We start from the raw sequence: 251,600 nt of genomic DNA, 5'->3' as shown, positions 1-251,600 counted from the left end.
ACTGATCACGTGTCTTTTGACGACATACCTCAAATCATTGGTTGTCTTCTCGATTTTGGATGAACTGATAAAGTGTGGTGAGAATATTTTCAGCCATGAGGAAGGAAATCAAATAAAAGTCGAATTGATAACCGCCACACTGAGCCAGCTCGCTCACCTAGTAGGTATTTACCTGCAATGCTTTGCGCGTCGTTAGCTGTGACCCCACGTGACGTTTTTCCTTCACTAAAACATGTGCAAGGTCATCAGCCCGCTTCCCAGCACCACGTTCGGGCGCTCGGCGACAAGCAAACACGGCCAGGAAATGATCGTTGTGCGTCATGGACAAAGGACGTGTGTGTGGATCGCTGCTCTAAGTCTGGAGTTACTAGGACCAGCCTGATGTAGGTGTTGAACTAGAAGATCGGAAGCAGGGGACGCACAGGGGACCTCCGGGTTATTTCCCGGGGGGGGGGTCTTTGTGCGGCTTGGGATCCCAGAAGTTCCCGTATTTTGCGCTGTGGGCCAGGAGCTCTAGTATCTGGATGTGCTGTACAGGAGTTTGTTGCTGATTAAGTAGAGATCAGTAATTAAAAATCCTTGCCCAGCCAGTCCCTAAAATTAATATTTATCCCTGAAGACTGTCCTTATTTCCCGTCCTGAAGAGAGAGCGAGCAGCACGTGTTAGCGGCATACGCACTCCAAAAGGACTCACCACCAAGGTTACCTTATAGCCGCTCATTTGTGCTGACCAAAGAATTGGTCGGGAGGTTACCTTGGCGAAAAGTTGGTCGGCGCCACAATATTACAGAAACCGCGCAAAATAAACAATGTGGAGGTATGCTGTTGCATCACAGGATTTATATATTCCTGTGAAACAATATAGCAGGATTTGCCCAATCGAAGCTCACTCAGGGGAGGCATTTAAATTAATTACAACGGTGTTGTTATAAACTTTTTTGTTCAAATGTGAATTAGGAGATCACAATCACATATTCCAAAAAATGGATGATGTTGTCTGAGAATAAGCATGCCGTAATGTTTATTACATTAATTATTTTGCCAATTATCTCGGCTGTGTTACGTTGTAATAAAGGCCTATCTCCCCTGAGCACATCCTTTCCACTCAGATATAAGAGAAGGGGAAAATCTGCCAGTATAGTAAGAGTGTGTCTTGGTCAGCGTTTTAATAGTAATCGAACCCATTGAGTGACTCCTCCAGAATATGAGGGGCCGCACTTGCCCCTCTGCAAAAAAAAGGTACCCCCGTGTTTGGCCAGGTATTTGCAACTTTTTCAAGGGTGGCTTGATGGGAAGAGTTGTGAAATAAATTGACAAGGGTATCACTGATATAATTGAACAGAAAATGTACTCTCTAGGTCGTACTTTTATATTTCCATCGAAAACCACTGCTGCCTCACTCCTGAGAGCGTGGCTGGGGGCGCCTTTTCCTGTCAGACTCCGTGTTGGGTTTTTTACTGGCGGCTATTTATTGGAACCGCGCACGTAAAGCCAGCATGCATGATTTGGTTCTCGCGTGTGACAATCCAAACCAAACAGGCCGGCGCGGAGCGCGGGGCCAGCACCATATACACTCCATAGGGGCGATTCTCGTAATAAAAGTTTACATAAGAAATTGTGTATCAAATCTATGCAGAATCTCACATGAAACGGTTATCTATGGCTTTTAATAAATATTGTTTAAATTGTTTGCCTTTTAGTTGTAATGCATTTTAGTCGTTTGGAAATAAAAAAAAGTTTTCACAAAAACGTGGGGGGTTGGATGATTCAACAGCCCAACCCCGCCAAAGGGGGGAGGGAGGATATATACCCTCATCTCCAAGAAATTACGCTCAAGTTAGGGGGGAAAATTTGTTAAATGTTGTGGACGGACAACTGTGGCAAGAGAGAATTCCATATCAGATTATAAGAGTGTTCCAGTATTATTTACTTTATACTTTAATCATAAAAGCAGCAGGCCTTTTAGGACCTCCTCTCAGCTGCTCCCCTCCAAAAAAGCTCAGCTGTCCCTTGCAGACCATTGTCTAAACTTGGCCTATAATCGACTGACACACATATACATTTAGGGTTAATTATGAACACAGAAACGTACTTCACAGCCTTATGCCATTTTATCTGCCAGATGTCTGTGCCAACATAATTGGGGATTACAAAATCCCAGCCTAGAAGACTACCCTGAGATGGATTCATAATTCATCTAATTTGTTATATTATTGAAACGATAAGACGGCTCTTTGTCCCATGCAGCTCGAAGGGGGGCAAAGATTTGTTGTCATATGATACTATTAAACACATGAAGGCGCCTTTGCATATGCGCGTCAATAGGTGCGCCAAACATTGCGTATCTGTCAAAATGGCTCCCGAGGCGATTTTGACAGCCGAACACAAAGCACATGTGTGTCATGTTAATGGAGTCGATTTTTTGTGTCCGTGAATGTGAAACGCACGAACGCATCGTGCCCGCAACGCACCCTAAAAACGTACATATGGAAAGGCGTCTTAAGTCCGAAGATAGCAAACAGTATTTGAACTAACAGATTGTCATGAATGTCGTCACAGCGGATAAAAATGCGCATTAGGTTTACACGGGAAAATAGATCACACCCGATTCTTGTTCTTGAATAAAGATCAAGGTCCCGCTGATTGTTTTAATGGGGTTCATGTTGACGGTAGACGGGACCAGGGCGGTAGACGGGACTAATCCATTCCACAGACTGAGGGTGGTCGCTATGCAAAAGCTTGCCCCAAATCACAAGGTATAGCAACTGTGCTTTTATTCTCGGCAATTCAAATCGTTGTTTATGTACAGTCAGACGATTCAGTGTACCGGATTTTATTCAAATTCAATAAGCAAAAGGGCAATTTTCGTTCAAGTTTTGAAAATAGTGAAAGGCGACTGGGAGGATTATTTCAGTTCCTTGCTTTGCAAAAGGGTGTAAAACCCCCATATTTATCCTTACCTGTGAAAATGTATTGCATAATCAATTCCAAAATAGGTTGGCCCCTATAAAGAAGACATTAACACCCCCCCTCCATTGATTATGGTTCCACCTTTAGAACCAATGGTAGCCTTCCAGCTAGCAAAACAATTTTGGCTGGGTATTGGCCGGGCAATATAATGAGTCCCATTCCGCACATATGGGTCCCAAATGGGCTCGCACTGAACAAATCTGGGCAAAAGTATTGCGATAGGGACCGACTTCGGCCCAGAGTAAATTAACCAAGAGTTTGAAGCAGGCATTTCTTATTTTGTTACAGGCGACAAGTTTTCCCCTGAGTAGTGCAACAGGGGAGAATAACCTTTCTTCTGTATGTTCAAACGTTGGATAAGAACAGTGCCTGCAAATAATGTCACATGTTCATCTGATGTACAAAGGTTTTATATGATGTATTCTGGCACATTCTCCAGTTAATAGTGATTTTGTTTTTATTTGAAAGGATAATTGGTTTGGTGAAATACCGCCAGCCAAAAATGTAACAAGTTTACATTTATGATAATCATGTATTAACGAGTTGATGGTATTTACATTTAGGCCTGTGGGCTGCCCCTACTTGAATTGAGAATGTGCACGTCTTAATTTAAGCCAAAGTCTATTTTAGAAGTTCTATCCATGTTGACATCTGTTGTTTCCAGATCCAAACACCATTTATTTTATCGTCCACGATCCGTCCAAACATTCTGACTTCCTAGTCCCAGAACACCGAATGAATTTCAATTGCTGTATGAGTTTCCATTGATTTGGAAGTTACCATTCTCATGTAAAAGAGACTTGTCTAAATTAAGTAAAACTTCACTTAGAAAGACGTGATTCCTAGGAGTACTTGTATAATATTATTTTACTTGGGTTTTTATGATATATTACTTCTAGCATACATTGAATAATCACATTCCCTTGACTAAAGTGAAGAGAGGGATATTTCCCTTTTGTACAAGTTAAGTCTTTGAAATTGCAACATTCTTCTGTGTTTTATTACTTGATAAGTTTCAATCATTTGACTTGATTCACCTTTATCTAGTTTTTACCATGGTTCCATAAATTCAGTAGTTAGTTTTTCTTTATTCTATTTCAGTTCTTATATCTGGGTGTTTAATCTTTTGATGTGTATTCCTTTTGCTTTAAATCGATTTAATTGCCGGGAACTTTGACATTTTAAAGTTTAATCTTAATTAACTTTTACCTCCTGATTATGAGTCACTCTTATTTCCCGGACTCAGATTTCCATTGCCAGAACAACTTCCAATGTGTGAAATACCTTTCTACTACTGTAATGAAAAAAATAAGATCAGTCTTGGCTTCCTCTGGACAGATTTTAATGGTTCAAAAAGTGTTTTCGGAAAACTTTTCGTGATTTTGTATTGCTGACAACTTCTTTCAACCAAGAAAAACTAAAATTTCTTTAAGTTATGGTGCGTGACATTTCTTCGCCAAGGGTAGTTACATTTTAAATTATAGACCGTACTGCGATAAACGCTCCCTCGGGAAGCATGTCTTCAAGATGGCAAATACCATACCAACCAAAGTGAACAATAGGCCTACTATACTGGGTTTGATTTTTGTAGCAACTAGTAATCATCAGTACGAGGACATTTTTCACTCAAAAAACTTGCAGAAGTGAGAAACCAAATTGAGCGAGGTGAACTTCCACGAGTAATCGGGTTCATTACAGGGCTGTTAATTTATTTACATACAGTTAATCGACGCATACATGCTAATTTATCCGTTTCCATAATCATTAAAAATATGTACGCACACTTTTAGCATCCACATTAACAACGTCAGGTCCGGCTGGAGCAAGGTTGACCATTGATGATTAATGGCTTATTCACATTGAAAGGCAACGCAAGTTGAAAAATGCGACGCCCGTCGAAAAATGCGACGCCGGCTGAAAAATGCGACGCCAGTCGAAAAATGCGACGCCCGTCGAAAAATGCGACGCCCGTCGAAAAATGCGACTGGCACATATGGAACACCATACTGGTATGGTGTTCCATATGTGCCATCCGGCGTCGCATTTTTTGACGGGCGTGAGTTTTGGAGGCTGTGAGTACATTGGCATCGTGTGTACTTCCATGGCAGGCCGCATGTAGATCTAAACACACTTAGGTAAAATGTGTGTCTTGATGAGTACTGTACAACTGATTAAGATCAGTCGTTCTCAAATGTATATTGTATGTATCGTCCGTATTTTTGTTGTCTTTTTTGGCATCGATTAACAAGACGCTTGATTTCTCTGCATAGTTGCTTTTCTTCTCTAAGACTGATATTAATGTGAACCATTGGCACTCTTTACACATGATCGCGCACATATTTAGTCATGGTTTATTGTTGGGGTAAATATCTATGATTCTTTCTGGAACGACAAGGGTCGCACAAAACTTGACATAACCGGTGATAACATTGGTCGACCCTGAACTAGCAATAAACCCCATAGGCAATCAGTACATGTACATTCTTAACACCTTCGAAGAGTTTCAATGTTGTTTTTATTTCAACTCCAGACTTTCCAGCTGAGTGGCTTTTTTGTTTATATGTATGGAGGTGTTCACTTCATGATCTAAATTGGCAAGCCATGCCTTGATGTATGATTTGTAGGCATCGGGTTCATTCCTGTAGCATTTGTCAAGTGTTCGAACACTTCTAGTTGGAATGTCCATATACTGGAGGTATAGTGAGGCTTCACAGGTTTCAAACCGCATTCATTAAAATCACCTATAGGCCTAATTAGTTTGACTTTGGAGTTTTCCAAGTTATGTACAACTTCAGCAAGTAGACAAGTCCCTTTATTCATAATGCTCTTGGATGAATATACACAGTAGAGAGAAATATCTTTGGGAATTCTTTTCGGAGATAGTCATAGACCTCCAGTAATGAGTTCGATTTCGGAAGAGCACTACGTATTGTTACCTGACACATTTACCGGTACACCATCTTTCATAGACATAAATAGACACCTAGATCTGAGGATTTCCCTGACTCCAGGGTTCTGTCCATGTGTTTGCAAAGTAAACCACCAACATTTCTTTCGGATTGTGTGTTACAGTCTTTAAACACGTTTTGCTAAAATATATAAAACTGCAGTCTGTGCATTCCTTATTAATGAAAGCAGCAAGCTTATCCAGTTTATTGGAGATTATTGCACATACCTGTCATTATTGATCGTAGTAATGGACTGACTTTGCCTCGTCGATAACGAGCCTGGACTCCACCCTTTGTATCATGTTTGCCGCATTTATGTAATTTGTCAGGTATGTCTGGTACAGTGGCTGCTGAGGACCCTCGAAGAGTTCGTTGCGTCCAATCACGGCGTGCTGTTGAACTTGCCACTCACACACAATATAGTGAACTCGGAAAGTGTTGCAGCTATTAGTTAAAAACAAATCATTCAAAACACTTGTCAGAGGGACAAACACTCCATCATTGTGGGACAATTTTGAAAAAATAAAACAAAATACCGAAGGTAAAAAGTAAACCAAAATCACAAAACATCCAAGAGCTGTGGAAAAGGTGGTCGCCGTAACGCAGCGCCCTCAGACTTTCTAAATTGAATCTTGAATCTACTAATACACGTGCAAGGCAAAGTGAGTAGTATTCAACTATATAAAGAGTAAAAAACTTCAAACTTTTAATTATGAGCTTTGCCCTTACCCGAAGTATGTTCTTTAACACTGTACACGATGTGTTCATGCGTTTCATTTTCACGGATGTGTTCGGGGCGTTGCATTCGCCCCAGGAGCGATTTTGAAGGATACACAACACTGGCGCAAGTGTTGACGCGCATTATGGAAAGGCGCCTTTTCTAAACTGAGTCTGACCTCAGCCCACGACCTTTTGCTTACCACTCTACCACCGATCTTGTCGGGGTCCGAGCTAGCCGGTCTGAGTCAGATGCAGCAGTGGGTACCCCAAACTGTTTAAACAAACTTCTATCCTGCGGGTTTAACGATATAAATATTGCTAGAGACATATTAATTTCCAAAGAAGAGTTTGAGGCTCTTAAACGTCGTGAAGTGGTTAGGTTGTCAAAATAGTATTGAGAATGAGTGAGATATTTGAAGGATTTCTACACAGTATATGGTGAAGAATATGAACGTTAATCAAAGAATGTATACTATTAGGAAAACTGATCTTTGATGTCAAATATAAATTCCAAGTGTATTAAATTACTTCTGTGGTGTATGCAGTGCAGTGACAAAAAATAACAATTTTCCGTGGTACTCTAGTATAAACTAACCAAATATGACGGTATGGAGGTTGTTGTAAAAGACTGCATCAACAGTATTATAACGATAAATAAATACCTTCACAAGTAGAAGGACGTCAGGTCATTCTTTTTTTATCGCTTCTATTTCATTTTATAGCACTTAGTTCGCTTACCTTGAAGCTTGTATCATGGGCGTAATTCCGGGGGATGGGGTGTAAATGTACCCCACTAAGTTTGGGGATGGGCTGCTGAAGCAACCACGACCCCGTTTTGTGGTGGGTAAAGGGAATTGTTTCAGACTTTCCAACGACTAAAAACATTCAATAAAACTAAAAACAGGAGAGGGTAATTTTTAAAAAGCCATGAATATACCATTTTGAATACATAATATTACAGATGTATATCAGTATCATGAAATTCGACCTCTGTATAAGGTCATATCGTGTTCCCCTTTCAAATTTTCGTGGCCCGGACAGCCATCCCCTAAACCTTTCCCCATTGAGCCCACACCCCACTATATCCGGCACAAATTTACGTGACTCTTTATATCATACAGTATTTCATGAATCTTTTGTTTAACCGTAATGCATTTTTCTCATAGTTTATGGAGAAATTCGAGGAATTTTTTTAATGGCCTTCTCTGTCAAAAAGCCCTTTGCCAGCGAATAATCTAACTGCGCACCTGAAGAGATATATCTTGTGGCTTAGTCTTTGGTTGCAGACATAGACGTGTCATTAAGGGAGCGTGACATACAAAATGAATGTTAATTTTGTATAGAAAGTCATGGTAATTTCGGTGGTGTCATATTCCTCGAAAAAGTTCATTAATTAAGCCTGTCTAAACCCATTTCTTTCTTTGTACAGATTGAAATTGATCCTGCAGAGATATTTCTAAGGGATGTTTAGTCGTTGCTTCATACAATGTTTGTTAATCAATTTCCTTTTGATTTAAAGTAATCAAATAAATGAGTTATATTAATAACAATTTATAAGACATTGTTATTGTGGTGAGTCAGTAATTGCAAAGCCCTTCGAGGACAGGAAACTAACACGTCGATCTGAAAAATGGCTTTATTGGAGGCTTAAGCCAGTTCAACCCAAGAAATTGGAGATATGTGCGTTAGGCTTCAGATTAGCTGTACTGCGAATGCTGTACGTGACCTCTGAAGCCTCCTAGGGCAGGAATATGAGCACATGAATTATTTCACCTGATAGAGCTGTGTCTGCCTTTCCTCCGATAGGTTAATGCAGATTGAAACATTTGGGCAGAAACTTTAATAATTGTGATAGGTCCCAAATATTGCACCTCATCCTAATACCCTTACAACTAAAGTGTACAGAGTTAAAAGCAAAAGAAAGGTTTAATGTGGTCATTAATTAAGCCTGTCTAAACCGATTTCTTTCTTTGTACAGATTGAAATTGATCCTGCAGAGATATTTCTAAGGGATGTTTAGTCGTTGCTTCATACAATGTTTGTTAATCAATTTCCTTTTGCTTTAAAGTAATCAAATAAATGAGTTATATTAATAACAATTTATAAGACATTGTTATTGTGGAGAGTCAGTAATTGCAAAGCCCTTCGAGGACAGGAAACTAACACGTCGATCTGAAAAATGACTTTATTGGAGGCTTAAGCCAGTTCAACCCAAGAAATTGGAGATATGTGCGTTAGGCTTCAGATTAGCTGTACTGCGAATGCTGTACGTGACCTCTGAAGCCTCCTAGGGCAGGAATATGAGCACATGAATTATTTCACCTGATAGAGCTGTGTCTGCCTTTCCTCCGATAGGTTAATGCAGATTGAAACATTTGGGCAGAAACTTTAATAATTGTGATAGGTCCCAAATATTGCACCTCATCCTAATACCCTTACAACTAAAGTGTACAGAGTTAAAAGCAAAAGAAAGGTTTAATGTGGCCATGTGGGATGAGAATCTAGAATGAGTCAACATTTTCAAGTCTCTAAGGGCGTCCTGGATGTTTACCGTACTTACGCATTCGCCTCCTTAAAGGAAGCAGAGAAAAATTGACGTTCATGGCGCTGCAACCTACCGCAAATGAGGCAGCAGTGAGTCATAGCAGCAACAGCGAACAGTGAACGACGGCGGGTGCTGAGCCATGATTAACTTCAGCAGTATCAAATTCGTACTCTTTTTAATGTGCAGTGCCGTTACAAGAAGCAGAAGATATGGTATATTCAGCAAAGGGGCTTTCAAGTCTTTTCAGAGCGTTCAAACGTATTTTCTTGTCCAATCTGACCATCTAAAAGCGCCTGTCCATGCGTACGTACTTTTTTTTTGGTGGTGCGCTGCGTACACGATGCGTTAGCGCGTTTCATTTCTATTTCTACGTACACAAAATCGACAACATTAACATAACACACGTGTGCATTGCGTTTGGCAGTCAAAATCGCCCTGGAGCGACTTTGACGATACGCAACACTTGTTGCAAGTGTTGACGCGCATATGGAAAGGCGCCTTAAGAGGTTATTTGCGGAAAAATCTCTGTACCACCCAAATTTGGCCAATTCGAATGACTTCAATTTAGGCCGTAGGCACAACCTGCGCCATTCAGCCAAATTTTCAAGATAGGAAGCTCACATACCATCATTATTAGCTTTTTATCTCAGGTTATTTTCTAACAGAAGGCTTGGTTTCCAGAATGAATGTGGCTTGAGAACTCATTCTCTTCCCTCAATGGGCAAAACGATTGATGGCTTTTTCATTTGGTCATTGCAATGCGTACCACAAGTGCAGACAGAATTTGAACCAATCATGTTTTCCGTCAATTAGTAATTGTTGATATTAAGACTAAAATTGGGAACAGCCCAGGGTTGGGACCATGTTTGATAGTGCAGTAGCCTAAATTTGGTACAGCTTTGAAAATACCTTGTGCTTTAAGCTAAAGTGACAAATTCTCGCTTTTTCGTGTAATAGTGTATTGTTTTCAAATGTTTCATGATATTCTGCAACAGAAACACGTTTTTAGATTATCCATCGACATCTTCCGGTAAATAGCCTTATCACAGGAACTGTTTTTAAGAATGTTTTTCTTCAGGAAGGTTTCGTGATGCATGGATGCCAAAAGTCAATGCTAAACACGCATCAAAATGCATGCTAGCCTGCCTGGCTTCCATAGTGTCGGGATTGTTGTTCGCACTCAATGTTCCAAAGACGTTGCTATGGTAGCAACTTACAACTGATGCTGCTGTGTGCTTATTTTCTATGTCACAATTTGGTGCTTTCCCCACTGGTACACCCATTTGTAGCGATTAAACAAACAATTCTACTGATGGCAACAAAAACAAAATGCCCAACTTGCGCGGTCAGCGCAATTTAGTCACCTACCCAAGGTCAATTTGTTTTTGTTTGTTTTTTTTTTCAGGTCATTAAGGGCCTGGGCTTCAGACAGTTTTGATTCAACAATTAACTTTACTCTCACCGCTCGAGTCACCACGCGAAAGAAAAAATTTACCTTAAAGTAAATAACCGAAGAAATAGATGAATACTTTTTTCGCCGCCAACATAAAAAAGAACGAATCCGCGATTACTTCGTTTTCTGAGCTGGATATCACGAATTGAAGCACAATCACTCCACAACTTTAATGCAATACATTTTTTTATGATGAAAAACATAAATAAGTCTTCCCTAAGCTATGCCATTTCAGAATAGCTAACACGATCGTCCGCCACTTGTCCACGCTGCACACGCATGTGAAAACAATTAATGGCCTTCGAAGAAGTAGCAGTTGGCTGTAAATGTATCTTGTCGTCTAACTGCATCTCAGAATATGGTTACTCAGCACTGTAATGACGATATGAGTGCCAGGACCAAGCACAAACGAAGCTTAGACCACTGGCAGTGGAAACTGCGCCCTCACTTCCGCGTCAAAAATTATCACTAGTGCACGGTGGCGACTGTTGTGAAGTACCTCGCATTGGACACCCAGGTAGCCAGTTCGGTCAGTGGTGTTCGATGAAAGGTCATGTGCACGAAAGATGGCTAATGACGACGTGGTAACCATTAGACCAGTTTTTGACGAACATTAGCGATCAGCCTCCCTTTGGTCACAACGGCAGATAATTAAATTAGCTGTGTTTTGTTTTAGAAACTTGTTTCATACAGTGAATCATATTATATTTTATTTTGTACATAACAGCGTACTAGTACAAGAGAAACATTTCAAAATTGTCAACATTGTTATTTCTAAAACCAGAAACAAAATGACTTGTACAGTTTTCATTTATATAGCAGATAATTGCTTAATATGACCAAAACAGAATTTCATCTTTCGTCTCAACATGGAGGAGGGAGATATTCCTGAATGGTGCGACAGGTTAATGAATTGGAAACTTTCTCTCGCTGCTTGAAAGGACTGCATTAGTAGGCTTAATCAATTTGCATTTACTCGACGTAAGCCAAAAATTTCAAGATCGATAAATTTCAAAATTTCATTTTAAGAATCTTTACATTCTTAAAGAGTCACTGAAGACAATCGGATTCTTAAATTTTTACTCGTGTATGCATCATTTTATTCTTACAGCAGACAGACCAACCCCACTATGTTGCGTGTTTTTCGTTTTCAGCTTTAACACAGTAGATTCACTTGTCGTATCTCGAGTTCCGGTATCGAAAGTTGATGTTCCATGTTTAGGCGACCGAATCTTGAGGTACTGCGAATCGCAAGATTTGTTGCAGCACGTGGACATCACATGCTGGAGTTTACACAAGCTTTGCAGGTCGCTGCTCGTACGCAATCAAAACATATCAGCCTGAGCTGGGCTGCTATTACTAATTCATTTACACATTTTCCAAAATAGGCTGGAAAAAACCTATATGGAATATTTCTTAGAATCCGGGTGGGTTTATTAAAGCGCTTGCGTAGTCCCACATGGCAGAATGCTGTGACATGGCGTACCAGCTCCCCTGCGTCTGGCTGGATCGGTTGATAGCGTGCTGCCTCGATGGTGTCGTATCCCTGCAGTGGTAAGCTACAGCACCATGAGTTCTCCCTTCTCAATGGACAGGAACAGAAGGCCAAGGGAGGTAGGGCTCGCGGTTTGATGATAGGAAATTGGACTGCGGGCGGAATCGGAATAAAAAAATACGTGGAGCAACCTAAGGGTGGAGACACTTTCTTCCCTTCTTTCTTTTCCCTTCAAACTGTACTCCTAAGAGTAAAATTAGAGACCTTAAATCAGAAACAGTGGTCATGCCTTTATTCATTAATCATCAACGACCATGTTATTCAAATCCAGAACACTTGTAATTGGTCTGGTCACATAAGAGTCAATCAATCATCTGCCTGGAACAGAGCCATATGGCGCGGCTTTTTATACATTTAAGTTCCATGGCTTAATTAAGCACAATCTCTCTTTGCCATACAACAGTCCACAAGTCTTAATGACCAATCAGCAATCAGGACACACAATGGAGCGTGGCACATTGGTGGTCCGATATTTACGTTTAACACCGTTACGGTTGTTAAACATATAATATGTTACTCAGTAATGCAAACATCCCTTTCTGGTGTGAGGTTGAATTACACTAAGGAGAGGTGACGACAAAGTGGAGATTCTTTCGTTCGTATGGGCAAGAACATGAAGCATTGGAACCCATTGGGATCAAAGAATCTCCACCTTTCGAGTCGTTTCTCCGACTTACGCCACGTCCCTCCCTCCATCATTGGCTATTATTGTACTAAAGAAATTAACGGCTTTACGGATGCTTTGAGTCGTGAGATGAATTTCATCATTTCTCGAGCGTTGGCTAGCTATGACATTTGCATGTACATAAAAGCTTACTTCTGGCCGGCCGAAGCCGTTGAGTGACTGTTCGGCAGGGTGCCGAACTAAGTTTTTTCATTCTCAAGCGAAGTGCATGCTTATGGAATCACGCAGAGACGTGCATTCGACACCATCAGTGTATCTTAGGGCACGCACACTGTCCAAATGTATTTATATCTATATGTCAGCTGCGGAAAATGCTAAATTTAAGGTATCAAATGGTATCGACAGGATTATACTGTATTGCCGGCGGGTCCGGCCAGTGGGGGCGCCAGCTCGGACCCGCATGGAGTTTGCTGGCTGCCTGCGCTGGTTGCAAACGGCCCGCAGTTTTCCCGCCTCACGCCTGCGCAGTCCCTGCCGCCAGGCCCCATGTTAAAAAAAAAGAGCTTGTCGGAAGAGGACATTATGGTGCTGTCAGTATTGCGACAGAATAAAGCAGAGATTTTTGTGACCAGAACAGTGAGTTGCACCAGTGTGTCGTTCTTACAGCGTCTAACCCTGTGCAGCGGGACACGCTACAACTGGTGGCAGCGGCGAGACGCCGGATAGCTGTAGAAAAACAGGTAAACTCTTCGCCTTTTCTGTGTCATGGAATTGGTGGATGATTTTGGTCGGGTGCCGGACTTGCTAGACAGCGGCAGCACAGGCCAGCGCAGGGCCCCGTGGTCGGGGGCCCAGACTGCGAAGGCGACGTGGAACTCACCTGGGTTGGCGGGCGAGCTGGAGTCGTTCCTCGCGGGGAATCTGGAACAGTTATTCAGGAGTGGGAGGCGGAAATTCGAGGGTATCGAGTGCGTCGAGTGCGCGGCGTGGGGGAGTCCTGGGCTAGGTCCCCTGGAGAATACAGTCAAGTCTGCGCAGTCCCCGGGCGACTTCCCCCTTCTAGGCTCGATGGGGCAAAGGGGGTGCGGGTCCGTTTGGAGCACGACAATTTCGCCCCGATCGCTGCGGAGGGGGCGGGGCATCGCCAGGATACATCCTCCCGGCCCCTCGCTAGTACACCCATCGCCGGCGTCCGTGGGGCGCCCTCTTGCGGCGGGGACGCACTGGGAGAGGCGTTCCAGTCGGAGCGCCCTCAGGGTGGGTCCGCAGCTGGGGGGTCCTGGCGGGGGCTGGGCGGAAGTTCATTCATGTCTTGTGGTAGCGTCGGGGCGCCCTCTCGTGGTACCGTCGTAGCCGAGAGAATGCTCCTCTCAGAGCACGGCCGGGCGGCTGCCGCGGGGTTGGAGCCTCGGTGCAAGGTAGCTGAAGCTTGTAATACTAGCCATAGTTTAGGGGCGCCCTATGGCGGCAGCCGCGGGGGCAGGGCCCCGATGCGAATTGAGGGGAGCTAGCGGACCCGTGACAGGTTTTGGGGCGCCCTCGCGCGCTGGGGACGTGGCCAGTGTGGCGTACCGCCTGGAGCGCTGCGAGGCCGCTGCCACGGTCGTCGGGAGGGGGGGTCGAGACAGGCTAGCTGGAGTTTGTGAGATAAATAATGAGATGTGGACGCCCCCGCACGGCGAAACTGCGACGGGTGGCGCGACTAGGGTGGATCCCCGCGCCGGGATCCACATGCATCTGTATGAGGCAGATCCCCACCCGGGGATCCACTCGCATCTATATGAAGCGGATCCCCCTCGGATCCACGCTCAAACCCATGAGGCGGATCCCCGTTTGGGGGTCCGCACACGTCTGTGTGAGGCGGATCCGTCTCGGATCTACACACGGACGCATGGCGCGGATCCCTACCCGGGGATCCACACGCAACTATATGACGCGGATCCCCTTCGGATCCACGCTCAAATCCATGAGGCGGATCCCCGTTTGGGGGTCCGCACACGTCTGTGTGAGGCGGATCCCTCTCAGATCTACACGTGGACGCATGGGGCGGATCCCCACCTGGGGATCCACACGCAACTACATGAGGCGGATCCCCTTCGGATCCGCGGTCAAACTCATGAGGCGGATCCCCGGTTGGGGATCCACTCGCGTCTGTGCGAGGGGGATCCCCCTTGGATCCGTGCGCAAACTCATGAGGCGGATACCCATCCGGGGATCCGCACGCATCTGCGTGAGGCGGGTCCCCCTCGGGTCCGCGCGCAGACGCGCCAGACGGGTCCCCATCCGGAGGTCCGCGCGCGCCTTGTCGAGGCAGATCCCCGACCGGGGGTCTGCACACGCCTGGTTGAGGCGGATCCCCCCTGGATCCGCGCACGGGCATACGAGGCGGGCCCCCGAGTGGGGGGAGCCGACCAGAAGGATCGAAGACCGGTGCTACTGCCTTACCGGTATGACGGAAGCTCGTCCTGGTCGGATTACATTACGTACTTCGAGAGCGTGGCCACCGTCAATAGATGGAGCGAGGCCGAGAAGGCAGGGTACTTGGCCTCCCATCTGTGGGGACTGGCCCGGGAGGCATTCACAGACTTATCACCAGAGGCCCGGAAGGACTACGTGAGCGTCCTGGAACATTTCGAGCGGCGGTTTGGAGTTGCTTCACAGGTGCTGCTCAATCGGGCTCAGCTTTCCATGCGGGTGCGCGGTCGGGGAGAGTCTCTAGAGGAACTGGGGAGGTCCGTCCGACGGTTAGTCCTCCGGAGTTACCCCACCTTACCCACACAGGCGCGTGAAGATCTGGCGGTGGAGGCCTTCCGGAACGCCCTGGGGGACGAACAATTGCAGCGCCATGTCTTCGCCAGGAAGGCCACGACCTTGGCGGAGGCGATTACCCTGGCCACTGAGATGGAGGCCCTTTTGGAGTCCCAGGCACATCAGAGGAAGGGTAGGATCGGGGCCAAGGAGGCTTGGGTGTTTGAGGAACCCTCCGCAGGTACGCCGGGCAAGGCGGGGGTGGCGGGTGGAGATCCACCCTCGCCGGGAGCCCCCTCGCGGGCCCAGTGCTACGGGTTCCGCGAGTATGGACATTTCCGCCGGGATTGCCCGTGCGGAAAGGGGAAGGGCGGCGCCGTCCGGAACCGGCTGCCGGCGGAGCCAGTCTTGACGGCGCCGCCGGAGCCGGCCCCTGCGCCTCCGTTGACGGCAGAAACAGGGCCAGCAGCCCGGCACGGGGAGACGCCGGTGGCGTCGGCAAACTGGGCCAACTACGCCACCGGCAAGCTGGCCGGCAAGACAGTGCGGGTGCTACTCGACACGGGGGCGGCCGTAAGTTTCGTGTCGGCCAGGGTCTACTACGCACTTACGGGCGCCGACAAACCCAGATTGCAGCCAGCTGGACCGACTCTGCGGATGGCTGATGGTAGCCCGATGCGGGCGCACGGAGTCGCCGACTACAAACTCCAGCTGGGGGACCAGTGCACCCTACACACCTACACCGTGGCGGACATCGAACCCGACGTCATTGTGGGGATAGACTTCCTGGCAAAACACCGCTGCGAGTGGAGGTGGAGCGACAACTCACTTGTGGTTGACGGCAAGCTGGTTCCCCTGGAGGGGCTGAGCTGCAAGCCGGTGGTGGCACAGGTCCAGGTGGCCGAGAGCGTGGTAATGCCCGCCGGGCACGAGGCGATCGTGACTGGGAAAGTCTGCGGAGATCGTGCCCGTGGAGTGGGGATGGTGTACCCCAGCCTGGCGGCCACAGTCCATTGCCAGGTGGCCGTTGCGACGGGCCTCGTGGATACCAGTCGGGGGGCCGTGCCGGTGCGAGTATTCAACCCGACGGGAGACCCGGTTACAGTCTATAAGGGGAGTCGTCTGGCCATGTTCGCCCCCGTGGAAGAAGGCACAGTGATCAACCCCGAGGACAGTTCCCAACAGGCCAGTTCAGAGCCCTGTCCTACGGAAGGTTCCGTGCGGAGCCCCGAAGGCGGTCCAGCGGGCCACGGTTGCCAGGGAGGCTCTTCTCGGAGCTCAGGCGATAGTGTGCCCGCCCACCTGCAGGACCTCCTGGACCGGGGAGCGGTCCATCTGGACGGCGAGGAACGTGAACGGCTGGCGAGCCTGCTGGTAGATTTCCAGGGTGCCTTCACCGGGCCGGACGGCAGGCTCGGCCAAACCGACTGGGTCCACCACCCAATCAACACAGGGACGACGCCACCCATCCGGCAAGCTCCCCGGCAGCTTCCAATCCACAAGCGGTTGGAGGCCCAGAGTCAGGTGGACCAGATGCTGGCGGATGGGGTGATCGAACCGTCGCACAGCCTGTGGTCGTCGCCGGTGGTCTTGGTGCGGAAGAAGGACGGGTCAGTCCGCTTCTGCGTGGACTACCGGCGGGTCAATGCAGCCACCCTGAAAGATGCCTACCCCATCCCTCGGATAGAGGATAACTTAGACGCACTCGAGGGAGCCAGGTGGTTCAGCACCCTGGACTTGGCCAGCGGGTACTGGCAGGTCCGCATGGCGGAGGATGACAAGGAGAAGACGGCTTTCGGGACACAGAGCGGCCTCTACCAGTTCACCGTGATGCCCTTCGGTCTCTGTAACGCTCCGGCCACCTTCGAGCGTCTGATGGAGCGTGTCCTGCGGGGTCTCCAGTGGCAAGTGGCCGGTCGTCTACCTGGATGACGTGATAGTTTGGGGGCGGACCTATGAGGAGCACTACCAGAGGCTGGCCACGGTACTGGGGCGGTTCTGGATCGCTGGACTCAAACTGAAACCCAAGAAATGTAACCCTTTCAAGACGGAGGTGTCCTTCCTGGGCCACTTGGTGTCGGCGGAGGGGGTGCGGACGGACCCCGCTAAGATCGCAGCGATCCGTGGTAGGCCAAGGCCGACGAACGTGACGCAGGTCCGGAGTTTCCTGGGCCTGACGTCATATTATCGGCGGTTTATTGCCTGACTCGATTTTGGACGGGTTTCCTGAAGCTAGCTCAGGAGCAGCAGGACGACCCGGAGCTGGGATCGGTCCGCCAGTGGCTGGTGGTGGGGAGCAACCGGCCTGAATGGGAGGACATCTCCGACCTGGGCGCCGGGGTCAAAAGCTGGTGGTCCAGATGGGACACACTGTGCCTATTCCGAGGGGTCTTGCAGATGAAGTGGGCAAGGGCTGACGGGGCCCCCCCGCCTGGAAGATCGCCGTCCCGCAGGCCAGGGTGCCAGAGGTTCTACTTCTTGCCCACAACCACCGAACTGCTGGACACCTCGCGGTCGCTCGGACTGTGGTCCGACTCAGGCAGGCTCCTGTGTACTGGAGGGAGATGAGACGGCAGGCTGAGGAATGGTGCCAGAAGTGTCATCTCTGCGGTTCTAAGAAGTCCCCACCGCGTCCCAGGAGAGCTCCGCTTCGACAATACCTGGTTGGAGCCCCCATGGAACGGATCGTCATTGACCTTACCGGACGCCTGCCCCGAACCAAGGCTGGAAACACCAGCATAATGGTAGTGGCGGACTATTTCACGAAGTGGGTGGAAGCGTTTCCCCTTCCGGATCAGACAGCCGAGACTGTGGCCAATACCCTTGTAGAGCAGGTGATCACGCGTTTCGGGACACCCCTCGAGATCCACACGGATCAAGGGCGGGAGTTCGAGGCGGGCCTGTTCCGTGGGGTCTGCCAGCTGTTGGGCATCCACAAGACTAGGACGACTCTGTTCCACCCCCAGCCCGACGGCATGGTCGAATGGTTCAATCGTACCGTGAAGACCATGTGAGCATGTTTGTGGATGAGAATCAGGACGACTGGGACGAACATCTTCCCTACATCCTGATGGCCTACCGCTCCTCCCAGCACGATAGCACCAGGCTCACCCCGAACATGCTCATGCTCGGGAGGGAGGTGGGACTTCCCCTGGACGTCGTTGTGGGGTCACCGGAGGAACGGACAGAGACTACTGAGCCACTAAATTACGTCGACGGGCTGAGAACTAAGCTCACGCGGGCCCACGAGTTTGCCCGGCGACACCTGAGGCGGACTCAGAGCTACCAGAAGCAGCAGTACGACCGTCGCGCCCAGGAGGGCGGGTTCGAGCCCGGCCAGGCTGTTTGGCTGTACACCCCAAAGAAGAAGGTCGGCCGCTCCCCCAAGCTGCAACGATGGTGGGACGGACCCTTCGCGGTGCTACAACGCCTCAACGACGTGACCTACAAAGTGCAGCGTAGCGCCCGAGCGAAGGCTCAAATCGTGCATCGCAATCGGCTCAAGCGCTACCTGGGCGACGTGCGGGCAGGGGGGCAACGAGCCAGCGGATCTGGCCCTCAGTCCTGCCCACGGGGGCCGCCTCCCCCCGTTGACGAAGGGACCGCACTGGAACCTATTGATGGGGCGAAGTCGGGGCACCCGGGCCGGAGCGGCGGCGTGTCGAGCGGGGAGAATTCAGAAACAAGCAGCTAGGGAGGCAGCGCGCCGGCGGAACCATCGCCGTGCGAGCGGAGGCGGGGGGAGCACGCGTGACTCGCAAGGGGCGGCGGGTTAGGCGCCCGGCGCGATTCTGCTCCACGCTAACTCCTGAATCTCCCTCTGTTTCTCTACCCAGGATGGACCGGTAGGCCTGCCCCCACTGTCGGCGGGAATTCCGTCAGCGGACCAATTTGCGACGACACCTGAGGACGGCTTGTCCGGAGCTGTTTGCCGCCCAGCCCTATACTTGTGAGCAGGGGTGTGGTCGCTGTTTGTACCGCTCGGATATGCAGGATCGGCACCACCAACACTGCGACCACGTCCTCGTTGGCCAGGTCAGGGACGAGGATCCTGACGTCCTGGAGGTCTTCGCCAGTGACGGGGATCTGGAGGGTGACGAGTTCCCCGAGGAGCAGCCACCCCCCCTGCTTGCCCTCCGGGGGCAGCCGCCCGGACCCGCCCCCGGTCAGCTGCCGCGGGTGAGCCCTCGCCGCCGGTGCCCTCTCAGCGCCGAAGGCAGGGGTCGCAGGGCCGGTCGGAACGACGAGACCAGTTGGACTCGCCTTCCGGTGCGGCCTCGGGCCCTCGGGCCCCCGCGGCGGCCGCTGCGGCCGGGACCACCCCCTGCACCGCTCAGTAGAGACGGGGACACAGACTGAGAAGGAAGCCCCAGCCCCGGTTTGGAGCGGGGGCCGTCGGAATCTCTCCCCCCCCCCGGCTCGTGGGTGACGTATGCGGGAGGGGTCCGCCTGCAACTGGGGGTGTGAGCCACCCTGCAAGAGGAGCGGGCCACTAGAGATGCAGACACCATGATGGACCCACCCCTCTTTGAGCATCACCACAATCAGTGGCGGTTGGAGGTAGCCCCCGCTGGCTTGGACCGCCGCGGCCACCGCCAATTCCGGACCCGGCTGGTTCACACTTATGAGGTCCCGGGCCGGATGTTGTACACCTTCGGCGGAGAGCCGTATGTGCAATACGGTGTCGACGCCGACTACGCCGGGCAGCCGTCCCTGGGGGGCTTCTTACCCCCGGGAGCACCGCCTCCAACCCGGTACCCTGAGCAAGTTCCGTGGCAGTTCTGGGACCAGCTGTTCCGGCGGTCGGAGGTCCAGCGGGAGCCCCCTCCACCGCCCACCGGAGTCCGCCCCCACGGAGCAGCGAGGCAACGCCGGGGGGCGACGCAGCGATCGGAGTCCCCCCCCCCACACTGGACCCCTGGTAGCAGAGAAGACCCTTGGAACCCACCAGACTTGTACTTGTTGCTTGGTTTCACTCTTTGTAAGCTGGGCAGGGGCGACCGGGATGGCCTCGGGTTGGCCCGCCGGGTTGTGCCGCCTCGTTCGGGGACGAACAAGAGTCCTCGGAGGGGGTGGTGTAGCGCCGGCGGGTCCGGCCGGTGGGGGCGCCAGCTCGGACCCGCATGGAGTTGGCTGGCTGCCCGCGCTGGTTGCAAACGGCCCGCGGTTTTCCCGCCTCGCGCCTGCGCAGTCCCTGCCGCCAGGCGCCATGTTAAAAAAAAGAGCTTGTCGGAAGAGGACATTGTGGTGCTGTCAGTATTGCGAAAGAATAGAGCAGAGATTTTTGTGACCAGAACAGTGAGTTGCACCAGTGTGTCGTTCTTACAGCGTCGAACCCTGTGCAGCGGGACACGCTACAATACAGAGGTTGGGACTTTTTACACCGCCAACAGCACGTTACTCGAGCGATTGATTGGAGAACCACAGTTCACAGTCTCTTCAAATGAAGACCGCGTTTGTCACCTTGGAATTGCATGCTTACTCATTGAATCCCTCAGTCACGGAAGGATATTCTTTCGCTTGGAAAATACTTACATTTGGAATATCACCTCATTCATCTTGGACGTATCAAACGTATGTTTGCGAACGATTAATCTGTTATTTAATCGATTTATAATTTTGCACGAACTCGTTATTGTTGAAGTTATTTGAAAAATTGATTAAGAAAAGAAAAAGAGTTGAAACTGAGGTTTTAACCCGAAAGTAAACTGGCTAAATGTGAGTTTTAAAATAACAAGACAAGCAAATGATAAAATAATATTGTTTTTATTTTACAGTTATTATATACAGTCCACTCTTGCTATTACGAAATCGGCCATAACCAAATTTCGGTTATAACAAAAACAAGTCTGTGGTACCGAGGAAAACGGGACATGTGTGTTTGGCCATACATGTATATGCATTGTACATGTACATGGCACTGTACAATGCACTGAACCATTGCACTGCGTTTCGCCTACGACGAATTTTGGATACAACGAACGTTTCTACGTGGTCCCGCGGAGTTCGTAATAACGAGAGTCGACAGTAAATTCAACTAATTAAAATGAAAACAAATGATGACTTTAATCTGGAATGAAAAAGGGATTAAATATAATTAGCAGGACGTATTAAAAGCATTAGTGCAATGTAAAGAGCGTTCCACATAAAATGAAAATCGGTAATTTCAACAGCAAATGTTACCACTAGGGTTGTGCCGAATATCCAAATATTCAATCGATTATCGAATATTCATATATTATTTTCCGAATGTAAATATTTAAGTGCAAAATTCATGAAAAAGAAGGGAGAATTGTCTTTTGACTTAAGTGAGAATGAATATCGCTTGGAGGCTTGTTTTAAGTAGATTTAATGAAAAGCGACAGAATAGCATAGGGACTGGGGGTTCTGGACCAATTTTTTGGAACAGGCGCAGGGCCCACTAACTCGGCCAAAAACGCTCCCAGACCCAAAAATAGCCACCCAAGGGACGCTCACAGGGAGTGGGGTTCTGGACCACTTTTTGCTGGGGCCCGCCCCCCTGGCGGGCCGCAGCCCCTGTTTCATTACCATCACTAAGGTTCTGGACCAGGCGCTGGGGCCCACCCCGTGACCCCCTAGCAGGCCCCAGCTCTGTTTCTGTATGCACAGAACATTATTGGCTGGAGTGTTGGTCCTTGTCATTCTGCTTAAAGAACCTTCTGGAATAACAACCTTTACAACACTTCCGTCAGAGAACCCAACCTTTGACACAACTTCCGTCAACGTGTCAACAAGCTGACAGAAAATTTGTCAGCATGTAAACAAGTTGACAAAAAATTCAGTAGTTGACAGCATGAACCATATCTAGATAGTTTCTTGGCTGCATAATGCTAAAAGCTCTGTAGACTAGACATATTATTCTCATCGAACATTCTCGAAACAGGTCTAAAAATCACTGGTCTTATCTGACACATAGTCTACAATCAGTCGTCCAATGAACCCCAAAGGGCGCTATTTTTGTCTCACGCTGTATGGAGGCGGCGGCGAGCTCTTTCGGTATTGAGGCTCAAGCCTTGGCCATGAGCCCGTTTTTTGCCACTTCGCTCTCGAGGGTAAACTTTGCGAGATTTTTTCTGAATATCAGCCTTCATTTGGTTATATTTTTCTATCTCGTCGAGTACGAGCTTGAACTCCTTAGGGGAGGTGTGCCCGTCGCGAAGAGCATTTGAGATCACATCAGTTATGATGTTGAGCTTAGATAGGGCGAGAACGCAAATCTCGTCGCGCTTCTTGGCTTTCAATAGGAGCCGGAGACGTACTTCACGGCAATACTGGCCAGACCACAAGCAAGTGCAGCCACGTCAAGTGCAGTGACAACAGGTTCGGCTGTAATTGTGGAGAGCAGACCTACGCCCGTAGCATCCATTCCCGGACTACATGCGACCATCGCTGTGTCAACGCCTTCAATGACGTTGATGGCTCTGCGGTACTTTTTGTACAGGTTGGCTCTTTCATCTCTCTCGTGCCCTAGGCGGCGCTCGAGGTTGCGGATTTCAGTAAGACAAAAGCCACACCCCTCACCTTGCTGCAAAGGAGTCGCGGGCAGATCAGGATATATCGACTCCGTTTCTGGCGGCGCTGTTGGCTATTTATTAGGTATTTTCTCGAATCTCAAGAACATTGGTAATGGTTTTATCGCGGTTTGCACTACCTCTCCGTTTTCATCTTACACACGTAGGTTCAATTGATGTATGTGCCCGACTTCCAATTTTTTTGTATATAGGGTAGTAAGCGTTTATGTCTACAATACCACCAGCTGCGACTGGGACTATCGCAAGCGTCGAGGGAGCACCATCAACAAGATTAGAGCCCGTTGAGAGTTTGTCTAGATAAATATAAAACCACTTGTGGGCAATAATCTTTGTTGGTCTGTCTCCCTAATATTCTTCGCCAAGCCAGCCCTTTTCGTCAATGTCCAGGATCTGGCGTAACTTGCTACTGAGTTTTATCTCACCCCCAGAATCTGTGACATTGAGCGTGATCAGACCAGTTGCTTTGTTCATCGAGAATGTTGAACAGGGGATCTCTTCCATGAAGAATTGTGAAAACAGCTCAAAGTCATATAACCCAGGCGGAAGCAAAATCTGTCGAGTTCTATCAGTAGATCCAGAGCGCGACAGAATTACAGATGATGAACTCACGTTGCGATATTCAACATAATGGAAACCTCGGAGGGCGACATGGGGCCTGCCGCCAGTATTTTCTATAGTCGATTGAAGAAGCGTTGCTTCTTTATTTTGAAGTTGGGTAGTGAAATGAACATGATGCTGTTGTGGTGAACCAAGCACATGCCTTTAACTCGGGTCGAGCGAGACACCCCTTTGAACGTTTGACAGCGTTTGATACATAGCGAGATCAGTATGGATTCAAAGGCATTCTGGTTCAATGGTGAGGCGAAGTACCAGCCTGGGGTGCAAGCCACTACAGCAAAAAGTGCGCCAACGCTCACCAAAGCCAGCGTTATGCTACAACCGACGCAGAATAAAGGGTTTGAGGCGCCGTACCCCGACGTGTTTGAGAAGTATCGTATGCCCCAGGTGTCTTCAGACAAAATAGTCAGGACTTGGTTTTCAAGCCCAATGCAGTTCTGGCAAAACTAGCTTAATTTCGCCACTCGGTGTGCCACCACTGGCTGTGGTGTTTCGTTGAGAGAGTATTTGGTCGCTGATGACCCCCTGATGCGGTCTTTATATCACTTTCACGCATATTACCAGATTAGGTGGATACTGGATGAAATGCAGGCCCCACTACCTCAGGACCAGGCATGCAGTGCGACAGACAATCCATGTGACCGCCGGGCATATGAGAGAATCTGCAACGAATTTGGCGTATCCCCGCACACTGACTGGTGTGTGAAAGGCCCAAACCGAAGGCTCAGGAGAGTCTACAACTACACAACTCACCTCTGCTATTTCCCTGTTCGCGGGGGGGGTACAACTCTAAAAGTATGTCGTTCACAAAAAAGACAACAAATGAACATATCCACGTGGATTTCATCAGACAAGACGCCCCTAATGCAGACACGGCCTGTAGCACATTCATCCTTGACAAGTCAGAGGGTTTTACCCGGCCCGTGGTTGAAAGAATCAACGACTTGATCCGCACATATGTCTTGGCCACCCTCGGCGCCCAGGCCCAGACCCGCACAGATATTTTAGGCATTGGGACAACCTTCGATGTGCAAAACACTAGTTCTTGGCAAACATCGAAGACGCCATTTCATTTCCAGTAGACCTCCCAAGTGCGATACCGCGCTACTAGGATGTCTTGAAGTATGCAAGCTCTATCTGAGATAAACTTTGCCTTCGAGATTGGGTTGTACATGGCCCCCAGCAACATGGAGCTGCAGATTGGAACCATTCAGGACTACAACAACAAGATAGTCGTTGCGGGACCGGTGCAAAAATTGAACGTCAACACTCGCGACAGAGTCGAAGCCAGATGTCCATGAGGTTAAAAAAAGCCCTCGTTGTTGGTGGAGTTGCCGCAGGGCTACCGGCGCTTTGGCTTCTTCGCTAGCCACTCGCGGGCTGCCACGAGCAGCAAACTTCCGACAGCAAGTTTTCAGCCACCCAGAGGTTTTTCCAGGGAGGTTTAGGAGCCAGGAGACTATCGACCCAATAATCCCCGGAAGGGCAGCAGCTGCTTTACCAGCTAGTTTGACCAGGAGCCGTCCGAGGCTCTGAGGGTGTTTTTTAACCCATTCTGTTACACCACCCTTTTCAGACGGCTGCGGTGGGGTCGGGATCGGCAAGGGTGTGGCACCACCGGAACCAGTCAGAGCAAGGACCAGCGTGCTGATCACCACTTCTATCGCGGTGAGAATAGACGCAATCCTGATCCCTTGCTCGCAGAGGAGAGTGCGTATGTGCTCGGCCAGGCTTATGTATTTGTCAAAGACGCTTGTTAAAGTCTCACAGATTTGGCGGACCAGTGACCGGAGTTCAAAGTTGAAAGTGTCGATGCTGTCTTGGAGCGCTGCAAGCTGTTCTTCTACCTTTTGAATGTCATGCTCAATTCTGTCTCCCCGTTCAGATGTTCCAGGGTGCTCAATATCTTTGCGGTAGCTGTTGAGTATCTGCTGAAGAGCAACTCTTTTGCTCTCCAGCGGCACTTTATTACCACGTATTTTTTTCAGGGCTTGGTCGAGTCCTAGAAGCTCTCTCAAGGGCAGGGTGTCTGCCGCGGTAGGCGCCTCAGTTGTTGACATAGTACCGATGATATCAACATGTCATCATCGTTTGCTTTGGCAGCCTTTTCTTTTAGCAATTCAAGTTTGGGACTTTTACGACGCAGTGTACTGCAGTACCGGGGCAGGTTGAGAAAATCTCGAATGGTTCGTGTGCCCCCTGGCCATTTTTGCCGGCATTTGACTTCAACCCCATAAATTTTATAGGACCCACAACAGAGGTTATCTGGACTCTATTACCACTCACAATCAAGTAAAACGTTTTGCCATCTTCACCGACCACAAACCGCTCGTATCCTATATTTGTAGGTCGAAGGTTGTAGACACGTTCGATCTCACGATAAAAAGAATCTACTAAACGGTCTATCCTTTATGGCTAATGGTAATAGCCGCATCTAACATTTTGTATGCCGTGGGCTGTGAAAAATATTATTGACTGCGATCGCAGTGAGATGGAACATGTGGACTGTACGGGACTGTAAAATGAGGGAAAAAAGTCATTCTCATTCAAAACTCTGAAACGGATCCTATTTCCCTAACAAAGGTTATGTACGCAAGACTGATGAGATGAAAGTGTCCATCGGGCTGTTCATGTTTAACACCACATTATTCCTTCAATGACATGCGTAACAAAAAACGGGATTTCGGAGTTTTCAACCTCTTCGTTTTACGTATTAACTAAACGTGCTGTTGCACCCAACTGAACCCTCAGTTTGGGGGATCTACTTTAATCTTAAAAACATGTAGAACTGCCAATGGACTGGTAGCTAATGAAATGTGCAATTCCAAATGGCAGACTCGGAACAGCATTATTTCATACTGTTGCCAATGCAGTCTGTCTTTGTCACTGTGCAGGAATGCACATTAACATTTCTGTGCCCGTAATGAGCACGATGCCATATCGTTTACCAGCACCCAACACATGACTGTACATCAATCAATATTTCCTTTTCGCCGAACCTACTCAAGTTGCAGTGGTGACAGCTGTTTTCTTCGTACGTTATATAAGGAATCGGGTTTCTAAATGTTATTCGAATGCAATGTCGTTATTGCCTCCTTGATTATATTTATAAATTGCTATATCTCTATGTACAGAGTAGACTGAAGTTCATTGAAACATTCTAGCGAGGTCTGAAAATGTTGGATTTTGAGCACTGCAATAATTAATACCAAGCTTAGAATTATTCTAAACAGAATGTCATAGCATTTACCCGCATAATCTTTGAATTGATTTTTTTCTATAATCTACACGGACTACTGTGCTGTGCAACGAAAAATAGCCCAATATCAATTGTAAAATGGCTTAAGGCCTTTAAGGGAGAAAGAGTTAGGTCCTGGAATGCAATAAAACCTTTTAATTTTCGTGATTTTAATAACAATTCCAGGCAGATGAATAATTCAAGAAAATAACGGGTAAGGTCACAGCACAGTTCTAAGTGCGTAAGTGTGCCTAGGCATCCATATGCGCGTCAACACCTCCACCGTAATGCAGGTTTTATGGGGGTTTTTTCTTGTCTTTTTTTTAAATAAAAGAACTTCTCGAAGGCTGCCTTTGTGATAAATGTATCAATGATTAATAACTAGTTTCGTTTATTAGTGTAGCAGAATGTGGATGTTTCTGATAACTTCAGCCAGAAGCTGGTGCTGAGCAACAAACAATCTTTGGATGGAGCTAAGGAAAGACTTAACTCAAAGGAAAGTCTTGTAGTGTCTGTTGAACAAAAGCAAGTTATTTTTATTAAGCACAAAGGGGCCAGTTGCAATTTAATCCTACGCGTTTGTGGTATTTGATAATTTGGTTTCAAGCTGCATGGTTCCGATCAAAAGCAGCATTTTATCGATTATGTTCATGACATATTGTGCACTGCGTCTCTCTTGCAAATGTTGATTTAGTATTTTATAATACCAGTCCAGACTCTAAAGTCTACACAGTTAAAAAAAGCTTAATGCAATGAATTATAACAAGCTATATTCAGTTGCTATTTAAATGGAAAACGACAATACGCCTGCCAAGATCCTTTAAAAGTAAGCCTAGTATTTATTTTTTTACTCAGATCATCTTTGTTCGCTTGTGTGCATTTCCCCTGAGATTTTTTAATGCATCGCAGTGCCGACACTCCATATCATTATACTGTATTCATATTTGGTCTAGTTCCTTCATTATTTAATTTAAAAGTCACTGATATCCTGCAAAATGATTAAGAGACAACTCTGAGATTTGCTGCACTTCCTTTGCTAATGTCAAGATGATGTTAAAATGGATTAAGAGACAACTCTAATATTTGGTCCACATCCTTTGCTAATGTCACTCAAAGGTCGCTGGTGTCCTTTAGAATTATTGAGAGACAACTCTGATATTGTTATTTTTTGCACTGTTCAATTTACCTATATATGTATAGTTTGAAGTTACACTATTAAAGGACATAATAAAAAACAAACATTGAGACATTAAGGTTTTACTTATCTTTTTTAAGTAGTCTTTTGTTAAACTTACGTTTCTGCCCCTTGAGTTTCCCTTAAATAAGGCATGTTTCTGCTGCCCTCAAAAAATCTATACTTTATAATATACAACAAATTATAGATCCACACACTTATCATGTCTCAAGCACGTTTTTGTTACTGGTAAAACTGTAGATATTTCTTTAAAATCGTATGTCATTAATGTATTATTGTAATTCTTTGTAAGGGAGGCTTCCAAGTATTTTCAGAAGAGTGAACTTGGGTATCGATGGAACAGCCTCAGATTACACATTTATGACAGGGCTGATGATTAATTGGTTAATCTGTGCCAAAATATTTGTAGCCTTTAGGCGTTTACAAGGGCTATTGTGGGTGAACCTTAAGTACAGCTGTATTGTTGCGTATCTCTGAATTACCGTTATTCATTCTATGTTGCACTTGTGCCTAAGAATATCACTATAGCATCGTTGTGTATAAAGCTATTGAATGCAGTTGAGCCTTATCTCACAGGTTCCCTTGCCGCATGATTGCCAGAGTTGTGCTTCGCATTTGACCCTCGCGACCATACATGAATAGGCATAGATTGACTTGCCCTGCGTGTTGCCGCTGTGCGCTTGCCCCGCCTTCCCGCCACGCGGGCGGGGGACACTTCCGTCATGCACCTGCTTGCGCGTGACCTGCACCAGCGTTGCATCATTTCGTATTACGTATGCTGTATTTGCACGCACTCTGCTTAGAGACAGCGTCAGGGTAGTCCTCATTGGTTATTCCTTTTAAGAGTTACATGTATATTCATGATACGAGAAGCCCGAACTCTCTAAAAAAAAAAAAAAAAAGCGAGATTTCCTCACTCTTGCCGTCTTGGGGGAACGGATTAGCGTCACGATTTTTTCCTGGCTTTGCACCAATGAGGCCCGGGTTCGAGTCACGGCCTGGCCCTGGTTTTAAGTGCATTTAGTGTCCAGTCCGTACTCGCTCTCGCAGGTTTTCTCCGGGTACTCCGGTTTCCTCTTGCCTCTAAAACCGGAACTTCTTCCTAACTCCGTAATGTGATGCTGATTAATAAAGTGTACGAATAAACGTACAGTTACTGGCGCAAATAGCTGAGTTGCTGAAAGCGCCATTAAAACAAACAACAACAACAACTCCTGCCGTCTTGTGTCCCGGCCTGACCGCTCGTTCTGCGACACCGACCACAAATTGCTGTGCAATCCGATACATGTAACGGGTAACAGAATTGTGTGCGGTTCGAGATACACGTACTAGCTCTATGCTGTTCCGGCACACATAGCTGTATAGACTTGAATGTATATTGTTTGTATATATCTCAAACAAATTACACATAGAGAATACAGTACATTTGCTCCAATACCGATTGCCCATTTGTAATTAAAATGTAGAAATGAAACTCCTGGGAACTTCATCACGGATGCTGAAAAAAAATCCTTTAGATGCAGTTTACTGATTGGTAGTTTCTTTATTTTTTTCAAAAGAAACACTCTCTTTCTCCGTAAAATGTGCATGTACACTAAGATATTTTTTGGATTCTCTTAATCAATGGCTTATTTTCTTTTTTGCCACATTTTTAAATTAATGTTCTGCGTTCATGTTTCATTCTATTTCTCATCTCTTTTTAAGACATTTTCCCCTTAGTGCATTGTGATATAAATAATTTTACTCTACTGATATTCATTCTTTTCATAAAAATTCAAACAGAAAGAAACTTCAAATTAGCAAATAAACATTGATCAATCATTATTTTCATAAAGATCTGTATCTGTACCTTTGCATAAATTAGTCCTCCCCTAAAAGAATTAACGTTTATTGAATAACATTGCACGAATCTCATAAATGCTTGCCGATTCTTGAAATTGAACGCCAAAGCACATACCACGAAGTGTCTGCGCGAATTTGAATGCTTTTTGGCGTATTTTCCAAATTGAATGCTGACCCATACTTTCTGAATAAAAAGATTGTGCAGTTATATGCTCTTAGAATGAAAATTGAATGATCAGTTTTGCTCTTTGAATGGTGATCGAGATTGTCAGTCTATTTCGTGCTAATTTGAATGGAACTGTCGCTAATTCGTGCGCAAAGATGATGAATTCGGCTGGGAAAACCTAAATTACGGAATTTACTCAAAAGGTATTTTATGAGATCTCTTGATCACTTCTTGAGATGAAACAGCGCATTTAGTTTTTTTGTGAACTTAAATGTCCTGCAGTGTTGTAGTCGAGTCACCAATATCGAGTCCAAGTCCGGAGTCTCAAGCCTCGTGTCCGAGCCCAAATCTGGAGCCACAAATCTTGAGTCCGAGTCACGAGTCACAAACTTCGAGTCCAAGTCTGAGTCACGAGTCACAAGCCATGAATCAAGTTGTTCAGACAATTATTGTAAGTGTAACAAACGATGGAGGAACATCCATGATTAAAGTTGCAGGTTCATTGTGTGCTATCTGTTTCGCTCAATATATTAATTACATACATTGCAAAAGCTATGGGTACTTTTTGCTTATCCACCATTTAAACTTTAAATTTCATTATTTTCGCTTGTTTCATTGTTTAGAGAATGAAGTGCTGGGCTGGTTTTAAAGTACATTGAAAACAGGCTCAGGAAAATGCGTGAGCCGAGGATGAGGGTATTCAAAACCTTTTATAGTCACGCCCAGCGCAGGCCACGCATCTTTTATTTACACGCAAACCTGTCCATATTGCGAAAAGTACGTCCGTACTTGCGTGTAAATAGACTTGAAAACAAGTCGTTAGTCGGTGGTGTTTGTCGTCCATTCTCTGCGTTATTTTTACAATTAGTGCAGAGCGCGTTCACTGTTGCCCGCTATCTATGCAACATGCCACACCGATTTGCTCGTGGGCTGTTCAGTTCCGGGTTTCGGTGCACGTCGGCCCACGACCCTTGTGGCCGCCTAACGACTTGATCGGCCTGATTCTGGATAGACATTCATGTGTGCAAAAACTGAACTGCAACAATTATTTTTTTCAATAAGAGAATCGATGTTTTTATGGAGAATCATCTTTTTAGGATAATGTATACACCCTCTTCAATGAACGAGACTGTGGTTGTTAATAAGCGTTCAACTGACCAATCAAACTGCCCCTGAAATGAATATTCATATTATTGGGATTCTTAGCCAATCGGAGTGCTTCGTCCAATTTTGGTAGCAAAAGGACTTGCAAATTGTTCAAGTCGGTAATCTGCTCCGAGCGGAACAAAATAGGGCGTTTGGGGGGATACTCACCGTATAGACGCGCCATGAGGCGCGCAAGTATAATGCGCGTTTGACGTCGAGCACGCTGAGTACGCGTAACTAAATTATTCCGACATGTATGGTCTTTGCCTACACACAGAACACGTGCAAGAGCCCACTTGGGACGACCCATGACTAGAGTCACAAGTCACCAAGCTCAAGTCCGAGTCATCGTGGTCGAGTATGAGTCATTATCTAATGTGACTCAACTCGAGTCCGAGTCCTGTACTCAAGTTATACATCACTGCTGTCCCGTGGTGGTCAATGTGTTGCAGTCTTAGTCAAATTCGTACAAAAACTTTGAAAACTTATGCTTTGGAGTTACAAAATCTAATTACAAACATTGCATGGTAAATGGAAAAGTGAATCCAAATCCCAAAATAAAACAATTCGCTACGGCAAAAGTAAATCTAATGTTAGACTTTTTTTCTATTTCCTGGTCACTGCGATAAGTTGTAGTTTATTGCAGAGAAAACAACACAAACATTGCTATGATATTACTGGCCCAACTTGTCCATTCAGTAATCAGGCATTTTTGGAATGTTTACCATTGTTCGTCTAACCAGACTGCGTTGATCATCAAGCACTTTGATGTGCCAGTTATAACATTTTCTGTGTCCTTCCTCCATGGTTTGATTTCGGGGATCTTTGGTTTCCTTTGTTGAGTAGATAAGTCTCCTTTTTTCCCCCAAAAATTCAGTTAGTTTCTATTTGTTCTTGTTCAAGCACATTACTTTCAGCTCCAGCCCCTATCGCCATTCGTCAAACTTGTCTTTATGCCGTTAATATTGTTAATTTTGATACGTAGCCACGTAATTTATGTGGGGCCACGCCCTAATGCATAATCAGCCATATTGGCCTTTTCTTTATTTGCAATTGTAACCGTAAGTGTTGAGTTATTCTTATCATCTGGAGGGGCCCCCTTTGGAACACCTGTACAACTGTGTGCAGTTTTTGTTCATGATCACTTTATTTCTTGGCCTTCGGTAAATTATTTTTTATTGTTGCTGCCTATTTGGGGTCACCCCACTTCCAGGATTCCTTACTGCTCCGTCCGTTACAATACGCACCGCTAATTAGTCCACGCATACATTAACCCTTCGAAGAGTGTATGTTAGACTGGCATCCATGCCTACCCCTGTTTCACCGCATTATTAAGCCCCGCCCAATTATATTTCATGATTTGGGCTGTGAGCGGGACATTAATGGTTTTGGTGTGTTTTGTTTGCTTCTTTGTTTGTATGTTTGTTTGTTTGATACTGACGTATTCTATTCCAAGTGCTGTGCTGCTGCTTGGCTTGAAATAATTAAATATCAATTTCTTAAAATTATTTATTTTCTGGTCGGTATTTTGGAACATTATTGTGTATCAAATATGTCAGAAATCCAACAAATTTACACGGAGGTATTTACAGAATTAAAACAACGACAAATGCTGCATGTTTCTTTTTTTCCATAAGACTTCTTTTCGATCAAGCAAGACATGCTCATTGAAATCATTCGTACAACAAAATAATTCAGTACGCATGACAAGTATCTAACAGGGACTGTGGAATGAAAGCAGTGTACAAGGTGTCTCGTAGATGGTGCAAATTGATGTCATACAGATACATGCTGTGTCTGGATGGGCTTCATTGTCCTAAACAAACTCCAACGGTTGACCCCCAAAAATCAATCCGTAATGGCCAATTTTACTGCCACCACGGTTAATACAAGAGGTTCAAACAGCAAAGACCGTGAAAAAGTTTCAAAATTACACACATGGAATATGAAATAGTATTGTTAAACAGCTTAAGCACTTTAGACAGAACTTCTAAATCATTTTAAGGAACTTTTTTCGTGGGAGTGAATTTCAAAAGGCACTTCCCACCTGCCCAACTTTTCTGTTTCAATAAGTGTCTCCTCAGGGGCTCCGTAATTATGGGCTACCAAGCTAAACGCGCCTGACGTGGCCAGAAACAATTTAGTCAATGGTGCAGCCAGACTGAGGTATCATTGTTTTTGGGTATCGCACATTCGATTTTCCCGTATACAGTTTATCCCCTTTGGTAAATATTTCGAACCAAACATGAAACACAGTAGAGCCGCTAGTCGGGTTGAATCTGGTGATTTTTTTTCCGGAAAAGCTATATCGAAGACGCCGTTCGACACCAAGGAGGGCCGAGCAGGATGGGGCGCCGTGTTGACAATGTGGGTGAGGGGTGCCGTGCAAGTAGCTATACTCAAGGGGCTTGGAATGATGCTGCCAACGCTAAAGGATCAATTCAAAACAACTGCTTCTGTCATTGGCTGGATGACCTCAATGATAGTCGCTGTTGGAGGTGTAGTTGGTAAGGGGGTTTTGTTTGTTCAATCGTTTGTTGGTTGGTTTCAAATTGTTTGTTTCTTTGTTAGGTTGTTGATGTGTTTGTTGGTCTGTTTGTTTATGTACTCCTGGTGTTTTTGTTCCTGCACTACAAAAGTATGGTACCGTTATTTGCAATTCAGCAGTTATTATTCTGTGCCGTTGCAGGATCATTTACGCCTGTGACCATTATGATAAGTTGTCCATTTTTTAAATAACACGTACAAATTTTCACAGGAGACCTTAAGAAAATGAAGGATTATGGTGGGGAAAATAATCAAACTTTTTTGGTGAATGCTGACGGTCATAAGATTTTTATCTCTGTGAGTTTTCCCTCATGTATTAGCAGCGCCTGAAAGTATTCAATTAATGAAAAAAAAATCAATATTGACGTTCAATACCAAAAGCAAGAACTGGATGAGATTCCTCGATACTTTGTAAAATAAAACAGCCGAAGTTCGTCAGTGAAGATGTCTTGAATAGTTGGTACAGCACAGCGTAGTGTGTGATGTAGAAGAAACAGTGTCAATTAGGGGGGCCTATCACCCAAAACAGTGTTTTCCCCGTTTTCAGACAAAATGAATTCGTGCATATTTTCTAATTATGTTGTTGATACACGCATTGTATGTGACAGCCCACATAATGCTCCAAATGTCGACACGTTTGTGTTGAATAACTAAAGAGATGTTTCAGAATATTAGGGACAGTAGGAGTGGACATTTGAAAAGGTTAAACCAAACTAGTGCCAATTCCCAGCATCTTGGATTTTTGTTTTTATTTGTAATGCAACACTTGGTCATCCGATCAACTGCAAAATACTAACGTGTAATTTATTGATGCCAACGTCTCAATGGTTTTGAACTTGCTGTGGTGTCTGTAGGAGATACTAAGAGTTTCAATGTTTGCAGCAGCGTATCCAACTATAGGTGTCGGGGGAACCCGAACGCGAATGCGTTGAAATTTCTGAATCTTGAATTCTGAACCTTGAATTTTCTCCGATGAAACAAAGAAATTAAACAAGATCACACTGACCTAAGAAACAAACATAATTATAATTTACTGAGAACGTTTAATACACTTAGCCTGTCGAAAATGAAGTTAATAAAGAATGGTGTTGTTTGGAACTAGTTTATAATGAAAAAGATAAGGAATCAAGAACAAGAAGAACTTATGTGCAATGCACTGCAAAAACTGGGGTGTTAAATTTAACACCCACGGTGTTATCAGAAGACTACACCAACACTTTTCAAAATTTTGGTGTTACTTGGTGTTACTTGTAACACCTTCTAGTGCACTGTAACACTTATAGGTGTGCAAAGTAACACCATTAGTGTCAAAGTAACACCCCATGGTGTGGTTGTCTGATAACACCCAATAGTGTTGATTTTAACACCCGAGCTTTTAGAGTGTAGCTTGGCAGGCACTATACAATGAAGAACGCTGGAGTCCACAAATGGCGAAAAAAAGTTCACTCCTTGACTGAGCAAAACGGGGTGAAGATCACGTCCAATAGAAACGACAGGGCTTGAAACGACACGGCCAGGGCGTGATTACCGTCACAAATTCGGGATAATGATGATAAAATGATGATTCCGCAATCTGGAACTGGATTCACTTCACAAGCTGTCGCTTCCGGAGTAATATTTAGCTCTGCACTTCACTTGATCTGGACAAACGCTTTGTACAAATTTCGCTCCACAGACGACTCGCCACCACGGGTTGAAATGGTGCAGAACTCAATGAGTCCACGACTAATTTCACTGCCCGCGTAAACTACTCTTGCCTCCCTAAAATACCCCCTCTCCCCTCCCCTCCCCTTCCCCCGTTCTCCCTCCCCCTCTCTCTCTTTGTCTGCCACAGCCAGTATTTTATAGCCTTCAGCTCTTCTCAAACTTTCTCAGTTTCTTACCAAATCTAAACTCATTTAAAGTGAAAGTCAACAGTTCCTGTTATATAAATGGATCTACCAAATTTTATTCGGGCAAAAGATATCTAGGCTTTTTAACGTACAGAAGCTATCTTTTGAGTGATTCTGGGAAAGCAATTTAGCATTGCAGTTGAAATCTCTCTTGCCAGCTGTCACTGCAGCCCCTCTTGGTAGACGTTTTGGAGCCGGAAACGTCATCATGGTCTGCGGCATGATGATTGGTGTTTCTTTCATCGTTGGATCCTTCGCAACCACTCCGATTCAACTGTTGCTGGCTTTTACTGTTTTGGCAGGTAAGCATCTTCTACCTTGTTAGTTTGACTGAATGTATCATAGGACGACCAGAGAACTCTTAACTACAAATCGTTTACTCTCTAATTATTTTGTATCACTGAAATAGGTTCGGCATTGCGAGTGCCTTTGGTACTTTCAAAAGAGGCGCTAGGCAGAGGCTATCACAAGAAACATGCATTGGCTACCGGCATCGCAAAGACTGGTTCTTCTGTTGGTCTGGCCGTAGTCGCACCTCTTATTCAGCTATGTCTCAGCACGTATGGATGGAGAGGAACCATGCTAATGATAAGTGGAATATCACTGCATCTTGTCCCCTGTGGTGCTCTCATGAGGAGCGTTAGGAAAGCTCCGAGCACACGTTACCAAGAGCTACCTCAGGATGAAGTCTCCTTAGTAAATTCAGTTCCTCACACTGACTGCACGTCATGTTGGACAAGTGTCTTTAACAATTTTGATTTGTCATTGCTTTGCAATATTCGGTACTGGTTGTTGGCTTTTGTTGGCTTTTCTTTTACTTTTACTTATGAGATGTGGGTGATCTATTTTGTGTCCCACGCTGTATCAAAGGGATACTCCCTTGACGACGCAGCAGTGTTTGTCACCGTGGCGGGCTTTGGGAACCTGATAGCAAAAGTCTTGCAGGGCTTCATTGTAGAAGCTGGGATAATATCCACCTGGGGACTGATGGTCATATGCATCCTCGTCAGTTCGTCTGGGTTCCTTGCCACCCCCTTGCTGTCTTGGTATTGGGCAATGATGCTCACGTCGTCGATGGTGGTCGTTTGCAGCGGTGTTCTGTATTGTCTGCAAGATGTTCTTATGAAGCAAATGATTGGGTTGGAGTTGTTGGCTAGTGCACACGGCTGGATGGATATTAAAGCCGCTATATTAAGACTCCTCTTCGGCTGTATCCCAGGTAAAACCAATTTTATTTTGATTTAAACCAATAGACAACCATCCTTGTGAGCTGTTGAAACAGTCAGGATGGATAGGTAGAAATCTTTCATGAACTTTAATGCATTCATTCAGTCCTTTTTTAATATTTTACACATAACAGAAGGTATGTAATAAAGATATTACTGGAAGGATTAATGAGGATGGGGTCCCTTAGAAGCAGTGCTTGTCGAGCAAGGATCCAGATTAGGAATAACACACACGTCCCAACGTCATGTGTACACTTTTTGCCAGATGTTTTCAATTAGTGCAGCTCAGTGTTTAACAGACAGAAACGTGCTTTTTCGAAAATGTACGAGGCCTCATCATACATTGAGCAGTCGTTCGCGGCGGTGTTTTGTGATCAAAGGTTACAAAAACATCATAAGCCCTATATAATGCAAAAAAAAATCATGACCTTTGCGTTATGAGTTTTTCCATTTATATGACGGATGGAGAAAAATGAATTGATTTTTTCTTGACATTTCAGTCTATCTCTTTGCTTCTTGGAGTAACAACTTCTGTCATAATTGATATTTCTTCAAACTGGATTCATCATTACAAAAAAAAAGAATTCAAGCTGCTCAGTTAAAATACAAATTTAAAGCATTCTCGTTATGTTCTCTACTATTCATTTCCAGGTTTGATTTATGACACCACTGGAAGTTATGACGCTGCATTTATTTTCCTCGGCAGTGTGCAGATGGCTCCCCTTCTTTCTCTTGCCGCTCTCAAATATTTAGAACGCCATAATCGAAGGTTTTGACTTTTAATTTGTATTGTCAACAATTTCCGTGTATAATACCACCACATGGAGTTGGCTCAGTAAAAGAGGTTTCCAAAATGGTGGAGCTACTGGATATTTCGGGATCTTCAAGTTCACGTGCTGCCCCGTAAAGGAACAGGACCGAAGACTTTAGTTTAAGCAGTCCTTATATTAATATTTATGTAAAAACGGACAAAGCCTAAACTCGGTTGTTTATATATGGCAGCCTTAACAGCATGTATTACTTCTCCTTGGTGACTGTTGTGTTTCATGAAAATACTAAGTGGTTTACAGAATGAGGGTACATTCGCAAGGTGTTTGTAGCACGCCACTGTTACTGTGGAACGTCCTTCGGCCAGTGTACAATTTTATTATTTATGTACATGTCGCAGGTTTTTCCCCAAATTAAGCACTGTTCACTGTTGTATGTATAAGCAGATTGAAAGTATGTCATAGGCAATGCTCGTCAGTCTGCATTTTTCTGCTGTTTTCATGTTGGTAACGAAATGCCACCGTAACAGAACCCTACGTACTCATGACTGAGTCTTGCACATAATCATGCGTATAAATCCAAAAATATATATGTACATGTCGCATATATTTATATATTCATTAAAAAACTAAGTGGTGTACAAAATGAGGGTACATTCTCATTTTCCTTGTAGAATACACATGCTACACACACATATGTCTGTGTATAATTATAGATAGATAGACAGACAGACAGACAGACAGACAGACAGACAGACAGACAGACAGATAGACATATGTGTGTGTAGCATATGTGTGCTACAAACAAAATGCGAATGTACCCTCATTTTGTGGAGTAATTCCATTTCTAGCCATCTGCCAAGTTTCAACCGAATCGGACTCGTACTTCAAGAGATAAAGTGCTCTAAAGAGTGCACCTTTTATGTCAAGTGAATTGTCACCTGATGACGTCGTCAGCACATCAGGTCAATCATGTTGGGTCTAACCTTTCCCTTCCCAACTATATACAATAGTCAGCTGGCCAAATATGAAAAAGTCGGAACAGCAAGTAACCATGTTCAATCAATTATTTATACCTTAACAAACAAGATGTGGGCGGATGGCATCCTAGAGATCTTTAAAGGTCAACTGAGGTCAAAATTGGCATTTTTGTTTTGTGACTTAAATTTCATCTACAGCTACATATCTATCTATAAATCAGTATCAACATCATTTGATGGCCCTCATTTATGCAAACGTCAAATAAAATTTTATTTTGTACACAAATTTAATACAAAAGAAAACATAATGTCGAATTTCTTGAAATTTGTTTTTCAAGGGAATAAATACCACTCTTGCCAAACGAACCACCCTTTCTCAAAATTGCACAAATGAACTGGCTCACATAGGTATTTCGGACCTAAAATAATTACTTTTGTTTCCTACAACCATCTGTTAATCCTTTGTGGCAAATTTACAGCCCCTCTTGTGACAGATTGAGTCAATGAATGTCCAACATGACGGTTATTAAGTAGTGGCATACATGTGCAGTCACACAATGGACACATACATGTATCAATACATGTGAGTATCCCTGACAATAAGTTGTAGCTCCATGGATGGGCAGGTGATAATCTGATTTTATTGGCTCAGATTTTGAAATAAGAAAATAACGCCGGAGGTCCATGCCGTGTTCATGATTGCCACTGAGTGGGCAAACAGGACTTGTAAAATGCAAAACGCAGAATATGATGAATAAGAATAGATAGATATCTCTATGATTGATAGAGATATCTCTATTAAGAATAGATATATCTCTATTAGGAATAGAGATTTCTATTAAGAATAAACATATCTGTATACGCAGTTTAAATGTTAATCTTGCACGCCATACAACAAGTTACTGCGGCGATTGTTCAATGTTGTTACTGCAAGAGTGGCAACTGTCCTCAAGCATGAACTCTCTTTAACCCGGCTGTCCCTGGCGAAGCCTGGAGGTTAAATGAATTCTTTCCCAAAAGCAGAGCTGTTAAGCATCTTGTCCTTTGGACTTTAGATACTCTCAGATATTCCACGTGTGGCAGAGCCAAAATTTCGAGTAGACATAGAACACATGTATTCCCCCTAAATGTTGCACCATGGCTGTATTCCCTCATTGTTTATCTTTTACTAGCTGCCCTGGGTGCAGATGTTGCTTATATCAGGTACCATGACTCACTCCCAAGGAATTAGTTGCAGACCCCCCCCCCTTAGCTCCCCTCCCCTCTCAGCCACCCCTTCAGTTGGCAGGTCAGCAGTGTTGGGAGTAGGCATGCCGGTCCTCTCCTCCTCTGGTTTCAGAGTGTACTTGACTGCTAGCGTATTTTCCCTTCCCTGCCCGAGTCAGTGGTGAGTTTTGATATGGAAATTTTTTGTCCGATTATTATTATCTCATTATTATTATTAAGTTGTCTTTAAGTGTTTTTTTGTGTGTTAGAAGATAAGGACCTCACAGAAAATTCATACTTATTCATGGAGATTAAGTTCATTGTTTTGTTCACTAAAACTTGTGATATTTACGTTCGCTTCTTTTCTACTTGCTCTTGATTTGCAGAGTTTTGTTGTTTAGATTGCTCAATTTGTTTACCATTATTGGGACACTGTGTTGATTTTATAGTTTCCTGTTTTAATTTCTGGTTTAAGTTTCTGGTTTTTTTAGTGTTCGTTTTATTATTTTCTTTGGTCTTTTAAGTTGTTTGTGGCAGTCGTTTCAAATATAATAAATTCTTTTTGTCATTTTTTTTGGAAGTCTAGAATTGGTGTCTGAGTCCTTATTAATACAGTTTCCCTGCGCCTTTTCCCTAAAAGATCTTTGGTTTTTGTTGTTTGTTGCGAGTTTCCCCCTAGTGTCCTAAGTTTTGTTAGGTGAGTCATTTTTCACGGTTACACACGCACTGATCTGAATTGTGGTAGATGTCCATGCACTCACCAGCGGCGTATCCAACTTTTGATGGGGGGGGGGCGGAGGCAAATTCAACAGTGAATGCGTCTTTGTGTTCATTCAACATGATGTTGGGGGAGCATACAGGAAAGCCAATGTCCCCTTGGACAAAAAGACGTCTGCAAACCCTATGGAGAAAGGTCTGAAAAGGATAATAGAAAAATAAGGAAAGCAACAGCTGCTTCGGCAGTGTTGCCAAAACAGCATAATAGACTTGCGACAGGAGTACGCCAACCGAACCTTCCGTTTGGTATTTTTACTTTTATTTCAATATCTGCCAGTTGTGGAGAACTTGCAGCAAGTGAAATGTGAAATGCTATATGGCAGATATAGAACATCATAGTAATTCCCACCAGAAGCAAACATATTACTGTCATTCACCGTGCAGAGATAAACTTAAATATGTAGGTGCCCTAATTCATGCACATATCATTTGCCAGTGCCCCAGGCCTAGAAGCAACGTTCATTTTTTCGCATAGTCTACTCCAGCTGCAGTTTCTGATGACAGCTGTTTTCCTGGGAATCGAGTTTATGGTGTCGTAATGCTTCATTGATTTTGTTATATACATATGGCAAAATACTTCGGTATACCAACTCAAACTTACAAAATGGATATCAATTTGATAGCTCTTTGTAAGATTTATGACTTATATTAGGGGTCCGCCAGATAATTCGAAGGTGCATTAGTCTGAAGGTTTTGTAGTCCGAGTGCGCTAACTCCCGATAACTGGTTCATTAGTTCAAAAAGGAAATAGGGTTCGTTAATCCAAATATCTGATCATTGTCTAAAGTTACAATGGGGGCTCATCAGTTGGAAAGTTCCCCATAGATAACAAGGTTTAGCAGTCGGAAGGTCATTTCATTATTCCGAATCGATCGAGAGGTTGGACATTCAGAATCGAAGATAAGGTCCGATAGTCCCTGTGATGATAAAGTCATCAAGTCAGACTATCGAGCCCCAATGTCAGGTTAGTCTCTGGAACCTTATTTTCATTCAGACGATCGAACCTTTAGGCTTTTTAACCTCAGTATGATTTTGAAAAGAAACAGACCCTTCGGACAGACCTTTAGACTTTCCAACATTCAGACTGTCGGCATGTCGCTTTTTATTCCATTGAACTGATTCTTCTGTATTTGATGGTAGACCAATTAATCAGCTTGTTATAAACATTCCAGTGTGGCTTGAAACTGTTTTATTTTGAGCATTGAAATACGTAATCCCAAACTTGAAATCAGTCTAAACAGAAGATAATGTAGCATTTACAAACGTATTCTTTAAAATACATTTTACCTGTAATGTACATGCACTGATCTGTTGTGCAACTCAAATAAGCCAACATCGACTGTAAAATGACTGAAGGCATCAGGTGAAAAAAGAGCCAAGTCCTGGGATGCAAAGCAACTATAACTTTCTTTTTAAAAAGTTACTGGCAGATGCATAATTCAAAAGAAAATTATGGACAGCGTCACAGTATTGCTCGAGGTGCGTAATACGTGTAGCCGTCTAGTAGGCCTACAAGTCCACGTGCATTGTAGGGTGGAAATGAAATTGAAGTATCATATTAGTGATAAGTCCTGTACTAAATTCTGATATAGAGTCCTTTTGTCTTTTAGTGTTTGTCCTCAACGGCTGCTGAGGGTAATTTGAACATTCGTTGTATCCCCTTGAAGGGGGAAGAAGCTTTTAACTCGGTTAGTGCTACTTAGGCAAATCTGAAAGTCTGTTACAGCCACTTGTAGAAAATCATTTATTTCAAACTTTACAATAAAATTATTTGTCTTGCGGTAGCTGAGCGAGGCTTGAAGCTTAACGAAAAAGGCACTGGATATCTTACCGTGGCAAATCTGAGTCTGGTTTTGGGCCAACATAGGTGAGGTGAAAATCACATCATATATAGGGGTTTTTTAGTTTTCGGTTAGCCAATGACAATGCTTTAGCTCATGTCAAAGTGTGCGGTGTTCGACTTAGATGATAAAAATATGGCTTTGGTGCAATCACAGTAATTTTTATCTTCTCAGCAAGTATCACTGATCACGTGTCTCTTGACGACATACCTCAAATTACTGGTTGTCTTGGTCGATTTTGGATGAACTGATAAAGTGTGGGGAGAATATTTTCAGCCATGAGGAAGGAAATCAAATAAAAGTCGAATTGATAACCGCCACACTGAGCCAGCTCGCTCACCTGGTAGGTATTTATCTGCAATGCTCTGCGCGCCGTTAGCTGTGACCCCACGTGACGTTTTACCTTCACTAAAATCTGTGCAAGGCCATCAGCCCGCTTCCCAGCACCCCGTTCGGGCGCTCGGCGACAAGCGAACACGGCCAGGAAATGTCATTGTGCGTCGACGCGTAGTGGACAAAGGACGTGTGTCTGGATCGCTGCTCTAAGTCTGGAGTTACTAGGACCAGCCTGATGTAGGTGTTGAACTAGAAGATCGGAAGCAGTGGACGCACAGAGGCCCTGTGGGTTATTTCCCCGGGGGGTGTGAGTCTTTGTGCGGCTGGGGATCCCAGGAGTTCCCGTATTTTGCGCTGTGGGCCAGGAGCTGTAGTATCTGGATGTGCTGTACAGGAGTTTGTTGCTGATTAAGTAGAGATCAGTAATTAAAAATCCTTGCCCAGTCAGTCCTTAAAATTAATATTTATCCCTGAAGACTGTCCTTCAGTGCCCGTCCTGAAGAGAGAGCGAGCAGCACGTGTTAGCGGCATACGCACTCCAAAAGGACTCACCACCAAGGTTTACCTTACAGCCGCTCATTTGTGCTTACCAAACAATTGGTCGGGAGGTGACCTTGGCGAAAAGTCGGTCGACGCCACAATATTACAGAAACCACGCAAAATAAACAATGTGGAGGTATGCTGTTGCCTCACAGGATTTTTATAGTCCAGTAAAAACAATATAGCAGGATTTGCCCAATCGAAGCTCGATCAGGGGAGGCATTTAAATTAATTAAAACGGTGTTGTTATAAACTTTTTTGTTCAAATGTGAATTAGGAGATCACAATCACATATTCCAAAAAATAGATGATGTTGTCTGAGAATAAGGATGCCATAATGTTTATTACCTTAATTATTCTGCCAATCATCTCGGCTGTGTTACGTTGTAATCAAGGCCTATGTCCCCCTGAGCACACCCTTTGCACTCAGAAATAAGAGAAGGGGAAAAACGAGAGTGTGTCTTGGTCAGCGTTTTAATAGTAATCGAACCCATTGAGTGACTCCTCCAGAATATGAGGGGCCGCACTTGCCCCTCTGCTAAAAAAAGTACCCCCATTTTGGCCAGGTATTTGCAACTTTTTCAAGGGTGGCTTGATGGGAAGAGTTGTGAAATAAATTGACAAGGGTATCACTGATATAATTGAACAGAAAATGTACTCTCCAGGTCGCACTTTTATATTTCCATCGAAAACCACTGCTGCCTCACTCCTGAGAGCGTGGCTGGGGGCGCATTTTCCTGTCAGACTCCGTGTTGGTTTTTTTAATGGGCGACTATTTATTGGAACCGCGCACGTAAACCCAGCATGCATGATTTGATTCTCGCGTGTGACAATCCAAACCAAACAGGCCGGCGCGGAGCGCGGGGCCAGCGCCATATACACTCCATAGGGGCGATTCTCGTAATAAAAGTTTACATAAGAAATTGTGTATCAAATTTATGCAGAATTTCACATGAAATGGTTATCTATGGCTTTTAATAAATATTGTTTTATTTTTTTGCCTTTTAGTTGTAATGCATTTTAGTCGTTTGGAAATCACAAAAAGTCTTCACAAAAACGTGGGGGGTTGGATGATTCAACAGCCCAACCCCGCCAAAGGGAGGAGGGAGGATATATACCCTCATCTCCAAGAAATTACGCCCATGTTAGGGGGGAAAATTTGTTAAATGTTGTGGACGGGCAACTGTGGAAAGAGAGAATTCTATATCAGATTATAAGAGTGTTCCAGTATTATTTACTTTATACTTTAATTATAAAAGCAGCAGGCCTTTTAGGACCTCCTCTCAGCTGCTCCCCTCCAAAAAGCTCAGCTGTCCCTTGCAGACCATTGTCTAAACGTGGCCTATAATCAACTGACACACATATACATTTAGTGTTAATTACAAACACAGAAACGTACTTCTTTGTACTAATCCTGTACCTGTAAACGCCATCCCTCCATTCCGTGCGCTGTCTTGCCCCCATCCTCAGGGCCTCATCTCAGCTACCCCATCTTTAACCTGATGCTCACTACGTGCCACCTCGGCGCTCCCTGGCCCGTCTCCAGAATCAAGGCTGGTTCTTCACCACCAGGTACCACGTGGTCACTCACGGTGGATTAGACTTCAGCAATCTCAAGCGTGTCACCCTCAAAGCTCTCTGTCACTCGAACCGGTTGGTACACACGGCTGTGGCTGGTCACCAGAGTAAGGCTTCAGCCTATCCGCATGGACTACAACGGGCTTAATTCCCTTCTTTAACGAAAATCGGTAATTGACATCCGACAACTTCTTCACAACCAAATACGGCCCCTCCCAGCGGACCTAAACTAGGGCTTCACAGCCTTCTTACAACCAGACAAACTGGCCCTTCTCTTGGCCCCTTCCTGAAACTTTGTGGTCATAGTTCCGTTTCTTTCGGCTGAAACTCTGCTTGAGGCTCTCACTGGCCCGGCTATGGGCCTCCTGCAACAGTCGTCGTAACCCCAAAGCAAAATCAGTCCCGACCGCCTCCTCAACTTTAGGACACTCTACCATCAAGTCCACAGGTAACATCACCTCATGCCCTAACGTCATCATGTTAGGGGTCTCACCAGGAGACTCTTGCGGACTATAACGGTATGCAAAGGTTGCAACTGGCAGACACTCGTGCCAGTTCCTCTGCCTCCTCTTGGGTTCAATCAACACGGACACAATGTTGACCAACGTCCTATGGAAACATTCCAAAATACCGTTGGACTTCGGGTTATACGTCGTTGTCCGCGTCATCCTGATCCCCAAAAGTCTGCACATCTCTGCAAAAACTGCAGACTCGAAATGCTTTTTCCTGATACGAATGAAGTTTGCATGGGACTCCAAAACGGAAAACAAACTCTGTGACGAACTTCGCTGCAACTGTCTCCGCCTTTGCATCCGGAAATGGAAAAGCGTCCATCTACTTGGAGCAATAGTCACCCACAACCAGAACCCAGACATTTCCACTGTCACTCTGTGGCAGTGGACCCAGCAAGTCCAGAGCCGCCCTTTCAACAGGCACTCACGCTGTACTGCTGCAAAGGGGCAACTCTCCTTTTTGTTGGCGACCTCCGCCTTTGACACCGAAGATGTGACCTCACATCGGCAGTCATTCCTAGCCAATAATATTGCAACTTTACCTTGGCCAGTGTTTTCTTTAACCCAAAATGACCCCCGGTACTGCCAGAAAACTCATCCATATGACACTTGACCCCACACTTGACCAAATCCTCGCGACACGTCTCTGCTAGCACCAACTGCCAACGAATTAACTTCCCATCGTTGGACTCCCACCTTCGGCTTAGCAAACGCTCGTGTACCTCCAGCTGATCACACGTAGACCTAGGGGCCTTATACGCCTTGGAAGTATGCGAGACATCACCCCATACGGTCAACTGCTTCCACCTTCTTTCAACTCCATCAGCCACATGAAACTCGGATCTGTTACCTGGGGGCTTCTTACATCCTCTTGGGATACACTAGGCTTAGTAAGAATGCCCTTTATTGCTGAATTGACGACCTCTGAGACTGCTGTTAGGGGCTCCCTGGAGTCTACAAGACCTCTCCAGCTTCCACAGCTTCGGACACCTTACTAGAGTCTCTACTACGCCTACACTGCTTGCCCTGCTTAAGGGACAAACAATCGGCATTATCATGTTTTCGACCTAGCCGATGTTGAATTGTCGCAGAGTATTCAGACACCACTCGAAGCCACCTTGCAAGCCGGCCCTCTGAATTCTTAAAGTTGAGAAACCAACTCAACGCAGCATAGTTAGTCCTCACTACAATCTTACGGCCATACAGATACTGCATGAGATATTTGAGAAAAACAACACCCGCTTAGTTTCGCAGTAGTTTTTCTCAGCCCTACTCAGCTTGCTGCTGGCATAGACCAACACCTTCTCCTCCCTATCTTGGCCCTGGGATAGGACTGCCCCTCTCCCATCTCCACTTGCATCTGTATCCAAGATTTAATCACCAACTGACAACGGATAAGCCAGAATCGGGCTCGATAGCAGCCGTCGCTTCAGCTCTTCAAACGCATGCTGGCATGTGTCTGTCCACAGGAGCTCTCGTGACTCACTCGTCAGCTCATGCAGCAGAGATGCAATTTCCGCAATCCCTCGGATGAATTTCCGGTAATAGGAAGCAAGCCCGATAAAAGTCCTTACTTCCTTGACACATTTGGGACCGGCCAACCAGCATATGCCGATATACCTTCTCAGTATACCTTCTCGGTTGCCACACCTTCGGCAGACACAGTGCGGCTGAGGTACCTCACAGACTGCTGAAACAGACTGCACTTGCTAGGCTTTAGTTTAAGTCTGGCCGTGCGCAGCCGCTCAAACACAACCCTGAGACGTTGTATCTCTTCTTCCACAGTCTTCCCAAAACTATAACATCATCAAGAGAGATCAAGAGAATCTCGCACTGGGGACCTGACATCACCTTGTCCATAAGCCTCTCAAAAGTTGCATGAGCGTTGTACAGGCCGAATGGCATACTTTCCACCTATACAACCTACTGTGGACAACAAAGCTTGATTTCTGGCTGGCGTCCGCACCTGCCAATAGCCAGATGCTAAATAGAGTGTCGAAAACTACCGAGCAGCACCCAACTCATCCAATGTCTAATCTATGCGAGGGACCGGGTAAGCATCCCTTATGGTACATGCGTACAAACCCCAGTAGTCGACACACAGCCTCCTCGACCCACCCCTCTTCCTCACCAAGGCAACATTCGCAGCCCACGGGTTGCCTGATGGCTCAGTATATCTGTCAATATCTGGGTCGACCCAAAAAACACATTCAGATAATCAAAGAGAAACCTTTCCGCCATACGATGGTGCTCATTCATCAAAACTTCACACTTCTTCTAAACGAATCCTGTAAATGCTAAGAAAGTTCCCTAGCAACCTCCCCTCCTCCATAGAAATATCCTGAATTCGATCAACCTCGACCTGCGAGACCATGCATACAGCGATACCTTGTAGCACAACTCGCCTCTCCCGATAACGGTTAAACACCCGCAGCAGCAGCACGTCCTGACCACTCCCAACCAGTAATTTAGCAAGGATTAAAATTTGCTGTGCCAACTCATCACAACCCTCTAAGGGCTCGACAGGTACAGTGCCCGGGACAACCTCACACAGCCCAGGAATGGCACCTGGCACTGCGGCCTCATGACCAGATGGAATTACCTTTGTCTCAGTGACAACCACCCTCCCCACGAACGGCTCACCAGAACTATTAGTGCATCGAATTTGCTCGCCATTCAACCTCAGTTTCGGAGTCTGCAGATCCAAACTTATACTTGTAGACAACAGGAAATTCACCTCCTGCATTCCTGAATACGGGATGTCAGCATAAATCACCTTCACAGTGGACACTGGCTTCCCAATAAGGCAGTACCAACCGCTGCCAACCGGCTACCGTCAACCTGCTCAATTTTTAGAATCTTGGTCTGCATTACTGGCCTTCGTTCTTTCGAAATCCGGTGATATACTGAACTACACACAACGGTGTCCGCCAACCACGTGTCTATGAGAAACCTATACTCTTATCAAGATGTATTTTTGCGTTGTGGAGATGTGAATTATATATAACGGGTTTGCCCTTACCCAACGTATATTTACAAGCACTGTATGCGCAGTGCTTGTCCCAGAGCTTGCAAAAAAAACCTCACAAGCTTACTCGGGTGGGACTCGAACCCACGACCTCCTGATTACTAGTGCAGATGTCTTAACCACTCGACCACCGAGCTTGCCGGGGTCGGCTGGCCGGTCCCAGTCAAATGAAGCAGCGGGTACCGCGAACTATTATCAAGATGTATTTTTGCGTTGGGGAGATGTTAATTATATATAACGGGTTTGCCCTTACCCAACGTATATTTATAAGCACTGTATGCTCAGTGCTTGTCCGAGAGCTTGCGAAAAAAAACCTCACAAGCTTACTCGGGTGGGACTCGAACCCACGACCTCCTGATTACTAGTGCAGATGTCTTAACCACTCGACCACCGAGCTTGCCGGGGTCGGCTGGCCGGTCCCAGTCAAATGAAGCAGCGGGTACCGCGAACTATTATCAAGATGTATTTTTGCGTTGGGGAGATGTTAATTATATATAACGGGTTTGCCCTTACCCAACGTATATTTATAAGCACTGTATGCTCAGTGCTTGTCCGAGAGCTTGCGAAAAAAAAAAACTCACAAGCTTACTCGGGTGGAACTCGAACCCGCGACCTCCTGCTTACTAGTGCAGATGTCTTAACCACTCGACCACCGAGCTTGCCGACCTCTGAACCACTGTCGGAATCCCTCACAAACTTTGCAGGCTTGTGATCCTGCCTCCGCCGCTTCTCGACTTTATCACAGCTCTCAGTCTCTAACGCCGCTCTTACAGCTTCACCAAGGCTGATGAATGGAGGAAATGGTTCTTGGCAAGCCTGTCCCTGGCCCTTTTCCTGTATCTCAGGATAGGCCCTCGCCGCCAGTTCTCTAATAGCTTAGCCTAACTCAAGAAGAGTCTCCTTGCAGATGCGGATCCACCGGGAAGTTTTCTGCCTGCCAGCCAGCAATCGCCAAACCTCTGCTCAAGTAACCTCGCAAACTCTGTACGTGTGTCCTTTCCCTGCTGGTGAACTATCAACGATCAATCTCAGTGCACTGCCCTGCAGACTTGCAGACAAATGCCGTGCCTCTTGCTGGTCGCTCCAGCCATTTACTTAACGACAGGATTCAAAATGCCTGAAGTACTCGTTTCAAACAACTTTCCCATCATACCTGTCTGGTACGATGGTCGGACGACGAGAATTCGCGATTCACGGGCCTGGACAATTTATTTGGCCAACCAACCTTGGTTCCCTATCAAGTTTCCACGGAACCAGTCCCGTGTCACTGCAACGCTCTGTGAGGTTGTCAGTACACCTCGCTGGCGGACTTGTCACGAAACTCATTAAATCTGCGTGTAACTTACGCTGGCCACTCTCAACAACCCCTAAGAGTGGGTTCGTGATTGGACTTAGTCCCAAATCACTACTAGTAGATCTCAGCCCGAATTTCTCCCGAGGTGTCTAGACAATAGTGTGCTGTTCTAAACTAATTGCCAAAGTAGTAAAACTATCCAGCATATTACATTTCTTCCCGTCTTTACCGTGACCAATCAGGCGAGTGATATAAGAGAATATAAAACCATTCAACTGCATGGCTGTAATAGAGAGCCGTGGCATGTATCAAGGGTGAGACTAGGGTGAGTTGTATTACATTTTAATGGTGTATATGTTTTAGTTTCAGGAAGTTACGGTAATGCTGCTAACAAAACTTGTTACATTCATTGCAGGAACAACTTCGATTTTAAAAGTGGACTGCTCGTTGCAAGAAATACTAGGCGAAAAGGTTCAAAACTACGGGAGTTGCGACTACATTGCCAAAGCATTATAAACGCTTAAGTTAAGGTTTTGCGTGTTATGCCACTTTTATCTTAAAAGCATTAGTAACTCAAACGATTTGCAAACGTCATAAAGATGTCATGAAAACGTATGTAACACCACGTCACCATAAAATTGTTGCGGAACGTCATGAAAACATTAGGCATAACATGTCTATCGCGTTTTAAAAACGTTAATTGGTTGCTGGAACAAACATTTTACAGGAATGTTTTTATGGTATTACTATGACTTCAAATATCATGACAGTATGACATTATAAAAATGTCACACTAACATTTTTTTCGAATTGTTTTGTTAACGTCTACATGTATATAATATCCTCAGTTACATGTCAACTCAGCATTATCAAACAATATCAACGTAACATTGGGCGTAACATTTTTATGATGTTTATCAAAATCATTGTGTCTGCTGGGTTGGAATGAGAGAGTCATTCAGCAATGTTGTACTGAGAGAGTGTTGGCAATTGTCCCGGCAGAAGTTACACAGGAGTGCCACAGTTCGACATGTCCATGTGTATACCAGTAAAGTAAAAAGCAACACAGTGCTACAGTATGCAGTGAAAATCAGCGACAAGGTTGGCTAAGAGCAGTCAGAGATCGTGCCATTTGGGCCAGAAATGTTGTCATGATGAACAGTTACAGAAGCTTTTATAAATGTTTATGATGCTTACCACCGCTGCCACCATGTGTCAAGCATGGGCAGGAGACAAAAAATGACACAAGTAATCTGCTACACAAGTACCTATGCGAGTTCAGCACTTCGTGGAAGCAGCCATGTTTCAGAGTAAAGCGCCCTTTTTAGACTAAAAGGGGGAAAACACATATTATTAAAGGATCCAGCAAACCTTGATTTTGCGATAGTAACCTACCCGAGGCCAAATCCTTGGCACGCTTGTCAACCATTCAGGTAGACCAATCAAAGTTTAATACATACAAGCCCCACCAGAACGAGTGGATGTTAACTAAAACGTTGGCAGCTTGCCGAACAAACGTACGGTGCACGCTTGCGCTCATGGCGCCAAGAAACCTACTAACAGTATACGTATCAGTTCACATTCCTACTTCAGACGATGAAACTTCTTTAACGCCAGGACAACAAATTCACATGCTTTCTTTTTGAAAGATTACGTTCCACGTTTGGTTCCCACAGCCTCAAATTATTAGCATGCTTGCCAACCATTTACCTTATGCAGGACAAGTGAACATTTGAAGTCTAAATTGACGGGGAAAATTTCCTTCTGTCGCAATACTCATGCAAACGACTTTAATTGCAACTAAAAAGGTTCTTATACAAGCGAGTCTAAAACTATGATGGTAAAATTGGGAAACAACTTCGTTGGTGGTCGGTGTTTCCAATCCCGTTTTGTCGACCTCACTACTTCAAATTAAACGCTCTACCTGGAGCTGCGACAGCATGACAGACAAAGTTGAGTGAGCCGACCAAGGACTGGATCTCCTGTAACCAAAACTTGCTCGGCTCGAAAAGACAGAAATTTTAAGGCAATTTGTGTTATCCAGTGGCACAAAGTGAAGTGTGTAGTTACTGGTGTTTGACAAGGACCCTCCGGCCTCTCTTCCCCAAGCGGGACTCCGAGTTGCACTCAAACCTCCTTAATGTACTGATGAGTACGTCAGAGTGCTCCATGGATTCACCAATAAAAAGAAAATTTAAGTAATGTGATGTAAAGGCTGTTTCCAAAACTTAACATGGAATTCTAAAAAAGTGCTCATGATTTTTAACAGCACACAAGAGATAGAACAGCCAAAGAGAAGCATGTTGAACCTAATTTTGAAACTGAAAACCAAAGAAGCTCGTCGTCGGAAGGGCGACAGGAAGTAGTCCAAAAGCAGATTTTTTTTTCTTTTTTCTCAAAATGGAAACCAGAGACATAGCACAATTGATGGCTGCATCAAACGCAATAGACTTCGCATTTGTCATTTTTAAGTCGTTCACAGAACTGCCCAGGGGTATGTTTGGTGGCCCTGGAGGGACATCGCCAATCGTTAAAATAGACGCCAACATTTGCGACTAAAATCTACGCCCCGCTTTTCGGTCGCGAATATTGCCGTCAGTATTCACGACCAAAATTCACAACTTGTATCTGCGGTCGCAAAGATTGCTGCATTTTTTCCCCAGCAAGCCAGGTAGCGAGACAAGTGTCTCAAAACAAAACGGCCGGGTTGGTGTTATATAGACAGGCCCAGTTGGAGAAGACTGAAGACAGAGCCGATAAATGAACGGTCCCACCAATCTGCCTATTCAAATTCGTTTTGCGACTTGCCAAGAACTACCTGGTGCCTATCAGTTGCCGACCTAAGGCAAACGGAATCGGTTTTTACTCTAGGACTTCGAAAACAAAGGGACAAAGCTTGCCAAAAACCTTGAATAACCGAATCAGCCGCCAACTAATTAGTTAAATGACCCTTTCTTTGACACAGCCAAATTAATGGGCTTTGGGAGCACAAATTTGGTGTGCTCATCCTTTTTTTATAACTGTTTTGTTGTGTTTGAATGAACTCAAGCCTGCCCCTGGACCATTGAGAGTCGGCAGCAATGCCAGCTGTATGCTAGACGGTGCCCGCAGACAGAGTCTCCGTGTGGCACGAGTACGTAGCGCCGCACTGTGGCAGATGAGCGCATTGCAGTGTTGCCGAGAGCTGGATTTCAGCCCGAGCCCAATTCATAAATACCTGGGACAGTTTTTTTTATTCCTATTGGTCGAAACGTGTCATGTGACCGTGCATTAACATTTGATAATCCCTGCTTATAAGCAATGACGCCCGCTGCGTAAAATCACACGCTGGCACAAGGATTCGAAACAGTTTAATCGGGTCGAATTAGTCAGGAATCATTGGGCACGAGACGCACCACGCATGGGCCAAGTTCATCGAAAGGGACTCCATTGGACATTTTCCAAAAGGAATATGCCATAAAATGGACAGGGTTGTTCGGGAAAATGAAAATAAAATTTTAGAACAAAATCGTTGGGAATCTATCATATGTTGTCTCCTTTTGTCTCCCTGAATAAAAAGGTATTTATGAATGGGAATATCTATGTGCTTGGCTGGTCTTAAACTAATGTTTCAGATCTTGGTCAGGAAAACGAACGATGATAACGCCTGCGGCTTGGGCATTAGTCGCGTCCATGCTTCTGTGCCGGACTTAAACGCACGTTTAAGACTGGCCAGCACTTATTCCCTACTGAAAAGACCAGATCGGCAGTGCGTGCATACGCGCCCATTCGTGGAATAATTGTGCGCCATTTTTATGGTCCCTCAGTGACGCGCAAAATGAACGTAAAGTAAGGCCTATACAGCTAAATGTATCTTTCCCCAGCACGTGACCTTGCAAAAATACGCGTGAAGCTGTTAAAATGAGCGTCCTGATTGCGCGGCGCACATACTCTGAGTGATAATGCCGCTTTCCGTTTCGGTTGAGTTCTGCGTTCGTCACGTTTAATGCGCATTTTTGTATCTTTCCTCCAGCACGTAACCATCCAGGAAAGACCACGGGTATTCGTATTGGCAAACTAGTCTTTTTATTCTATATGTATGGCCCAGGCCTCACGCTCACTGAACATGAAGAATCGGAGCGCCCAATTTACCATAGCGAGTACAGCTGTGAGACTACCGGCAGAATTCCACCGGTAGCCGCACAGGAAATAGAGCCTGAAAGTTGACCCCTGAGGGCGTGCTTCCGAAACCCTTGGATGGGAAAAATAACGAGCAAAGATTTTAGAATTTGTAATATTTTTTCGTTCATTTGCTTCTTTAAAAATCCGACTCGGAAAATTGGGGCTTTGGAAAATATTTGCTAGTATAGCAATTTAGAAACTGAAAAATTACCCGACCTAAAAGAGAAATATCCAACCAAAATTGACCCATCACTTCCGAAAATCTAAAATATATGAAGAACAGTGAAATGAGGCAGTCCCGTACGCAGATGAACATTTACGAGTTTGAAATGTTATGGTAGTCCGTCGGTAAAAGCCGAAATAAAAACAGATCAAAGTACTTAAAAGAGCCTTATAGTTTATAACTTATAAACTTAAAGCAATATTCTGCTTCAGTTACTAAGGATTCTTAATTCTTTAACCTTTGCTGACAACAACTGCGTGATGTCAACTCAACGGAATCTGGAACCCATCGACTGCAAGTAGGTAAATCTTTGCAACGTTGTACACTCTCAGGCGGTGAAAACAAACGTGCATGAACACATTACCCATGAGACCTTACCCATCTCCAGGTGACTTTTCGTAAATATTACTTGACAACGACAAAGATAAAATTCCAACATGAGTGTTTCATGGGGACGTTTCAGTTAGACATAATTCTTCCAACTGAATAACTCTTCCAACTGACTGACTCCCAACATAATGGCCCAACTCCTTTCGGGTCATGTTTATGACATTATGGATAGTTTAGGAAAATATAACCCTACCTTACCGATAATCTCTTAGTATTTATGTGGCACATAATAGCACCACGCTCTGCTTCCAATTTTTTTCATTCAAACAGCTTGCCTTCATTACTTTTAATTAATTGTAACTCTAAAAGAAATCGCTGCACAGTCACAGAACGCGTCTGTTACAAAGACACTCTGTTATTTACAAAAACTCACTGTGGCACAACATAATTCTTTTGTGGTCTAACATCAATTGTTAAAGTTACTTAAGGCCAGCGGCTGGGAAAGAGCTAGGTCACGGAATGCAATACAACTTTTTAATTTTCTTTTAAATACATATATACCATCAGATAAACAATTCAAGAAAAAATGTATAATGTCACAGTATGTGTACTCTGCTTTAATTTGTAGCCTTCTGCCTACAAGTCAACGCGCGTTGCACGTCTGAAAATGAGATCTAATCATCATCATTAGTGGTAAGTCCGGTAGTTTTGATATATAGTCTTTTGTCTTCTGCTATTTGTTCTCGATGGCTGCCAATGGTAAATTAGCATGCGTTGTCATGTCACAGGATTCTGGCAAAACAATTTATATCGGAAACGGCAGGTTTTGACTAATCAAGGCTCATTCTTCAGTGAAGGCATTTAAATTACAATGATACACGTAAGCTAAAACATTTGCTTTTCTTTCAAATGTGCATTTTAGAGATCACAATTGCATACAAACTGGGTAAAATTATACATGGAGAGAGATGGTTCTGTCTGAGAATAAGGATATAGCCCACCTTAGGTTTGTCACAGACTGCCGATCAGGATAAAGTCACATTTTAATTGAGTCCTGTGCACACAACCCCCCCCCCCATGTTTTCGTTCCCTATCCAGAACAAGAGAAGGGAAAAGTATCTGGTGACAGTATGCCTTTGTCGTGTTGTTACGCTTCCTGGAAATGGGGCCCCTTAATTGTCCCTCGATCGCCACTGACTACCTCCATGGTGTACGTGTAATGCCAATTATATTTTAAGGGTGGCTTGTTGTGAGGATGGGAAAAAATGCCTTGGTTATTGCTGACAAGTTGAACAGAGAGTATCATCTATAGATCTTGTTCTTTAATTTTCATCGAAAAACCACAAACAAAAGAACTAACTGTTTGCTTACAGCTGTGAGCGTCACGGGACGTCGGCTTTTTCTTTTGGACTCCATCCGACAGGATGCGCCAACCATCCAGTGTACACATAGTCCCGCGTGTAACACCCAAACAAGAGAGGGCGTCGTTACAGTGACCAGTTCGACACATTTTCCAAAATGGCTACCCCTGGTGGATTGATGAACAAGAAGAAAAAAGATTTCCTCGGTGTTGCCGCTCCTCTTGGTTACGTCCCCGGCTTGGGGCGAGGGTAGGTAGTTAATGGGGATATCCAGAACCCTTTCACTACATATATCATTCAATTTTTCCACCTTTTATAAGGCGTGTTTGGCGGGCATGATGGGCGCCTGCCTGCCCGCGGTTTGGAAACGACGGCACCGCTGCAAAAATCCTCATTTTCCATGTGCGGCACTTACGTAGGGCCTATTTCACACGTCAAAATGCTTTTGCGATTGGAAAATCTGCCTGAAATGTCATAATTTCAAAATATAAAGCAGTTTTATGAATAATAAACGTCATCACCAGGATCACGACAGTAACCTTGTTACTAGCCCCACTAGTGTGGCACAGACTCTCACTCCCAATCCGTCCTTAGCCACACATCCATATGCGCAATTTCGGCGCACCCACTTATAGACGGCTGTTCCGTGTCAAGACATCTAAACTGCTGCCAAAGTTTTGGAAGAGCCCGTTGGTACACGTAGTATCTTATCGCTCAGCCCGTTTATTACATACATGTATTTCTTGACATGGAACAGCCGTCGAGACGATGAGGGGTCAAGTGACATAATGGTTAACGACCTTATTTTAAACATAGTGACTGAGAGAGCGAGCCCGTTAGATTGAATGGATAAAGGCAAAAAGACTGGAAAATACCCTTAATAATGTGAGTGAAATCATTCAATAAATGGTTTTTAGAAAACAAAAGGTCAAGGATCATGTTTGTGTGCAAAAGAAATTGCGCCCACGATGATAAGTGGGTGCGCCGAAAATGTTGAGTACGCCGACACAAAATTGTGCATGCGGATGTGTGGCTAAGGATGGGTCAGGAGTGAGAGTCCGTGCCACACTAGTGGGGCTACCTTGTTACTTGTGTTACTTTAACTTCTGCCTGACTGTCGGCAAAACATAGCCTTGTAACGGTCGGATTGACCATTACCAGGTTCGGATGGGGGAAGAACGAGGATTCTTCTTGGCTCTGTGCTACATTTTGATTAGTTTGCTTATACTGTATACAGAGTATGATTACACATGATGCGGCATGACCGAAGGCCTGCACAAAAAAGGACTGAAGCTACTCTAATCTTCCCATAATGCAATGGTCAAACTTGAGGTGAACCTGAAAGGACATGTAATCACATGGAATGTCCCCATGTAGGCCTAGGCCTTGTATTGAATTCTTTTATTTAGTTTCTTTGGTCCAAGCATGCGGTCAGGTGGTTGTAAATAAAACGTTGGACCACAGTAGGTGGAACACTGTTCTATTCTCCATAACCCTAGGCACATAAAGCATTTAGGCTTGGCTTGGCTTGGCTTGACAAAAGGCTTGGCGTGGACAACACAGCCTCCACTCTCCTTTCACGATGACAGCACTGAGGCAAAAAAGTCCTTCCCAGTAGGCCTGCTGATGTCAAACTTTTGTTCTTCACGGCTGCGCGGGCTTTGGACATGTTGGAAACTGGTTTGATCAGTGTTTGTGGCGTTTGCCCCTCACAACCAAAGGGTCCATGTAGCCAAGTCCTAACTACGTTACATGTCCATACATGACATACATTTACATGTATACATGTACCTTGTCTAAAGTTTGACGGTAACATTTAATTTATAATATATATGGATAATCCAAAAATTAGGGGTGCATTTTTTATGCAATGTGAATTTTAGACAGAAAAATATCTCCATTGAAAATAATGTTTCACAATGCTGATTAAAAAACTCATTGCATAAGAAACCACAGCAGACAATTCTCTAGACTCCTACCCCTTGACTTTGTAGGAAGCCGTAAGAGGAAGAGAAACACACTCAGCTGCACACCTGTCAGGTCGTGGATTTTGTCTTTAGCTGCTTTTGTGCCATCCCACCCATGAAATCCACGTGTGCACTTGAGGTTTCCCAGCACGGTATCTGGTTCCACGCACTGGTCTTTTGTCTCTGTGTGTCCAATGCAAGGTTCTTTGTAGAAAGATGTCTAGGTACGAGCCTCGGTGCCAGCTATGTAACTTAACCCTAACCCTCCTCAATCCTTCACCTGTTGGAGGATTGAGGAGGGTTAGGGATAACGTAGTATGGACAGCAGTACATGCATGAGCTCCTGGGCCAGTGCAGGGGCATGTATCCTGTTTAAGAAAATTGACTTGAATCAGTCTGTGCACATGCACTTTCTCAGTTTTCTGCTGTGGGATTAGCTGGCCTGAGATCTAGTTGTGATCAGCAGATACAACTGGAGTCTGTACAGGTGCCTGAGTCTTATATTCGCTGACAGAATCGAATGATGTTTTCAACAGATGACTGCAGGAACCGATAATCTGTAGGATGTAGACACGGTAGATATGTAAAGTACATGTATTTATATTTTTTTATCATGGTTTGAAAGTATGTAAATATTATTAGACTGTCATCACTTACAAGTCTGTTCAAAACTCTCAGGAGAAAATATTGATTCCTGTTAATTATGAGGTAGCTCTGATTTACAGTTTGTTCATGTCTGTCAAAATGCTGACATATCACTCATTCAACTCTGATCAAGATGAGGGATGGGCACAGTCAGTCATGACTCCCCTCATTTCATCAGACATGGTGTATTAATTCAATGTTGTTCTCTTCAGGAAATGAGAACCCAGTAAATTCATCAACGCCAAATGGCTCGTAGGTATTTTGTAGAACCATGGTGTTTTAATTCAATGCTGTTCTCTTCAGGAAATAAGAACCCAGTAAATTCATCATCGTCAAATGGCTCGTAGGTATTTTGTTGAACCAGCCTCATACATGCACATTTTATTTGCTTTACTTTTGCAGGGCCACTGGCTTCACCACCCGATCTGATATTGGACCTGCTAGAGAAGCAAATGACATCAGGTACGTAGATTTTTGTACAATTTATGGTGATGTGTTTTGAATTACTCAGTGTGGATGTGCCTACCGTACATTTACTTGAAATGAGTATGGGGAACTGTTTTCTTATGGTGTGGATGGGCAACTGTGGAGAGAAGAATTCCATTTTGGAATATATCTGACTGTAAGCATTTCTGAGTGTCACGAACATCAAGAAGTTTACCCTGCTTTGAGGTTTCAACCTTAAAAAGAGGCATCCTTTTTGATCCCTCCATGAAATAAACCAATTGGCTCGCCCATGCACAACTTGTGTTGAAAGGTGGCATAATGCAGGCTATCATACATGTGGAGTTAATGTGCCTTACATATTGGCTTGCATTTTCACTCTGTCGCATTGCTTCCCAGAACAATGTGTCTACATTGCATCTGGGCACTTTATGGGCATTGCACATTCATATACATGTACAATGGGAGCATCTATCATTTGTTGCTAACTATACTTGAATTTCTCATGTACATGTACCAGTAGGCCTACTGGATATGCCATAGCTACAGAGAAAAAGGGTTACAAAAATCTAGTGCTAAATATATTAGCAGCAAACTTGAAGGACTTTTAACTTTAAATCAGCAGCAGGATTATGTTTGTATTGGTGTAGATTTACACAGTACGCTGGCCGTGAAGTTATTTCTCAAGTTCTGTTTTGGAAATCACAGTTACTATGGAGACCTTCAGAAAACTCTCAATATATACATGCTTTTACCAACAGCGATGACAGACATCCAGCTCCAAAAAAGAAGAAGAAAGATGACGATGATGAGGAAGAAGATCTGAATGATAATAACTACGATGAGGTAAGTGTACAGTGTAGGTCTGGAATGACTTGCTGGAAATGATGAATGAAGGGATTCAGAGGGTGACAGTTATTTTTTTTTTCTTAAAATTGTTCCTTTTGCCCCAGCTCTCCTGTGGAATATTGGGTCATGAACTATCTGTCTTTCGTCATTCATGATTCATTTCATTGTTCACCTTTACCCTGAGTTTCTCTCCTTCATAAATAGCTTTAACCTGGGGACCCTGGGTTGTGGCCAACTGTTGTTTCAGAATACATGTATGTATGAAAAACTGCCCTGGTTGTTGGTGTAGTGCCTGGCAACATTACCTATGTACTCTTGTGGGCATGTATGTAGTAGTAAATGTACGGTCACTTGGAGTGGCCTTGATGCATTTCGAGGAACAATTTATACTTACATGTAGCTTCTTGTTACTCTATCAACCAGAGGTACATGTACATGTACACATGTTCAAAATGTAGGAACTGCACTTTTGAATATGCAAAGGAAGCACTGTCTATCTTTTTACATGAACTACTTGTATAATGCACTGCCACAATTGCTTTTCTGTGCTAAATTTTTTATGGCGCTCTGTATTGTGAATTGTTCATGGGCGTAAATCGGGGGGGGGATTTTTTTGACCAGGGGATGGGATATTGAATCATCCTCTCACTCTTTGGTGGTGGGTAAAAATAAAGGATTGTGAAGAATTTGTTGGACTGCCCAACAACCAAAATATATTCAGTACCGCTCACAGAGGGAGCCCAATAAAACAGACCATAAGAATGCCATTCTGATGTAAGATACTGCAGGAACTTCAAACATATTGACCATGTAGATCTGTACCAAGAACCCCGCCCTCTCATTCCCGGCACAACTTTATGCCACTGGATTTCTTCCAATTGAGGTTGTCTCCATTTTTGTTAATGCCAATCTGTAACCCCAGTTTGCCGGCTATGGAGGGAGTTTGTTCAACACAGGACCCTATGAAAAGGACGACGAGGAGGCGGATGCAATATATGAAGCCATCGATAAACGCATGGATGAAAAACGCAAGGAGAGAAGGTACACACCTCTGGCTTTTTCAGTTTTTGCCTGAATTTTGTGAAATCAAATGTATGTATTATAATCCCCATTTTAGCCCAGTAATCTAATCTTTGTTTCATTTATAACAACAAAAATAAAACAAGTCAGCGCCACCACTCACAAAAGTGGCATTTACAGTTCAATAATTAACCTGACTTCCATTCGCGTCAAGAACAGCTGTAATTTGCCACGTCATGGATCGACAGTAATGTTGCAGCTGGTCCTGTGGGATAGCAGCCCACTCTTTCTCCAGTACCGCCCTCAGCTGCTGTTGTGGTTCTGGGGGATGATCTCGTTGTCGGATGTAACATACATGTATGAGCAAGCCCCACACATTTTCAATGGGGTTCAAATTCGGACTGAGAGTTGGCCATGGCAACACCTCGTCATCATTCTCCTCCAGGAAGTTGTCCTACTGGAACAGAGCATGACCCTCAACTCGCTCCATTAAGGGCAGTACAATTGGGTCCAGGATCTCGTCATGGTAGCCGGCAGCATTAAGGTTTCCTCTGATGAAAACCAAGTCAGTGCATTGATTGGCTGATACATATATGTCAGCCTAAACCATCACGCTTGGGCCAACCCAGCGGTTGACTTAGCGAACACAAGCATCAGAGTACTACTCGTGGCATCTCCTGAACACCTGCTCCTTGCCATCGGCCCTGAAGCACTGGAACCTCTTTTCATCATAGAAGACCACCTGTGACCATCTCTGCAATGCCCAGCGTTAGTGTGCTGTGCACCACTGGACCCGAGCCTGGCGATGTCGGTGTTTCAGCACTTAGCCCACGTATGGTCGAGATGGTCTGATCCCGTCAGCCCGGAGATGAGTCCTAATGGTTCTTGCACTCACTTGCCTTTGGTGTGTCCCTATGGTCTCAGCGGAAGTGCGTGTAGCGTTCTGGAACCTGTCACTGAGGTGGGACAGCTGGTTGGCACAGTCTTGGGCAGCGGTCGTGATATACTGAGATATACTGTACATGTACCTTCATGTGTGTATTGAGCACTGATTGTTTGAAATGGTGTTGCGTTGATAAACAATGTGCATTGTGGGTAACACTGGAATCCAGTGAGGTAGTAAACATGAAAATGGTGACCACTTGGTTCTGTCTTTTTTGCCATTTCAATATCAGTAAAATATTCCCAAGTTGCAAAAATGCTGCTATTGTGTAAAGAACAAACTAACACAAGGAGACTTCTGTATCACTGACATCGACAACAGTGATATTTGTATTGACAGAGCAGCACAGCTGGGAAGTTAAGGAACAGGCTACTGGTTAAATCATTCTCCTCCCAAAGAGGGAACGTTACATGGACGGTACTTGAACTACTTGTGACTCTGTAACTCCCACAGGGAAAAGCGTTTCCGAGAAGAGATTGAAAAGTACCGTCAAGAGAGGCCTAAGATTCAACAGCAGTTTTCTGACTTAAAGGTGAGTCTGTAATCAAAGGACGTAGCTAATCCAATGGTTTTGCCACACTCGTCGGTCAGTGATCAGGAGGAATGTTTGGTCATGGTTGAATAATTTGATATGACGTTGTCGGATGCTGAAAATCAAACTGCAGTGTTTTTAACAGGAACCTAGAGATGAATTTTTCTTTCACATGCTTTTTGTGCACGTTCATTCTCCTTTGTGTATGAAAACTACTTGACTTCCCCTTTAGTTAACTGTATTGAGAATTGCAAATGTTGAAAATATTTAAAAATCTACTCATGTTGGGCTTCTGTACGCGCACATGAGACCAAAACCACAGCTGTGATTGGTGGAGAGGCCAACGGGTGCAACTTGCATTGTATTTATACACAACAAATATATACTCCAACAAAATTGAAAAATTGTGTGCATTTTTTGTACACAAATCAATCTTTTTGAGCTTTTCCTTTCGGGATAGTATCACAGTCTCTCTCACACATATAGAAATGCTTGCGAGCATAAACCCCTAAAAAGGTACCAAAATGCCCCTTAAAACAAAAATGAGGAAAAAAAGCTTGATAGAGTCACATGTAGGTGCATTTTCATCGCATAGACACTTTAAAGCAGTGTTGTTTTTTCCATAATGTTTTCCTCAGCGAGAATTGTCAGTAGTGAGTGCAGATGAGTGGCTGAACATCCCTGAGGTAGGAGACTCAAGGAACAAACACCAGAGAAACCCACGAGCTGACAAGTAGGACATCTTCTTCCATTTCTTTCCTATTTCGTCTCTTCTGAATTCACAAAATAATGCTCTCGCCATAATCTAGGTTGGTAGGGCTAGCAGAAAATGCATTGTATGATGCAGTGTTCGTGTACCGGAATACTACCTACATGCACCATAGGAGTTGAGGTTTTTTGGCTGAAAATAAGCCAAGAGCCAGGCTTTTTCAGACTGTTTGAAACTTTGTAAGCGTACATGTATACATGCAAAACGGAAGTGAAGTGTTGATATTCCTTCCCTATTCAGGATCACCCCCATGCCAGATACCTTCCTGCAGAAGCATGCCATGAGCAACGAGACCATGAACACGCTGGATGCCCGGCAGCAGGCCCTGGGAGGGCTAGCCACCCCGTTCCCCGGGACCATGACTCCAGGAATGATGACCCCGACGGGAGAGTACGACTTGAGGAAGATCGGAGAAGCCAGGAACACACTCATGGATGTCAAACTCAACCAAGTCAGTTTGTCTCTCTGTAATCTCAGATTTTCCACTTGATATAAACATAAAATCAACAAGCTCGCTATCACCTGTTTTGTCTGAATATTTATGAAAAAAAAACCTGTCACAGGCCTGCTCAGCGGGGACTTGAACCTATCTTTTTCTGAGAGCAAGAAACTGAGAAATGATGCCTGTACTGTAATACGTGAATATTTTCACTTCGAGGAATACTTTAGCAAGTCTGCTGGTAATCAAATGACCCCTCTTTAGACTCGTACTATTTAGAGCCTTTGTTGCTCCACCTAACCTGTAACACTAACAAATTGCAGCTACCAAATTTTCAGCTGAATGAGCACAACTGCCCACAAGAACAAAAGTACTTGAATATACCATATTTGCATGGTGTTGTGTCATGTGTCATGGGTGGTTTATCTCAGGGGGCAGTTTGTAGCACAGTCACTGGTTGTGTCTAAATCACCTGGCTTGCCTAGGCATTCCATGCACGTCTGTGATAGTGGCTACAGCTGCTGGCAAGTGCCTTCCCATTGGTGCATGTATTGCAGACAGCCACAGCCATAACTTTTGTTTACAGCCTATCATGCAAGCAAAGCGATTCCTATCCCCCAACTTGCATTATATTCTTCACCTTGACTGCAGGTATCTGACTCGGTCAGTGGTCAAACGGTCGTTGACCCCAAAGGTTACCTGACTGATCTCCAGAGCATGCTCCCATCCTACGCTGGCGATGTTGCGGATGTCAAGAAAGCCAGACTCCTGCTGAAATCAGTGCGGGAGACGAACCCCAACCATCCCCCAGGTATTTTTGGCTTTGATGTTTAGACCCACATGTATTTGCCCAGAAGGGGCTGTGTTCTTGATAGCACTAGCAAAATTTGATTGGTAAATTGGCAAAAACAAACAATGCAAACAGTACACTGTGCCATATCCATGTCTAGCAGCCAAGAAACTACCGGTAATGGATTTGTTACATTTTACCACTTCTTTCATTTCAAATTTATTTCCTGTTAAGCTCCTTTCTTATAGCAAGTGATGTTTTTCTTCTCGTTATCCTCATCTGTGAGTTGATTGGAAAAAATTAGAGAAGGGGTTTGTTTAACTTCATGCAAACAACTCAAACATTACTGATCATTTTGGACGCATCCAAAGGAGTCATTAAATGTTGACAACAGTAATTTCCAGATCAAATGCAACTCATGGCCTAATTGCAAAAAGCAATTGCACAGAAAATCTAGCTCAGTCAATGACATTATGTGGGTGAAAAAACTGTCAAGGGTTGGCAATGAGATTGCAGGGTGCGTTCAAAAGCCTTAAACTCAAAACTTGCTTTGGCAACTTGTGACTCATTTTGTAAGATCAGGTCACGTATTGGGATCTCCCTGTATGTCATGGGTTTTTTCTTGGTCTTGACTAGCTTGGATTGCCTCCGCTCGTCTGGAGGAGGTGACAGGCAAGTTACAGGCAGCTAGGAACATCATCATGAGAGGGTCTGAGGTGTGTCCTCGTAGTGAGGATGTATGGTTGGAAGCTGCTAGACTACAGGTCAGTTGAAGCAGTGAAGTTTAAGGTTTTCGAATTGGAAACAAGAATGGATTTGAAGTAGGAATTATAAAGTGATATGGTACCGGCATCAGGCATTTTCAGTAGCAGGTGGAAACGTTTGCCTTAACATCTGATTCAGCAGCTGATAACTGTTGTCATGCAAGTGGAGAAGTCTACCATTTCCTGAATCAGCTTTCTATCTCATCCCCCTCCCCTCAGCCTGGGGATACCGCCAAAGCTGTGATTGCCCAGGCCGTCAGGCACCTACCCAACTCAGTCAAGATCTGGATCAGAGCAGCAGACCTGGAGTCTGAGACCAGGGCCAAGAGGAAGGTCTACAGAAAAGGTGAGGGTGATTAAGAATGTTTGGGGGCAAGAAGTCCAACTAAAAGGTACTCATGGCACCAGAGAACAGAGTACTAAAAACAGGCAAAAAATGTTTGATACTTGTGTACAATGGATGAGGAAGAAATCGTATGCTGGTGTAGAGCAGAAATAGTCTTTGGTACTCTTGCAGCAGAGAAATAGAGCTGTGTTCAGCCTTTAAGTGAATGGGCTTTCTCAGGGGATTAACTAGAAACTAAAGTGTAAAGCCAGAGTTGGAAGCAAACCTGAGAGTTGGGAGAAAAGCAAGATATTGGTTCAATTTGTCCGTCTAAACCGTCTCATTGTTTTCCCCCATCTAGCTTTAGAGCACATTCCCAATTCTGTCAAGCTGTGGAAGTCAGCCATTGAGCTGGAAGGACCAGAAGATGCCAGGATCCTACTGAGTAGAGCTGTGGAGTGTTGCCCCTCGAGTGTGGAGGTATCAGCTACTCAGTGCAGCAGAATACAGCAGGAATCAATTGTGTTTCTAATAATGGCATGCGGCATTTAAAGTGGTCGGGAACACTGTATTAAACTGCTTGTTATAGGGGCAGATGTTTATTCAGTTCTTATAGAACACCTGACAGGTGTTACGGTTGAGTAACCCAAGTAAGTTGTGACTAGCTGTGTTATGGAGTAGCAAAGACTTTCTGGGGGATCTGAGAAATTATTGAAATGAGTTGAAGATATTAGATTTAGATTTCATGTATGTTGTCTTGCAAATGCTGCTGGGCCAACACACAACATTATATTTGGCAGTAGATCTTACTCACAGGGACGACATATTCATTCATGTTTCCTGAATCGGTCGATTTAAATGTAATCTATTAAATGGAATTTTGCCAGTCTGTTTTTGATCGTGAGACTTACTTTCATTTTTTTTTATCTGACTTAAAGCATTTAAGATATCAAACATTTCAAATTATTTATCTGTGTGAACAAGCATTAATTTGTAATGACTTTTTATTTCATTGCTTTCATTCATTTTTTTTACTTGCGTGTTTCCAAAATGAAAAGTTCACCTGGCTTTCAAATGAGCCTGGCAGACTCATGAATAAAGACTATTGACCTGTCTCTCCAAGATGCTGAAATTTCAGAGGATGATTCTGTTGAACGGTTATATATAATTTAATTTTGCAACTCTCTGTATTTGCATTGACAGTATTGTTTGGTGGTAAGATGCCCATTTCACAGGATTCATGTCGTACAACATTACAGTGTTATATTCTACGGTGCTTCCCTATTTTCTCATCTTTGTAGCTGTGGTTGGCCCTTGCCAAACTTGAGAACTACGACAATGCCCGCAAGGTGCTAAACAAGGCCAGAGAGAACATCCCGACGGATCGAAAGATCTGGATCACGGCTGCCAAGTTAGAAGAGGCAGAAGGCAACCATGCTAATGTCGATAAAATCATTGACAGAGGTGAAAAAAAAAATTAAACCCTGTAAAAGTGGTTTTAGGTAGTTTTTACCCTCTCACAGTTGAGAGAAGGCATATTCTGTACCTTCCAACAGATGTCAACGGCAATTTTTGAAAGCTTAGCATGCATTTCAAATTTGTTCTATTCGTTCACCTGTGAAGTTGGACAAAAGAACTGTTGTTATTGTTCTTCACAATTGGATACATTTTGGTCTATGCATGAGGACATATCCATTCTGCATAATCAGTGGTAAAAGTTAACAGTTTTGAGTGCCTGCGTTTGAAACAGGATTATTTTATGCGAATAGTGTGTCTACGGTATATGGAATTGAAGGTTGGGCTGTGGCTTTCTTATTGTCAAAAAAAGCCTGCAAAACTGTTTGGATTTCAAATTTTCCATTCAAATCGTCACTGGTCCATCACAAGGCATCCGGTCTCAAGCAAATCCAAATGAACTGTGAGGTAACTGTTCCATTTTCACTGCTCACCCGGCTGTTTGTGACTAGGCCTGTGACTGGCCTCGAGCAAGGACATGTGGTGGACGCTACTACAGCCCTGATATTTTGAGGTGGCAAAAAGTGGAGTCAACTTGTATCTCATGATAGATGCTAGTATTTTGGAAAGTGTTCCGAATTGAATCCCTTCAAATGCTACCAATAGTTCCATTTCAACCATTCTTTTTATCCAGCTCTGACATCCCTTCGAGCCAACATGGTAGAGATCAACCGAGAGCAGTGGATCAAGGACGCAGAGGAATGTGAACAAGCCGGCAGCATTGTCACCTGCCAGTCTATCGTGTGAGTCAGTCAGGGGGCAGACTGGATTACCTCACCCCCTTGCATAGCACTAGCATTACCTTTAATTACTCCCAAGCCCCTCAGACTCCAGTAGTAGGTCTTGTCAGGTTTTGGCTGTTATCAAGACCGTAATTTATGGACTTGACATTTTACTCTGTTGGATTGTTGAACGAAGGCCCTAGGTTGGTGGTATTGGATTTGTTGATGTAGAGACACATAAGGGCCGTTCTTTGCAGTGACTACTAGTGTTCTGTGTTGGATAGTGCTTGATGTTGTCAGATTCGGTACAACTGCTGTATTAGTTACCTCTTTGCTGCATAGAACTTCCACACCAAGTGATTCAAAGTTCAACAATGTTGACCTGTTGGAGCATCACAGGTTCTGTACAGTCATGTGCTGGTCTTTATAGCAACCCACTTGCATGTGTCAAAATTTGTTAGGTGTACTGTCTCTGGCTCGATGGCTTAGGAGGTGAGGATTTATTGGATAGCTTTTCACATCTATGGCCAGAAGCATGGAAGGCATCTAAAGGATTGAGCTTACATCAGTGGAGGCTCAGTGATATAACTGCTTCCCTTTTTATGCCTGCCCTGCTGTGAAATACAAAGTTCATGAAGCACAGATTACCACAAGAAGACTTGCTTTAAAAAAAATGGCCAATAAACAACAAACTAAAAGAATATAATGAAAAAGGTCTCATTCCTAACACTTTCAGTGTGGACTCAGTCGGAGACCGGTAACTAAAGAGACTGTTCATGGGCGTAAGATGGTCCTTTACAAATGCAAATAATTTAGACCTTTATTTCATCTTCAATGTGTGGTTTGCATTACTGCCGTAGACGTGCCGTGATTGGCGTTGGGATTGAAGATGAAGATCGGGAGACAACATGGATGGATGATGCAGACAGTGTAAGTAGGCACATCGGTCTGAACGGTTGAAACCCAACAATTTTCATTCTGCTCTTTACACACATGGAGTGTATTAAAACAAAATGCTTCATTAGCATCCGTGAACTTGAAATCTACATGTACATGTGGGCTAACTTTATGGGCTAGTTTGATCCCACGGATCTGGATCGTGATCTGTCATTGGGTCACTGGCACCAGAACCTGCCTAATGGCTGTGGCCAGTGCTTGTTTTCAAGCAACTACTGCTGTACCGTTTTGATGGAGCTTTAGACTGTGTTCAAACTACTCGGCTGCCCCTCAAAATAGCCGACAACCCTGGGGGAAATGGCTACGCAACCACTATGAACTCTTGCATAATTTGAAGCAGCAGCAGCCAAGCTGCTCAGACATGGTCTATACTTGAAGAATCTTTTTCTGTTACAGTGCGCTGCTCACCACGCCTATGAGTGTAGTCGTGCCATCTATGCTCACTCCCTGACGGTCTTTCCAAGTCGCAAGAAAATCTGGCTGGAGGCAGCGTACTTCGAGAAGAACCACGGATCTAGGTATGTAACATTTTACGTTCATATGACGTGCAACTGTAGCCTGCCATGGACTCTTCGCATTCTTACACCTTCAGTTTTGAAAGTGTTGTAATCAGGACGCAGAATAATTATGTAAGCAGGGAGTCAGGTTGGTGTGGTGGTACTTTGCCTGCCTTTCGACTGTGCAGCCTGGTCTCATTGAGGTTGGCATGTAGACTTGGTTTTCAGTCCCTGCCTAATTCCGTGAGTTTTCTTTGATATAATTATGTGGACTTCTTCCCACCTCTAAAATTTAGCATTTCTTTGTTTTTCTTCTTCATTGTCACTCATAATCATCCTCTAATTGGCGCTTTTTACCATGATTTATTTTCTGTTGAACAAACAGGTTAATAAAATAGAAAACAGTATACCACGCTAACCTTGACTGTTTGGACCGTACATCTTGTGTGGCAATGAGCTCTCTCATTTTGTGTTGTGTGCGTGCTGTCTTGCTGAGTGTTCAACTCTCACATGTTGAGAATTACGTCATTCTTCTGTCATGGAAGTGTGTAAATCCAACCGTTTTCCCCTTTCCAGGGAATCCCTAGAGAGTCTCCTTCAGAAAGCTGTGGGTCACTGCCCCAAGGCTGAGGTCCTCTGGTTGATGGGAGCAAAATCCAAGTGGCTGTCTGTGAGTACATCTTTGCTTGTGGAATGTCCAGCCCTTTGTAGCTGTCAGTTGGTGTTGTGGATACCCCTCAGTACTTCAGGAAGTTTGTGTTTCAGAATGTCAGTACATCAGGAAGATCAGAGTGGGTTAAAGACATCTTATTGTTTAGAGTGTTTGAAGCACCAGTGACAACAGAGGGGAGTCCTTTACCCCAAAGCACACCCTTCCCCCATTACCGCTTCCTCCTCCATGATTAAGTGGACCAGATGAGGTGAAGATCCCCTCTTGGATACATGTATATCAGCCCAAAGTGCATTCTTGCACACACTAGTCATAAGTTCATTGGTAATATCTTGGTACGGAGGCCCATCAGGGGATGGGGTGGAGAAACCAGGTATCCTCCCCCTTTTTGATGGGGGATGGAGAATGGGACACTGAGCCCCTTCCACTTTGTGGTTTTGAGGGCCAAAAGGAGATTGTGAGGTTATTTCGAAACCTTTAGTGTAAATGCTACATGTGCTGTGGTTAAGTCGTGTAAATATGCAAGCGCACATAAGATGTACATCTGTGTCACACAGAGCACCTCCAAGTTTTTGGTGATGTCTGGCCCCTCCCCTCAATTTCCTTCGCTGGATAGTTTTTAGGATTGAAGTCACTGTAATACTCATTAGCATGGATTCCCACCATTGCAGATTCTTCCATTCTCTCAATTTCATCATTGATTTTTCCTGTTGTCACTCTGAAGGGCGATGTACCTGCTGCTCGTAGCATCCTGGCTTTGGCCTTCCAAGCCAACCCCAACAGCGAAGAGATCTGGCTGGCGGCCGTGAAGCTGGAGAGCGAGAACAACGAAGATGAGAGAGCGCGTCGCCTGCTGGCCAGGGCCAGGAACAGTGCCCCCACAGCCAGGGTATGTCAGGATTGGTTGTCAAAGTGCCGGCTGTGACCTGCTCCCAAAAAGAATGAATTCTATGGTCATTTTGGGTCAGTTATTTTGCTGTGGTTTGCTACGGAGAGAGCGGACTGATTTCCTTGGTTTGATTTGTCACTCAGTTTGACATCCCAATAAATATTGATTGTGTGTAGATGGAAACTGTTGGAAAGGGTCCTGTTGACTTCCACTGCGCGAGATTCGTCACACAACACAAGTGGTGTTGGGACTTGACTCATTTTTGTAGAATGGGTTTTATTTATAATTTATGTGCAAGACCATGGAATACAGTATTCATGGCTTGGGTGTTGCTATTTTAACTGGAGGTGCCAAGTGTCTCTTAGCTTGTCTCAGATTCTAAAAATCTGTAATTTGAGCCGAATAGTACAAAATTGAAGTATTCAATTTGGACGGAGATGTTAGCCAAAGAAATTATTGAGAGAACTTACTTCTACTGGCTTACATATGATCCATTTAAATTGTTGATTTGCCTTAAAACTGCGCCCCAGAACACAAGTAATGCCCCAATGGTTTACGTAATGCAAATGCGTTCATCACCTTATAAGTGCATAGGGGCGAGATTTGTCAGGATTTTCCCTGATTTCAAGATTTTTCCATCAGGATTTTCCTGATTTCAGGATTTTTCGAACAATCTCATTCAAAGCCTTGAAATTCCTGAGTTTGCCAGTTAATGGTGTTATATTGATGTAGAAATTGGTAATTAAGGGGTGCCTATAAACAAATGTATACCATAGACCCTGTTCTGCTGTGGGGCCCTCTAACTGTCTGGTGGTTATTTCCCACCAATGTCATCCCTGCTGGCACATCTGATGCTTGTCCAGATATGTTTACATATGTTTATATGTGGCATGTTGTGGTCATGTCATACATTTGTCCATCCTCATGCAGTCCCTCATAATTATACGGTATCTGCCCAGGTCTGGATGAAATCAGTCAAGCTAGAATGGCAACTGGAATCCATTGACAGAGCCAGACAGCTGCTGGACGAAGGAGTGAAGCACTATGCTGACTTTGCCAAAGTGAGTAGCAGTTATGGCCCAAATCATTTGGGACTGTGCAAGTGACTGAACGGCGCCAACAGCCATTTCAACAGGTTACTTGGGCTTGTAAGAAGAGCTAGAAAAGTGGCTGTGCTTCTAAGGCCTGTATTCTCCTGAAGAAGTAGGCTGTCACACATGGTACTTGATTATTTGTGGATGACACTCTTATGGACTGAGATAAAGTGTAAAGCATTACTGGAACATTATTTTAGGGATCATTGTATATTAAGCTATACTTTTTCTTTAACATTGCCCTAATTGTCTGTTGTTTTGGTATTTGTGGCATACATGTACATGTACCTGATATCCGCCCTGCTCTTCAGGTTTTATTACCTCTGTAGGACCTAATTTATTTTTGTATTTCTTATAATATGTCAATATCTTTATCACCACAAACATTCTTCAAAATGCATGGTTCAAAATGCAAAAAATTATAGCATATTACAGTTAAATGCCATTTCTTTGTGCACCCATAATTAGATGTGTTCCTGTGATGCCAAGAAATTACATGTTTGTACACATTCAGTTGAAAATTTGAACTCGGACATGCTCTGTGTGATCCATGTTCAAACTATTGTTGCTAGTATTACGTTATAATTGATGATAGGATCACAAAATGAACAGAGGATGTAGTCTTGTCACAAGTCAATCTTTGCTTGAAAACACAGTTGCCTGGCATGCAAGCGTGTACATGGCCATTTGGTCTTATTTACAAGTCGGCCATCTTAAATCAAAAGCGAGGCGATCGCTGTGAAAATCTTCCACATTTGTAATGTGTCTGAACGAAGATGATACAACAGGTGCACATTACAGATTATCCAGCTTTGTGCTCCTATGCATAGTTCAGCATAATGGATTAAAGTCATTTCACCTGTTTCCCAGATGAAAAGCATTTGTCAAAGCCAGGCTGTGTTCATAATTCCGACAAAATAGTCAGGCGCCTTCCAATTCCAGAGAGTAGATTCGAGGATAACCTGACCAAAAATGGCAGACTTGTGGATAAAACCCATGGGAGAGTGCTGGACCATTTCCAATTGACTTGGCTGCAGCTTGAAATTACGCACCAGTCAATGGTTGTGGCTTCATCCACTTCTCACAGAGTTATGCATAATTTTAAGCTACAGCCAAGTTATCCGGTCATAGCTTTATATAATAGGAGCAAAGGAACTTCCAACGTTCTGCCCCAAGAGGTACGTGTGTATTGTGTTTGAAAATTTTGCATGCCATGTATTCCTCTGAAACTGTTCAGAGTGAACCGTGCAGCACCACTTTGCAGGGGTCCTGACTTCCCTTTGGTGACATCTGCACATTCAAAACACAGTCTTGTATTTTGTTGCTGTCTTGCCTCTGCAGTTATGGATGATGCGTGGTCAGATTGCAGAGCAACTTGGAGACAGAGAAGAAGCCAGAAAGACATACCAGCAAGGAGTAAGTATTAACTCTGGTTTAAATTGTATCAATTACAATACAATGTAATGATACTACTTTTGTTGATAGAGTGTCTTTGTGAACAATACACAATAGAGTCATTTAGAGTATAAGTTAAAAGAAATAAATATCTTTATACAAATTTGGAATAAATGAGATATATGCAAGGGACCGAAATAGGTGCAAATACTGCTTAAACTGTCACTTTATCGAGAAACAAGAACTCTCAAAGAGACATGTTAAAGTATTGAGTCACTAATTGTGACAGAACCAACGACATGTACTCTGATAGCAAAACCCCTACTCCTAAAGCGTACTTACCAGGACCCTTCCTGAGTCCTCTGAATGCTTGCCCAGTGTCAGAGCCAACGGTCATTCTTTGCAGTTGAAGTGTCTGAGGGCTCAAGCTTCAAGGAATAGTGTGTGGGCTCTACCTTCATCAGTCCTGCAAAATCCTTCAAATCTCTTGGTGGACTTAGAAGGGTCTTGGAAGGTTTTGGGCCAAGGCTCTGCATATAAATGAAGTGTTTTATCGTCAGAACACTCTCGAGTGTTGCACCAAGAACACTGCTTGTTCCATTGAAGCTCTAGTTAGTAGCTGTCAACAGCTCAGAGGAGAGTGAAGGGTGCTCTGGGAACTCCCATTTAGAACTCAGAAATGTCCAGATCCTTACTCAGCGTGGCTTCCCGGGTGTGACAGTTGCTTGTTCATTCCCTCCTCCCCTCAGAGGAAGAAGTGTCCCCATTCTGTGCCTCTGTGGCTGCTGTCCTCCAGGCTGGAAGAGAAGGTGGGTAACCTGACCAAGGCCAGAGCCATCCTGGAGAAAGCACGGCTCAGCTGCCTGCACTGCCCAGACCTGTGGTAAGTGCTAACATTTTCCCAGCTTCATCGCACCCTCCGCTCCAGAACCATTTGGAAGCGTGCGAGGGCGAAACCAATTGAAATTGCTGTGCACTGTGTCCTCAGGTTGGATAATTGACGTTGTTTGTAATGAAACAGTTACAGACAGTACTAAAGTAGAGGGTCCTCAATTATTGTGTAAAATCATCATGATGTAGCCTCAAGACAATGCCATGGGATGTTAAAATCAAGATTTTGACACCTTTTTCATGTAGAGTTTCCTTTCACTGTGCATCTTAACATGTAAAAAAGTTTGAAGAACAGTGAGACTCATTTCTCTGAAGAGAAGCTGTTTTGTGCAAAATATCCATGCCTCATAGGTTTTCCAACTTGGCACCTGGACCCTACATCAACATTGAGCAATCCAACAGAAGTTGGTGGGTTGCTTAGTTCAGCCTGAGTCAAGTGCAAGTGAATATGTTCAAACAAATGATGTTTTCCTACTAAAGAGACAGTGCTGCCATATAAAACACTCATTGGAGCATACAAAAATCCTCATTTTTTGCCGTTGAAAGAAATGCCTTGCTTCTCTCTGTCGCAGTTTTGTCACAGTCTAGTTACCCCTGCCCTCTTGTCATTGCAGGCTGGAAGCCATCAGGGTCGAGTCCAGGGCCAGCAACAAGGACATGGCCCTGTCTACCCTGGCACGGGCCATGCAGGACTGCCCAGCCTCGGGCATCCTGTGGGCCGAAGCCATCTTCCTGGAAGCCAGACCACAACGCAAGACCAAGAGCGTGGACGCGCTGAAGAGATGCGAACATGACCCACACGTCCTGCTGGCAGTGTCCAAGTAGGTAGTCTCCTTTTGTCACTCAAGGAACCATGTCATGCTTAAATAAATCGCAACAAATTTTCTTGTGGGAGTGCTTAAGTGCTGTTAAAGAAGAAACCTGTCCCCACTAGAGACAGCCATGCCTTCCCTTGTCCAAACACATCCCAAGTGGGTTGCAACCCGGGAGACTCTGGGAACAGTGTTGGCTCTGGAAACAACTCAGTCAAGGGGAGGATTCTAAATAGAATAGGGAGGTTCTCATTCTTTGGATGAACCTTTTGCAAATGCTCAGAAACAGCAGTACAGTGCTTACGAGTACCATGTACTTGTGGCCCAGTGATTCCCCGTATAACGAGATGACTTTTCAGTTTTGTGCGCATTCAATTGACAATTTCTGACACCTGTTTCACACTTTATGTTCATGTGAACTGGTGCATCCGTTCTCTGCTCTCAGAATATGCAGAGTGCATACAGTCACTGTCTGTTTCGAAACCTGAATACTTTTCCCCCGTCCTCTGAAGGCTGTTTTGGAGCGAGCGTAAGATTGGCAAGGCCAGGGAGTGGTTCAACAAGACGGTGAAGATTGAGCCTGACCTTGGTGACGCCTGGGCCCACTTTTTTAGGTTTGAGATACAACATGGCAATGAGGCAAGTACACTTAGACAAATGCCAGAAATACTTTCCAGCATATCATAATTACTGGCAGTGAATTTTAGCATCATAATTGGAAGTAACATGTCACTGTGTTAAATTGGATATATGAGTAGTTTTTCTCGTTTTTTTCATGTCTATTCTTCTGATGTACGCTGTGTAAACATGGTGTAGTCCCCTCCCCAACAAAAATACAGAATAGTTTGCTATGATAACTATTAAATAATACAAGAGTTAATGAATTTGTCCAAAAAACCTGAAAACATCACGAGGAAGAAAGCAAAATGATTCACACTATTCAAAGTCATGTTTTTATCTCAAAATGTAATGAAAGAAAGTGAATCCGATCCACTGTTGGTTTAGAACTGTGTCCCATGTAAGGACAGTTCTATTTTGTGCACATTTTGATGAAAAGTGGCTACATTCAAAATACCACTGGTATGCACATGTAGTCCACAATATAAAACATATTTTAGAAAATCGTAATACACCGCCATGCAGGGCAGTGATCCATTTGGCACACATTTCAGTCTTTATACCGAGGTGTTGTGGAACTTGTTTGGACTGAGATATGGGCTCGACATGCAAGTACTTGAGAAGTGAGAAAGCTCAATGCTTTGTAAAGGAAATGGTTCCGTGCATTAGCTGGCTGCATACAAAAGCGTGCACAAATGGAACCCAGTGGCTAGCTCTTTCCCATACATGTAGGTGCATGTTTTAAGTTCCAGTCACAGCCAGTTGAATTGGACACAGGCTTAAGAGTCGTGCAATTTCTTTAATCCTCCTCCCAGGAGCAGCAAGAATTGGTTCGGAAGCGCTGCGTGGAGGCGGAGCCTCGGCACGGCGAGCTGTGGTGCAGCGTCTCCAAGAACATCAAGAACTGGAGGTGTAAAACCAACGAGATTCTCCCCATGGTGGCAAACGCAATCAGCATTGTCTTCTAGACAGGTATTTACTGGACATAAGCACGATTTCCGAAAGTGTGCTTAAAATAACATTGTGGGATTGGAGTTATATTCAGGGTCGACACTCATGCCATTTCTAAGCACACTGTCTGTGATTGGTCATTCTATAAATTTGGTGTCCACTTTTTTTCTTCCATCTTTATTACATTACAAGTAATTTAGGAAATCCTTAATATATGGAAATTCCTTGTTGCTTTCATAAAGAGCGATGGTGCAGATGTAAAGTGAAATACCAACCCAACGAGCCAGTGTTAATTTGCATTCATTTGCGGCAATATATTGACTGCCAAAATTGTAGGAATTTTTAAGTGCACAGCACTGCCCCTTCTATGAAATCTAAATTAGGAAGTGAAGCTTGCATCGGATTATATTATAGTTATTTGTATACTTACTATGTTTTGTTCCAGAAATCCAGAAAGAGTTCATCGTAGCTTTAGACGTTTTGCATGACTGTATGCATGCACCCTGTCTCAGTTACATTGGTTATTGTAACGACCGCCTTAAATTTAACAGATTAAAATAAGTGTGCATGTACATGTACTTGCAGTACGTGATTATAGAAAAATTAGAACATAGTACATGCACAGTTACACTAACTTCAAGCGATTCATTTAAGAATTGTTGACTGCTGTGGCGTGGGATATGAGGGTGCCATGCATGCCCGACGGTGTTCAAGACGTCATATCCCACACTGCAGCGGTCAACAATTGTTTTGTCATACCTCTGTCTTAAGGAATTTGTCCAAAGAAACAAGCTCTGTATTTCAGAAGACGATGGGCTTAGTGTAAAACTGTACAATTAACGTAACAGATGTAAATGATAACGTTTGCAAATGCACTGTCCCCTCACTTTTGGTGATTGTGTAAACTCTTATATGAAACTAATGTGGGTACCAGTGAGTACATTTATATAGTCTGGTTAGCGGTCCCTTCATTACTCTATACGCTGCAGGGACGGGAACGAGTCTGTTATACGAGTACAATCATCAACCGAATTCCCTGGTAGCCTTTGCATAAAACGCATTATAGGTACCACGCAAAACTAACTAATGAACCGCAAATGTTTGTTCTCGAACTTCCCGAAGCTCTTCTATTTCGCACATGTACACGTGTGCGTGCACGCACCATTGGTAGAATGAAATGTCTCATGGTGAGTGTGATATGCAGATACGTTGCCCTGTCATGTGATCGTTCTTGGCCAATAAACGGACAGTATCCAAGCAAGAGGTATGACAAAAAACACTATCCCCCTGTCGTACCCTGAATTTATAGAATCACTCTTTTAAACCAGTAAATTATCTTGAGAAAGCTGCATGTCTCCAACAGTCACCCCATCCATCTGGCTACCCCCCCCATATTTCCACAGCAGCATTTGCTTTGACATTGAACCGGAATACGGAATACAGAAATAATGATGTTCCACTGAGAAAAGTGAAGTTCTCTTTGTCAATTGGAAGGATAATTCTTTTTAATTACTTCCTTTTTACATAGACTAAATCTAGTCCTCTGTTGTAGACATTTGCAGAAGAAAAGCATGTTCATCAAGAAGCCTTTACACGCACAGGTGACAAGAACACAAAGCCCTAGACTGGTTACTCTGAACATTCAATTACCGTAGACAGTCTTCTTAAGATCGAGCCATCTTTACACAACATACTGTGTACAGCCACTTTGTTTATATAATAGCATTTATGTATTTTTTTTTCACTTTTGTGACAACCTTGTGACCATAATTTAGGAGGACAGCTACTGTGGTTACAAAAGCGATATTACATTTTTATGATAACAGCATCGTGGTATTGTATTGTAATTAGTATAGGTAGACGTGCTCGGTAAAAAAGTACAAATTTCACTCTCACATGGGTAATGATATCTACAGTCACCTTTGTATCTTGAGAGGAGGCCACAGCTATCTGAAGCCTTGTAAAGTGTCCTGCTCTGTGGAAATAGTTCAAACATTTCAAATCAACTTTTTGTGTGTTAAACATCTGTAATTACATTTGGATGCAAGAATAAACACTTGGCATCACCTCACATAATGATCAATTCGTTTCTTCAGTGATTGTTTTCTATGATGAGACACTTGAAACCTTCGCTTTGCTGTGTAACAAATAAAGATATTCAAATAAAGATATATAAGTTGAAAGTTCATGTTTTACCAGATAAACACCACATTGTACAACACCTTACTGGTACCACTGAAACCATAATGTGAACTACAACAGCATAGCTGCACCAGACTTTTTCTTGAAAATCAACATAGACAGCCTGTAAAAAAAAATGTGCTGTCTGCCAAGCCTGTCTGGAGCAGGTTTATAATTAAGAAAACAGTCTCAGCTGCAGTAACTAGGAAATCATATAAATGTATACTGCATTTAAAATTCACTTCGCTTCTTTAACCCCTTCACGCCGTAAAAATTGAGATCCTCAGCCAGCTTTTCAGCTATTATTCTCGGCCCACGCTCAAGCAAACACGGTGAAAGAAGGCAGACCCTTGCTCTTGTGTATATGGTAATTGGTCATTGTGTGTAGCCCAGAAATGAAAAGATCGAATTTGCATCATAATCACCAGCTTCACAATAGTCCCCACTTTGAAAAGAGGCAACGGGAATGTGGAAGCTTGAGTAGAGCTGCATGCCACCAAACAATCAGCCTTTTCACCGTGTAATTCAAAGCGTGCAGAGCAAACACAAACCGAGAATTTACGGTATGGCAGGTGGCCTTCGTGGCCAAGGGAGGCTGGAATTCTTGGAGTCGGCTTTCGGAAAGAAATTCCCGCCGAGAAGAAGTTAAGAACAGTTGTTTACTTCACGTTAGTTCTATATAAATGTTATGAGATTTAATTTAAAAACTGGCACTCAACACTAAATCTAGTGGAAAATATCACAGACATTCTGACTAGTTGAACTTTGTAACAATGCAGCAAATACTAAATGTGCAGAGTACAGGAATTTGTTTCTCCAAACAGTTGTAAACTTCAGATGCTCAGACGTAAGTAAAAGCACTCAATGTTAAGATTCAGATGTTAAATTTTAGTATTTTTCAGTACATTGTAAAATCACTTTTTTTCCCCCGCTACCGGCAGTCCCGTTGCATTTAATGTCACATCTGCAGTGTAATCCTTTGTGATATGACATGTTTTATATCAGAGTCAGTGATTATGACTTCATTCATGGCCATAGTTATGCTGCAGCTAATGGCTGTACATTATCTCATCACAGCTTGAAAAAAAAAGATAATTACGGTATGATGAGGTACCATACTTGTGACACTACACTCTGAGCCCTCTTTCATATGTCAATATCAGTTGGCGTTCTAGGCAAGCTTTGTAACCTTTGGAAACAGTGACTCTGCTTGATGGTGTGTAATGAACACCCATTGCTCTAAGCCGTTGTTAGAGCATTCTAGAATGAGTTGGCTACAAAACGCCAGGGGTAGGTGAAATAGTGGGCGCATTCAGGCACTAACTGTAGCTGGACCACTCACCGGTTACTGTGGTTCGTGACATCTGATACAGTTATTTTCATGTGAATGGTGCCCTCTAGACTTATAAATCATATAGCCCTAGTGACACAACCATGCCCCCCAGGGCCTTGTTCCAAATGGTTGGCCACATGGTCCAAACCATCCATTGTTCATGGGATGTTGGTCACATCAGTTAACTACAATTATCACTGAAACTTGCCCATTATTTCACAACATACATATGCATACCATCAACATACATATGCATACCATCAACATACATATGCATATCAACATACATATGCATACCATCAACATACATATGCATATCATCAACATACATATGCATACATCAACATACATATACATACCATCAACATACATGTGCATATCATCAACATACATGTACATATGCATACCATCAACAATAAAGGATATACAATACATGTACGTGTCTGTGAAATGTGCTGGTTCAGTTCAAGGCTTTGTGAGCTATGAAAATAACTACCAACCAAACACTTAAAATGCCTTCTGACATAAATACTGAAAATTTAAGGTTGCTGATTATCACAGCAGTTGTACATATCCCCAGAGATCTATGTATCACACCAAATCTGGCAAACTTTATCACATAACAATTCATGTACATGTACACTGTTACATAGAAAAACTAATTGGAAACAATCTTTATAGACAGGTAGAATTCATTGTTTTATGTGAAAACGAGTACACAAAAACCCCTGAAATCTAAGTGAATTTTACGCTGTACACTGTAAATGACACCTTTGTCTATTAAAGGCTTCTCTCAGCTAAAAACTGCACTCTTTGCTTTATGTATTTTGTCAAGGTTATAGAATCGGTATAATTATTCCAAACTAATCAAGACATACTTAACACAGGTTGGAAACTGTTTGATGGGACTTGGTTTAAACTTTGCCATTAAATTTATTAACTGATTAAGGAAGCAGATTGGTTTTGCCATGGGGCATGACATATTGCAGTGTTACGTACAACATCAGTCATCCAATCAGAACATATGCTACGTACATTCAACTCTGTCTGTGCTGTAACACTGAGTACTATTGGCTGTTATAATAGTACAGATGTCATGGCAAGATAATTATTCACACTGACACCTTCTGCAGTTATTTACCCCAGAAGGACTACAAAAAACAGCAAAAATATGAATAGTTCTACATGTAAAAGGGGAAATTTGGTGGAGTTGAAAAGACTTTATACATGTACATGTGTGTATTGTGAAGTGCCTCTAAATGCCTCTGAACACTGAAGGGGTGAGGTTGGCTTGGTGACAACTTTCCAAGCCTTCTGCCTCAGTGACCTAGGCCCAAATCATGCCCGAGCCAACATGTAGTAGGATTTACTGTCCCTACCAGATTCTGTAGGTTTCCATTGAATATTGACTGGGGGATTTTCTCCTACAAAACGGAACACTCTTTATTGTCTTGCCCCAGAAAGGAGCAGATGAAAGATGGACGACATAAATACTTGTTCAATTTCAAAGGTTTAATTGGGTAAAGTGGAACTACCCCATTTAATTGTTCAATTTCAAATACTTCACAACGATGTACATGTTGTGTGGAAGTCATATGCAAGGTCTTTTGCCCTTGCAAAGATGGCATTGTAATGGTTTAGCAACTTACAATATGGATCCTTTGCAAGAGCAGCACAGCTTATTATAATTCATGTATATGCATGGTGATTTGGCTGGATAGAGCAATTGAACGTCATTCCAGTGTGGATATGCTGTCTTGTTTCACCTTTACTGTTACCCATCTGTAGCAGATCATTTGGCAGTTAGGTGGCGTCTCATGCATGTATGTCATCAAGTCTGTGTGGAATTTTATTGTGTTACATACAGACAGTGCAACTTCAGGGGCCTTAAAACCTTGCACATTTGTTGTGCAGTGAGGGTGCAATGACTGCATTGACCAGATGTCAGATGTAAAGGGTGCACCCCTTGATGGCAACATTTCTGCAAATTCTCTGACTGAAAAACTCTTTGTAATCAAAGGTTTGAATTCATTTCTTGCAGTATAAGGTGCAACTTGCTTCATTTGTCGTTTCATGAACATGTAACAAACATGGCTGACTGTTTCCATGTACATGTATATACCGGTACACATGAATCACCCAGTGACTGTTACCCATCTGTAGCAGATCATTTGGCAGTTAGGTGGCGTCTCATGCATGTATGTCATCAAGTCTGTGTGGAATTTTATTGTGTTACATACAGACAGTGCAACTTCAGGGGCCTTAAAACCTTGCACATTTGTTGTGCAGTGAGGGTGCAATGACTGCATTGACCAGATGTCAGATGTAAAGGGTGCACCCCTTGATGGCAACATTTCTGCAAATTCTCTGACTGAAAAACTCTTTGTAATCAAAGGTTTGAATTCATTTCTTGCAGTATAAGGTGCAACTTGCTTCATTTGTCGTTTCATGAACATGTAACAAACATGGCTGACTGTTTCCATGTACATGTATATACCGGTACACATGAATCACCCAGTGACCACCTGCTTGCCGCATCATCAATCTCCCCGTGATACTCCCTGCCGCTGCAGTGTGATTTTCAAGGAGCTAGTAGTTACTCTTATATTGTGCATGACAAAACAGATACAAACACCAGCATGTCGATATTCATGGGGCACCTTCATCAGCAGAACTTCCCTCTGTAGGATTAAAAACAGGAGATACAAATTAAAATACAACAGCTGGCAATTATAAATAAAAGAGTAGTTAGTCCAACTTAAGCAAACCTCTGCCATGCTGTCTTGTGGTCAAGCTGATCACTTGCCCACCGCAAGGTGAATTCCAAGGATGACTGTATGATGGGTCATGCGAGAAGCTTGTGATTTACATATACTTGGGATTGAGCTGTAGTTTTTTAAAATTTAAACATATTGGCCTCTCAGTTTGAGTGCACGTACAGCTGCTACTCATTCATTCCTACGTGCACTCACAACTCCCGATTCATCACCAGAATGTTTTTGCAAACTTCCTCCCTAGCTGAATAGCATCCATATCGTTACTGCTGTTTCCTACAATTTGTGTCATATTGTAGTCCTATTGTGAAGTCTGTCACAAATTCATCACAGGTCATCCAGTCTTAAGCCAAGGCACCATTCCAAAATTCTTATCAGGTTGGTGTCCGACAGAATGGTCCAACGATACATTTATTATCAGTTGGCTATCAGGTTAAGTGTTCTCAAGTAGCCAATTGTAACTGATAAATGCCTTTATATTGCATTACTCCCATGGCTATGTGGTTTCAGTGGAGCAACCCCCCTCCATTATTCACTCAACACAAGTCACTGTTGTCGGTCAGATAGCCCTGTCCTATAGTCAACGATAGGAATTTTGAAATTGATTCAAATGAACTGTGACGAAAGCATTCTAGTGTCGTCGCTCACCTGCTTACTAATGACTGGCTTTATGGAAGGACTTGCAAAAGTACCTGTGATTAACTTGACTGTTTGGAACACCTTATTTGTTAGGCATGTAGTATTTTGAAAGAAAACTAGGAGGGTTTAAGAGTATCATTAACCCTAACACTCCTCAGTCCTCCAACAGGTGAAGGATTGAGGAGGGTTAGGGTTAATGGGTCACTTAGGTGCTTGTCAGTACATGAGATGCATCTGTCATACTGATCCAAGAAAATTGAAACAAACAATTCAAACCTGATGCAATTTGACTTGAATCATCACCGGTATCATCATACATTATCAGCTGACATGTCCAAAGCAGGTCGGTGTGGAGGCATATACCCAGGGATTCACAGGGGAAATGATCGGAGACACAAGCTACCAGGAACAAGAAATGTACACTTATACATGTGTAATTGCTTAATTATATAGACTTGTATTGCACTCTTGCCAAGGATTAAAAAGTTCCATTTTTTAGTCTCAAATAGGAAGAAAGTTCACTCCTACCTGTCATTAGCTTCTGCCAAATACACATCTGCTTCAATAGTGTTTAAAAGGGGACATGAATACGTACATGTACATATATATCTATTTGGCATAATACTAGTAGTACATGTAATTGTGCCTATTAAGCATTTTAATTATTTAGAATTTGAATACTGAGAGATAGTTTGCGGGTACACCATGTAGAATCTCTTCTATGAGAGTGGTGGCTCTTAGAAGAATCGGCAAGTGTGTACTTGACGTTTCTACCAGAATGCTCAGATCTGGTCGTCCTCATGAGTTCACACTCACTGGTTCTGGTCAGAACCACCACTCTCACAGACTTGATCAATTCCACGTTGTGTACCTGCAAATTTTCAGTCTAGCTTTCACCATGCAAAGTTTCAAATCGTACTTAGTATTTGAAAGGTGGAAAGCCAGCCATTGTTTGCTCACCACTTCTAGGCAAAGAGTTAATATTGTGAGGAACCAAGAGAAAAGTCTACAGCTGAAGTGTTTGAATGGGCTTGACACCCTGGAAAAGAAATGTCACTGGGTTAAAATTCAAAGTGGTACTCACTGCAGTTTGCCTCATCTCTGAAGTTCCCGCAGTCATCTGTTAAGTCACACATGCGGTTATGAGGTACACAGCGGGAATTCCCACAATCCATCTGGTCTGCAGTGCAGTCTGTTATAGGAATCACGGTATAGTCCCAGCAAAGAGATAAAAACAATTGAAGCAGAAAGGCTCCTGTATCATTATGCTGTCTGGGGTATGTTACTCAAAAATTGGTTGGGTGGAAACTTTTTGTTTATAAGAACATGACACTACCAAACTGTTTGATGAAATGTCCGACAAAAGACAGATGTGGCTGCACTTGTGACAAGCTGGAATGTGTAGTTTGGCACAGGAGAGGCATAAAGTACTGTTGCCCACTTGTGTAGTGGGCAGGGCTTAGCAGATTGGTCCTTTAGGAGGGGCAGTTAACGAGAAATACAAGGCCAGCATAAACAATGGGTGATAGCTTGATTAATTTGTGATTGCCACATGAACAAAAAACTTTAAATGAAATGTCACAGAGAGTATAAGGTGTCAAACAAATGCAGATTGGTGATCTGTCTAAACTGCCTCTTAATTATGTGCTACATTAGTTTGCTGTGTGTCCCAATCTGCCCTGGAAATACATGTTATATGTACCTAGCACCATGTTACTTAAATTGGACATTCACCTCCACACTATGTGTAGGAGACATGGGATACCAGGATAGTGCGTTGTGTTACTGTGAGATATCCAGAATACAGGATTGGAATATGTTACCCATGATTCACCAGATACAGATGTGAAAGTTGTCTAACTTTACTTCGCAGGTCCCTGTAGCGAAGGTTTTGTGCAGGCACACTTCTTTGCATCTTTATGTACGGTATTCGTCTTCAGTGTGTGAGAACTACATTCTGTTATTCAGTATATGAATACCACACAGTACCCAGCATCCTTTGTGGGTTAAAAGTATTGAAACATGCACTGTATCATTAAAATGGTCCCAGCTTTTTCGGGCCAACTGAGGGTGCTGTTGCTATGTCTGTCAGGGAAAAAACACTGTCCAGTTTCTGTACTTTTGATGAAAACATTTTTATGAGTAAGGCTTGTTCACTGGCTGATGATTACCAAATACTTTAACATAAAGTAAAGGAAATTAAGGGCAGTAAATTGTAAACTACACCTATTTCTGCAGTATTTTTTGCACAAATCCTGCAAAATTTGACATTTTCCTCCTTGGTTGACATCACAGCTTTTCTATGAGTGTGGCTATTTGCATTAACATAACAAAAGGCATCAAATCACATTCTTAAAAAGTCAAAATATGGACCCCCTTAACATATACCGGATATGATATCTGAAGCCGTTTTACTTTTCACAAGGTTTCTCATGAGGTACAGGACTGTAAGGTGTTTAACCATATCCTAGGATATCCTGTATCCAGGATATTCCCAGCATGTGATTGGATAAGGAAAAACATCACATACTGCAGTTCAGCTCATCACTGGCATCCAGGCAGTCATCAATACCATCACACCTCCAGAAACCAGGCACACAGATGGAGTTATCACAGCGGAACTGACTAGGACTACACTCTGTTGACATTCAAACAAACAGAACACTTGATACATTTTTACGTTCAATCTGTGTGATAGAGGAAATGAAAGGCATGTCTTTGTGATACGTGCTTACAGCCAATAACAGTTCATGCTTAGAATAAAAGTGAAAGTATTATTTTTTTCATGCTATAGCACAAATGTTCTTACTGGAAATCTTCGAAAGTTGGGCACATTTCAATCTGGACAAATTGTACCTTGACTTTTTGGTGACATTAACTGTACATTCATATTTACATTTGCACCAAATATGAGATTCAGTTTTGGTTACAATGTACATTTGGCAAATACTGCAGTTCTTGAGATAAAAAAGGGGTATTTTTCTGTGCAAAATACAGAGTGTGCACTGGAGGCTTACCACAGTTAGTCTCATCTCTCAGAGTATCGCAATCAATCTCTCCATCGCACATCATCTGAGGTGCAATCTGCTTGCCATCCCCACAGTCAAAGTAACCTAAGCATAAGATCATGGCAACAAGCACGTACATCAAACACTATAACGGGGAGGATTTCTGTGCCTTTAACCTAAGAATAAAGAGCAAGACATGTCTGTTTCAAAAAGTTGATTTTTCTCAGTGATAATTATTTAGCACTGAGAAATCATTTATCAGAGCACCTTCCCTGTACAGTGTGCCTCTTGGGAATTGCCAATGGCTTATCAAAGACTTTCAAAAAAGCAATTCAATTTCTTTTCAGATGGCACACTCAAACAGCAGACATATGAACCTCAGGTACCAAAGTTAATCAGAGTTGTGAGAAATGTCAGTGTGAATAGTTTTTCTCCTGAAAATGTTAACAACTAAGGCCTTTTCTTTGCTGACACGAGAACACAGTGTAGCAGTTTGATTTCTTGACGGACTCTCCAGGCCTTACTGCAGTTACGTTCATCACTGCCATCACCGCAGTCATCTTGTCCGTTGCAGTGACAGTAATAGTCCATCTTACACAGGCCATTGTCACAGCGAAACTGAGTCTCTGCACACTCTAAAATGAAGCAGAGCATGAAAAAATAATGACCCACAGTTCCAATATCAAGCAGAAGAAGTGGAACTTTTTATCTGGATATGATACAAGGGAAGATCCAGGACTAAGTTTTTTCGAAGGGGGGGGGCTAAATTTTTTCAGGGGACTCAAAAATTTGGATCTTTTTTTAATTTAACATTTTATGTCCTCTCTAAGGGGTTAAGCTAAATTTTAGGGTTTTGACATGCTGTTGCGATCGAGGAAGAGCAATGCAATGGTCCCTGAAACTCCCCCGCTGCAGTTTCACAATAATAAACACAAATTTACAAATAACATGCATGGAGCCATGAGCAGTGTGTTAGCAAGTCTGGTTTATCTTTTCTGTTTTCTGCAATTTACGTACATCTCTTGAATATGTAATTAGGCTTAGCGTGTAACCACTTGTAATTTTTATTCAAAGTACTCATAAGAAAAGCTGTAGCTTTACCAGCTAGATTTCCTTTTATGCAGCATTTTGTTTCTGTCCATTAAATATGCCATTTAGTGAGTCTCCTTTTTTTACACTTACCACATTGTTGCTCATCACTCTGATCATCACAGTCAAAGTGCCCGTCACACACCTGATCAGACCAAATCGATCTTTGACCTTTATCACAGCTAAATAATTCTGCAAATAAGGCAGAAAGCCACGCAGTTATATAAGGTACAATTTTTAGCTTTTGTATGAGACTAAACGTAATTTGCAGTTGAATTGGAAACATTCTGGCTAATGGTCACAGAATGAGCAGCTGCGCCTCTAAAAATAACAAGAAGAGCACACGCTTGTAGTAAGATCATTGATTTGTGACAGCAATGTTATAGTCTTGGACCACTGGTCTTATTTGGCGCTCTCTTGGGTGTCGCTGTTTTGCCTGAATTGTCTAAAATTCACTGTACTAAAAGCCAATTGCAAATTCTTTCTACATTTTTTTCTACCTTCTAGAGGCAAAGTGTTCCATTGAAGGGAACAGTGGCTGTACATACTTGAATCCTGAAAATTCCTGCAAAACCTTCTGAAGGATTTCAGAGTTAGGCTCAGGACTTCCACTGGAGTTAAAGTAGTTCATGATTTTTGTCTTCCTTGAAAAAGGTTTGAATTATATTTATATCACCTTGTGGAAAGCACATGAACATAGGTTGCTGGTAACTTTATTGTGGTAAAACTTGAAGTCCACTCCTCACTCTCAAATCTCCATTAACTTTTATGAAAGGAACTCTTACTTTTTTAAATGGGTTGATTTTCTAAATGTTGGACAAGCAGTCAAAATTGGGCCTGTTTTCAAGCTCTACTCACGTGGTGGTAGATGCCCATTAATCAATGGTTGGATGAAGCTCATCATTGTAGTCACGTTAGTATAGTAGTTGACTTCACCACATTTCTTACCACCGCTTACCAGGCCGACGATGTACCAACTTCCCTCCTTACCAAGCTCTGTGTTGCTGTTCAGACATACCAGCCCACTACCACTGTCAAACTGTGGGGATTGAAGGGTCCACATGCAATTATGCAGTTATTTTACTACATCCTAAAAACCCCAAGCACCTTGGTGTTTTGGTCAACCTTATTTTCAATTTCTATTTACTATTTCAACAAGCATTCTGGTGCATTTTTGGGATGTTTATGCTGAAACATGAAAATTTCCACATTCGGCAAGGCAAAACTGTGATGTCATCTATCTCAGGAAGAGTCAATTTGCAACTGCTGGTTTTTTTATTGTTATTATTTTGCTGTCCAAAATTTCCTTTTCTCTAAGTGATTAATTTTTATTTTTGGCAAAACCTGTACAAGCAAAACTTTTTCCAAAATTTCTTTTATTGAGCAAATTTGGAGTTTACAATTCAGACAGAAACACATAGACACTGGACAGTGCCACCCCTCACTGACATGATGGCAACGGTGCCCTCATCAGTTGTCTATGAATGGTTGGAGAATTTTAAATATTTAATACTCGTAAACCCATAATAAGTTGAAAACTGACCATCGTCTCACCACCGATGGTCGCACACATTATTAACTGTGCCCCAACATTACGCTTAGGGCCCGTCCATAAAGCATGTACGCACGAAATGCCGACTTTTCAGACCTCTCTCTTCCCTCTACGCATGGCGTAGGCAGTGGCTCCAACCCCCTCCCATACGTATGCACATTTCACAGTTCCGGAAGACGCTGCTGGTCTTTGTGTCATGAGTAATGATGTGATTTACTAATAATGGGCGTTGGCACGGGAGGATAAATGGTGGTTTGGATGGTGGAGAATACTATTTGAATTTCGACGCACAAAAGCTGATTCTGATAGTTATTTGTATGAGAACGTGTATTGATATGATGAAGATTCATTAAAGGCAAATTTTCGGTTTGCATACGATATGCACTGACCCCGTCCCCCTCTGTACGCATGGTGAGCGCAACGGCACCAACCCCTACCCCTTTATGCGAGCAAGCTTTATGGTCTGCCCCTTTGTGTGAAACCCTCCCATGCAACGTGTACACTTTAATACATCCCAGTCTTTGACCTGTTGGCTTGCCCCTCCCGATTTTCACAGCCTCTATTAAACTCACCTTGCATGCCCCCGCCCTGTGTCCACTAACAGTTGGCAAGATTCCAGCACACAGCTTTTGCTCATTGATCTGCAGCGTGTGTCTTGGGGAGATGGTGGAGGCAAAGGCATAACAGTCTTCCCTGGAAAGGAGCGGCATGGCAATGTGCGTCTGCTCTGCTCGAAGAAACACTGCACAAAATATACATGTATATACATATTTGTTTTAGCGGTATTGGAGTAATGACGATGAAAATAGAAATTTAAGGTAGAGTGTGGTCACAAGGACTCTCTTATGTAGCAGTATACACGACTATTGGTTTGAATTCTGACAGCGATCCTCTTCTGTGCGTTCCTGCCGTGGGCAAGACACTTCAATTCTCTCCAAACTATAGAGTCAAAATCCCTTAAATTAGATCACGCCCCCCACGGTGAAACAATTATGGAACATCAGTTTGTACGAGACTAGTGTGCTTTGTTAGATTGATTGCTGTGTTATTAAATATCAAGTCAATTCCCCCCTATAACTGTCAACCCTACTCTTGACAGCTCGAGAAAGAAGATCATGTGTCTGTTTTCTTCACTTGTCAACTCACACTGTGGTTTAATGCTGCCCCAGCTGGCCAGGTAACACTCGTCCTCCGGGGTGAATTTCATCCCTTGCTCGGGGAGGCAGGCCGGCATCACATAGCCGCTACCCCACTCCAGCGGCCGAGCCAACCTCAACATCGCAATGTCGTAGTTATCGATTCGCCTCTCGGCCAGATACCGGGGGTGGATGTAGAACGTCCGCACTGTTGCGATTTGGACGTTGGCATTGTTCTTCACCGTGTGGTTCCTAACAGTGCTTCCTGCGTGGACTGTGAACTCACTCGCGTTGAGTCTCTGCCAACCGTGTTCCAAGTACCTTTTCAATTAAGTATGAAATACTGACAGAAATAAGTGCACGACGTAATGATGAAGCAACCAAATTCAAGGTGATCAATGAGAAACTAAGTCTGGATCTCAATACAACAGGAGCATTTTTTCTTTCGTAAGTAGAAGAAATACTATCGTTCAATTAGATTTCAGTTTTTAGAGATATTTTGTAGGAGTTATTGGTATTTCTGTATCAACGTTTGCTTTAAACAAATGATAGCTGTGTAACTTTATGATTAAGTAATTGGTTTATTACCTCAGGCAATTTTGGTCTTAGAAAAGCTACATTATTAATAACTGAATACATGTATGATGCTAAGTGAAATGCCTCATATTGCAGGATTTGCTACATTTTAAAAATGTTCTCAGGTGGCATGCCCCAGGACCCCGTACTTTGGGGATATGGATGCCAGTAGCCCCAAGCCACTGCAATTTAAATCCCTCCTCTGATAATCCGGGCTACATCTCTGCCCAGTCTCCTCACAACAGGTCTACCGGCGCAGAAAAAATGGTGGTATACTAACATACAATGTGCTGCGGTCATGACCCAGTCGGTAGTGATCACCACTCCGCCGCATCTGTACCGGCCCCTGTACTCCACGGCTACCTGCCACGGCCATTGGCCGTCTGAGGAAAGCACACCGTTCACAATCCGCTTCCTCCGCTTGGCCGAAAATGCGGGTCTGGTGCCGCACTGGAGGGGTTGTACCCCCTCAGTGGTGACTGGGAAGTTGGACTCTTAGGACGAGTGGAACAGAGAAAAATCAGGACACTATACCTAAACTTTTGATACAGGAGGTTGAAAGTTGTTAGGAATCAGTGGAACACTGGGCATTTACCTGTGCCGTTGATGTTTCAGTTAACTGGTGAATTCCAAGTCTGTCACTCACCGACGGATTTTAGACAGTAGAGAAACTATGATGGTATATTTCGTCAACCGTTGCCCTATGGGGTTTAAATTTTCAAATAACGCATGTCGCGCCAGTTCCTAGTGAAGTGGAAGTTTAAAGACTCACTAAAACAAAAACGAGCACAGTACGTTGCAGTTCCCAGATAAGCTTTATGAACCAAATGTTTAGCAGCTTGATGATGTAAGTGAAATAAACTGCTGTGGAAGTTAACTTCCTTTCCAACACAAAATCACATGCCCCGGTTTAAAGATGAGTATTATTTTAAAAAGAAAGCCAAAGGCCTGTCAAAAGAGATAAATAATGTTTGAAATTACCTGGTCAAAGAGGCATTGGTGCCACAAAAGAAGTAGTTTAAATTTTGTTCAGGAAGTTCTTGAACCTAATGATTACAACTGATGCCGTTTATCAGGCGCAGAACATGCAGAAGGGCATTTTTCCATTAGGAACCGGAAAAATCTTTTGAGTCATCCATCATCCTTCTCTGGAAACTGTTTCAAGGTAACTCGATTACTTTACATCAGCATGATTTCACACACGAAAACAGAACTTCCCAAGCTCAAATTAACTTTTTTTTTCTTTTTAAGGTAGTGTCACGTTTACCAAGTGAGGACATTTCCTTGAATGACACTGATCCACTCCCAGTCAATTTGCAGACAAGGCCTGCCCTAGGCTCCGTTGGTAACAAGTGACTCTTATAATGTAGGTGACGCGCCTACTGAAACAAAGAATAAGGATTCCCAGGCACGAAAAAACGACTTCAAAGCCTGGAGAGAGAGTCGGGAAATTGCTCATGGATTTGTGTCGCGGATTTGTGTCGAGAGATGTCCACCAGAAATGGGAACTGCCGAGGCTTGAGATGGAATTCTTCTTTATAAGGATATTTCGGAAGTCGAGGATTTCAGCGGGCGCTCTGAATTTGGAGTAAGGAAAATTAGAGGGGGGCTTGTGAGGGTACTGGCCTTTAAATTGATTGTAGCACTGAATTTCAGACGAAAAAACCAATGGGTAAACATAATACACGGAATTCTAACTGAAGGCGGACTGTACACGTGAAATCTTGAATGCAGGCCTATGCAAGCGAAATCCGACTCAGCGGCTAATTGGCGGTTGCACTGACCGAACAAAAGCATGCACAGTCATTCAGTTATTTATTTGAAAACAATGCAAGCGATAAACCTACCTGGAAATTGCATATTGGAGGTCTGGTTTCTGTTCGGCTGTGAAAATAAAGCTAAGGGAATGGGTGGGATGAGCGGGTATAAAATGTTAATGCTACTTAAAGTGCTACAAGCATTCCCATATTAAATACATAGTTTTTATATGCACACCATGTTTAACATTGTTTAAAGCACAAACAGCTACGGAAACTTTTATCCAGAGACTTCAGAGAAAGCCAACACCATTTTGTTTTCCCGGTATCGGAGCAAATACTTTGGTTGCAAAATGGAATAATCGGAGGCCTAAACACATACGTATAAATTTCCCCGCTGCTCTTGGGTTATAAAACGAGAGAGATATTAGATGTTTGGATGTGGTACATCATTTCTTCAATATATTAGGGGCGGATCCAGGGGGCGTAGGAAGCGCACGCCCCTCCCCCTTTGTTTTCACCAAAGAAAAAATAAATCAATAAAAAAACAGAAAAAGAGGGCGAAGGAAAAACAGAGGGGTCATACTGCCTGATACTGTACCACAGAACGCCTAGAACACAACAATGCCCAGGACTCTACTCCTTGTGGCTTCGCGCTACGCGGTCGCGGCTACCATTGCTGCTTTCGTTACCCCCCCCCCTTTGGGATATCCGAGATCACGCCCCCCCCCCCTTCGGGAAAATCCTGGATCCGCTCCTGTATATGATTTAGGTTTATAAATTTCGAGGAAATTCCGTCCACTTGTAAATGTGGTTAGTTTAATGCATCGTTCCACATAAACACAATAACTTAATCAATAATTCGTTGTACAATCGCGTCATCTCTAGGAGAGTTTTCGATAAAAACATGGGAAATACAAGGATATACATCTTACATGTGTGACTGTAATGTAGATGAAGAAAGTGTTCAGTTTAAAAGGTACAAACTTTCTTTCCTTAATTTAACATCACATAATACTGATAATCTGGATTCAGTCTTTAAGATCATTAAACTCTGACTTCAACATTTCAGCCACGTCCCCTCAGTAACAAAATAACGGAACCCCTTTTTGTTAGGTAATTCTATTTCTCCAAAGATTTGATCGTAATTACCAGTCGATTATTTTGACGTTAATAATGTGCATGTGCAATGCAATTTACACTGCTGTATGATGTTTAATCGGGCAGGAATGACACTCTCAGCTGCAGAGCTGTCCAAAAATACCCCCCTAACCAAACTACATCAGCGCACAGAACATAATGCACCAGCACGATTATGAACATCACAACCCAATCAGAAAATGTCAATAAGCTTACCATTGAAGATCAGTACGACGGCAACCACCGCCAAGACGCTCAAGAAAGCAGCGCACACGACTGGCTTAATGGGATTGTGTTGCCGTAGCGACACGACCAGGGTTTTGTGGCTAGGTATCCACGGGGTGCCGTTAGCTAGCGGACTCCGCGAGTACACCGCCCCGTCTTCCACTGCGTTCGGCTGTGGCGGGGCTACGCTAACCAGGTAGTCGTTGTACAATCTCGTTTCTGGCATTGTGGCACTTTTGTTAAAAATCTGGCCATGGGAAGAAAGGGTTATGTCTTGAGAAGGGAAGTCTTTTTATACATATATAACAAAGAGGTATTACTTTTTTTATAAAAGAGTAATTTTTGCGTCTGGTAGATGCTTACCCTATAGTGGTTTCTCCCCTTTACTGGCATGCAGGTACATTACAGACGAAAAATGTCCTTGTTTTAATGCAAACATTGACTGCGATATAGGCCCTATGTGGATGCAAGGGTATCAAGCCTGTGCCGAAATTTCAACTGTGGCTCAAAGATTCAGACATGCATTTTGATCAAAAGAATGACACATTTCCTTCTACTGTGTTTAAAGGGATATATGAGATCGCTGTAGTTTGTCATTTTGGGGTGTCGTTTCTGTGACAGTGCATTGATATTTATACATCCCAATATACCTGTTCAAATCTCGTCTGGGTTTTTGTGTTGGCATTGTGGCTGTCATTGTTTTGTTTTGTTTGAAACTCGAGCGTAAAACTGACAATTGACCTCGTGTGGGCATTGACGGTGTTGGTTTCAATATGCAGCGATAAAGCTCCGTCACTTCAAAAGTTAAGGACTTATTTTCGCATCGAGCACACTGCGGACGAATACCTACCGCAGTATGTGGTCTGACTAGAGTCTGAATTCTGATTGGCTTCCACCTGTAATCGCGTGTATGTGGTCTGACTAGAGTCTGAATTCTGATTGGCTTCCACCTGTAATCGCGTGTGTGGAAAAACAGCCTCAAGGACGAGGAGGTCAGACGGGATTACGAACATATGACCATTCCTTCCTCCATGTTATGACAGACTGCCTTAGCAGGGAGGCGATGATGAGCTACTGAACAACTTCAAGACATGCGACGGGTTAACGGCACCTTTTGCTTTTTATCAGCAATTTACCTAACACCCCTGTAGGCCTAGTTGAGGCCTTCACAGTGTTAACAGTGGGTTTATCATGTGAAAACACTGCAATAGTTTTTCAGAGCAAACGGAAAATTTCCCGTCGTACTTGCGCTGTTTGTCGGATCATTGCGGAGACTGTTTCTCATATCATGGGGACTAATCTGGCCTTCTAATAAAGGGGATGCTTACTGGCTAGAGCAAGCCGCAATTCGCAATGACGGAGATCTGCGGTTAGAGGGAAAAATGACCTCCAAAATATTTCTGAGATCAAGACGATTTGAGAACAAAATTTATTATTAAGACTCTGACTCCAACGTGATCAAGCCAAGAGAGAAGTGAAGTCTCCACCACTACTACCGCCACCCACAGACATGTACTCCTCTTAGTACAAATAAACAAAGTAAAAGTCCAGTTTGCTTGATTCTTTTATTTTCCTATAGCTCATCACTGCACAGAGCTTTAACTGGAGATAGTGAGATAGCAGAGGGGGATCTGTCTTTTAGAAAACGAGGGGGTGTTGATGGGCGTACTGATGGGATGCCGTGCTAAGGGGGTCCGAAAGCATCATGCACCGTTCCCTGATGAAAAGAAAATTCTACTATTGATGAATAGACGGCGCAATTCTCGTCCACGATTTTTTTTATACTAATTTTCGTCATTTCACTGGTAGCTCATTTAGTGCGCGACCGAACGGGGGGGGTGCCCTAGATCCGCCTTTGGGTAGGTGCTTGGGCTCTTAAAATGACATAGCTTATACGGAAAACAATATTGAGAGGGACACAATCCAAGCCAATTTTGAACACAACACATTTTACAGTGTATAAATCGAACGAAGTGATAGCCGACACTTACCTTCGGTTTTAATGGTGAAATATGCTGATGAAGCTACTGTCCTCCTCTTGGGCAGTCGTTTCGTAAACTTCAGTATGACAACATTCGTACTTGAGATCTTACTTGAGATCGTCACTGGTATGGATTTTCCGTCCGAGCCCCGTCGCAATTAAGCGACCGCCGGCGGTGCACAGGGAATTGTCCACCGGTAGTGCCATCCATTTCCGGCGCTGGACGAGCAACCTTGAATGGGAAATCCTCATAGATATCCAATTTTCAGTTCCTTTTTTTCAATATGCAAAACGTCAGGAAAAAGATTACATTCCCGTAGTCCGGTTGGCTATTGCGTGTCACCAAAGTCCGAGTGCACGCAGGCCGACTTGTTTTTATTCGATGGTTGATATATCTATATGACAGCAGTTGAACGGTGATCAATTAACTAATAACAGAAAAAGAGACACAGATGCACATTTACTAAACTTAGGAGACCTATAACAGATCTAATGCTACGCTTTAGCCTGGTCTGGTGCGTATCTTGAGTCCAAACGACACTGTTTTTATTTCATAATATCCATTTTTAACATAGTTTGAACTTATCAAATTTCATTTATAACAGACAACCAGACGAAATGACAGCAACATTCCGAATTAGGCGAGGCTACCACATTCGACATGTTGGGCCAGTATGTTAACTTTAAAACCAAAGGTCGTGAGTAGGTACACTGTCCCCAAACTGGCCACTTCTTTCGCAAAACACACCAACAGAGAGCTGCAGAAATGAACGCACCACAGGATGATTTGACAATTGATGAAAACTTCTCACGTGGAACCAGAAATCACTTCTCCGACAGACCGGATTTGCTAGCTGCTGCTGGGATCCTCATTGGAAGGCAGTCGTGCAGTGTTTTCGGTTAGGTTTCCCGGAGCGAAAAACACTATCACACAAAAATCGAACACAGTTTTTATACTGCTATGGGCGAAACAAAATCCTCCCACGTTCACACGAAAGGTCTCAGTTCACTCTCTGCTTAACGTTCGGTTTAAATCGCATTACAGGTGTGGAAGTTGTCTCGCTCACTCTCAGCAGTCGGCCTGAAATCCACGCATAGCTGGGCAATTTATCAGGTAGTTGAACACGTCCGTAGTGTACTCCAAGATGGACTCGACGGAAGTAGAGCTGTTGAGCCCTCTGCCCCTGTCGGACTGTGGACCGGCTTTTTGTTGGTTCACGTCCAGTAATCACCGCTTTATTTCCTGGCACTTCAACGCTCAGCTGGTGATCAACGACCTTCCGTTTCCCGTTATGCCTGTCGATCTACGCGAGTTCCAACCATTAATATTCACAACAGTTGACGTGATCAAATTCTCGGCACATGCAAGTAAAACATTCACCCCCTGCAAAGCAGACTGTGACATTGTGCCCGACTGTTATCAAACTGGGCGGGTGGCTGCAATAATAGGGGGAGACCCAGTGTTCCAATGTGCAACGTAGGGACTACCTCTAATAAACTGAGCAAACCACTGCAGTCTGTACTCCGGTGACGGGGACATTTACTACATGTAGTTGAGTTGATTTTTGTCAGTGTTTTTGTTTTATTTTTTGTTTGTTGGGGTGTTTGGTTTGGTTTGTTTTTGGGCGGGTTACTTCTTATGGTGAAATCAACCAGCTGTGATCGAGTACTATCTAGATATTGTGCAAAAAGCGTAATTTGGTAACAACAGTATTTAGAAGAACAAGGTGTGATTTTGAACAAAATTTAATCCCACCAATACCCCAACAATGAAATAAATAAACAAAAAAAAAATTAAACATGGGTCCCTAATATGCTATTGATGTGCCATCACATAAAAATGATGGTGTTATTTCAGAAGCCAAAACACGGAACCCAGTATCGCGGAATTTAAAAGGTCAAAAACAGCCAACCGCATCTTTATTTGTATGACCTATGATACGAGACCGACGAATGAGAGACTTTGAGACGTTCAGTGGGAGCAGACAGCTGGTCCTTTTCCCACAGTTGTGCGCGAGATCCGAACTTCAGCGCATGCCCAAAACTGTGCGCGTATGCGCGTAGAATTAGCAAAATGTGCTCACATGCCCAGAACTAGCAAAGTGGACCAGTTTGCCGATCTCCAGGATCACGACGGAGATCAATGGCCGCCGCCACCCAACCTCGTTCCCATGGGTGCAATCTTACCACGGCACGTTGGTTCCCACCATGCCTTGCGCAATCTCAACCCCTGGTATTGTGAGGTTTAAATGTCCCGCTATTTGGGAGATTTAAATTAGAATCGTAATCGATGTCTTTACGCGCGACGTAGATTTATGCGTACGTGACGAGCAGGAGAATACAGAGAGGTTTAGTTGCACGTTCTATGTGAACGCGAAAAAGTGTTGACTCTTGCTGACGTCATTGCTTCGTGCGTGTTGTCTTTCACTCCCGGGTATTTCGCACGGACGTCCAATGCGTGAAACAAGTTCACGTTGGATCAAAACGTAAGAAACTGCAACTTTTTTGGAAGGTTTAAAATTATGCATTGAAGTAACATTCGTGGATATGAAATTGACATTTTTGGAAAGTGCAAGGCTATGCAGCTGGGATTTTTTCATGCTTGGTTTATGATGACCGATTACACTTATTTTTTAGAGATTTACCTGAGGTGATTGATCGTTTGTCCTTTTATTCGAGTGTTTTGGGAAGATGTACATTTTGTGCGGGACGTGCATCTAAACGTTCAAACAGGAACAGCAACGCGTGCGCAACAGCCTGTCCAATCAGCGCAGCCATGCGCTGACTCATGCGCGCACTTTGCTCCCGAAAGACCTTGAGCTTTAAAAATACTGAACTAGCTTATTATAACCATGTTTCCTACCTCCATGTTATAACCAAAGTTGCAACCACTGAGGAATTATGAATTTCAAATCGGACTTAAGCCTTGAATAGAACGCGTCCACAAACTTTGCTGCTGATCATTAAGTTAACACGGTCTCGTGAACATGTGGTTAAAAAGACAACAACAAAAAACAAACAAAATAAAACTACCCATTGCCGAATGGTTGGTGAAAGAAGCTCGTGAGAACAAGTGGTAGATAGGCCGAACACCCTATGTTGTCAGATTCAAGCTCGTGACCTGACAAATAACTCTCTTTCATTTCTTATTCAATACATTCACACACTACCAGCGTGACCCAGTCTTCCCGACGGGAGGGCTCTCTTCGAGTCAAATCTACCAATCATTCCATTGTCCTCAGAAACGACACAATTTTCCCCAGCCCACGAATTACGACGCACTTGCCCTTTGTAAGCTTCGTAAGTCTGCTGCACGGATGTTCCGATATGATGCGGGAAAAAGCCCCAATTTTACACTTACTATATGATGCATCATTCATAATGTGATGTGAAGTGGGCGTCAACTACTGCCTATAGACACTAGCAGGAAACGCTGGCTACTTACAGACTGTATTTCCATCGCTGCCAGTCACACTTTGCAAGTAATATGAAGTGTGAAGAGACAACAACCAGCGAATATAAAGAATCAGCCACACAGCAGCACGGCTATCTCTACACCGCATGCTGGTATAGGGCGCAAACTAATTACATGTACATGTACAAGACTGTCTTCGCTATGACTGTTGATGAACAAATGGAAATTAGCATCATCGGTTGTCAGCTTAGATGCTCCCGGAACTTTGCCAATGTAGGGAACAACGGGTCGCCTTTGGGGAAGAAAATATTCCTGGCAGGGTTTTTTCCCTGAGTAATTTGATTTTTAATGTCGGATCTTATACATGCTGAAATTTGTTCCTAGATGAAAATCCTACCTCTGTACTTTTTCGTCGTAACCACCTCGAATCATGATAATGAGTAGATGGCCATACTTTCCTATTAGGTGATTAGTAAATGGGCCCTGCTCCAAATGGTTTCGAGATTATGATTGCCCTCCAAATGACCCTTACGTTAAGATGTAATGCTTTCTTGTTTATATGCATTTTTCCGATAGAATCATGGAGTCTGACAATCCATAATAATGCGACATATTAATTTACTTAATTTGTCCTGCGACTCGTGACTCGGATTCGTAACTTGGGCTCCAGAAGTCACTGGAGCTGAAGTAGCAAAAGACACAGACAAGGACATGGACAGCAGTTCCAGATGTGCGATTACCTTCGTTTACTTCCAACGCTCTTCCCGGCATAGCACATTTGTAATCAATTCAAATTAACAGGATGGCCAAATAATTAAAATCTTTTTTCTTCGTATTTTGACCATCCTCGTATCTTTGTAAATTTTCTTGAAAGGGTCCACTTTGATGACATTTTTCTGAGATACACTTTTCAATGCATGAAATTTATCTGACACCTCCCTTTGGTTCAAGAGCATTAAAGTTGCGTCTCTTTGAGTATTTATAAATTTGCACACTAGTCTTTTCAAGAACAGCTGAGAGTGCTGCTGCTGTGATGTCATTCAGAGGGGGCTTATTTCTGTCTCATTGTTAACTCATAATTTGCTCATTGAAAATATTTCTTTGAAAGGATTACTCTTTGGCTTTTATTTCCACATACATACACAATAATGAATGGAAAGGATAAATTCAGAACAGCAAAATAGAACAAGTCCAGCATATTTTTTGTGGGTGTGTGTGTGTTCACGTCAATGTATTTTTGAAACTTTTATCCCTGAATACAAATACAGTATTGTTCATGAATACAGAAATTTGCATTAGCTTAAAACAAAAAGGCACCAGCATTCCCGTTAACATAGCGAAACAAAGATCAAAATAGCAGAGACACAAGGGTGCATTCGTAAGGGGTTATAATGTAAAAACTGCACTTCGCAGACCCTTCCAGACACCAAGTCCTCACTATTGTGTAAACTGTCAGTTGAATATTAATATGCCATGAGACAGATGTCTGAAAATCAAGCTTGTATGAGTACATTTTAGAAAGGGTCAGCACAAACTACCCTTTTATTCGTATACAACTACAGTGAGATGACGATTTGGGAAGAAGTGAAAGTCCAATCAGGTCAAGATTCCATGTGCATTCTTAAAGTAGTACAGCAACGATGACGTCTTTTTCCTAACCTCACAATACGGAGAATAAAAAAACCAACAAGATTGCCGGTGTGTCACGACATCGCGTGACTTGACATGCGAGCGTGGGATTTGAGGTTTGAATTTCTTCTGTCTTCGATATGGACTGCCTCAAGGCGAAGACTTCAATGTTATTTCACGATACTGCAGTCTTGGCCGTTGTCATAGAAACCTTATCAAAATACTACAATTTCAATTACATCTCTGTATTGTGCGCCAGACCTACAAGGTTTGTCGAGTCGCGGGCCTGTTTGCTTCCGCTGTTCAATAATATCCTGTTATTAAAATGAAAAGCCCTACTTACTTTCCACAGATTGAATCAACACACCCATATTTCCCATCTTGAGGAAAACGTAATCAATAATGTTCCAACGTGAGTACATAGAAATATCCCAAGATAATATTCAAGTCATTCAGCTGGACTCACATACACAATCCCCATTTCTTGGGTCTTCAGGACACCCCCCCCGCGCTTTCAACATGTGACATGTTTCGATATTGACAATATTACATACAATTGAAAAAGACAACTAGCCTTCAGATACACAAATTGGTCAGAATGCATACTGTTTTAAATAGCCCTACACCCGTTGCCTTGCCGTACAGAATTTATAATTATATAGCAGCTTTAGGTTTCGTCACATCATGGCGTGAGAGTGGTGCATTTAGAGAATAATGCGGTTTTAATGGGCCAGGTTGTGAATAGAAATCATTCCCTGTCGTTGACTTTTGCATTCCTAATTGAAACCACCTAGAACGCGCGCACCTGACAAGATGCCACCTGGTCTATAACTGCAAATTTAACAGCCAGCAGCAGCTCGCCTTATAATCGTCCATACAGTGAATTTTGTCTGCCACTAGGTCAAGTCTTGTCTTCTCTTGGTCCAGTCATGATCATGAGGAGAGAGTGGACCCAGCTTTATTAGTACCCTGAACTTACTTTAAGCTTTTGGCCTTCTAAAGTTCTTTTTTGTATCAAAATGGGACACTGAAGACAACGATTCTCGCGGTGTTTGTGCCTGGACAAATCTGACTCCTCTGTCTGTCAAAAGCAATCGATGCTGACAGGCAATTCGCGGACATAGGTATGCCGAGCCTCGAACTGGCTGTTTGTACACTCGTGTCCGAATTGCTTTATCCAATCGCATGGTATAAGAACTAACGCAGCACGCGCAAACTTACTATATGCCTATGGCGGCGGGGTGGTAAGTGCGAATGGAAGCTGATCAGTATTAAATGATCGGCGTATGACGTACAGCAATGTTTTTTTTTCTTCCAATGTGTTCTGTTTTTCTGCACGTCAAGGAATAAACCAAGTTACAAGTCCCACTTTACATTTGAAAGTTTCAAAAGTTCCAGATGGATGAAGAGAGCAGACTACACGGTGACAAGTCTGCCGAGGTTAAATTGTCTAATTTTGTCTTATTGACCTTTTAATCGAACACCGCAGGTCTAGGTCGGGTGCATGCATCGCGGCATTTGCTACGAATTTCAGTCAGAAAATTACGAAGCGACAGGCTCTCAAAACTCACTGTTAGTCCTCTTTGACTTCAAGCAACTTGAAAAATCCATCATTGTTGGAATTAGAGTGACTGATATGACTAATTGCTTCAGGAATCTCCATCGACACATAAAGCTGCACACAAGTGGGCGTTATGCCTCAGAGAAGTTGAGGGGAAATAAAGAGGTTCACTTCAAATAATCTTGGGAAAGTTTATTTACATTTCTTGAGTAACTACCTCAAACAACATAAATTAAACGTCTTTAAAACGAAAGTAACAACCCTCAAGCAGCCCTACGTGGCAATTATGCTTGGCAAGGAAAGTCCAGAGTGACTGAAAATGTAAACATGATCGCACTACGCTACTGGCTTGTATCAATAACTTGTCCTCGTAAAAAAGGAAGCGAAACTGGAGGAAACTATGATTGGGTGTAAACAGTCGAAACGTTCGTGCCTTTTCTTTGTACATGCAGGAATGCGCTAAGGTATGGTAGACATTTCGCCAAGCTGAAGAATATTTCTGGTAAGAGGAATGTAACCACGATGGTTGTAAGGCATGAAGGTAGGCCTAAACAAACTGAGAACACCTCAAGAACGTTCGTGTACGTGCCTTGCACAACAATAATTCAGAACCATTATATACTACATATCACGGGCCTTTCAACTATATAGCATAAATGAATTATCTCCTTTTCTTAATTATGGTATATTTTCTGAAATGTCCATATTTAACCCTTTCCAAATCGATTTAAAGGCCACCGATTACATGTATATTAAGTAAAATTACATGAAGTAGCTATATCTAATAATGAGTTATCATTAGGCCCATGTCATTCTCGTAATTCAGGAGTACGTCCGCAAGTGGCCTTTCCCCGAGGCCTTGTAATGAGAGTAGAGGTCTGGGAACAATATTGTAGTTATTATATGAGCTAATGAGCTTATAACACGGCTAATGAACACCATTCAGACTTTCGGTCCCTTAGCTGCTACGCTCTTTCGAGGTCGCTTCAAACGGTCACTCCTTAGAAAGCTCTGTATTCGGTTGATCTGACTGGCAACATCCGACTTGATGTCGGTATCGTCGTCGTCCTCCGAGAAAAGCAAGGGCCCGTCGTCGTCACAGGAGGGTCTTTTTGACCCTGCAGATGGAAACATTACTGCAGGAGTTAGGGTTCTTTGGGTGGTCGATTGTGCTTGAAACAATGTCGAAGAGTCGATGTTCTGAAGTAGGAATTATGAGACCATTATTACTAAAAGCTACTTAGTTATATCAGATAATAACGCGGTCGGCTATTCACATAAACGCTGCTTACCTACCTATTTGGGATCAGCCCTGTCTCCAGAGGAGACATTAATTCTGTTAATCTCTTTAGATTTATTTTAGGGCGTCCCGAAGTCACATAGGCCTTAATTTCAACTCCAATAAAATCCCGCCTCTGCCTGTTTTTGCGCCCTTGGCCGGCCGCATGCGCGTTTAATTTTTTTTTTGTAGCTGACACAGTGCATTAGGTATGCAATGTGCTAGATTCTCTTTTTCGAAATCGCAAAGTCAAGTAATATTCGTTCGATGAATGTCTGATTTAAATTGTAATCGTGATGTTTCTAGACTCTCCACATGTTTGACGAGGGCACAATAGTAACCAACATATTTTCAGTTCGTTCTCTGATATCGTCGTGTTAGTTTTCTTTAAAAGTGGGGGACGCATCATCCATACCAATATGACCTTTAGTGACATGGAGCTCTGATCTTTAGTGACATGGAGCTCTCATCATAACTACACGTGTCAGGGATGCAAAATCTTCCAAAAAGTATAAAAGGGATTGATTTCGAATGAAAAACTGATGGTGATGTTGTTCCACATGCTGACACACACGCTGAGAGAAAAAGAGATATGAATATAAATATTGCGTGCGTCGAGGAACCGAGCACCCACATGGAGTTGAGTAGACCTAGCTATAGACCCAGGTCTCCCGGCACATAACGCATTAATCTATCAGAAATTACAAGTGCCATAGGAAACATCACCAGCCTGTATTTAGTTGCCAGCTAAAACTAGGCTAAAACTGCACGACAAATTCGAAACTGCACAGTTGTTAAAGTCCTTCAAATAGATATAACAGACCCTATGTTATAAACGGCATTCTACCCTTCGCAGGGTCTCTGTAAAGAACAGTTCTCTCCTTTGTCTTGTCCCCAGAAATATACGGTCTTCTATGTTCCTTCGCTGGCCTACTATCCTCCCATCAAGTACCCTCTACCCGCCCCCTCTCAACACTGACCTAGCTGCGTCCGTCGCATCAGACATTGATAAAAGGCCATGAAACCAATAGTGAGGTCTCAAAGGGCGGTCATGCACAGCCTGAGTGTGTGCAGACAACTTCAAAATCAGTGATCGATGACAGACTTGAACAAGGCCCTTGCTGGCCAGTTATATCCAAGTCGGTTTGCAAAGTGATTACAACACAACCTAGGTCATTCACAATACTTGGTGGCCCCAGGGTATTGTTCTAGTAAAATGAGAGCAAGGCGATTGGTGCAAGCTAAAATCAAATGAACTTTACAAGTGCATGATACCTAAGCTCTGCAGCTTTTGCACGGCGTTTCTTGCGAATCAGGGGCCTCTTTCTAATTCTACATTTCGATGAAGCCTGGGAATAATTTTGGGTAAGAGAGGGGAGAACTGTAGAGTGGCAACATGCACTGACTGTGAAGAGTGAGAGTGAAGACTAATATATTGACGGCCATCTTTATTGGATTTAGAATGTTATTGGAGTTAGGATGTTAGACCTACACAGATCCATGGTAGGAAACTGGGGTCCATTGACAAGTGCATGATCGTTTCAGTTACCTGGCTCATGCACAAACCTTATGTTTTGAATGCTTTACTGTCTTTTTAAGTCTAAAGTTTTATAGGGCCTACATAAACATCTCTCACAGCCTATTCATCAGGAAAAGTATCAAAATATCAGTTTTTGATTGTTCTTCTTGTTCTTCTTTTATATTTTGCTAAAATGATATCTCGTGTATGCGGGATCAGGAAACAGAAAAGGGTTCCTGACACCAACTTTGAAAGTACGTGCAATAAATAAAATCAGAAATGTAACTTACCAGAGGGGCCGAATTTGGTGCTGATGCCAAGTCAAACTCCTCAGCAAAATCTGGCCACTCCTGGCTGGCCTTTTTTTCTTTGGTGGACGAACACTTGCTTGCAGGATTGTAGCTATTCTGGCATTCCTCTGGAGATAACACCTTTTCGGTCACTTTAGAGTGGATGGGATCTGGAATATGTTCAGTCCTTCCGGGTGATATTATGGGTCTGAGCAGCATGCTGGCTGATAGGTTGGCTCGTGGAGTTAAGCCGTATCTTGGCTGAGAGGCAAGCAGTGCCAAACCTGGGAGCATATAGGATGACCTGGTTCCGGTTCTAACGCTTTCATTCAAGTAAGTTCCTGAAGCCTGGATCTTTGACTTCGATACCTGATCACTTGAGGTTTGCTGCACTGAAAGAGTATTTGCGATGTTAAACCTGCCAAGCCCAGAGGTCGGTTGCCTCTGGGTTGTGTCTTGAACGTCTCGGGCATATGGGATGCTTGCCAACTTAAAATCTTGTCTACCTGTCTCCTGAGAGATCTTACTACCATGAGCTGATGTTGTCAAGCTCTTCTCTCTCAAACCTTGTTCAGTGATTTCCTTCTTAGTGGGCTGAATTTGGAGGGCATCCAATGAGCCATCAGCCAAGGGTTGGTTGATTAGCTTCTGACTAAGCTCTTTCTGTTGCAAGTCTTCTGATGTTGGGATCTGAAAAGGTGCATCTAGAAGAACTACTTGATTGGCGTCTCTTTCTGGGTCTAGGTGCTTAGTTGGTTTGTCACTGAAGTCAACCATGTTGACTGCATTTGCAACTTCATCAGTGCCTGTATGAATGTTAGTTCCACTGTTTGCCTCAGGTGGACACTTTGGATCAATTCCCACAGGTGACAGACCCTTGTTCTTGCTTACCGCTTGACCTGCAAGTGATGCATCCAGGTCAGACTTTGCTGGTGTTACAGAATTTTGTGAGGGTTGGTCCTCCTTTTCATCAACTCTTTCAAGAGGACTTTTAGGATACTGCATCATCTCTGCTTCATTTTCTTGCCTTACATTGACAGTTTCTGTATCACTCCCTGAATTTGATGTAAACCTTGATTCTGGAACATTACAATTTGAGTTGCTTTTGTCAGAATCTGAAGATGGGCAGGATTTCTCCGTTTCCATTAGACCCCCTGGACTGTCATGTATGACTCTTCCCTCATCCTCATTATTGCCTTGATTGCCTTCTGCTTGCCTGAGGCCGGGTGCAGCATCTTTGATGAGAATACGAGATTCCAGTTGATCACTCGGTGCAGAGCATGGAGCCTGCTCTGTTGTAGACGCTTCAATCTGCATACTGACGTGATCCCAGCTTGCTTCCTTGGCTGTCTTGCTGGGCTCATCACTTGCCTTTCTCTGCGGCACCTGGTTATTAGTCTCATCAGTTGACGAGGCTTTTCCGTCTTGTGATAGCCCTGTTACATGATGTGATTGATCAATTTCCTCTGACGCCAATCGCCGTTCAGCAGCATCTGCCTTTTGTTGCCACTGTTCTGCTTCAGTGTTGGTGCTTTTGTTTTCTTTCCTGGTATCTTCTTCTCTTTTTTCAGATTCTGTTATTCTTTCCTAGATCATGAAAACACAAGCTTACAATTTATAGGGTGAAAAAATAGTTTATTTTAAACCAGATTAAGCATTATTTATTTTTCAACATGTAAACATTACAAATGTAAACAGTTACGAATTTTCACCTTTAACTTCACAGCAATGTTGTAGGTTCTTTCCGCAAAGGAAATATGCCATAGATGTCACCAAGACCAGACAGTACGGGTCACATCAGAGGCATGATCACGAAGATCAATGTATTTTTATGCCATGTTCGTCCAAAGTCACAATCATCTTTATTACTGATCCGTTATCTTCACTGACCCGTTATTGTTTTTGCTTTATCAAAACTGGGCAAATGTGCGGTATGTACGTAGGGCAATGGAATACCCAGGGCAGGGCCAGTTGGGGTCATCCCGCCCAAGGGTTGACCCCCCCAAAAAATAATAACACAAGAAAGGCAATTGTTTCATTTCCCTTCCCTCAAAAGGTATTGTCAATAGCCTTGAAATTTAGCCTTTCCTCTGAAAGAAGAAAAAGAGGTTACAAGATAAGTCCAAATATTCTGGCCTCATTCCCCCCAAAAAGTATGCGCCCCTCCATAAAAAATGTGGTTCTGAATAAACCCTTGGCCTTCAGAGACATTGCAGTGTGTTATGTAGTCTTTATGCCTCCAGAAAATCTTTGCCTCCAGGGTTCATCCAATATGACAGAAGAAGTACCTTCAATTCTCTAATTATTTCATTCATTTCCGTGTTTTTCCTTGACCAGCTGCTGTTCATCTCCTCCAAAGTTTTCTGTGCCTCCACAAGAGATCTCTTTTCTTCCTGCAGACTTGCCAGTTGCCCCCTTAAAGACCCCTCCTGTAATACAGCAGTAGCATTCAATAAACAGCAAGGAAGGGAAAACTGATAACCAGCATACTTGGTCTGTAGGTTTAAATATCAATGAACACACCCATTTAGGCTCAGGGAGTTACAAAAATTCAAGTAAACTAAAGTATTTCAATCAAAATGTTTGATCGTTAAAGGCTTTTTAAGAAGAATAGGCATATTACTTAACCATCTTGAGGACAATACGAAATAAATCTTTCCAACTTAGAGAACAAAAATTCATATAAAAAAATTAAAATGATTTCAAAATTCTCTAAACTTGTTTCAGGTTGTATGTGGAAACTCTTCCACATTCTTCCATGGTTAGTAAGCTTGCCATTTATGTTGGTGGGCTGAATGTATGCGTATTAGATGGGCTCTGCAATCTGAAGGGTGGATACTTCAGCAGCAGCGAAAAGCATATGATAAAGTGTCTTTATTTGTTATGAATTGATACATTCCCTAAAATACCTTATAAAATGGAATCCATTAGGTTTCAATCTTGCTTCCCCAGATAGACAAATGAATGTAATGAGGTTTAACGACTACCATTTCATTGCAACACTCATCATTACCCTGGTAAAGTCATGTCATATTAAACACTCAGGTGAAATCATTGACCAGTCTTTGTACTATCAAGGCTCTTGGGGAGATTAGTTTATTTCTAAACTCACAAGGTCGTGGGAGGATATCATCCGCAGTTTTCACAGTCAAGTTTGAAATACATCCCTTTTTTGAAGAATGAAACAGAATGCAGTTCTCTTTCATGATTCTTGATAATAGTACATCAGTACATGTATATCCAATCATGGTTTACAACATAAACCAGTCTTGAAAAATTTGAGATGCCAGTTTTACTTGTTGATAAGTGCACTTAATGTTGATTTCTGCGTAAATGTAAAGATTAAATTGAAGTGATCAGTCCTATCTATTTGTGTCTTAAAGCCCTACATTCACTAACCTGAATGCTGAAATTGGCAGCCAGCTTCTCATTTTTCTGCTTCTCTGCTTTCAATTCCATCTGTTTAGTGAGCAGTTCATTCTTAAATTGGCCAATCTCGGTCTCAAGGTTCTTGACGTCAGTGGCCAAAGACGAGGCTCGCTCAGCATTCTCATTGCTGCTCACGAGGTGCCGCTCTGACAGTTGCTGGGACCTTGCTAAGGATTCCAACAAGTTCTAAGACATGGGACAGTATGTTGAAACTTAAGAGCATTCAAAAGAAGCTAAACAGTGAGGACTTGGGCACCGATAGGATTTTTAATGGGGGGAAGGACTCTTCCGGGGGGGGGAGGTTGGGGGGCAAATCGCTCCAGCAGCAAATTGATGGATCATCGGTGGTCAGCATTGAAAATCATTACTGTTTATCAAGAAAGAAAAATTGACTCAGTTTTGTTTTTCCAAGGTACTTTCAAGTAATTTGTGATTTAATCCCCTCCACCCTTTTGTCATTTATCTGCTTTTGTCTTAAATTTGGTTCCCCATACACTTTTAATTTTCATTTTTTCGGGGGTGAGGAGAGACAATCATGACACCCATGAGTCAAGAATGCTAATCAAGCAGAGGTTGAAATGATGTTATTTTCCCCTCCAGTGCTTGGGAACCTTAATAGCTTAATGGCGCAAAAATAAAGAAATGATTGCAGCTTCTGTTCCATTTAAGTGTCTGGGGGTAATAATTTCAAAAGCTTAAAGTTACCTGGTTAGCCAATCTTGCTTCCTCAATTTGTATAGACAGGAGCTCACAGGTGTTTTTACTCTACATTAAAAAAAAGAACTTGATTCACTCTTGTTTTCAGCCCTCCAGTGTGTAATGCAATATGATATTTACTGCCATGTTCAAAATCTACCAGCGGAAAGGGGGTGATTATGTTTATCTAAACCTTCTCTATTCTGCACAAAAATAATGAGACATCAGGATAAATTGATGTCTCTTTGTAACTTCAGGAAAGTACAACAGCTCTCCAAATGAGCTGAAGCACCATCTACTTTCTTTTACCCCTTCACTGCGATTAATTTTTCCAGTATGTGGTTTAGAGAAAGGTTAATGATAAACAGTCTAGCTGAGAATAAGCTGCCATATACAGCCAAAAGAATGCAAAGAATGCTGCAAGGAGTTTTTTAAAAAATGAACAGGGGGGACTCAGGTAGTTAAAATGCCTAGGTTGGAAAAAAGGCTGCAAGTCACTAAAAATAAATCAGTCCCATTCATTGTTGAGCTGGCTGATTGTGTTGCACAACTTAAGCTGAACCCTACATATAAAATTTTAATGAAATTGCACTAGACTACCTCTGTCATAAGTTTAGGATGGTTTCCGATATTCACTGTGATTCTATTAAGGGTAGTTCCGCCAACTTTGTTCTTCTAAGAACAAAAGGGTCAGAGTGCAATGCATTTTTTCATATTAGAATTCATGATTGAATTTACTACCTGATAGCATCAATGCTGCAATAATCGCTGTCAATTTAAAAGTGCTGCGAAAAGCTTGCTTTCTTCTCAGTCTAATTTTGGACAGGTCTAAATTCAATGAACTGTATGCACTACTTTCCAAGCAATTTTATTTATCTCATTTGCATTGTGTATGTTTACTTTTGTGTTCTTAAGGATCCTAAAGGAAATGAACTGTGTATTAGCAGCGTTTTGGGCTATCCCTGGCTTTGTGATTTATTGTCACCAACCTGGATACATATGTATTTGTTTAGCGATGTTTCTTTGTTTATTTCTGTCAAAATCAGTCAATCAAAAAAGGTTGTCAAATAATGAAAAATTTATCATTGCAATGGGAAATTAAAAAATCAAGTCCCAACCATATTTTTAGCTGAAGCAAGTTCAATCCATCTGCTCCATCAGCCATACCTGTTTTAAATGTTTCTCTCTCTGCTTCTGTTGGCTCTGCACTGCTTTCAGATCATTCTCCTCCCGGGTCGGTTTTTCATCCAGCTGGGCTCTGAGACTGACAATCTCCTGTGTTTTCTGCTTGAGGTCCACCTCAAGAGAACGGATGGTACAGGTCTGGTGCTGGTTGATGAAGCTGAGTCTGCCGTTCAGCTTCTGAGCCTCTTGAACTAGGGAAAATAATGGGGTGAAATGAAAGAGCAAGACATAGATAATATGACTGATGCATGATCATTACTTTTTCTTCATGGGTAATTAATAACTGTAACGCATACGACAAGAACTGCATTAAAGTAGCAAGAGCATAACTTCAAAGTAATACTAGATGGCACCTTTAAGCAAAGATTTCAAGGGTGTAACTTTAAGGTACAGTCCATCATTTGCAGTTATGCAAAAAGTATATCTAAATGACTAAATTACTGCTGAAAAGCGTACTTGGTTTGAAGAAGAATATGGCACTGAACTACCGGTAAAATCATTCTTTCTGGCAAGCTGTCATTTTGAAAAAAATAATGAATGATTTTGTATGACGTATTTAAAGATGCATATTTGGAAAATTGCCATCAGAAGCATGTGCACACATTGATATGACACTCATGTGTGCATGGTTTTATGATTCATCAGTTCAGTATATGACATGGCGTAGCTGCATTTGACTGAATGTGAAAGTGTGTCCCCAGACAATGAATTCATCAGGCACAGTTCAAAGCACAACTCAGCAACTTTTGATCAAAAATCGAGATCTTAAAATATAGTTTTTCTCAGAATGTACGGTATTCACTGAGCTGAAATTCAGGAGGTTTTGTTCTTATAGGCACCCTTCTTTAGATTTTGAGTAATTTTGTCATCTCAAAGGAAGAAGTCATTGCAGATGCAAGTTAAGAACTGGAATTGACATCAAGAATCACAATGTGCACTAACTGCTGCCACAGCTGCAAGTTGGGCTATGACTTCAGCTTCATGGCTGAACTTTCTCACTGTTGATGATGTGGTTTCCCAATTTACAGCCAAGGAATTACACTGCTGATTTCAAAATCGAAAAAGTTAGGAACTTGAGGCCTGTTTGTTTCATACAGAATCGGATCTGGATCAGTCATCCCTTGGTACTTCACTGACACCTGAGAATATCTAACAGACGGAGCAAACTAGCATCAGGACCACAGATAGAGATCTCAATCCTGTGTGAAACAACCCCGTAACAAAAAGTGTTCTGTTTGTTGGCCAAGCATTTTCAGTCACTGAAACCTGCTCATCAAAAATGTGATCAGTTCATGCAAGTTCCTTTTTTTGTTCCTTTTTTTGCTCCCAAGCCACGTCATGCCTCAACCTACCATCAGCTTCTAGGTGTTTCAGTTGTCCTGCTACAGCACCGCATTGTTTGCCGGCTTCCCTGCCTAGTGCTTCCAACTCAGTCATCTTGGACAGATGGGAGGAACGGGCAGAGCCCTGCATCTGCAGTCTCTGGTCTTGATCCTTGATCGTCTTCTCCAGAGAGTATTTTGTGAGCTGTTCATAATCAACAAGAAAAACATCTGACATTAGCTTTTGCACAGTAGGGTTCTGGTTTAAAAGAAGTGCATTCCAGTATATTACGAGTAGGGAATGCTCTTAAGTGTAGCTGCAATAATTTTTCTAAGACACATTTTTTCTTCAACCCGGCTTTCTTCTTCAATATATTTTTAAATTCCTAATTGGTTAAATGCATTGAAATGCATTTAAACAATGAAAATTATCCATGCTTTCTAAGACAACTGAGGGCTCTGTTGTTGTGAAGCCCTTTGTTAAGGAAGATAGTTCAGTGCATGGGCTTTCTGTTCAAATTTTGAACCAAGAATTTACTAACCAAAAACATTTCTGAGAAAGGGATTGATGCTTGCTTATTGCTAGCACATAAACAGCAATGAATCAGCAAACAAGAGAAAACTGAATCTAGCAAAATCTACAATAATGCCAGACTTTTTTGAGTAAAAATCAATGTAACATTAAGGCTTCTTTCCTAAGATGACATCAATTTTTCTTATGAATTGGAAAATACTCAGCATAAAAATTAAAAGTCAGTAAAATACCCTGTGATACAGTGAAACAAAAGTTGGAAATAAGGTTAACAGAGACAAAAAGATGTACAGCGTGTCCTACTGATAGGGTTCTGACGCTAATATAGACACACACTACCAGCCACCAATCGCCGTTCTGGCCAAGAGATCTTGGTTTTATTTCTCTAACGTACAACACTGTGTTGATCCAAAAAACTCTATAGACATGAGGCGTCTAGTCAGGGACTGCGCAGGCGCGAGGCGGGAAAACCGCGGGCCGTTCGCATACCAGCGGAGGCAGGCAGCTAGCTCCATGCGGGTCCGAGCTGGCGCCCCCACCAGCCGGACCCGCCGGCGCTACAGATGCATTTTAAAAGTTTGTTTTTAAAACAAATTGATTGCAGCTACCCTTTAGTATAGTTGGGCATTACGATCAAAACCATCTACAATCTCCAGAGACAAAACTTGTAACTATCAACAAAAAGAAACTGTAACATGAGTGCATAGGTCCTCTTTAATTACTGTATCAAACACTTATTAAAAAATGCTTCTGGGGCTGAATTCCCCTTTATCTCAGTTCACCATGATTTTTCTAAAGATACATCTCTGAAGAACAAAACATGCAAGAATGGTACTTGCCGTAGTTCACACCAGTATGTGAAAACTGAGGTTAGCCACAGGTTAGTGATAAAGGTTATTAGCACCTCTACATCAAGGACTGATGACTGAACTCACAGTTAAAAAGAATGGAGTGACCACAGTATTACCATATAACTGACAGGAAAGGCAATAGCCCAGTATTAAAGTGCACATGGCAAGCATGTGATGTTTGTATCAGTGGAATTTCAGGGGCCTAGAATGATCACTTCTTGCAAACGCAACTGCCCTCAGAAAGTCACTGGTCATTATTCCACACTTCTGTGTGAAGCCTACTTCACAAAAGGGAGCCCACAATTAGTTAATTTTACATTTTCTCATTTGCAGAATTGAATTAGGACATGCGAAATGAGAAAAGAAGGAAACTGGGATGTATTCAAAATTATTCTCTATTGTTCTTTCAGCAATGCTAATTTTTTTTTAGCATTTACCTGAAGAGTTCTGATGTCATCCTTGATGGCTTCCATCTCTTTCTCCCAGGCTTCAGCAGCTAGTGTAAGCTTCTTCTGCAAATGAAAAAAAAGGGTTCTCATCTCTCCAAAAATAACCTGGCAGTGTGAACATTCCTTCCTGAATATGTTTAAGAATGCAGTATCTTCTGCATTTATGTTAAGCTCCACCAACTTTTCAAGACAGAAGCTTTGTGAAAAATACTGTACCGATAACCAAGAGAAACCTCTTCCAAAATAAATCTAGCTTTTATTTCTGATAACAAAGTTTTGATCTCATTCTTCGGGCTTCACCCACTGGTCTATAATTGACTGCACTTAGAGGTACCCGGTAGTGTTACTGTTTTTATCTCTCTAAAATGGAATTTTTTTTCTGGAAACTGACACAAGATGACTGTTGCTAATGCAAGCGCTTACTACATGCCAAAACAAGATTCAGAGCCAGACCGGAAGGGATTTCCATCCAAATCCTGCTCCATCACAAGGTCTTCCGCACCAAATCACACAGCTTGCCCGACAGATCTTTTGATCCTGGGATCTGTGAACACCAGACGTTGTCACTTTGAAGATGGCCGGAAGAGGGGATGCAAGAATTCTCTTACAAATACATGTACACAGGGACAGGAAGATGGAAAACGTGGAAGAAATTCCTTGATTAAACTCATTCTAGAGGTATGATTAGTGGTGTTTTTAGTGTAGCCTTCAATCTAGCGAATGGGGAAGCGCTTCAAATTACTGGGAAGATTTTGTTCTCCCACGAGTCAAGTCAAACAAAACTCCTTGTTTTGACAAGTATCTTGATAATGTTTTTTTATTATGGGGTTCTGGCAAACATTCAAAGCAGTACACATTTGATGTTAATCTGGCTCTTCTGTCAGAAAGCCCCAATACGACTTTACTTTGCTATCATTAACTGAAAAATAACATTTTTGCCTGACAGCCTTCAATGCTGCAGGCAATTTATGAGATTAGAGAATATCAGTGATAAGTCTTGAATACAGCCATATTGTAATGACAACAAACCTACACCTAGCAAGCTAGTGTTATGTGTCATATTAAAACAAAGATTCTCCGTATTTAGCAAATGCGCACTAAAATTTCATTGACAGTGCACCAGAGCTGGAGCTATACGGTGTGGACTTTACCACAGCAGCAAATTCCAGCTGCAACCCAATTCCTGCAGATTGCCCTCGTTCAACAAACAAACAAACAAAAGAAACCATGTAGCAACACTGCTGTTTACGGTTGCATTTGATACTTTCTAAGGTCCCTGATCTTCTTTGCACTCATTTCTTTCAGTTCAAGATTCCTGGCCTTCAGCACAAGTTCAAAACTGAAGATATTTGGATACAAGACTCCAAGAAAAAATCCCTGTAACTATGAGTCAGTAAAAATAGCTGTCTTTATCTGCCAACTATAAAAACCTGCAACCTTAGTAGTATAAGATATTTCTTTCCGGGCAGCATGTACAACTTGCCTCCGAATGGTCCATCGGCTCGAGACAAAGGAATTCCACAGAATGTATATGCTGCACAGGAGCAAAAGCAGTTTTACTGGGAGGCTGATCAACACCGATATCGGTCATCAGTATAACCCTGGAGGGCTCGGATGCAGGGGGATTAGTGTTAGCTGCACCTGATCTGACTTCATTGCCTGAATGTATGATCTGTCAATCTTTGCTTTTGATGGCTTGAGTGTCACTTTTGTCGTTAATTTTACAAATCCAACCAGCTGTGCATTTTGTTACCTTTTCTGCCTGAAGCTGGTGGATCTTCTCCTCTTGTTGTCTCTCCAGTTCTCGCAGCTCCTGGGAGTGCCTCTCTGATAAAGCACTATTCTTGGCAGTTTCCTCCTTCTGTAGACACAAGCAAGGAAAAGCATGCGCAAAATCAGCAAAGTGAAATCATAGTCGTGGGTACAGTACACAAGGAGAGAATTTAGTTTTTGCAATGGACAGCTGTAAAAAACATTACAATTCAGCTGTGATTTCTAGCTCTGCTGAGTCTAATGAGATGTAATGCTAAATCATTCAAAACGACTTGAATCTATATCCTTAGCAGTGTGTCAATTCCAAAATAAAGGGTTGGTCTTACTTCCTATGAGGACTCTGTAGTGAGAAATCAAGAAACAGGAGGCGAGGAACATGCTGCAGCCAAATTTGGTTAGGGTTGTTCTCAGTTGATTTGGTGTGCAAGGGGGAGGATGTGTGAAACACACTTTGCAGATGGATCCTTCTTGCTCCTTGCATTAGTCTACATGTTGCACACTCATGCTTTCCACCCCCCCAGATCAGCAAAATACTGAGACCTAGAATGGCCGTGATCAGAGAGATTCAAAGGAGACATATATGTGAATTTTTTTTCACTTTGTTTATTTACAGAAATTGTCATCCTTTTTGAAATGGTACTTCAATTTTTTTTTTTTTTTTGGTTTTTTTTTAAGCCTTTAGGAGTGGGGGTAGGACCAGGTGAAAAAGTGTGGGCAATCATTTTTAAAGAAATATTTCAAGTCTGTCCCCCCATCCCAAGACCGGATACGGCAGTGTCAAGACCGAGACTATGGACTGCATGCCAAGATGAGACTGCAAACAGCAAAATACCAGTTTATATACCAAGCCTTACAAGGATTAAGTTTGTTCACCACCTTATTTTCGGATGAACGTGAGCATATATGGCACATCGAAAATTGGGATTCATTACAATCTCAAGTGAAAAAAAGTCTGAATTAGCTACTCACTGGTGTCTCACGAGGGGAAAATATTAATTACAGCTACATGTATCTGGTAATCTCATTTCACACTTTTACTGTTTCCTTTTTAACAATTTAACTTAAATACCTAATTCATGCACTTGTAGTTGATTTAGAAATCACATTTTTGTAACATTTAAAAAAAATTAAATTATATTGAAAACAGAAAATTGAAAATCTCAAACAGATTTGCTCAATGAGCACGAGGGCAAAGGCTAGTGTCCGTGTCTGTACCGAAGAAGCATTTTACAATCTATCACGAACCAGTTGCACAGCCCCCTCTATAGTCATGTTCCACCTAAATGCACCAATGACCAATCATTCACTGGCTTAGGGGAATTAGGCACAGGTTTAAACAATTGTTAACTGCACTTAATAAAAAACGTCATCTGCAGTACATCTCAACAAGTATTAATTTAATCCATGTGCCACTGTTTAGATTTTTATATCAACTCAGACAGCGGGAACACAGGGCTAATATTTTCTGCAGGCAGTTTGTCGCACGATTACCACTGAGAGTATGGCTGATGAAACTGTCACAGATTTCAAAAATCAAGATTTCTCCCCGTAGCATTCTCGAGAGTCAAAAGACTATATATAAGGGCAATGCCAAACAATGCCAATGTCTGTTAAGTTTACTTATATAGTAAGCATCAAGTGACATGAGGATAACACCTGTATCAGTTGCCATTTCACTTGTCTGCAGTTCTGAAATGTTGTTGTTGTTGTTGAAATTCAATGTACAAAAATTGTTACTGTAGCTTATGATTACACTGCCATGAACCTTACAGAAGTGAACCATGACAGTACATTACAGTGTTAAAGTTATTCATGAGGCTGGTTCAAAACTTGCATTGAGAATTGTATTTCCGACATGGATACTAAGTGACATGCAATTATTGGAAAAGATGTTCAATGACATGACAACTTCCATTAGGGGGGTGTTGGTCATCATATCTATGAGCAAGCAGAAAGGTGGTGAGAAACAATGTTTTTTTCTAAATAAACCTTTAAAATGTTCGTTCCTAACTTAAACAATAATTATATTTATTGGTTTTTAGGCCTGTATCATTTTTGCCATCTGAAATAACAATCAGCACTTTTCATTTCTACAGCTGTCCCAGCTGTCGCAAGCTGTCCGAAACTGTTTTCAAAACATATGCACAGTGCAGCTCTACATAAGAAACTATGGGTGTCAAAGGGGCGCTCTTTGGGCAGAAGGGGGGGAGGAAGACAATCATCGACAGCAACAAACCTACTGACAACAAACAGTAGATGGGGTCAATGCAGAGGCATTTTAAAGGAAGCTAGTGATTTTTAAAATTATACAACCCTCCGATGCAAATAATTATGAATCCTCTTCCTATTTTCTTCTTGTTTTCTTTTCCTTTGATTATTAGGAGGGCAACACATCCCCTCTTGCTTCCAGCACTCCCCCATCGCAACATCTCTGTATGGAGCTACAGGTATGCACAATGTATAATCAAATTATCTTTCTGAGTGGCTAAATCTGGGTTAACTGATAACTAATCAAGGCTAATACCTGACTTATTACTCAGAATATTAAGCCCTGCCTTACACAAATGTAGGAAGATTACCTTGGGATATTTGGGCTTTGTAAATTATAATTCATGGATGATGACTCAACACCAATAAAATGCTCCCTGCAGATAGGCTGAGATTTTTTCCAAATACAGTGCTTGGATTGTATCAGTTTCATAGAAATCAAATAAGGTTTCAGACAAACCGATAACGAAAGCTTACGTAACTACTTGGGAAACCAATCTAGTGCTGACATGACAAATATGGCCAATACCTGTAGTCAATGCATAAAAGGGATTTCTTTGTTTGGAATGCCATCATTTCCCAGCAAAAGGTATGGGTTTTTATAAGTTCCTGAGGGAGGCAATTACTATACTCTCCACAGTATGCTATGTGCTTTGTGCATTAATTCTCTCACAAATGCACTTACGTTAATGCACATATTTAGATTAAACTACATCAACATCCCCTGCATGTATGTGTGTGGGGAGAACAGCAACTCATGTGGAAGAGCCCCCACTTGAAAAAAATTGGAACAAATTTTAAAAAGAGGGGGAAAAAGATAAAGAAACAAAAAACCAAAGAGGGAAAGAAATTAAAAAGGACGAAAGTGGATGAAAATACTTTGAGCTTGAAAATACCTCAGAAATAGCCTCCTGTTAATTGTTTGGGGCTGACGAGTGTGTATGTTGTCCCAGCACACCCCTCCAACCCCAGGAAATCTGCCCCTTTTTGGAAGCACCCATGGGCTAGATCTGTTTTCATAGTTTGCAGCAACAAAACACCATTTCTTCTCTCGGCCCACCGGGGGCATGGCAACTGGTAATTTATGGGAGGAGGCACATGATGCCCCACCCCTGGCTAATTATATGTTACTGCTTGTAAAGCCCTGTAAAATTGAGTAATTCTTACAATAGCTCTCTGATGATCATGCTGAGTGGAGACCAACTGGTTAATCCTTTCTTCATTTTCAGCATCAATGGCCTAAAGAAGAGAGAGAGACATATATTGAACACCAGCCGTCACTCTAAAGAGGCTTACCAATGTTAGTTAGTAGAAAACCCATGGAATTTGCCTAAGCTACCTTGGTCTCTAAATGCTCTGTCCCTTTCTTATTGAAAAAGCTACAAGCTGCAATGCTCATTTGTTAGCTGCTAAGTACAAGTGCCATCTTCCATTTAAGTCTGTGACAGGTGGCTTAGCCACAGTAACGAGCTGGATGATGTTTGACCAACTTGTATATGGGGTCATCACGAAATGCCAATCAACCACAAGTGGCAGTAGCCAACACAATTCCACTGGCTAGGGAGATTTAAACCCCCCTCGCTTTTTAACCTTTAGGGACGGACCATAGGTTAATGTACCTTCCTAATTTTTCACTGAAAGAAAAACAGATAGAGGAGAAAAGAATGAGTATTTTGAATAAAAGTTCTAAGTATCTTTGTTACAAAGAGAATTGTTATTACTGTGGCTTTGTTCACTCGCATGTACATATGAATGCTGATGTACTGAACACCCAACACTAAATATGCAACACACAATGACACAGCACCATCAGTGTTAAAATGTTTGGCTTCTCTCAGCCCCCATCTTGCATCACCTCAATTCTGAGCGTATCTTTAAACTCACCCTACGTATTTTTAGCTCCTCGATACATTCATAGAATTTGTTCTGAAACTGCAGAATGTCCAACCGACTGACTAGTGTTTCCTTGGACTGATCCTCTGTTTTCTCCCCATCATCTGCCAACAAATTCAACATTGTTAGGGATGTTTACAATCACACCACTGACATCTACAACATCTGTGCTTCTTTAACTGTGCCCTGGCCAGTCTCACCAGTCTTTGGTTCGGAAATTCAGGACAAAGTTCTGAGGACAAAAATTTGTCCCCATAATGTATGTGCGCCTATAATAACTGTCGTTCAACACTTGTCTAGTACCCACAGCTATTGTTCCAGTATGTGTAAACTGACTCAGACTTTTTATACTTTCAGCACGGGCTGGGGTGGGGGAAGCAGCGGGATGCTTACTTCCTCCTGAAAAGGAGGAAGAGGGAAGACTATCAACTTTTTCAACAATCAACAATTTTAAAGACACCTCAAAAGAGTCCCCCTTCTGCTGTTAATGGCTGGTCAGTTTGCTCCTGCTGAGTGCTTATGCCCCCACCCCCGAAAAAGTATGAACCCCTTCTTGTCAACGCCCATGCAGTGGAAAAGTACCAGGTATTTGCAAACAGACTCAGTGCTTCCACACAACTACATGTACCTATTCTTCATTTATCCACTAGTAAGTAACATTCATGGCAGTGCAGATGCACCAGTACAAACAAATTGAGTTTGTAGACATAGCATTTAACCTGCTTCAGATAAGCAAAGCCTTATCTTGTTGGGAAGACTTATGGGGAAGCTTTTATGTGAAGGCTATTATGTTTAAAATCATTTTACAAGGTATACCATCTGGAACGTACCTGTCAACAGTCTAATTGCTCGAGTAGCCCCAGCCAACGACGAAGAGACAATGTACCAGTACCACATGTCCGTGCAAAGTCCCCATTTTTGTGCAGATTCAGATGAAAATAACTCAGGACCACTCAAGAGCACACAAATCAGTTTGTGCAGCAGCATGTAATTAATCGTTCTCATTAAACTCTAACAAGGGGGTCTCTGACATTAACATCACATAAAAGGAGGCCTGGGTCAATAAGTTCGTGTGCAGGTGTGTACACAAAATTTCTAATATTTCCACTTGTACACTGCATTTCCAGTTGCATTTCAAGCTTCAACAATGCAGTGAACATGAAGATGAAGATACGTACGTTTGAAGATTGACCGTCAGCTTTAGTTCATGAAATCTAAAATTACTGTTTTTTGGGCTTCAAACAACTGTCGACAACAGCCACAGGGTTTTGACCTTAAGCAGTCAATTAATGTGCCAATCATATGGTTCACTGCAGCTCGAAGAATGAAATCCGCATTTAGGTAAAAGGCAATTGGGGAGAAACAGAAACTACAGATCCATTATGCGGAGAGGAAACACATATGTATTGGACTAGGGAAAATCACTTGCTCCACAGTACATTTAAAATGGATGTTAGAGGAAATGATTATTTAGGAAAAAAACCTTAGATTTAACTTTACCTTCATGGGTCAATGCAAGGCATTTCTATAACAACCCTTGAAAATGAACCAGTGTGTTTGAAATAACTGTATTTGCTCGTTTTGTTTTATTGTTTTTATAGATAATTTCATCTCTATGCTTATAATAAACCAAACTGTGTTGCCATTCCTGCTGGGGGAAACCTCCATGCTGTTTTGGTTTGTACACAACCACATGGATGTTGATCTCCTGAATTCTTTTATCTTTATGGTGATTTATTGTCGTGCAAGTACATGGAAATAAACCAATGAGCATATATCCATTTCTCAGGTATGTTTTCAATGTGCAAATTTTGGTTTCACAATTTAAACAGAGAAACTCATAAACTAACAGTGTCTTCCATGAACATGGTGAATGACATCAACAGGAAAAGCAGCCTCAGATTAGATGTCCAGAATAATGTGGACAATTATAAAAGTCAATAGAAAATGTCATATTCAATACACGAAACCCCAAAAGGATGTTATGGTTTTCGTACACTGAAGCACGGTACAAGGGGGTACACAGAGTGTCTAGGAAATTTCATTGCCTGGACACTTTAAAGACATGGAATTTTGTACTTTGCCATTAGCCCAGCTACATATCAGAATATAATGCAACTTAACGTACACTCTGGGACTTTGTGTGTTAGGCTGTCTTGGTGTCCTTGCTGTTCATCCATAGTTGCAGAGGATACTTGTTCATCTTCAGTCTGCTGGTCATCCATGGATGGTTCCAGACAGCCCTCCTCTGTGCACAAAGAGGTGCACATAGAAAACAATCTACAAATTAAACTTTCAGCAAAAAGTAGTTTGCACTCTGAGAAACAGTCTACGTGCAGAAGGCCAAAAGAATTGCGGAAATTTAATCTTATGTACATGTAGCTCGTCCTTTCCCTACCTCATCAATCTTCTCTTTTAAATTTTTTTTTTCCTTTTTTAACATGTAAAATGTAATGTCTTTGATTTTTAACAACAACTGGAGACAGAAATGCAAGCTTAGAACCTATGACATGGGGAAAAATCTTCTCACTACACGCGTCAAGCACAGAAAAAATTGAGTCCATAAAATCCATCTGTCATCTTGGAGACATCTGCTAAGGTAACAAGATTAAAATCTACGGCTACTATGAACTGGTCGCACAGTGATTTATCATGTACTAGTGCATTTATGGCATTAAACCAACACCTTCACAGCTGGATGATCTGAGTGTAGGGCCGAGTCAAAAATAGCAGGCCTCACTGCCATTTCAAAGCTTTTAAATATTGGAGTTTTTTCTTTTCTTTCTGTAGTACCAAATCTGACATCAAGTTTTCAGATTTACACTTAGTCATGATCTTCTTTTTATATTATTGGCTCTTGAGTTAGGTGAAATAATTCAAAATTCCAACAAGTCTGAGTTCCATTACATGAACGACTCCTCCAAAAGATTTAGCCTATCATGGCACAATGTTTAAGTAAAATAAAGACACAGTGTGTCTGTCCACTTGCTGTTCCAGAGCAAATTCTAGTAATTAACTTACAAAATCAGGGACAAATTCACAGTGTAATATTTAACACCTTTGTGTGTTTAAAGGCCTAATGCCTGACTTGGGGGTGTGGCTAATACTGATTTCAGCGCTTAACGTTACAATTTGACAAGATCTGTATAGGCCTACTTCTGTTTGCATTTCTAAACGAAGTGTTCTGGCATAACATGATTTCTTTACTGTGTAGGGCCTACACAGAAAATAACCTATTTTACATCGACTAGGCCTTTTTTCTTCTAATTCAAATTTTTGTACTACTTAACAACACAACTTTGGAAGCATATGACAAAAAGCTGCTCAGCTTTCTAACCTGTCATTAATTGAACTAGGCCCTTACGTCTAGCAAATAACACAACATTTGACCGCGGCAATGACCATGCACTCATCTGCACATCATAGACGCATTCTGAACTGAGGCGATGAGGTTTACCTTGCGTTATGTTCGTGGACTCTATTTCCGCCGGACTCCGGATTTCTCTCATTAAAACAACGTTGTTTACATTTGTAGATACAATAGTGTACTCAGTGAAAAAGTACTTGGACAAGTTTCCGGTCCTAGGCTATGTGTCAGTAATTCCTAGCTGGAAAATTATTATACTAACGTTCTCGCAAAAAGTGCAGCGCATTAACTGGTACTTCGGCCGCGCCGGCCTGCAATTAATAAGCTATGGCTACGTCTGATTACCAATATGTTTGATACCGTGCACATCATTGGTTAAATCTTTTTTCTGAGGGATTTTACATAGTATGTCATTGGTCAAACTATGCAAGGTTTCTAGGAGCTATGGAGTGAGTTTTAAAAATGCAAAACTCTTAGAAATGTGTGTTTTGTGCCGTTTGGTCTTTAGCTAAACAATCTTATCCACTAAAATCAAAGGTAAAAACTCTATTACAGGAAATAACCAGCTGATACATGATGAGCAGCCGTTTGGTGGCGCTAGACTAGTTACCCCTTCGCAGCGAGGTTTCCGAGATACCGTGCAAGGAAACACAAAGAAAAAATAAACTCTCCTTCCCGCCTTCGGAATGGGAGTAATAAATCAACGTCTTGACTTTCACGTCCGTGATATCGATAAGGTCCAATGTAAATACAGGTTTGTGAACAGATTGTTCGAAACGCAAAAGTGAACATGGCAAGGTCATATATAATTTCATCAATATAAGAAATCTACATATTGAAATTAATCTCTAAATCGCCTTTTGGAGATGGTAGCTCGGCAACCCACAGTTTGGAAGATCTGCCATCCTGCTAATACCCCTGTAACGGATGCTGTTCATCAGTTGATGGGTCAAGAAGGAACCCTGTTATTTGCTTGCCATATAATCCGACAATCAGATAAAATGTGTTTGATTCAAAGATTATTTTACATAACGGTGATAGACGAAAATAGCCTATAGGGCCTACGATTATAGACGAATCATTTTTCAGAGCACATAGGCCTAATATATAAGTTAATCATTGTGAACTCGTGTAACATTAATAGACGTTTTAAACGAAATTCTACTGGATATTATCATCACCAGTAAATGAAAACACCTGGGTCCGATCTCTGGGTCCAATATCATGGCACGATTTCATATTGCTGCGGCCGTTCTTGTTCTCTTTCTCTTAACCCTCGACTGTAGTGTGCAATGTGCAACACAGGACAAGAGAATCTTCCCTGGCCCAAATGAACACCTGGGTTTGCCCGAGTTTCACCAAGTCCAATATGTTGTGAGTCACAGAAATCAAGAGCCAGTTGGCATCGCGAATGAGGTAGACAACCAGCATACATCTAGTGCTGATTTGCCTGGCAGCTTCTTCCAGAAAGTTCAGAACTTGTTAGCAAGCTCAGTGGTTGATGGAGTAGGGGGTTTGCCTACACTTGACATGACCAGCCTGCGGAAAAATGGTTGGGAGCTCCTGCAAGATCTCGGGCTGTGGGATCCTCAAGAACATGACGGAGTCGATTTTGAGGAGATAGCGGGCCAAATAAGCAGCGAGCTCCAGCAGTATGTTGGCATCAAAGCCTGGCGGAATGTGTCCTCCAACTGCTTGAACAACACACTTCAGTTCTTCCTCGATGCTAGCCAGGGTGTCCCCTACACGAGTCAAAGTAAGTCAATATGCGAAACGGAATTGTCATTCGCTAAGACAATTAAGGCTGGACATATTGATGCTTTTGAGACAAGTGTAGCAATACGACATGCCATTCGGTAAACAAACGGGCCCAGCCCCCAATAAATTGTAACTAGACCCATAGTGTGAACTTAGTGGGCAAGTTGTGTTAACGCGCCAAAAAACCCTCGATATATAAGGCATTATGAATGTCATTGCTTGCTTCATCCGATTATGACTCATTTGCCTCAATTGCCCACGTCCATGATCACTCTTCCAGTGTTTCTTGCCTAAATCTGGAGTTGTAAGGTCCTGGTCGGGGCGGTATTCATGACTGCACCTACGATGGCCGCAAAAGGGATTGCGATATTTTGGTAGTTCCGTAAACGCATAAGTAGGTTACATAAATTCATCACTTTGTAAAAATTTTTTTTGTTTGTTTCTTGTTTGTTTTTTGTTTTGTTTTGTTTTTTGTCTTTTTTGTGTTTTTTTTTTGCACAGTGATAAGCGCCGATGGTGAACCAGTAGGAGTTGATTTGATTTATACCGGGAACCCCATCAGTGTTGGAAATGTGGAGACATGCCAGACCGTCAAGGAGTGGAACCCAGACGCCCCATTCGAGACGCAGCACTGCAACCTTGCTTTTCCGGCCCCTGTAAGTAATGGCTTGGACAGCTCCAACGCAGCGCTGAAGGGCGTGGCAAGCATGAGGAAACTCAGCCTCTGATCGCTAACTAGCCTTTAGTCAATGCCTTCGTGGGTGTGTGTAACGGCAAAGCGACTGGACAGGAGACCAGGCGAGTGGCACAGCCACGAGGCCTTTTCCAACATGATTGTGAGGTTTTTGTGGTGAATTATTCTGACATGCATTATTCATAAATTTCATGTAAACTGTTGAAGCAGATGAGTCTCCAAAAAAAAACGGCATCAACTCCAAAGCTTAGCCTACGCAATGTTTCCATCTGGTTTTTCATGATGATGACAATAAGCGGTGAGATGACAACTATGATGCTTGTTGGTGGGGGATGATTCTGACGTTGGAGTAACACTAGCAAGTAGCAGTTCATCAAGGCCGAATGGTCAAAGCATAACAGCAGTGTTTGAAATATGGAGCTCTTACCATATCCAGTGGGTAAAGACGGAAACGTCGCGCCCGCGTACAGATTCTTTAATAGCCTAACGATGCAACGGTTCAAACTCGGCAAGGTGAAATTAGTAGACAATTGACCTGCACTCACGACTGCCGACACCGTTGACACGCTCGCCATCTTTCGTATACTTTCAATTTGCATAATAGGTTAATGTATGCTGACCCCCTCGCTTATGATTGGTTAGGAGTTTTGCTACACCAAAGGGAAAGCAAAAATGGAAAATACAAAGAAAAACATAAGAAATTCCTGACAAGTTGAAAAAGGCCCTCAGGCTGAGCCGCTCGTGTATGTGGTCTCCTCTCCAATTCCTTTGCGGTCACACACACACAGCCACGAAGGTCTTGACGAAAGGCTAATCACTAGCTTGAAATAGATTCGGATATAATACAGAGAGCTGCTATGCGATGGTTATAATCGTTTGAATCAAAATAACATACACATTCATAAACACCATTAGTCCCAACGTCTAAAATTATCGCTACTTTCTAAACGGCTTCAATGTGAACTGCACTGGCTCCCAGCTTTTTATATTTCAGTGCAACGTGTGCTTCGGTTTATGGGGGGAGGTGGCGTTGCAACCTCCTTCGTCGTATTGCTTCAGGCGGTTGATAGATTCAGATAATATTATTAAAAAATTAAATTAAATTTTTTTAATACATTTATGACTGCATGATGAATTGGTGTGATTCTGATGTGTTTATTCAAGCATGGAACGACTACTTTCTGTTTGCAGACAAAGTCCAGGATGTACATTGAGCGAAACACTTAAAATTAGGCAGTACTAAATCCAAAGAAAGTTTCACTGAAAGTTAGTCAGTGGCGTATCCAGCGGGGCGGCAGGGTGGCAACCCCCCGACCCTATCCCCCACGAATTTCTTTAACATTTTTAATTCAAATATTAGCACCAAAACCCCAAGAAAAACAGCACCACGAAATAAAAACAAGGATGTTGGGACCGTGAAAAAGGCATCTGATGCTTTGACTCCACCCAGCATCATGTTCCATTAACCGGAAGCCTCACTGACGTTTGAATTCCCCAACCCCTGAAACTAAAAGCCATAGATACGTCACTGAATAACAATGGGACCTTAAGGGAACTTTTCTTCTTCTTTTCTTTTTTTTCTTCTCCCCCCCCCCTGCATTTGCTTTAAACGTCCTTTATAACACTGTATTGGGTTCTTTAAAACAAACGATAATTAGGGTAATTGTAAATTGCAGGAGATTCAATAGCTGGGAACAGTCGACTCAAAAAAAAAAAAAAAACACACACACACACAAAACAAAAATAAACAAAATAATTGGTCGCCTCACTGGTATCTTAACCGCAACACAGCGCTGTGTCCAGATCTTAAGCCCTGGCGTTATGGCGTTAAATTTGAAACAACAAAAATTTGTGAAGGAGTTCTGCCTTCCCAGAGGAAGATGTAATAATCCAAGCGAATATGCTACGGCGAAGCAGGTGTCACAGAACGTTTGAAATGAAATTTGCTTCAGTTGAAAATGTATATTAATTAAAACAATTTCTTAATTTCACTTCCTCCATCGTGTTGGTGTTTTCGATTATCCGTTTTACAAAAATGCAAATTTCAAAGAAATTAAATACGTAGTTGTCAAATGACAACATTTTAACGTGGGCACGTTGCCCACTGCCCTGTGCACTGAATATGCAACATAGGGGTATTATTGTTTTGACATACTGACATGTTTGTTTTCTTGTTCTGCTTATTTTCCAGCCGAATTCTTTTCGGATAATCGGTCTCTGCTTCCCTGCTAATTGCTCTGAGTCTGATCTGAAGCAACTCTTTGAGCCTGTACCGTGTAAGAATGCATTGAATTTAACTCTTTTTTTTCAGAATCAGCCTTAACTGCACTGTATTGCTGCATGTTCAATGTTACTTTTCAAGAACTATTCAAAGCGTGAATCGGTTTTTAAAGTGCCGTACCCCTGCTAAATTTGACTCCCAACTAAAGTTGACCACTGGTCAATTACTTTTCACTATGCGCAAAACAGAAGGTTTCTATCGAGAGCTCCCACAAGGGCAGGTCCAAAACCTTGTGTTTGGGGGAGCTGAATTTGTTTAGGAAGGAAATTCCTTAAAGCTTCACGTTGGGTGAGCTACACTTTCAGGTAAAATTCCTTTTGGGGGGCTGCAATGGAATCGTACGGGACATAGCTCAACTGGCCCCCTTCAATCCACAAGTCCCATCGCCATCCAAGTGTTTCCATTACTTTTTTTTCACGATTCTTGGCTTATCTGCTAATTATTCTCATGTCTATCCTTCGTAGGCAATAACAAAAAACGTAACCTGGTGGTGATACAACATGCCTGGTCCTATAAGTCGGGTCCTAAGTGGTCGACTAAGAACAGTGTACATATAGTTTTCGAATGTTTGAGCATTGGTACTCGATGACAAACTGTTAAGTTGAGGCTTGAATAATAGTTATTATTCGCGAGTGTCTGGTTGCATGACCAAGGATACTGACTTTTAGGAGAGAGCTTCCGGTTTGGTAGCCGGAACAGTCATTAGACTTAAACGCAGGGAATCAGTTCCTTTTTTTAATTTCCGTTGGGGGGTCAGTGAGTTTTCCTCAACTAACATTTGCTACTTTGTTGTTAACGTTCAGAAATATCTAAAATGTCTTAATCACATTTCTTCAAGGGTCTCCCGACATGGAACACGGCTCTGACAATTTCAATGATTTTCTTAACGTTTCAAAAGTATATATAGTGCCACCCTTGCCTTTTGCGTTCCACACAATTTATTTCCCCAGACGGGAGATGCTGTTGCTATACCTCGTGACTCGGGGCAAGCTTTTGCATAGCAACCGCTATCTCTGGAATGGACTGGTTCCCTTGTGCCCTTCTTAATTTCTTATCCATTCAAAACAGTGTACAGGTGCAAGGCGTCTTTTGTGGAACTAAGCAAAAGCTTGCTCTTGAATCTAGAGGTATAACAGTGTCTTTAGTATGGAATATTCAAATTGTTATGTTCACGTGAATTTAAAGAACTCAGTGTCCCAGATTTTATTCAAGCTTAACTCGCAAAAGGCTTATTCTACCCCCTCCCCGATTTCCAACCGCCTCAGAATTGTCCCTAGCGATTCTGATGAGGTGGAGTGCGTAACGGTATTCGAAGCATGGGACTCTTTAAAGGCTGTTAAACTCGTCCAACTGCATCGTTTACTTTCATACTTTTGATACAGTTATTGGACCATATATTGAAATAACTTCCTGTGTAGGACCATACCCTTGGAAGCCCTGGGCCATTGTCACAGTGTAAGTTTGTAATTGCTTTGAATATTGTTTTTTATTGCCTGCCTTGCTTAGAAGGAAGGAATCGTTTGAAATTAGCAGTTGAGAAAATGAGACAGGACATCGTATTTAACGTCCTTTTTAATTTTTCGTTTAGCTGAAACGTCAATTTCAGATCCTTTTATTTTTTGGAGACCATTTCATTTTTTTGGCTAGAGTCAGGAGAGGGGAAAGGTTGCGGATTCGTTTCAAAACTTTATGACCTTTCCGAAGAGAAAAGTTGAATTTTCGGGCTTTGCTTACGTTTTCTAGTGCTAGAGAAATGAAACTGTCTACCAAATCGTCTTTCTCTTTTTGAAATTTCACAAACAATATTCTGTAGTACATGTTTCAGATTGCCCAAAATGTTCTTCACACCAACCAACCTTTGAACTGAATCCGAAGGAATCAATAAGATCCTTTCTTCGATTGAAACATTGATTCAAACATTGATTGATTCCATTCCAAAGAGTGCTCTGTTGTAAATACAGTGAAATGGGCTTAATGCATCTGAAAAAAAGTTTTGAAGAGATGATATGTTTTAGTAATGGCCCAAGAAAGGGATCATTTGGAATACGCTAATTATTGACAGGAATGAGAAGGAGAACGGTTGTAGGGAGTGTTTTGGTCTTTTAGTCTGGTTTGGCCTGGTCTGGTCTGGCTTGGTCTGGTCCCGTTCGTGGTTCATGTACTGTACATGCAAACACAGTAAAAGGGTAATAAAAGAGCTGGGTTGTTGTTTATTAGATGCAAGTGTTGAATGTTTTTATTGTAAAGCTTTAAAAAGATTTTAAATGAATCTCCGGTCTACCTTTTGACAATTATTTTCCGGAGACCCTCAAACAGCTGAGTCGTTATCAAGGAACAAAACTGGGTATTTTCGAAAAAATGTACTGAATGGAAAAATAGAATTGAGTATTTTGGGTAGGAATAAAAGGAAGACTATGTGATAGTTTCATAGCAAAGCTAAATTTTTCAAAACGCAAATAGTTGATCAACGAGGATGGAGACACTGTAACATCCTACGCGTGAGACACAAACAAGAGAAAGGAAAAAGTTTTAAAAATTATTAACCGCTTTTCCACTGTAGATGCATTTTGTGTTTCTTCCTGTTATTGGTAACCATGGGAACGGTGTACCACGTGATGATTCGTCCAAGGAAGACCAGCAAATATAAAGTAGAGGCTAGTTTGGAGAAAACTGCGGAGGAGCAAGAAAAAAAGGATAATTCCTTTGAAAAGGTGAGATAAGTAGATGATACCTCCCCTTCTCGGTACAAAATCCGCCGTACCACAACTAGAAAGACTAGGAGAGCAATGAAAGCATTGACGAAAAGGACCTCAAAGACAAGAAGAACAGTACCTAGAAAATAAAGACATCACTACCTATTTTGATATGTAACGATTTAAAAACTGAAAAACAATACAGACACACGTTTCTAAGTGACTTTTGAATAGGCCGCTTTAGTCTGCGGGGGAATTAAAGTTGCTTTGGTCTCCAAATCGAAATCGAGTGTAAGTCACATTCCACTCGAGAGAAAGCGACACTAAAATCACATTTCATCTTGCGTAATTTCAGACCGACTTAGAACTTAAGTACGGCAGTAATGGAACGGCGACTGTTGCTTCGAAGAAAGATCTGGAAGCTAACGGTCATGCGACCCACTATAATGAAGGATTCGTCGATGAAGAGGGTTCTAAAAGCAATTCGAATGACAATAACTCTCCGGCTGATCACTCCCGTGGAAAGGCAAAACCCCCTCAGCAAAAGACCAAGACGTCAGGTGAATCGTGCTTTATGTTTTGGCATTAAAATAGACATGAGATTTGGTTGTTTTTTTTAATTAATCGAGATAGGTAAAATCTAAACATTTTACAGCTAGTGATTGGTTTTGTATTTTTCAATTGTCTCTTTCTTTTGATCTTTTCGAGTACTTGTATTGTATATACTCAGCTAGAATTTTATTTTTTTTCCATTTGGGGATTTATTTTAGTTATACCCTGAAGCATCTGGCTTTGAAAAGGGAACTGAAAACTGGGCACTCACAATTAGCGCTAATAGGCGGGCAAGGTTTAACCAATCACCCGACATAAACTCGAAGATAACGATCGTTAACCCTAAAAGAGCCGGGTTATTTTGGCTCATCTCACAGCTGGGAGGGGGTGGATTCAAACTCGGCTGTGCCTTGGTCCATTTTTTAAAACTAAGTATCCCTGCAAAGACACTCATTACAAATGTGACGTTTGAAATAAATCGAGAGTGTCATTTTGTTGTTACGGTCAGCTGAAGATTAAGGTTGCATGTTTGCCAGCCCCCGTGCGTTGAGCACCGCAGGGGATGTACATTCGTGGCTGATCCATCTCAGTAAAAATGCGCCCTGCACAAGAACAGTATGTCCAATTTTCGCAAAATGACCGCAAAGAATTACTCTAACAACCTCTAAAGGCTCAAATTCTCAAATCGGGGAAAATTTCGGGGGGGGGGATTCCACCCCGGTTCTTTTACAGTGGAGTAGCTAGGATTTTACTATAGGGGGGCACACAGGGGCTCAGCATCTTAATGGGGGTACCAGCTTTCAGTGGTATGTTTTTTGGGGGCAAGTCTTTGTTAGCCTTGTTCGTTATCCATTCATCCGTTTTTTCACTGGGGGGCACCGAGACTTTGTGGGGGGCATGTGCCCCCCTTGCCCCTGTGGCTGCGCTACTGTTCTTTTAGGGCTAAAGGGGCACATTGCGGATATACTTTTGAAAAGTACAAAAGGTCAATTTTGGAAAAGTAAAATTGTTGAGCTGTGTATATGCACACATTGCATCAACTGGTTTTCATTTGTCAACAGGTTTTATCGATGATATCATGATGGGATTTTCATCCATCAACAACGGCTCGAAAATACTTAACACCGAACCAACGGCAGGAAATCTCGGCGCTTTAAACGGCATTCGTGTCATCAGCATGTGGTGGATTATTCTCGGCCACACTTTATACTACCTTATTTTTGGCTATCTTGGTGGGTTATAGTCACATGTCATCTCCCTTTCAGTCCGATTAACTCATTTGTACAATAACAATCTTTCACTGAAAACCTTCCCCGCTATTCTAACAGTGAACATGTCCGCAAGTCTCGGACTATTTGTGCAAGTCTTGGTCGAAAGAATAGATATTTCATCGTGTAAGCTTTGAGCTTATCTGAATTAAGATTGTTTGTGTTTTTCCAATCAGATAATGCCACTTACATGTATTACAAGCTCTACAACTCCTTCCTATTCAGCGTTATTGTCAGCGCAAATTTGTCCGTAGACACCTTCTTCTTTTTAAGGTAGAGTATCTAAATTTAGACGTTCTATGCCAATTCCCGACCTGGGAATACGAAATGCTGGTAGTCTGTTATCAGGGTGTCAGGAAATTCTAAACCAAAGTTGCGTAAAGGAAGTAAAGAGCTGTCAGTAAGATACTTTCTCGCAACATCAGGACCATTTCAAGTTTTCATGATCTTCAATTCACTGTTTAACGTGCAACAGGAAAAACACAATCTGAAAATGTCAGGTCACAATTCTTTAAACCTGAGTTAAATTTAAGAGTAAATCTGGGTGAAGGGGGAAAAAGGTTTAAAAACAATTCTTTTCCACGATTGCAGCTGGACTTAACTTGAAAGTGCGGTCAAATTATTATTGCTGTTAGTAAATGTGTCCACCTATATCTCATGGTTCGTCAGCCAGAATTATATCTGAATAGTTGCTTTCCCCCCTCTGTATAGTGGGCTCCTACTCACATATCTCACCTTGAAGCATCTTAGGAAAGCCAAAGGCAGACTGAACTGGTTTCTCTTCTATCTGCACCGCTTCGTCCGTCTCACTCCGGCCTACATGGTGGCCATCGCCATATGGGCTAGCCTGGCCATTCATTTTGGCCAGGGACCCGCTAAGAAGAACTTCTTCGAAGCGGCAGCGGACGCCTGCCGGAAGTACTGGTGGACAAATCTGCTGTACATAAACAACTTGTACCCGTTTCCTGGCGATTTAGGACTCCAGGTATGTTATAATCCGATACCATATTTTCCCCCGGTCAACTATATCTTTGCAGATAATAAATATTTCGCATCCTATTCAAGCATTCTTATAAAATCTCTCACAACCTCTCTTTAGTTTAGCACACTGAGGAAAAAATGTGTCTGTTGTTCCGCAAGAAGAACATGACCGAATTTTTGCAAACTAGGTGTCAAACTGACCACAAGAGTTTAAGAAGCGATTTCTCTGCCTGGGTCCATGAAAAGTGCATTGCAACGATAGTGGAGAAATTGTGGAGCGGGAAGATTCGCGTCCCTGTTCTTTTAAGATGAAAAATGAAGATGTTTATGATTTTCATAAGGTTCAAGGTTGCGTGCTATGTCCTTGACCTATGATCAACTGACTTGAGATTTGACTTGTGACTGGAGTAATGACTTGTGACTTGGCTTAGACTTGCCAATATTGACTTGTGACTTGTCTTGGCCCTGCAAAATTGATTTGTTACCACCTCGGTAAGTTTTATATTTCGCACATTGGGTCCGTGCATGGTTTTACAGGTCACTATCCATGCAGTAGTAGAATTTCTGGGTTTTAATGTTTCGTTGATCGTCGCTCATACACACGTTGACAAGCAGATTTCGCACAGAAATATTAATGCTCAACTGATTCGTTATAGAAAGTTACAAGCACATTTTGTGGTTAAAAGGTTATTCTTTTGTGGAAGCCTGAATCGGTGGAGTTAAAAATGATTTTACAAAATGAAGTTAAAACCGAAATGAGGCATAATTTTGTTTTCCAAGATGTTGCCGATTCTGGCAGTCCCCTTCATAACTTCTATCAAGAATAGAGTAAGTTTACGGAAATTATTCAGTTTTTCAACATTTTCATCGTCAAATTTCCTTTGTTCTTCAGTGTCTCGGTTGGTCTTGGTATCTGGCAAACGATATGCAATTCTTCATCATTAGCCCCATCATCATCTACTTGCTGTACAAGTGAGTATTCAAGACCACCGGTCGATCATCGTATAGCGAATAGGTCAATGACATTTAACCTTTCTGTTAGGTGTTACACTTGACATTAATTTTTACACACCAGCAAAACATCCCCTGGATCCCACAGAAAAGTGTTGAATTTGTGCTATGATTTACTCAGGATAACAAGGTGTGCTTTTGGAAACCCCGTGACAAGAAACATGTTGTGTGACATCGAAGCAATGACATGGAATATGTTTAAAGTGGAGATGAAAGCAAAACCAGATATGATTAACGTCATCCGACAGAGACAAAAAAGCAACGAAGCAGAACCCACTTGACGAAAACTAATTTTAGTCCATATTTGGCATGCTTCGTACCACCACTACTACCTATCTATTTTCACCTTCTAGCAGAAGACACCGGCAGTTTTTGGTTCACTTGTGACACCAAATTTGAGAGTACAGAACAATAATTTCAAGCATCAGTAACTGAGGTTGTGAAACATAGCTCTGGCAATGCAGATAAATCCTGGTCACATTCGTAAAACACGACTCAATTGCAACTCCGAGTCGGTTGAAATACTTGTTGCAAAACGTAGAGGTAATTGGTTCGAACCTGGTCGTATCAAGCTGGGAGCTTTTGGCGTTAAATACTGAAACAAAAATTGCAATATGCGTGCTAAGTGCCCGGATAAATTGCAACTTCTTGGAACTCTTGAATGCATTCGTAATGGTCTTTGAAATAAGTGTAACAATTCAAATGTATTAAGGGAATTAACCAACTCACCCGAGCTGAAAGAATTAATTTATAATGATGACAGGCAGAGTACGCTGCCGAAACGGTGAGTCAAAGGGCATACTCAGAACCAACACTCACTATACTGTAGTCTACTTTTTCTCTTGTCTTAGAAACGCCAAGCTGGGAATGAGCCTGATAATGGTATTATGTCTGGGCTCTTTTGGCATCACTGCCTATCTAGCTGCTTATTACGGGGCACCAGTTGGACTTTACCCGTAAGTAACTTTTGTGATCATGCGAAACACGTCTGTATAATACATGTATAATTACACCTTACATCTACTTCATGAAGTGTCTGTGGGCAGCTGTTTTTAAGAGCATCTTTCTTTTCATTTAGACGTTAGATTTGACGTGCGGAATTCTTTAGCTTTTAAAGTCAACACCGACAACTAATGACACCAAGTTATGCAGAAAGGGAGACGGAAATCATAGGACGGGGAACTAAAACGATAACCAACAAAAAAACGCATTGAACCATTTAGGAGTTCCCTTTTTACCTTTTTAATTTCAGCGCTTACAACAACAATACAGTCGTTGTCTACGGGAGCACCACAGCAGACGTTATATACGGCAAGCCCTATTGTCGTATCCCAGCTTATTTGGTTGGCATGGTTTTTGGATACGTTTTCTGTCAGGTGCAGGGGAAACCCTTTAAAATGAGCAAGGTATGGTGATATTCAGGTGTGACTTTTTCAAATGTACTTTCGGGTATTAGAATCGTTGATTGAGCCACATAGTGAGGTCCATTGTGGTTTTGGTGCTTGTAACTTCAGAGTTAGTACAAACGATACATATACAACGGTAGCAACCATACGGCAACTAAGTCCGAGATAGCAATGCAACCTACAATATGTATTCTTGGTTCATAGTAGACCGTGCTCCATGGGGCTATTTGAAAGCGAAAGCGAATTGTGTAGTCACAGAAATTTTCGCAAATCCACAAAAGCTGGACACCGCGATTCAGTAACTGTTGTTGGTAATAAGTTGTTGGTAATAGCAGGATAGTGAGGCATGTGCACTAACTGTACGATATGGGACAAATTTGAATACATCTTAACTTATAGGTGAACGTGATATTAAGTTTGGTCCTAACGGTACCTCATCCAAACTCAACGTACATCAAATAACCCATCTAACCCCCTGATTAAGCCAAGTCAAGTCAGCCTAATCCACTAGCTCCTAGACCCGCAAGGCCCAATCTGAACTCACTACAATCATTCGTATTCTCAACCGATATTTGTGTTTCCTGGCAGTGCCTCAACCTCTTCATGTGGTTTTTGTCTACGGCTGTCGCCCTGTCTGTCGTGTATGGGCTGTACAGGGACGAAGGAGGCGTACCACAATATGCCGCCGTGTTGTATACAGTTTTCTCGCGACCTGCTTTTGTGATGACCGTAGGCTGGGTCGCATTTGCCTGTGTTGTAGGCTATGGTGGTAAGCCAAATAAACTTTAAGAAAGGGTGCGTTCGATTAGCTTACATAGGACAACCCTGACCTGGGGATGGCTGTGCTTCTCTGTTAAACAATCACGACGGTGGGGACGAGGTTAGACGCCTTCGCTAATCTAATCGCATTGTGGGCCTTAGTCATTAAATGAATCATAGAAGCTAATCGAACGCACCCAATAGAGCCTGGAAGTGAAAGGTCACGCAGCGAGCTTCCGGAACCCTAGGGCGGTCCGCCTATGGGAATATTACATTGGGCCGTCCTATCACGTTCGATAATTTTTGGAAGAAAAATTCCTTACTAAAACCACCCCATGAAACACTCATGTTGGAATTTTACCTTTGTCTGAAGTTCCTCAAGTACCATTTTGGAAACGTCTCCTTGAGATGGGTAAAAAACGAATTTTTACCGACCTTTCACGTCCGGCGATATCATACCTTGTTCATGCACTTTTTAAAATTTTTCTTTTGTTCACTTACTTCAAACCGTAAATGTTAATCTGCGTACGAGCTGCCACATTGCACTGTTCTTCATGGATTTTAGATTTTTGGAAGTGACGGGTTCATTTTTGGCAGGATATTTCTTTTTTAGATCAGGTAATTTTTCTGTTTCTATAAATTGATATACTAGCAAACATTTTTCAGAACCCTTTTTCCAAGGTCGACTTTTTAAGAAAAACTGAACTAACAAATATGATAGATTCAAAATTCTTTGCAAGTTATTTTTCCTAACCAAGGGTTCAGGAAGCACGCCATCAGGGGTCAACGTTCAGGCTCTATTTAGCACATAGCGACTGCAGAACATAACACTTAGCCTGAAGCTGTTGATTGGTTGTTGGGTGTCATATATAGTAGACGCCGGTCATAATTATTGTGGTGTTGACCCCCAATCCCTTCTAATGGCATTTAAATGGATTAGTGGGTGTCCTTTATTAAGAACCGCGGGAAAGAGGGTCAGAGTAAGGTCAGAGTACCTTTTTTCAGCCGTCTGGATGGGGGAAGGCACAACCTCTAAGCAACAGTCCCACAATGGCCGAGCCACAATCACCCCCCCATGAATAAACCCAGACATGTGTATACAAACAGCAGACAGAGCAAGCACCCTTTTTTGTCTCCCTGACACTGATAAACAACAGGCCCTCAAGGACCCGTGGAAGATATACACGGTTAAATAGCACTGAGCCAGCGGCCGTCTCGAGTTTTTTCCCTGATCACGGTAAGCCCAGACCATGAAGGTGACAAAACCAGGTTATTCAGCGTAAATGCATTTACGTCACCTGTTGACATCGGTGTGGCTAATATCTCAATTAAAACGTTTAACCTTCAAATGCATTTACCTCTTATGTGATCCTACCTCTGTTCATGCTGAGCAACCTGGTTTTGTCAATTTTACCGTGTGGGCTTACCTTAAATCTAAACTGTGATTCAATTTGGTACATTGATCAAAATGAGACTATAATGCTTCCTTGGTGTCCAAAATCACCGGATTGAGCATATTTTATAAACTATGCCCCCTGATGAATCCTACTCCCTAAACAGTTTTTATTTTGCTTTTACTTTTCCTGGCAGGACCCGTCAACAGCCTGCTGAGTTGGGGTGTCTGGGCTCCCTTGAGCCGCCTCACCTACGGTGCCTACCTCCTTCATTCCATCATCTTGTACGTCATCTACACGAGTTCCAACGTACAGTATCACTTCAGCTACATGGAATGGGTAAGAATGGCTAAAAACCATGTTAGCGTTGAGATTTTAGTCCACTCCTAAGCAAATTTAGGGTGAATGAACCAAACAATTATTTAGCGACCAGCGATGGCACAATATTCGTAAAGATATCATGGGGAGAGATATCATAAGTAAGCGTTGCGTGCGTCTTCCTAGCCCGGGTTGGACGACGTCTACATTGCATTGCGACTAACGTCCAGGGTATACAAATCCTCCTACTATGCCAATTTGTTTTACACTTTTTTCTCACATTTTTACCTGGCGGAGACAACTCAAAATGTCGTTCACAAATGCTTTGTATCCCGAATTCCATTAATGCTGTGTTGCAATTACTAAATACACCCACGGCAACGTATTTTGCAGGAAATTTGCAAAACAAAGTAAACCCGTTAACCATCCATTATCAAGGCTTATGTTTTAATTATTTAAATAAAAACAGCTCCAATTTGGATAGATGATGTCGTTCTCAGCAGAATGAAGTTAAATACTTTTATCATAATTGCAAAGAACTCTTTACGTTATCACTTTCAGCGACCCAATATTTCCAATTTGGGTTTCAACCAATACCTTCCGAGGTTTTTTCAATACCTCATGTGGTAATAATCCAAATCTTTTACAGGTGTGCCTGTTTTTGGCTAATTTGATATTGGCGTACGGGGCCGCCTTCATAATGTCGATCGGCGTGGAAGGTCCGTTCATGGGACTAGAGAAAGCTCTACTAGGTGGAGGGATGCGAGGCAAGAAGAAATGAGAACTGGTCCCGCGTACAACTGCGGGTGTGGAACTAAGAAATAGTGCATTGACTGCAGTCTGCTGACACCTTGCTCTGTGGAAGTCAATTTATGAATGATTTAAATAACTAAGACACTTTTTGAGTAGTGTCTAATAAAATTGCGATCCGCAATTAGAAATGTTGATATAGAATACATCTACTAAACAAGGTTTGCTTGCTCAAGTCAGAAATGTTGGTTGCACTGACCTACAGACAACAACGCTTTAGAAACAAAAAAGAATGGAAGTGCTTAAATTATTAATTGGCTGTAGTTTTATGGATATGTTGCTGTGGCAGTAAATGTGGAAAAGTGTATTTGATTCGCGAATGATCAGTAAGTTAGTCCAAAAATGAGTTCAACCAAGTCAAGTGCAAAACTTTTTAAGAAGCAGCTCAAGTTTTCTAAAACTCAGGAATTGATGATCAGCTTCAATACCCTTTGCAGCATAAATTTGGAGGTAGTTTAGTTATGTTATGCGTCGTTTTAGTGCATGTGCACACAGTACATATATCACTATAAATAGAACGACTTAAATAGCTTGGGAAGAGTACTCAATCAAAAATTCCAATTCCCATAGTTGAATTAAGCACATCAAATCTTCAAAAAATACCAGATTTTTCAAATTGTTGACCAGTGTAATTTGTGAGAAATATTCAGCCAGACATGGAATTCTGTCCAACTTTCAACGCTTAAATATCTGGTCAGTTATTACCAACCGATTGGGTAGATGGGACACTTTTCTATATTGATTGTTCCCATTTTGCTTTTGTTATTTGCATAAGAAATCTTGCATTCAAAGTAGTGAACATGACGTCAGAAATCCACAGAAGGCTTTATTTCTTTAGCAACGACAAGATCATAATTAGCCAAATTTTACCAATCAATGAAAGGGTCCATGAAGACATCCGTGGACAAATTGTACATTAATAATTGTTTGAAATATTTACTACTTATGCCGATAAAACGATAGGGGATGTAAAAATGGAATACAATTCCCTTTGTTGTGGTTAATTGTACTGATACGTCAAATGAATGTTTTAATTCTGACAAATGATAGCGTTGCGGGTGACATACATTTGAGAACCCACAATTATAGTCAGGCACCATTTCGGTGCGCCTGGACCCAAAAGAGACATGGGCTTTGGCCACGCAAATTTTACGTGCAAGCGGAATGATAGAACATGAAATGCAAGCGCGCGTAGAATGTTCACATATACTATGCCCACGCACTTGGCAAAGGCCGGTCTTGGGCCAAGACGGCTGAATTCAATCTGGTTCGTAAGCGACTTCGTCACAAAGGCGGACGCGCAATAATTCGCAGGCTCCCATTGGACGATCCCAGAAGTTGTGCGTTAATTTAACTTCCGGTCCCACATTTTCACATAAACGGCGATCAATGCCTGAAACCTTTGGTGCAGTGCACGTGTGCAGTGGGCGTGGTTTAAACTGAAGTGACGTCACACTCACGAACCCGAAATCCAGATAGCGGACGCGATCGAGCATATGCCGTGCGTGTCGATTTCTATTGCACCCTCTCGTGACTTCATTTCACCAATCGACGACTCGTCCTACCGTCTTGGGAATCTCCAACAACTGAGGCGTGGCCTCTGTATGCAAAATAGTAGTTTAATATGAATATTCACAATTGACCCTAGGATGAAAAATAGGATACAAAACAGACCGTGAGGGCGTTGGAGCGGGTTCGCATCAGTAGCCTCAGCTTGTTATTTTTTCAGTTTTGTTGTAGAATTCTTTTACAGGCTTACTTCTTTGCTCCTTGTTCCAACGCATCGACCACGGCCGTTGTAAACGGTGACAGTACTGGTACTTAAGTACAGTAGTACGTTTAGCGTCGCGTACTAATGATTGTACATGTACTGTACATGTACATGTACATTAGATAGCACAGTATAATAATTATGCTCGATCGAGTCCGCTATCGAGTTCTGCCGTCTTGGCCCAAAAGTGGGCAAAACCATCCATGCAAAAATGCATAATGTATGAGCTAGAATAGTGTTGCAACTTAATTAAGCATATACACTGCAGAGGGCACTGTTCGGCGTGCTGCTGCATGTGCGCCACTTTTGCGGCTTCCATATTTGTAAGGGATTGAAGTCTCAAATCCATTCGCATTTTTCTATGAGAGAGGGCATCGCTGCTTGACTGGGTAAGTCACTTTTTGCCATAGTCTTTATATTCAATAGTAGCACCTCCAAGAAACAGATCGGGTTCCATAAATTAACTCACACATAAAGGGGGCATTTATCAGTATAATTGTTCCGTTTTTGTACTTATGTGATGCCTAGGCCTCATTATGCATGATCAGTAAAAGTAACGGCGATCCATTACGGGGAATTTGTCGCGCACTTACCCATGTTTACCCAAGTATCACATGATAGTGTACTATACATTCCCACTCAAATGGGGAAACTCTGTTATGGGTCATTCTCTTTAGCTAAGTACATGTACAAGACTTATCACACTTTAGGGTTGTGTGTTCCCTCATTTAACTATTTAATCTCATTATTCCATTGACGCACTCACACCCAGTTGTTTATAACGTTAAGTTATTTACAAGTGTTGATACGGTCAAAGTAAACATTGTTTGTTGTTCATCTTAATAACAGCATAAATGATGCAGACAACTTTATAAGCGGTACAAGTCAACATTTGCTGTTCTCGCCAATTTGTTAAGTGCGGTTCACTAGCTGTCAGTGCTGTGTCTAGTCTGTTTAAACTTGGAAACTGGATACACATTGAAGTGAACGTTTTCCGGTGTGTTGTTCCTGATTTTATTTATCCTTGTCGGCTGCAGTAACACCCGCCTCCCTTTTGTCTACACCAACAGAAGTAACAGATCGCAAGTGCGTAACCGGACTTGTCAAATAGTCAGTCTGACCAAATAATGCACAACCTTGCGTCGGTTATTCTACAAATAGCGTGGGCCGATTTGGAAACGTACCCTTTGTCGTTTGAGTTTCATGATCGTTCCACTTCGTCTTTATGCAATTTTTTTTTACTTTCCCTCAGATCATGGACACGGCGTCTGACTTCAGCAAAACGAGTTGTATGTGTTTGGAAGAAAACACTGTGACTCAAAACGCGCACTGCACAGTTTAGAGCTCTCTGTCGGTTCTGACCATTTGCTCTAGTCAGCCTAACTTTCGATGTCAAAATTCGTCTTAATTTCACTTTGGTTGGAAAGTTTTTTTCAGGCTTATCCAAACCTTATAGGTATTGCTGCTGCCTCTGGCATGATCTCTGAGACACCCAAAAAAGAACAAACCTGTAAAATGCACCTTTGTGCCTCAGTAAACCTTATTTTCAACTTTGGTTTCATTATTTTGAAAGGTATTTTAATGTTAATTTTATGCTAATGGTATTTCCATATTCATGTACAAGACTGTGATGTCATCTCAATGTTACGTTGGTTTGTACACAAAAAGTCCTGCGTTTTTGTAGATTTTCCTGGACTAACTTTTCTCCTTTTTGCTGTTTAATTGTTGCTTATGTGCATAGCAATAAGAAACCATCAACCCTTCCCCCAGAAATACTTCCAGTTAGTAAATTCTGTGTTTTAACATTTGAACAGAAATACCTATGCACTAAAAAATGCGCCCTCAGCTGTCCAGGAAAACATGGATAATTTTGAATGTTTAAATGTGCACTTTTCAATACATTTAACCAAATGTGAGTGTGTAAGAGTTTTCATACATAGAATGAAAAGTACAAAGATGCAGAAAATTGTGTCCGAGAAAAATTCATTGCAGCTACACTTTAATGCCTGTAAACACTTGCTAAATAATAATAATTATGTACGTTTTCTGTGCTATGTATTTAACTAATTAAATTATATCGGCGTGTTAGCAAAGGTGTATTGCATTCCAACCCACAAGATGGGAAATGTTGTTTCTTAAGAAATACATCAAAATCTCACCCTAAGTGTTGAGTTTGGCTGATGTACAGTATACATACAGGCATTTCTATTTTTATGAGTTAAGCGTATACGTGCGCTAGGCTTACAAATCAATGCGCCAGACGTTTGGCTCGCTGAGAAGTAATTTGGTCTACAATCTAATTCTACAAGCAAAGCATATCACCGTCTGCAAAGCGCAGTGATACATACATTAATGCCACAAACTGCATTTTGTTCGTTACTGCATAATTTCTTGAAACACAAAATGTATGACCTTGCAATAAGAAGGATTTATTTCCCTTAATAAAACGTCTGATCTTAATGTCAGGGAAAAGTGTACCAGTACATTTCACTCATTTAGCGTTTCGATTTCGAGGGGTTTCCTGTAGTGCAAAGTGACTTGATTATTAAAGTTTGGGAGCATCCATCCCAAAATAAGGCCGGGGCGCTTCCCCTTTTTAATTAGCCCATTTGATTCGGTTAAATTTAATTTCATGTTAATTTACATTCAGCAGTATGAGGCCAAAACACAGGGGAGGGGAAATTTTAATCATCTGTTTGATAAAGCTGGCATTTTTATTTTACAACGCTTCTGCCATTTGACCTTTATCAGGTTAAAAACTTATATCAAACTCGTGATTGTGACGCTGAATTAGAAAAGTCTTGTTGGAGCGCTATTAGAGATGCCGTGAACGTGCATAAAGCAGTGAGTTGGTTACCTGCAGAGCTGAATCTTCTTCTCAAGTGAGAACATTTACACCTTTCTTTTCCAGAAGGAACCGCAGGCTCTGGCACTATCGTTAGAGGACTTCCGGTTTGCTGGCGAGGACTTCTGTGGTAGTTGTGGGTAGCGAAGTAGGTGCTGGTCACACACTTCCTGGCCATTCTCGCCATAGCCCCATTGCTGCCCTGCATCGGCCAGTGGTATTTTAAAGTCGATTGAGGGTGAATCAAAAGCTCAATAAATACACATAAGCGCTGCGAGGGGGACCCTGAAAAGCACAGAAAAAAACAGTTTTAAGTGATATTGTTTGACGGTTTGCCCCCTCCCCCGCCGAAAAAGAAAACAAATGGCGACGTCCATGCATATTTTAGCCAATGCGTATTGCCATTTCGGACCAAACCTCAACGTTCATATCATTGTAACATTATAATTTGCTATGATATAGGAGATTTCAACAGGGAAAATGAAGCCAGTTGGCTCCATAATAGTGCTATTGCAAAGTAACAATACAGGCCTAAGTGTCATAAAACAGTCATTATACTTAGCGCGTTTGTATTCTTGAATAACACTACACATAAATTTATAAGTAATATGCTTTAATAAGTTAATGAAACACCTCTCAATAGTGTTTTTCACAAAATTTAGGCCTACTGCAGCTAATTAGTAAAGTGATCGTTAAACGTCACCAGATCTGCAAAATAATACCGACATATTAACGACACATAACGGGGATTTCGTGGATGGACCCTTTTTTGCAGTGTTGCAGCGTTGGATCTTACGCATCATACATGATCGTACAGTTACCCGCATATATGAAAAATGGCTTTGGATGACATATATACGGTGGTTTTAAATGGACATGGTAGAAAAAAAATATATAGGGGCCTATTGTCGGAGAACGCACTTTGTTGAGGGAACAACAAAGTTTGTTGAGGGAACAACCCTTTTTGTTCAGGAAACAACAAATATTGTTGAGGGAACTATAAATTCTGTTGAGCGACGACCGTTTATGGAGTGTTTCCCGCGCTTTCTAGGTGCAGTCTACTAATTCAAGTGAGAATTTCTGGCCAGCTCTTTAGAATTAACAGTTCCTCCACAGTATCTTTTGAACAAGGAGATTGTTTTGCCCGCAAAATCGTGAGATTGTGTAATCTTGCCACGATCAACTCCCTGGGTTTTCTGGGCTTTCATCTGAGAACAGAATGGCTAAAAAATACGGTTGGAAAATGGTCCTTAATGACCAAGAAAGTTGAAGATGCCACTTGACAAATGGCTGCAATGCAAGCAGACTTCGGAAAAATCACTTTTTGGGAGGTAATGTTGTTTTGTGGGTATAGCTAAAAATTCAGTTAACCCACAGAAATTGAAAAGAAGGTGAAAGATTGGGAATCAGACAATAAATTAATTTGTATTTCAGAAACCTCGGGGATGTTGGTATGCATGTTATTGGGGCATGAACAATGCTGATTGTACACTGTTTTCAATGGTGTCTATTTAAAAAAAATTATTGTTCCCCCAACCAAATTTGTTGTTCCCTCAATAAACATTTGTTGTTCCCTCAACAAAATCTGATGTTCTCTCAACAAAATGGTTGTTCCCTCAACAAACTTTGTTGTTTCCTAAACAAAATTCGTTCTTCCCTGAACAAATTTTGTTGTTCCCTCAACAAGTGCGTTCCAGACAATATACATTTTTTCTCACCATGTCCCTAAAGAGCACCTTACATATAATAAGTCGTTAGATAAGTTGAAAATTGGTCATTTGTGTCATTTCTGTAGTCCTTTAGAGCCGCAGCAATGGATTTCAACTTAAGGTCACAGTCACCCCTAAAACACTTCTATCTAAGGACTTTTTATTAAGTCCAGGTGAAAATGGAAGGCCAAGACACACAAATGTGCTGGTACCAGAAGGAAGCGTATACCTGACTGAGGGTAATGCAACGGTCAAGGTATTTTTATTGGTTTGCAAAGTACTGTTCACCCAAGATTTATTTCCAAATAATTCTATGGCAATTTATTAACGGTCTTCTTGGCATTTTCTGACAGTTGTAAAAGCCTGGAATCAAGTACCAGACGCGTGTGAAAATGGCTGTTCACGTTCCCGTTGATGACGACGTTGGGCTCCTCCCCTTGAGGGACCAGGTTGAACCTCCACTAGCATTTCGTGCTTTCAACGAGTGTCCCAGCCCGGACCTCTCGGTGGTAGATCTGTCGGACCCGTCCAAGGCTGATCTTTACTCGTACAAGTCGGCCCACGTTGTCATGATCACCATCATCTACCCGTGCCTGTGCACTGTGGGACTGGTCGCTAATCTGGCTTTCCTTGTTAGCGTCTGGCGGGTCAAGTACATGCGCACCATCACAAACATCTATCTATCGAATCTTGCTGTGGCCGATATAATCTTCCTTGTAACAGGTAAAGACATAGTCAAAGTATGAATAACTACAATGTATTTTTGTTTAACTCGATTTACTAACATGGAATTTTTTTATCGTTTTCTTTTTTTTCCTAACTTAAAATTGATTTTAAAAATGAACAAATTGAACGGAACATGTTTGTTTTAGTTACAGCCAAGGGATTATCAGTGTATCTCCATTTCGGTATGATGAAAAAGGTGTTTCTAATTCCTAAAGATACGCTCGAACAGATTTTGAAAGATTGTGTAACTTTTACAGAATACCTTGATTCCCGGTTAGGCTGTTAAAGTTTAGTCTTTCCCATTTTTGTCGCTTCTAAAAGGGACTTCTTTTGGTCTATGGAAATACTTTGTCACCCCAGTAACGTCCGACTTCTCACTGTGCGGGGGACCTGTTGGCTGCTTTGCTTTGGTTCATCTCAACGTAACACCTTTTCAGGCGTCGACCCTCCTAGTCACATTGGTTTCCCTGGAGCGCTACCTCGCCATTTGTCGGTCCATATACCACCGCCGGATCAACAGCCAAAAACGGACGGTCGGTCTCGTTGTCTGTGTATGGCTGGCAGCCATCCTACTGTCCTCGGTTCTCAGCTCCTCAGGCACCGAATACACCACAACTTGTGTGTCATGGCCCGCCGAGGATAAGTACCGCAGCTACCCTCAGACCATAGCCAGTTGCTTCACTCTTGGTGCCGTATGGCTCCACGCTGCTAGCTTTGCAGTCTACGTTGTGCCATACTTTATCGAGTTCACGATAGCCGTTGTCGTCTTCTACAAGATCCTTAACACACTGCAGAAAAGAAGTAATATTTCTGGTACTGTGAGTGCTCAACCCGGGGCGAATGATAACGTCAATCGCATCAGGAACCGCGTCGCCTTCATGCTGGTCATAGCTGGAATTACCTCGTTTTCCTTGGTGACCCCGCGAGTGATCGTAACCATTTACTCATACGTAATATTTTTCGCTGGTATCACTGGCCCTCTAACACAAGACCAAATATTCGTCATCTATATAACAGTGAACTTGCTGTTGTATCTGAACTCCGTTCTGAATCCGTTCATCTACGCCTTTTGCAATTCCCGCTACAGAGCTTCGGTGGTTGAAGCTTTCTTTGGAAGGTGTGTTTCTTCGGGAAATAATATGAGTTATGAACGTGACACGAACATGGCAAACAATGATGCAAACAGAAGGACAGAGACTACTATGTAATTCTACTAGTAATATACGTTTTACGAAAACGACCTTGTAGCACGGTTTTCTGTCAGCAGTTACAAGTACATGTGATGGCGCTACGAGTCGTACGCCTCCCTTTCGTAAGGGACGGAGTCTACATCATTGTGGCGGAAAGAGTGATTCTAGTATGTTTGAATTAAGCCTCTTTAACAAATAGCAACCTAACTGTTTGCCGTTGTTTAGGGAATAACTATAAAGATCAGTTACACTGCTTTTAGGCGAAAAGGTTAATAAACATAAAAATTGGTCATTATTACCCATATGACTAAACTGGCAGCTTCTCCTCACATTTATAAAAATTCGTCATTGGGAGTTCAGATCTACTGCGAGAATGCTCAGAGTAAAACAACTGAGTCGATGAGGGCCACAAACAAATTTAGCGATTTGATGATGTCATAATAAGGCTCTCGACCCCCCAGACTTTGTTGACCTTGCGGGCATAATAGGCTGTCTGGTTGCGACCCATCGCAAATGTTCTCAGCGAATAAGGCTGTTCGTGCATGAGGTTTCATGGTTAGACTCAGGTTGGGCTTCGCCTAGAATACGCGAAGAAATGCAAGACTTGTAGTATTGAAATTCCCGTTTTCATGAATGGACACAGCCCAAGCTGGGCCTCTGCACGAACATGCTACGTACTGAGTGCAGCTAGGGCGCGCAGTTGCCAAAAGTAAGTATGTCCGGTAATATGATACCGCGGCGCCAGCTACGCGGGTCACCAAAACACTGGACTTCCTACTTTGCGTTTGATTACGCACCTTTGACCAAACTTAAACCGTCGATGTCTCCCTCAACTTTGTCTACAAAGTCTCGTGACACTATCACAGAATTACAGTAACATTCAAATGTTTAAGTTTAGGACTCTATAGCTCAGCAGAGAAGACAAGTAAAGTAAGTTACGTCTGGGGGCCAAGGACTAATTACGGAAAAGCCCCTCAATAGCTGTAGCGTTGTAATAGTCCCACATCCTAGCCTGGCCATACAGGCGCTTTCAAAATAATAAATGGTCGTATAAATGCAGAGCTGTAGTGTGTCGTCATCAAAACAGGCTTCTATAGGAAGCCTCCGACGAAATTTGTTTTCAAATGCCGGATATGAAGAACTTCAGCTCGTGTTTTTTTATTACCCTGGTAGCAAACTTTATTTAGTTTTACATAAAATATTGTTTTGAGTATAACTAAAATTCATAAAAAGTGACATTGTGATTTACCAATGTGACTGGTCTTTAATACGAACTTGTCGCTAGTTAAGCATTTGTAGACGAATCGACTTCTGTTGCAGTGGGCGTTTGGCATTGTAAAGACGTTACTTTTTTAAAGGGGTATGGTAAGAAAAAAAGTATATTGTCGGGAACAAACTTGTTGATAGAACAACAAAATTTGGTTGAGGAACTACAAAGTTTGTTGAGAAAACAACCATTTTTGTTGAGAGAACAACGTTTGTTGAGAAAAAAAATTGTTGAGGGAACAACAAGATTTGGTGAAGAAACAATCCTTTTTGTTGAGGGAACAACAAAATTTTGTTTAGGGAACAACAGATTTTGTTGAGGGAATAACAAAATTTTGTTGAGGGAACAACAAATTTGGTTGAGGGAACAACAAACAGTGTAAAATCGGCATTGTTCAGGGCCAAATAATGTGCATACCAACATCCCCGAGGTTTCTGAAATACAAATTAAATTATTGTCTGGTTCCTAATCTTTGACTTTCTTTTCAATTTTCTGTAGATTAACTGAATTTTTAGTTACCGTATTGCCATAAAACAAAATCACCTCCCAATAAGTGATTTTTCCAAAGTCTCCTTGCAGCCATTTATCAAGTGGCAACTCTCAACTTTCTCGAGCACTTTGGACCATTTTCCAACCGTATTTTTTTAGCCATTCTGCTCTCAAATGAAAGCCCAGAGATCCAGGGAGTTGATCGTGGCAAAGATTACACAATCTCACGATTTTGGGGGCAAAACAATCTCCTTTTTCAAAAGATACTGTGGAGACACTTTAATACCATACAGCAGGCCAGAAATTCTCACTTGGATTAGTAGACTGCGCCCAAAATTTATAGTTCCCTCAACAATACTTGTTGTTCCCTCAACAAACTTTGTTGTTCCCTCAACAAAGTGCGTTCTCCGATAATATATATATTTTTCTACCTTGTCCCTTAAAAACCCGACCCATTATTCATAATACGCGTGCAGCTGTACGATCACACATGATCCGTAAGATCCAACGCCGCAACACTGCAAATCAGATTCATCCACGAAATCCCCGTTATGTGGATCCGTTTCAGTACGTCGGGAATATTTGCAGATTTGGTAACGTTTAACGATCACTTTACTAAAAATTAGCTGCAGTAAATTTTATGAAAAGACTATTGAGAGGTGTTTAATTTCCTTTGGTCACCTATGCCTTATTAATTTATGTGTAATGTCATTCAAGAATACAAACGCGCTAAGTAATGACTGTTTTAAGACATTTATATTGTTACTTTGCAATAGCAATATTATGGAGCCAACTGGAAAATCGGCAACTTCCCTTTAATGGACGTGCACACTTGCACATAGACTGATTTTAGACCTACACTTCAAAATTTACATGCCTTTATTTGGTCCTAACATCTCCAACTTTTCCTTTGTGGGTTGGGAAATAAGGTATCTTCACTGGCTAGTGTTCTGGGAAAATATTGGGTTTTAGCCTATACATATGCATATACATGTACATGATCAATTACTTTTTTGTTACGTTAGTCTTTCTGTTGAACATAGTGACTGGTGAAGGAAGGATTATGATGCCAGCTTTTACATTCAACTTATTTTCTTGTTCGGTTAAAACAAAATTAGGGTCGATTCGATGTCGGTGGTTTGCAGTCAGCAATAAAAAATATTAATCCGCCCTCAACCTGCATGACAACCATCACGTTGGTGGCAAGGTTTCTTTTAACATTAAGGTTTATTTAACCAAAGAATCACATTTATGTGCAAGCTCATTATTCTCTGGAATTTGGTCATGCATAATTCATCTTATTTGGAATTACCAAAGTAAACGCTCTTGTCGCAAAAGAGTAACAACGTTTGGTCATTATTAACGTTATCTTGTGGATTATAGCAGATTTCTACAGAAAGTAATACACATAAACCGGCCAAATACCGCAAAAGCGTCATCGTTACACAAACGTCGTGTTCCTTTTTTATTAACCAATAAGTTTGAATCTAAACAGATATAAGGAGTGTTAGAATTATTATGTGATTGGTTAAAATAAACTGCAAGACATGATGAAGATTCTTTAAACTATTACTGTGACGTCACTATTTTGTTCAAGGTGTAGATAATTTTTTTACGAATCCACTGAAAGCTGTAGATTATGTTTACAAATCTACAGTTAACTTTGGATTCTTAACGAGTGATGAATTAATGAAAACTCTCTCTACCTATCAGTTGGTAGTAATTGACCAGTTACTTTAGTGTTGAACTTTGCGGCAAATATTAATGTCAGGCCAAATATTTCTTTTAAAAATTACTGATTTCTGAATGACTGAAGCAGGACAAACCTTGTTTAAGTATTCATTGCAAATCACTACTGCCATAGAATGCACTTTAAAACTAAGTCTTTAATTTCAATGATCAGACTTCCATTTAGTGTGTCAGCATACTGTAGCGCTAGTTCTTTGTTCCCTGGAAAATCACACGTGATACCCGTTCTCATTTCTTTTTGCCTCGTACCCCTCCGCCGAGTAAAGCTTTCTCTAGTCCCATGAACGGGCCTTCCACGCCGATAGACAGTAAGAAAGCCGCCCCGTACGCCAATATCATATTAGCCAAAAACATGCACACCTGCAAGAAAAAGTAGAGCTGTTATCAATGAAGAAGTACCCAAACCAAACCTCAGTAGGTATGTTAAAACCCAATGATTCGGTCGATTTGTCGGGGATATTAATGTTTGCTAACATTTAAATGGGATAAATATCTTCTAAAAAGATTGAACTTTTAAATGTTACTCAAATTCCTTCGAAAAAGCAGCAACAGCGCTTGGGCATCCCGGCGGAGGCACTGCACTCACAAGCGTTTCAGAAAAGGCGTTCTAAAGTCTCGCCGAAGCAAAATAAAAGCAAATTCCGAGTTAAGTACAGCAAAATCTCGACGTCTGAAACAATTAAGAGCAACCAGGATTGCTAGCAGGCCGGCGAAAGATCATCACTTGAAGGCGCTCGGAACGACACAAGAACGACTTGGTTTCAGACGTCACCCTTTTCATAGGTCGAACCCGATGCAAATGTATATATTAAGTTCGTCTGTCTGAAACCAAAATAAAATTGGGTCGACCTAAGTAGATCTTCATTCTATTTGGTTCGGCGCGACCCCAGAATGCCTGTCTGAAACGGATGTTATCAAGCTTGGCACCCGCATGCCAAGAGGCATATATCTCGTGCGTACAACCTGTCCACGAGCGTTGCCACTGCAGTATGGCTTCCGAATTAAACCATGTGGATTATATCCGCCTCACGTACGTTGGTTTATATGACGCAGTTGACTAAATATCAATGCTGATTAACTTGGTTTCTAGCCTTTTTACCCATTGCATGTAGCTGAAGTGATACTGTGCGTTAGAACTCGTGTAGATGGTGTACAAAATGGTGGAATGGAGGAGGTAGGCGCCGTAGGTGAGGCGGCTGAGGGGCGCCCAGACACCCCAACTCAGCAGGCTGTTGACGGGTCCTGTTTAAGTAAAAATAAGAAAGGCCAATGTGGAAGCATTTGTTCTGAAGGGGCATTGTTTATGATGTTCGCTTAAAATAGCGACATTTGAAAAAAAAAGGCACTGGCATAACGAAATGAAACACGATTTCGCTTTTAGGAAAACAACATAACTTTAGTGATTTGAACAGAATCTGCCTCATTTTCGTCTTATGTAAAATGAGGCATTTTACGCCGGCTATAAATAAGAAGTCTTTGAAATTCAACTTTAACTGTAATCCTTGCAAACCGTTAATGTTTCAGTCAAACCTTATTTTCATTTTGTTGGAATGTAAAGGTAATTGGTGCCTTTTGGTGTCTATGCTGATGCCAATCATATTCATGTTGTCATTCCAGCTTGGACAACTCAATGGAATTGTGCCTTAGAACGGTTGAAATTTCAGCTCGTTTGTCATGTCATCAAGGAAACGGACAGCCCTTTGTCGGAAATGTTGCCACTGAGCAAAAAGCTCTCACACTGAATCGTGCTTCCGCTAATTGACATAACGACAACCTGTACCGAGCGTTGAAGTTTGCTTTTATAGACAATTTTAAATATTTGCTTTTCAATGCACTTTACTCCTGGAAACATGTCATCTTGTTTTCACACATTGAAGAAGAGTAAAACTAAGTACTGTCTAAAAAAGATCTCATTGCCTGCCACTTTGAATGTCGGGAATTCAAACGTAGTTTTGCAAAGTCGGCATGATTACGCTAGTGACCATGAATCAAGTCACTTTGAACTGAACACAGAGCGTAAACCGAACAATGTCGGAAGCGAAAACATGTTCTCGTAAAATCGGTTAATGGCCTCGCTAATCATTTATATTTACAACTGTATGTTAGTTAGTCAGTTTATGCGTTTGTGGGCGTTGATTGTCGCATTGGACAAATGGAGGATGTAATTTGTGTAATACTATTACAGGTTATCGACAAAACCGTTGTCAACCAACCAATGGCTTCTGCTACATTTCTGCTCAAAATGCAGCCGAATTGGCAAGCTTACGTTACTTGTCACACGTTGTCAAGAAGCCCCTTTCGAATTTCGTGAAAAGATGCGAGACACTATAAGAACATGTTGTTTTAGTCGTTACAAAAACTTCGAATTCATATTTGAAACACTAATGGAAACCTCGAGCAAATAAATGGACATTATGCAAACAAGGAGGCCGAAACGTTATATGTTCGTTGACTTTACTGATGGCTAATGCCCTCTTTTGACTTGCTTCGTAAAGACTGAGACGAACAGATTGCCCCCTATGGTTGTTTTTACTGTTATTAAGTGTCTTCATCTCAAAGTTAGGCTGGCCTACCTCCGTAGCCCATAACACAGGCAAATGCAACCCATCCTACGGCCATTACAAAAGCAGGTCGAGAGAAAACCGTATACAACACGGCGGCATATTGTGGTATATCCTTCCCTTCGCCCCTGTAGAGTCCAAACACGATAGTCAGACCAACAGCCGTTGACACAAACCACAGGAAAAGGTTCAGAAACTGCAGGTGTCAGAAAACACCGACAACTGATTAATTAAGGATAGTGGGTTTGGATTGGGTTCTAGAACAGACAGGGTTGTGGGTGGATGAAGTGGGATGGATTGATGAGGTTAGGCTGAGTTGGATGAGATGAGTCCAACTAATCTCAACAAAAACAATCCCAAACCGACCTTAGCCCACGCTAATCGTCCTCACGTTCAAGTTTGTGCCCATCTTGTGAATTCAAAACTTTCTACATTTCGAGTTTCATTTCCATTTATCGGAGTATGACTGAGCCTTTGTGGGGGTGTGTATCTTTCTGCACTCGATAGGAAATTCGGTAACTGAGAACAAAATGCTCCCAATTAGCCTGCGTCCTTGATAGGTAATTCGTGTACAAATCCCTGGAACGAAAACGAAATTGACGTCAACATGTAAAAGTATTCTACAAACCCACGTGGGTGTTTATTTTTGTAGGCAGGGAAGGCATGACACCGGTTTGTACAGAGTGCAAGTCTTATACAGACGAAAATTGACCTCAACAAATATTGGCAGCGAATTTCGCTTAAACTAACTTTTTTTAACTATACAGAGCGTGAGTCCATGCCTTATCTTTTTGTGACTTATGAACCAGTCTTGTCGCTGAGACAGGGTGCAATGACTATCGATTCATTAGTCCACTTTGCGAATCGCTTTGGCGGTTAAATGTGGGCCTATGTACCAACAACGAAATGCGGCTCACTTCTGCGGATTGTGAGCACTGAAACTTCCTGTGAAATTGCAAGTTCATTTTTGCGTCCGAATCGCTTCCTGGCAGAATATAAACTGCCCAGCACATAGTTATCATTCGAATCACGGACTGATGTAAGGATACTTACCGCATACCATGATCGTCATATATCAAGTCAGTGCATATGACGTTGTTTCGTTTCTGCATGCAACAAAACTATTGAGTGCATCACTTTTGTGGTTCAACCAACAGTACAAACCCTGAAACCACATTATAGACAGACAGTCCTAAGTATCACCATACCTTGCTCATTTTAAAGGGTTTCCCCTGCACCTGACAGAAAATGTATCCAAAAACCATGCCGACCAAATAGGCTGGTATACGGCAATACGGCTTGCCGTATATTATGTCAGCTGTGGCACTCCCGTAGACAACGATTGTGTTGTTGTTGTAAGCACTGAAATTGAAAGGATGAAAAACATGTCATAATTGGTTTTATAACATTGAAGGGCGTAGGTTGTAGTTCTCGTCATTCCTTTTTTTCCTGAAGATGCCAGGGTCACTTTTTAGCCGTGTAGGATTAAGAGCTCGAATTTTAATTGTTAAGTTGAATAATCTGATTTAGAATAGAAATTGCTCTAGAAAACATTCGAAAATGTATATTGCAGAACTGTAGGGTAGGAGTGTAATTCTGTTATTGTAATGTTCTTTTATATAATTATTTAAAGTTACTTACGGGAAAAGTCCAACTGGTGCCCCGTAATAAGCAGCTAGATAGGCAGTGACGCCAAAAGAGCCAAGACACAATACCATTATCAGGCTCATTCCCAACTTGGCGTTTCTAAAGGAAGACAGTATTACCATGAACAATTAAAGCTTTGGTGACTTTGGTTAGCACATGCAATTATTTTTAATTTCAAACATCACTATGAAGAGGTCTTAGGTTGCAATGACATTTGAACCTGTACGGAAAAATTTGATCTGTCATTTTTAAAGCCTCCGTTCAGATGTGTGTGGTTATAGGAGTTGCGAGAAGATGGTCCCGTTGTCCCAGCTGGACAAAACCGCAATCGAAGCACAGTCAGCGCTCTTCGGGATAAAGCAGGGGTTTTGCTATGGTTCCAATGAAAACGGCAACTGAATTACATTCATTGTCATTTTTGTCTATACTCAGTTTATGACATTGATTTATCACAGGGTCTTGAATACTCACTTGTACAGCAAGTAGATGATGATGGGGCTAATGATGAAGAATTGCATATCGTTGGCAAGGTACCAAGACCAACTGTGACACTGAAGAACAAACAAAAAGAACTATACTCATGATTATGTACTGATACAGTTCCAATTTAAACCCAGTGAATAATTTCCTTAGCCTAGCTATACTGAATTGTGCTCAGAAATAAAGGATGGCATATTGAAAATGATTGGAAACTTTGTTCAATTCAGTTTAAAGTTATATTAAAATGACACTCTGCTCCACCAAGAAAAGGCTTTACACGGATGTAAATTTAAATTGTCCACATTTTTTTGCTATTGAGTTAATTTATATCTCCTTTTCATATGTCTAGCCCTGAATTTAATGATTCAATGTATATGCGTACGTGCGTGTAAGCGACGATAATGCAGAAAATGGAATAAAAAAGGGGGGGGGAACATAAATCCTCCACATTTTGAGAAAGAGATTTTTTGAGGGGAGCTATCATTTTATTCAGCAAACATAGACCAGAACAGAAATTGTGGTATCAGTTCATAATATATACCTGGAATTCTATATCGCCAGGGAACGGGTACAAGTTGTTTATGTACAGCAGATTTGTCCACCAGTACTTCCGGCAGGCGTCCGCTGCCGCTTCGAAGAAGTTCTTCTTAGCGGGTCCCTGGCCGAAATGAATGGCCAGGCTAGCCCATATGGCGATGGACACCATGTAGGCCGGAGTGAGACGGATGAAGCGATGAAGATAGAAGAGAAACCAATTCAATCTGCCGCTGCTTTTCTTGAGATGTTTCAAGGTGAGGTAAGTCAGAAGGAGACCGCTAGATCCCAAGCAAAGAAACCAACAATACGAACATCAATCGGGCCGGCGAGCCATGAGATGTGTATCGTGTAACTCGACAACCGGAGATTGGAAGTCATTTCTGCGGTAAAACTGCACATTCCCTCTCCCGGTCCAGCTTGACAGCACCTTTCCATTTTCAAATATTTTGCCTTTAATCCCATATAATTTCACCTCCACTAGGGTCTTCAAGCTGGACCAAGAGAGGGCGCAATGTTTCCTAGTAACGGAGGCTCCTTTGGTACTAACTGCGCATCGCTGGTTCACGAACAACTGTGAAACGCAAGCGTTGCAGCAGCATCGCTATAACAACAAAAATAACACTCCCAACCAACATTGTTCCTCGGCTGGTCCCTGTCCCTGTTATATAGGGACAGGGACCGGTAGTTAACTGCAGTTTAGCCCTGTCAATTCGGATGCTGAATATTTACATTTTTGTCAGGCCAATAGCTATGCTTCATCATGATTTACGTTCCAGCAGTTGAAGTGAATAATACTCAAATATCTTTCCGTGTTCATCCTCTGTTTACCATAAAGTGGTAATCTTTTTTCCTGTGACTACTATCGATAAATTATTTTACAGCATTTTATTTCATATCAGTTGTAATTTTGTTAAATTTTAGATAAATAACCAATTTATGGAAAAGTTATTTTCGATAACACACAAGAAAAGGAGATATATTCTATCAGCTCCTGCCTGATTTGTGCATTAAGTGGGCTTCCTTTCCTTATTTACATAAAACCCGCTACTGGTCCCCAGGATCGGAGGACGTCTGTAAGATGGAGACTACGTACGGGACGGAAACCAGTCCACATTGCTCCTTTTAATTAACTGGTGAGGGGGTGCTTCTGCTCGATGGCTTCCCTCTTAAACTTAAATGTCAAATCAGGTTGAAGAAGTTGAGATCTGACACAGATTCAGATCCATGTCGACCAGGTGTACTGCATGCGGTACAGAGCAAGTGCACGTCCAGATGGGAAAAACCGAACAGTTGAGGACAGTGTCCAACGGCTGACTCGTTACTAATTTCCCTATAACTCCGAGTCTTTCTCTGTGATCAGCACTTTGTATTCCCTCAAACAGAACAATTTAAGATATTGTACCTTAAAAAGAAGAAGGTGTCAACGGCCACATACGCGTTGATAACACCGTTGAATAAGAAAGAGAGGGTGACTTTGTCGAAAATGAAGCGGGTATTATCTGGGGGGAAAAGACATGTGGCCTGATCTGTGAAATAGCGATTTTTTTAACAGACTCATAAAAACTGACAGACGAGTGAGATATGTACAAACATGGAACGATGTGAAAATAAACATAAACATGATGTGGAAAGAAGACTGGTTCATTATCGTATATTACGCCCCCTGAAATAGTGATTTCTGATTCTTTTCCTGGGGCCTACATGCATGGGAAGGAGGGGGTATTGGTTATATTCCCAAAATTTTCGTTGTGAAAAATCGGAGGATTTTTCAGACTACCCAAGAATCAAAATGTATTCAATACCCTCCCATTCCCTGGTTATCAAATTTGTTTGTCCCGACAATTTATTTTTTGATTTGAGGCCAACGTCACCTAAAGTCCCTAGCACAATTTCACGTCACTGTTCTTTTCACTAGATTATTCAACTGAGGTTTGAATATGATACATCCGTAGACTCACCGTAATAACCAACAAGGGCGTAAGAAAAGGTGTGGCCGAGAATAATCCACCACATACTGATGACACGAATGCCGTTCAAAGCGCCGAGATTTCCTGCCATTGGTTCGGTGTTCATGATTTTCGAGCCGTTGTTGATAGATGAAAATCCAATCATGATATCGTCAATTAAATCTATTGACAAACGAAAACCAGTTGACACATTGTGTGTTCATACGAAGCCCAACTTTCCCTTTAGATTGGTGAACTTGGAAGGGAGATCTTACGGACTTTGTCCCTTTTCATAATCGCCCTCTCTATATCTCTTTTCTTCTATGCGCCATTTCGATCAAGAGTCCTGTTCTAGCCATTTTTAGATGTAGAGAGCCAGATTATGAGGTCGTTACTGGGGTTTCAAAATTTCTTGGTATCATATTTTTATCTATTTCTCTTCCAAACGGTACCCGTGTCTCGTCGGCACCTCAAAATAACGTATATGAATGACAGTCCACGATGAGTCAGTTCCCGATAAAGCCAACAATATAATCATCAAATTGGCGGGGAAATTCAACTAAATTGCGAGTCAGAATAGTGAAAAAGTGCAAATCGAAGACAAACTGTTGCTTTTACATGCCCCTCACTTCGCAAAAACGGTGAAAAAAATTCCGAAAGGATTTAATACCTGATTTTTTCATCTTTTGGTGAAGTACTTTTTCTTTTCCAGAAGTGTGATTTGCCGGAGAGCTGATGTCGTTCGTTTCACTAACAGCACCCTCTTCATTGGCGAATGCTTTGTTGTGGTGGACTTTACTAGCCGTTTCATTACTGCTAAACTGAAGTTCTATATCGGCCTGAAAACCACCCAAGATTAAACGTGTTGTCAGTCTCGCATTCCCTCTCGTTAAAAGTGAGTGTCGGTGACCTGCATCCAACTTCATGTTTGGCATTTCTGAAGAGACTATATTGTCGAAAGGACACTACAACATACGGGACCTTTTATGGATATGATCAGAGTATTCGAGGCACAACCTTAAAGCGTTTTTATTATGTTATTCGTGACTCGACTTAACAAAATGAGTTACAAGTAGCCGAAGCAACTTTTGAGTGCAAGGTCTTTAACCCCATCAATATTTATCACCCATATATTGTTAATCTTCGTTTGAACTTCAGAATGGTAGCCATATCCCCCGACACAAAGAGCTCAAAATGCTCTTTTTCTTGCAAACTAAAACAAATTTCCAAAAATGTGACCTTGAGACTATTTTTGTCTTTGCGGCAATTTTTGTCCTTGATTTCGTTGTTTTTCTTGTCTTTGTCGTCGTGGTATAGAGCAAACTGATTTCCAGTGAGAGTCTGTATAGTATTTCCATCGCACCTCTTTAAAGGAATGATTCTGCTTTGCTTCTTTGTTCTTAGTCTTCTCCAGAATAGCCTCTGCCTTCGCATTGGTGGCCTTCCTTCGACGACTCATCACGTGGTACACCGTTCCCATGGTTACCAACAACATTAAAAAACACAAAATGCACCTGGAGAGGAAAATTTATACTGTATACAAGGTGACAGGTAATCACTATCGGAATTACTTAATTTTTTTGTTGTTTTTCCAGTGCTATGTGTGTGAGATGTTACAGCTGATATGTCTTCAACTTTCTCTGCACTACTAAGAACTAAAAAGTTGTGACATTTTGACTTAGTGTTGAAAATGTCCACTTTTTACCACGTTTGTGTTCAACTCGTAAATATCAAACTTGAACCAAGTTTTCACTTTCAGTGAAATAGGTCGAAAAGTATGTGTTTAGAACAACTATCGGCAGTAACCTTTTGCATTGTACTTGCTTGCACAGAACGAGATAAAAAGCTGACAAGACCCTGTATGAACCCACTGCCTCATGGCCCGTTCATCCCAGACAGGCTTCTCATTCTCTTCTTGGGCAACAACAAAATGAATTTACATATAGCATCCTTTCATTATGTTGTTCAAAAGTTTAGGCCTACGGTCCACACCACTTACTTTTCCAGTAAAGAATACCAACAGGAACGGATGAAATATATTGAAATATTGAAGGATTAAGTTCCTTAAAGCCATGTTGAACATTTTGGTGGTGTTTGGTGCGATCTGAAACATCTACGATAAATTTAGAAACAAATGCAACACGGGAAGTAAGTTAAATGACAAATCAAAGGCACCCCCGTCAAATGATTGGGGACATGTGTCTAGTACCTTGTTAACACCCATGGTTGTTTGACTTGCCTTACCTTTTCGTCCTTCAGTCTAACCTACACCGATCCGGTAGCAGGCAACTGAGACACGACATCTGCTTCGATAAAAGGGGCATTTCAAATATAACGAGAGAAAGACGATCTGGGGCACTTTTTGGTTTCCCTTCCTCTCCAAAATGAGCAAAAACCCTGATATTTAACCTTACCCTCATGATACACCTTAAGGGTTACAAAACAACACTCCAACTGCCTCTCCCCCTTACCCTCAGAAAAAGGTTTACTAGCCTACCCAAACATAATGGTCCTGAGTTTGTCCTTGCAGCCGAACGAAAAAAGTAAAAATGAACATTAAAGCCCATGATCTGCGTCAGCTTCTCAGACGCCGTAATTAAAAAAATAAACCTTCGTTGTTTTGCTCAAGGTAAATGATGTAAAAATTAAAAAATAAGCAACTTCCAAAGTAATGAAAATTTGTCTCCTCGAGGTACGTGATATAAAAAAATGAAAAATATTAAAACTTCCAAAGTAATGAAAACTTACACTGTGACGATGGACCAAGGTTTCCAAGGATAGACTCCTACGCAGGTGACCCATATATATGGTCCAAAAACTGTACCAAAGGGGACAAAAGAGAATGAACGGTCCACGATCGAAGTTGTATAACCTTGTAGCGGTCTTTCTAATGCTCCATGAGGTTTCAATCTATCCAAGATATTTCAACCAGACACCTGAATAAGTATTGCACGACATTGTGCAACATGCGTCACGTCGGTACCTTACTTGAGTAAAAATGAAGACGGAGTATGGAAGCATTTTTGGAACAGCGAATTCTGGGTCGGCCCTAGCAGGGTTTCGTCAGAGGAGTCTAAAAACACAAGGGCCCCAAAGTTGACCTGAACTGACCATTAGAGGAAAAAATATTATGTCACTCTAACCTCTTTTCCATTGACAGACTGAAACGATGAAATAAGTTCTAGGTGGATTGTTAATTAAAAGCGATTAATAAATGGTGTCACTTCAATTTGTGTTCAAATTCACCAACGGGCAATGTCCTTCGAACACTACTTATACAAGATGTCACGTTTCTCTGATTGCAAGAAATGTTGAATGACATTGCAAAGAATTGTTACTTGGCACAGGTTGAAAAAGGTGCGTCAAATCGGACTCAGAGCAGTTGGCAGGGAAGCAAAGACCGATGAGCGCGAAATCAGTCGGCTGCGGAAAATAGACAGACGGTGAAGACAAGATAAGCCCAAATAGTGTAATTGGTAAGAGGACAATTCCCAAGCTTTCTTATTTAGTGCACTGGGAACATGTTGCAACTTGGCCGTGTTGGGATGTGTTAACATTGTTTTTTTTCTAAAACAAGCAAAACATATTATGAAGAATAACACCAGCACTTTAGAAACAATTTTCGCATGTTTCTTCGGTTGGCGGATTCTGTTACGGATGAAAGATTTGTAACATCGTTTGAAATTTCTCATTTTTGCCCATCCCAGGTTCAAGACCAGGATACGCTCATTGTATGGCAGTTGGAACACTACGATGGCTCAAAGAGTCAACTCTTCCAAACTGCTAGAGACAAATTACACGGAGCTGTGCAAGAGACTTTTGGGCCAACAGGAAGTTTACCCCATGGTTGCCCCAGACGTAGCTCCAGTTCCCATTAGATGGGAGACTTGTTTTCCATGCAAATCTATGGAAAATGGTCAAAGCCACGGTATAATGAAAGGAAATCAGTTTAAATTCGGATACTGAAGGTGCTTGTTCACGTCAGGGTTTGATTTTAAAAGAACTTGGGAAAGCAGGTGCTAACTCGAAAAAGAGCATACTTCCACATTATAACCTTACACATTATGGAAAGTGCTCCCCAAAATTTGAATTATGTCATGCTTCTCAAAAAGTCAAAAATCAAGTTACATTTCTTTGCCTTATGAGGGCTGTGTAGCACTCCCTATGTGATGGCTGTTCTTTTTACAAATTAATGTACTGATAACAGATACAAACAAACTCCACGTTTTTTCAATGGTTCCTTGCCGTGTTGAAGGAACCATTACTGAGTAACAGCTGCAAGGGCTCTATTACTTACAGTAACCGGATATCTAAGGCTGCAATGCTGCGTGTCGAATGGGGCATCTGGGTTCCACTCCTTGACAGTCTGACACGTCTCCACGTTGCCATTGCTGACGAGGTTCCAGGTGTAAATTGTATCCGCACCTATAAGCTCGCCATTAGAGCTTATCACTGTGCCAAGAAAGTCGCAAAGGAATTGATGAAAGGTCATGAAATTAAAATACATATGCTGAGTCTCTTAACAAAGGCAAATAGCTCTGTGCCCTTGATTTCGTTTTAGGTCATACGTCTGAGTTTCAAGGTGAAGAATAGCAATGAGAGCTTTGACGCCTTTTGCCAATTGGCTTTAAGAATGTTTGAATGAGCCTTGCACGTGCACATTAAATTCAGATTTATAACAATCGTGTGTAAAAGACAAAGCTTCAGTTGGTGCCGTTTTCTCGAACCTAACACGTCGAACAACACGCTGGTTCATAACGAAGTGTGAAATGCCTAACGCGTTAAATGAATCAGGTTGGTCTGGGAGTTATGGTTGTGCGCAAGGTCACAGCGCCTTGAAGCTGAAAGACCCAACTGGAAAGTTTTAGTGTATCTTATTTTTAATTACTTTAAGTGCTAATAATCGAGAAAAAATCAACCGAAGAAATAATACAATAATCCAAAACACAGATGAGAATGAAATGGTATGATTTGTTAATGCATTCCGTCCTTTGCATATGCTCAGTGTATGCAATAGAACCTTCTTTTTCATGCAAAATTTATCCCAGCAGTTACAATTTATATGTGGCCGCGGCCGTTTGTCAGTACTTCCATTAGTACCTGATGACGTGGCATCCCATTGCTTTCCGTTACATCTGTGTTAGAAAGCATCAGTATTATGCTAAGCCTTCTCTTTTGGTATATGGCGGTTTGCTGACAGTTCCTCCTAATATCATGACTTACTTTGTCTCGTGTAAAGGACACCCTGGCTAGCATCACGGAAGAACTGCAGTGTGTTGTTCAAGCAGTCTGAGGAGACATTCCGCCAGGCTTTGATGCCCACATACTGCTGGAGCTCGCTACTTATTTGGCCCGCTACCTCCTCAAAGTCGATTCCGTCAGATTCTTGAGGATTCCACAGCCCGAGATCTAGCAGGAGCTTCCAACCACCCTGCTGAAGTCTTGTCATGTCCAGTGCCGGTAATCCCCCTGCTCCGTCAACCACGCAGCTCACTAACAAGTCCTGGACTTTCTGAAAAAAGCTTCCAGGCAAATCAGCGCTAGATGTAACGTGGTCGTTGTTTACCTCTTCTGCGATACCCACTGGGACTTGCTTACTATCACTCACGTCATATTGGAGTCGGTGAAACTCGTGCAAACCAGCATATTCATTGGATACAGGGAAAAATCCCGTGTCCCGTATTGTGCATTGCACTCGGCAAGCAAGGGTCACAAGAATCAGAGCGAAAACGATTGCAGAAAAATTCGCCATGGGTCTCAAGTCGTTTCACTTGATGACGATCAAGTGACCAGTGGGGTTATTTTTAAAATTTCTTCAGTTGTGAAGCGAATAGATAACAGCTAAACACATGACCTGTGCTATGAAAAATTAGTCACCTATCACTATTACTATGTAAAATAATCTTAAAATTAAACAGACGTGGGGATTATCTGATTCTCAGGCATGCTAATTGCAACGCTGTTATTCAGAAAGATTAAAGATCGGATTTCCCAACTGGTGGATTTGCAAGCTTTATTTTGAGGCTGAATCGCATTTTGGAGATAATATAATCAGGGCCTAACCGTTTCCACAATTTGCATTGTACAAAGAGCTTTTACGAAATATATTTACTTTGGACCACTGTGAAACCTGACAATGATTCATCAAAATCCACTCCTGTTATGTACACGGGTACTGATCTGTTGTTGCTATGCGAGTATCGTCGAGAATTCATGTATACAAGATCTTGCTTCCGACGTGAATGGAGAATACATGTATATTTTGGGGTTTCCATTCCCCACAATTTCGAGACAGCAGTCAGCAGTGATGTAAATTTGTGCTGAAAGGAATTGTTGAGGCGGGGATTTGCCCAGCCATGGGAGTTTGAAAACCGGGGTAGGGTGGTGAAGCTTACAACATAATAACTAGGAGGCGATGGTCATGATACAGATGTACATATAGTAAACTACACTCTTGAAGGACCTTACATAAAAACGGCATATTTTTAATTATGCGTGCTATTAAATACATTGAAATGTTGGAAAGTCCAAAAATTCTTTAAAAATCTGCTTTGATTTTTCTGAACACGAAAAAATTAATGATTCAATAGCCCATCCCCCATCTCTAAAAAGCTTGGGGGATACTGAACCCCACCCATCCCAGGGATTTACGCCCAGAGCAGTCAGTTTGCTGCCGGTGTAGACGGTAAATCTGTCCCCGGTAAAACTGTCCGGGTGACAGAATTACCTAGGTAAAAGTGTGCCCCCGGCCACGTAAAAGCATCTGTCCCCATGCAGGTTGTTCTGTCCCTCCAAGTCATTGTGTCCCTCCCCCTCGTTTTGCCACACAGAAGTTGTTTTCTTTCGTGTTAGATTAATGATTTAATTTCAATTCACTTCAATTCAGGTTCATTTTAAAACACCACCAAAGAAGTCCGAGGACTTATAAACTTTGGTTTACATAAAAAGTCACAAGACAATAAAAAATAGCCATTAACAACATAAATTAAATTAGTTTAATAAGCGAATCATTGACAGTATTGTTGAATTTCGTATATGCGAGTCTTTAGTTTCAACTGAGAGTATGTTGTGAGAAATATGATAAGTTACGCTGAGGTGGCAAGAGACGGCGATGCCTTTCAGATACAAGTAGCCCTAAGGATATTTCTAACTTTAACACCCGTTGCTCTCTACGCTAAGGTAATGAACCAATTTTTTTTAAAAACACCAGTCATTCACCGTATGACAAAGGGGTAGGATAAGCAATTATACTCAGAGCACGTTTCTGCACTCTCTTAGTGTTTAAGTCTAGAGGGCGCTCTAACGTCGAGCTGCCATTTTTATTTCTTTCTGTTCAAGCTTTAAAAAATCTTTTCTAATTGCCACTTTTAGTTTTCATTGACTTGTTTTAACATTTGTACTATTTTTCATCAACGTTTGTTATCGCTGGAGGCTGATTTTTGTCTAACTCTTGGATGTCGTTATCGTGAAGTTCATCGTTTTGTGTTTCGTCCGTGTTGTTCGTCATTTTGAGTACTCTTCCCGCAACATGCACTCTATGATCTTTGTAACTGGTATGTTCATCTGTAAAGTAATTGTGTTGCTACTGCCACTTTTACATTTGACATTCCAACTGCCATTGTCATACCCGCATGTACACTTTCATCGTATGAACGGCTGGCAGGCTGGCTGACATTCTGTTCAATCTGTTCAACCATTGTCTCCTTGCTATATTCATAATGGTAGACCTACTTGTAAATCTTCGTTGAAACAGCACATAGCCCTAGCCAAGATATTACGATATGCATGGACATTTCGCCAAATCCAGGGCCTGCTCTCGTTGACTACTGTGATGGGATGTTTCCTGATCTGTCCTCAACCCCAAACGCTACATCTTCAACACTCCAGAATAGTACCATTACAACATCACTTACACATACCTATTCAAGTCATAAACTTTTTCGTCTGCGGCATGAGTTTTAGCTGCCTTGGATGGATTATTCAGTATTTAAAATACTCGGGTTAAATGGAATCTTAAGATATATAGGGGGAGACGGTCTTGTCGTCGAAATCGCAAAATACCTGTTATTCTGAGTGAACTACCATCTTCCATTCATCATTGCAGATTCGTAGGTTCCCGGAACCTAACTTACATACATGTTTTTCGCACTTCTGATTGTGTTGCTTCGAGCCATGTGAGTTCCTCTGTGAAGCTGTGCTCTATTCACCTGCGATCCTTCAGGAACAAGAGTGCCGATTTCGAAAATAATGTCTGCACTGGTCCTGCGGACATTTTTGCACCGAAACATGGCTTTAAAGATGCTAATGATGACTGCTGAGCTGAAGCAACTCCTACTGGTTACAAGCTCCTTGACTATTCTCGGTGTGTTCGTTCTGGCAGAGGTACTGCTCTCCTTCTCGTTGACGGTTTCGACGTCACGAACGTTGCTCCTGCCTGGGACCGTTTGAATACTCTGAATGCCTGATTGGAAGCAGGCCTCGAGCATTAAGACTTGTTCTCTTATACATGCCACCCTACCCGTCCAATCATCAGTTCACTATTTCAGCATTTTGATACCTTGGATCACAACATTTCATTGAATACTCTTCTGTCTAAATTTTGGATTTATGGAACTGCTTTTAAATGGCTTAGTTCTCATCTGTCTGATAGATCCCAACGAGTTTCTGTAAATGAAAAGCTCTCAGAACAATTCAATCGGGACTGTGGCGTTCCACAGGGCTCCTGCCTGGGACCTTTATTATTCATTCTGTACACGAGTCCTTCATTTGACATTGTTAACCCACCTTCCACACGTTCATTGCTATGCTGATGTACCCAGTTGCACATTTCTTTTATAAATTCTGCCAACCAAAGGTCGTCAATAGTTGCCAAGGAACGATGTATTCAAGAATTACGTAGTTGGATGTAAACTAGCCGTGTTGAGTGATTGTAAGACTGAATTTATGATTAGTGGTACATGTCATCAGCTCTTAAATGTGAACGTTGATTATCTCCATGTTGGCGATAGTAGGGTTACTCCTGTTCCCACCTACATATAATTTAGGTTCATGGTTTGATGAACAAGTATGTTTACTCATGTTTCAAATGTATGCGGGGGTGTTTTTATTAATTGCACAACATCAGACGTATTAAAAATATCTTACCACTTGATGCACTGAAACATTGATCCATGCTTTCATTTCTAGACCATTAGACTACTGTATTAGTCTCTGTCTGATTGTCAGATAAGTCAACTTCAACGGGTATAGAATGTCTGTGCTCAACTTGTTTACAAGTTGTATGGGTTTTGTCATGTTTCACCATTGCTGTTACGGTGCATTGGCCTCCAGTGAAGTTTAGAATTAAATTTAAAATGTTAGTGCTGACCTATAAATGCTTCATGGTTTGGCTCCAATCTATCCAACTTATTGTAAAGAAGGCCTCTTCTCGTTACATCCTTCGTAGCTGTCTTGATGGTACTTTGTTGGAATTCCCCTGTCATCGCACTGAGGTTACACTTGGGAACCGGGCATTTGTTAATGCTACTTCAAAACTTTGGAACGCCGTTCCCGTCCACATTATAAGGGCTGACAGCTTGGCCACATTTAGGACATCCTTGAAAACGTATTTGTTCAAGCAGGCCTTCTATTAATTCCTAAGGGTGTCAGTGTGAAGGGATCACAGGGTGCTCAAGGTGTTAAGAGAAAGTCTACATTGTCTGCTTGTCGGAATTAGTTTGTGAGGGGTTGTTTGTTGATTCTTTGTTTTTGAGTCATGTCGTCGAATGTTGTTATGTTTTATAACAACTTTTAAATTTTTACGTTTTGTTTTATTCATTAATTTGTGTTAAATGTGATTTAGTATCAATGTTTTTATGGAAAGCACATTTGAACGTAGGGTATTATGGAATTTGCGCTATATAAGGCAATAAATTATTATTAAATTATAAGATCCACAGCATTCGTGATCCCTTAAGACCATAATAAATTCCGTACGTCCACACGAAATACAGTTAGATTTTTCAGTCCTTGGATCATGCCACCTCGCCGCGCCGCAGCGCGCGAACAATGGTCGAAAGTAGTTTCGGTTAATATCATCCACGCACGCTTCAAGCCAGAGCCTTTATGCATAGTAACTTCAGACAATTACAACTTACGCGCTCACGACTCGGTCGCCATGGATACCCGCGTTCCCGGTAGCCTCCTCATCGTTTTGACATAATGAGCATTCAAAAAAAAAGCACGGTGTCTATCTAAATCTTGCGCAAAAAATAGTTGAAATAAACCGATGCACAGTGTGGCCGATAGACTTGTAACCTACGGGGGAAGTATTTCTCAGGGGGGCGCAAACTTACCGTTGGGCATGGTTAAAAATTTACCTGGAGGGGGACAGATTTAATTACCTCGGTAAATTTGCCGTTGGACACTTTTACCTGGGTGCGATCCGGTAAAAGTGTCCTGGAGTACACATTTACCGGAGGAAAGCACTGTTTTACCGGTACCTTTTACACCCCATCTGTTTCATTCATGGCAGTATATTGGAGGTACCATCAAAGAACTGTTCTAATCACCCCTGAGGTGGTCCTTCGTTGTAGAGCACTTCAAATGTCATTTATTATACAAAACATCTTTTTTCTTGCTTTTACAGAAGAATAATTAAATCCAAACATTGCAAACTCTTGGTTAACTTTATGACCAAGAGAGGGCGCCATTTCCCTCGCATTAGAGACTCCCTTGATGGGAGCTGCACTCCGCTGGTTTACAAACAACTATGAAATGCACGCATTACGGCCACGTCGATTTGTTTTTCGTGGGTAGGCCGCACGAACGCAGAAACGTGCGATCGATTGTCGCCGGTAGCTAGAGGCAAGCAACGTGCAACATGGCGGTATCCATGTATGTTTTTCGAGGGTGTATGATGGAATATCTGGGTTGGATTTTAAAAAGAGTTAGAAAAAACCGTCCCATCATCCCCAGCTTCGTCGGGCATCTCCTGTTTTTGCAATTATATCAAAATGTCGCCCTTTTTCCGTGTGTTCATACAAAACCCTGTCGAGTTGTGTATAATCCTGTTCTGACAACGGTGTTCTTGGCAGTGGTTCGGGGCCGTCAAGTTTTTGGCGTTTTTTCTCCACCATCATCGTGTTGACAAAGCCCGAGGCCGCATTCGTTTTTTAATTTGCCACCCCCAACGCCAAAAGCTGGATACGCCACTGAAACTCTATGATCTTCTCGGCTTTGTCCAACGAAGCGATATTCGATCGCCTCAGAAATATTTGCCCCTATTGTTCAGTGTAACCATTTTCGAGGTTATTGGTGTCCCAATGAAACGATTTGTCACTGAATCCTTAGAAAGGCGCCCATATCATGCGGAACCCGTTAAAAACTGATCATTTTTCACCATCCCAAAACGCTTTAACCAGGGTCTCACAATTATAACAAAAAAAATTACCGTTGCGGACAGCTTTTCGGCTTCTCTGGAACTCCGTAGCTCATTATTGGGGGCGCTATTGTCGAGGCCAATAAGATATGGTTGCACTACACCCCACCAAATACGCACTCACAGAAAACAGTGCAAAATCAGGCCGAAATAGCGCCGCCTGTTGACTCTCGGGAAGAGATTGGCCACCGTTTTTTCTCTGGAAATTCAAACTTATGGCCAGAAGATCACTTTTCGTTTCAATTTTATAGGGGTAAGCCAGGGTGGGTTTTTTTTTTTGGGGGGGGGGTGCCTTCCCCCAAAGATACCCCTAAACTAGTTGTAAAACTCTGCGCCCAGCTCTGAATGTATGCCCACCTCTGTCCAAAATAGGCCTGCAATTTGGGGTTTTTATGAGAGAACTACCCCGAATGGAAACTACCATTCCAAAATTCGGGGTTTACAAAAATATTTCTATGATCCTTCGTGATGTGGCATTTTTTTTTAAACGTGGGATCACAAAATATTAATGAGTTTGCAATTTGGTGGAATGCACCCTTATGAAGGGAGAACCACAAACGCATAGACCACCGGGTCCTATTCAAAACTACAGGGTTTTTTCGTGATCCGCGCAGCGCCCGACTAAAATCAAAACTGTGGGCGAATTCACTCCTCGGTATCTGCCCCGAGAGAGAGTTTATCCCCAACTGACGGAAGAAAGACAGGTGGTTACAAGCGAGTTCTTGCACGCGTTCTGCCTCTGCGTAAAGACCATACATGCTGGAATAAATTAGTTACGCGTATTCAGCGTGCTCCGCGCCAAACGCGCATATACCTGCACGCTTCATGACAAACCAGGTCCTGTGCGGTGAGTACCAAAAAAACACGCCCTCTTTTGTTCCGCTCGTAGCGGACAGGGAATTTACGCACAGTTGATGAAATACAATTCAGCCATAAAATTCTATGAAGCTGTTTTAAAGTAGAAGTATGAAGTAGTGTGCAAGTAATCATAAGTTGGATTTCTTGACTGAAGTTTGTAGTTTTTACGGTTACAATGTTACATCCAGTTCTTTAATCAATACACTGTCTGTCCCAATAACTGAATGTTAAATGATTCAATTACTCTGGCAAATAAGGTGCGATTTTTCACCAACAAACGTAGCTAAATGTATTTTTGAGAGATTTATTGTATTTCACTCTAGCAAAGAAACTTCCAAGACGCAAAATCTTCCAAGACATCAAACCCTTGTGAATCTTTCAAGACACAGAGACCTTGTGAGCGTTTGAAAGACATGAAAACCTTGTGAGTCGTCAACAAGACATTTCCAAGCATTTAAGACTGTCCAGACCTTCCTAGCTTTGGAACTGTCCAGGATTCCAAGTCTTATGCTTTTAAACTTGCCGGGTGTTCCAAACCTTATCATCTGCTGGGTCCTATCTACCAGGACTTCGGACGTGGTCGAAGCTGTTCGCCCCTTTTGACTCGCAACACCGTGACCTTTTAATGATAGAATTTTTATGATTTGTGAGTAATCCACTTTGGTTTCCCATTTGTGCAACCCTCTGTGATCTCATCATAATCAATTAGATCGAATTATCAAAAGGAAGTGTAAATTGTACAATGGGATTATTGTAAGTAAATCATTCTTATTGATTACTCCAGTAGTTGCTGTTCCATTAATTTGTCACTTACGGTTGTGTCGGTGCTACACCTGGGAGTGCGCCTCAGGTCGGAATTCTTGAGTTTGAGATTTTGGTCCTTTTTTAAGGAGCACGTACATTTCACACATACATCTTAAAACAACTAACCCTAAAGCAATTTTTTCTCGAGACACCTTCGGAGCATCCGGCGTTGGGGAGAATTATGACCTCATTCGGGTCCAAGCCCCCACGACACCTCAACCCTGACAGATCCTGGTTGCTCTTCTGGATTCCATGATTTCCTCCTTCATCCTGTTTCTCGCTTTCATGGAATCAAACCTGTTCGATATTTTAACGAGTTCCGGAAGCCAATTTCGAAATCTTATCACTTAGCGTGACGTTGTAGCAACAGCGATATCGTGCGCAATACTGACACCAGTGAATACCTTAGCACCGATTTCTTTCACTGTTTACTGGTTGAACGTTTTATTCGTCTTTATGTACTTGTAATCAGCGAGCTCGCACGTGCGCATTCACGCGTGAGCCGTGATGCAGTCCTAAAATCCCTTCGGCAACTGGCTATTCTTATTATGGTAAAAAAGATCAACAGAGTAATAAAACATCACCCTTTGGAGGATGAAGTCTGGAGGTACGCGGATTTGATAAACTTTTTGCTCAATTCGGGACCCAAGGGAATGACGAATAATGAACTCATACCCTCGTAGCATTATTTGCTATCTGATGTAATTTTAGTTCCGTTTACGCAATATGACGCAAGCCTTAGGATGGACTTTGTTCTGTCAACGAGTCTGGTTGACCCATCCGGACCTATGGGGGTGACCTTCCAGAGTCAGACTTAGTGCAGTATGTCGTGAGCCTTGCTCCTGCGCACACCTTCAAGACAATTTCTGTCAATGAAAATTTATACCAGCAACAAAATGGATAGTGTTGACCATCTGATCTTTGTCATTTTCGATTCTTGCTCTTTAGGGTCTGGGTTTTTATACGCAATTACAATTTTTTCTGTTTTGTGGCTATTTCTGAGATGGAGGACAGCGAAACCAAACTTTGCTCGTGGCCCATCGTTTCTCATGTCACATTTGCTCCTATTGAAGGCAGCTTTAACGAGACGAAGTGCCCCTCAGCTCTTATTCACAGACATAGCAAAGACATACGGCCCAATATACAGGTAAGCTAATTTTTTAATGTGAATTTCTTTGTTTAAATATGCGAATTTTACTTCTGCACCTCGGTTGAGTTATATGTTACATCGCGCAGCACGTCTAGCGCAGATTTCCATATATCGGGGATTTAGTACAGTTTACCCGAAGCTATAAGCACGTCATTAGTTGATGCTCAGTTACTTGTTTTGTTTTGTTTATTTAGTTAAGGGTAAAACTTAGCAACAAAATGGTATGAATTTTATCAACCCGGCCCCTGGTCAGTTTAAAATGTATTAGTTTAATATTGGCGCAATAAACCCAGGGGTTTTTGTCTCACCACCTGGACTAAGTCCGCTCCATATGATCTTCAACTGCTGATGAATTGTTATTAAGACTTCCTGTAATCGGTGGCCAACTGGGAAATGCTACGGTGGTAATTTCACTTGTTTGGCCTGGTATCATTCAAAGACCAGGTCTGTCGATCAACATGACATCAAGGTCTGGGCATTATAGATCCTTTCGTGCTCATGTAAAATATCCATCTGATTGAACAAAACTCCGACAATGTAAAGTAATCTTGCCCTAGCAATTTTTTTCAGGCACCCTGCGTCGACATTCGGTCCTTATATCGATGTTTACTTATGATCAAAAATCTTGAACACGACAGAGAACCACGCCGCATTCAGACCATCGAGCCTCAGCTTAAGGTCTTATTTTATCTTATCCAACACTATTACCGACCACTTAGCATTAAAATCTAATTTCTTCCAGATTGGTGTCATTAAATATTGACCAACTGACATGAGCCGTATCTTCCTTGAACTGCCATTTTTCATAGACTAATCCTTGCTTTTTATAGAAGCAACTATGTATGTTCTATGATATTAACTATGTATAAATAGAATAAGCACGGTTTATACGTTAAAGATTAAGCACCAGATACCTATGAACATTCGAAGGGGATATTTGTAAGCTTTGCTTGCTATGTACACGGCACTGTCTATCTTTACCACATTAGCTGAAGGGTGTTGTTAGCTGTTTTCCCCACTTTTCACAGGCTGCACTGTAGAAAATGATCGTGCAATTCGAGCAAATTCGAGAGCTTCAATGCATTTTTTTTACCGTTCGTTCGCCATTTTGGTGCTTGCTTAGTGTCAGTTTCTGACCATTAGAGCCACCATCAACAGTCGAGTTTCTCCGGTCAAAAGATGGGGAGTGCCCCCCCCCCCAGCTTGAAGTAGAAGTATCCAGGAAAGGACCAAGTAGACGTGTTTCCGTTTTTAAACGCTTTTTAAGGATGAATAAGGATGAATAAAACGAAAGCCCCTGCACCTTTTGATGTGATTTTGATTTGATTTTGATAGACAGCATATCCCCCAAGTTTTCCGAGCCAGAGAAGGTAAACCTCCTCCTTGATTTATAACGTCCCTCTCGCGTGAGTGTCGCACTTCTTCTGGCCAGCAATCTACTTTCAAATTGGCTAAAGGTAGATAGACAAAACGATCTATAGATTTGTGCTTTTTAAAACGTTTGCAATCTCATCTCAGACTGGTACATTTGCGTCCCAGTTATCACTAGAATGTAGTCCAGTTCAAATATTTCCATTAAGTGTATCCCAACCTGAACTTTTTATAGACTAGTCTAAGCCCCTATATAGACTCTGTGGCTTTTTATAGAAACGCCGATGTGTGCTCTCTGATATCAAGTTTTTAATCCCTTCTTCGTGTTTTATTAGAATCAGAAATCACCAGTTATTCAACAGTCGCCGGGGATATTCCAAACCTCTGTTTACTTTAGCACATGTTTACCTTTTCTTTCACACTGTAAGCACATAACGGCGAAAAAAACCCGCGTCTATCAGTTGGCTTGCTGCTTTTCAGTCACTGCACTCTAACTGCACTACACAATGCTGCATTTCGTCCTAGCTCCTTCTGTTCCTCCCTCATTTGGTTCTTTTGACCAAAGTGTGATCCCAGGGGCTACTGTCACCCCTCCCACTCAGTCCCTTAACCGAGTTCGCAATTTACAGGTTGCAACACAGATATTCTATGGCAGCATGAACGGGTAAACAAACCTGTCTGCGATCGATAATTACACCCTAGTTAATGGAATTCGACCTAGAACAGTTTAGAAAAGAGCTTGATCAGTCTACATTAAAAAGAAAATTGCTACAACATCTGGCGTTTACACCAAGATTGTATCGAGTCCCTATTTGAAACCACTGCAATGTTGTATGTGGGAAGACAGCACTGCATGTTTTTCCCATTTGCTTATCATTTGTTGGAGAATTTTTCGGGATTTTGTTCTGAAATTCAAGAAATTTGGGGAAAGTGTGATAGGTTTGAATCAGTAGTAGAATCTTCCGCTGGATTACCTCGCGATTTTGCAAATACTCTATTTTGACGACAATAACAGATTGGCACCAATCGGGCACAAATGTATACGGATGCTAAGTGCGTAATATTTTGACACCAACGTAAAGTGTAGCTGTATTTGTTTCTGAATTATTGTTTATTGTTATTGAGACTTGCTTATTGCTATGCACATAAGCAACAATGACCCAAAGAAGAAAAATTAGTAACATTGCGGCTTTCTCTCTGAGATGACATCACATATTTGCTCATTAATATGGAAAAACTCAATGCGTAAAATACAAAAGGTGGTAAAGTACCCTTTAAAATATTAAAATATTGAAACCAAAGTTGAATGTAAGATAAACGGAGTCACAAAGGCGCATTTTGAAGGTTTGTATAAAAACAATCGATTGCCTTGAACAAGAGTGTTTTGTGGTGATTATACACTGCCCAATGTTATACGTACTATATACGTGCTTGTTCAGCAATTGTGAGGGCTCAAAACTCGGAAAATATCGTGAGGAACGAAATATTACGAAGACAAACTAAAGTCCCCACACGTGAAAAAATGGTACGTCGGTAACTGTTAGGCAAGAATGAATGAGTCGATTTCTGGTTTGATAGAACTTTATAATGTGAATAGAAAATATTGTTGATCTCTGATTATTTGCGAAAGACAACATCTCTGAAGTACATTTAATTTAAATGACGAACTTAAATGGAAGAAACTGATCATTTCAAACCTACCTGTTACATCATTGAAAGAATTCTTCCCTTTCACCTATGGGACTGTCTTGAACCGAGCCAAACGTCACCAAATCTCAAACAATTTCGTAAACTGCAGCTTTAAGGGTCACACGTTGGGTACATGGGATTTTGGGGGCACGACGTTAATTTAAAAAGTAAAAAATAATTGGTCCATGTATTTCATACGTTTGCTATGGAGGCACCGAGATTAAGTCATTAGTCACCGTCCCTCTTTAACCTGTTACATGTTTGATTTTTATTTGTTTTGTTACCCTTTTTTTCGAGATTGGTGGTTTTTTTTATTCTTGGACTGCCTCAGGGGAGCGCAGTTTTCAGCACAAATAGATTTCATGCTTTAAGTTGCTTAAGAACTAAGACAAACCTTTAGAGTGTTATTAGAAACATTCTTTTAACCTAGGGTACGTACAGAGTGGGACAAAAACCGAAATGTATTTGCATACAAAGTCTTCATAATCAATACTCTGAAGAAATGTGCAACGGCTTTCGAGGAGTAAATGTGTTTTTTATTTTTCATTAGTCTTTGGATTGGATTCAACTTTGTTACTGTCGTAACAGACTTAGAGCTGTCCAGAGAAGCTCTAATCCGAAACCCCGACAGCTTTGCGCACAGACGAAATGCTGCTGTCCTGGAGAGGATTTTCCAAAAGGGTGAGTAGACAAAGTATAGATAGATTTTCAGTATTCTTTTTGTGTCACTGAGTGCGAAACATTTTGGGAATAACATTTTTTGAAGGACAATAACCATTGCATCCCATCTTCGACTGTGGAGTTTTGCTTCGTGCACGCAGTTAAGATCCTGGGTATGATTACACCTGTCAGTGGACTTTGTTTAAATTACCCATTAAAATATCAAAATAACTGGAACCTTTTTCGCCTGTCTCACCATGAAATGTTTGCCTATTAAATGTACACTATGTGACAAATGCTTGCATGTAATCAACATACCTAGCCCCATCATCATGCCTAACATCATGCCAGCCTGAGCTATAATTGGGAGGGTTGCGACATAAGCGTCTCATTGTTGGAACCAAAATGGTGGATTTTGCGGCAGTGGACATTTAGCACGTAATAGCTGCAGATGCACAGCTGCACACATAATGAACAGCCATTCTGATTCAAAAGTCTGGAGTCGCGGCTATACATATACTTTCTCTGATGCCAGCTTTTGTTAGGAAACACTCTTCTTTCTGCATCTGCTGACAAAAGACTTCCGTGTGTCCTTCTAGATGTGAGATGTTGTCAAAGTTTTACAGATTCTGGTTTGTTTTCAAACTACAGGGGGTGGTATTATTAGCGAATCTGGCAACCCTTGGAAGGAGCGTCGCCGCTTCGGTATGAACGCCATGCGAATATTTGGTGCTGGTAAGCGTCGCCTGGAGCCTCGAATCAACGAGGAAGCGAACTTTCTCGCGCAGAGCTTTGCCGACCACTGCGGACAACCCTTCGATCCCATCCCCCTGGTCATCAACGCCGTATCCAACATCGTCGCCCAAATAAGCCTGGGGCAGCGATTCGAGTACACGGATACTAGCTTCCAAGCTGTAGTCCGGATCATGCGAGATCTCACTGAGGTGGGCATACTAGAAGTGGGCAATGTGTTTCCCGCCCTTGCTGACACTTTCCTGTACCAACGAAAGAGATCCGATTTCAGACAGCTGAAGGGTTTCATTGAGGAGCAAGTGCGGATCCACAGGGCGACACTAAAGGCAAACGACCCGCGTGATCTCATCGATTTGTACCTCCAAGAGGCAGACAAAGAATCAACAGACTTTTCAGAAAAAGACTTGGACAGTGAACCCGTTTTTACGGAGTCTAACGTCTGGAGATTCATTCAAGACATTTTCTTTGCTGGAACGGAGACAACCGCCTTGAGTTTGTTGTGGATTCTACATCTCGTTACGATGCACCCTGAAATTCAGGAGAAAGTGGGTAACAAAATCAAAAATAAGAAAATAAGAAAACTTGAAAAGCTCGATTATGAAAAGCAAATTTATTGCAGGTAAAGCATGTACACGTGAAACTTATTCAATGGGTTAAGTCTTTCTCGTTCAGGTTCAAGTGGAAATTGATGACGTCATCGGGAGAGCAAGACAGCCTACCACCTCTGATATGGTTTCCATGCCCTATACGCAAGCGACCATTTTGGAAGTGATTCGACACCGACCGGTTATTCCTGTGTATCACAGGGAAAGCCCACCGGATGGAAACGGCAAATTCGCCCAGTACACGGTCCCCCGTAACTCCTACTTCCTGATCAACGTGTACGGTATGAACCACGATCCCAAGGTGTTTCCTGACCCGGACATGATCCGGCCGGAGCGATTCCTCACCGTTGACAAAAACGGCAAACGCATATTCTCTGGGAAGGGTCAGCTACTCATGAATTTTGGATCAGGTAATGATCGTCCCACTAAAAGAGCTTAAATGACACGTGATTTACGGGGACAATGCATCTGCAGTTTGCAATTTGAGGCAGACTGCAACATTGATAGAAAATGAAATTCAAGATGAACTTAACAAAAACAATGCCAGCCTTTTGTAGTTACGCTGGCGAGTATACTCCCAGGTAGCTGAGATGGTTTCAGGAATGCTTAGATAATGTGTTAGCCCAATGTACAGGGATAATGATAATACAGCGCCTCGGAATTGTTTCCTAGATAGATGGCGCTTCACAAGTGCTTATTATTATCATTTCATTCCACTACACCACAACACTACAAAAATTGAATTTCCAAGGACCAAACCTACATTATAACTTTAAAGAAAAACAGAAAACATTCCAATATGGCTAAAGTACTGTATGTTAATCAAAGGCTAGACAACACCACCTGTATAGCTGACAAACTAACGCAAGTTCTTATAATGAATTATATTCCCGCGTAAAACAGGCAAGAGGGCGTGTGTCGGGGAAAGCATGGCCAGAACAGAACTCTTTTTGTTCGTCGTCAACCTCTTCCAGAGATTCACCTTCGCCTTCTCGGCAGAGGATGGCCCACCTAATCTAGAAGGCGTCCCGGGCCGTATTTGGAGTCCTTTGCCCTTCAGACTGTGTGCGGAAACTCGCTTATAAGAGTCTAGAGCATATATGTACCTCTTTGTTAATGCCAGTTAGTTGCGATATGAAGGTGCGCCAAACGTCACCCAGCCTGACAAAAACCAAGGATTTGCTAATGTTTGAGTCAATTCAAGCAGATGCCTTGGCAGGGTTGCCTGTTATTTTTGGCCGAGTTTGTAACCATGGCAGGGTATGGCAGGGTATTTGCTGACATGATAGAGATTTCAAAATCAATTTGGTTTCCCTGCAGTCTCGACAACAGGGTTCTTCACCGTTTTTCCTATAGACGCACTAAAGAGGTTTTTCACTTGACGTAACAAGACGAGCAAAGACATTCAGGAAGCGTACCATTTCGTGGAGGCGTGTGCATTTCCCAATCTGGATGTTTCTATTGGCCATTTCACGCACCGTAATCAGGAGTGCTAAAACACTTCGAAGACGCGCGTTTCGGCGTGTATCTGTGTAAATTGAACGCTGACCGTCAAAAATCATGTGACTGAAACTCCTCTACAGAGTTGTGACACGCTGCTCTGTTACATGTCAATTTGATGACTTTCCTGTTGAAATTGCATGAAAAAAGACAAGCAGTCGAGAAAAAAATCGGTATTGAGGCAAAAAACATTTTTCCGAATAACTTTTATGATGTCACCATAAAATTAATTTTGAATTGCTAGAGATATAGAAGTTCAAGAATTAGCAGACATTCTTTGAGTAAAAAAGACCCTGCCAAGCGCAGTAAGAGACTGAAACTTTTGAAAACGAAAAAGGTCATACGGCTGTCAGAAACACAGCCTGAAATTGACGTATTTCCGTTACATGCGGAGTAAACATTGCACTTTGCAAATTACAGTTAATTCGTAATTGATTTCATGTAAGTTTGATTTAATTCATGAAAACAGCCGGCAGTGGGTTCGCAATGCACTTGCATTAAATTAAGAGTAGAATGGAAATGCAATTAAGAAAGCTTGTCAAATTATATGAATTTTATTGAACATAACCGAAATGGTCTTTATGTAGTAATGCGTCCATGATTAACTTCTGTGTCATCGAATACTCCTATAGCAAATGTAACTGAGAAGCATTTAGAAAGACCCTTGAAACCTTAGAGTGGAATGAACAGAGGATCCAAATAATTGAACACTTCAGGAAATTGCTCTGGAAAAGGTTGTCCAATGTTGTAAATCTCTCAATAAAAGTCATAGTCGCAGGCACAAAGCAGAAAAGGACTTTCTCTCCTCGTTATTTTCATATTTGGATGTAACAACACTCTCTTTTTTTGTTTGTGTTATTCAACAAAGAATTTCTCCGAACAATTTCCTGAAGTGTTCATTCATTTGAATTCAATATTCATTTGACTCCGCCGGGGTTTCAACGGTCTTTCTAAAAACTTTTTGCTTGTGCTGAATGTCACCAAAGTCGGCATATATGGATGAGATGACGTCACATCCCCCCAAATAGGGCACTGAGGATAACTCCATTTTGACCATAATTAGGACCAGCGTTGGTATTGTGAGTAAATGCTTTTTAGCAATGTTGCAGTGGTGGATACAGCATTTAAGCAAAGGGGGGGGGGTACCCACCGTTAACGAAAAGGGCCAACCCAAATAAAGGGGAATCTGAACATGTAACTAGGACATAGTCTTAAGTGCTAGTTCATACCTTGTTTAATTCAATAAATAACTATTTGAATGGAAATAGGGAAAGGGGGGTGTGAGATTTCTGAGAATTTCAAAAAAAATAGTTGTTTTGTAAATTGAATTTTGTCTTCAATATTATAGTTTTGAAGATAGGTGAATAATGTTTAACTGTATGGAAAGATTGTATCATCCTCCAATAGACCCTTATCATGATGTTTCCATGTTGGTTTTGTTCCCTAAATTCCCTTTGGCAATAGTAATACAGCTTCACCAATTGATAAAAGGGAACAGAGTATTTTGCCTGCAAGCCTCAGTTTGGTTACATCGCTTTAAATAGTGTAAAAACCAGCTGCCCAATGATAGAGGTCAATATTATAAAAAGTCAAACTTGATCTGCAGCTATAATCCAATAATACTCCCTAGCTACCAGTTTCTGGTTAAGTACTCGTATATACATGTATAATCATATACTGCTTGACAGAATGTCACCTCTCGCTCCCTAAACCCGTTAGCTAAGGCACTTTGGTTTCACCCAATATTGTTACAACTTGGATGAAGTTCGAACTTTGCCCGTTCTCAGTGAACTTCAAAGTAAGTTAAGTCATCCACTAGCAGTCGGGTATGTCAACAGAATGGTTTCCTTTGATTCGATCGGTCGAGTCAATGGGACATCATTTGGTGACGGGTACTCCAGACACAGTATTAAGCCTCTTGACAACTCACCAGATTCTAAGGTTAGAGTTGATCAGGCTCTTTTTCCCCTTTCCCCATTTTGTTTAGGCTCTGTCGAGAATACGCACTAAAAGCCAACTCCCAAGTTCTGTCAATGGAAGCGCTCGTTAAGGACTACTAGGGACCTGTTATGGGCACTGGTAGGAACTTCACTTCGGTGGTCCACGAATGACTATGAAATACACACGTTGCGTACCCGTCGCTACCAACAAAACGAATGTTCACGACCAGCATGGCTCTTTTCAGCTGTTGAGGGGGTGTTTCTGTCCAAAACGAATAAGAAATGTGCATTGTAGCTGTATTGAATTGAATTGGAAAACTGCTGCATTTTATGGAGGGGCGTCATTTGCACTCCATTTTGTTAAGGTTGACCTTTTCCCAAATAAATCCCCCACTACAGTGCACTACCAGCATAACTGCGCGGGGGCTTACGAACGAATAGACTGAGTCCTGGCGGCTTATTCTCGTTTGTTAACGAACAGCTCGATTTGTTGTTCATTAGTCGGTCGCTCGAACGCCGGGAACGTACAACCGGTTATTAGCGCTAGTAATTATTTGTGGCAAGCAACATGCAACGTGGCAGCGTCCTTGTGCATTCTTCGAGAATTAATGTTGGATAACTGGGCTAACTTCTTTTCCATTTAAAAAAATCAATTCTGTCATGGAAAATTATTAATGTTAATTTTGCCAAACGTTCCATTCTCTTCGGCTTTGTAAAGCCATATCGGTACTTTTATTTTTCTTCAAATTTTTAGTGGGTTGACAAATGACTTTTTGAGAAATTCTCACCCAAAGTAGACCACCCCTTAAACGAAGGAAATTTCACTGCCCGGAAAAGTAGCCATTTTGAAAATGCATCCCTCTGCAAAATGGCTCAATTAGTGCCAATTTCGGACCCGATTGCATTCAAATTGCTCGGAATTGGAAGCCCTGAGTCCGGCCCAGAGGTGCAGTGCCATATTTCTTCAATGCCCCAGTTCCATGGCTCTCAGGACCCTCTAATATAGAGTATTTGAGCGTATAAGTTTTATTAATGAGCTCAGCGGACATATTTCTGGCCTTTTTTGCAAGGGTGCACCCCTTTGAGGTTGGATGTGGAAGAACGCCCTCTGTTGAATAAACCATTCCAATGTAAACGTATCCAGCTAGGCAATGCCCTGCTTTAGCCAGTGTTTTTAGTTATGGAAAATCCCTCTCATGGCAACTGTAATCAGTCCTGCATGCCGATCTGATTCTCAGCTAAAGGTGAGTACAGCATATTTATTTCAATTTCCAACCATTAGCAAGCAAAAAATTTCTCCTCTCAATTCTAAATTTGTTAACATTTGGGGATTGAATGAAGGTTTAAGGCCTGCCTAAGGACTGAGTGCAACTCGGGTAGATTCCAGCCCGAGTTAATAATAATAATAGTGGGTATTATAATAGCGCACATATCCATAACAACTGATGCTCATGGCCCTGTATTATAATGTATCCGCACGTTGGGCTCATAACAGTTAAAATGTATGTTGAGTCTGAAACCGGAAAATGAACATTTCGTACCAGAGCAAGATGGAAACAAGGGGAATGTCGTGAGCCGTGGTGTAAACCTCTGTTGGAAATTGGAGGATGGGGGAATGGGAAAGGTGGGGGGAATGACTTGCCCGGCTATGGAAAATTAAAAAGGGGAGGGGGGAACACCATATACACTATATGGGCAAAAAGGGGGATGATTCAATAGCCCACCCCCAACCTCAAATTTGGGGGGATAGGCCTATGCTCACTGATATGATTCGAAGTATAGGCACATATTCGGCGATCAAACCCCTCCTCTTTCTCTGACACACACACACACACAATAAAAAACTATTACAGTTATTTGAAAAAAAAATCCGTTTAAGGGTTATTGTTTGTACATCACTTACAATGTAATGAATTGCCTGTGTCCGCAAAAATCGGACAGAACAAAAAATTGAGGGTCTGATTATGATTTTACACGCGGCAGGAAACGTTACAAAACACTGACTCAAACCAAAGAAATGCACGACTTTGTCGGCGGTCTTCAACCGCTGAAGTACATCAACGCCATTACTTCTTTGAGGCAAAAGTTCACATAATTATTCACCTGACCCTTCATTAGATGCATTTCAAAGGTTTGAGCGGAGGAGGAAGCAATGTGAAACAGCTTGCAGTAACACCTAAAAAGGAATTCTCTCTTTCCCACAAGAGAATTTCTGGGGATATTTCCTGCATTGTTCCACCTCGAACAGGCTTTTCATCATTTCCAGACCCTTTTAATACCACTCCCCAATTCCATACATGCTATAATCGGCACGTCAATCAAACAATAATAAAGTGTAGAAAAGCCCCAAGCGGGTATCAAAATACCGTTTTATAACACACCACCACTATAAAAATAATAAGACAAAAGAATTTGTTTTAGGTAAAATATGACACCCCCCAAGGGTTCAAGTTTTGGCGGCAATACGAAAAGTAGGCGCAATGAGCTTGCCCTAGCTCTGTATAGGAAACATTAACCATTTCGGTGACAAATTCGACTTCGAGGGAAATTTGTATTGACTTGCCGTTTCCTTCAAACTCTAAATGCTGCATTCTGTGTATTTTCAACGTCAGTTGAATTTAAAATATTCGCTAAACTCTCCTTCAGAGAAATGGCATGTTATATCTCGCAAATAAGTTGAAACAAATTTAACATTCTGATTTCGACAAATGCCCCCAAAAAGATGTGTATCGGGTACAAAATGACAGCACAGGCCAAATTGATGTCTTAATTAAATTGATATTGTGATTGACTGTTTTTCAAGTTTTCCTCAGTCAATATGCACAAACTGCTGCGGATTACCCTAAGGACATGAAACGCCATCACGATATGAATCCATGAAACTATCTGAACCCATCGTTTAGAACGGGGCGTACATTTCGGTTCACACTGTATGTTGATGTTCATGGTTGTCTGATGGTAAACAGTTGTACTTATGGGTCATTTTGTACGAACACTTCATCAGAAGCAGCTGCAATAATGGTAAAACTGCTGAATTTTTAAGGTTCTCCTTCAGGCTGAAAGTGCACGTGTATGCAACCAACACAGACTCATTAAATTTTCATATTCCCGTGTCCGTGTTAACATGACTTGTTTTTACGCTTGAGTGGGTTGATGATAATTGTGAAATGAAATTATTCGTATCCAGTTTTTTTCAGTTTGTACGCTCCAGCTAAGGGAGGGGGGTTTCAGAAAAATTGTGAAAAATGTAGAAAAATTGAAGGCTACTTACATTCATGACCCACCAGTCACTGATTATTCGTGGTTCTAGTCATTGCAAGTATGTGTATACAGTACACAACGTGAATGTGTAAATTATCGAGGCCTGGACACCTGCTACAGTTAAAAAAAACCTGGGTAAATAGTCATTTCGGTTTAGTTTTTCAAAATGCTTTTTCCATGGCGTAAAGCAGTGAGCTAATACATAACTGCTTTGTTGGTGCAAGCAAATCCAGTGGCCACGTCATTTCTTCTGTAGTGCAACTGGAAAATACTTAACATATTTTTGTTATTGTAAAACGGGCAAGCATCTAACTTGAATTATCTTATCTGTGCTTTTACATATCTTGGGAAAAGTCTATTGGAACACAAATATTGGCATTTATAGCGTTCTCTAGACGATTATTTTCAGTGATAAACTCTACGGTGTTTTTGATATCACTCCATAGCTATTAATACCGAATTAATATTAATGTCAATACAAGGAATTTGTACAATGTACTCTACAGAACTGAAAACAGTGTGAATTGATCTGTCGACATAGAAAGATCGACGCACGCTGTGTTCAGTACATGTACATGAAATAAATGTTCAAATTTGCATCATACTGATACAATAGCAGCACCCATAGCAAATTTTAATGAAGCAAACTTGCACCCCAGTTTGTGCGTGTGCACCCCTACTTGGGTGCATGAGCGCACCTTCAGGGGAGCATACATCATATAGTCTGCATGGACAGATTTGCAACTTAATTATGCAAAATGCATTCTTGACATATTTGTTGTAACATTCAAAGTCAGTCAAAGGACCCTACATACCTGTGTACTGGGGCAAGTGGAAGACTTTTTTACTGTCTGTGATTGTTACAGCGAAAGGAGGGTTATTGGTGATATTTTATAAGGGTGCAATTTTGAAGCTTTATTTCTTCGAGTGTAACATGAGGAGTGTATCTAACCATGGAGAACCCACACGCACACCCTGCACACAGTCGTTCGACAGGAATATGCAAAAATGTAATTACATGTACAAGTAATTACTGCTCTTCCTTCATACCTAGTGGACCCAGATAAAAACAACCACACGGCATACCTGCAGGTAGTATTTACTTAAAGTTTGTCCCAACTGGCAGTTAATCTGGACTCATGTCTTTCACCTGTTATCTCTGAAACAGTTTCATCTTTGAAATTGTAAACACAACTCACAAACCTTAACTTAAAAGTTTGTGCCAACTGGCAGTTAATCTGACCTTGAGAAAAATGTAAAAAAAATGAAAGGAGTTGCAACAAGTCTGCTATTGATCAGTTTGCCAGTCTGACTCGAATTCCATGATTCCGCGAAGGAGGGCAACAATTTTGGGAGCGACAGTCGTTTTCTTCTCCTTCTTGCCTCCGGTCTTTGTGGTTATCACTGGGCCCTCTGGGTTGATGCCAATCAGTTCCCTAAAATACAATCTGGCATAAGAATTTGCACATTTCTAAATATATAAGAACTCAAAGGTCCGGCTGCCACAGAGGGAACAATACACCACTCTTCAAAATGGGGGAGGGGTGGGTGAACAATGAGAATGCTGAGAGCAAGGCAAACAATGGGCGGTGGGAATGCCTTCCATATAACCCGTTCACAGTGTATGCCCTGGTAAGCCCATAGGAACCTGTCTTTTTTCAGATACTGGCTCAAGATTAATTAACGTGGCAAGAGGAATTTTGACAAATCATGATACGAGAGTGATGCATAAAAACATATCTTTCATTTATTTGATTCCTTTCATCCACGAAGCATTGTAGCAAACTACAGAAAATTATTATTTGGGGTATGACAGAAAAATAAATTCTTGGAAATAACGCAAATTGTTCCGATTTTTTTCATTTCCTTTCTTTTAATTAAGAATGTTTATTAAAATGAAAGTCTGAAATTAACAAATTTCCCGTTAAATAACGTAAAATACTACATTTCAAATAAAATAAATGAAAAATTAGACTGAAACCATTGGTTTCGTTGCTGTTAGGATTTTTGCTTTAAATAACATTTCTAGTAGAATAAATGAAAATTCTGTTGAAAGCCAGTTATTTCGTTTCTCTGTAAAATTACAGGTTGTTTGCGATTAAAATGATTTACAAACAATGTCGTAAGAAAACAAATCTTTTATTAAAACGAGGATTAGTTTAAATTCACGAAGTACACTGAAATTATAGAACATCTGTATATGATGTCTGAAATTATACAAAATGTCTTGAAAACAACAACAAAATAATGTTTTTAGAAATCTATTCTGTTAAAATGGAGAAAATTTCCAGTTAAAACAATTTAAAGAGTGATTCTGTAATTTTGTTTTCTGTAAAATCTTCTGTGTTTTAACCGTGTAGGTTTCCATCCTCCATGGTTTCAGTGCCACCCGCCTAAGTCGAAGACGAATACAAAAGTACAGTAAGTTCACATGAAGTTTATCATTGAAACTGAGGTCTATCTGTCATTATAACATTGACAGGAAATGTTGAAATTCACGGTACATATCCCCAGTTTTACATGTACTATACATGTATAAACCACAGGAACACGTACACCGACTCCGACGAGAATTTCCACGTGCATGTATATGCACGATATACGTCACGGTCCGCGTGTAACATGACAATCCCACGTATACTGTGTTCGGTCCGCATAGACTGTGCATGCATTTAGTTTGTGTATTCGTGCATGCGCGATAATATTATTCTAGCAGACAACATATATCGGCGGTGACCCATGTGAAAGATTGTACTGCTATTTCCGTTGAAGACCTTGTGTGTGAATAAATTGCCAAGAGTCTGTCAAATGGTGATATTTAATTTTCGTTTTTTTCACCTAGCTCTGTGTCTAATTTTCACAATTTTGCCGAGTTTACCTTCAAATAACTTTGATGCCACGTGAAAGAGTAGTATTTCTTATGTATAAAAAATGTTATTACTTCTTGGAAGAAAACTGTTTCTGAAAGTCTTTTCGTTTTTCATTGGGGCCCATTTTCGTCATTTTCCGTGTTTTTCACCTTACTTAGTACCCAGTTTTCACACTTTTGTCGAATTCCCCTCAGGTCATCAGTGATACTGTCTGGAAGACTGATAATTTTTTGGTATCTATCAGTTAATTCTTTTCAAGATCGACAGCCATTTGTTTGAAATGCAGTTCGTTTTTCATGCGGATTCGAATTTCCGCACCGACTGTGCCATCGGTTAAAAATGAAATGTCCGGATTTTTGGCATGTTGCACACGTCGCACACGGACCGGGATACGAGTGCGGTTGGGTACGAGTTGGCCTGCTGCATTGCACGAATACGTACAATAACGTCAAACTGCGTGAGTAAAAGGCACCAGCAAAAACTTTCCGGTTTTCATCCATACCGTTTCCTCTTGCATGATATAGAGCGTTCATGATATACCTCACTATTCACAACTAGAGAGATGTCAGGGAAAACTCGGCAAAACTGAAAAAAAATCCCCTCTAGAATGTTGGCTTCATTTCCAACTTCTGACTCTGTTACGTCGGAGGTACGTAAGAAAGACGGGCAAAAATTTGGCAGAAAAAGGATTTTTATATTGTGCAAGTTATCAAAAGGGACTTTGAGTGTTTAAATGCTAATCAGTATAGAAATAAGGGGCAAACAATTTTTTCTGAGCTTGATGTTGATCAATTACTGCTGGGGTTCACCTAGTGTCCAAGTCAAGAACCATTTTACTGGTTTCTGGCTGTAGTGGGATTCAGTGCGCATGCACACAAACTAAGTAAGGGGCATGAACATACGTGATCCGCAGTGTCCGCAGTGCTCGGTACATGGCTGGATAGGTTTTTGCATGTGAACACGTAGATCACGCTGCGCAGAAGTATCACATATTTAACTCATGAAAGTCGAACAAAAAAATCTGCAGTGTCTCGTTCTGGGAAAACTTCTGAAATTGAGAAATTTAGTGGAAAAAAGACCAAGAGATCGGTTGAAAATGGATATAGTTTATCATCTTAGCAACCACTTTGAGGCTAAATTTCATATTTATGTAGCATTTCTTTTCATGATTCTGTGGTGTTTTATTCGGTTTAAGTCTTCTAAAGCACATACAAAAATAGTTTCAATGTGATCGTTTGTTAACTAAGAAAACACGTCAAAAGAAAAGCGAATGCTTCACGTCAGCCATAGAAGAAAACAAAAGCAATTCATGTACTATGCTGTGAAAAAAGCTAAAGGAGGTTCTCCCAAAGATTCAGAAAAGTGTTCCAAACTCCATCCTTTTATTTATTTTTTTGTCTTTACAGTGGAGCTATATGGCTCCATTTATTTCATCCACCATTCACATTAATTACAGGAACCAACTTAATTACATGAACATCATTACAATAATAAATTAAACAGGAAAGGCAAATGTACATTTAAAAAACATGGCAGACAGTACTACAGAAAAATGCACAAAAGAAACCCAAAACAAAAAATGAAAAGGAATATCAAACAGGTAAGTCTCCCCAAAATCTCAACAGTCAAATTAATAACTGAATTTTACCCGTGCATTGGCTTCAACAGAAAAGAGGACATTATTTTTCTCGTAGTTCTCTTTGAAATTTGCAGTGCTCAGTCTTGTGAATTCTGAAAGTAGAAAACTTTTTAAATTTTGTTTGAACTGAAAAATTATGTCTATATCTAGAGCAGACTTATAATTATTGAAAGCTTTTTTACATCTGCAATTCCATATCTGCCTAAGCATTTTTGTGACAACCACCTGTGGGACTGGGTCTAGGTCATAGCAAAAAACTCTGTTGCAATCATTAACCCTAACAGTCCCAAATCCTCCAATTTCAATACGATTTTACATACACCCTTGGGGGTTGGGGTTAAGGTGAAAATATTTGTCTCCAGCATACATTCTTAACAGACGTTCGACGAATATCCAGGCTGCCATAGTGCAGGTATAGAATATCAAAATATGTTCATGGGATTCAGGCTCCAGTTTACAAAGAGGACATATGATGTCATGAACTTTGCCTAGTTTATACAGAACGTCCTTTGTAGGCAAAATGCGGTGTTTCACTTTATGGAAGAATTGCTTATCATCAAGGTCCATAAGTGAGTTACTAATACAACTTTTCCAAACAATTGACCCGCAAGATGAACAATATTCAGAACATTGAGCCACACTTGCTGTGCTTTTGGTTCAACAAATTGCTGACGGACCAGATTTCTATAATTTGTCCTCGAGCTGGTTTCCTGAATAGATATAGGACTGTTTGCTAAATTGTCCACGGTAAACCAATTGCAGGTATGATTGGGGGGGCTGTCTCTGTTCTTCAACTAAAGAGAAATCAATAACCTCATTTATTCTAGATATGATTCTACCGGCTGTAATATTCATGATTTTACATTTCCTAACAACTTCACGAAAAGAAATTAGGCGACTGTTACGAACTATGTCCTTAACGAGGGAAATCCCAGCATTTCAAAGAACATTGCTATGAAAAGTAGAATTATCCACAGTAGCATAAACATTATTATACAGAGGAAGACCGTTTGTTTCTAAAAGATACGAAAAATTAGTATTGATCTTCCCTCTGGCCCGATGAAAGGCACAGATAACATCGACATAAAAACTCGTTGTCTCTAAGCGAACTTGAGGGTTGCCAAAAAAGTACCACCCTAAATTACTATCTCCACTGGCTCAATTGATCCAATAGTCAAAGGAAGCTTTCCACATGCCACTAGAGTTAGCATATCGGACAAGCCACTAATGACGCCAAGCCTTCTACACATATGGAATAAAGCAATGGAGAAAGAGGGCATCCTTGCCGAATACCCCGCGTAACTTGTATTGGCACACCAATAAAATTGTTTATGATGATACTACGGTTGGGATTACTGTATAAAAGTTTTATCCAATTAATCAACTTGGGAGGAACCCCTACTTTTTCAAGGACGGAGAACATATAAATCCAATTGATGCGGTCAAAAGACTTTTCTTGATCCAGACTGATATCAGCTCCTTTTAAACTATAATCCAATTGACATGATCAACAGCATCCCTGAGGATCATAAGATTATCCTGAATTCTCCTAGAAGGAACACCACACGATTGCTCCTCGCCTACAATAATAGGCATGATAAGTTTCAACCTGTTGGTAATAACTTCAGACAAAATTTTATAATCCACATTCAAGAGACTTATTGGGCGCCAATTTTTCAAGTCATGTTTGTTACCTCTGTTTTTGTAAACTAGACGAATTAAAGCCGAATTCATGGAATCGCACAGAAGCCCGATTTTATAACAGAAATTAAAAACATCCAAAACGTCTGAGCCTATGACATCCCACACGGAATGGTAAAAATTCCACTGTGGGGCCATCCAGCCCAGGAGATTCATTCTTGTTCATCTGGAAGAGAGCACACTTGATTTCATTTTCAGAGATATCACTGTTCAAACATTCCTCCAAATCATCCGGAATACACTTAGATTCTACTTGGGAAACAATTTGCTGCAAATCCTGCTCTGAAATGTCCTCCACAGTGTACAAATTCCAATAGAAATTAATAGCACAGTCCAACATATCAGCAGGCGCGCTAACAAGGTTACCCTCAAACGTCAAAAAATTGTCAATTTTGTTTCTTTGAATCTGTTCTTTCTCCAAATTGAGAAAATATTTCGAGGGCTTTTCGCTTTCCTCCTTAAGAATGTTTCTCAATCTGATTCTGGCTCTTTTCCATTCCACGATCTCGTAATTCAGCAGGTGAGATTCAATGTTTTGGATGTCTTCAATTTTACATTTATCAGGATTGTCTATCACAAACATGTATTGCCTTTGTAACGCAATTCGTCTTCGATTTCTTTCCCATGCCATTTCTCTACCCAAATCCTGAATATTTTTTCTAAATCGAAATTTTCCCGTTTCCCACCATTCACGGAGAGAGTCAAGGTACTCTTTTAGAAATCTCCAAAAATACCAAAAATTATCCAATCTGTCGAAACAATCCTTGTTGCCTAAAAGGCTGTTGGTGCAAATCCAACGACCATTGCCATGCTTTGTATCTTTGTCTTTCAATCGCACGTCAACAAAACGGGGGTCAGAAAAACCATTTACATGCAAGGAAACATCTAGGATACTATTCAACAGATTTGAAGAAATGAAAACATAATCAATTCTGCTTCCCGTTTTAGTGGCTTTATGAAAATGAGTTAGGCCAGGCAAGTCCAGGCAAGTCCCTGAGCAAATTTTGTAAATTAGTCTTAATGTGATCCACACCATTAACATTATCTACATTACAATTGAAATCCCCTCCCAAAGTCCAAATATCAGTTAGCTTAATACGCTCAATTAAACCGTCAAAGAAATGCGCTCTATCATATTGGTCATTTGGAGCATACACTGACGCAACAGGAAAAAATGGTGCTATTCCATTTTAACTCCCCCCGATCCATCTCCCATCATCATCTTTTTCGAGGTTTTCAATTTGAAGTCCAAATTTACCGGAAGTAAGAATTGCCACTCCCCTAGAATGTCTGTTACCATGGTTGAAATAAATCTTTCCTGGCCATTGTTTGCTCCAAACTACCTGGTCTTCAGTTTCAATATGTGTCTCTTGCAAGAGAATAAGATCAAAATTTCTGCGCTGTAGGTAATCAAAAATGACACTTCTCTTTTGTGCATTCCGTAAGCCATTCACATTAAAGGTTGCAACTGACAAATAAGTCATGAAAAAAATACATGTAAAGAAAGAAATATATCAATAGATGAAAGCCTACTGCTTTGATGGTCGTCCGCGCCCTCTCCCCTTGCCTGTCAGTGGTGTTGGTGAAACCTGGCTTGACTCGCTCTTCTGGGTTTGCTGAACCAGATTTGGTCTTTGTCCGTTTGCACGACTTGTCTGGCTGGGCTTGTCTCCTTGAGCGCAGCGCTGGGCCCAAGTAAGCTGGCTCGGTTCAACATCTGTGTTTTGCTGTGTCTGTTTGCTGTTGTCTCTTTGGATAACCAGTGGAATGTGTAACCGATTCTGGTCGTGTTGTCGCCTCCGATGGGACCGAATCGCAAAATTGTTTAGAGATATCAAGTTGAACGTTGCTCTTTGATTTAGCGACATCACTGGGCGACATCATCGGTTCCGGGCTGTGTAGCACTAACAGCTCCTTCCCGAAAACTGGTTCCTGCTTGAGAAGCTGCTTGTTGCTGGATCTCCGAGCTGACGACATCACTGGACTGAACATCACCAGGCTGAGGGTCTCGGTAGCTCACGATGTTGTTGCCTTGTAAATTGACGTTGACTTCGTAAACTAGGTTACGCTCCACTTTGTTATACACGGTTCGATTGTCGTCCGATGCTCCCTCTAGGACAAACGTGAAAGCCAGTTTCGCGGTACCGGGCTCTACAGCGTCGTCCACGCCCAATGCGGGAAACTTCACGTTTAACATGTGACGTGCTGCGATTGTGCTTGGATTATGTGTAATGGTGACTTTGCGTCTTTCGCCTTTGATGGCCCAAGGCACTTTTAGCCTGCGGCTCGGGTTCAGTTTTCTAGTGTATTGTTGTGACATTTCTTAATATATACGGTTTTTATATTTTTACTTCCAAATATTAAACAAGAAAGAAAACAACCGCCACAAAAATAGGCCTTCCTATTTAATTAATTGATTTCTCTTGTGAAACGTTTCAGATTCCATTTCTGCTAGTACCTCTTGATTCTCCAAAAGCATGTCTCCCTGGTGGTCTATACATGTATCGGCTCTCATGTCACCTAACATACCTTCGATGTTTATTTGATCGGCTTCAATTTCTGCCAATTGGTCTTTGATTTCAAGATCCATATTTTAATTTAAAAGTCCAGCAAATGGACTCGATTTTGTTCCCGGTCTTGTTTTGCTTGCGCTAGTTGTTCGAACGCAAGGTCGTGTCTCTTTCGTTCTTCGTCTACTGTTTTTTTTTTTAGATAAGCTGCTAAATAAAACGTTTGAGCCCATAAATGCCAACGCGTTGACTATGGCTCCTCCTACCGTCATTAAAACACTTGCCATGGTTAAAATACAGGCTTTTTAAAATTGAAAACGAAATTTTTAAACGAACGCATGAGACAAGAACGTGCGAGTCAACACGAATTTTCAGAAGTGGACAAAACGTTGCGAGCTTACTCGGAGTTGACAGGTAAAAACGTGTTGCCGTTGCCTCCGGAGCCAAGGTTGCCCGATTTCTACGTGCCTTCATAAGATCTGCCTTTACGGTTTTTTGGCTTATCGGTTTGTTTGAGTCGAGTTTTTAACAACTTTATTTTAAATGAACAAAGAATTTAGTAAGTTGTTTTACAGCCCACAAGGTTATTGGAAGGGCGAAAGTGCCGTAGACCATTTGCATCAAAAGACAGAGGCACACAAGCCCCTTATTTGAAATTGGTTAAAAAGCAGGCCATCTGGCAGATTTATTTACCCGCACCCGATTACGTGCCAAGACCTGCAATCGAAGTCTGTAAAACTAAACGAGGCTCACCAATTTGACATTTTATACTTACCCTGGGATCGAGTAAACTGTAAAACTTTCAAGTACGCTTTGACCGTCGTCGACGTGGGTTTGAGGTACAAGGAGGCCGAGCCATTGACGAGTAAAACAGCCGAACAAGCATCAGAAACAAATTTACAAAAGATCGCCTTTGACTTGGCCTAGGTTAATCGAGTGGGACTCGGGATCAGAATTTACAGGCGAATTTTAAAAAAATTGTTTAACAAAAACGAGGTCGAAATACAAGTGGGCGAACCTGGCCTTCGTAGGTCACAGGGAATCGTCGAACAGTTTAATAGGACTTTAGCCGAAAGGCTGTTTGGCCATCAATGTGCACAAGAAATGTTAAACGTTGGCAAACGAAACGTGGAATGGGTGAAACGTTTGCCCCAAGTAATAAAGTCGTTGAACGAGGAAAAACGCGTTTAATTGACAAAAAGCCTGCAGAAGCTATTAAATTAGATCGGGTGAAACAAGCACCGAGTGCGCCTCCTAGGGAAACCCAAAAGGAACTTGCTCCTGACGTTTCATTTAGGTATTTGTATTACGCGGGCGAGCAAGAAGGAGGCATTGTCAGAAGAGCAACCGATCCCATTTGGTCCGTGGACGTTTACCAAATCGAGAAACGTAGAAGTCAATTTAAACGGGTCAATAGTAAGAGGAAAACGAAAACAGTCCCCACTTTGTACTACTTGTTAGACGGACCCAAACGGAGTTTCGTTAGAGAAGAACTTCAAGTGGTCCCAGAAGACACCGAATGTTGTAACTCGGCCCTGGTCGACGGTCAAGTTTAACAAATTCAAGTTAAATTGCATTAAAACTGAATTCAGTGTCACTTCCGTCTCTTTGCAGTCTGAATTAAAAACCCGTCCGTAAATGAGCGAGTCTCGTAATTCTTTGGGTTTGATGTCTCGTACGTTTTGTCAGTTGTTTTAGGTTTTCACTGGGTAAGGCTTGTTTAGCGAGTTCCAGGTCAGTTGCTTTAAAACCCTTTCTAATCGATTTATAATGCCCGTAAGCTAAGGTGCCCACTCCATTTTGTAACACTAACGTTTTGTGTCCAAGGGCGATAGACACAATTTATTTTGCGTGACTGTGAATATTTGATGTTTGTCCGACCTGAACAGTTGCTGCTTAAAAAAGTGTTGTACCCGGTCAAATAGACACCTTTTATAAGCCTCGTGGGACAACCTTTTTTGGGTTACAACTTTTGTAACTCCCTTCGCCTTCTTCAAATTTTGTTGCTCCTTTAAAATGGAGTACATCTTTGGTCTAATACAGACGACTTCTGATATCACTTGGCCACCAAATTCGTCTTTCATTTTACCTTTTTTATTTTTCGGATCGTAAAGTATATGTTCCGTTGGGTAATTGCTCAAATCGAATAAGCTACGCTTTTTATGCAGGTAATTTGCTAAATCGTCGGTTTGAATCTCGACTATTAAACTGTCTGTATCGGTGTACAAAAGACAGACATCAGAGCCGAAATCTGCTTTCAACTCGTTGTAATAGAAGTCGTATATTAGAGTCTTGTACAAATCTAACACGCTTACGCCGCAGTAGATGGGCTTATTCAGCTTTGTTTTAGTTCGAAACATCTCGAATAACATGATATCACACTCCTTAAACGGTGTAGTCGTCTTATCATGTGGTTTAGAAATTAAACTTTTGTATTGATCGGCGTCTTGTAAATCTCAAAGCAGGTGACCGTTGATTCGGTGTCTCACATTTTCCATTGTCTTGCCAAAGACCGAATTAATCATTAACTTGAAGAAGTCTTTTTCGAAATCGGACTTGGCTAACTTACGCAACTCGGTATTTTTATCGATGTAACCCTTTATCCAAGGTCCCTGTTGAAAAGACGTTATACGGCGAACCTCTTTTAGTTCTAAACCGAGTTTTAAGTACTTTTGCAATGTACGGTAGTGAACCACGTATTTGTGTTTGGTACCCAAAGTCGCCACCAGCTTGTCTACAGAGGTAACTCTTTCTCCGTTGTCCACCAAGTCTTGTTGATAGTCCGAGAGCCATTCGTTTGGCACTAATATGTTTTCGGGTGCAAGTGGGAAGTCGTTGTGTAAGTCGAGTAAATGTTTCGGGTAGTCTAAAGTGACTTCAAGCACAAAGCCTTGGAAGTCTTGGAAGAAAGCTACAAAATGAACTCAGGGGTAAACTTGGTTGCGTCTTTGATCCAATGGAATTTCCCCATCGGTAAAGGCTGACTTATGGCCCAGCTGTATAAGTTGTTTGCGTCTAGATACATGATGTGTGACGTCGGTTTGTCGGGGTCGTAATCTTTTAAATCTGGATTGTTTGCTTTCACGTAACGTTTTGCCCCTGCGCTTGAGATGCTGCCTCTTTTGGCCCTTTCGAAGAACAGATGCTTGTCTATGTCTGTCAAAAGTTCAAGTTCGATACCAGAGTGTTTTAAAAGTGCGTCCCACGATAGCCCCGGTGATGTGTAATAGTTGGCTGGGTCTAAACCGTAGTGCTTCTTACACACTTTACGAGAGTTTTCAAACACGCCTACCAGTAACAATACATCCGTTTCGACGTATAGATCGTAGTAGTCGCCGAGATTTTCGCTGAGGGAACTAAAGGCTGTCTTTTCGCCTTTAGATTTTGGTTCGTCTGGAATTGGGCACTGGCACTGGGATTCTTCGGTTGGGCAAATGAGCCTTTCGCAGATCCACCATCTGTTGCATTGGTCGTTGAGTTTCTGTAGCTTAGGCGACCAGGTAATGGATTTGGATCCACAGATATTTTGTTGATTGTGTCAACCTCTCTGGACAGTGATTCTACAAATTTAACGGCCGCGTCTTGACCTCTGTATATTGCGCGATTGGTACACACACCGTCACATCTAACGACTGCGTAAGAGTAGCCACCGGGTTTGTGTATTTGTGTTTTGACTGTATTTAACGGTTCTGACGGGAGACGTTGTAAAACAGACTCGAAATCTGCGTTTCATGACAAAAGGGGCGTCTTGTTTGTTTTTGTAATTTTCATACTTGAGAATATTTTGGCCTTTTACGGGTGATTCTACTTTACAAGGCGCCGTGTCCATTCCTTGGCAGTCGTCTTTGTGTTTGTCTCGCCGTTGTTTGAAAGTGAGACAGGCAATTGAAGCACCAGTGCATTTTAGCTTTATGTTTAGTGGCATCACACATCAACCGACAGAAACTTTTAATCCAACAATAATGACTTGTTTCACCTCTGGTAAAGTAGAGTAAATTGAGGAGGCTCGCCTATGCGTTTAGTTTTGTAAAGTGTATTGATGCCTTCTTTCTCCGTGTAACCTAATACGTTGATTGCCAAGTCGTTCTGCGATTCGATTCGTGGAATCTGCGACAAGGGCGTGGGAAAGTCTTTGTTTGCGAAAGTTAAGCCGTCGTCTGTAGTGTAAGTTGAAGTTCTCTCCTTGTGTATCTAATAATTTGTTTTACGATTTTTACGTGGCCTGAATATAGCTGTAAAGCAGCTCTCAACGCCCAGCGAATACACTCTTGGTCATTTTTGTTTCGAACGTTGATGATTGCAGTTTTAACCGCTAGTTTTGGGGCAACGAGATGTAACGGTCGCTCCTACCGGGTTAAACTTTACCACGTTGAAGTAGAACGGGACGACTTTGTAAAATACCCAGCCAGATCCTCGTTGCTCGTGAGCTTCCACGTCCTCTAGATGTTTTGCTATTTGTTGGTTTAACGCATCTTTTACTTGTTGTTTAGAAATGACTTCGTTACTTTTACTCGTAAATGCAAAAACGCCCTAGTTTCGTTTCGACTCCGGGCTTCTCCATTTTAAACTGAACCTTGATTGCCGTTTGTAACTTGTAAGAGTTTAACTCTTTTAACTCGGTCAGCGCTTTGTCTTCGATAGACTTTTTGTGGAAATCAAGAAGTGTATCAAATCGTCGGCAAAGAAAGTAGGCACCAGCTCCAAATTTTGGTAGTTGCCTTGAAAGCGCCTGATTCTTCGGGTGTTTACCTCTTTGATTGCCTGCGGTTTAATAAGTGATTTAACCGCTGTAATTAGGTCTTTGCCTAGTACGTTACCCTTTGTACCTGTGGCCGTGAATGTGATGTCGTTATCTTGTGCAATCTGTAAGAGTTGACGATATGACTGCCTCTTGAGATTTCGAGATTGTCGTTTGCTAGCTTGAATTTCTTGTACGCGTTCGGATTTTGTGTGACTTTTTACGGGGTGGCGGTAATGTAATGTTGTATCGTTTTACAAAGTCAGATAAAAATGACTTTTTCAATCGTCGAAAGTCTGATAATATAGGACGGTGTTGTGGTCTGGTTTCTTTATTCATGTCTCTATTTATATATAGGGTTTTATTTACTTCACTTTTTTCAAAGCTCCAGTTCTTTTGTTTGACATCTCTATTTAATAAATACTATTTACTTAAGCCTGTTACAAATTTATTTCATTTTTTCTCAAAGCTTCCGGTGAGACACAGTTTCAACCGAGACTGGGGAAGCCCTGGGGAGTTCCCCTTTTTAGTTTGGGGTCACGAGGTCTGGACAGGGAATTCCCTGTTTGGTTTGGGAGTTGCAAGCAACTCGCTTTGGATTGGCAATTCAACGTTCACGATACTGTCAACTTGATGGCATTCCTTGATGGCAATCTTGAGCTGCTCGATTAAGAAAGTCCTTCTCTCCGGAGTACTTTCCACAAAGCAATTGGGAATGTCAATTAATGTGTCAACTGGCCGCCATTCATCATATTCTGCAGATTTTCATTCCTCGTCTGTGTAGTGGACCTTTACAAAAAGTTTGTCCTGAACAAATTTAGACTCCACAACCACCAAACTGTAGAGTTTAGTTGTTGACCAAGACTTTTTCGGTAGGCCTACCCGATCTGTTGGCAAAGATGGTCCACTATTCAATACCCGGTAATCCATTCGAGCTTCTCAAATTGCTGTATGGAAATAACCTATCGAAACAATAACAAGAAATCAAACAATCATAGGCATAGGCCTAAATCGCTCAGCAAGTTCACTATCAAAAACAGAAAGGAAAATATTGGGGTTTGTATAGTTATCATGGCTACTTTAAAGTAAACATCATAAAATCTCACCTCTTCATACACAGCAAGTGCAAGTACATTTGTACATGTAGGCCTATGCCACACGTACATCCCACGCTGGCACTGCACGTATCACCCCTCTACATGAGATGAACTGATCCGTGCGATCCGGTTGGCGTTTTCGGTTTAAAAAAGAGGCTAATATTGTACCAAAACGAAGTCTAGCAGGTTTACAAAAAGACCTACACGGAGCAGAAAGTATTCTTGTCATTAGCAATATGTGTAAAAACGGCTGATATGGATCAGAACATCAAAAACGATACGAGAATAGTACACATGGATCGTTTGGCAAGTAAAAGGCTTCTGCGAAAGCGTGTCATGGGCAAGTCTGGTGCCAGTCGCCAGTCTAGTGCACACCACGTACGCAAGTGCCGCAGTTGCAACAGATCCGTTGACCGGACTATAAATGAACAGCACGTCGAACCTCAGAACAAAAACGATGTCTAATTTGACAAGAAAAGTGCCCCTGGCTCTTCTCAACCAATCAAAATGACTTTTACATGAAAGGAAAGCTGATTGTCTTCCCTTTCAGAAACCGTGCAAGGCAAATGTGTACGGCCGGATTCACGCGTTTGCTGTTCGAAGAAGTAAATCTGCACCCTCAAAAAACGGGAAAATGTGCCGTGACCTACATAGGAAACGCGAAATTTTCACTGAGTTGCCTCTTTTTCAATGGAAAAGTGCACATTATTATTTGCATTTAATCATGAAAAAATGATATTCATGTGAAAGAGAAAAATCTGTATATTGTGTTGCGATGCGAGGAGGTAAGTTTAATCAACATACTTTCCTCATATTAACGAAAGTTTGCTCAAAGCACGAAACATGAGCCAGTCTTCCCACGTAAACAGAGCTCCACGAGTGGTTGGCTCTGCCTCTTCATTGTCCAAAAGAGTGTTTCGACTACTTTCGCTATAACAAAAATCGCTGACTCTCACTACAAATCTAGTGACCTTTCATCAGATAATGTCTAGAATTAAAATCAATGTCAGGGCACAAACTGGTCTGTTATTACCACTGGACTGAAATCTAAAATAAGGTTGTAAGCTTGTGGCCCCCGGAAGGAACGACGTCAAAATAACTTCGTTTTAGAAAACTGCATAACTCTCGACTTTACGAAATGATAATTTAAGTCGGCTTAAAGAGAGTGTGTTGTGTTTTTTCGCCTTTACGAGGTACGTTATATATTCAGTTATATGAACTTTACATCTCGATTTCCATTTCCATTCAGGAAGCTGTTCTTCCCAATGAGGAAATACTAAATAGAATTTCTTTATACATTCCTAAACTGTTCTAGAAGCAAAAACTGATAAGTTCTCTTTAAGAGATATGTAATACTGCTGCAAACTGCTTGCTGCTCAGATGTCAGATTAAAGATAGCATTGTGTTATAATATCTTGAGACCTAAAACATAGATCAAAAAATAAGGAGAGCCTGACGTTTCGATCCTAGCAGAATCTTTCTCAAAGGCAAAATAACAAGTGTACAGTATCAACAAACTATCAAACGGGGACATGGACGAATGCAGGAGGATAAACAGAAAGGTCAAGAAAGCTGCAGGTTGGATAAGGGGCAAGGAGGGGACTGCATGAATAGGTCAACACGTCCCCTGGCCCACTCATCCCTTACTGATTCCGCCACTTACTGACACGCCCCCCGACAAACTCTCCTCCTGACCAAGTCATCCTTTCAGAGGATAGTCCGCTGGTTTGGACCCTTAACTACATTTCCTAATGTGTATCTCGCCGCAGTGAATTATAAGATCTCCCCGCGGCATCAAATTGATATCCCACCGCAGCGAAATAGTTTCGTAAGTCCTATTCAACGTGCCGTTTTCAAGTGTATCTTTAAGCCTAAAGTGAAATGCAGTGAGATTTGGTTTTAGATTGCTAATTGGAACAAAAGGGGACATTTTTCATCCAAGCTTGATTTCCAACACAAAAGAAAACAATGAAAATCGAGCCTCTTCCAGCATTTTTAACTAGCCCCCCCCGCAAAAAAAAACTTCTGGCGACGCTTATGCATATTTTAAGCCAGTGTGTGTTGCCATTTAAAACCAAACCTCGATACTGATATCATTCTAACTCTGCTATGAATTAGGAGATTTCAGCAGGCAAAAGAAAAATGAAGTGAAGGTGAAAGGGGACTAACACACATTTTTTCATCAACTGGATTGAAATCTTCAGTCTCTTTGACCTCACATCCATACGTTCACTTGTCAAAAACAACCCACACAGCGCAGGGCGCTGGGAAGGACAAATGCATGACATCCTGTTTTGTCAAGAACTTATTGGATGGAGTCTATGTTAACATCAGACCACGGGACAACACTTCCGCTCGGTGCGCATGATCTCCATTTCAAGTACTATAAAAATTAATAAATTTCAACTGATGAAAGTTCAAATGTTACTTTCAAGTCCGCTTGCTTCTGTTTGGCACTTGCAGAATGTAGGAAGGAATTAAAAACAAGCTAATGAAATTATGAAAAATTATTGAGAGATTCTGAAATGCATTCTTGCTTGTGCTTTATTCCTCCTCTCTGCAAAATAATCAACGACAATCATCATAGCCTCAACACTTCATCAGACCGCCATAAACTTGCCAGTGCCATCCCAGACACCCCACTTGTGACCTACAAGCGTCCCCGCAACCTACGGGACCTTATCGTTCGGGCAGAGGTGCCCCTTGGATACCCTCCCCGTCCCAGCAGGGCACCTTCAAATGCGAATATAACAGGTGTGTTGTTTGCCAGAACCGCGTGTCCTGGAATCAGATACATTCTCTGGACACTCCTCCGGTACCAGTCATAGAACCAAGGATGCTATCACTTTTAGCTCTTCTGATGTCATATATCTTATCTCTTGCAGGGTGTGCAGTGTTCAGTATGTCGGACAGATTAAGAACACTCACAAGAAGCTTTTCTATTGCCACAGCTCTACTGTCAACATCAAACGGCTAGATACCCACTGTGGGCCACCACTTCGACCTTCCTAACCATTTTATATCAGACATGATCTTAAAGGACATAAGATCACTTGGGCGCCGCAAAGATGCTATTCGCTTCATCAGGGAGAAGCTTTTGATCAAACGCCTTCGCACCATACATCCCCATAGCCAGAACATCCAAGAGGGAAATTACTATAGTAACACTCTTTGCTTTCCCTCTCTATACCCCCCCTCCCACTTGGGGTCCAGGTCGTTCCATTGTATTTTTTCTTTGATCTCTTCCCACCTTACATTCCTTTGTTGTTCAACCATGTCTTTATGCAGTCTCCTTTACCCCTTGTTCCTTTATCCAGCCTGCAGCTTTCTTGACCTTTCGTTTTGTCCTACCTCCGTCCATACTTGGTTGATTCCCCGTTTGTTGGTTTGTCCTGTCCACTTATCATTTTGCCTTTGAAAAGGATTCTGCTAGGATCGAAACGTCAGACCCTCGACTTTGAGGAAAATGACTTGGAGGGGTCGTTGCCTTACTTTGCAACAATCAGCCATCTAGAGCCTAGATGCTTGGAAAGGCAAATCAACCGCTGTATTTCCTCCATATTACGCAGGTCATTGGAAGTAGACTGAGACATAATATTTGTTTTGATTGTGATTTAATTGGTAATTATGTTTTGTTGCGTTGTTTGGTTAGTTTTAAGTATTAAAAACTTCAGTATAGACAACAAAGATTCATTAAAACCCAGTATTAAAGAAGAATGTTTAGATCAGTGTTCAAAAAGGAATTCAGTCTACTGGCTCTTGGAGATCTCTGGTGTTTATAATTGATCGAGGTCAAGAAACTAAGAAATTTTGATTGTCGCAAAATTCTAGCTCCAACCAAAGTGCCAAAGAAAAAAGCAATCATTGGGGACTGGTTGAGCCCACTGATGACTAGCCCTCCTGGGATGAAATTAACCAAACACCATCAAATTGAACACGATACCGCAGAAAGCTAAATATACTTATCACTTCATGGGCTTTGCATTAAATGCTTTGCATAGACCGAAGTCCAGAAGGTGTGGACTAACTGTGCAGCAACGTATCAAGAGGACACCTTGGTACCCCTCGGCTCACATCATCAACTCACTAACAGTAACTGATCATGAAGACGGCTTCTCAGTGGAATATGCGCTTCCACTTGAAGGGTAACAGGAATAGTTGGTGGGGTGGTGACCGAGTCGGCATGCGGACGTCCCTACCCAAGCCAAGATTCTCCTGCGTTAGCGTTTGTCGTTACACCGTTCTGCGTGTTAAACGGGTATTGTTGAGTCCTGTTTGCCGAGCAGTTCTCTTGATGTTTGTCGTGGTGGTCGTAATGACCTCGGCCGTATTCAGCCCATCAGGTATTCAAGCCCACAGTTACAAGCTAAAGGGTACACAACAAGTCTTTCGTTCCTGTGTTCCATCCCTAATGACCAGCCAAAGGTCAACGAGAAATGGCACTGTGAGGTGAGACCTTTTGTAGCATGTGTTATGTAGTGAAACTGGTTCGATGAGACTAAATTGTGGCGGTACATCAATTGAATTTTGTGGGAAGTCTGTATGAATCCATTTTCTAAGTTGTCAAATGAATTTTCGATTTCTTCAATAAGACACAAACTAAACTTGCAAGTTGCACTCAGAATTTTTCAAAAATTTCCCAAACACTGAGAACCCCTGATTGCTTGTACATGTACCTTTATGGTCATTTGCGCTGATATGTTTTAAGGGCAGGAAATTACAAATTTGTTAGAAATCAACAACAGATATTCGATCCTGAGGACGCTGAACACGTACACATGGCACAAGAATACAGTCCGCAATGACTAGCGCAATGGCTCTGAGCCCGTGCCGCATCTTGGAAAATCCGCCATCTTTAAACAAAGGCCTCCTCCTCTGGACAGTACGGGAAATTCTCATTTTATGGAAGGCCTTATGTGGAATCAAACAAAAGGAATGTGTTCTTTTAACTAGCAACGATCAAGTTTTTATGGTGTTAAATCTAGCTCCTGTGTCCTGAAATGAGAAAGGACACAATCGTCAATCGCAGATGAACAGGGCTCCGATGACCAAGCCATGCGTACCGCGTGCAGTGCTTCCAAGATGATTACGTCATTTGTTCGCTGAGTGTTTTTTAGAACAGAATTCATGTACGAACAAAATAAATATGCTCAAAATCGACCACTTATTTGGCATTTCATTCCCTAAAACATGTTCATTCTCCCTGAAGTGTAAATCGTCAAGCAGCCGTGTGCATTCACTTTGTGGTTATAATTTTCCACTATGACCTGAATCAATTTACAGATTACAAGGAAATAGTGGGCAGCGTGTAAATAAGAGCAACCAGGCGAAGAACGTGATGCCTAATACTGAAACCATCTTGATGACACCTATCAGGTATACTTCAGAATTGTTAGTGTATCACTTCAACTGTCTGATGTAGGATGGGTCTAGAAACTTTTCTCTTCATCGTAATGAGAGAGTTGAAAACATTTTAGCAGATGTTTTTAAAGTATTTTAATAGCTCAAAAAAATTATGAATGTGTGAAATATCATTCTGTAGGTCTTTTGCATTGTCACATCTCCCATCATAATCCTTGCGGTCCGCAAGATTGTTGATGTGAGACCGTTGGCGTGTAATCAGTTTAAGTATTTGTGACTGCGAAAGTTGAGCATTAGTCTGCTCGCTGCAGCCGTAGGTGTAACAGTTTCTGTTCTAGACAAAAAATACCGTAAAGAGTGTTTGGTTAGTTACATGTATTTTTAAGGAATTTAAAATGCCTTTCTTTTTACAATAGATGGTGTCACCTGCTTCTTGAGGGAAGTTTAATACTTTAATGAACGAATTAATTAAACAAAAGACTAAGTATTGATTTTAGAAACATGTTATTAAATTTTCCCACCCTGGACTTAAAACTTATATACACTACACCGGAAAAAGATCTTGTAAAATGTATGGCATCATTGCATAATAACCTTTTTCAAGAGATGATAAAAGCACTGTACAAAACCTTTTTATAAATGGACATGACGAAGTGAAGAATGCTTTAATCAAACGTGGATATTTCTGAGCCGTCTTAGTAGATTGTTTACATATATATCTATTCAAATATACCGGTGTACGGTGCTACTGTGTTCAGATTGAGTTTTAATTCATCAAACCTAATCCTCTGTCCAGCATCTTCTCACAGAAGTACGCTCCTCGTTACACTCCAAACGACACTGAGTTTCTAGGCCACCTTGGCGTCATTCATAAACAGACATGGAAATACAACAAGAGGAACGCCAAACAGTTCAGGTGAGAGAGTTTAAAAAAATAAATACCACTATGCCCAACCTTAACACTATGCCCAACCTTCTCACCGCGAACAGTCAATTTCTGCGACATAATTCTTTGAGGGCAACGGGAGACATTCGTGATTACACTATCACTGTGATCAATCATAATTATTGTCTCAGCCATCTCTAAAACTAATGAGCCTAACTTCCATAGCCAGGATGAAATCGTCTAGCTTGTATGATCATAATATGCCGAAGTATACTATGGAAGACACCGATTTGGCAACGATCACAAGATCAGCATGTGACAAATGCCAATATGTTCCCGTACCAGTATATAATTTGGCCACGACAAAAACAATTAAGCCAACAGCTCCTTCAAAAAGTAGGATTGTATAGTGCAGTCATTACAACAACAAAAACATAGAAATGCAGAGTTCGTTTTGTATTCAACAGAAATAATTAGAAACATTTCGTTCCTGGAATTCCTCAAAAGAATAAAAGCCTTCTCGACGCCCCCCACCAACAAATATAATTCCCTCACAGGCTATATGGATTTCCTTAAAAAAGTAAGATTCGGCAAAGTTTTAAGTTAGCTAACGTACAAACTGCGAAGGCATGAGTAAACAGAGAACGGGAGTACGCGGCATTATGAGAGTTGGAGAGTTGGTACGAGTTGTTTTAAAATCGCATTATCTGTCTGACTTGACTTCAATCACCTTGTACACAGAGGGCAAAATCAGACAAAACATACGGTAACTGAAAAGCGTAGGGCCTACGTGTGATTTGCATCAAAAATAATTTAGCAGGTCCTATTAAAAGATATCCCAGCTTTCTCATCAAAGTAGGCCTGCTCTTTCCCGTCAGGTAAGCGTGGGGAAATTCCCATTAGTTGTTACCGACGAACCATCATTGCGGTCGCTGGGAGCAATCCGTGGTTTGTTAGGCCATGTCCAAAACAGGCTAACAGAGCTACGGCTAGGTCTATTGTCTACGCGTCTCCCCACATTTCCAATGGGGGAAGACCTAGCTCTAGAAAAGAGATGCAGCCTTTGTGAGGGACCGATTCCAGTGTGCGACCAATGTCCGATCGATTAGCAACACCTGAGCGCGTATCCGGTTCGTAAGTAAACATCACTTCAGTTTAAACCACGCCAATTACACAGGCACTGCACATAGAGTTAAACTTCATTGATCACCGTTTACATGTGCGTGGAACCATGGAACCGGAAGTTAAGGTGCAACTTCAGTGATCATCCCATGGGAGCCTGCAAATCGTGGCACGTCCGCGTGTCTGACGAAGTCACTAACAAACCGGACAAGCTACGCGTCCCATTTTGGCGGAAAATCAACGGAGAGTCACAGGTTCACGAAATCATATGGAGTGCAAACAAATTATGCCGACACACACTCGGGTTCCGGAATTTTAGTCTCAGGGACAGGACATTTTTTATTAAGAGTAGGTAGTTTTAAACTTTTAAAGCTCTCATGATTTGTTAATCTGTTACTAGTGAAGCTGCCTGTAACCAGCAGGTATGGTTTGTATTTTTGTACAAGAGTTGAAACGTATTGAAAAGTTTGCTTACATTTTATCGAATTTTTTAACTGGTTTTATGGAATGCTGTTCCTGAATGGATTCTGGGTAGAGAAACACAAAGAATTATGCGTAGTCGCTTGGCTTGAGTATTGACCCCAGAAATTGACATCATTGATTTGATTCCTTTTAATCAATGGCATAAGCCGGAGGGGTATAGTCTGAATACCAAAGCCAGCAGAGGCTCCTGAATAAGCCTGATATAAAAGCACGAAAAATTTACTGTAATAGCTGATTTGATCAGCTTACCTGTAAACCCGGTCAGGTGGCCGTACTGAGCAGTGCTGATCGACTTTCAAACCATGGCCAGCCAGGTTGAATCGCAACAGAATCAAAATATCACTAGATGAAATTTTTTTTCAAAAACACTAGGTGATACTACGGGACATAATTTAGTTTTACGATAATTTTAATGAGACAATGTCAAGGAGAGACATTTCAAATAGAGCATTTGGCTGTGTGCATTGGTTTTGTAAGATGACATAATGAAAATCCGTGTCCACAAAATAAGGTAAAACAAAGAACCGATATAAAAGCAGTAACTAAAAGGGAATTCGGGCCAGACGGATTAAAAAATCAAAAGAAAATGTTCTATGTCTAGGAGTCATGACATAGAAATTTGTGGAATGAAAACTTGCAAATGATTCTAATTCTCTATAAATGTTTGGTAAAATATAGGTCCAACAACAGTATCTCCTCCACAAGTGCGTAAAGTTTCAAAACAATGACGAGGCTCAGTTTTCGCATAGAGAAAGAAAGTCTTTACAAAGTATCTAGATGGTTATCGACCATAAAAATGTAAATTTCATTTGTTTAATAGCAGTTTAGCGGGAAAGGTGTGGCATGCAACAGAACTGCAAGGCAACTTTTCTCTTCATGTCTTACAGGGTCGACTTAAGGGCTGCCTTGGGTAACGAGGGTAAGCTCCAAAACTTCATCACGACGAGACAAAATACACAGATAGGACAAAAACTGAATTTCTATCGTCACCGGGCTTCCTCTACCGTGTCCAAGAGCTTCTGGAGACAGCTTCCAAAAGTAAGTCAATCACTTCGGGGTGTGATGGAAAGTGCAAAGGGCTAGATAATTTGAAGACATTGAGAAATAATTGTGATACAGAAAGGAGTAGACATCTGGACTGCAAGAGGATTGTACAAGCAAAATCGGGAAGGTGAAAGAAAATTGAAAGTGGATGATAGAATATTAGATTAAATGTTTTCTATTTTCTCATGAGCCGAATTTTGTTATTTAACCTGAACGCAGCAACATAATAGAAACGAGGAAACGACGCCCTGGCTACGTCGCTGTGGCCCGGCACAGCTGACTTGTCTTTTTCCTTTTAATCATTAATTATGTATATGCTGATGACCTTGTTAATATGTTTGCATGTATTTATTCAAGGCCCATAAAATCTGATCATTTGTATTATTTACTCGTTTTCCAACACATTTCAATGCCAATGCTAACATTTAAATCAGTCCACACAATTCAATTTGGCGGGATCAGTTTCAACGTTATACATAAAAAAAACCCCAAAAAGTCTTTTGACAGAACCAGATCTACCGCCATTTGAATCCTTTGCTAAGATGCAAAAAAATTAATATCGTTTGGCGTTTTAAAACAAGGCCTACCCGCCAGAGATAAATCCTTAGTCATCTTTATCAAGAAGTACTTTTGTGCCCTTCCTCCATGGTACATGCAAGTAACTGGAGTCCGGCTTATGTTGTATTCATTCGACTGCAGACCGTACTGTATAAACCTGGCCTGTACCGTAGCTGTAGTGTTGTAGGCTCAAGCGGTTTACTGAAAGGATCTTTATGTGGAAATCATATAGACAAGGCGGACTTCATCTTCAGGTAAAGAACCAAACATGACCAATATTGTGATGCGAATATTTATCAATTCGACGTGTTCAGTACGCATATACGTATTGTCTACCTTTAAACCGACAAATCTACACAACTACGTTGAAGAGTTAGGTGGTTTCCACCCAGCAAGTTCATTTGTGGCTGAGCATGACATACAAATATTGACTACTTCATATGGTAGTACAAAATTAGCCTCCCGAGATATTCTATGAAGTGTTCTTCTTTTCCTGATGTCAAGATTCTGCAACATTTAAGCAACGGTTCGACATCAAAATTAATGTTCTGTGCATACTATTTTGTCATCCGTATATGTAGAAATGTAGTGACAGTATCGATGAATTTGGTTTTATAAAAGGGCACCCGACTATTTGCGTCATCATCCCTTTTTCCAATTATACTTGTATACTTGAAACGTGACCCACCTACGTTCACACAATGCCCCGGTTTGCACGTCTGGGTGTAGCATTCGCGAGTGGTCTCGTTGTTTTGGGAGTGGCGATATATTTACAAGAACTAGCCAGTGCCGAGTGAAGGGCTCTTGGCATTTAAGGAACAGAATGTTGTAATGAAATGTACGATAATAGACTTCCTAAGTTTTTTGCTGATGACGAAATTTACTGGGCGCCTGAAATAGCGATAAGATTAGTGATGATTAGTGATGCCCCGTCGTTTAGAGCTCTGTACATTTGCCAGCGTTGTTTATTTGTCTTATCTTATTTATGCTCACAGATTTAACCTAGCCCCCATTAACGGCTTTAAGGACGACGTCGGCCGCAAAACAAATTTTACAACGCTCAACCCTTCATTTGTTAGGAAGAGGTACGTAGTTTACGTTTACGTAGTTTAGATCACAGAAGGAAAGCATTCTCATCCATCCGCCACCCCTTTCCTTTCTGTTCTGCCGGCTTTCGCCGACCGTCTTCCTATAGAGGCTTTTCGTGATAGCCATTTCGTAGGGCAGGTCTTCTGGTCCACAGGGAATCCTTATGTGTGCATGCCCTGTGGAACAAAAGTTCTGGCATGCAAGATGGCACATGCACTGAATGTTGCCCATTTGGGCTCTCATGCGCGCCACAATGAAATGATTTTACATGCATTTGGAAGGATCATTTACACAATTAAACAAACAAACAAACAAACAGTATTTAATTGTCTGTATCGAGGGAACAAATTTCAGGTGTGAAGAATATGACGTCACATAAGCAAGCCGTTCAAATATTGTCTGTGCTCTCGCAGATTTAATTGGTTGAAGACCCCAGAAAACTGTTCAAGGTTTGGAGACCTTATGAAGCAGTTCAGAGGCAGCCACCTATGGCTGCCGGCATTTGCCCTCAGGTCAGCGCACACCCACCTCATGAAAGTAGCGCATATGGTCAGGAAAACCAAGGTAGCCACGCCCATCTTCGGACACCCGGACCATTACACCGCTGTGGGGAATCTGTGGGAAAGGACTTTGAACGGAACCAGGTGGACCACGACAGGTGAGACTCGGTGATTGGCTGTTTAAGCATTTCAAAGTAGTTTTTGAGCTGGGTTGTTATTGTCAGAGGAATGGGATTTTGTCAGCTGCTAATCCATAAATGGAACAAACAGCAAAAGCCACTGAGCTCTACGAGGTTTTGTTAGACCATAGAGGAAGTCCTTCCTCTACGGTTAGACCAAACGGCGCATTAAGCACCAATGACAGGATGAAGTGACAAGAAAACAATGAAGAAATAATGTTGAGTTTTAAAGGGGGAGGAAAATCGTGGATAAATGCCGTATATCGGGGACTGCAAATTCAATCCACATGCCAACTCAGCTGGGATTCGAACCCGGATCGCATTGGTGGAAGGCAAGGAGAGAACCTGACTCCCAAGGTTGGAATTATAAAGGAGGCAATGATGAAAGTAGATAGATGCCCTAATTAATCCACTTCTCTAAAACTTTCCCACAGCAGCCTCCCCTTCTTAAATTGTTCATTCCTCCGACCGGGACCAGGTCCTGGCAGGTCATATTCTCTCTTTGTTGGGCTTGTTTTGTATTACTGGAATGTAGGTTTCTCAGAATGATGTTTTTGTCTAAGAGTACCAAATCTCCCATTTGTCAAACAGGTCTTCACGTGCTTACATCAGTCTTCGACCTGTGTCACCGAATTGACGTCTTTGGGTTCTGGCCGTTTCCCAAATCACTCGCGGGTGAGGATGTCCCGTACCACTACCATGACAGCGTCTTAGGCGTCTTGAAATTTCACAGTTTTACAAAGGAATTCAGGGGTATAATGAAATTACACGAACTTGGCATCATCAATGTCCATCTTGGACCATGCACATGAAGGCACCATCATTCTGACTCAAGCTTGTGTCAGCATTTCTTTCGTATGTAACTGACCTTTCACTCAAATTGGGTAGAAGTACGTTCAAACGCTTTCCCATGAGGTAAAGATGTGAATCGTTCATTCTTAAAATGTTTGGGTACCCACCACTTTCTCAACACGTTTTGGAGCCTAAGAAGCAATAACACAAGTATAATCGTCCGATTCATGTATTTGTTAATTTGTTATTTTTTTCAAATCAGTATCTCGTCACTGCGAATTAGCCAACGTATTACCTGATTGATTTGCAGGATTTCAATTTAGGCAAACAGGCCTTTAGTCTCTTCATAGTATGACAGTTATACGATTATACTTCGAGTCTCAGTTGACCCCTTGAAACAAAATTGTATCATAGTGGAAATTATCAGACCGCCGTGATCAATTTATAGTTTGGTTAAACTCTATGAAAAAGAAAACTAGAGTATGTGGTGAGTCTTAAGGATGTGACGGACTAACTATACCGAAGGAAGGGATCTATTTTTATAACGATATTTATTTCTCTGACGTGTAAGCAGCTGAGAATGTCGAACACACGCTATGATTTTGTCGTTATAGTAAGTGTACGAACGTCATAGCTGAAATGATCAGTTCCCTTCCCCCAAAGTAGTGGCCATTTGGCTTGGTCGTTGCCATTATGTACAGTAAATACAAAGAAGAAAAAAATGTTTATTTTGTCTGTTTTGTTGTTTCTTTAAACTGACATACAGCACATGGCGCGAGCCAGTTGTAAATGGATACTTTGCATATTGGCAAGTATGATTTCTTAACATTCTTGCCTGGAAAAAGTAACGCTTTCGGTTAATGATTATCCATTCTTATTATATTATTCAAGAGCATACGAATTTTCAGACCCCCCCCACCCCGCGGGAAGAGCACAAAAGAAAAATGACTCTGGCCCTTCGCCCACCTGCGTTAATACATTTGTGAAAATGATAGGAATGCCTGACCCCTCGTGAACATCTCTAAGAACACAAGGGTGGATACATGGGGGGACCAACGGGGCCATACCCCCCCCCAAAAATGAGGATTTCTTTTCGATCAGTCAGCGTGAAGATACTTATTGTCGTAATCGGAGGTTTTTTTGCATGGACCAAGTGATTTGGTTCATGGAAGCTGTTTCTGCGCAGCTGCTTAATTGTGACTGAAGCTCTCACTTACTGCAACCATATGCAGCAAGGTATGAGACGGAGAGAACCCCCCCCCTGCTTTGTGTTGGTCATTGTCTCGCAGGAACCTGGAGAATTCCATTCAGATATCTTGGGGGGATGTGTTAAGTAACAATAGTCTGGAACGTGTATAGGGATTGGACATGTTGGGGGGTACCCCTCGGTCTCATTTCTTGCTGGGTATAACTGCAACAATGCGCCAGGGACGCTGCTTAGGTTGCTTGTCCAAGAGGCTTTTGGCGCACCATATGCAGCAAGGTATGAGACGGAGAGACCCCCCCCCTGCTTTGTGTTGGTCATTGTCTCGCAGGAATCTGGGGAATTCCTTTCAGACATCTTGGGGGATGTGTTAAGTAACAATAGTCTGGAATGTGTATAGGGATTGGACATGTTGGGGGGTACCCCTCGGTCTCATTTCTTGCTGGGTATATGGCGCACAGCGAACTTGTACAAGTAGTCTGGTGTCCATATTGACGTATAGAGCAAAGCAATCAAGACGTAAACTTCAACACAGACAATTGTCAAACGGAAGTATCGCCGATAACCCAGGCATTACACAAACAAGCCCTAGAAGTATCTGCAAAGTGATGAGCTCTGCTACGTCTGCAGTACTACCCCGTGTGCATTATGTGAAGGTGGCTCAATACTAGTGACATATTCTGGATTGCGCGCTGGCTGGGCGACTCATCAATCAGACCGTGTGTCCAACACGGAATTCAATGATGTCTGAATAGTGTTTGATCTGCCCAGTTAGTCCAATTAATGTTCGTTTTCTTTTATGTGCCACATTTTGGGTGGTCTAACTGGAAGTCATATTGTGAAACAAAAAACAAGTTTTCCTTAACTCATGGCAGGAAATCTTCATGAAACACGCAGAACATTTACACCAAGAACGTCATCCACTCATTTTTGCCACAAACGGGGCTTGCTGTTTTGATAGTAATTATTTTAAGGCTACTGCTTTTCACTCGCTCAAAGTTCGAGACTTTTCTCCCGATGTACATGTGTTCTTAGTATTAATCATAAAATATCCATTCAGTCCTCCATCTTCATGTTCAGCATAATTATTTCCGTTCATTGTTAAACATCTTGCCTTAATACACGTAGCTTAGAACACATTTTTTAGGGGGAAAAGAGCAAAATAATAACCTGTTTGCCTTATCCGTTATTTTTGGTAAAGGACCTGCCCTCCCCGCCCCCAGAAAAACATGGGGTCTGGATCCACCCTTCTAGATCATTCCTGCGCAATTTTGTTCGTGTTTCCTTGTGCATTTATTCCTATGGTTTTCTTCTTTTTTTTCTTTTTTTTTCACTGGAAAATCAAATCAAACGAATCGTGAAGCACACTCCATGGAAGAGATGGATTTGAACGGGAGTATCTTGAAATCTTTCGTTGGTTGATCAAACTGAATTTTGGATTGAATTCATTCATCCAGGGTTTGGGTTCAGCCAGTGAGAGTAAAATGGGTTTTTTTGTCATACCTAAAGAACCCCTCCCCCAGAAAGGCGGTAGTACCGTTTGTTAAGAGTTACCCTTTCAGATCCATAATTGTGAGCGCCAGGTTTCTGACAAGCTTCATTCCCTTCGTGATGAATGGCAGTAGTTGCCATGTGTCGGCTGATAAAGGCCTATCTACTGCAAAAGTACAGGAAAACTGTGGAGTTGTTTATGTGTAGAACCGTACCTTTAACCTTAACCTTGGGGAGGACGGTCGGGTGCACGGGGCGGCCGGAGGTCGTGATCGCGAATGTCTCCCCCCGCACCCTTGACATTTTGTAATGTACACAAGCCACTGTTTATTAGCTTTTGGTGTCCCCTGGAAAAGATTGTTCCATATAAATTTCTCCTATATAGTGAAACAAAATTGGCAACTCACAAACAACTGGCAACTCGCCTATGGCCGAGGCAAGGAGGTGTGTCGTAAAAAGTACACCAGTGGGCGTCTGCTCGCACAAGAAGCCGCACAAGTTAGATGAACTGCGCATGCTATAATGATGGAGCACGTGGGAAACAAGTTGGAAAAAGAAATAGGACAGAGAATTAGCTGGTTGAGGTAAAATTGTGAACCAAGATGCCAAGTGTATCTGTGACTATCACCATTGTTCTGTTTTTTATGCTTTCACACAGCGTTTCATATTTATTCATATACCTTTCATAGTCCGGTCGTTTGCTTAATAAATTGGCTAGTTGCTAATTGAATGCTTGATTGAATAGTTAATTGAATGTCTAATTAAATGGATGTTTGATGCTTAGGCCTACTCTTCCCAACCTGACCATGCAAGAGCTCACTGTAGGCAATCAAGTCATGTAGGATCGACCTAATAGTGCATCTAATTTTCCGGTTGTACGCGCCCAAACCTTTTCTTCAGTGAGAGAACTCTATAATCATGCCCTCAACATTGCATGCCTTCGACGGTATATACTTTCATCCTGGGGTTGATCGTGGAACCTAGGGCAGCCTCTTTTATATTTGTGGTTCTCATACCTTTTTGAACTTGAGGGATCGAGGGTCAGTCGGTCGAAAACACAATAAAATTCTTACCAAAAAATCCATGCTGCTGCCATATAGATATATGACTGAATAAACCAGGCAAAATGTACCGTGTATTGTCGCTTTGTACCATGAGTGTCTCCGTTTCTAGCCGAGATTCTGTTTATTGGTACACAACACAGTTGGAGTCATTGTCAAGACGTTGGGTGTGCTGTGTGTATAGTGTACTGTACTGTACATGGTGCATGTACAGTATATTTCAGTTTTATAGGGCGCTCCGTATAAGTTATGTAGTGCATCGAGTGCAGAACGGTACCGCTCGGTCTGGTAGTGATTTGTCGCTGTATTGATGTTTGGGCGAAATCGTCTCGCACATGTATACTCTCATTACTGTTTTTGTACGGGTCATCACAACCTACATTTTTGTAGGCAAGGATTTCTCAGCAGGGTCGGTAGAAAAAGCTTTTTCTTCGATTTTAAAATGGTGCCCTAGCTTCTTGGCCAAAACTTCTCCAGTTTCTGGTCAGGGGTTGGCTCCAAAAGTGGTGCGGCGACGCATTTTTTCCCTCACTTTTTTTCCCTAGAAATGAGACTGCATGCGCATACGTACCGCCACTTCCAACACTGAAATAGACTGGCCCCCTCACTATTTACTGTTTATAAGTGTTTTCCGCTTGTACATATACACAAGACATAAGACCACCTAGTTTGTCCTGTTCCCAGATGTAAATGTATGATTAAGAAATGACGTCATCTGAAAAAGAGTGCCCGACTAAATGTGTGGGGGCATAGAGAGACTCCTTTACTGTACATATTATTAACAGTACCTAATCTAAAACCCGTTCATTAGGCGCGAGCTACAATATCTAGAGCAACTGTGAAACATGAGGGGCCTAAGCTGTGGAATTCAGTGGACATATCCGTGAAAAATATTGCCAGTCTTTCTGTCTTCAAGCGTAAATGTGTGTATACTACTTCCTACCGTCGTTTAATAGCTTTGTCTTGTAACTGTGACATGTATTTCATATATAAATATAACTGGGGCCTCTGCTCGACAAGTCAGTGCTTTTTTGCGGCCTCCATCCGCGATAGCACTGTATTGTTAATATCAGATGTTTCATACGGAAAATAAAGTGAAAGTGAAGGGGAAAATGAAGTGAAAGCACAGTGCTGTCTCGTTTAATTTAAGAGGGAAAGTGAGACACTCATAGATGCCTGTTATCAAAGACAATGCCCCCTGAAAAAGAATCTATCGGTATTTTGCCGTTTGACAGATTCACTGCAACAATCCAATACTGAACGTTTTTGTTGCTGGGTATAATTTTCATCATAACAAAAAAGAGTATAACAGGTAATGTTTTATAACATTTCCAGGTGTATAAATGTTCGTTCACAAGTTATTGGATTTGTTCATCAGGTCAAGGTGGTGATGGTTCGCATGCTGCGAACTGACTATTGCTTAGTGACATGTGCAGAAACAGAGGTAATTTTAATCTTCATCTTTATGATTGTTTTGAGAATTACTTCATGATCATCTTGTTTTTCCCTTTGGATTTCAATGTGATTTCAGTGGCGTAACTACGGAGGAAGGCATGCACCCCCCCCCAGTGAATCTCTGAATTGTCTCCACAGAGTTTATAAAGCTACATGTATGCAGCTGCAGTTTCTGTTTGGGTGGTGTATTAAATTGAAGTGATTGCCATTAATCTAGCTTTGCTTAGCAAACTCCCAATATCCCCTAAACAAGTAAATGACAGTCATGATTTGGTTTTTGGCTAATTAAGTCATTCTTCAAATGTTATACTGGTGACATCATCCTAGACAATACAGAACCGGATATGAAACCCTCTAAATAACGTAATACAGGGTGGCTCGAAATAGTTTCCTTGTGGGAAACCAGCAAACAAGGTTTGGTGGGACAGTTGGCGTTTTTGTTTCCGTTTAACACAAATGATCTCACAATGAAGTGCGTATATGTGTCGAAAGCTTGAATTTGAATAATGATGAATTTCCACACGCCGTTAACAGCTTTGCCTTTGCCTTTAGACCTCTTCCACCCACGTGACTGGATTGTGCGAAATGTACGTGTGGACCGCCTTGGCCACGGTGATTGCATACATTCCTACGGGCAGCTTCAACCACGTGCAAGTCCACGTGCGAACGCCGCATGCTTGACTACTTTATCCTGAATAAGTAGATTACTATCGCAATACTATGCACTTATTACCATCACAACACGTTGCAGTCCAGCACGATTGTGACATCACAGGAAAAAAGGTCTATTCCCTAGAGGTTGATAGAAAATCCGAAAAAAGTGCAACTTAGAAATTTGTTTAAAATGTTACGAGGGTCGCAGTGGCATATTCTGCTTCTAATGCCGGAAGCAAAATTAAATTAAGGTAAATTTGGAGGTACCCATCCAATAATGTAGGTGATGTCATTTCCGGCTGCTGGCATATTAAATGTCTCAGTATTGTAAGGTCGCATAAATTTAAAATTTCTGGGGTTTTTTTGCATTCTTTTTAGACATCTCTAATGTACCATTACTAGAGATATTTACTACAAAATGTAGTAACTTTTTTTACGGGAGTTTTTCAATTTTACGTTAAATTCCACCCAAGCTTGTGAAGGTGGTCCGTCAATGCCGCCACATGGAGTCATCTCATCAGTCACCCTTCTTCACAAGTTGACAAACCAACTTCACCGAGTACGAGAGCCAGCCTCGCTCGCCGGTCTGTTTGCCAAAGATATGTTTTTTACAAGCTTATTACAAATAGTGCTCTTTCTGAACACAAGTTCGTAGTACGTACACGTATTCAATGAGGATTTATAGGTTCCGTCAAGGAGTGAACTTTGAAACATTGAACTTTGAAAGTGTTCTATAACAGTATATAGCAATCTAGAAGAGTAACATTTCAGCGGGGCATGGTGTAACATTGCGCATGCGTTTGAAGGCAGGAATCGACCCTCTCCAGTCAACCCTTGACGAGCCAACTGCATGAATGCTGTAGTGGAATACCCCAACGTCTCTCAAAGGCTTCCTGCATAAAGTGTTGCAAACCTCTCTGTTGAAAACTTCAGATTTGTTCAGTTAAAACCTGACACTATTCCCTCCATAATACATGCTGTTGAAACTGTGGGAATAATTTCAGTGTCAAGGAATGAACTCCGAAATTACACAAATAAAGGTGGCGTCTGGAATTGGGCACAAATCCTGCCGAGTGTTCCAACGCATGCGCAATGTACACCTAAGAAAATTCCACATACATGAAGTCGACCATTAAGAATTTAGTTGCAGTCGATGACTTTTGAAAAATCATTTATTACCTCCAGTAACGTGCCAAACTACAAGATTTTGACATTCTTTTCTTATTTCAAATTTCAAAATAATTTCAAAGGTATTCACTGGCTTGTGCACTTCGAAACAAAATCAGAAATCAGGCCAAAAGAGAAGCGGGTATACGTAGCCTCAACATTTATGAATGCAAATTGTGAGAGTTTAATGTATTTTTACTAATAAAATTTGAGATAAAATAATGCTTCAACGAGGCAATGCAGGATAAATATCAAAATGAGCTATGTCAGGGGTAGCGCCACGTTGGGGTACACCAAACGGATTTTAAAGACACCCACTCGCTCCAAGTTGTGACGTTTAGCTGATAAAAAAATGTGGCAGTGTTAGGGACGGCTTTGGAGTTTGACTGTTTTAAATCAGTGTGTGATTCAGGCTTTCAAACAAACATAACTTCGTGAAATAAAGGCAAATGAATCCTCTTCATGGTGACAGAAAGCTTGTATTTGATTGTTTGTGATACCATTACTATGCACTGAAAAAAAATCAAATAATACCAGACTTAACCTTTTAAAATGGGTGAGCAATGAAATGTTGATAATGCCAGAATTCTTAACAACTACCACTCTTGGCGTAAATCCTTGACTTGGCGATGGGGCATGATCAAATTCCCAAAACTGACGGATTACGGAAATTATAAAAAAGGAAAATGGGGAAGTAAGGCGTGGGGGCGAGGGCTGGACAGCACATTAAACGAAGGGGCACTGTTCAGAATACAGACGTGCATCTAATGTAGTTGTGAGCTACATGTATTAACCTAACTTCACCTCACATCACAACGACACATTTGTAACTTTTTCTTCTCCATGTGGGTTGATGCAAAATATTAAATATCCCCTAAATAAAATGCTGTTTATGGTATCTTGTTGGGTACCATGACAATAGGAATTGCCCTACAAGGAACATCCATGTTCCTTTTGGGGAACTTACACGGCACCCAACTTTCCAGAAATAGATTTTTGGAATTTACTTAAGGTATTTTCAAGGTATACTTATACTTGACATATGGATAAAAAATTGGTCGAAATACCAATCAGGGAAGACAGTCCAACAGGAGCAGCTTGGAAACAGCCATTCACACGTTAATTGTTAGTGCACACAAAGGAAAAACCCCTCAAGAAAACAGATGTAAGGATGTGTGTGTGTGTGGGGGGGTGAGTCATTCATAAAAGGGGGATACGTATTCCCATCTCACCTCCACCCCTAGGATTTACTCCAATAACACCTAAATGAGATTGCTGAGCAGCTACTTTTATGTATCATTTGAAAATTTGCAGAATAGTGTAGTGTGTCCCGCAGAACAGGGTTCGACGCTGGTAAAGAATGACACTCAGCAGCAACTCGCTGTTTTGGTCAGGAAATCTGCTGTCGTCCACAACAATCCCTTTTTTAAAGCTCAAATCCAAACATGGCGCATGTCGGCAGGGACTGCGCAGGCGCGAGGCGGGAAAACCGCGGGCCGTTCGCAGGCCAGCGCGGGCAGCCAGCAAACTCCATGCGGGTCCGAGCTGGCGCCCCCACCGGCGCTACAATAGGTTACTTTGGTGTAAATTTTGGCATGAACTTTTATACGGGTGATTCACAATAGCGCACCTCCAAGAGTTTGCAACGTGTTGGCCAATCACAATGCGTTGCAAACTCTTGGAGGCTTTCTTTTATGAAATGTCCGTATTAGGGTAACATTAACTTTTTTGAAATATTGTTGTTTGAAATATCAATAACAACGGATAATGAAATCGTCCAGCAAACTTCACAAAACCAATTCAATACCAGCTGATTATTCAGCGTTAGCTTACAGGTGATTTTGAAAACTATTCCACATGTATGCTCATATGCCCGAATAACATTGTTTAAAATTTACCTTTTATAATACATAAAAAAGAGTGCGTACAAAATATATCTATTAACCTTTTCACAGAGGAAAAAATTGCATCTTGACTGCAGAAACCGATGCTTCAAAAATGAATTCTTTATTTTTTTTGCACTTTTGTAACCAAAATGGAAAGGAGAAAAATGGTGAATTTCTCTTAGAAATGTGACTTGTATTGCTCAAAGAAAAAAGGAGACCCAGATTTTGTAGTCAGCACTCCCATCGTAGAAATCTAGATGCAAAATCCTATTTTCTGCCTATTTAACATTTTTAGGCTATTTTCTCCCAGAAAATAGAAAGAATTTTTTTTTCCAACTACAAAACCACACGGACTGTTCTGTCCTAATTTAATCATATTTTTGGATGCCACAATCCTATTTTATTGCTATTTTTGAAACAGCACACTATTTTTGATCTATTTTTAGTACTCAAGTTATATTTTTGCCTATTTTCTAGGGTGGCGAAGTCCAAACAAACAAATATATTTTAAAAAAGGAAACAATATATTTCTTTGCTTTTTTTTCTCCTGTGGTATTGTTTCCATCTTTTCACCTCTGCAAATAGCTAGCTACAAACTGAACGCTTCTTTGATTTATGGGCTCTTTTCTATAACTATACTTCATGAATGATAAAAAATCAATACTTGTTGGAGAATTACCATCTCATGTTTTACAAGCAGGAGCAGAAATGAATGAGGAAGGAACAAACTGGTCTGTTACTGGTCGTCGTTAAATGACAGCTGCAGAAGATGTGGGGCATATAGCTCCCGATGCCAGACAAGTAGCATCTTTAAGATCGAGGAACAGCAGCGAGCCTGAAGCCCTTGGCTGGGCTCAAGGATCCAGCCTTGGTCAGAACAGGTGGAATCTGGAGGGACATGGGAGAGAACAGAATGAAAAAATGAAAGGGTTATATCATGATTGGTCTCATTTCTAGGCAGCTGAAATTACAGCTGATTGGATTTGTGACACATCACTGAAATGATTGTGAGAGATCTGTCCAACATATACAAAATCACAAGATGAATTTAATGTAGATGATGGCCTTTTTGCATTACAAGTAAATTCAATACATATGCACTGAAGTATGCAGTGATATCATTTGTTATAGCACATTTAAGTCTGGTTCCCTGATCAAAAGAATTTGAATCCCTTCAAAAGGTCAAGCAGCTGCCCCTGTCACATATGGCACTCAGAGGCTCCTGTATATGTTTCACATGTCTTGCATTGAACGTGTAATAAACCATTGCCTCGAAACCCACGCTTGAATGAAGGAGTACACTACATGGTGTCAGAAGTTCAGGACCTCAAAACTCAGCAAAAAAGGGGAGGCAGTCACCCAGCTCTTGTGTAGCAAAGTAGGGTAACGTCCTGAACGTCACCGCATGAGTAAGTAGCTCAAATTGAAGTTATACTTACAAATAAAAAGTCAAATTTGACGCATCGACAGCACGGTCAAATTCACGTGCGTTGCGTGGTTGCCAGAAGACAGAATCAGTGTCGTGATAAAATACCACACGTCGTTACAGTGCAACGAATCTTCGTAAGGCTGTTCCGACACAAAAAACGACTAAACCAGAGAATCTCCTTACCATTCATAGCATAGAGAGATTTGCTGTTACGCTGTCATAAATTGCCTTGCAAAGTGGGCCCCTTCCCGTCTCGCCGCCCATAAGTAAAACTACGGAGGCCGATAAACGACATGTCAAAGTCAACAGAAAAACCCTCTATGAATTGGTCGGCGCCAGATCTTCCCAAGGAATGGAAGCGATTCAAGCAGCATTGCACATTCACATTCAAAGGCCCATTAGCTCAGAAGTCTGAGGTTGAAAGAGTCAACTACCTCATGACTTATATTGGAGATAAAGGAAGAGAAGTTTACACAACTTTTCAGTGGGCAACACCTGATGAATGCGACAAGCTAGAGGCAGTTTATGCTAAATTTGAGAAATATGTGGCTCCCAGAAAGAATCAGATCTGTGCCACAATCAATTTCAACAGGCGTAAACAGCTTGAAGGAGAGAAATTTGATAGTTTTGTCACTGATCTGCGAGTGCTAGTCAAAGATTGCGGCTATGATGATGAAGAGCGCATGATAAGAGATGCCATAGTTCTTCGTGCATTCAATCATGCAGTTCAAGAGAAATGCCTTGAGAAAGGAGACGAGCTGACGCTTGCCATGGCCATCAAAATTGGCCAAAACTACGAAACATCTCAAGAAAGCTTGAAAGAAATAAACAAAGATGAAGATCGTAAAGTCAACGCTGTAAAGTCAGCACATCACTCTCGAAAGTCATATTAAGACACACAGCCAGCAAAAGCTACAACGTCAAAGAAGCAGTGTCAATCCAAAGAAATCCATAAGATCTGATGCCAAACGCAGCAAAGAGAAAAAGTGCCACAAATGCGGGTATGAAGCAGATCATCGAAAATGCCCCGCTAAGAATCAAACCTGCGACTTCTGCAAGAAACCAAATCATTTTGCATCAGTTTGCAGAAGACGACTCGCAGCACGTGGGATGGAAAGTGCCAACGTTCAGAGCACATCCGAAAATGATGATTTTTCTTCAGATGAAGAATACACTTGTCACAGGTTTACCTCAAGTATTGTCTGAGGGCCTATGCCGGTTCGATAAAAAGTCTGAAATTTGCTCACAAGGAAAAAAAATCACGCAGATAGCAGGAGTTCAGTTGGTCCTCATTCTGGGCACAAGTATTGTTATTTGCACACCTTATGTGATTCATATGCAAGGATATCAAGCAAAACAGTTACAGAATTCATGTCAACATTCAATGCGTAATACTCCAGTGAAAAGAGACATGAAGAACGGGCAAATTTGGGCCAGCACACACAAGAGAAACGGCGCCGAAAAAAAGAGTCTCAACTGAGAGGGAAAAAAAGGGAACAAAGGGATCTGCAACAATTGCTGGCAAACTTGGGAAAGAGTCTGAAAGATTTCGGGTGGAAAAACTATACGGCGAAACTCACTGGAGCATGTACACAAGGAACAAAAAAAAATCAAGTACAGTCATGTGTGATTTACAAGGTATAATAAATTATACAATGTCAAACAAAGGGAAGGGCTTAGCTGGTTCTTCTTCCCAGGACTTGATCTTGCTTGGGTGGCCAATGTCCGCAGTGCCGGGGCGAGTCTCCGCGAGTCCGGGTAGGTGACGTGGCGTTCCCAAGGGCGTTCCCAAACAGGAAAAGGGGTGAAAAGCGGGCCGGGTGGAGAGGCGAACCGGGTCGGCTCTCCGAAGCGTGACCTGGGGACTTCGTACTCTGTATCGACAGAGCACGCGGCAAAATGAGGCGAGAACGTTAGGAACGTGACGGAAAGTCGCTTTTGGGGAGTCGGCTCTCCTTCCTAACTGGACGGCAAAAGTGCAGGGGGCACTTTCGGATAGAACTCGCACCTAGGTCTTAGTACGCTCTGAAGACACAGCCACGAGAGGGGGGTTAAATAGTCCTACCGAATCACGCGTTCGCACAGGTGCTAGTAGCTCTTGCGATTGGCCCAAAAATTAAGACAAATGAGGTAATTTGGAACTAGCCAATTAAAAAGTGCCATGGTGGACGACATTCCACGGGGAGACGTGGACACCTCGGAGTTGACCAATCTGGTCCCCTCCTTGGGCCACGTTGACCAGCGTGATCGCGGTTTCCGGGAGAGAAACCCGACACCCGGACATCCTACGGCTTGTATCCGGGCAAGACTTTGCCGCCGGAAGGAAGTGTGCTTCAAGCTGCCGTGGGAAAGTCCAAACCTAGCATCCTCTGTCAAACCTAAAAAAAAACATTTTTTGTCGGACCTAAAAAGACAGTAATTTTCCCAAATTATACAGGGTCCGACATTCTCCCCTTCTAAAACCATGGCGTCCACGACATAAAAATTAAATACAGGAAGTTTACCGTTGACACATGACATTGACAAGGTTATTGGTGACTTCCAAAGCTCGCTGCTGCGTCTTGAGATGTTGCTCAAGGAGTCTGGCCTCCATCCCTTCAAAACCGTAGTATTTGGGGGGCCTCCTATTTCGCAGAGGTCGAGAGGCGATGTTTGGTACACCGGCATCCTGGTCAGTGGATGCCTCGCTGGTAATCTCCGGAATGGCGGGACCCGACTCGTCCTCATCTTTGGCTTCAGCTTGTTCATCTGCGGCAATTGAGTCTAAGGTGGAACTAGAGTCAGCGCTATGCAAACTGGCAGGGGTTTGAGCACCGGAGTTCCTTTCCTCTTCACCACTGGGCTCATCCGAAGTGGAAAGGCCTGAAGGAGAACTTCCACCGATGCTGCTGGCGGTCAACATGGTCTCGTCTGAGTTGGGATGATGCGATTTTGGGGTAGGGTCGCTGTCAACCATAACATCATTCTCATGCGATCGAGAGTCGTCATCGTTGGGCGTTGGCACTGGGGGGTTGACTTCAGGATGGAAAACTGGAGCATTCGGGTGGAGACAGGTGGTACGCCTGGGCGCCGGCGTCGGGCGAAGTGCGTAGAATTGGTCGTCCAACAGGTCAGAGTCCAGTGCATCATCCATATCGTCCATGTGCTCAGGTAGCTGTCGCCTAATGGCACGTCTGCGACGAGGCTTGGGCTTAGGCCGCTCGGGTTCATCAGGTACGCTGCCGTTGGGAGGGAGGAAGCCACAGGGGAGGAGCATATTCCGATGTAGTGTCTTATCGGGACCCTCGCCACCAATTGGGCTCACGATGTACACCGGCATGTCGGGGCTAATCTTCCGGTGCACCTTGTACACAGTCTTGCTCCAGCGGTCGGCAAGTTTGTTTGGCCCCTTTAGACCGACATTTCGGACAAGGACTCTGTCAACCTCCTCCAGCACATTCTCCCGTACTTTCTCGTCGTAACGAGATTTGTTTCTCTGGGCTGTCCGCTCCATCGTGGCGGATGCCAGCTCGTGAGCTCGCTTCAGCCGCTCTTGCAGGTTGGCCGCGTATTGACCCTGTCCTTTAGCACCTGATTGCGATGGTAACTCAAATAAGACATCAATGGGTGGTCGGGGCTCTCGGCCGAACATCAAAAAATAAGGAGACATCCCGGTTGATGCGTGCTTCGTACAGTTGTACGCGTGAACAAGAGGGCCCACATGCATCCTCCATTTCTTCTTTTGCTCTTCGTCCAGTGTGCCAAGCATGTTGAGGAGTGTTTGATTAAACCTCTCACACTGGCCGTTCCCTTGGGGGTGGTAGGGTGTGGTCCGGCTCTTCTTAATCCCTGACATGTTGCATAACTCTTTAATAAGTTGTGCCTCGAAATCTCTACCCTGGTCGGAATGAAGCCGTTCAGGGAACCCATAGTGTATGAAATACGACTCCCACAGTACTTTAGCCACGGTGCGTGCCTTTTGGTCCTTAGTTGGGAAGGCTTGTGCGTACCGGGTGTAGTGGTCGGTGACGACTAAGATGTTCTTGGTACTGTCGTCCGGCTCCAAACAAAGGAAATCGATGCAGACTAACTCCATTGGAGTTGAGGTTTTGATGGAGACCAAGGGCGCTGACTTCTGGGGCCGTTTCTTGCGTCTCACACATCGTTGGCACATCTGACATTTTCCCTCTACATCAGCCGCCATCTTTGGCCAGTAGAAGCGGGAACGGACAAGATCAAGGGTCCTCTCGTACCCAAGATGGCCGACATCGTCATGCAGGGCTTGTAGGGCCTTGGATCGGTGGCTCTTGGGGAGGACTAATTGCAAAATATTTGACTTGTCATTGGCAGTAGACTTCCGATACAAGATGCCGTCTACAAGGGACAGTTTGTCCCACTGACGAAGAAGTATCCGAGCCTCTTCAGACAGAGACGATCGCTGCTCTGCAGTTGGGCACTGCCCACTCTGCACATGCCGTGTCACCTCGCCGATGGCATCATCATCTTGCTGGAGTCGGCGCCAATCACCGACATCCATGGCTGGGAGGGGCGTCTGACCGGTCGCTCTGTCGAACTCCCCCGGCACAGCGTGCTCAGAATCAGCGATGCTCTCTACCAGAGTCTGCTCATCATCAACGGTCCCGCCGACGTTATGGCGTTGACAAACAGCCCTGAATACCTCCTTTGAGCATACGGCATCCTGGCCATCTTCAATTCGTCGCCGGAGTCGACGCAGTTTCTCTTCATTGGTGAGGGACTCGTCATCTGCCTGTGGGACCGGCTGGGGCCTCCTGGACAAACCGTCAGCATCTGCGTTGCTGCTACCAGGGCGGTATTTTATGACGAAGTTGTAATTCGCCAAGGCGGCGAGCCAGCGGTGTCCTGTAGCGTCTAGTTTTGCCGTGGTTAAGACGTACGTTAGCGGGTTATTGTCGGTGAGGACAGTAAACTGTCCCCCGTACAAGTAGTCATGAAATTTCTCGGTGACTGCCCACTTTAATGCCAGAAACTCCCACTTGTAGGCGGGGTAGTTCAATTCGGACTTGGAAAGTCCGCGACTCGCATAGGCAATCACATGTGATCGGCCATTGTCATCTTCCTGATAAAGTGCGGCGCCAAGACCAGTCCCGCTCGCGTCAGTATGGAGTATAAATGGCCGGCTGTAATTAACATAGCCCAATACGGGGGCCGAGGTCAGCCTTTGTATGATTGTGTCAAATGCGCTCTGACACGCTGGACTCCATTGCTCACCAAAAGGCTCGGACGGGCTGCGAAGTTTTGACGGTCGCCTCTTCTTCTTTTGTCTGCCAAAATGCCGTTTCGTTAGGTCATAACAAGCAGCTAACTCGTTCAGGGGTTTTGCTATCGAAGAGTACCCCTCGACAAAGCGCCTATAGTACCCGGTAAATCCCAGAAATGATTTCAACTCCCGTGCTGTCTTTGGGACGGGCCAGGACTTGACCGCCTCAATCTTGCTGGGGTCGGTGCTCACTCCATCAGCCGAAATGACATGACCAAGGCATTTAACCGACGACTGAAAGAATCTGCACTTAGCAGGGCTAAGCTTCAGCCCGAACTGATGTAGGCGGTCCAGAACCTGGAGCAACTTGGCCTCGTGCTCTTCGGCCGTCTTGGCATAAACTATGATGTCATCCAGGTAAACAAACACGCCATCATGCAGGAGTTCGCCCATACACTTCTCCATCAAGCGCTGAAAGGTCGCAGGGGCGTTGGTTATGCCCTGAGGCATGCGATTAAATTCGTAGAACCCCAGAGGGCGCCAGAAAGCGGTCTTGTGTTTGTCCCTCTCCGCCATCTCAATCTGGTAGTAGCCCGACTTCAAGTCCAGACACGAAAACCACTGGGCACCATTCATGGCGTGTAGAGTATCTTCAATTCTTGGTATGGAATACTGGTCTCGTATGGTACGGCTATTCAGCTTTCTATAGTCGATACAGAGGCGGAGGTCTCCATTCTTTTTTCTAACCAATACTATGGGCGAGGCAAACTGACTTGCGGATTCGCGAATGACACCTTTCTCCTGGAGTTCCTGGATATGCTTGCGAGCATCTGCGTAATCTGCAGGGGGTATGCGCCGACAACCTTCGCGAAATGGCGTTTCGTCGGACAAGTTAATGGTATGTCTCACGCCAGTGGTGCAGCCAATGTCTAAGTCATCTCTGGAAAATACATCTGCACGGCTTCGCAGCATCCCAACAACTCGCGTCACGTCATCTGTAGGAAGAGGAGAACCCTCAAAATCAAAATCACCGTCCTCATCCTTGGAGGGAGATGGAGACATCATACAGGCGTCTTGAGGGTGGTGGGGCAACTTCTCTTCAATTGCAAACGCTGAGGCAAGGAAACATCGTGCAGGGACCACCACACTTCTACAGGATTTGTTGGCGATGACAACTTTCGTCTTTGCCACTGTGTGGGTGGGTAATTCCACCAGGCAATTCTTTAGCTCAACGCCTTCGGGGAGCTGGGATGTGTTCTCCTTTTCAACAAGAACTTCAATCTTGGCACGGGAGGGATTGTTAATCCGCGTTGTCACTTCCACCTGTTGCCCGGGTCTAAGTGTTGTGGCCTTCAAGGACTTCACTGGCCCAAGCCGGCTGGTAGGCCGTACGTCATGTGACAGTTGGTAAGCTTGTGCCCATGCACTATCAACTTGAAGTTTTCGGAGGAAATCCTTGCCACCTTTCTGCTCACAGGCTCGCACCATTTCACGGACTACACTAGTGTTAGTTCCGACGAGAAGAGGAACATCGTCAGCCCTCTGGCGGTCGGGGCAGACAAGTGCAAGGGTCGTGACCTCCTTCTGCATTCCAGCAGAGTTGGCGGGAAACTTCAAATTTAACTCGATGTATCCCTCGTAAGGGACAGGCTGTCCAGCGGCGCCTATCACCGCAAGATGTGAAAGGGGCTGTAGCGGTCGATGCGGGAGATAACGGGTGTGGTATCTGGCAGTTATACACGTGACTTGTGATCCGGTGTCAAGGAGACAGTGGGTTGGTTGTCCATCGATGAAGACAGGGGTGACAGCCTGATCACCAACAACACCTGGGGGAACATCTGAAGCAGAATCTCCTTGACACCGCATCGACGAAGGTGAACGACTCATTGGGCCCTTGGTCTGGTTCGGGGCGGCTGTTCGGGCATTTACAGCTGCCCGCTGTCGTTTCCCGAACTCTGGTCATCCCTGGGTTTGCTCAGACGAAGCATCATCTTCTCCTGCACAAGGGCAGCATTCTTCGGCTTGGAGCATGCATTCATACGGTGGCCGTTCTCACCGCAATTGTAACAGAAAATGGCTCTGGGTGCGCGGCCAGAGGCAGGGGTCGAAGGAGACGGCCGCCGGGGCGTAGTAGTTTGGCTCTTGAAAAACCCATCCAGCCGGCGGTGCAAACGGTCCACAGTCTGCCGCAATTCTGCCACTTCTCCGTCGCTATCTCGGGCTGGGCTAGGGGTCGCCTTGGCATCTCGACTGTCAGCTGAGACGGTATGGACCATGGTAGCAACTTTCTTTGTTAGCCTGCTGTCATTCTTTCTGCGATCTGCTTTCTCTTCCAGCAAGGCCTCGGCTGCTCGCACTTCTCGAAGAAGAGTAAGCATGTTAGGAGGGTTGTCCTTCTTAGCTCGGAGCTGGAGCACATTCAACAGTGGCTCGTTATACAGGCACCCTCGCTGAAACTGACTGGACAACGTCTTGTCGGCATCCTGGGAATCGATACCATCCATCTCGACGACTTGGGTGAGGAGTGTGTGAAGACGGAGAAGATAATCAGAAGCCTTCTCTTCCTCCTTCTGGTAGGAGCACCGAAAATTTGTCAACAACTCGTCGCCATCTGATGTAGAGCCGTATGCCCGGGACAGGCACGTCAGGTATTCTTGCGCTGGGCTCCCGTCACTCACAGCCCACACGACATTCAGAGCCGGAGGAACTAATGACTCAGTTATTCTGCTCCTTTTTTCAGAGTCGGGGATGCTTTGGTCTTTCAAGAGTTGGCGTGCCAAGCGTCGCCAGTTCTCAAAGTCAAGCTCGCCAGAAGGAACTGGTGTCTTGCCGGAAAACAACCTCAGACGGCGATACGACCTACTGGCAACCTTGTCAATGACATGGACAACTTGGCTAGCTTTAGGAGAAACATTTTCTTCCTTAGTATCTGACTCCTCAGAGCCCAGCGTGAGAGATTTGCGATCTTCCATGGTCTTCCCATGGCCAGACAAAAATTCCTTAAGGGCCTCGGAAAACTCCATCGTGCTCTGTCGATATGGTGTTACAATAAATTACGGTACAAAAAATGCAACCTCTAGAGAGTATCCACGAGAAAAAGTGGTGGGGAAAATACACAATTGGCAAAAAGAAGCGGTGTGGTTCAACCAAAATTATCACCAGTGAACAATTCTGAGAAGTTGAGTCAATAGAAAATCAAGGTGCAGACATAGGAGGAACAATTATTCACCGGCTATCAGCAATGAATCATCAATAATAATAAACACGAAAACAACTTGAATACAGGAGCACAGTGAATGGCACATTGAAATCAAAGGCAAAAAAAATGTGGATACGTCAACAAGGTTGTCATCATACAATAATCATTCAGAAATGAACCACCAACAAGAAAGAATTAAATAGGATCAACTGAAGGAAATGCTTCTGCGAAAAATTTTTTTTGTTCTGCTTCCCTTTCAAGAAAAAATCAAAATTGCCCAAAACAAACATGTGAGCGTACAACAAACAGGTAACCAATGGCAGGGGAGATAGCGCTGAAAAGAGCAAATCCGGGCGGTGCCTCCAATTTTGTCACAGGTTTACCTCAAGTATTGTCTGAGGGCCTATGCCGGTTCGATAAAAAGTCGGAAATTTGCTCACAAGGAAAAAAAATCACGCAGATAGCAGGAGTTCAGTTGGTCCTCATTCTGGGCACAAGTATTGTTATTTGCACACCTTATGTGATTCATATGCAAGGATATCAAGCAAAACAGTTACAGAATTCATGTCAACATTCAATGCGTAATACTCCAGTGAAAAGAGACATGAAGAACGGGCAAATTTGGGCCAGCACACACAAGAGAAACGGCGCCGAAAAAAAGAGTCTCAACTGAGAGGGAAAAAAAGGGAACAAAGGGATCTGCAACAATTGCTGGCAAACTTGGGAAAGAGTCTGAAAGATTTCGGGTGGAAAAACTATACGGCGAAACTCACTGGAGCATGTACACAAGGAACAAAAAAAAATCAAGTACAGTCATGTGTGATTTACAAGGTATAATAAATTATACAATGTCAAACAAAGGGAAGGGCTTAGCTGGTTCTTCCTCCCAGGACTTGATCTTGCTTGGGTGGCCAATGTCCGCAGTGCCGGGGCGAGTCTCCGCGAGTCCGGGTAGGTGACGTGGCGTTCCCAAGGGCGTTCCCAAACAGGAAAAGGGGTGAAAAGCGGGCCGGGTGGAGAGGCGAACCGGGTCGGCTCTCCGAAGCGTGACCTGGGGACTTCGTACTCTGTATCGACAGAGCACGCGGCAAAATGAGGCGAGAACGTTAGGAACGCGACGGAAAGTCGCTTTTGGGGAGTCGGCTCTCCTTCCTAACTGGACGGCAAAAGTGCAGGGGGCACTTTCGGATAGAACTCGCACCTAGGTCTTAGTACGCTCTGAAGACACAGCCACGAGAGGGGGGTTAAATAGTCCTACCGAATCACGCGTTCGCACAGGTGCTAGTAGCTCTTGCGATTGACCCAAAAATTAAGACAAATGAGGTAATTTGGAACTAGCCAATTAAAAAGTGCCATGGTGGACGACATTCCACGGGGAGACGTGGACACCTCGGAGTTGACCAATCTGGTCCCCTCCTTGGGCCACGTTGACCAGCGTGATCGCGGTTTCCGGGAGAGAAACCCGACACCCGGACATCCTACGGCTTGTATCCGGGCAAGACTTTGCCGCCGGAAGGAAGTGTGCTTCAAGCTGCCGTGGGAAAGTCCAAACCTAGCATCCTCTGTCAAACCTAAAAAAAAACATTTTTTGTCGGACCTAAAAAGACAGTAATTTTCCCAAATTATACAGGGTCCGACACACTCATCTCATTAGCGCATTAGATGGTGAATACACGTCTAATGAATGGTTCGAGAAAGTATGGATCAACAACAAAAATGTTGAGGTGCAGATTGACACGGGGGCAGCCCAATCCATCATGTCCCTAGACATCTATGAAACGCTTGGGGACATTAAAGAGTTGAGCCCAAGTGATCGGAAGTTTGAGTCATACTCCAGCAATAAGCTGAAAGTGGAAGGGTGCACTACACTGCCCACATGCCACAAAAATGTGTGCAGAACGGATGTGCCTTACTATGTCTTACAGGCACTTCTCAGTGGAGATGCCAGCAAGAAACTTAGACTCATAGACAGAGTCTACGGGCTCGAGCAGTACCCCGAGCTCAAGAAAACCACTGGCACTCTTCCAGGAAAGTATTCCTTGAAAATCGACCCATCGGTAAAGCCAGTAGTGCATGGCCCCAGACGCCAGCCACAAGCTCTTATGCCAAAGATAGTCGACAAGCTGCATGAAATGGAGCGTGACAAACATATTGCAAAAGTCACTGAACCCACAGATTGGGTGAGCTCCATGGTTGTCGTCGTGAAGAATGAGAAGGTGAGAATCTGTTCTGATCCAAAGGATCTCAACAAGGCAATTCGCCGTGAACACTCCCCGATCCCATCAGTCGAAGAAGTTCTTTCGTCCATGCCAGCCTCCAAGATTTTTTCTGTTATCGACGCCAAGTCTGGGTTCTTGCAGATAGAGCTTGATTACGAGTCAAGCCTCCTCACGACGTTCAACATGCCAATTGGTCGCTTCATATGGCTACATCTTCCATTTGGCATAAAAAGCGCTCCTGAAATCTTCCAGCGTGTCATGGACACAATGCTCGAGGGTATAGAAGGAGCACGAGCCATAATGGATGACATCCTGATAGCGGGCAAGAATCCCAAACACCATGATGAAGTTATGAAGGCTGTTATAACCAGAGCCACTGAGTGGAACCTAAAGCTCAACTTCGACAAATGCCACATAAGACAAACACAAGTCAAGTACGTTGGCCATCTTGTCACTGCCAGCGGATTGAAACCAGACCCTGACAAGGTCAAAGCGATGAAAGAGATGCCAGAGCCAAAGACAAAGGACGACGTCCGAAGATTCCTAGGCTGCATCCAGTACCTGGCAAAGTTCATCCCAAATCTCAGTGAAGTTGATCAGCCACTTCGCCAAATGATGAAGAAAGATGTCACATTCCACTGGGACAAGCCTCAGAAACAAAGCTTTGCCAAACTCAAAGAGCTTTGTAGTGCTGTTCCAGTTCTAGCATACTATGATGTCCGCAAAGAGACAACCATACAGTGTGACGCAAGTAGCTATGCTCTTGGTGGAGTGCTACTCCAAGAAGGCAAACCAATCGCCTACACATCCAGAGCCATGACACTGACAGAAATGAGGTATGCCCAGATCGAGAAGGAAATGCTTGCGATCGTCCATTCTTGTCGAAAATTCCATCACTATGTGTTCGGCAAGTCTGTAACTGTCGAAAGTGACCACAGGCCACTACAGGCAATCTTCTCCAAACCTCTACTGTCGGCTCCCATGAGGTTGCAGTCCATGCTTCTCAAACTGCAGCCATACGACCTGACAGTCACATACAAACCAGGCAAAAAAATCCCAATAGGAGACCTACTCAGCCGAGCCAACCTACCCGATACAGAGCCTGACATCAAACCAGTAGTCATCAATATGGTAGACTACATCTCCGTCACACCCACACGCTACAGTGAGTTCCAGAGGAAAACAGCAGATGAGCTGAATGAGCTGCATTCCATGATCTTGAAGGGCTGGCCAGATACCAAACAAGAAACACCACATGCCGTACGCGAGTACTGGAACACAAGAGATGAGCTTGCAATCTCTGATGGTATCATCTACAAGGGCATGAGAATTGTTGTGCCACCAAGCATGAGGCGTGACATGCTCGCTTTGATCCATGAGTCCCACATGGGCATCGTCAAGTGCAAGCAAAAGGCACGCGAAGCCTTGTTCTGGCCTGGAATGATGCAACAAATAGAAGAACTGGTCCAAGATTGCAGAGCCTGCAACTCACACCAGAACCAGCAGCCTGCTGAGACACTCAAACCAACGAAGGTACCTGATCTCCCTTGGATCGAGCTGGGATCAGACATATTCCGGTTTGAATTAAGGCCAGCAGTACCTTCTGACCATCGACTACTTCTCCAAATTCATCGAAGTCGACAAACTCGCAGACACAACCAGTGCAACAGTCATTGATGCCTTGAAGTCACAGTTTAGCAGACACAGCATTCCTGAAAAGTTGCGAACAGACAATGGTCCACAATACTCATCTGTAGATTTCAGTGCTTTCTGCAAAGACTACGCAGTCATCCATGTTACCTCTTCTCCCCATCACCCTCAATCCAATGGTGAAGCAGAGCGTGCAGTTCAAACGGTGAAACGCTTGTGGAAGAAATGCGATGACAAACACCTGGTAATGCTTGACTACCGCACAACCCCACTAGCAAGCTGTGACCTGTCACCGGCTCAGCTGCTTATGAGTCGCAGACCTCGAAATAAGCTACCTGTCGCACGCAGTTTACTTCGTCCCAAGGTACATAAGACATCCGACATAAAGCAACGACTTGCCCAAGGTCAGGGCAAACAGCAACACTACTTCAACAAGAAGGCACACGACCTGCCACCATTGAAGTCCGGAGACCCTGTGAGGATGGCACCATTTCCAGGTGCTAAGCAGTGGGTTCCAGCCACGGTCGTAGACCACCACGAAGCACCACGATCATACATAGTTCAGTATGATGGTCGCAAATACCGACGCAATAGGCGACACCTTCGTCTGTCTACCCACCAGGCCAACAAACAACCCCCACCAGCAGTTGTCCCAGATCCTGTTCCAGACACTCCACCCAAACCCCAAACCGTTACCCCTGACCTGACAAGCAAACCTGACCCGAGACCACAACCAGCACACCAAGATGCTGACCCTGCCAAACCACCGTACATCACCCGAAGTGGACGAGTCGTGAAACGTACCGTCCGTATGGATTTGTAAATGGACAGATACCAATTAAAAGAGCTTTCACATTTATAAATCAAAGAACCTTTCAGTTATAAATCAAGGAGCCATTCACAGTTATATTTCAAAGAGCTTAAGCATAATCACCTTATTGTAAAAACCAAGTGAGATTTCAAACATAGCTCAATAATGCAACTTAGCCACACAACTCAGTTTACCTCTCAGCTTCTGATTTTATTCCAAATTCGAACGTCATCTCATTCTATATGAACCCAAAACAGTTGCTTGGCAACTCTTGTTAATTAAAATGTTCCTTTATATTTTAACGGACACTTATATAGTTAGAGTTCAGCTGTTATTAAAGTTTTGAGTGTTACTACCTTTTGATTGTAAAAAGAAAGGGAGATGTCACATATGGCACTCAGAGGCTCCCGTATATGTTCCACATGTCTTGCATTGAACGTGCAATAAACCATTGCCTCGAAACCCACGCTTGTAACAATTTCTCTGGGAAACGGGCAGGAGTTGGACTGATTGATGTCTGCAACTTAGCCCAACTTCCTGGCTCAGCGTAATTACCCAGTGTAGTAGTTTTTATGTAGTTTCTGCTTTTATTCCACGGCAGTTGGCAAAATTTAGTTTCACCCTCAGTGTGCATGAGTATAAAGTTTAACAACCATATTCGCAGTATAGAGAATATTTAGACATGCATTTGGCAACCCCCTACCTACAATCTATTGAAAGATATCACATGAACTAGACTAACTGTATTACCTCAGTTTCCTCACAAGTCTCCAGATGAAAATTCTGAAGCATTCGCACCAGTGCCATCTTAACCTGAAGAATTACAAACAAAATACGGTGACTGCTGAATGAGACAGATTGTTGAAGATATCCTTCAAAATGTCTCTGCAATGTTAAAAAGATTCTAGCTGTTAATTTGCTGCAAACCTAAAAGTGCTATGAATTTCAAATTCCAACGGAGAAGTTGGAACTGCAACCCATGACTGTTGACGCAACTTTTGTAAAAGAGTGGTCACAATTTCATGGTCAGCTTCTCTCACGGAATTTTATAGTGCTGATGAAGTGCAAAGGATGACCATACAGATGGTTTTAAGTGTGGTATCTTGAGTCAACTCTCCACTCGCTATGAGTCTTTACATGGCACGCGCAATCCTGTGATAGCAGGAAAGCATATCAGTAGGTTCATCTGTTTACAAATAAACATGCAAAAATATTGAATATATGAATATGAAAAGGGCCCAAGTCCACATTTTGGCACAATTGCATCAAGTTTGTCAAAGTGGTGCTTTGTCATAAGAGTGTGAAAGACAGACCAAAGTTTACTTCCCAAGTTTTTATTTTACTTGGTAAGCAGGTACATATACATGAATGCACATTCTGCTTGCCCAAGTAAAGGACAGGATTTTTGTAGTTTTTTTCAAAACTTTGTCTTGTGGACTTGGGCCAGTCTCAGTTATTAAATTTCTATGTGTCGTTAACAGTTTATGAGTTGGACTACTTCTTGCCAGGCAGGGAATATCAACAACAAAGACTAACTGACTAGTGGCTGACCTGCAAGAGCGCAAAGCGCATGCCAATGCAGCTGCGTGGTCCAGCACCAAAGGGTAGAAAGGCACAGGGATGGCGCTTCTCACGTTGCTCTGGTGAGAACCTTTGAGAAAAAGGAAACATTTCATGGGGACATGCTCAGAGATTTATTTTCCAGAAGTCACTGACATCTTCTTGTCTAACATATTAAACTATGGTTCTAAACTTGGAATAGTGAATTTGCCTTCCACATTACACCACTTCTTCCAGACGATATCACATTCCACCTGTGCCTAATGCCAATGTAACTCTTCCCAACACAGACCTTCTTGTCCAAATTTTGTCATGTGATAGGAGACTCATTACATCATTTGATGGAATTAGAACCTCTGTGAGCACTTTGTAGTTCAGCACACTTTTCTGTCCTCCGCGACAAAATATAAAACAAAATACAACATCATGAATCCTATCCACTTCCCCATCATTTCCACAAAGTCAATACGACTTTTCCGTTTTCCTTGCAATACATACTATGTTCAAACATTTCATTGCCGATACCTACCCTCCCGAAGTGCTCAGAATAACAATGTGAAATCTGCAAAAAGCAGTAAAATCTCCCCTATTTGTAATGCTTAACAATATGATAAGAAACAAGTTAGTAGAAATATGGGACTATATTTAAAATATATACACCTACATTAACCTGAATGTTATTTTGGGATTATATAATACGTAAGAAATTGAGGGAACCAAGCTGGAACTGCAGAAGGCCTGTATAAAGCTCAGTCATAGACATACCTCTCTGGATTGAATTTGTCAGGGTCCTCCCAGTGTTCTGGATCATGGTGGATATGCCACACGTCAAAGTGAACCTGTACACCTTTGGGAATGGTGTACCCTTTGTGCTTGTACTCACAGCCAGCTTCACGAGTAGTCCTACAGGGACGAACAAACTGAGCTCAGTGAATGGAATACATCTCAAAATACTCACCGACTCACTAGAATAACAGGAACTAGGGGACAAAGCAGCGTGCTATTAGGTGATAGTCCAACAAAGTCCACCCTCTTGGGACCTAAAGTCTGCCAACTGGTATGGGAAGAACAGCGTGCTGTAAGTCACCATTTCATCAACTACCAGGCATCAGTTAAAGTCTTTGGGCATACATGTATACGTGTACATCACACCAATCAAGCTGCCACTCACTAAGTAGCGGTACATGTACATTTACCGGTATTACACCAAACTGGTTGTCTTTTTGTTTCTGCTTGTGGTATTGATCATCCAGTGCATAAAATACAGGAACGGGCAACACAGGTTACTGCATATCTGCTCCAAGCAGAAACAAAAAAGGGGGTGTTTTCTAATGAAATTGACAGTCCTATGGTATGAACTCACTGTATAGGCACGTAAATTTATGCGCATTTGACACAGAGCATGCCAAGTATGCGCAACAAATTTATTCTGGAATATATGTTCTTTGCGTGCATGCTGAAAACATGTAAGAACCCAGTTGGAATACTTCGTACCAGCCTGTCTTTCTTTCACCAGTGAGGGTGCACTTCAGCTCAAGGCAGATAGTTTAGCCGGCTTTTGTTTGGTGTGTCATTAATAACAGGCATTAAAAACTAAATTCATTTCAATGCTCTCTATTTTCTTCAGAGGTGTATCCACTGGGGAGAAGAGGGAACACTGTCGCATCCCCCATTCACCCATTGCCCATGTTTGAAGAATTGAAAACACAAACTCTTTAGAACAGTCCTACTGGTATGACCTTTCTGTTTGTGGGGGGGGGTTGAGGATCCTTTCATGGATGACTGTTGCTTTTAGAAAAAAAATTAGCCCCCTCAACCCAGAACCTGCCACTGCCCTTCTTTAGGTACAGCTCCAAAGATCCTTTTTTTATGAAAATATGACTACAAAAAGTAAATAACTTCAAATATACAACAGAGTTGAAACCTGAACCAAATTAAAGCTAGTAACATAAACTTCCCTCTCAATTGATATAAAGCCCATAATTGTCACACCAGCCACTATCGCTACTCACAAAAAACCAGGCGGATATAAACGTAGGGTCTCCGAGATGACCCAATCCAGGTAGGTCAATTTGGTCAGGTTCTCATAGGTGACGTCATCGCGGCTGGGTGCCAGGGTATCTATCTCAGCCACCAACTTATCCTGGATTTCAGGATTGGTGGCCAGCAGGTAAGAGGCAAATCCAAGGGTGGTGCCGGAGGTCTCGAACCCGGCCAAAAAGAAAAGCAATCCCTGGACAAACAAGATCACCAACAAAAATCACAACTGGACACATCAGGGCCGTACTTCACAACGGCCCTAAGCACATATTTTTACGCTAACAGACGCTCCACGTATTTCATAGAGATCGTAAGCAATAAGCACAGCAAAAGGCATGCTAACCTCGGTGGAAAATTTACTTAACTTAATGATGTAACAATGGAGATTTTTAAGTGCACCCATGCAGTTTTTGTGCTAAACACAGCAACCGTGAAGTGTTACCCGTGACATAAGCTTACCATTATGCAGCACTGCCAAATTGGGCCCAGGAGTTTTAAGTGAAATTCTGACAGCAAGGATATTTAACCCGAGCCAACACACAGAACCGTGACTGAGTAGCTCTTTAAACTTCACTTTAATGCGTCTCTTTACTGCCGATGCCACCTGAACGTATTGTGCTTATTGCTTTCCGATCATGCTTGGTGGAGAGTGGACCCCATCAGTTCCACAGCAAAGCCCACATGTACATGTATGTAAAACAAATGGTGACATCATCAGCACAGAGACCTGTTTCATTAGCAGGAACGCAATCAACTCTGCCTTTTTACAAGATCAGTCTGACACCCTCATTAACAAATGCACTATGTGGGTTTTCAAATGAAGCTCAGCGATGTGTGGCTCAAAATGGCTGGGTTGGAATCACATATGATGTAGGTAGCAATTTATTCTATTTCTTCCACAGCCAAAGCTGAGTAGACCGATGTATGTCCTCAAGAAGATCACACACACACAGATACAGCTTATCTAACACCACGGCAGTCAACAATTGCTTCATTTGTTAAAGCCCAGGCAGATTGGAACTTGTTCATCAAGAACCAAATCAAATCACTGTGACTGCTTAATTTGTACATACACATCAGAAGCCAATTGGCTGGATATTTAGTTTTTGAGAAGTTTGTTACAGAGTACCAAAGTGTGACTTCTCTTGAACCAGGAAATGCAGTGCAAATGAATGGAGTACATGTATGCGTGCAAGTTGGTTCACACACTGGTTGTCCATTTCATACATGACTGTGCATGTGATGTATTCCTTTCCATCGTCGATAATGCCTTTTAATCTACATGTGGGCACCTGTGACTTGATCTCATCCGCGGTGAGCGTTTTCTTGCTCATCTTGGCTCGATGTTCTTCTTCCTGTTTCTCTTCCTCGGTGGCCTCTGCTTTGTCATCCTCCGTCCTCTCTTGGGCATCTAGCATCAGCTGCAGAAAGTCCACCCGCTGAAATTGACAACAGCGACATGCAATCTATTATTTCTTCTTCCTTCCGGAGATATTACAACTGCATGGGATTGTGGTAAAAAGCCCAGGAACTTTTTCCCTGGAGTGGCATGGCGCGTACCAACAATCCAATCCAAGCTCCAAGTTGACCACGACAGAACACTCCATCTCCCCTTCAAAAAAGTTTATTCACCTTGAAATTTAGGGACCCTCCACCATATGGACATACAAATATGCAAAAGTGGTTCCATATCAGTACTCATACAACTTGTGGCCATTCATTAGCTTTTAGAAGATTAATGGAGCTTAGACTACATGACAGATGGCATGAGCATTGGTGCTACTGGGTGGAATAAGGTGTGCTGCAGTGCATTACCTTGACAGTTCCAGCTCTTTTGAGTTCTACAGCGTGATCTAACACATCCTCAAAGAACTTCAGTGTTTTCCGGTTAAATGTGGTCAGGTTGAAAAAGTTCACAACAGGAGACAGGATAGGGGCCAGCACTAGGGGGAAGCAAAATGTAAGGCTTTCCAGTAGATTGGATCTAAATCCTAATTGGGCAATCCTCCTAATCCAGTAACTGTTTTCATCTGTTTCTCATTCAACTAGAAAAGTGACGGGAGGAAAAACTTTGTACCTCCAAGTTCAAGTTGGCAGTGTTCTACTTAGACTTCCCCTCAAGCCACTTGTTGCCAGTGTTCCCATGTTTAAAATGCAAAGTATCACACTCATCTTGTGTCTATCTATGTCATTTGTGATCAGTCAGTGGGAAAGGCCGGAGTGCATGTGCTTTTCACAAATCCCAAATTGGAAGCTAGTACACGATCATCATGCACAACCCAGCATGTATGGGGCATGATGTATGCGCTGAAGTACAAATTAGAAAATCTGTCTAATAAGCCAGTTCCATGTTTCAACAACACAAATTCATAGTAAAACACATCATATGCATATGTCATTCAAGAACACCAGAATATGTCAAGCCTACCAAAGTAGTGTTCAAAGGTGGACTCAACTCACAAATTTGAGATAGAATGGTGTCACGGGTGCCCTAATCCACTGACCTTTCCTTTTTGAAATACACGACTGGCTCATTGAAGTGAAGCATTGCATATGTATAGGGTCTCACAATCAGTGTTTCTATGGATATGCCAGATTTCATGATTAACCCACACTGGACAGGTGAGGTCCTAGGCTGTAAGATGTTGAAAGTAGTTTTGCCAGGCGTCAACAAAAACATTACCTTTAGGCTTCATTTGTACCTTCATTTCACCCAAATACATTTACATGTACCAGACAAGGTTTCAGCAAGTATAAATGAATGCAACAGGATCCAACAAAACAAGTCTTACAGTGTACTGTCACTTATCAAATGTTCATGTGATTTTGAAAATTACCAGTATCAGTTTACTGTGATGTCAAATCAGTGCAGGCATTACTGAGACAAAACTATTTCATTAATATTTTTCTAAGAGGCCTACAATAGTTAAAAAGTAGTTCTCAAGACTTATACCGCATTTTGACAGGTTCGTTGGTTGGGTTGCAAATTATTTGCAGAAGTGCCACCATCCTGTTGATTGTTAACATATTTTCCCTAAAGAATTCTTTGATCAGTTTTGTTCCTGAGCAAGTCAGGGTCCCTCCTTCAAACAAAAGGAAAATAAAGTTAGCTTGTACTGAAAGTGGTTGCTACTTCCATCATTTTTCCAGCGTTTTTGGGCAACGATCTACCGACAAGGAAGAACTTACTCTTTACTAAAAATGCTATGCTGAACCTGAACTTGATTACGTCTCTGGCATTATGGAGGAAGGGATCATCAGAATTTTCCTGGGAGTTGAGGGTCAACCCAAATGCAGTGTTGCCAATGGCATCTATCAGGAAGCCACTGTAGACCCTGGTGAAGAAACAGAAGAAAAGGGAGTCAGGATGTTACCAGCAAGAAAAGTACAACACAGAAGTACTAGAGGAATTTCATAGGCATGTGCATACCTTTCTGAACGAAGACAAATTGAGAGGAAACATTTTCATTTGGTGGAAAGATTGTGAACTGCACGAGCATGAAAAGTGAGGTTGGAATTAATTTCAAATAGAAATACGCGCAAAAATATTCTGGTTTTTAGTTTGGCAAAGAAGAGATATCGCTATTAAAAACTGGGGAGAATCTATGGTTGGGGTGTTGCGTGATGAAGATCTATTGAGCTTTATTTCAGTACTTAATACAATTAGCCTCCTTCAATGACGTATAGCAAGCCTAACAGATTATTTCCTACATCTACATGAACCGCTGAAAACTTTCAATAATTGTATAAAACAGTATCATTTGATTGGTTGGTAGTTGGTCATATGTCATTGAATTATTAATCCCATAACAACGCATGGCTGCACCACAAAAGTGACATTCTGCTGCACCAGTAAATGGATCAGGTGAATTTTCACTGATCTGATGGACAGTCATATGTGGAGCTAAAAGAAATTTCATAATAAATAAATTCTAAATCCATACCGTAGATGATGTATGGATTTACTAAGTAGGGACTTATTTGGGTGATGCAGGGTTTTTGTCTGAATTATTCTTGGCTTGCATGTGAAAACATTAAATGTTTGGCAACAGACAGATTGTTCCATTTTCCATCTCATGCAATACCATTTAAGCATTCACTACATGTACATGTACACAGTGCCATGCACACCATCTCGTACTTGTATTTCACTGCAACCAGTATATATGATAAAAAATTAAACTTGAACTCTGCCTTGAGTAAATCAGTGAATTTGATTTCAATGTATTCCAACGGATTTTCTATGTTAATTTAACACTGAAATACTTGGCATCATATATGTACACGAGACATGCTAGAAAGTTGAGATGTTACTTACTCCTTGAATTCTAACCCCTTGCCTTCTTGATTTAATCTGGTCACTTTCCGTATCATTGGATCCAGACAATCATTGATGATTGGTGCCATCTGTTAAATAAGAGATAGTGGGACAAATAAACATGAATTTTGACTGACATGGGTTTGTTTTCCAAAACCAGAATTAGTTTTTGTATAAATTGATTAAATACAGTGTACATGGAGTCCCCGAGATCATACTTGCATTCACTTGTCCTGTTTCCAGAAACACTTGTAAATTTACTTTCAGTGAACAATTCTCCCTTGAAGCCCAGGGAAGGTATGAAGAATTGTCCAGTATCAGAGGTGGGAGGTAAACCCAACAGAAATTTCTGGGGAGTCCTCAGAAATAGGTGGGGACTAGCAGAGACCCTAATCTTCATGTCAGCCTGGATGGGATTCGAACCTAAGTCATTTGAGGTGGAAGGCAAGGAATTACAAGTACACCACTGCACCGGACCGCCCAAAGATGAGTAGGAAGTCTACTAACATGGGACCCTCAACCAAAACTGTAGGAATGGTGCAAAGGTCGTGACTCACCAGCTTCATCTTGGATCCGCTGAATGTTGGACTGAGAATCCCTCGGACGTCCTTCCAATGACTGTCTCTCAAAGTAGGTAAGGATTTATGAAACGGTTTGCTGTCAACGGTTATAGGCTATTGGGAGATAAAAATCAGGTCACTACAAGACTCCATTAATGGCCAACTTGTCAGCAATGAATAAAATGCGTCCCCCAAAAAAGCATTAAAATGGTTGACAATCTCCATGCACAAGTAACCCCATCCCCTCATCCGTTATGAAGAGAAAAACGTAGGCTGATGGAAACTTGAACGATACCGGTAGACCCACTATGCATGGCATACGCATGTACATTACCTGTGCATAAGCCATTGTGGAGATTCCACATTATATCACTTGTCACACCCTGCTTTCTCCATGCAAAACCATGTACATGTGCTCGGACCAAAAGATCACGGAGGATACATGCTTCCATCATGTCTTTCAACTTTGCCGAATGCAATCGTGAGGCAATTTTTTGTTTATTGTTGACACTAACATCTGATAATTGATAAGAACCGGTACTTTCAAGCAATTCACTGCAAAGCAGGTGAAAAAAAGCAAACATCGCCAGAACACATCTCTGTGTGCTTTTAGTAAATCAGAGGATTCTCTTTTTTCACTGGTAGAGGAAACTTGTCCTGAAGGTTATATCTTCAGATAAAAAAGAAGACATTTTGATATTGGTTGTGTTACAAAAATTCGCACATTAATGACTAATTAACCATAATGGCATGACACAAGCAAATACAGACCTTGAGATTGACAAAGCTGGAAAAGTCCTTGATGCACAGTTGTTGGACCCACTCAACATCACCAATTACCACAGTGGGGATTGCTCCCATATAACACCTGTAAGAGATGATCATTGTGTGAAGTCACTGGCTTTTTTGATGTCTATAAGCTCTTCAAAATTTAACCACAGTCAAAACCAACACCTTTGATGCCCAAAACAAGGCCTTATTTGCTCAGCAAATGAGTTGTGTGCTGTATCAGCACACATGGTTGCTGTATTTTGAACAAAACACAATTTGCAGCCAGAGAAGATTTTAGACAAACTGACTACACGTACATGTAAGTCATGTATGTATGTGGAAGCACTAACAAAAAGTAAAATTCAGACTATTCTCTAACATCGCAGCTTCAACTGTAACAACTTTCTTGGAAAAATAAAATTATGTAGAATTTTGCCAAATTTGAGTTGTTTTTTTTAGTGGATCCATACTTTTGAAAATAAAGTCATTTGGTTTTAAATCAAACCAACACTGTTGAGAGTGGAAATTGAAGCCCCGTTATGGAAAGACAGAATTGAACGTACATGCAACATATGTACATGGACACTTTAATCAACTGATTTGAGAAAAACTTGGAAGCCTAAAAAAAAAAAAAAAACTACATTGCATTTGACAGGAGAATTTGTTGACTTCTTACCCGGCTACCTTTCCATACTTCTCAATGATATCACCATAAAAGCCCCGTATTCCCTGAAAATAAAACGGAGTTGGACAGTTTCTGATGATGTCCGACGGAAATTGCCATCAATGACAGTCGTGACAGTCCGATCAAAGGGAGGACACAAATATCGAAAATAGCTGGAGATTTTCAAGAGGTTTTGACTTCTATACAACCGCATTACAACACATGGTACTATCTACTAACATACGAGTATCCCAGGCAATTTTGCAGTATGTGAACTTTTTTAACCTTTAACTCCTCCAAGACGTCCTGGTTATTACTCTTGACAATTCTCCAGCAGAATTAAATCAAAATTACAATTTTATCAATGAGCAGAAAATCAAATTATGACAATAGTTCAATTGTACTCTAATGTACGTATAATAATGAGAAGAAACTGAGCTGTTTTCACATTCTTCCTGCCATATACAAAAGTAATGGGAATGACTGCATTCAAAAGGTTGCTCACTGCAGGTGTACATGAACATGTGTAGATAGTCCAGGTACATGTGTACATGTGTACATACACTGGGGTTGATAAGCGGGCGCGCACCAGCGCTTTTGCATCCAAAGGTGGGGGGGTCGTCAAACCCAAAAGTAGAACTTTTGGCACTGTGAACACATATTTTATACAAAGGCCTATCATAATGCGCTTTGGAGCACAACATCGAACAAGTTCCATTTTTGTTGATAACTGAAGGATGCATGTAAGACTTGTACAGGCTCTCTCTACTTCAGTTTTCAATATTCACGGCGTGTCGTAAATTACCCTGCTACATGAATTTGCTCGTCATCCAGCACCCCGAATCAGGTGCTTGGTGACAAGCAAATGATGCAAACATTATTATTAAAAAAATCTCAGAAAATCCCACAAAAATTTATAGGTTCTAAAAAATGATAAATTCTAGTAAATTATTGTTATCTCCACTCAATTGACTAAAAATTGTAACAAAATCTTTTGGGGTGCATTTCATTTGGCACTTTGGAAAAAAATTGGAAAATTGGGCCAAATAAAATGTCATCGGAGCTTGGTAAATGGATACCCGGTATATGAAATTGACATTTATGAACAAGAAAATTTGGAGTTTGATTAAATTTCACCTTTTGTGAAATTGGAGGTAAAATATTGCTCCACAAACAAACATAAAATTCCAAGTGCCTGATGTTAGGGTCCGCGCAACTTTCGGGTACATATTCTTCAATTGTAACATGAAGCAGCATGAGAACAAGCATTGTCATTAAACCTAAATTTTCTCAAGTCTTCAAAATTACCAATTTTGCCGGGCTATATTAATGTCCTTGCTGGGTGGCCTAACCCCACAAATATACTTATTTAACCTTACACAAGAATGACCTGCTATCCAAACGCAAGGGGGGATATCTGTTACCAAACGGTGAACTATATGCCTTAGGGGCTGTTCGTTTGGTGGAAGTTTACCACCGCTCTGTGATTAAGTAATTGATTCCAGTGTCAATAAAGGTTACAATAAATGTCAATACAAGTGATACAGGACTGGACTAAATCTCACAGTGACCAGTGATTTCTAAGGCAATTATATGATTGGTTTATTCAATGTCAGTGCTTCAGTTATCCTTTATATATAAAAGCAATTAATTATGTACAAAATGATCCTCACGGGTAGGTGGTCTTACGTGGTGAACTGCACCATGAACGTGATTAGTTCAACTTATCCTCACCCTACACCAGGGTAACCCTAACAATAACCAGGTAACCCTCACCGTGATCAGGGTAACCCTCACAATAAACAGGTAACCCTCACCGTGATCAGGGTAGCCCTCACAATAAACAGGTAACCCTCACCGTGATCAGGGTAACCCTCACAATAAATAGGTAACCCTCACAGTGATCAGGGTAACCCTCACAATAAACAGGTAATCCTCACCGTGATCAGGGTAACCCTCACAATAAACAGGTAACCCTCACTGTGATCAGGGTAACCCTCACAATAAACAGGTAACCCTCACCGTGATCAGGGTAGCCCTCACAATAAACAGGTAACCCTCACCGTGATCAGGGTAACCCTCACAATAAATAGGTAACCCTCACAGTGATCAGGGTAACCCTCACAATAAACAGGTAACCCTCACCGTGATCAGGGTAACCCTCACAATAAACAGGTAACCCTCACAGTGATCAGGGTAACCCTCACAATAAACAGGTGACCCTCACAGTGATCAGGGTACCCCTTACAATAAACAGGTGACCCTCACAGTGATCAGGGTAACCCTCACAATAAACAGGTGACCCTCACAGTGATCAGGGTATCCCTCAAGTCTAAATAAATAATCTACCAATGGCTGATAACTAGTGAGTCTTGACAACACAAGCAACGACAATCCTACAAAATCCGACAAAATTACAAACATATGCATGGATAATAGAAAAGGGCATCAATGCAAAATCCTATAAAAAATATTCCAAATGACAAAAGTAAATTTAATGTTAGATATTTTTTCTTTCTGCTTCCTGGTCACTGCGATAGGTTGTAGTTACTTCCAAAGAAAACACTACAAATATTGTTACGATATTACTGGCCCCACTTGTCCAGCTAAGCTGCAGGCAGTAATCAGGCATTTTTGGAATGTTTACTATTGTTCATCTGACCGGGCGGCGATGATCATTGAGCGCTTTGATGTGCCAGAGTTGTAACTCCTTCTGTGTCCTTCTTCCATGGTCTGACAAACCATGATTAGTGCCGGGTAGCCAGTAAAAAAGCAAGAGGTCGGGTGCCAAAATTAGTGCCAGGCTGTTACTGGTTCCGTCGTTTTTATATGTTTTCCTACTTAAATTTGCATTTTTTTGAAAAGAATCTTCAGTTATTTTCACAAGTTCCCTTTGCATTTCGCTGTCGTGAAAATACATGCACAAAGCTCAATCCATTAAAGCAAAGCTGCACTGGTTCCCACTGCACCGCACCAACACCAGAGAATGTATGATGGAAATGTGCCAACCAGTCTATACAGGTACGTCCCAGTAGATTACGCTACATCAGCCGTACATGCACGCAACCCTACAGCTGCAGAACTACATGTATTATGACTCTACCTAAAATAGCTCCAGGTTCAGTGACACAGCTCCCAAAAACCCCTGAAATTTGAAAGGTCTGAGCTGTTTTTAGCTTTTGGGCAAAAAAGCTTGATGTCAACCCCTGTATACATGTACGTACGCAAATAAAATGTATGCTTCATGATTATACCCCATATGTGGGATACATGTATACATGAACTGTAACAGTGAAACAAACCGATAAAAATGATGGATCCCCCAACGAGCAGCCTACTATGTACAATGTACAGGAGTGGTATTGTTTTAACCTCAAAGAATGCAATTTAACACAATTCTCACACTGGCAGAGCTAACAAAAAAATGTGCACTTACATCTTTGTGGAATATCATGTCTAGCAGGTTACCAACGAAGGGCTTAGGTTTTGGCCCTGCAATACCATTACATGCCAGGTACTGACGACGCCTGGAGTAGTCATATCTGTAAAAGAACAAAAAGGGCATGCATCATGGTGAAAGAGCGGGTTAGTGGGTAGACCTCAATATGTAAGTTATATAAGACTACGTGTATAAATGTACACAAACTTGCAGTGAGGTACATGGGGCACCCCTACCAGAACTTGCATATACACCACAAGGGACGGTGAGTGGCGACGAGAGGGTCAGTACAGATGCATGTACAGGCCCTCCATGTACAATCAACTTTCACTACAACAAAGTTCAAGGGACCAGTAATAATAATAACTTTGTTATGAAAGGAGTGGAAAAGAAAACACAAAAGCTCAAGAAATTGGGATTCTCAGAATTTGCACCTTATAAAATTGTGTAATAACAGGGTTCTTAAACTCGAGACTATACTTCCGAAAGGCTGAGGGAAAGCACACTCATGGGCCCAATTAGGGGGTCATATGTTGATGCTAGTGACCAAATTACAGGTAGTATCACGTGTATGCCACTCCATTGTACATCGCACCTTTGTCCAAAATATAAAATGGGACCTGTTTTTACAATCACCTCCTTTTATGGCTAAATGCAAGTATATAACCACTCAGCCAGGGAATATACACTGCTTTATACATGTATGTGTGTATATAGTACCAACGTGGTAGCTGGGTCGATCCCTTCTTAATCTAGCATCGTCTTATAACTTTTACAAATGAGACTAGAGCCCCGGCCATCTACCCTATTTTTTGGTGTGTGTCAATGTTATATAACATAATTTTTTGGCCTAAGCTGATGTCCATACACTTTCCAAGGAGCAATTTCATCGCCGGATTGACATGAGATGATTTCTGACACCTATCACCTGATGGAATGTTTAGTAAACAACCTACACAAAGAAGAGAGAGATAGCTGTAATGATGAGAGTCCATGTTGACGCTGCAAAGAGAGGCGGCTGCCATCCTTCCTCAGATACAGATCTAGACACGCCCTCGTTCTCCATTGTACTTGGACTGCTCACTCAAATCCAGTGGCAATGTTTGACAAGTACTGGTAAACTGCACTGAATGATTAAAAAGACACAAATATTACATGTACACAGTTAGACTCACAGATGCCAATGCCAATGTACCTGTGTGGTGTAAGGCCAATGGACCTACATGTATAAAATGAAACAACGTCTAGCTGTGTTAACAGTTAACAGTACAATTTTCTATGGTTTTCTATGACTCCCATGGGAAAGTACACATGGTGAAAAACTGTTAAATATCGACAGACTCTGTAACCTCATGTTTCAAAAAACTAAAAGGTAAACTAACCATTTTTCATCAAGATACAATGTACATTTCCTCATTTCTGATTAATAATTTCATGAGGATATGAACATAATTGGAAAATAAGTTCTTTGAATTATATATATAACGATTTTGCCCGTACCCAACGTATGTTAATAAGCACTGTATGCTCAGTGCTGTCTGAGAGCTTGCGAAAAAACCTCACAAGCTTACTCGGGTGGGACTCGAACCCACGACCTCCTGCTTACTAGTGCAGATGTCTTAACCACTCGACCACCGAGCTTACCGGGGTCGGCTGGCCGGTCCGAGTCAAATGAAGCAGCGGGTACCGCGAACTATTTTCAAGATGTATTTTTCCGTTGGGGAGATGTTAATTATATATATAACGGTTTTGCCCGTACCCAACGTATGTTAATAAGCACTGTATGCTCAGTGCTGTCTGAGAGCTTGCGAAAAAACCTCACAAGCTTACTCGGGTGGGACTCGAACCCACGACCTCCTGCTTACTAGTGCAGATGTCTTAACCACTCGACCACCGAGCTTACCGGGGTCGGCTGGCCGGTCCGAGTCAAATGAAGCAGCGGGTACCGCAAACTATTTTCAAGATGTATTTTTGCGTTGGGGAGATGTTAATTATATATATAACGGTTTTGAATTCGTTCTTTGAATTGTTGATAAATTATGCATGCAGTGGCATTAAGCATATACATGTTTTTTCAAAAGCTTAGTATACTTTTAGGAGATATATACATGTATAACATTTTAAGATTTGACATGGAACATTCCATAGAGTGTCTGCGCCTTTATTTAAATATCTTGGATTACCATTTACTTAATCAAATGGTATTTAGCCGGCTACAATCAGACAGCACCTACTTTGATGTGTGTGAAGGGCTTTAATTACTAGATTTGAACTAGGGTCTTTTTATTTGCCCCAAAACAGTAAAAATGTTCTTCTTTTATTTTTAACTTGACAATGATTGACTCAAACATTTAATTACATGGTATTTTCTGATTCATGGCTCTGGAGGACTATTTTTTTGAGGAAAAAAGTCTGAAACTGTAAAATGGTCAGCTTCTCACCTTCTGAATACATGCGCGAAGTCACAATGACTAAATTGGCACATAATCAGACGGCTATTTGTCATGGTGAGAATAGTTAAATCCCCAAAAAACAGTTCCATGTACATTTACTGCACATGTGTCCAACAAAATATTGTTTAATTGCCAGCGACAGTGAAATGCAATTAGGGCTACATCATGTAAATGTCAAGGGGATGCAGGTGGTAGGCAGTAGGAAGTCAGTTACAATTCCTTGTTTGAAGTTCAACATTCAGTGTTGAAAAAGTAACCGCTTAATATTCAACGTTCAATAAATGGCTGTTTTACATTCAGCAAGCCGCGCTCATCAGGATGCACATCCCTAGAAACAATGGAAAGCAAAAGGGACAAAAAGCAAACTGCCCCACCTACATATGTACATTTCCAGGGCTTGTTTGACTCTGAAAAATCATGCCGGGGTTGCAAGGAGTAATCATCGCATTGATCGATTGAGAACAAAATTCGTGACCTACTGAAGCTAAATGAAGAATGATCCCCCAAACCTTGTTTTGAGTTATCGGCGACTGAAGTGGGTTATACGTAAAAATCGTCTCAAAATATATTTTCTGCTTTTAAGATATTTAGGTACACATGGTACATGTACTGTTATTAGACTGTACTGTAGTTAGTGGTTAGGTGTCAAAGATTTGCCATTGTGCAAGAAAATCAAACAAAGGTCATAAAAAGCAAAATTTCTGAAGTCAGTTTGTTTCAATCGTTTCTAAAATTTATAGTGTTTACCTTTTACATCATGACGAAATTTTGTCCGTATTCTGAGCCCTTTCTTAGGGCAGTTCGCCTGTTGCAGTTTGGTTCTGTTGAAGGGGCTTTCCCTATAGAGCCTATTTATAGTCGTGACATCATTACATTGAAAGTTGTGTCTCGTTCGCGACCTATGCCTATGTAAATAAAAGGAAGCTACATGATTGGATCCCCACACAACTACAGTTACTGGATACACCATGAAAACTGCGTAGGCAAACTCAAGCAGGTTGATAGTACGGTCTCCTGTTAATATTCTTCGCATGCAGTCAGCATTATTTACTTGAATATAAAGGTACATGTGTACATGTACACTGGACGGTAGCCCCGCGACAATCGCGATCGACCGCGGCCGGCTGCTTCAATTTCAGCGCGTGCCGGCGCCGCAATTAAGATAAGGTAGTGCCTTTCATATTTTTCGCGCGCTGTGCATGCATGCTGGGGTGGATGAACAGTACAGAAAGAGGAATTAGTTTCGTCAAAGAAATTGTAGGATTGTGTAAAATTTGTCTTGGGTCACGTACTGTCCGTTTGAAAAAAGGCTGGTCGCTGTCTTTATGAACGTTCACTCAGTTTCCGAGGTTGATTCTGATAATTAAAGCCTCTCATCCTACCTCCATGCCCTACTGAACTTATGAGAGTAAATACGAATTGATGGACCCATGAGGTGGACCTAAGGGACTACGGCTACGTGTATTAATTTGGCCCAGCACCTAGCTGATGAACACAATTTCAAACGGGTCTTCTTTCTGTAGAATACTGTTTCAACGATGTGCTTTGATGATACGAGGTTGAAGTCCGAGTAACTTTGGACAACTCGGACCTTTGATTGCCTTTTTCATTTGGACATAGGTGGGTGATAATAGTCTTTCTCCTACACTAGGCCGATTAGAT

The 251,600-nt window shown here is 42.3% G+C and overlaps 11 protein-coding genes and 2 non-coding genes across 24 annotated transcripts; 6 read left to right on the top strand and 7 right to left on the bottom strand.

Annotated features, from left to right (window-relative positions):
• Window positions 1–18,580: 18,580 nt before the first annotated feature.
• Window positions 18,581–19,258, top strand: LOC147799816 (uncharacterized). Its single transcript, XM_087133844.1, has one exon. It carries the CDS (start codon window positions 18,581–18,583, stop codon window positions 19,256–19,258), a length of 678 nt encoding a protein of 225 aa, XP_086989970.1.
• A 14,225-nt stretch (window positions 19,259–33,483) lies between these two features.
• On the top strand, window positions 33,484–40,525 carry LOC147799815 (monocarboxylate transporter 11-like). 2 transcript variants are annotated; one of them, XR_015424498.1, is made up of 5 exons: window positions 33,484–33,829; window positions 35,920–36,063; window positions 36,171–36,980; window positions 37,639–40,121; window positions 40,327–40,525. XR_015424498.1 is itself a non-coding variant. In XM_087133608.1 (4 exons), exons 1-4 carry the CDS (start codon window positions 33,568–33,570, stop codon window positions 37,761–37,763), a joined length of 1,341 nt encoding a protein of 446 aa, XP_086989734.1. In that variant the 5' UTR covers window positions 33,484–33,567; the 3' UTR covers window positions 37,764–40,525. The 2 variants fall into 2 exon arrangements, 1 of the variants encoding a protein (XP_086989734.1); XM_087133608.1 differs by having other exon boundaries at window positions 37,639–40,525.
• A 4,735-nt stretch (window positions 40,526–45,260) lies between these two features.
• LOC147799814 (uncharacterized) lies at window positions 45,261–45,680 on the bottom strand. The gene has a single exon (XM_087133842.1). It carries the CDS (start codon window positions 45,678–45,680, stop codon window positions 45,261–45,263), a length of 420 nt encoding a protein of 139 aa, XP_086989968.1.
• Window positions 45,681–48,615: 2,935 nt separating this feature from the next.
• Trnat-agu (transfer RNA threonine (anticodon AGU)) lies at window positions 48,616–48,689 on the bottom strand. The gene has a single exon. It is a non-coding gene; the product is annotated as a tRNA-Thr (tRNA).
• Window positions 48,690–48,875: 186 nt separating this feature from the next.
• Window positions 48,876–48,949, bottom strand: Trnat-agu (transfer RNA threonine (anticodon AGU)). Its single transcript has one exon. It is a non-coding gene; the product is annotated as a tRNA-Thr (tRNA).
• A 7,090-nt stretch (window positions 48,950–56,039) lies between these two features.
• Window positions 56,040–78,502, top strand: prpf6 (pre-mRNA processing factor 6). The gene is made up of 24 exons (XM_022246974.2): window positions 56,040–56,170; window positions 58,936–58,995; window positions 59,739–59,823; window positions 60,749–60,867; window positions 62,243–62,321; window positions 62,960–63,054; window positions 63,331–63,541; window positions 64,181–64,340; window positions 64,956–65,083; window positions 65,303–65,429; window positions 65,770–65,888; window positions 66,710–66,872; window positions 67,558–67,666; window positions 68,506–68,575; window positions 68,999–69,120; window positions 69,676–69,769; window positions 70,494–70,658; window positions 71,618–71,719; window positions 73,094–73,168; window positions 73,897–74,030; window positions 74,653–74,859; window positions 75,363–75,489; window positions 76,284–76,440; window positions 76,865–78,502. The coding sequence occupies exons 1-23, from the start codon at window positions 56,079–56,081 to the stop codon at window positions 76,434–76,436; spliced, it is 2,796 nt and encodes a 931-aa protein (XP_022102666.1). The 5' UTR covers window positions 56,040–56,078; the 3' UTR covers window positions 76,437–76,440; window positions 76,865–78,502.
• A 3,582-nt stretch (window positions 78,503–82,084) lies between these two features.
• On the bottom strand, window positions 82,085–99,273 carry LOC110985743 (uncharacterized). 3 transcript variants are annotated; one of them, XM_022246987.2, is made up of 15 exons: window positions 99,256–99,273; window positions 95,821–96,238; window positions 93,821–94,076; window positions 92,555–92,605; window positions 90,988–91,201; window positions 90,142–90,452; window positions 89,568–89,737; window positions 88,302–88,482; window positions 87,537–87,635; window positions 86,879–86,989; window positions 86,364–86,459; window positions 85,877–85,984; window positions 84,431–84,538; window positions 83,623–83,745; window positions 82,085–82,614 (listed from the first exon to the last, which is right to left on the bottom strand). In XM_022246987.2, exons 3-15 carry the CDS (start codon window positions 94,053–94,055, stop codon window positions 82,583–82,585), a joined length of 1,839 nt encoding a protein of 612 aa, XP_022102679.2. In that variant the 5' UTR covers window positions 94,056–94,076; window positions 95,821–96,238; window positions 99,256–99,273; the 3' UTR covers window positions 82,085–82,582. The 3 variants fall into 3 exon arrangements, with proteins under 3 accessions (XP_022102679.2, XP_086988690.1, XP_086988691.1); XM_087132564.1 differs by lacking the exon at window positions 99,256–99,273 and adding an exon at window positions 96,587–97,370; XM_087132565.1 differs by lacking the exons at window positions 92,555–92,605; window positions 99,256–99,273 and adding an exon at window positions 96,587–97,373.
• Window positions 99,274–102,586: 3,313 nt separating this feature from the next.
• LOC147799811 (uncharacterized) lies at window positions 102,587–123,558 on the bottom strand. 4 transcript variants are annotated; one of them, XM_022246984.2, is made up of 13 exons: window positions 123,359–123,558; window positions 122,030–122,149; window positions 119,893–120,005; window positions 119,176–119,247; window positions 115,721–115,828; window positions 113,956–114,030; window positions 112,166–112,340; window positions 110,796–111,004; window positions 109,638–109,697; window positions 108,903–109,118; window positions 107,792–107,932; window positions 105,504–107,090; window positions 102,587–103,615 (listed from the first exon to the last, which is right to left on the bottom strand). In XM_022246984.2, the coding sequence occupies exons 1-13, from the start codon at window positions 123,408–123,410 to the stop codon at window positions 103,358–103,360; spliced, it is 3,186 nt and encodes a 1,061-aa protein (XP_022102676.2). In that variant the 5' UTR covers window positions 123,411–123,558; the 3' UTR covers window positions 102,587–103,357. The 4 variants fall into 4 exon arrangements, with proteins under 4 accessions (XP_022102676.2, XP_022102674.2, XP_086988688.1 ...); XM_022246982.2 differs by having other exon boundaries at window positions 102,587–103,533; XM_087132562.1 differs by lacking the exons at window positions 119,176–119,247; window positions 119,893–120,005; window positions 123,359–123,558 and having other exon boundaries at window positions 122,030–122,116.
• Window positions 123,559–124,355: 797 nt separating this feature from the next.
• On the top strand, window positions 124,356–140,178 carry LOC110985740 (O-acyltransferase like protein-like). Its single transcript, XM_087133681.1, has 15 exons — window positions 124,356–125,024; window positions 125,528–125,682; window positions 127,912–127,996; window positions 129,384–129,456; window positions 130,562–130,712; window positions 131,050–131,254; window positions 132,308–132,478; window positions 132,691–132,787; window positions 133,226–133,499; window positions 134,388–134,467; window positions 135,358–135,462; window positions 135,759–135,912; window positions 136,501–136,681; window positions 138,262–138,404; window positions 139,033–140,178. The coding sequence occupies exons 1-15, from the start codon at window positions 124,493–124,495 to the stop codon at window positions 139,162–139,164; spliced, it is 2,538 nt and encodes an 845-aa protein (XP_086989807.1). The 5' UTR covers window positions 124,356–124,492; the 3' UTR covers window positions 139,165–140,178.
• Window positions 140,179–146,739: 6,561 nt separating this feature from the next.
• LOC110985746 (O-acyltransferase like protein-like) lies at window positions 146,740–163,921 on the bottom strand. Of its 2 annotated transcripts, none has more exons than XM_087133665.1 (15): window positions 163,334–163,921; window positions 162,408–162,562; window positions 161,449–161,533; window positions 160,859–160,928; window positions 159,474–159,624; window positions 158,781–158,949; window positions 158,123–158,293; window positions 157,567–157,663; window positions 156,169–156,442; window positions 155,619–155,698; window positions 155,142–155,246; window positions 154,709–154,862; window positions 153,513–153,696; window positions 152,039–152,181; window positions 146,740–151,299 (listed from the first exon to the last, which is right to left on the bottom strand). In XM_087133665.1, the coding sequence occupies exons 1-15, from the start codon at window positions 163,860–163,862 to the stop codon at window positions 151,168–151,170; spliced, it is 2,499 nt and encodes an 832-aa protein (XP_086989791.1). In that variant the 5' UTR covers window positions 163,863–163,921; the 3' UTR covers window positions 146,740–151,167. The 2 variants fall into 2 exon arrangements, with proteins under 2 accessions (XP_086989791.1, XP_086989792.1); XM_087133666.1 differs by having other exon boundaries at window positions 151,161–151,299; window positions 153,513–153,628.
• Window positions 163,922–172,010: 8,089 nt separating this feature from the next.
• On the top strand, window positions 172,011–181,398 carry LOC110985741 (cytochrome P450 2J2-like). Its single transcript, XM_022246980.2, has 5 exons — window positions 172,011–172,338; window positions 175,952–176,082; window positions 176,713–177,359; window positions 177,487–177,829; window positions 178,323–181,398. Exons 1-5 carry the CDS (start codon window positions 172,064–172,066, stop codon window positions 178,502–178,504), a joined length of 1,578 nt encoding a protein of 525 aa, XP_022102672.2. The 5' UTR covers window positions 172,011–172,063; the 3' UTR covers window positions 178,505–181,398.
• A 597-nt stretch (window positions 181,399–181,995) lies between these two features.
• Window positions 181,996–211,414, top strand: LOC110985750 (alpha-N-acetylneuraminide alpha-2,8-sialyltransferase-like). 3 transcript variants are annotated; one of them, XM_022247013.2, is made up of 10 exons: window positions 182,037–182,103; window positions 186,481–186,541; window positions 202,677–203,124; window positions 203,959–204,051; window positions 204,833–204,952; window positions 207,415–207,565; window positions 208,271–208,383; window positions 209,125–209,214; window positions 209,632–209,876; window positions 210,489–211,414. In XM_022247013.2, the coding sequence occupies exons 3-10, from the start codon at window positions 202,778–202,780 to the stop codon at window positions 210,707–210,709; spliced, it is 1,380 nt and encodes a 459-aa protein (XP_022102705.2). In that variant the 5' UTR covers window positions 182,037–182,103; window positions 186,481–186,541; window positions 202,677–202,777; the 3' UTR covers window positions 210,710–211,414. The 3 variants fall into 3 exon arrangements, with proteins under 3 accessions (XP_022102704.2, XP_022102705.2, XP_022102706.2); XM_022247012.2 differs by lacking the exon at window positions 186,481–186,541 and having other exon boundaries at window positions 181,996–182,103; XM_022247014.2 differs by lacking the exon at window positions 182,037–182,103 and having other exon boundaries at window positions 186,061–186,541.
• A 6,949-nt stretch (window positions 211,415–218,363) lies between these two features.
• On the bottom strand, window positions 218,364–250,815 carry LOC110986196 (cytochrome P450 3A41-like). Of its 3 annotated transcripts, none has more exons than XM_087133277.1 (15): window positions 250,686–250,815; window positions 248,442–248,611; window positions 247,483–247,588; window positions 244,059–244,111; window positions 243,383–243,479; window positions 242,609–242,725; window positions 242,052–242,140; window positions 240,923–241,068; window positions 239,549–239,676; window positions 239,026–239,172; window positions 237,706–237,926; window positions 236,459–236,596; window positions 235,685–235,784; window positions 234,884–234,946; window positions 218,364–220,495 (listed from the first exon to the last, which is right to left on the bottom strand). In XM_087133277.1, exons 2-15 carry the CDS (start codon window positions 248,549–248,551, stop codon window positions 220,418–220,420), a joined length of 1,593 nt encoding a protein of 530 aa, XP_086989403.1. In that variant the 5' UTR covers window positions 248,552–248,611; window positions 250,686–250,815; the 3' UTR covers window positions 218,364–220,417. The 3 variants fall into 3 exon arrangements, with proteins under 3 accessions (XP_086989403.1, XP_086989404.1, XP_086989405.1); XM_087133278.1 differs by having other exon boundaries at window positions 248,442–248,606; window positions 250,686–250,796; XM_087133279.1 differs by lacking the exons at window positions 248,442–248,611; window positions 250,686–250,815 and having other exon boundaries at window positions 244,059–244,139.
• Between the last annotated feature and the right edge of the window lie 785 nt (window positions 250,816–251,600).

The sequence above is a fragment of the Acanthaster planci genome, linkage group LG02, assembly GCF_054643075.1.
Source record: "Acanthaster planci isolate LZ-2023a linkage group LG02, COTS_SCS, whole genome shotgun sequence".
Lineage (NCBI taxonomy): Eukaryota > Metazoa > Echinodermata > Asteroidea > Valvatida > Acanthasteridae > Acanthaster > Acanthaster planci.
Note: the sequence above shows the minus strand (reverse complement) of the source record. Positions and strands in the feature narration are given on the sequence as shown.

Coding starts and splice junctions, on each gene's coding strand:
- LOC147799816 (XM_087133844.1), top strand. CDS start 18,581: ATGTTTGTGGATGAGAATCAGGACGACTGGGACGAACATCTTCCCTAC.
- LOC147799815 (XM_087133608.1), top strand. CDS start 33,568: ATGAAACACAGTAGAGCCGCTAGTCGGGTTGAATCTGGTGATTTTTTT. Junction 33,830..35,919: donor CGCTGTTGGAGGTGTAGTTG/GTAAGGGGGTTT, acceptor CTCTCTTGCCAG/CTGTCACTGCAGCCCCTCTT. Junction 36,981..37,638: donor CCTCTTCGGCTGTATCCCAG/GTAAAACCAATT, acceptor ATTCATTTCCAG/GTTTGATTTATGACACCACT.
- LOC147799814 (XM_087133842.1), bottom strand. CDS start 45,680: ATGACGCGGACAACGACGTATAACCCGAAGTCCAACGGTATTTTGGAA.
- prpf6 (XM_022246974.2), top strand. CDS start 56,079: ATGGCTACCCCTGGTGGATTGATGAACAAGAAGAAAAAAGATTTCCTC. Junction 60,868..62,242: donor GAAAAACGCAAGGAGAGAAG/GTACACACCTCT, acceptor TAACTCCCACAG/GGAAAAGCGTTTCCGAGAAG. Junction 71,720..73,093: donor ACTATGCTGACTTTGCCAAA/GTGAGTAGCAGT, acceptor TTGCCTCTGCAG/TTATGGATGATGCGTGGTCA.
- LOC110985743 (XM_022246987.2), bottom strand. CDS start 94,055: ATGCCAGAAACGAGATTGTACAACGACTACCTGGTTAGCGTAGCCCCG. Junction 83,746..84,430: donor CAGAGATGAGGCAAACTGCA/GTGAGTACCACT, acceptor TGTTCCTGGTAG/CTTGTGTCTCCGATCATTTC. Junction 82,615..83,622: donor TTCAAGTCAAATTGCATCAG/GTTTGAATTGTT, acceptor TTAATCCTACAG/AGGGAAGTTCTGCTGATGAA.
- LOC147799811 (XM_022246984.2), bottom strand. CDS start 123,410: ATGAGAGAAATCCGGAGTCCGGCGGAAATAGAGTCCACGAACATAACG. Junction 122,150..123,358: donor GTCCACGAACATAACGCAAG/GTAAACCTCATC, acceptor CTTTGTGCACAG/AGGAGGGCTGTCTGGAACCA. Junction 112,341..113,955: donor ATGACATCAGAACTCTTCAG/GTAAATGCTAAA, acceptor GATTATGAACAG/CTCACAAAATACTCTCTGGA.
- LOC110985740 (XM_087133681.1), top strand. CDS start 124,493: ATGGCACGATTTCATATTGCTGCGGCCGTTCTTGTTCTCTTTCTCTTA. Junction 125,683..127,911: donor ACCTTGCTTTTCCGGCCCCT/GTAAGTAATGGC, acceptor CTTATTTTCCAG/CCGAATTCTTTTCGGATAAT. Junction 138,405..139,032: donor ACTTCAGCTACATGGAATGG/GTAAGAATGGCT, acceptor AATCTTTTACAG/GTGTGCCTGTTTTTGGCTAA.
- LOC110985746 (XM_087133665.1), bottom strand. CDS start 163,862: ATGGCGAATTTTTCTGCAATCGTTTTCGCTCTGATTCTTGTGACCCTT. Junction 155,247..155,618: donor ATCATCTACTTGCTGTACAA/GTGAGTATTCAA, acceptor GTCTTCCTTTAG/AAACGCCAAGTTGGGAATGA. Junction 154,863..155,141: donor GCACCAGTTGGACTTTTCCC/GTAAGTAACTTT, acceptor TTTCAATTTCAG/TGCTTACAACAACAACACAA.
- LOC110985741 (XM_022246980.2), top strand. CDS start 172,064: ATGAAAATTTATACCAGCAACAAAATGGATAGTGTTGACCATCTGATC. Junction 172,339..175,951: donor ACATACGGCCCAATATACAG/GTAAGCTAATTT, acceptor ATTTTTCATTAG/TCTTTGGATTGGATTCAACT. Junction 177,830..178,322: donor ACTCATGAATTTTGGATCAG/GTAATGATCGTC, acceptor CGCGTAAAACAG/GCAAGAGGGCGTGTGTCGGG.
- LOC110985750 (XM_022247012.2), top strand. CDS start 202,778: ATGAAGACGGCTTCTCAGTGGAATATGCGCTTCCACTTGAAGGGTAAC. Junction 204,052..204,832: donor ATCTTGATGACACCTATCAG/GTATACTTCAGA, acceptor TCCTCTGTCCAG/CATCTTCTCACAGAAGTACG. Junction 209,877..210,488: donor AACCAGGTGGACCACGACAG/GTGAGACTCGGT, acceptor TTTGTCAAACAG/GTCTTCACGTGCTTACATCA.
- LOC110986196 (XM_087133277.1), bottom strand. CDS start 248,551: ATGGAGAACGAGGGCGTGTCTAGATCTGTATCTGAGGAAGGATGGCAG. Junction 242,141..242,608: donor GCGGATCCAAGATGAAGCTG/GTGAGTCACGAC, acceptor CTTATTTAACAG/ATGGCACCAATCATCAATGA. Junction 239,173..239,548: donor AAAGAGCTGGAACTGTCAAG/GTAATGCACTGC, acceptor TGTCAATTTCAG/CGGGTGGACTTTCTGCAGCT.